At 43.6% G+C, this 243995-nt stretch overlaps 4 protein-coding genes across 9 annotated transcripts; 1 reads left to right on the forward strand and 3 right to left on the reverse strand.

The window, feature by feature from the left end:
• Positions 1-18792: 18792 nt before the first annotated feature.
• CASTOR2 (cytosolic arginine sensor for mTORC1 subunit 2) lies at positions 18793-130898 on the forward strand. Its single transcript, XM_034068861.1, has 9 exons — positions 18793-19173; positions 81140-81210; positions 119939-120132; positions 120688-120820; positions 122139-122262; positions 122823-122933; positions 124250-124332; positions 125862-125956; positions 129918-130898. Exons 1-9 carry the CDS (start codon positions 19061-19063, stop codon positions 129981-129983), a joined length of 990 nt encoding a protein of 329 aa, XP_033924752.1. The 5' UTR covers positions 18793-19060; the 3' UTR covers positions 129984-130898.
• A 12014-nt stretch (positions 130899-142912) lies between these two features.
• Positions 142913-158977, reverse strand: RCC1L (RCC1 like). Of its 4 annotated transcripts, none has more exons than XM_031053720.2 (11): positions 158651-158976; positions 157711-157840; positions 155459-155587; positions 154542-154608; positions 153378-153429; positions 152254-152338; positions 151025-151206; positions 149581-149665; positions 148368-148541; positions 146994-147079; positions 142913-144283 (listed from the first exon to the last, which is right to left on the reverse strand). In XM_031053720.2, the coding sequence occupies exons 1-11, from the start codon at positions 158942-158944 to the stop codon at positions 144206-144208; spliced, it is 1362 nt and encodes a 453-aa protein (XP_030909580.2). In that variant the 5' UTR covers positions 158945-158976; the 3' UTR covers positions 142913-144205. The 4 variants fall into 4 exon arrangements, with proteins under 4 accessions (XP_030909580.2, XP_033924947.1, XP_033924948.1 ...); XM_034069056.1 differs by having other exon boundaries at positions 158599-158733; XM_034069057.1 differs by lacking the exon at positions 158651-158976 and adding an exon at positions 158563-158643.
• A 1065-nt stretch (positions 158978-160042) lies between these two features.
• Positions 160043-167458, reverse strand: NCF1 (neutrophil cytosolic factor 1). Its single transcript, XM_005154429.4, has 11 exons — positions 167308-167458; positions 166774-166854; positions 166380-166455; positions 165387-165552; positions 165227-165282; positions 164852-164974; positions 164297-164404; positions 163401-163518; positions 162508-162615; positions 160933-161075; positions 160043-160338 (listed from the first exon to the last, which is right to left on the reverse strand). The coding sequence occupies exons 1-11, from the start codon at positions 167377-167379 to the stop codon at positions 160187-160189; spliced, it is 1203 nt and encodes a 400-aa protein (XP_005154486.2). The 5' UTR covers positions 167380-167458; the 3' UTR covers positions 160043-160186.
• A 1341-nt stretch (positions 167459-168799) lies between these two features.
• Positions 168800-234777, reverse strand: LOC101872754 (general transcription factor II-I). Of its 3 annotated transcripts, none has more exons than XM_034068739.1 (34): positions 234573-234777; positions 225697-225802; positions 224170-224308; positions 214623-214751; positions 214025-214208; positions 213804-213832; positions 212615-212663; positions 211883-211926; positions 210461-210538; positions 203667-203726; positions 202848-202904; positions 200813-200875; positions 199583-199681; positions 194139-194204; positions 191048-191231; positions 189467-189528; positions 187398-187469; positions 186560-186743; positions 186170-186228; positions 184589-184660; positions 183962-184145; positions 183429-183487; positions 182157-182240; positions 181651-181746; positions 180283-180348; positions 179250-179433; positions 178616-178668; positions 177605-177715; positions 176666-176749; positions 175704-175887; positions 174564-174592; positions 171953-173151; positions 170131-170205; positions 168800-169905 (listed from the first exon to the last, which is right to left on the reverse strand). In XM_034068739.1, exons 2-32 carry the CDS (start codon positions 225793-225795, stop codon positions 172910-172912), a joined length of 3105 nt encoding a protein of 1034 aa, XP_033924630.1. In that variant the 5' UTR covers positions 225796-225802; positions 234573-234777; the 3' UTR covers positions 168800-169905; positions 170131-170205; positions 171953-172909. The 3 variants fall into 3 exon arrangements, with proteins under 3 accessions (XP_033924630.1, XP_033924628.1, XP_033924629.1); XM_034068737.1 differs by having other exon boundaries at positions 203667-203723; positions 234573-234705; XM_034068738.1 differs by lacking the exon at positions 202848-202904 and having other exon boundaries at positions 203667-203723; positions 234573-234705.
• Positions 234778-243995: the final 9218 nt, after the last annotated feature.

Here is a 243995-nt window from a genome sequence, read left to right on the forward strand (position 1 = left end):
TAAAGAAAATAAGTTATCACTATTTTGTCCCCCAAGCCAAGAGTAGCTTGGCAAATTCAAGGTCAGGCATGAATGCAGGCTAGAAGATAAGTTGACTTGATCAGTTGGGAGGAGCATGTTTGCTGCATGCCCAAGTTCATATCATATAGTTGGAGTCATCTGTCTTTTGGAAGCCTCCTGAACAACCATAATGGGGCAAAAGTCACTGAAAACTGCTGGGGTAATAGATGTTTTCTTTAGAGTAAAGGGCAGGGAATTGCTGAGTTGGGCAATTTATAGACAGTACTTAGGAGCAGGAAGATTAGAGGGAAAGGTCAAGGTGAGCTTTTCTTAATCAAAAGTTCAGTGATGTCCTTTCACAGCAAAGAAGCTCTCAATGCTGAATGATGTGAGGCACAGAAAAGGAAAGTCTTGCAAACTAAACTAGCCACATCAGACTAGGTGCAGATCTTCTGTCACATTGGCCGTGTGGGTGCCCTGATGATATTTTCTTAGCTAGCCAGACTTGGAAACCACCAGTTCCAGGGAAGCTGACACATGCAAGATGTATCTGATCAGTTATGAAAATCAAGCCAACACCTCCAAAAATAATACAGCTATTAGCTTAGCTACTGTACTGTGGGAAACAAACAGGGTAGTTTCTGGGCATACTTGTAATCACTGCTATCTTTAACTTCTAATTTATTCTGTTTTAAAATGTGCTATCTTGAACGTCTGCTATGAAGGAATTTGGGATTTCCAAATAGCAGAAACCAATGAGATCAAAGGATGGAAAACTCATTAAAAAAAGTATGTTCACTACTGCATTATCATATGAAGTCTAATTCCTCAGAATTCTTAATACACTCAGATAAAACTGAGAATCCCAGATTTTTGTGTTGTGGAAAATATTCTGGTTACTGTTTTGCCGAAGCCTGTTTTTCAGTCCTAGTATACAGCTGAAGGTTCGTACAATGAAATCTGTAGGAGAGAGAGTGCAAAGAACGTTCTTGCTCCTCCCTAAAATGGATTTTTTTTTTTGTGGCCATTTCACAACTTTTCCTTTAAAAAAGGACATTACAGAAGTGGACATACTTTTATGAGAGGGAGAATTCTTTGTGGTTTAGCTGCTGCAGAATTAGCTGGTTTAGCACAGCCATCCTGTTTTCACTCCTTCATTTAAAACTGAAGTGTCTTTTATTTCACAGGAGTGTATCTGGAGCTGCTCTGAATAGCTAAACAGCACTGAAAGGAGTGCTGCAAAATAGTTATTCTGTAGTAGCTAAGTAGCTCAGTTTTCCCTAGGTGTAGAAAGTCCCTTCAGCATCTGAGCAGCACTTTCTGTAAATCAACATATTTCATTCTTGAAATTCTGCAAAACTGAATTTGAAAATCCAGCTGGGTTATGTATGGAAGAAGTATTTTCCATCTTTAAGCAACTTACATTAGGAAAAGACATGTTAAAAACATTAAAGGAGGGTTAATTATTTATAAGCAAACTTTAAACAAAAAATAAAAGGCCAAAACTGTCCTGAAGTATACAGTCTAGAAATACTTCGTATTAGATACCAGAAAATACTCTTTCAGTTCTGCAACCCCCTTTGTCATCTTTCCAGCATCTAGACATTCTAATGAAAAGTGAACCCAGTAAATCCTGGGGTTTGGTGCATTGTCAGTGATCCTAAGCATCCCACTTTTGAGGGGTTTATGTTAAGCCTTCTGGAAGATAATTGTTGTCTTTTGTTGCCGCCTTCAAAAATAACTTTTCAATCTCTTGAGGCTGCTGTTCGTCAGATCATTTTCAACCACATACTTCATTTCATGTGTTCAGCAGAGCCTTCAAGCACATGTAAGTCCCTTTAGTATCAGGAAGACTTTCAGAAGGGGTTAATGATAAGCAGATGAGTGCAGGTACTGTCACAGTTTTAGACATCACCTGTCTTAGTTGTATGTACTTCTTCCTGGCCAGATGCTTCTCCTAATCCGTTAAAGTGGCAGGAGTGCTACTTCTGTGCTGAGCCCTGAGCCACAGCTTGAAATGAAGCAGTTTGTCACACCAGCTCAACCTGAGATGCAGTGTGGTGGTGTGCAGCTCCCTGGCAAAGCTCTGGGGAGGACAGCAGGCACAGTCACAACTTCCCTGGGGCTGAGGGACACAGCTCACCTTACAAAGCAATTTGTGCTTCTTGGCTCATACCTCTGGTGCCTCCTTTCTGTTGCCAGCAAGAGAGCATGTGGTTCAGTTTGATGTCTGTGCTGTTGGTTTTGCTAGATTTGGGGAGGCTCATCCTATGTGGGGGAAAAACCCCGGTTTATTGAAGAGAGTCTGTAATGAAAGATGACTGCAGTAATTGCAGGCTGATATATTTGCACATCTGAAGGATAATTCATGTTCTGCATTCACACAGCCAAATATCCAAGACAGATTATTCTTTTAAAAATAGACTGATTATTACAAAACAAAGTGAACAGAGATGAAACAGCAAAAGCCCACCTGATTCCAGTGCTTCAGAAATGTCAATGACATACTGTAGGGAACTGTTTGTGAATATAACTATTGCAGCTCTTGTAGATAGTGACAAACATAAGTCTGCACAACATAAGCCTTGGGCAGTGACAACAGGCTGACATTGAAATGGGTGCAAATCTCCTCCCTGTATCTAAGCCCACTTTTGTGTGTTTCTGGATGTGAAACTTGCATGTCAAAGCTTGATAAGTACAATACAGACAAACTATGATATGCACATCCAGAATGGTTGATCCAATTCCTCAAGGCCTACTTGGGGGAGGACATGTGGGTACAAAACAACATGTAGCACACCATGGGGAGGGAACGAGTTTCTTGCAAATGCGTACATACGTGTCCATATGCAGAATGTATCTGTGAAATGCTGACCTCTTCATTCCCCCTCCAAAGTACTGGCAGTACTTGCTTCTTAATTTCCTTTCTTGCTGTTGGCTTTGTGAACTTGCAGCAGTGTGGCCTGGCTGCTACTTTGGAGTTTATGGTCTAAGAGCCAACTATTGGTCCCAGTGAAACTGAGTGTGTTTTGTGCTACAAGGGAGGGGTAACCTCTCTCAGGAAGATTACAGCTTGGCCTTGATAGTGCCCAGTGGATTTAGCCAGCAGCATAAGTGCAGTGCCAGAGCTCTGTATTTCTTTCTAAACGTGGCTTTCATGAGGGTCAGTTGGTGGGACATGTGTTTGTTTTCACATTTGTTAGATTTTTATAATCCTGACAGAGTTTTTTAAAACCAGATGCTGTGTTTACACAGGTCTTGTGTGCATCACTTGCAAAGATTATATTGCTCTTTGCAGCCAGCTAAAGCTGAATGCAGAGAAAGGCAGGCTAGACAGGGCCTGGAGCAACCTCCCCTAGTGGAAGGTGTCCCTGCCCATGGCAGGGGCTTGGAACTGGATGAGCTTTAAGGTCCCTTCCAGCCCAAACCAGTTTGTGATTCTATGATACGACCTGGTTGGCTGTTTGCTGAGCAGAGTATTTCCTGTGAACATTGGCTGTGGTCAACAATGTGTTTCATTGGTAGAACAGTGTGTGGGATAAGGATAGATGCTTTCTGCAGCAAGGAAAAGAAAGGCTATTTGGAATTCAGCTTTCCAGTTAACTGTTTCTTTGTGTCTGGTTGTTGTTGTTACCTCCATGGTGTCTTTTCAGCTCTAGAACTTACTCCCTTTGTCTTGATCTAGATTAATGCCTTTCACCATTTGATGAAAGGAGCCTCAGGCAAATGGGAGGAGAGGCAAGATTGGAAGCAATGGGATGGGTGATTACTAAATGGTCTTGGATTTATTGGGCTCCAGTTCTGTCTTCTCTTTCTGTAGACGGCAGCAGCTTCTGTTCAGCAGCTCTGGCTGGGCCCAGAAAAAACTGCAGTGAGACTCTGCAGGCAAATACTGTCATCTGTCTTGGAAGAGAGGTGTTTATGCATAACTGTTAAAACCAGAAGATGCCAAACCTGTGGTTCTTGGTCTCACCAAACTCCTCTGATATTGCTAACATGTACTAGAACAAAGGCTGAGTGTTTATGCTACATCTCTGATGACTGTGCTGGGTCTCTACTCACAACTTTCCAAAGTGGATCCACTTGATGGAGTGGTATGTTTGGACCCATAATGATGATTTGCATTAGTATTAGAAAAAACCCTACATGGTTATGCAGGAAAACATGCTTTCAGTGTTCAGCAGTATCATGTAATGGTAGTTTGAGCAGAAATCACCACAAAGTTAGGGGGTTTGTGTGGGTTTGGTTTGGGGGGGATTGTGTGGTTTTTATTGTTTTTCCCAATAAAAAATTGGGCTTGGGAGGGGGAATCTGACATGCTCAAATACAGAAGTAGTGTTAGGAACAGGCATTTATTTTACTGCAGTTGAAGAAATAAATTTTTTCCATTGCTGCTTTATAGAATTTATTTTTATCTCCAAGGCCTGACCTGAGAAAAGCTAAACTTCTATATTCAGTGTAAGAAGACATGCAGCATTTTCTTAATAGTGTATTCCTAATGTGCTTTCTAAGCAGATCATGGAAGCAAATGTATTCCTGCTGTTGTCTGTCGCCCCAAGTGTCTCATCTGTCCATTCCATGCACTCATGCATGCTTTCTTTCTTCCCTTTTTAATGAACAGTATGAGAGCAGAATGTACTGTCCAGCCTCTTGTCCATTTGGAGGTATAGAGCTGAAAAGAATCTCCTTTGCAAGGTATGCTAGCTGTGGAGAAGAAAGATCTTATAAAGACAAGGTTTGAAATGTATCCTTGGTGGTACTTTCTGGCTTATGTAGGTGAAACTTTTAAATATGTTCAACTTTGTCATCTGACTGTACAAACTTCTGTTCAACAATGAACAGCAGAAGTGAACCTTTGGAACTTAATGCTCATCTGGTAAAGTTTTGCAATTTCATAATCATATATTTGCTACCAGTCTGGTTTTCTTTCCCTTCTTTACTCATTTATTAATGGCATCTCTATTCTCCAAAGTTTTTTTTTCAATATCATTTGCTGCTGCATAATGAAAAGTGTTAAAAGTCAGCAAGCTTGTATTGAGAGAGACTCCTATCCACCTGCTTGGAGAGGGATCAGATTAGTGCAGGACTGAGTAGTAAGTCCCACATATGGGTGCTGGTTGTGGACTTGAATTTTGCAGCAGTGGGGTGGAAAGCCCCAGGCTGCAGTGCTGACACTTGGACATTGCAGTCAGGTCTGCTTATTCTTTTGAACAAAATTTCACAATTCTATAATTTTCCAAGTCATTGGCACAAGCATGGAAAATAGGCGGTATAATGTATTGTTAAATCAGCTTCAGTGGAAACTTCTCATCATGAAAATGTAATTGAAGCTATTCTTTCCATGGCAGCTAATGTCATAATGGCACCGTACTCCACTGGTGAGTGGAATCTCAAGATTCAGAACATGCTCTCTGTTCGTATCTTTGGGAAACGATCATAACTTCAGATAGAGCCATGCTTTAAAAAATGGATTTAACTCAGCATTATAGCATCACTACAGATGCAGAATAGTTTAATATGCAATGGGTAAAGCCACTTAATGTACTCTTCTTGTCTTCCTTGTTCAAGAGCATGCAAAAGGATATTGGAGTGACAAGTGAAAGTAAGGCAACCTACTTTGTTCTGGCCTGATTTGTCAGGGGCATGGGGATTGCATTGTTCGGTGGTCCTTTTGAGAAGAACACTTCCTCTGTGCTTCCTCTGACGTTACCAAAGTGGGCCCTGAAGGAGAAGTGCCCAGGTGGCTGTGAGCACATGAATCTCTTAACACTTCAGCACACTTGCACAGTAATTCCAGGCTTAGAAGTAGTAGAAGAATGTTCCTTCTTGAGGGGTTATTGGGAGGAATTAATCAAGAAGTTCTTATTGAAATGTCTGTGTTGTTAAAATCTCAATTCATTAAAATCAAACCTTTTTTTTTCAGGAAGGGGTTTGTTCTGAGACTCTGGTGTCACTTTTTGTCTTTTAAAAATCATTTTTACAGGAAAGGTTTTGACATTGTTGAAACATCTGCTTTGAACAGTTTCTTTTATAAGCTGTATTATTGGAGACACATAAATGGAAGCTTAAATTGAAAAAGATAAGACAAAATGAATAGGTGCAATGAGGAAAAAAAAGTTGAATTTTTCATTCTAATTTAAAAGAGGAAAATATTTTTCAAGTATCACATTCACATCGCCTGGATGAGTGTTTCTTGTTCTGTTCTAAAAAATGAAGGGATGGGAAAATATCTGGTTAAAAATAAGTGAACAGAGCAAAAGAACAGTTAATTTCTGCTCTTTGTAGAAAGACTTCAACTCCTGGTATCCTTACCTTAGCATATGATGTTATAGTATGCCTTTCTGAGGACCACAAGAAGAGTATTTGCCCTCACTGTGTTTCTGTTCATGTACAACTTTTAAAAGTGAATTCTCAAATAAAACTCCATGGGAATTCCAATTCAGTAAAGATTGTTGGTTCAGTACTAAGGATGGCTTGTTGCTACTTTGCAGTAAATCTGTATCTCTCATCCCATTTCAGATGCAGCTCTTGCACAAAGTGACAGATTACCATAGCAGGAGCCAGCCCCTAGATTAGATATGATACCATGAGGGCAAACTGGATTAATAAACAAGTCATCTGTAAATCAGCAAAACATGGTACAAGAAAGCATGGAATAACTACAGAAAGACACCAGTCTTCCTTAAATCTCTTGTATGATGTACGGAAGCAATTTTATTACATACATACACATACAAGACTTAGAGAATAAGCCTGAAAATCAGAGCTGGTGTAAACTAGTGCTGTGTCAGGGAGGTCTGGTAGAAGCGTGCTATTTCATAGCAGCTTTCAAAGAAGGACCTGCAGAAAAATGACCATAATATGGGAGTAACAGTCCTGGCTGCCTAAATTTGTTCCCTCTGCTGCTGGAGCAGGTAAAACCAGATGTAATATATGGACTGGTATGTCTGGGAGGCAGTTTTTTTTTAACACTTTAGTAATGTTCTCTCCAGGAGGGGTTCCCTTTAAAGGGGAAAAAAACCAAGGGGTGGGGGAAGAAGCTGAAAACCAAACTTGCAATAATTTCTTGTAACCTACGGCAGAGGCACTTGACAAGAAGTAACTTATTCCTTTATTGTGTGACAAAGAGAAAAAAACCCAATACTGCAGCTTTGCAGCAGAGTTCTTAACATGGTATTGTCATTCTCAAGCTATTTGTGTTCAGAGAGTTGGAGTCTCTGGCAAGCCCTCAGTGCTAGCAAGATACTTTCTGATAAAGAGTCTTTGCCTCTGTGTTGGACAGCAGTGTAATGATAATCTTCTTGCCTAGGAGAGGAAGCCTCTGTGATCAGCTGGTTGATGCATAGCTTCTAATTTGTCATGGATATTTCTGTGTTTTCAAGGAAATACTTAGATTGAAAGCTGGGAACAAACAAACTTAAAAGGCTGTAAATATATGTCAATGATGCTAAATACAGAGATGACAAGTGCCAAAATCTGATTTTGAAGTGTGACTTAATCAAGCTTTGCAGGATTATGTTGTGTATCTTTCTTCTACTGTTAGTCAAGAAGTTACAGCCAAGCCATAACTTCCTGCAAAGTTTGTAAGTATTGAGAATGGATTATCTAAGCAAATGGGGCACACATTTGCAGGAAAAACACCTTGTGAAGCAAAAGGAAAAAAAGATAAAATGAGTGATCAGCATCAATCAGACATTCAATGTCTGCCTTTTAGGAACATAATCTTCTATGCTCTTTAGGTGAATAGATTTGTTATTCCTTTTCTAGATGTCCCTTTTCACATCCAGGATGGTACTAACAGTGGGTGTGGACAGGTTGCTAACTGAATCATGGCCACCTTGTCAGTCAGACGCAGTCATGTGGATGCTGAAAGTCAATATCCTAATAGAAGCTGTGACATGAGGGCAATCTTTGTATAACTGGCAATCTTTGTATTACTTACTGGTTTGGTCACAGCAAATTTCCATTGATCCATGCCTTGGCAAATAGTTTTTCCCTATCACCAAACAGCTCTTGGATTTTCTTAGCCTTTTCTAGCCTTTGAGATTTATAGCTCAAAAACCTGATGGGGCAAGCACAGCCTGAGACCAAAGTCTCTCTGCTAAGCTTTCTTCTGGTACTTGCTTGGGAAGGTTTGATGGCACAGTAGCATGCTTTAACTCTTCTCCCCTCTCTGTGTGTGGCAGAAAGAGCCTTTCTACTTTTCATCTGGGCTAAAAAAAAAACCCCAGTTTTCTGCAGTTGGATTCAAGCAAAATCTTGCTGCAGCCATATCATTTAAACAGAGATCTGGATTTTTTCAGATGGATATCTAGAACTCTTAAACATCATCAGAAGATGCTGTTCCTGTAGTGAGGGGGCTCAGCTTGTACCTTATTCCACTGATTTAGTGAAGTGCTGGCAACAAGTGTGGCAATGTGCGTGCATGGAGTCAGCCTCAGGCTGAAGGGTAGAGAGCAAGTCAGGGCTTGTTTCATTTGAAGTGTTATGCCTCATCTTTCTAAATGAGCACTGTCACACAGAGTTACGAGGTTTTGTGCTTGTTCTAGTTTTCTTTAGCTGAAATAATATTAAGTCCCCAGTGTGAGTGCAATAATATCATTTGTGTTGAAACTAGAGAGTGGGAGCAGAGTGCTGTTTCATGAAAAGTTTAACACTTTGTCTTTTTGTCTGTTCTCTTGAAAACTCAAGTGCCTAACCCTGTCTTCTGAGGAAAGACACTGAGACAGGAACCAGCTTCCCACATGGTAGTAGCCCACTGGGAAAGGCCAGGTGCAAACATCCCTTTTAAAACTGGCCTTCCACACTACAGAGGTTTCCCTTTCTGGTTTGTGTCTCTCTGACCCTACAATCAGTATATGGACACTGCAGAAGAATCCCAGAAGAAATGTTATCTGCCTGCAGTTGCGCTGTGAGCACAAGAACCTCTTCCCAGCTAGTACTTCATGGAACCTGACATTTTTCCACAAAAAGCTTTAGTTTCAACAAATCAGCACTTTCCCACAGAGAAGTCTTTTGCTGAAGAAATTCCCCAAATATTTAGTTGTGGTTGTGGTAGCTCCTCAGTAGGGGGAGTTCTGGTATGCTTAGTTATAGGTTTGTGTCCAAGAATTTGAACAACATTAAGTGCTTCCATGAATGTGGTTGGTATATGAGGAAGACATAAAAGCCTCTGGGACTTCTGTTTTTCTTTAGACTTTGTCATCCCCTGCTCTTCTTTCTTTCTGCATGTTCAAGTTAAACAGATACTGTATATTAGTTTGTTCTGTTACTGTTTCCCTGTGGGAGGAATTATTCCAGTGCAAATACCTGTCATTGGACCTACTGGACCAAAGCAGAGAAAAAGTCTAATTGCCTTACATTCAACTCACATATTTGTTCTTCAAACATGTGGCCCCATTTAGTGTTGTCTCTGGAGTTATCTTAGAAGTTTATCCCATTTCTGTCTCTGCCCAAGAAGCAGATCACAAAAGCACTGCTTACTCCATTTAGAGTAAGAAATTAATTTGAGTTACATGGAAATAGAGGTTAAGACTCTAGTTAATGCCAAGAACTGAGAAGGCTTGGTCTTCACGTAACAAGCAGATTAGGATGCACTACTAACTGGGGTCTCTTCTTGGTGTAACTCCATTCTTTTTATTTTTCATTTTCTGCATTCTGCTCTTCATTAACAGCAATGCACAAAAAAAAATAAGAGGAATTTATTGTAGGGCTCTTTCTCTAGCACTATGTCCCTGCTTCTGAAAACAGGCCACTGCACAAGGCAGCTGCCAGCTCAGAGAATGGCTTTCACTGTCCCTCTACCTGATGCCAGTGCTCAGCTCTCCTCAGCCAGAGCTGCCCTCCTGTTCACTTCCCAGGCCTGATGTACAGTGAGAAGCATCAGTTTTCCATGTGGCATTTATTGCACCTCCATTTCTCCCCACCCATCCCCCTCTGCACTCTCTTCCCTTGCTCGTTGTTAGACATGATTACATGTTGTTTGGCCTCATTCCATTTAGGTTACTTTGCTGTATCATCTTGAATTTTGATCTCCCAAAGATCTCCTTGTTTGAATTAAATGATAGAGCAGGCAGAGTTCATTAAAATAAATATCAATGTAGAGTGAAACACAACCCTGAAGTAATCACAACTGGAATTTGGAAAGTGATTCTGAGTGTAAAGAAGCGTGTTCCATGCTCTCTGATACAGGCAGAAACAGGGGCTTGAAAACAGCCAGCTTTCCATGCTCTATTTAAACCTGTCAGCTCTCCAGACAAAGGCATGAGTGGTTATAGCAGGAGGAGAGAAAGCAGTTGGAAGGGGTATATGTGACCATATTACAGAACCTTCTGTCTGAGTTTCTCCCTTGATCCACAAAGCTGGAACATTTCTTCATGTTGTTGCTGCTGCTGCTGTTGTGTTTTTGTTGAGGCTAGTGTCAGAGGAAAGCCATGATTTAAACCTAGGAGTGGAAATACCTTATATAAAGCAAACTTTCTACACAGTTAAATGCAGTTGACTACCTCCTTCCATTTGCTCCCGTGTGTCTCAGTGTCCTATTTCTTTAGTCTGTTTGTTTTCAGTATTTGTAATGTTCCATTTTATAGTATCTGTGGTTTTTCCTCCTCTGTCTTACAGACTCTTTGTTCCTCAGTTCAGCTTCAGTTCCTCAGGGCACTCAGAATATTACTACTAAAACTTTGCACTAAAAATAAAGGCTCAAATCTGCAGGGTGGTTTAGAAGTGTGAGGTTTTTGTACCTGTTAGACACTAGAGAGGGTGCAGCAGAAGAGGTTGCAAACATGTTGTACTCTTACATTCTGCCATAAGCATTTATTTGTGATGGTCAGAAATGGGATTCAAAAGGAGATGGTCCAGTTCTGCAGCTCATGATGTTCATTGATTAATTTGTTTCAGCAACTCCTCCCTTGCAGCATCTATAAAGCTACAAATATAGTGTATAAACCAAGTAAAAAGTATTCCCTGGTCACCATGGTGGAACACAAAATCTGAAGATGTGAAAACACATTTCTAGTCCTCTGCAGAGGTATCCTGTTGACAGATCTGATGTTTCCATGATTTTTGCTATTGCAAATTGGAGCCTGGAGCAATTAATTATACATGACTCAAGTGTTACAGAAGCAGGTCTTGTATGAGCAACTGTGTGTACATCTCCTGATGGTGCAGTTATTTTTATGTCTCTTTAGAACATCCTTCAGTTTGGTCTGTCTCTAGAATTTAACTCTGTAGAGTGCATAGGAGTAGTTGTGCATGCTGCAAATTCCTGTTTTTAAGGGATAACCATGGGTTAAAAGTCTTGCCCTGGTATGAGAGGTGAGAGGAGAAGTGTGTTTTCAAGTATTCGCTGGAATGTGCTGTCTGGAATCAAAAGGGCTGAGATACCTGAAGGGAGAACCAAGGTTAGAGACTGTGGGAACAACTGGGCTTTACCTTCTAAATTACTCCAGGAGGGCTAATTTGTAATCATGTAAAAGAAGGACCCTTCTGAGGAAGGGCCAGGGTTAAGGTTACAAACAGGAGGGGATGGATGCCAACAATGTGCTGGAGGAAATGGCAGCTGTTAGAGAGACCAGGCTGCTTCCCTGTTGGAGCTCCTGCCAGGAGAGACCTGGACATGCTGGCTCAGGCCTTCCACCTCTTACAGACCAATGACCAACAGGCCCTGCTTTGTCTCAGCAAAGACACCTTGCCTAACTGGGATTCTTGCCAGCTTGCCTCAGCCTCTCTTAAAGAGGGCAGGCCTTAGAGTGCGTTTACAATGTTCAGTTTCCTCTTTGCTGGGAGTTTCCATCACAGGAGCTCTTTCTCGGTCCTGCAGCCAGACAAAAGCTTTGACTAGCACAGCAACTGTGTAGGAATTAGTCCCTTAGGCAGGTTGTGACTTCTAAAGCCAGCAATAAAAGCATTGCCACAGCGAAAAACTCCCTTGAGAGGAAAGAGCTTGGTGTTCACAGGCCCACAAAGTCAACAAAGACTCAGGACTATCCAGGGGTTACACTAACCAAGAGATTGTTCAAATGGAAATGGCAAAACCCTGTGAGCCCAACTCAGCTATGCCAGTTGTAAAGAGAAGTGTAGTGTGGTCAGAAGTGTGCTGCCTTTTCTGCACATGAGATTAAATACAAGGGCAAATAAGGCCTTGCTGTTGAGAGATGGGATGTAATTTATTGAGAATGTGAGAGGTAATGTGCAGGGAATTTTCTGTGTGGCAATCCATCTGGAATTAAATCTCGTGAATACCTCAATCCTGTGGTCCAGTAGAGCATGCAGGATTTTGCCCTGTACAGCTGGATCTTTCCAGTGTGTCAAAAACTTCTCTGGACAATGCTAATAGCTCATACATTGACCTGTTGTGGGATTCCCCATATGGGTGTTGGAGACCTACCTCACCTACCATGTGATCAGGTAGGACTATGTAAGTGATGTGTTATGTTCTTCAGTTGGAGGACACTTGATGAGGTACTGATCTGTGCTTTCTTGTGCTTACCATCCACTGCCTCCTGCACTGAGGGACCAGCCTCCTCCATTGCACTGGTTTCTGTATCACAGTGACAGGGTTTGTTTGATTCAGTGCAAAACTGTGAGGTTAAGGGGGAGCTGTGGATAAATGTCACTGGAGTTTCTAATCGTTAATTTTTGGATCATTACCTTTGCACTGTAACCCTTGGGAGACAAGGTCGCCTGCTCCATGGGCTGGGAAGGTGCTTTTGCAAATAAGTGTGTTTGTTCAGTGTTGCTGATCCCTGCTGATCCGTTATAAATGCTGCATTAGTTATTGTATCCACACGTCATGTACAGTCATGTGATGCTTGAGGCCTGAAATGCATTTAGCAAGTCAGAAGAGATAAGGCAGGCTCCAATCTGGCTTTCTTCCCTTAGGTTTGCAGAATGTGTTTGCAGATGTGTTGATCTTTAGGAGCCTGGCAGGGAAGGAGGGGGTGTTTTCTTCAATTTCCTATTCCAGTATCAGAAGTAAATGAGAAACTGAGGTTGTCTTTAACGCTTCTTGGTACCTGTGAAAACATTCGTCTCGCATCCTAAGCCATGCTGTCTCAGTTTTGCATCAATAATGATTTTCAGCCTTGAAGTGGATATGACTACAGTCATTTCACCTGGCTTTGCACAGAGCTAATGGGCTGAACTGGGTCTGTTTCAATATTGCTTATTGCAGCAGATATGTTTAAGTAGCTCATCTGATCGCTATACCAGTGTGATCAGCATGTTGTCTAGGAAACTTTCAGGTTCTCTCTCATGTGATGCTTTGGTTCAGCATCACATGCACAGCTTTTCCTCTTTTGTTTGATAATCATTTTACCTCCCAGAGTTTGAATCCACTGAAGTTCATAGGTGCAACTTACGAATGCATCTAAGTGTTACTGAGGATAAGGAATCCATAGGAGCCATTGAATCTCCAAGGATGTGTCCAAGCTTTGCCAGCCACTAGGGCAGAGAGCAAGGAATTAGAGTAAAATACCAAGGCCAGATATCTATGCCTGGCTCCTCAGGCCCAAAGTTGAGCAAATTTTGCTTCCCTTGGATGGGGACAGGACCAGCCTGTTACTTGTATAGTGTGCTGAGCTTTGGTGAGTTTCTTGAAGTTGCTTAGTACTCTAGTTAGTAGTTGCTATGTCCACCTGTGTATGACAGGTATGTGCAATTGCATCTCTTCTCTCCAGAGGCTATGTAATATTGGTTACAAGTGTAAAAATTTCCTTTCCACAGCCCAGTACTAAGAGTCCCTTTATTTTCTGTTCTTCCAGGCCAGTAGCTTTATAGTGCCACCAAAGCATAGAACATAGGTGGGGGGAACTGCAATATGAGATTTTTGTCCTTCTTCACCAAGGTATTTAGTTGTACATTCTCCATTTGTAAGTTCTTTTGTGAGTGTTTAATTGGAGCTTGTTGCTGCTACCAGATTAGGGTAAGGTGGCTTTGTACACAGAGTTAAGAGCTCCCCCTGCACATCCTCTTACTGGTTTGGCCTCTTCCCACCCCCCCCGCAGCCCTCCTGCAGGACATCTGAGGAGCTGGTGCAACAACCAAGTCTCATCTGCACCTCAGCTGTGCCCTGGGAGCACGAAATGTCTGACCTGCTCAGCCCACTTTGTTCTTCAACAGTAAATTAAAGGTCTTCATTAGCTTATTTGATAGTTGAATAAAATGCTTTGAAACACTGGCACATTAACTGCAATCAAGTTTTGAAAGGTCTCTGGTTGCTGGAAGGAAATTAGTTTGATAAATCACTCTTTTCAATTAAACAAATGGGTAATTTTTCAGAAGGCAGCCCAGGAGCTATCATTTGGGAAACTGTCTATTTTTTCCTTTTTTTGTTTTGTTGTTTTTTTGGGGGAGGGGTGTTCATATTTTACACAAGAAGAGGCTGATTGTCACTGAAGTGTGAGATAGCAGCTTGCAAACCTGTCCTGTCTGCCTCAGACCTCATAGAGGTCTCATGACCAAGCAGTGGCCTCTGAATTGTACTTCCAAAGTGATGCTAACCAATGGTGTGACCTTGGTTCACTGCCTTCCTTTCTGTGCCTTTGTTTACCTCTTTGTCTAAAGAAGTATTGCCCTCCCTGGATCAGAAAGGCCTGTTTAACTTAAGCAAGGAGTTCCAGGATGATTACAGTTACTTAGTAACTTTCATCTCTGAGTAAACTGGTGAAGGCTGTTAAGAAACATTATGGCTTCCCTTTTGGTCAAAACCAGCATCTGACCTGAAGATGCCTCTGTTCCTCAAAGCTTTAAACACAGCTTGCATTCCAAAAGTACTCTCTGAGTTTAGAAGCTGGAGCAGATTGCGGTGTCCCCTTATGTACTGAGTCTCAAAGGGACCCCAGAAGTGCACATTGACCCTGGTTTCACACCAGAGCTGCAGACGTGCTAAGAACTTCATATGCTCAGTCTACTGCAGAGAAGCAAATGCCAGTATAAACAACTGTGACACTGGATTCATCTTGCCTTGGGCATATTTATCCAGGGTACTGCCATTATGTCATTCACATTAGGACTTGTACTATCTGCTGTTTTAGATCTTAGAAGCTGTTACAAGCCCTAGTCAGGTCAAGACGCTGTTGAACTTCAGATGTTTCTGAAAGAAGAGCAAAATTCTGTCAACAGCAGAGTGCTGTTAGGTTTGCAGCAGTGCAATGTCATGTAAGTCATGTGACATAATTTAATCTGTTTTTTTAAAATGAGGTTTTATTGCCAAAAATTTAAATCCTTCATGTTAAAATCCATCTGTAAAAGGCTACCAGAGCTTCATCTTTGAGAACTAAGTATGGTAATTTGGGGCGTTTTTTTTATGGTATCAGAAGAGGCCACAAATGATTTAAGAACTTCCTTCCACCATCTAAATAAAATAATACTGACACATCCTGCTGTAGTTGGGAGTAACTGCATAAAACATGATGACTCACGTGATTAGAAATTCTCCTTTACTTTTCCGCTCTGTACAGAGCTGATCTTCATGAACTCTTCATCACAGTGCGTAATTGCATTCTTTTTACGTAAGCTCTTTCTACATATGTTAAATGTCTGTTTCCTGTAAGACTGATTGTTGCAAACAGTTGGGTTCCTGCAGTGTGCTTTGTGAGAAATTCTGCATTCAGTCCAAATTCAGTCTCCCAAAGGACTGCTGGTGGCATCTGCCTGGCTCTACCTTGGTTGCTGCCAAGACTGTTTTGTGGAAAAACTAGAGGAGTTCTGAGGAGCTTGCTTCCAGATATACATGCCCCTGGGCAAACAGGAGATGGCTCTTGACCTGCTCACCGGTAAGAAAGGCCTTGTGATTATGAGTGGAAGCTGATATATCTGAAGGCTGCCCTTCAGTCCAAATACAGTCTGTGTTGTTTTACCAAGGAGCACCACCAGCACCCCCCCCCCCAACACCCTTGGCCTCAAGGCTTCAAACCCCAAGTTTTACATGGTGTCTGACCTAGAACACTTGGGAATCTTATCTACTTGTGATGGCTCATAAGCACTCCATTCTCCATGTGGTGAGGAGGTGACACTCGGTGCCTGGTCCTCATACTGAGATTTAGTTTGCCACTATATCACCTTCCTCTTTTCTTGCCTGTTCTCCCTATTCCTTTGTTCTCTCTGCCCAGCATGTGCTGTGGTAACTGCCATTGGAAGCTGTGTGAGCAGGGAATGGGTTTTGAGTGTAATCAAGTCTGGACAGATCATCTTGCACAACAGGTCCCTACTCTGTGGCTGGGCTAAGTGAGTCCTTTTGAGCTGCAAAAATATGGAAAACTTTAAATTGCAATAATCAAAAGACATTATAGCATGTTATGTATAATAACAAGACATTCTAAGCTGCTCCCCGCATGGAATCTCCCAGGTATACCTGGCAACAAGGGAGAGAGAGATCTGAATACTAATGACAGTTGGAGGAGGGGGCCTTAATAGTCTTTTGGCTAATTGCCATGTTGCCTGCTCTTGAAAAGTCTGCCTGTGCTGAGCTAGACATATTTTTCATGTGTAGAAAACTAGGTTGGGTGTTGGGGGGGCTTTATATTTTTCTAATGCTTCCTACAGTCAATTCTGTGAAGGTTCATGCAGCCGTGAGGTCTGTGTTTCCAGTTCAAAGAGGCCTTCAGGCCTTCTTTGAAAGACTTGGAAAACCAGAGCAGCTGAACAGACCCAGGAAAGAAATTGCTATTTTGGAGAGCACCAGATGTAAACTTACAAAATGAAGAAGTATTTCTGTGTTTTGTGGGTTTGGGGGGATTTTTTTTTGTTGTTTTTTTTTCTTGTTTGCTTGATTCTTCTTTTTTTAGTAAATCCAGATGACTAACTCAGGGTTTCTTTTCTCCTTCCCTGCAGGCAGAATGAAGCCTCCGATGATTTGCGTGCTTCAAGAGGTCCCCACTGGTTTTACCTTTGGGTCTGTTCTACCATCTCCCGATTCTTTCAAGTAAGCATTTTCAGTAGTAATTAGACTGGTAATAGCAGAATCCCTGGTGGCCTTCCTGGAGTTTCTGACCTCCCTGTTTTGACGAAGCTGTGCTTGGGGGCACCAGATTCTTTCTCTAAGTGGAAAGGGGAAGAGTGGATGTGAATGTTGTCCTGATTATGATGGAAAATCTTTTAAAAGAGGAAAGTTTTGCAGCATTTCCTAGACATGATTCAGGCTACATTTGTCTGGTTTCCTCTGGAAGTTCACAGCAACCTAGAGGGTGCATATTTTGTCCCTGGCTGCTTCCTTCTGGGCTCTGTGGTTTACATTGTCCTAGAGGAACGCGGATATCTCTGTGATTTGTAGATGCAGGTGCAGGCACATTTTGTAGCTGGGCACAGATACACTGAGAGCTTTGAAGACCAAGACCTTGAACTGGCAATGGAAGCAGATTACAAATCCTCTTCAGCTTCCTAAAGTACAACACCTACAGCTATCTGAACTTGTGTGTGAAGCAGTGAAGGAAAGCAACTCCCTGGGTTTTAAAGGCTTTTACAAATGTTATCTTTGTTGCCTTTCCTCTGACTGATTTTGACTATTGACAAAAATGCCTGTAATTTCAAGTTTTTCCTCTGGGGATATTACAAATTAGAACAGCCTTTCAGAAGTATGGCCACAGACAGACATGCCCACAGAGGAATACAGCCATCCAGTGGGAACTCATGTAGTAAAAAGGGTTCGGAAATCCTAGTTTCACAAGCTGTTCTCCAGAGCTGGATTCAGGTGATTTCTGCTACAAGAAACACTGCAGAAGCTCTTCCTTCTGTACAGTGAGGAGGAATGGCCTGGAGCGGGGCTTGGCTAACTGAGCTCTGATCTGGTGCCCTTGAACACATCCCCTGCTTCAGTGTCCCCTTGTGTAGAGCAGAAGGGTTGCTGTTGATGGTCTTTTGTATAGCCCATTTGAGATCTACTGATGAAGGTGGTGTGTGGTGTGTTCCTAGCAGAATCAAGTGTGATCTGAAGCTAAAGGGAGCTACACACAGAAGCTAAAATTGGGTTTATGGTCTAAGTCCTGTTTTAAGAATACCCCAAGACTGAATTTAGTTCCTGTTTCAGCCTGTGTGCTGTCAGTGGGGTCTGGGCTGAGGAGCTGGTGCTCCCAGACATGGCAGGGTCAGTGTCTGAATGCCAATACTGAGGCACTCGTGCTGTCCCATCAGTCCTGTTTCTGGGGTGGTGGTGTGAGGTCTGTCCATTCCTGCCTCCCTGCAGCCGCCTTGTGCTGAGGAGCGGAGTGAGGACTGGGACTAACAAGCACTCACCCTTCCAGCATTACCAACTGTCATGCACACAAGGCTGTTTCTGTGTTCTTGACAACTGCCGGTTTACCTCGGCAACACTTCCATGCAGAGTGAGTGTTTTTTTCCACTTGATTTTTGCTGCACAGGGGATCAGGGCAGGACTCCTGCCTGCTGCAAGCGAGAACCAGCAGGGTACAACTGGAGCATTTCCATAGCGGTAGTGAAAACTTCTCAAGTTCTCCTTTCTGCTGTTTTTTGGGTGCCGAGATTGTAGATCTTTCCCCTGCTCGAGTCGAACGATGGGTGTGCAGTGAAAACTGATCCAACCCTGCTGGTCGCTTATGAGTGTTATTAACAAATCTCCTTAAGTAACTGGTCCAACTGGGCACTGGCGGCAGGGGCGGTGAGGGGTGGGGTTGCCCGAGTCCCATCCCCAGTGCAGGACAGCCCGGCCCGTCCCGTCCAGCCGCCGGTCCCCTTGGCACGGCCCCGTCCGGCGCGGCGTTGCGGACTGCAAGGCCCGGCATGCGGCGGGGCGGCGCGCAGGCGCGCTGGGCCGGCCTTGAGTGGCAAGTTGTTTGTTCCAGCGAGCACCAGCTGCTCGGCGCTCCGCTGCCTCCTGCCCGGCTCCGCTCCGCGCCCCGCCGGCCTCCCCACCGCTACCCCGCTCCGACTCGGGCACCCCCTGCTCACCCACACCCGCCGCTGCCTGCCCCGCAGCCGGGAAGGGGAGAAGGAAGCAGAGGGAGGAGAAAAGGCAGCGACAATAACAGCCCCCCTCCCCCTCCCCATTCAAAAACACAAAATAAACCCTGGGGATAGATGAACTACAAATGAGAAAGAGGAAAAGATGGAACTGCACATCCTAGAGCACAGGCTCAGAGTGGCCAGCATAGCCAAGGAGAGCATCCAGTTGTTTACCTATGGATTAATCAAACTTGCTTTCCTGTCCTCTAAGACGAGGTAGGTGCTGGGGCTGGGGGCACCTTCCTTGTGAGGGAACAGGATGTTGGGGAGTACCTTCCTTGTGAGCGGGATAGGGGTTGGGGGACACCCTCATTGTCAGAAGGATGGGGTTAGGGGGCACCCCCTTGCAGGGGATAAGATGTTGGTGGGAATCCTTCTTGTGAGGGAGGCAGGGGTTGGGGGGTACCCTCCTTTTGAGGGGGACAGGGGGGTGCCCTCCTCGCAGGGGGACGGGGTGTTGGGGGTGTATCCTCCCTTTTAGCAGGGGGTGGGTGCTGGGCGGGCATCCCCTTGTCCCTGCCAAGGGGATGTGCTGTGGGGGTACCTTCCTTGCAAGGGGGCAGGGCAGCCTCCTTCTTGCAAGGGGGTGGGATGATAGGGTGGGGGGCGACCTCCTTCCTGAAATAAATCAGGGTCCTGGAATGGAGGACACCCCTCCTTGGAAAGGGGCAGAGTCCTGGGGTGACGGGCACCATTCTTGCAAGGGGGTAGGGTGTTGGGGTGGGGGCACCCCCATCGCAAGAAGGTGGGATATCCTTATTCCTGCAAGGGGGCAGCGTGCTGGAGCGGGGGGAACACCATCCCTGACAAGGGCCAGGGTGCTGGGGGGCGAGGACGCCCTCCTTGCAAGCAGTCGGGGTGCTGGGGAACACTCTCCTGTCCAGAAGGCAGGGTTTGGGGTGAGGGGGGACACCTGGCTCTTCCCTACACCCCCATTATCCCAAGAGTGGGAGATGGTGCCGGGGGTGCGCGCTGGCGTTGGGGTCCCCCGGCGGGGCTCCGGTGAGAACAGGTTGGGGGGGACTGGAGGGGGTCCGGGGGGGCGGCGGGCGCGGGGCGCCGCGACAACAAAGGCACCGGCAGCCCCGGGAGGGGGGGAGCCGCGGTGGGTTTTCTCCTCTCGCTCTGTTTTTCTCCCGGTTGTTGTTCCTTCCAGCACTCACCGAGAGAGCGAATCTTCCCCACGCGTGTTTGTTTTAAACGGCGCTTTTTCAGTGCTGCCAGATTGGAGGAGGATGAGGGGCAATGCCTGCCCTGAGCTTGGCTCTCCTTAAAAATCCTGGGATTGAGTAATATGTGATAGCTTTCGGGGAAAACAGTGTGAGAATTTATATTGTTTTTAGGGAGAGGAAAAAAAAACCCCTCTGGCTGAGGGTTACTGAGTGTCTGTAAGCTGCTTAGGCCTTTCGCTGCAAAACAACTTGAATTGCAATTGCATATTCCTGTGTCTTCGCTCAGCTTGTTGACTTTGCTCTGCTGAGAAAGAGGAATGGGAATGTAAATAACCCAACTCAAACTCCTCATGGTTTTCCAGCCTCATAATTAGTATTTCAGCTTTCTCCCCAGACTCCTCTCAGATATGGTCTTGGGTGAAGGTGGGGAAACAATAAATAGATAATAAATTTGCTTTTTATTGCTTAAGTTATTTTATTCCAAGCTGTAATTCAATCCTCTCTCTGCGATAATGCTCACGGATGAATGGACCTATTTGTGGTGTAATTTGATTACGGTCCCTTATCTTCAGTTAAACTTCATGCATTGAAATCTCACTCTGATTTGGGGCTCATCCCACTTGGCTTGCCCTCGGTTCCAGTGTAAAGTGTATCAGCACCTTGTTTACTGCTGGCCTGGAATACCCAACGGGGTATTAAAGGCTCCTCAGTCCTGAATTTCTGTTTTTAATTTGTTGTATCATTATAATAGCAAGAGGTTGCTGGTTTTTTTGGAGGGGTTGTTGCACCCCTTCCCGTGCTTAAAATGTCACTGTTAACGTCAACAGTGAAATCTTGAAATCTGTCACTCCTAGTGCACCAGACTTAATGCCTAAGACTGAGTGTTGGTGGTTTGTTTTCTTTTATTTACTGATGTATTTTAAGCTCAGGGATGGTCCTGTTGCCTTTTTGTTTCCCACTACATTTCACATCTTCAACACTGGAGAGCTGTGAAAGGTGAAGACATTCAGACAAACCCTTTGGGGTGTGATACCTTGCCCTGCATTTGGATGCAGCACCTGACATTGCTCTGGTTTCAGAGGTGTCTGTCCCTTTCCTTGCACGGTGAACATCAGTAGCCTTCCCCTGGCTTTCAGGGAATATCACTGGCTTGTTGGCATGGGAATCTTCCATTTATTTCTCCTTTGTTTTGATGTTTTTGCAGGCAGTAGAGGTGCAGGGGAGGGAATGGGAAGCTTGTTTGTGTCATCCTTGAGACAAGCGGCAATGCTGAGCCGTTGCTTTCTCCTGTGTGCTTTTTACATGCCCTGAGGCAAACAAAGTCCCTGCCCCACAGACCTGCTCTGATGAACACCATGTGTATGAGGAAGGTGGTGGTCCCTGGGAGATGGAATTCCCTAAATTTATGATCCTGCTGTTTCTTTTTCCTCTTCCTTTAAGAAGTGGATGTGCCCAGGAGACAACATCTTACTGTATGGGTGCAAGGCAAATCTCCACTCTCAGCCATGCAGTCTGAAAAGGACCAATGGAGGGGTGAAAGGGGAAGGTGGCCTACACCCCTGCTAACCTCTTCTGATGAAATAGAGGAGATGCCAGTTACTTACACCTCTTACATTTCTCCCAGTGAGAAAGTTACACAGAGTTTTTACCTGTGCTGCAAGGCTGCCAGCAAGAATTAATGATCTGTGGGACAAATGTGATCCAAAGAGGTGGCAATGACATCACCAGCATCCTTGTGTTAGTCATGCAAGAAACTCCAGTTTTTACGTAGGCTCTTCTGCGGAGCGATCTGAAGGGAGCAGTGGAGCCTCCTTCGTGTTCTCATGCACCAGGGAGAAGAGCTGGAACAATTTTTTTTTAAATCTTAAATGTTTCTCTTAATCCTCTTGGGAAGGAAAAGTAACAAATCTGCCTCTTTATTTGGCCTTTTGCCACTTCCAGCCTGCCCTTGTTCCTGATCTGAGTTTTCTAATTTAGCTTCTGTTCCAATAGCAGTGGGTTTTTTTTGAACAAAGAACAGTAATTTTGGAACTCTTCTGATGGCCAGAAGCAAGAAAGCAGTTACTGAGGTGAAGAGGTGAGACCAGTAGTGAATAAAACGGTGGGCTGACCTGAGCTGAAAGAAAACTGCTATTAATCATAACTTTCAGTTAGGCATGAGGTATTTTATGAAAAGTTGCGACAGGCCAGAAATAAATACTATCAGTCACACACTGAGCAATGTGCTCTTGATGCTCTGCTTGTGTAAGTGCAGAGCTATGGGTTTCACCTGAGCTCTGCCAGGCAGCGAGTTGAGGGTCAGATCTGTGTGGTTTTCAGTTGTGTGTTGGAGGTCTGCATGCATCTGATCTTTTTGCTGTTGCTGTTGTTGTCATCCTGGTGTTCTACTGATTGTGTTGTGTCTCTGTTTTGGCTTGGGAGTCCCTTGGTGCCGAAGATCTTCACGTATTCAGAAGGTGCACTGCGTGTTGATGTACATAAATACAACAGCTGTACCTGGTTTTAATATTGTGTCCTCTTTTGTACATGCCTCTGTAAATGTTGGTTCTCTGGGGCAAAGAGCTGTACTCATCTGTGAATGCTCACCTTCAGTTCCATGCTTGCTACAAACAGAACAGCTTCCCTCCCACCAGAGCTAATGTCTCTTCTTCCCTAGTCAGAGTTAAACCATCTCAGGCTATTGGCTGACATGCCATAAGTGACCTGCTTGAGGACTTGATAGACATGTGAATGTGCTGCTGCATTCTTGTCTTGGAGTTTTTAATGGCATCTCCTTTCACTGCATAGGAATGAAATCTGAATGGAGGGAAGGACAGTCTTGGGTAATGCTTGCACTGAGCCACCAGTTCATGCAGTAGGGAAAAGGAAGGTGAGCCTGACCTTGTCTTTTGAGTGTATATAAAAATATATGAAGAATTTAAGTCCTGGAGAATAACATGGGGTCAGGGCTCTTCCAAGCACTGTACCAGTATAATGTAATTAGCCTGATTTCTGGGTAGTGTTTTGATAGACCCTTGAACATCTGGAGTCACTGAGTTCACAAGTAGCCTTTTCTCTCTGTTCTGGTACTTAATATAAAGATTTGGTGGTAAACCATGGAATAAAGTAGTTGAGGGAGAAAAGTATTACTTAAATTCTCATGCTGTCAAGTTATAACCAGGATGAAGTTGAGAGGTCAGTTTGTTCACAGGGCTTGGCAGCTAAAATAGGTGTAGGTCATGTGTCTATCATCACAAATTTTAAAATCTCAGTTTTCTGGTAGTCTTTAGCTTGAGGTGGTCATGATTTCAGCATGCTGGAGAGAAGGAACATGTTCTGTGTTGGGGTGAGCCCTTGGTCACAGAAGTGTTTAAGGCAGGCATTTCAAAAGCATCTGTCAGTCTGGTTTCTTTCCCAAGCTGCTCAGGTGGTCTTCTGGTGGTGCAGTTTGTGTGTGTTGGTGACTTGAAGCAGAACTGCAGGTCGGCAGAGTTGGCACCAAGTGCAGAAGACCGGCTGGGTGAGTGGGATGCTTCCCAGAGGAGCCAGCCAGGGTGGAAGAGCCAGGCTGGGCTCTGCTCCATGGTCAGTGCTGCTTGAATGCAGCCTCTGCCATGGAATCCTTGGAGGCAGGAGGTATGCTTAAAGTGGAGAGGTGCTTAAAAATATCAGTTCTAATAAAAATGTAGCAAGAAGTAACCAGTGATAAACTATACAGAATATACTGGATTTTCTCTGGTCTTTAAACCAAAAATGAAAGCAGGTTTGTTATATTTGCTCAATTTGTGGTGGTGTTTCTTGTCATCCGCCCATTTTGTTAGTAGTAACTGACACCTCTACTTCTGAGCAGTGTGTTGCTATTAATGTGTTTCTCATCCCCTGATCACTTGTTTACTAGGTAACCTGAAATTCGAGATACTGTAATAAAAATCTAGTTTGGATTTCAGAGTGTAGTAGGACAAGTAAGTGCTTAAAATGTGTCCATGCATCATTTGAGGACATTCAAGAGATCAGTAATCCATTTCGTTGGTAAGAACTCAGGCAAAGAAATGCCATTTATGCCCTTTGTAGCAAATAAATTGGAACATTGGGTGGTCATCTGGCAAAGGCAAGCTACTTCTGTTGGTAAAACCTTTTATTTTCCCCTTGGCTTCTGCATCCTGAATGTCCTAGGAAGACCACTGAGTACTGGCTTTTGCAAGTTCTAAGACAGGATTTATTCATCTAAACCAGGTTGATTGTGTTTTCTTTTAGTGTGGCAAAAACTCACAAATATCTTGAGTTTTGATTGGGTTTTATTGTTGGTTATTTTTTCTTGGGGGTGTACCACAAGAGGTATATGTGAGGATACCACAGGTTTAGGGACTTGTTTCTTAGCCTGATTTGGTATATTTTTAGACACACACATATATATATATATGTATGTGTGTGACAGAAGGACTGAGTGCTGATGTCCATACCCCCCAGGTGACTGGAGTGGTGGAAGCCTCATGACTCAAGCTGCTTGCCTGCCGTTCCCCAGAACACTTTGCTTTCTTGTTTGCATCAGCATCTACATGTATGGTGCTGAACTTGCTGGTGGATATTCAAGATGACTAAAAGCTATGAGAATCAGATAAATGGGGAGGAGAGAGACTAGAAGTTGCTTGGGCTAACAAAGGACATAAGCTGTTTAGTTGTGAATGTCACCCATTTGTGTTCAGGGCTGCTGGGTGTTTCAGCTGCTGCTGAGCTGTGACCACTTTCTGCAGTGGTTTAATACATGAAACTTTGGGAAGAGCAGGTTTCCTTCCTGTTGGTCTCTTATTGTTTATCTACAAATGTTGTTATTATTTCCCTTTCTTTTCTGCTTCTCGCACATGGGCTTACCAGAGGGTCCCTGCCTTCTTTTGTCATTCTTTGCCTGGCAGTCCTGTCATGCCATCCTCAACCTACCATGTGGTCCCATCAGGCTAAAGCTGATGCCAAGTCAGAAGCTGACAGGAGTGCTTAGAAACTAAATGAGATTCAAAAGGTGGAACACAAGTACTGGCTCAAACCCACAGTGGAGTGCTGGGGAGCACTGTGTGCTGGAGAAATGTTGGACGCTTGTTCATTTTTTCTTTCAGATTTTTTTCTTCCTCTTGCCTGAGCTTGGCCATTTGCCTTTTAAATAAATAAATACCTGGCTGTAGTTTCTAGTGGGCTGGTTGTTTTTCCATATTTCCCATTCTAAACTGTTTCCATCCATTGGCAGAGCTGTTGCATCGAGGTCAGGCATCATTTGCGGGTACAGTGCAACATCAGTGATGTGAAGGAAACAATCCTGGTGCCCACTGATGTTGAGCTGAGAAATAAAAATGGGAGAAAATATTTCTCTTTTGCCATGTAGCTCATGGAAGATGCCTTCAGCTTAGTACCTGTTTACTACTTTCAGATGAAAGTCAGTATTTAAATTAAAAATGAAGCTTTTATTAGTTCCTAGATGGCTTCTCCTGCAAGCTGGTGCTCTTGTGCTTCAGTAGCAGAGCAGATGTATTGCAGGTCTGTTAAGGCAAAGTGTAACTATTGTGCATTCGTCATCAAGAAGTAACAGGCGAGTTGTTCATTAACACAATAGTTTGAATCCACAGGCTACTCCTTCCACTGACTTATAACTTAAATTAGGCTCCAGTTGAGGCTGGAACTATTTGACAATGCCTTGTTTGTGCTCTATAAAAATGTAAATCTTTCCATTTAATTCTTCTCTCTTTTTTTTGATCTGTTGAGCACACTGCCTCATTTATCTAATATACAGCTCCTTAACCGTCCTGCATGTTTCAATGTTTTAATATTTGGACAAGGGCTACAATTTCTTTTTTCAGAGGAAACAGTGCAGATTTGTTCTTTTGTTTACTGCTAAATCCAGAGTAAACTCCAGCTCTGATCTGCTGATAGCCGAAGGCTGGTAAAAGAAGAATTATACAACAGGAATGTGAGGAAATAACTCCATTCATTGCAGTTCAGAACCCACAGAGCACAGCCTGTAAGTTGCAGTTATAATTTCAAAGTAAAAAGATCCTTGAGCTCCCCTTGGTTTTGTGTAGCTAACTAGAGGATGTATTTGCTAAAGAGAGGAGACAACACACAAAACTGTTTTATCATGGCAGAAAAGAAATAAAGGGTGCTGAGGCACTTTTGTGACTATACAAACCCTTGTTCGTTTCAGAGGTACTGCACAAAGTTTCACTGTGCTGACCATGGAAATGGACATTTGTGGTCTGATATATAAAACCAATTTGTATGGGTTGATAAAGTCTGATTTTTACATCCAGAGAAAAGCTGTGAATGCCTGAACTTCCTCACCAACCAGAACCAACTTTCTTACTTTGCTCCTGTTAAGTGTGCTTTACTAGGATGAAAATAAAAAGCCTATTTGTGAACTTCAGCCTGCTCTAAAAGGCTCACAGCAGTAATGCTGAGGTACCAGAGCTGCTGTTCAGCACAAGGCTGGCACATGGGAAAGAGAAGTGGCAGGTTTGCTTGGTGGCAGCAAACCATTTGTTAATCTTCTGGGGCTTTCTGAGGCACCCTTTTGGGGGATGTCTCAGTAGGCAAAGGGATTTTTTCAGCTCTTTGCAGGCCATGTACGTTTTGTTAACACAATGGGATAGATGTTTTTAAGGTACTTGTGCTACTTACTGGCCAGTAGTTGTAGCGAGATGTAGACTGTTACTGGTGGTAGGCTCTCTCCCATCCAAATTGTTTCACTGTACACAACTTATTAAGGAGGAACCCAACTCTCTTGTAAGTGTGATTGTGTGTTTCATAAAGATGTTACTGTAATGGAAAAGTTAATTTTCTTGAATAGCAAACTTTAATGTTCTTGTTATAGAAGATACTAGAGATGTTATAACGTGTTGCAAGCTACACCACTCAGGTTGAGAGTAAAACACAATCTTTAAGTCTTACATGTTCAAATAGGTGAACTAAAATTGATACTGGGGGTATTTTTAAAGCTGGGTGGGGATAATTTACAAGTTTTGACATGGATAGAACAGTTAAAACGTAGGTGTGACTCTCCTTGTCTTTCTGCTAAGGCTTCTTAGAAACGTTACATGTCAGAGGATCTGGGTAATGATATGCACTGGATTTAGTGATACCTGAATATTTATCCTAGTTCTGTGGTTAAAAGATCAGGATTCAACCTTTTATTATGCTACACATGTATCCTGTTTTACAGGGTGAATTGGTTGAAGCTGACAAGTCGAGAGACCTTGATTGAAATGGCCCGTGTTAATCTTGTTTAACATTTGTAGCTTTTATTTCTTTTCCTAAAGAAAGATTGACTCTTTTGATAACCTCTAAGGCACTAACTTGCAAATAAATGTAGTCGTGGCAAAAAGGAATAAAGGTTGTTTTTAATATCGAGAAGGATATACTCTGTATGCATCTAAGCAACTGTATACATTTACATAGATTTACGTAGTCTTTTTTGAAAATGATGGATGATATTACACAATTAATCTTTCAGTTGGCATCCCTTTCAGTCTGCTTTTGGGTGGAAATTGGAGTCAGGTTCTAACATGGAAAACAAACATTTTCAGTTGCTGGTTTTAAACTAATAAACAATTTTAAATGTGGTGAGTATTTAGGGGAAAAAATAATCTCAGCCTATTTTATGTTTTTAACTAAGCAGTACAGTGTGACCTGTACTAAACAAATGAAGCTGGTGGTGACTTCAGACTGTGCTTGTCAGGGCATCGGAGCAAGTAGATCTCAGCCTCCCACACCTACTGCTTGTTTGCAGACTGGAAGAAACACAAGTTTACTTGCTTTTTCAGTTCCTAATTTGTTTCTCAACCTGGGATGAATCATTCTGAGCTAAACCGAGTCACTTGAAATATTCTCCCTTCTTGGGGAAGATGCTGTTGCTGTCAAAATCTGGCTTGTTGCATCAGTGGACTGATTCCAATTGCTTTGTCACCAATTTCTCCTCAATTGACTTGTTTAATTTGCTTTGGAGTTTATATAGGGAACATACTTATCTAAGTGTTTAAATTAGCTTATTTACACCTGAGATGCCATCACTGTCAACATGATGTCAGATACCTTTAAATCCTACTAGCTAATGTCAAAATGGTGTTTTTAATTGTTTTCATGTTCGATCTGCTTGGTTGCAAAAGGGAAGTGTTAGAATTAACCTGTCTCACATGGCTGTGGGGATAAATTTAGGATGGTTGATGGTATACTGAGATGATGTGTGTTGAGCTGCATGTTATTACCCATTTAGGCATTTCATAAGGCAAGCAGAGTTTTAATGTGCATGGCTTGTTTGCATCTGTGCTGTGGCCTTGTTCTCCCCTGAGCTTACTGCAGGTTTTGGACCAGTTAGTGGATGGATTTCTGCACTGAGTGGTGGGACTGTATGTTTTTCAGTATTTTCCTTTTACCAAGGGACACGAACTGAGATGACTCGTTTTGTGAAGAGGAATTTTTCAGGCAAAACTTGGCAGTGTAGCAAGTCTATAGTAATTTCTTTGCAAATGATACCAGTACATTATTCTGGAAGATGAAATGGGCTTGAGTTACCAGCATTGCAGGCAAGGTAGCGGTGGTTACAAATGCACAAACCAACTGGATTCCTAAAGAACAGAGCATTGCTTTTGACACAGATGGTTATTTTTTCTTTAAATGGTTGCTCACTGTTGAGCATTTCTGGCTTACAGGTGTAACAGTACTCTGGTGACTGCCAGGAATCACTTTGCTAGACCTAGTATAGTTTTGGCTAAGCATGGAGGAGGTTACTAAGAATTCAGCTTGGCCAAAACAGGCTTTATGGTCTTCTGGAGGGGAGCGATCGAGGTAAAGAAGATGAGCATGGATGTATCATTACACTGTGGGAGCTTCATTCAGGGCTTTGACAGTTAATGCCCTCGTGGAGCCTTAACCTTTCAGTGTTGTTTTCAGGCTCGGCCTGGTATCACATTATCGTCACAACTTAGGAAGTAGCAAATCTTGACAGAATAGTTGAGATTGAAGGATCTCTGAAGGTCATCTAACCATTCCCAAGCTCAAGGCAGAGCCAAGTACATCGAGCAGGTTGATCAGGATTTTCTCCGTTAGGATCTTGTACTTTAGTGTGTTAACATGTTGTTGACCTTGTTGACATTGCAATGCTTTGCTCCATTGGGTGTTACTTTCCGCATAGCATTATAATGTGTGATCTAATGTCTCATTTAAACAGGACTTAGTGGGTTTTTTTAACTTATGAGTAAGATTGTACAACCTCTCAGTCTTGGAGAGAACTTGGTATGGAGGAAAAACTGTCTAATGCAGTAATTTAGTGGTCCTTTGTTTCTTCTAGTGAGCATTTCGTGTGAAACTGCTTATTAGCTGTAAACTGTAAAGAACTAGCTGAAGTTAGAGGAGCATCAAGGCTGCTCTAAATTAAACTGGAAGCCAGAAAATTCCATAGCTGGGTAAGAGCAAACTTTGCCTTGGGAAAGGGCATATACTCACTCACTTCTGTACCATTGCAGACAGCTGATTTACAATTTGTAACGGTGGTAAATGAATGTATAAGACTAATGAAGCTACTTCCAGCCAAGAACAGGAGTTTTATTTGTGTCTTTGATGTATGTAAGGGAAAATATTGAGTGTCCTGAAGTCCAAATGATACTTAATGTCCAGTGTTGTGGCAGATGCCCTGCAGTAAAAGTCGTACTTTAGTTATTGTACAGTTTCTGAAATTCTATTGTAACAGTGATCGTGCAATGAAACCATACTATATGAGAGAGCTTTCTCTGTAGTCCTCATACTGGTATCAGGTTCCTCCAAGGCCCTGCATTTCTGAGTGGTTCTCATAATTCCTGTCTGTACAGTCATTTTGTAGACTTCACACCTCATCACATTACCCATTGCAGTGCTGTAATTGGGGCCTGATGAAGCTTCACCCCAGGACAAGTGCTCTATGTTTGTGTGCAAGGAAAGCCTTGTTTGAGGAAGGATGGGAGTCTCCAAGGGAAGGGTTTGAGCTGGATCATGGAGCTATCCCCTTATAGCTCTTGTTCTGTGACAAGCCAGAAATACTTTCAGTTTGCACAGGAGTGTGAAATCAGCCTGGAATGACTGATGTAAAAGGACTTTGTGTGTTCTGTACCCATTTGAATAGCTTTGTTCATTCAGCTGGTGGTTGAATTGTACTCTTAGGCGATGATTTAAATATGAAGTAGTCTCAAAACAATATGATTATCTATTAGCTTTCAATGATGTTGGAAAGCAGTGTGTTTTGAATGGATATCTCACTGTAAAGGTGATAATGACTTAGGGAAAAAAAGTCAGAAACAATAAATAGTATGTGTAAAATGCTGCTTGTAAAGATTTGTGTCCTTTTGAGATGTACATGAGCATAGGCTTAAAATTCATTTTCTTTTGCATTTATAGTATACCACTGGGGCTTTAAACTGATAAATCCTTGGCAATTAAAGCATGCTTGATAGCCTTCCATAGCATATTACTGCTGTTTATCTCCTTTGGAGTTTTCTACTGACCAGAACATAACCATGCACTTTTCTTCTGGATCTGTAGGTGGCTACAGCACTTAGAACAGTTAATGCTCTATCCTTAGGTGCAGTCTGCGTTGGCTGGATAACTGAGGGTGTAGTTGGAGGATCATAGCAGAGCAGTTGATGAAGTGCCTGGCCTTGAGAAAACAGTTCCACCCCCAGTGCTGTGGAAGTTGCTGTTAATTTGCTGAGTGCGATCCAAATTTGGGGAGGGGGGGAAAAACAAAACCAAAGAAAACTCCCCCACCTTTGAAGCCACATCATTTTGGGTATGCATAGGGCACAGGCTCACAGGCAGTTGCAGTAGTGCAGCTACAGGACGGTTAGTATCAAAGTTGGAGTAGATAAGATTGACTTCTTAACCTTTCTTTACTGCCCAAGAGAATAGTCAGATGATGAGATCTTGTTGTAGGGGTAGAAATAGCTTATTTTTAAAGGTATGAGGTATGCAAATAGCAAATGGTGTCACCTTTTGCAAAACTATAGGGCAGGCTTATCCTGTATGTGTTATAATACAGTCATAGAATGTTTTTGTTGTAAGAGACCTTAAAACTCATTCAGTTCCAGCTCCCTGCCATGGACAGGGTCACCCTCCACTAGAGCAGGCTGCTCCAGGCCCCATCCAGCCTGGCCTTGAGCACTGCCAGGGATGGGGCAGCCACAGCTTCTCTGGGCACCCTGTGCCAGTGCCTCACCACCCTCTCATGGAAAAACTTCTGCCTCAGATCTCATTGTAGTTTCCCCTCTGTCAAGTTAAAGCCATTCACTACATTGTGTTACTAGTATCATGTTTTGAATGTTACATTTGCTCATTTTGTGTTTTAACTTAAACAGTAACGGCTTTTCTCTTGAGTTTGAAGAAACTCAGTGACAGGAATAGAACAGTTCCTGGATTCAGCACAGAGTGGTACTTTTTCCTTGGCTTGTTTAAACATATTACTGATGATGTGTTCCTTGCAGGATCAGCACAGAGAAAAAGACAATGAAAGGATTTCATGGTGCTCCTTAAATGAGTCTTACATGAAACATTTAAAATGAATTAGGACTTACCTCTTCAGCACTTGTCAGATGTTCTCTGTCAGGTTTTCTTCCCACATAATGTTCACTTCATATCAAATCTAAGGTGAGGTGTATGATAATATTCTCGGAATTGCCTAAGTCCCATTTAAAAATAACCCAACACCTTAAGCACTTGGCACCCCAGGCTTATTGGAAGCCAGTAGGGCTTACACACAGAAATATCTGTTGCTGTTGGAGGGGAAGACACTGAGGGGTTTCAGAAATGTTATCTCCTGGTCAGACTAGTTGCCGACATGCAGGACAAGAGCATGGTAAAAATGCAGCAAATGAAGGGGAGGCTTTGTGTGACTGTTCATGCAGGTAAGAGGGAAGGTTTCTGAGAGTTAGTTTAGGAGTCAAAATGTGTGTCTCTTTGTTCTTCTCTCCCTCCATAACCATATGTGTTAGGGAATGTCTTTTCTCCAGTAGTGCAGCATCAGGCCCCTGCCGTGCCCCAGTGTGCAGCAGCAATGCCTCCAGTACTCTGAGAGGTGGGGAGGTGCTGCTCACTTGCTTGGTAGAGGAAGAAACTGAGGCACATGAGAGGATGAGTAGCTTATCCGTCTCACAGAGCAGGTCTGCAATAGGAGCTGATAGTGGTTTTCCCATGTCCTTCATCATCTCCATCACTATAACTGCCTCTTTTCAGTCGGACAGATGAAGGCTGTGCTTTCAGTCCATGCTTGTGTTAACCACTGGGAATCCTTATCACCCAGCTGCTGCCTGGTTCATTAGCGGAGGTGTGCTTGGTCATCTCTGCTTTTACCTTGAGAAAGAAATGTGAGTTGAAAGATGTCCATATGAGCTTCCAGTAATAACAGCAGCCTTCCTGAGAGTCATAAAGAAAGCAGCCAGGAATGTACTTGTGTGTATATGGGGCTTTTAAATACATAGAAATACACACATATATGTGTGTATAATATATATGTAGGTATAGATGTGTCGTTCCAAAGTCAGAGCACTCTTGAAATGCAGATTGTCTTAGCTAGAAATGAGAGGTAGCTGCTGCTGTCAAGCAAAGCTCCATGGTTTTAGAGGCTCTAATAGCTGTGCTTCAGGAAAGAGAATGTCTCTCTTCCCAGTACCCTTCAGACGACAGCTGCCACAAGGAAGGCTGAATATGAAGAATACATTTTCCTGCGGCTGTATGCTGAGTGCTGGGAAGACTCTGGAGCTGAGAACAATAGCAGAATACGGAGCTGCCAGCAGGCAGCCTGAGTGGACAAGTATAATCATGCACTGCTCAGCTTTCAAGGAAATTACAGTTAGTGCACTGACTTGCTCATAATAGTGATGCATTGTTTAGCTTAATAACTTATCAGCTCTCCAGGAACTAGCTAGTGATCACTGTCATCATACACTGCCAATCATTCTGTTCTCAAATTGTCACAAGATGAACTAAGGACCCGTCACATCACCTATTAAACTGGCAAGCTGAATGCACTATAATTTGATTTTAAGCTAGAAGGAACGACATTGCCCACTTTTACTGTTCTCTTATTTTGTCGTCATTATCATATGCAGTTGTGCGTGTGATTTTCTTAGATGTCAGGTGGAAAGGACATTGTCAAATTGTGTTGGGATTTTTTTTACTTTTAAGTTTCTGTTAAATTGCTGTTTTTTTTTCTGGTAACATCTTAGAGAACTGAATCTGAAACCTGGTTTTCAAGGAACATTTGTTTTTCATAAAGTATTTGGGGCAGAGGGGTGATTCCTCCTAGTATGTAGGCTCCTGTCAGTCGCTAGTAAATGTATCCTGGCAGTGGCCCTCTGTAGCCACAAAAAGTGATTATTCTTCTAACACAAATGTGGAATTTAGGCACGGGAAGATGAAGTGGTTTACCCATAGGCATGCAGTCAGCTGTGGAAGGACAAGGAGGAGAAGCAAGCTGGGGTGAGTCCTGATCCTGTAGGCTGTATATCCTTTCTGAATATGTGCTGGCTTCCTGTCAGAGGGTTATTTGTGAGCTCTGAGCTGCTGGCACTGAAGGAGCCTTGGAGCATTTCTTCTGAAGGAAAGTGGCCACTGATACACAAATAAATTTAACTAGATAATATATCTATATCTTTAAGAGGTAACATTTTAAACTCTTCTGGCTCCAACTCTTACTTCTGCCACTGGTGAATTTCTCCTTACTAGCTGGAGAACCCAGGGATCTTATTTTGCACTTCCTAGGTGCCTGATTTTGTGGCAGTGGATGGAAAGCTAAAGCTTTCTACCTCAGACCAATCCACACAGCAGGAACCTAGCTTTAAACTAAGTAGCTTGGATAAATCTGTCTGGTGCTGTAACCAGTAAAACACAGAAGTTGGCGTGGACTATCTGACCAAGTGTTTACTCTGGTTTTAGATGGATTATTTTTTTTGTAGTCCATACTGGTCTGTGCAGCTACATATATGAGAGCCCTTTGTTCATGCCCTGACAGCAGCAATGGTCAGATGCCAAATAAAACTCGTTCTCATGGAGTACTGCAAAACAAGTCTATTTGCTAACCTTTAGATGAAAGATCCTGGAATAGTGCAAAGTCCCAAAGCTGTGGAGACACCTTTTCATGGTCAGTAGTGCACAGATACACAAGCCATGGCGAGGGGAGGAGTGGGATGGTAATTTCCAGCCTGTTCCATATTTTGATGAATCTGTGAAGAGGGGAGGGGGAAACAGATGAATGTGCCTAACTCGAACAAGCCTCCTTGCTGTTGTGAGAAGTGTAGGCAGCTGCAGGGTACTATCTGCTCATCTCAGGAATTGTGCAAACAGTGGGGTGGGCTATTTTTGTTAGACCAGAACAAGTACACCAGGATTTAAATAAAACCGTGAGTATTTCCATGTATTTTTCAGCTGTCCGAGGTGTTGCTTTGGTTTTGCCTCTCCTGTGTCTGTCTTGAGAAAGACAATTGTATCTCGCCATCGGTGACAACTGGAATCAAAATAGGAAGGAGCCTTCTGCTGCAAGATTAATTGCCTGGCACATCTCCCTTGTCTCATGAAGTGTCATCTTCTGTTATGTTTTGAGAAGATGCTGCCTGTGATATCTCTGAACGGCATCAGAAAGCATTTGGCAGCTCCTATTCTTGTCAGTTATGGCAGTGTTCTAGCTCAAATTATATAGGACTTTGTGTAGAGTATTGAAAAAATTTAGGTCCAGACTCTGCTAATAAACAAAAAAGATCAGGTTGTGAGATCCTGGTCTGTCCAAAGACTTAGCATTGTGTAAGCTTCAAATACATCACTTATTTCTGGCAGCAAGAAGTGAGAAAAATGCTGAGTAAGTGAGAAAAAATGTGGAGTAAGTATGTCTTGTCCCCAAGATCAAGTTTCAAAATAAGGAAATAGCTGAAGATTACAGGTGTGACTTTCTCTTTTCCATAGGATCGGTTCCCACTTCTCCAGGAGTTTGCAGTCTTCCTTTGAAAACTTTTATTCAGGTAGTTTCCTTCTGGGAATAAGCCCTATTTTATGGGCTTCGGTTGCTGTAGGGTAACAAATTGCATTTGGCCCAAACTCCAGGGCTGTACCAGTTCAGTATATTTTTGACTTCTACTAAGTTGAAAAGCCAGGTAAAAAAGTTGAATGAAATAGAATGAAATCAAAAAGCCTGAAACTTGGGATGAAATAATGCCAATGTGTACTTTGATACAGCATAACCACTGTGTAATGATTTACCTTCCTATTTGTAGTGAGATACAGCTGACTTGGTAGTTATGCTTCACCAGAGTTTTTTCTTGCAAGAAGTGTTTCTTTCTTTACCATGACTACAGATACAATAATGGAAATAGCAATAGTCAAGGCAATGATTTTGCTACAGATCTGCCTGGGATGCCGTGATAACCTGGTTCTGTGCGTGGCAAAGTCAACAAGTTTCTCTACATTGTTATCAGTGAGTTAGAGCCCAGGCTGAAAAATTCATGTGAGAGGGAATGTTCCTTCAAAATCTTGTTCATGCAAGTCAGTCATGAGTATGCTTGAGGTTTATGGGAAAATAACCCACTTTGCTGGATGTAGCATGCATTATGATCCTTGGATTAATTCATGGAATATTAAAGCTAGCTCTTGATTATCTCTGGGTGAATTGTGTAAATGGTAAAGTTCCTGTGCTCAGGAGACAAAACATCCTGTCTGGGTTAGATGAGCAGACTGAAAGCAGCATGGCATTTTGTTGTTGATGTCCCAGCTCGGGAAACTCAGCAGGTGACAGGATTGCTGCTGGTTTTTTCCCCTGACATCCCATTCCACACTCATTGGTATGATTTTTGCTACTTAAAGTTCTATTTTGCCAAGGCTTCCCATCCCTTTGTTCTCCTGCATAACTGATATTTACAGTGCTCCCATCCTGTTGCTAAGAAGCTCCACCAGGGTTTGAAGCCATTGTGTATTGTGAGTGTGAAGATGTTGATATTCTTTGTGATGGTTGCCTAAGCCTTACTCTTTTACGTCTTCCCTTCTGCCTTTGTGGCTGTGAGATTCTGTTCAGTGCTAAGTTTGTTAAAGAAAGAAATTCATGGTGGCTCTGCGCCATTGTTTCAAAGAATGGCTGTTCACCAGGCTCCTGATGGAGAGATTTAAGAAGAAATTGTTTTGCTCCTTGGGCATAACAATGCTGGTTAAGAAAGTAACTGGCACAGGACTACCTTTGCTTGGGAGCCTGGCCAGATTGAAGATTTTTATGGGTCTGCACCCTCAGTAGTCTCCTCCATAGATGTCTTGTTCTGTTTACAGCCATCAGCGCTGCTCTGGAGCAAGCTGTGATGCTTCAGAACATCTCTGGACCTGCTAGGCAGTCCATGCTGTGAGAATGCAGGGAATGAAGGGTTGTAGACTTGAACAGAGGTCTGGGAAAAGCTGCATCTAAATCTGGGGGGGGGGGCAGTTGTGTTGAGCTTTGTTTTTAAAATAGAGGGGAACATTTTCTCTACAGATGTATTGTGTAAGCTTGGGTGGAGAGGTTCATTCCTTGGGTACAGGTCGCAGTAGTGCGGACCTCTTGTTTAGTGGAGAGAGGTGGAGTGATCTTCTTTTGTTTTAAACTTTTATTTAGAGCAGGGAAGTTTCCTGGTGCTCAGCTAATTGCAGTAAAACCATACGAGCACTTCACCAAATCTTTGTCTTTATAATTTTGGATCCTTGTTTTGTCCTTTTCTTGTTGTTTTTTTTTTTCCAGGTACCTTGCATTGTTGTATTGGAGCTGGCAGTGATAACGGGCTCATTTCATTCAGGGCATTACTCCTATTCAAGGAAGAAGTTAACAGGAGCATGGCTCAATATTGAGTGGGTTTTAGTAGACAAGGAGCAAGCTAATCCTGTGTAGCAGGAGGAATCTTTATTCGATCAAAAGCAGTGGCCGTATTGACGTTAACATAATGGGAAGGGATGGACTTTGTCCCTGTCTAGTGACAGATTTGAGTGTTTCTTTTTCCAGCACACTTGAGTTCAGATCTTTAAGTAGATGCTGCCCACTGCTTACACAGCTCTAGAATGAAGCCCTGTGCACCAGCTAAAACTCCACAGCACTTGCAGCTTTGCTTATTGCAGCCTCAGGTGAAGCTGGAGCTTATTTTACAGAAATCCAGTAAATGACACTTCAGCTTTTCTTTGGACAGGTCAGCAGCATCTTGACTTGGAAACCTTGATGCACTGTTGAGCTGTTGTGGAGAAAGCTTCTCTGCAATTCAGTCTAGATTTCCCCTCCCCTCTCTCATTTATTCATCTGAGCATAACATTATTACTTTGACAGGTGTGAGCTGATTCCTGTGAAGATAACTTGCTTCCCTGCTGGGAGACTGCCCTGGTGCTGCAGCTGCCCAGGAAACACATCAGAACTGCTTCACCTTGGCCTGTGTACCTTCGCAGCCTCTAACATTGCTATTAACCTAGTAGTAGACTTCAGTACAGGCTTGCACACTGACAGATTTGAAGCAACAATCTCTGTAAATCCATTTTTAGTATTTTTCCCCATGCATTTGTGTGGCCACATGGAGCCTCCTCCTGAAGTGTTTGCATCTGTGGAGCAGCCTTCCCGTCCTGCAGCTGACAGGCTGGGAGCACATTTTCTTCTTTATGCCGTGCAGAAAATCAGTGTCATACAGTTGTTACGTGACACCAAACCAGTGAATGTCATGTCTGTGTCCAGAACGGGCAAGTGTCACTGTGGGAGACTGGCTTCACTGATATTATCTGTTGGTCTGGTTATCTGATTCATTTCTGGCTTTCTCAGAGCCCCATATTGTCTCTTGGTTGTTTTCTTCCATAACCAACTGGCTTTTCTTAGTCTGGATTTAGCCTTAAATAATGACATCCTTCATGAAAACAGATGCTTCTGCTTAGAAAAGATGCACAGACTCTTATTCTCTGGGTTCATATCAGGGATTGTTCTCCTGGATTGTGCTTGTGTGTGAGCAGGAGTCTGGTGTGTTTGGAGATTGAGGGATTGTGTTGACTCATTTTCTGAGGATAACTTTGGTCCCTTGGCTGACATTTTGTCTTCAGCCTCTTGCTGTCTTTTGAAATTGACTGCAGGTTCTGCACTGACAATCCGTCAGCTGTCGTACAAGGCGAGGAATGAGTGAAGTGACTTGTTTCAACATACCATAACGGTTGTGCTTGCTCCCTCAAGCCTGTAGAGTCTTGTTATGTCAGGGTTTCTGGGAGAGGGTTGTGGTGTTGGGGGATCTCCTTTTGAGTCCTTTATCTTATACATCTCGGGCGTTGGAGGCATTTGTTCCTTCCCAAAACTGGTTGTTTTGAAGAAATGCCACTAGTGCTTGTCTGGCCAGAGCCTTTGCTTCTGAAGTGATGGATGTCTGATACAGCTGAGCAAGCTCCTTGGGGCAGAGACTGTACATGGAAGAGGCTTGAATGCAGGCTAGAAACTGTTGAAATAAAGATGGTGGGCTAGCAGGCAGGGTGGATGCCATCCAGAAGACGTAAACAGCAGTCCTGGGTTTGCTACATGAATTACTAAAACAGTTTTTTCAGCCTATGTTTTGCAGAAGGTTAAGCTATATGATTACAAAGCCTTTCATCTTCTCTCTCTTCTCTCACAAAATAATCTCTCCCCTTTATCTTTTTCATTCTTCTTTCTCTTTAGTCTGCAGAAGGCAAATTCTTGCCGGATTCCTGGCATAAAGATGGAGACTGATAACACTGACGTGTAGACTGAAGTAGGAACTGAAGCTACAGCTGTTTCACAGTTTCCAGCACGGGGCTCTTGCACCGTAGCTGATGGAAGATTCCAGAATGAAGCCTTGCAAGGGCAGTGTGTCCTCTTGCTACATCAAAGTCCAGGTGTGTGCCCAAGTACCCAGTATGGGAGCAGGCACTGGATGCAGAGGCTGAGCATCCACTTGTGGAGCGAGGACAGAGCTGGGCACCAAGATTCCCAGCTTCTATTCTTAGCTCAGTTACCCAGTTCATTGCAAAACCTTTTGTAAACCATTCATGCCTAATCCTGCACATATAGCAACCCCCAATACAGTTCTTTCAGTTTTTCACTGGGGACACAGGATCAGCATCTTAACAGCTGTTTTTCTCTCACTCAGTAGGATTGGGGAATGAAAATCAACACCTTTATGCAGAATGTGTGATAATTTGTTCATGTTTGTGAAGCAGTAACATGGGCATCACTGTGTGATACATGTGACCTGACATCTGTAAAGGGGGATTGCCTAGTTGCTGTTATCAGCTGATGTTTGGAGCATGGGATTTTTGGCTTCTCTCATCAGAATACAGTTTTACATGATTATAGAGGATAATGCTGGAGATGCCTCTGCACTGGGTTTGCCACGTGTCCAGATGGCAGGGTCAGTGTAGCGTGGACCTTGCTCAATTGCTTTGTATGCCAAGATAAGTGCTGCTGCTTCTTTCTCTCCTTATCCTACTGGCTCAGCTAGAAATTGAGGAGTTCTGTGGCTGTCAATAAATTCAGAGAGTTGGAAATTAATACCTGCAGTGAACTCTGCTTTTATTGGCCTTACATTAATTTCCAACCCCTTTGCATAGGTGAATGAGAACACTTGTTTTCGTATGGCACTTTGGTTTTAGAATGATTTGCAGTCTTAAAATGAAACAGAATTAAAAGCATTATGGGCTAAGTAGGAGTTAATTTCTGGAGTATCTTGTAAGATAAAAGGGCACAGCAGAAAGAATACTCTGTGCAAACCCCTTACCTTTACGTTTGCTGTGCTGTGTTCTGTGGCATGTGCAGTTCTGCTATCTGCCGAGTGCAGCATCTTGTCCTGCTGGGTTGTGTGAGGCTTTATTCTCCTGCTGTAGGGGCAGGGGTGGATTAATCTACAGAGCTGTTGGCAGAAATCTGTTAGCAGGCTTTTCAATGGGGGATCAGCGGGGGGAAAAACACAGCTTGATTTTCAGTAGAGGTTTTGGTAAGTGTTAGGCAAAGTATGGTCTCTTTGTGAACTTGGCTCTGAAAACACAGAGCCTGGTAGTGCTTTTCTTGTTTTCTCTTTTAGGACATGTTTGTTGGCTTGGTGGCACTTTGTGCTGTTGCCTGTGAAGGGGCAGGTTTGTCCCAGTGCTTATATATATTTGACTAACAGTGCTTTAAAGAGGGCAGGCCTTGCTGAATAAATTATTTAGTAAGGTAAGAGGCAGAGTAGTAGAATTTACCTCCCATGCCCCTCAGGCTGGGAGAGTGTCTTCCTCCCTTCCTCTCTCCCTAGTGAATGGAAATACTGTCCTGACTTGTACAGCAGGCCATTTCTGTGAGCCTGAGGGGCAGTGGTGCAAAAAGCACTGATAGCCCATAGGCAGAAGCTTGAAGATGACTTCTAGTTTGTTCGGAGCTACATGCATGTACCTTTAAATACACATATATATTTACTGCTGTCTCTCCAGCTTTACAGTTTATCTAACTGTCTCTAGAGGCAATGTACTGGAGCTGCCACCAGTGGTGGTGACTCCTGGTCTTTTGGAGCTTCTGGTAGTGCCCGTGTCCTACCCCAGTGGTGGGGAAGCAATCCATAGCCACAGAGAGTCTGAGGTGGGTCTGTGCCCCCAGATAATAATGATGATGATAATGAGTGTCCTACTGCTCCTGCGGTCACCTTGTGGTTGTGACATGAAGTCTTTGTGTGTGCAGTAGGCTCCTCTCCTGCTCTTCAGAGAGGTTCCCCTCATTTTGTTCTAATGTTTATTTCAACATAACTTTCTCATTCTCCAGGTATCTCATGCTTTCTTCCCTGCACTCTCTTCCTCTGTCAGTTGGTAGATTCATCCTGCCCTGAAGCGGAAGGCTCTGGGAGTGAGCCTGTTTGCTGCTGTTGTGCCCAAGGGCACCAGCAGCCCCTATGGGTAAAGCATGGGATGTCTGGGGTAAGTTGGCTGGTTTGCTTGTCTCAGGAGGACTCCAAAGCAGATGTGAACTTTCAGTTTTCTTCCCCCTTCCTTTGCAGGGAGGGTAGCAACTATGAGTGCTTCTCACCCCAGAAGGGAAGGAGGGTTTGTCCCCAGCAAAATGGGCATCAGAAAAAGGGCCAGAAGAAAAAGCCTTTGCTCTGCTTTTCCAAGCACTGCACTGGATTAGCACTTTCAGATGCACTTGAATGTAGGCCATATTGACCAAGTTGTGCACTTGATGCTTTTGATATTTTGAGTAAAGCCTGCTCAAAAACTAATGGAGGCTCTTGGGCTCCTTCAGAGGCTGATAGTTCTTTCCCATGATTTTCTCTGGGTTTCCAGCTATAAAGCAATTTTTGTTCATGTTCTGTTGATTTCCTTTCGCTGACACTAGTGCATCATATGATTTAGGGCTTTGTTTTCAAGCTTGATATGAAGGCTAATTGCTTCCTTCTTGCATCCTCTCTGTAAGAAAACATGGGACTTAATCTTTCACAAAAGAGATGAATGAGGGGAAAAATTTAAGTGCATGGAAGTGTTTTGTAAGTCCCTAGATTTGAATTTATTTTTTGTAGTTAATGACAACAAAACATTAGAGCTGAGCTCCACACCCCTTAGATCTGTGTGGACACAGAGTTCTCTTTGATTGCTTGTCCTTGGTGGGTGTAATTATGCTGTTAAATTCAGCCCATGGCTGAGTACTTTTAGCTATTAGGGGTACACAGTGGATATCCATTGTGTATAGGAAGTCAGTAGGTATTTGTCCTCTTTCAGGCCTGTGACTTGCTCTGATTAGCTGTAGTATTCTAGGTAATTAAGCTGCATATTTTCTCCTTGCCTCTTTCTTCATATTCTTTCTTATGTTAATTTGATAAGAGAGGCAGTAACTGCATCAGGCAGCTTCGGAGCATTGCAAAGTTGTTTCAGTGGGAACGTGTGTGAGTGCTTTACAGAGGTGCCAGCCTAAGAGCAACCTGTTCTTAGACAGTTTGGGAAGTAGAATATTATTGCTTCCTGATCAGGTGTTCCTTCAGTACAACCAAGGAGACATGAACTCTTGGGATAACTCATGTAATGTAGACTGAGCTAAGCAGTAGTTGTTACACTTCCATCTAAAATTTCTGTTAATGGACTGCCCAGTGGTGACTGAAGGCACAAGCTGGAATGTGCAGTGCTCCATAATGCACTGTAAGTTCCAGACAGTGTGGGGATGTCTCTCTCAAAGTGATGGCATTAATATGAAGGTGTGTTTTTAAACAGCATCTGTGTTAGATGGGTTGTTTGTACCCCAGGGTCAGTGTGCGTAGCATGTTCAGTGTTCATGATTCCCAGTATCCTTGGTTCATCAGACTGCCTTAGGGCATGTCAGGATTCAAGCGCATGAGTCACTCAGTTTAAAATTTGTTAGTGAGGTATGTGATTAAATAAGGAGATAAATTGGGAATGCAAGCTGTAAGAAGGGACTGGGGGGCTGTTCCCTAGTTTGCTCATCTGGCCTAACCCCAGCTTTGGTGGAGTAATTGAGAGATCTGTTTGACTCCAAGATTCACTAATGAGATTCTTCAGAGTTTGGCAGGGGAAAAGTCAAGTGATTCCTTTGAAGATGGGTTTGTGGGTGATAAAAACCAGAAAACTTATTTGAAAAGCAGCAAAATTCTCTAGAGTATCATCAAAAATAACTTTTTGTCCATGGCTGTGTGGACTGTTGTAAGCATTTGGTGTAGAGGAATTATAATTCCTTGAATGTTTTACAGAGCTATTAACTTCCTGTAAGTGCTGATGATATTCCTCAAGACTTTTTCAACAAGTGATATATCAAATGATATAGTAAGAGTAGTAAAATCAATAATGCTCTCTGCCCACATGCTTTGTAGCAAGGGAGGTTTTACAACCTGTTCATGCCTGTGGCTGTTTTCATTGTTGGATTCTAGAGTTCTAAAAATGCCGGATTAGATTGTTTGAAACACTTATCACTCAGATCAAGTATACCTACATTGTCAAAACAATGGAAGTAATTTTAAAATCTTACTGTTTTTAATAGAAATAGAGCTATTCTTACTAAAATACCAGTCTCAGGCTCTTTAGTTACACGTGCATTGCATTTACTTTTCTTTTTCTGCTCAGGTGCCTAAAATATATATCCCTGAGCTTCATATTTTTATAAACTGGAGCTTTAAGAAAAGCTCATGTCATGGGATCAGTGAGAGGAAACCAGATCAGCAGTGCTGAATTTTCTTCCAAATAGAGTCCCAATATGTGCTTGACAATTGGAAGTTGGAAAACTAAAGAAAAGATGTGGAAGTTCCTTTTTTAAAGCTTGATGAGTGTCTGTGTCTTCAGCTGAAGAATAGGCTCAGGTCTTAGTGATCAGGCCTGTTCTGAGCCTGTATAGACCTTCTGAGGTGACTCTCAGCCAAGGTTTTGAGTTCGGGTTGTACTTAGGAGCAAGTCTGTACACACATTCCCAGAGAAGAGCAGCTTCGTTCAGCATTGCCTCTTTGCACCATTCTAACAGCTGATACTGTCTTCATAGATATAACTGTATAGTGGCAGTTGTGTTGGAAACACTTAAATGTGGACTTGTAGTTAGGGATCTGGATGGGAAACTGTTCTGGTTTGATGTTTAGCCACCTTTTGCCATCAGGGAAACATTCAGGTTGTAAAAGCTGGTTTGTTCTTTTAAGCAGAAGAAGGTGGAGTAAGTAGAAAAAAACCCAGCAGAGCACAACGTGGACAAGTGCTGATGGCATCTGTTCAAAAGGCAGAGGTTTGCCAGAGGCCAAATGGAAAGAATGTGATGGAGTGGGCTTGCTGGAGCTGCTTCTCCAGGTTGCTGCAGTAAAGGATTGTTTTTTTGGTGATTGCTGAAGGAATATGAGCATAAAAGATGTGCAGAAAGTGCCTCTGCTCCTCTGGCTTCTGCTGGGTCACTTCTAGCCTGGGTGTGCAGGGTCAGTGCTGCACAGTAGCCAGAGAGCAAACACTGCTCAGAGACCTCTTGTAGCTGGCCAGCTATTTTAGGAGTGGTGTTACCACAGACTCTGAACAGAAATAGCTGTCAAAGGACCAGCAGCATTTCATTATGAGTGGTTAAGCCTCAGAACACCTGCATGAGGTAGGTGTGGGCTGGACATGGCATTTTCAGCATTTACCCAGATACCCAAAAACTCCAGGAAGCTGGGCCCTTAGAACTAGGAAGACTGGCTTTAAAAGGTGAGTTTTATTTAAAGCTAATCAGTGTGTGCTGCTTTCTGTGGTCACTATCCAGGCTTTCAAGTTAGGTTTGTCTGCAAGCAAGACAACCTGTTTATTTTTTATGTTTGGTCTTGCGTGATGATGTTATTTGTCTTTTTTGGGGGAAAAAATACCCGCTTTCTTAACTGTGTTGCAGTGAGTGATGGCCCAGTATTTATGCAGGAAGCTAAAAGAAGGGAGTGGATTGCTCCAAAGTTGCAGTATCTCAGCAGTTTCTGACCTCTCCAAGTTCATAGAGATCATTTATCTGTATATGATCCCATGTCTTTGCCAAAGTTGTTCTTCGCCTCAAGCTGCATCCCATCCCCTTCTGTGCTGCCCCAAAGACCTTGCTGTAAACTCTGGGTGTGAATATGTTTCTAAAGACGGCTGATATGGAGGGTTTGGATTCCAGGGGAGATTTGATTAATTGACATTGAGATAGGACTAATGAACATGTGGCTCTCACGTGAGAGAGGTTTAAACTAAATATTCATGGCTGTATAAATGATAGCGCTCAGAAGATTTATGTGACATCTGAACATGAAGAGCTTTTATTTCTTGTCTCAAGCCAGGTTTTGACAGAGCCTGGAATTTCCTGCATGAGAGACTGAAGGGATGTGGTGGCTTGGTAAGGAATCAACATGTCAAGCAGTAATTAGATTCAATAATGAATGGCATCTATTGGAAACTATTCCTGGAAGAACAGTGCCAGATCTTGGTTGATGAGCAGAAGAAACTAAAACAAGGAAGTAAATGAAGGAGAAAGGAGGTTCCTTTTTCCTCTTTTGTCTTTGAAATCACCATGTTTTCAGATTATGAGCCTGTGCAGTTCAAGAATAACTGCTCCTGTTAAATTGGCTGCTACTTGAATGGATAAATGGCCACACACCTTTGGATTATGAAAGATCAACAGGTCTCTCAGCAAGTAACTCCCATGAAATCCCTGTTTAAGGAGCTCCCAAGTTGAGCCTTGCTGACAAACTTAAAGCACGGTGGACGGGGCTGCCCAGTGCTTGGCTTCAGTAAATGGCATATGCTGCTCTGGCTCCCCTGTTCTTCTGACCTGACCAGCACCAGGATCTTGGCCAGCAAGTGGGAACTTGGGTGATACATGTGTGGGGTTTGTTCAAGGATCCTTCGGAGCTGCGGGGGGAACCTCTTTCCCCTACTGTAACACTGACTTTCTTCTTCCTGACCTTGATCATCCCAGATCGGTCTTGTAGGAGGTTTTGTTCTGCAGTCACAGGAGGCTTATCCTGCCGCAGCATAGGAAGAGTTGTAATTTGCATCTCTTTGTAGCAGAGTGACTGATCTTTTCACCATGTCTTCCTCCTCTGAGCTGCACTGCTGCTGTGTTACAGCCCTACGAAGCTCATGTTTGCTCAGTGTTGGCCAGGGGTGTGTGTGAGGAAATAGTGAGCAGGGGAATAAATAGAACCAAAGATCTGCAGGAGTCAGGGTGGAACTGAGATAAAATAAGCCATGTTATTATCTGACTTAGTACTTGGGGGGGAATGTGGGCCATCATGGTGTGCCAGGAGTGTTTGATCATTCATGAGGCTTTACTTCATGGCCAGGTCTCACTTGAACAGACTCCCTGTGCCAGCTAAAGCCCAGAGTGTATCTCAGCACACCGGCGGCTGATGGATGGTGGCATGGCCAGGGCAGACAGGGTGGCTGGTTCAGGGAGGCATTTTGTTTTGCAGTTGTTTTCCTTGTGACAGGCATTTATTTTCAAGTTACACTCAATCCTTTGGCAGCTTCTGTATCACGTCCCAGACTTGCTGGCTGGCCAGTGCATAGGACTTGAGTCCTGTGTATCTTCTACCTCAGGCTTGCTTGGTTCCTTTCACAGGTGGGAAGCTCAAGACCCTGACCCAGTGTAAGTACAGGTCCCATGTTTTCCTTGAGATGCCTAGCTGAAATACAGTTTGGATGTCAGCATAGCTCCTTGCCACAATTTCACACCCTATAGGAGAGACTTAAAATGCATTTGGATTTTTATTGTTATTTGTGAGCATATAAGCCAAGTATTCTGTCCCACATCCTGCCCTATACAAACTTCTTGTTGGCTTGTCTGAGGCAGCTTTGTGGTGATGCCAGGGACTGAGTCCTTGTTTTCTGACATCAGATACTTGAACCAGTCTGCATAGGTACAGGGAGCAGCTCCCTGTTCTCAACAATAGACTCTTGTGTACATGCCCACTTAGTCAAACAGTATGCAGGGAAGTGGTGACAAAGAACTGGGGTATTCACTGAATTGTTAGTGTTTAATCAGCTTTCTATTTTGATTGGTATCTCATTGGCTTGTAAGATACCTTATGTCCAGACCCTTGCACTTGAGTGTTTTGTAGTATCACCCTCAAATGTGGTAAGGAACTTCAGACCTGCACTGGGAGATGTGGTCGCAGTCCTGAGGTGCTTACAGAGATCACCAAGACCTGTCTTGGTGTGCAGTTTTGAGGGGATAGATGTAATTTGGAAAGGCAGTTTCCAATAAAGTTGCATATCTCCAAAAGTGTATTTGGGATATTTTTATCCCATGGTGTGCTGGTTTTGGCTAGGATAGAGTTAGTTTTCTTCACAGCAGTTAGTATGGGGCTGTTTTGGATTTGTGTTGAGAACAGTGTTGATAATTCAGGGATGTTTTTGTTACCACTGAGCAAGTGCTTACACAGTGTCAAGGCCTTTTCTGTTCCTCACCCCACCAGAAAGGATGCTGGATGGGGGGGAGCACAAGGAGTTGGGAGTACGCAGCTGAGATAGTTGATCCCAGCTGACCATGGGATCTCCCACCCACATGGGATCATATAAAGCTGGGGAAGAAGGAATATCTGGAGTGATGGCGTTTGTCTTCCCAAGTGACTGTTACACATGACAGAGCCCTTCTGTGCTGGGGATGGGTGAGCTGCCTGACCGTGGGAAGTGCTGAAGGAGTTCCTTGATTTGCTTTACCTGTTAAACTGCCTTTATCTCAACCCATGAATTTTCTCACTTTTACCCTTCCTGTTCTCTCCTCATCCTACCCAGTGAGGAGTGAGTGGCTCTGTGGGCCTTAGTTGCTGGCTGGCCTTAAACCATGACACATGGGCAGACTTTGAGGAAAAATTGTTTCTCCTCAAGCTCGTTCTGAGAGTTTTCTTCTTAGCTCATGTAAACAGGCCAGTTCAGACAGAGGAATAAAATCATTGTTGCCCTTCAACTTGCTGAGCTACAATAAAGAGCTTAAAGACCATTTTCATGTGCAGTAATTTTCTTGTTAATAGCTCAAATAAGTTAAGCTCTTGATTCCTGACAGGCACTTTTGACTTCCTGGATTGGTTTGAGAGGCTCTGCTTTGGGCCCAGGCACTGCTGCTAGTGCAGGCAGGTACATGCACCCAGTGAGTCAGGGCAGCAGAGCTGCCTTCTGTTTCCATGGGCTTCCCAGGGGTTGCATCTGCTTCTTCAGCATCACAGGCTTGCAGTTGGAAAAAAATGCAGATAACCAGCTAGGACTGGTTAAATCCAGCAAAACTGCAGGAATTTCACTGGTGAGTGAGCTTAAGCAGAGCCTAACTTCTGTTCTGTTCTTGCCACGAAAGCTGTAGTGAGTTTGTTAGCAAAGTCTTTACCAGGGCATGTTGTATATGTAGATGCAGCAAGCAAATCCCGTGTTTTCCACATTTTCAGAGTCATGGAAGTCTGTTTTCAGCTGTCAGTAAGCTTTCTTACAGCTCAGGTGGTGGCTTGCATGAGGAGCAGGATTAACACAGCAATGCCCTTCCTCATCCTGTGACCCTGTGGTGGGTCAGGTCTCTGCTGCAGTGTGATCTGGCCTGAGGGTCTGGGAATTGGTGTTATCCCTTTGCTCTGGTACCTACGCTGGTGTTTGGGGGTGGGAAGTTTGTCAGTTTTTCTCTCTTTCTTCACACTGTCAAATCAGAAGAGCTTTTTGACATCCACAGACCTTTCACAGAAGGCCAGCTTTTAATCAATAAAACTTCACCATCTCTCTTCTCCAGAATACTTTTTGGCCAAGGAATTCCTGCCTAATGTAGTCTTATTGAAAGGGCTTTGAAAGGCCTGATGGCAACATCGGCCATTACTCATTGAGTCTGTGGTCATGCAGCTCGTCCTCCTCCCACCTGGAGAACCAGGCAGGAAACTCTTGTTACCCAGTAGAGCTGATGATGAATTAGCAGGGGATGAAGTGCACCAAACAATCTGCTGTGACAGATGCATGCTTCAGTGTTAATTTATGTCCTCAGAATAACTGGACATGGATATGCTGGGCACCACAGCCTAGATCCTGCTTTTGTTGCATCCAGCAATGAAAATGGCGTTGGCTTTAGTGATGCAAGTGCATAATTCTTCAGGAAAAATGTATTTTGGCATCAAATAGTAACAGTAAAAATGAAATGAATGAAAGCTATCCAGAGCAATGGACTTTGCCTCCTTAAGCGGGCATACATTAGTGCAGAAACTGTTTTGCTTTTATCTTCCTGGAGCTTTCCTATTATCTAAATGCCAAGGAATGAGTAATTCGGGGTTTTTTCTTTTTCATTCTTATAAATAACTTTTGATGTGTTTTCCTAAGGAAGTCAGAACTAAAGCATCGTGCTGGAAAAGCTCAGATGTGCGTTGCCTTCCCTTTGAAGGCACCATGAAGGAGCCTGAAAGAAAAAAGCAATTAAGTTAAAGTCATGGTGGTGGCTTATTCTGCCGCATTTCATTTTAAATGAAGGCAGCTTGCTGCATATTTCCTTCCTATTTTTTTCCACTCTTTTTTTTGTGTGTTTTTCTTTTCCCCCCTCCAGTTTTTCATAGCCAAAAGTGGGTGTGCCAGACAGATCCATTCCTTATGAACTGCCTGTTGGAGAACCGCAGCAATCACTGACAGCCTGTGGTCAGGCTTCAGTGGGAAACTGCAGCCTGTTTGTTACCCCTTGCTGGAGGGAGAAGGTGACCCTGTGGTGCTGGGGGAGGTTGCAAGTGGGAGCCTAGAGGAGCTCTGTGTCCTATCAGTAGTTCTTCCCTGGTTTGTGTAAGATAGTGGATTTGTTCTGTCATGTTCATGCAAGAAGCCAGGTATCTACTTAGGATATTATTTGTAAAGCTGGAGAAAAGTCAGGCCCTGGAGGATGGAAGAAACTTGTATTTTTCTGGGTTTGTTTTCATTGAAATTCAAAATATTGATGATGCATCTTCCCAGCTTTTAACACTGAAACACCCATCTTTCCATAGTGACCTTTACCTGTGTCTAGATTCATTTTGATAGTTATTTACAGGATAAAGTGTGTGATTAAAAAGCTAATTTAAATCGCTCCTGGTTTTGCTCCATTAGTATGCTTTAAAAATAAAGCACTGTTTGGTATGCACAGAATGATCTCAGACTTTGGTTCTGTTTTCAGTGTTTAACCAAAACATTGAATTACTTTTACCTTTGTGATACTGGTAGGATTATTTTTAATTAAGTGAAGTGTTTTAACATGCTCTAATTTGTTTTTCAGCAAGTGTGTCTAATGCTTGATAGAGAGGGGCTGGTTCTGGGAACAAGACGTGCTCTGTCTTGCCTCATTTACCTGAGAGTTGGGTAAATACTCCTTGAGGACCTGGAAAGGAGAAGTTATTGATAAATTACCTCCTATTATAGCCAGATACAGATCCCAGAATACTTGTGTGTGGACTGTAGGGAAGAGACAACGTGTGCAGGTTAAATGCTGCGATATCAAATTGTGCTGTAAGAGAAGCTTATTCCCCCAGTAATCAGTGCAGAAAGCAGAGGCTGAATCTGAGCAAGTCATTAGCTCAACTCATTCTTACTCCCTGATGTACTCTCAGCCTACTTTTAAGGTTATACTCAAGCCTGAATATATATTTCCCTGAGAAAAACATGCCATAAATAATAAACTATTTCTTCACCAAAACAACATTGCACAAGCAGTTCTGTGCTTTTTGAAACAAGGCAGTGGATGAACTCATGAGGGGTCAAACCTGCTGCAGAGCAAGCTGTACCTGACTCTTTCTGTCAGGCCTGTAAAGTCTGGCATGGCACCGAAGGCTGGTGAGGGTTATGTACTGACTGAGTACTCTAAATGGGGTGATGTTCCGATGTAGGGTGTTGGAGCAGAGCAGCAGCACTTGGCCCTTTCATTATCAGTCATTTTATGAAGGATGCATGTGGCCCCATCATGTTGGGGTTTTTTTTGGGTTTTTTGTTTTTTTAGCAAATGCAGTTTTAGGGGCCTTCAAGGGAGGATCCTTGGCTCTTTTCATGGCCTTGGCTTGAGTCTAGAACATGGGCTAAAACTGGCTGTGGAGCCTTAATCTAAGGAAGTTTGAAAGTGCTGGGGAAAAAAGAGGCTACACAGCAATGGACAGAAGTATGACAAAATCTGGGAAGATGAGACTGAGCATGTTGACCTAATCTGTGCCATTGCAATGGGATTTCCTTTCCTTTGGAGTGAGGATTAAGATTTGCAGGGAACATGAAAGTCTGGGTCAGAGCTGAGCCATAGCAAGACACTTTGGTAGTGGGACTTCACTCTTTCTTCTTTATCCCTAGAAAACAGAATTGGCTTCAAGTTAATCATATGTCTCTATCTCCTGCTTGCTGCAGGTTTTCCTTGTTCCTGTTGGTTTTTAATCTGTCTAGTGATCGAATGGCAGGAAGTTACAGGGCTGAGATGTGCCCACTGCTCTTGCATCCCATGCATCATTACAGGCCAAGGGAGAATTGCTGAAGTGGAGGTGGAGCGTGGTGATGGGGTTCCTAAAAGAGGTGCCCTTAGCTGACCAGTTTACAAGCAGCATTTCAGGGAAGGGAACAAGAATTTGCCATGTTGGTCTGCTCCCATTTTGGGTGCAGGGGAGAAGTTTAACTGTATTTACTTAAGCTGCATTCAGGTACCCTTTAACTCCTCTCCTTCCATGTCAACCAAGTGTTTAAGCAGAGTACACAACAAGGTGCTATCTCAATTTTTTGCTTCACAGATTGCAGAAACTCAAAAGGAGCTAAAGAAAGTTTGTGTTTGTTGTTTGTTTGGGAGAGCAAGGTGAAGGGTAGGTGAGAGATGTTGACCTTGTAAATAATACTAGAGAGATATGGCTAGGATTCATGTTTATAGCTACCCAATGCCAACTTGCTCAATAAAAACTGTGTTAGGTTTCCAAGAATATCAGGAAACCCAAGTGCTGGGATAGGGAAGGGGAGCCAGCTGCTTTTTATAGATCAGGTTGCAAGAAAATTGGGTTACTGTGCAGTTGTATTTATTACCACGGGACAGTGGTGGCAAGTGTAAGCAGACAGATGCATCACAAATGATACTGGACACTCTTTTAGTATATGGACTAACAAAATGAGTGACAGCTACATCATTTTAAGAAACCCTTTGCTATGGTGTTACATTCTCAGTCTTCCCATCCCATGCAGTCTATGGGGGCAAGTGCTTACACCTAGAAGTGCTTAATGCACAAACCTTCAAAACAGTATGTAGCCATTTGATGTGCTATGGGCAGTTCATATGTGTGTGTCCATAGGATAACAGAGTAGTTCTTGGTGTCCGCATCAGGATATATTAGAGTGCAACTTTTGGAAGTGAACCAATAAATACAAATACAGTATTTGAGCCATAATCACTGCACTGTAGCAACACATCTCTGAGGGGGAGTGTAGAATTACACAGTTCATTCACCACACAGGTAGGAAAAATTGCTCTCCTTGTGTGTCTCCTCTGTGGCTCAGCTGGGATTTATTGTCAGAATGAAACTGTACCAAGAAGTAGTGATTTTCTCCCATTGTAACTTTAAATACTGATTTGGAGATGGAAAGGCAGCCCTGAGACCCCTGTGGTTGTCTCTTGCCTGTGTTTCCTTCCAGCACAGCAGGCAGAGTCCCCAACACAGTCTGGAGAGCTGCATGCCTTCTGCTCCCAGCAGCACCCCAGGGATGGTGGCAGCCTCTGTGGCTGCTCTCCAAGACCTGCCTACAGCAGAAATGGAGAAACTCCTGATTTTCCCTGGAATGGGAACTTTGTGTCCTGCTATCTCCCTGTTTTCTTCATTTTTTCTTCCACAATAGTACACGTCCTTAGTGGAAATAAATCTGAGGGGTTGGAGGTGTCCCTGCAGCTTGGAGGGAGCAGCCACATTGACACACAGAACATGTCAGGACTGAATGGAGACATACTTGGTGCTGGCAGGAGCTGGCCTTTGTCTATGGGCTGCAAATGGGAACCTGCAACTGCTTCTGGAGGGTGTGAAGGGAGGGCTTGGGTTAGTCTTTGGGCTGGGGCTTGGCCTCTGCTGTTCAGTTTTGATACTGACACTGCAGCTGCTTCACAGGTTTCAAGAGCAACAGCCGATCTTTGGAAGCAAAAACCTTCCTGAAGCCAAATATTGGCGTTTCTGGCTTTAATTGCTTGGTCTCCTGTTCCTAATCTGCAAAGCAGGATCTGTGTCCTTCTGTCTTCACCCATTCCTGCTGTGTCTGTCTGGAAAAGGACATCACTAGTGATACAGCCATAGCTTTCTATAGGGGATGTATAGGACACATCTCCCATTCTGCCACTCTGTTGTCCTCCTCCAGAGGAGCCTTAGGGCATCAGCAGCAAGCCAAGAAAGCAGCTGACTTCAGGACAGGGCTCTCACAATGCTGCTGTTGCTGCCCGGGTGTTAGATTTGTTTGTGTGTTTTCCCCTTCTTTCTAATTACGCTGATATTTACTACTCACAGCTGTAGGCTGGGAAGGGAAGTGGTGAACAGCGGCTCTGCAGCTGACACCCGCCTTGTGCCTTGGCGGCTTGTCAGCAAAGGGCTGTTGCTGCCTGGAGTAGAGCTGTGCAGGCATTGCCTTCAGTTGACCAGGAGGTTGTTAGGATGATACCTAGCAGGTAACTCCAAACAGTACTCCTGGTTTCTGTGACTGGAGCTACCTGGGGAAAGATAGAGTTTGTGAGAAGAGCTTATTTGAGGAATGGGATCTGCTGTAGTGAAAAGCTCCCCCAAAATGAACACTTGAGTAGTTTTGACATAAATCCTGACTCATGGTCCTGGATTGCCTGTTGTGTGTTAATCTGTGTTGGATTCTTTTCTCACATATGTTTCTGAGGATTTCTGGATGTGCTGGTTTCAAAGCACCTTATTTGTTATGTGCCCAGTCTGGAACAGCATCAGGAAATGGTCCTGGAAACTTGTATTCTCCACAGTCCTTCATCCTCCATCCCATGAAGCCCAGCTCCAGTGTGATACCGGCACTGAGATAGGCCTGGATTGAGTGATGAAGTGGTCTTCTGGGCCTTAAAATACGAATTTCAGAGTCCATTTAATGATTTGCCACTCTTCAGATGCTGCAGTAAAGCCTGTCTTATCTTTTTAAGCAGATCCATGCTCTCATGACTCTGTTTTCAGGGGTCACTATCCTCAGTCAGGAGCTCTTAAATTTGCTTGATAGCTGCTTCCAATTTCCATTTCTAGTAGCAGGAGTGCGGAGGCATGGCAGGAGCATTGTATTCCCTATGGAGCAGATATGGGAGTGAAGGGGTGGGATATCTGAGTTGAGCTCAGACGTGGCATGTAGATTAATGTTAAACTTGGCTCTGATCTGTGCTCTGGAAGTTGGTTTTACCCTGACTTCCATGTGTGAAGATGAAAGTGATGAAGTTAATGACAATTTACACCTGTTTGCTTTAGGGAGATGTGAGGATTTCTTTGTAAAATACATTTGTAGATGATGCATGTCCTGAATTTCTAAGCATTGGGCGGTGGTGTGAAACAGGCTCTTGGAACACCTGGTGAGGGATGCTGGATGCTGCAGCATTCCTGTGGGGGAGTTTGAGGTGTTGGCCTCCAGATCCCTGTTTTTAACCTGGCAGCCCTGGACACATATTATTCCTGCTCTGGTGATTGCAGGCTGCTTGCCAGCATAGAGCTCTATACTGAGATCTTTCGGCCAGCATATGGTGGCTGGATGGTGTTTAATTTCTTCCCTTTCTTCAACCAGGACTGTATTGGCAAAGCTGGAATGCTGCAGTTTTGCCACAGGAGTATAATTACATAAGACATATAAATGTATTTCAGTGACCAGTCAAATCACTTTGGTTTTGCCAGTAGTTTAATCTTACTGTTTATTAAGCCATTGAAGGAATATAATAAAAATTCATTGGGGAGTTTAATTTTATGAAGCCATCTATAACTGCATGCTTTTGTTGTGTGTCTTTGTGCATTTGAGTTGCCTATAAATGTCTCATTTGCTTTCATAGAGCAATTGGCACACGAGTGCAGCTGTGTAAGGAGCCAGCCTCTGATCCCTGACCCATGCTGGTTGGGGTGCAAAAGTATCAACATAAACCTGTGTGGAAGTGGCCTCTAAGTATTTCAGTTGGTTGAAAAGCTTTATATGGGAGCTCCCATATGAAGACAGGCTGAGAAAGTTTGGGCTCTTCAGCCTGGGGAAGAGAAGGCTGCACGGAGACCTCATAGCAGCCTTCCAGTATCTGAAGGGGGCCTACAGGGGTGCTAGGGAGGGACTATTCGTTAGGGACTGTAGTGACAGGACAAGGGGTAATGGGTTAAAACTTAAACAGGGGAAGTTTAGATTGGATATAAGGAAGAAATTCTTTACTGTTAGGGTGGTGAGGCACTGGAATGGGTTGCCCAGGGAGGTTGTGAATGCTCCATCCCTGGCAGTGTTCAAGGCCAGGTTGGACGAAGCCTTGGGTGACCTGGTTTAGTGTGAGGTGTCCCTGCCCATGGCAGGGGGGGTGGAATTTGTTGATCTTAACATTCTTTCCAGCTTTAACTGTTCTATGATTCTGTGATTCTTTATTTTTATTATTTTTGCTGCAGTCCTTTGCTTTACTCTATTTTTGAAGATAAAAAGACATCAAAGGTCTAATAGAGTCAAGAAGGTTCCAGTGGCTGCTCTGAGGATGTTCTTGCAGTGGTGGGAGATGTCTGCTGCCCTGCAGCACTACCCACCAGCCCTGTCAGGCATTATGGTCAGCAAGAAAACCTCTTGCTTTGTCTCACCTTAGGGCTTTTCAGCTCTGTTTTGCCCAGTTCCAAATGGAGAGCTTGCCTGCTGGCTCTGCAGGCGTCAGCTTGACCCAGGCTCTGCCCACAGCCTGATGCATGTGGCTCTGCAGAAAACCTGCATGTTGCACTGCAGGAGTCCTCTGCAAGCCGTGCTGGGCCCCCTGCTGTACCCCCTTTCCTGCACCGTTGTGGGTGTTTGCCTATGTCTGCCACAAGACTACACTGTGTGTCCCCAGACAGCCCTTGCATCTTGCGTGTTCCTCCCACATGGAAGTTGTGAGGTTGGATGATGCTTCCTGGCACTCTGAAATTGGGAGGGAGGAGTCGTGGTACTTGCATGTCTTTAGATGTGGCTGGCCTCCTCTGCTGGGGTTTCTATAACAAGCAAATCCGGGGAGGAGTTAAGGATCACTTCTCTGATCCCAAGACACGGAATAGCAGGAACCTTCTCCACCAGCTCCTGCTCTGCGGAGAATCCTTCCTTGGCATTAGAGCCTGAATGGAAACGTGCATCTATCGTTTTGAGACTGTCCTGGCTTTTAGGTGTTGAGACTGTTCTGCTTCCAAGGAAATCGGTGTGCTGATCATGTGTGCTGCCTTATCCTACTGCTGCCAAGCATGGCATCACCACTATCCCCATGGAAACGCATGGACTGATTTTTTTCTGTGCATGATAATGCCTAGTCTGGATTCTGATGCTTTGGCAGTGCTGTTCTGTAAGCCAGGGACTTTAACTGTGCAAGGTGAGCATGTGGACAACTGCCTGGCTATGGAGATCTGGGCAGTGGCTCTTGCTTTGGGTTCTTTCTTTAATGGGGTTCATGTCCTCAGTTTTCGCTCTGTTCCCATGCAAGTGGGAGGGCAGAAGGACAGATGCTCTGGTTGGGCTGAGTTCTGCTCCGTAGGCAGCGTTGCAGGCTGGGGAGGGATGCTGTATTACCATACCAGATTTTTGCTTAAATTGGAGTTTTAAGCAATTATAAGGATTTTTCTCTGGTCTGACTGAATTGATTCTTGCTGCTCTCCTTGTTTGTCTGGCATCCCTGCAATTCTTCACTCTAAAAACCATTTTGATAGGGGCTGTTAGCATGGGCTGAGCCCAGCAGTGCGTCTGTGCTTCCCTTTAGTATGGGCTCTTTGCTTTTCTTTTAACCAGACTTCAGTGTCTTCTGATTTGCTTTCTAGTGATTGTGCTTCACTGACTCCATCCTTGAAAGGGCTCAGCCTACTCGGCTTGTACTGGAGCTCCTGGGCTTTTTGGCACAGTGTTGCAGTGCCAGTCCTTCTCAAACTTTCTTTGGAGGTAGGTGTGAAAGGGAGCTAACAGAGCAAAGAGACAGGTATAAGATGACAAAAGAATCCTAGAATGCTAATGCAGGAAGCTTTGAATTCTCAAATCTGTTCTGTAAGACATAGGGGAGGAAGGGGGAGATTCCCCTTCAGTCTTTTAAGGGTAAGTGCATCAAGGAGAGTTCAGAAAATAAGGTATTACAGTTCTGATGACCATATAAATATGTTGTATTGTAGGCTTGGGGTAGCTGCTGTAATACAAACATTCCCCAGATTCTTGTCATCTCCAAAGATCCAAATACTGTGTTGACTGTAGCTGCAGATACAGAGTAAGGTTGGTTTCTATGAATGCATTTGGTTTGAGGATACTGCTGTAAGCAAGCAGCAAAACTGACTTCTGAGTCTGTGCAGAGCGGAGAGGAAATCTGGGGGGGGTCATGCCATAGTATAGCTTGAGGTTTTCTGCTACCGATTAAGTGTAGCTTGATTTCCACATCTGAGATGTTGAGAAAGACTGAATAAAATACTCAGAGGTAATTAGGATTGCAGGGGGGAGAACTTGTTAAGCAGCTTTTTTCTCTGTAAAGTAAGAGCATCAGTTACGGGGGGATCTGTTGCATAGTTTAGAGTAGTGCTACAGCTAAAACATGCTTATACTGAGCTTTTGGAGGCCAGGAGTGTGAACACAGTGAAATTAATTGTTCTGTTGTATGTGCAGGGTTATTTGGGAATTGAACCAAGGAGATCCTTGGCCACCCATGTCTGGTTTTGCAGTGGCCATGTGCTGTTCACCTTTGCTTTCTGGAATGTTTAAAATCAGGAGCAAGACTTTCACATGGAAGTGTTCAAATCGCCACATCTGCACTGAAATGCTGAGTATGTTGTTCCCTACAGAGGTGCTGAGCCACTAAAACTCCAGCTGCTGGCAACAGGAATTACCAGTAGCTCAGCACTTGCTGCTGGAGGATGTACAAGCAGATGTAGGTGCCTGCCTCTAGGCAGTGAGATTGGAAATGCTGGCCCAAGTTTGCAGAGGAACATGAATAGCAAGAAACTAAGTAGGGCAGAGAGGGGAAGAAGTTCCTGATAGACATAAATTTTATGGGAAATGGACTCTCCATCGCTGTTTTTAGTAGCAGGTGTGAGCTCCAGTGGTGTTAGACCAGTAATGGTGATGTGATGCTCAGGAGTTAAGAGCGTGGCTGGCTTGTTGCTAATACTGTATTGATCTTACTTGATAGGATTGTTCCAGCCCAGTGTATCACAGTCTTTTGCTTCTGATTTTCCCCCATCTCCACAATAGCCTAATCCTCCTCTCAGTGAAGGTGGTGACAAAATTCTTGCTCTACATGTGTACAGCAAAGTTACTGAAGATGTGTCTTCTTACCCTTGTGTTATCTTGCCAGGACAGTTGGATTGAGTTTGCAATAGAGGAAAAGGAGAGACTCCAACTCTTGTCCCCTGTGTCAGACACTGTTGTCTCTGTTGAATTCACTTGGAGCAGTACTCCTTGGAAAACCTGCTGTTGACCAGGAATGGGGCATTTATGATCTTGCAGGAGGGTGAACTTATCTCACTGTTACAGCAAGTAAAATGCATGTTTAAAAAGGAGCTGCTGTTTTCTGATGCCAGCAGTGTCAAGTACTAGCAAGATGGGGCTGCCAGGACACCCGAGTTTGAGTGCTTCCTGCCCCTAGTAAGTCTGTATAATCTAATAGCAGGAGAGAAATCTGAGAGAGAAAATACGTAGGTGAGTACTTGATAATATAATAGGCTTTGTACTGAAGCAGCAGTCTCCTCAATAATGCTCTGGTATATGCCTTTATTATTTTCCTCCTCCTTTGTAAGAGGTGAACATTGAGCGTTATCGAGAGCACAAGACACTGATGCTTCGCATAGAGACTAAGTCTGGCACTGCAATAGAACATTATTTCTATGCAAAAAAATGCAGTTGGTTGCATTTTAAAGCCATAACTGAATGTACTTGAAAGCCCTAATTTCATTTATAGGCTCTTTCTTTTCTCCCCATCTTGTTTATTTTTTGCCAGTTGCTCTCCTTTATGCATACAAGTGCTTGATTCTCTTTACAGGCTTTTTTTTCAGCACATTGCAGCTGTGTGTTGGTCTGGACACCAAACTTCTCTTACCTATGGCAACATGTTGGCTCATGTAGATCTGTTGCTTCCATTAGTACAGTCTCCCTCTTCAAAGATCTTCAGGTGGTTGAAAAGAAAGGTCTCTTCAGGCATTTCTCCAGATCTCCACTGCTAACTGAATACTCAAAGAATTGTATGGTAACTGATAAAAGCCATGCTGTGGGTATGGCAGTGTTTCTGAGTAGCCAGGCACAGGGAAGGGTTAGTTGTTCTGTGGGGACTTGTTAGAGTTTGCTCTCTTTCCTCCTTGCTCTTCTGTGGAAGGTGAGAGGGTTGTTGCAGGCTTGATTCTTGAATACACACAGAAGCAGTTTCTACTTGAAGATGAGCAGTTCAGGGATACTGTTCCTCTGTAGTGATATCCTCTATAGTGGTCCAGTTTCCACAGTCTGTAGATTGTAGAAATCCGTGAATTGATGCTAATTTCAGCCTACAGCATTCAAGGTGCATCAAATCTTCATATAAGCACATAATTTGGAATCCTATTTTTGCATTGTGGGTTAATGCTTCAGGACCTCTCTCCACCGCTGTGAAGTCTAGCTTAGCTGCTCATTTAAAAAGGGGTTGGTTTTCTTTTGTTAAATGCCATCTGATAACATGAAAATTGAACCTGGTTTTAGATATAGCAGCAACAAGGCAGTCAGAAGATTTGACAGTCAAAAAACCATGCAAATTCAATCACATGGCCCAACACCAAATCGCCACAGTTGGGTAGAAGTGTGATGGTGAGTGTTGCTTGCTCTGATGCTCCTTCACTTTTATGCCAGCAATTTCTGAGCTGTTGGTACACAATGGAGAGTGGACACACAGGGGCAATAAGGTGCCAGCAGTCTCTGTGATTAACTGGATTTCTTCGTGTGTGGTTCACATTTAATAATACATGAGGATTGTGGTTCTTTACCTCCACACTTGCTGAAGTTGTCTGATGCCTAAAATATGACCCTTTTTGTCTAGATTTGTGTTTGGTTTTATAACAAAAGGAGTGAACTTGGGGGCTGTCCTTGATCCAAACTGTGGGGTTTTGACCTGTGTCTCACATTTTATTTCTTTTTCTAGCAGCAAAGGCTGCTGATACTATTTAAGTTGGTAATAATATCTGAAGCATGCCTGGAAATACCTGATAAGTTGCTTCATTCTTTTGATAAGGGAGTGAGGCAGAGAAAACCAGCTTAGTGTAAAGTTTATTAAATGGCAGAGCACGTTTAATCTGCCCACCCCACACATTTGAGCCAGAATTCAGCGTTTGTCATCAACAGCGTCCCCAGAAGCTTTACTAAGACCCGGTTTGTCTTCACCACAGCAGGTTGTTTTCTTTCTTGGATGGACACAATGGGGTGGTTGTTCTTTCCCCTTGGGCAGCTGAATAGTATGTGCACAAACCCACCTACCTCTGTGCTTCAGAATCATGAAAATCATCCAGTTGCACCTGTCTGACTGTATGGTAAGATGCTGTCAGCACTAATATTTGTTAATATGCACTGGCAACTGCTTGTCTTGAAATCAAGTACTCGACTATTCCCAGTAAAATGACAGATGAACTTGAAGTTGCATCTTGAGGGACAGGTATATGAACACCTAGAGCATGTACATAAGCTCTGATATGCCCAATGTTGAATGCTTCTGTCCTTATCTCTTCCTCATACCTTGGCACTTCAATGCACTTTAATGAATTTTAAAGATGATTCCAAAATTCATAAGAGCTGAATGAAAGTCCTGAATAGATAGGTTGTCATAACCCCCTACCCACGTTGTATTGGTAGCAGCAGTAGCATTTGCTATTTTCTGGCCTTTCTCCATGATTTTAGTATTTTACCATATCTACTGATCTATCATGAAGAATAAAATGAATTTTAACTAGCTCCTCTACTGATTGTGAGTGAAAGACCTGCCTATGAGATACAGTGCTTCACTACAGCTGGGGAGCACAGAGGATACCTGAGCTGTTGATATGCTGTGTTCTGCTTTGATTTTCACTGGAAAAAAAAACAAAATAGGTGGAAAGGGATTTTCAGCAGCCAGCCCAAAACGCTGAAGTGAATTCCTGTTGAAGCCATGAGCTGCACCTCAGAGCCCTGAGTCTCAGTGCTGCCACTTCCATTAGATTTCTTCCCCGTTACTTGCAGATAAAAATCCAGCCTTGTCCTGGCAGTTCAGACAACCATATGCACTCTCCCATGCCTTTCTCCTCATGTGGTTGTTTCAGTTTTCACTCTGGCTGTCTTAGATGTGTTCTTTTCATCTGGCCAGAAATTGAAGGTGGTAATTTGCCCACTTCTGTGCTTGAGAGAAAAAAAGCCTTTTCAATCACAGGCATAAAGCTGGGGAGGAATGCAGGAGTGAGTGCTGCATTCTTATTTTGCAGGGACTCTTTCTTAGAGTAGAGGAGTTGACGTTTTCCCAAGGGAACAAGGCTGCCCTTTGCATTCACCTCTTGAGAACAAGAGCTCACACACAGACTGAGGCATCTTAAAATGAAAAAGTATCCTTTTTGGCTTTCTTTTCTCCACTAAAACTACGGGACTTTGTCTAAGAGCTCAGCACCTGTATGTGCAGCAGTGTTCCCACTCTTGAGGTTGTGTTCTACATGCAGGTTTTGGACGTGATGTCAAAATCTGTGATGTGCTGGGATGAAGGTAGGAAACTGTCTCCTTTTGGTCCCCAGAGCCCATCTTTGGAGGGCTGGTGTTTTGTGAAACTATTGTGACACTGTTTGCCTTTGAGGTACATAGCTTGAAAGATAGAAGTGTAAGTGAAACCCCAGCTAAATCTGCTTCATTGCATCAGATAGTAGAAGTAGATGCTGTATGATTTTCTATTGTTATGCTATTGCTATACTATTACCTGTTTTACTACTTAGTAGGTGCTAGCCTGTGTTGACAAAACAAATAAGTTTTGTGGCATCTGTGTGATATGTGGGGTGAAGCATATCCATTACTAGGTGAAAACATTTTCATTTGAGTCTCCTTGTCTCTGGTGAGCACTCCTTTTATTGTGGTGGGTTAGAAAGGCATCTTTGTATGCCACAAGCTTCCCCAGATCCAGTGGAGTAACCAGACGAACTAGCAAGACTGATCTGGCTCATTCCTCCACATCGATTGTACAAGTAATTCCTATAGGTTCAAATTTGCAACACGGCCCATGCATGATTCAGAGAACATGCTTTCTTGGGAATGGTTTTTTCTGGGTTTCCCTAAAGGGCTGACTGGGTACAAAGATGGTTGGACTAGTAAAAACAGAGGAATATTATAATTAATTTCTATATGCTTCCAATAACTGGTATAGTTACGTGTAGTGATGTAGATGGGAGTTTATATAGGAGGATGTGAGCAGTATTTATCTAAGAAGTAACTTCTTAAGGGGGAAATTAATTTCCTACCTCTTGTCTGCTGTGGAGTGGAATTTCTCATGATGAACATGGGTGCTGAGAGGAAACCAGCAATACAAGATTCTGTCATGTCTTTAAATAAAAGACAAAAATAAAACTGTCAGTCATCTGCATAGCTTATACTTAGCATGTCCATGTAAAGATCTGCAGCTTGGGTATATCTGAAACCGATGGAGAGGAGTGAATAAGAAACCATAGCACAAATTAGTGCAGGATGACATTATGTTCCATGTGCTGCATGAAAGCATTTGGCACCACAAGCTCGTTTTGATCTCACTTGTTGTGTCTTCTGCCTCCTACCAGCCTGGAAGAGAGCTGGAGCTGTGCCTTAGCCAGATTAACTCAACATGAATGATCTCTGATTTACTGAGAGTTCAACTAACTTATTTCACTTTTGTGACAGCAAGGATTGCTTAGATGGGGTTTCCCCCAGCCTACTACCAGTGTGCAGTGATTCACTGGGTCTAGAAATAACAGTAGCTCCTTGATAAGTTCATTCTCCTTCTGCCTGGAAAGAGACCCTGTGGTGCAGCAACACCTTGGGTGGGAAGCAGGAATTCCCCACACTTACAGGGTGAGACCAGGCACCGCATGTGCAAAAGGATTTAGTTCATTACATGATGGGGTTACTCATATGGATTTTCAGAGGTAGTGAAGTGCCTGACTCCTTTTCTGTCTCTCTTGAAGGCATGGATGCTTTGGAAGCCTCATAGTCTGCTCTGTTAGCAACCCTGCCTACCTTTGGAAGTCTGGCTCCTGGGTTTAGTTTGTAAGTTGGCTGGTTGGCAAGTAACTGTGGAAAAGTTGTGCTGTCAATGAGGCAGAAGCAGCTCCAAGTTGATTTTTCCCCTGATACCAATGACTAAAACATACCTTCCCCAGTCTGCTTTCTGGGAGGCTCTCCTCAGGCCTTGTTTGATTGGTGGCTCATAGCTAATAGACAATGCTGAAACCTGAAATTAACTCAGCCATGTCAAGGTAAGCAGATGGCAGTTTCCAAGGAGAAGATACAAAACACTGTACAGGTTTTGCAGTGTGCTGAAGATACAGGTAACGGAAGCAGCCAAAAGTGAAGGCTGGATTAGATTGGATTCCTGAGTCATCAGCTATTGATGCAGAAGATCCTGCTACCTACGCTTTTGTGGTGATGCTGCTAAGTAGCATTTCCAGCCCTCTGGGCAATGACATCAAAGGGTAGCAAAGATAAAAACAGACCACTGTTGATTTTGACTTTGTTCTGTTTATACGGGCAGATGTTGAGGTAACTGAAAACTTCAGGACTGCTTTAATGAAAGTTTGCCAGTCCTCAGCCTTCAAAACCTCATACTGAGGCTTGCCTTCTGCTTTAGAATCTCAGAGCAGAGGAGAGCTGCTTCCAGAATGAGCAAGGGGCTCAAGGAAGGAAGGAGGACCTACTGTGGCCTGGCAGGACAGGAGGGTTGGCTGAGCTCTATCCTTTGCTATAGATGTCCTTCAGTCATGGCAGTTGCCCCAGAGCAAGCATGGGGTCAGATTGTATTTCTTACGTGGACAGCTGGGTCCTGGGATGTAGGCTGATTTGGGTCAGGTCTGCTTCCCACCTGGGGGAGTGGCATTAATGTATTTGTGTACCCAGCTCAGGCTCTAAGCAGCTTTCTCCCACTAGTACAGCAGTCCCTGTGCTCTTCCCACTGCCGCAGACACTCACTGGGTTCTCCAGCCCTTCCAGGCAGCTGATATAAAGAAATACCACAACTGTATGTGGGATTTCTGAAACTACCAGGACTCTGCCTCACAAAGCATGCTCAGGCTGCACTGCCCTGATGAAACCCAGCAGCCAGACTAGTAAAGCTGGTTTCCTGTCACTTTCTGTTGCAGCAAGGCTCTCTGAAGTCTAGCATGGTGTGAGCTCTGAGGTTTCCTGTGCTCAGGACATGCCCTTTGTGGATTCTTTGCTGTCTAATAAAGTTTGTGCTTACATTATGGCCTTTCCCTCAGTGCTGCTGCAGACAGGCTTTCCTCTTCTGTCTAGGACCCATTTTAATGAACCTCATATATAAATTCAGTCCCTTTGAAATCTCCAGCTCTGACATTTAACAGAAATCAGGCAATAGGTCAAAAACTTATATGGAAGGGACAAGTGGCGTAGTGTGTTTGCATTAAAAGCTGCCTTTCCTTTTAAAGCTAGGCCCAAAATAGGGAATCTATCAATACTTCTTTCCCAGATCTTCCCTGCCCTGTCTTTGGGAAGAGAGTGGTCATTCATCTCGTCCATGCTGCACTTGTTGCTGAGCAATTGAACAGCAAGAAAAGAAAGCAGAACTTCTCCTCTCAGTAAGATCTTAGTTCTTCCAATAGGTCAATGCTCCTCTTCCATGCTGGGCACCTTCAATGACCCTGGCTTGGCTCCATCTACCTGAAAGGAAGACAGCTCTGTCTCTCAGAGCCAGTTCACTGCCCTCAGTGGCTGCCATCAAACTGGAAGAACATCCAGGTGTGATCCTGGATCATGCTTCATCTGTGAGAGCACACGTGCAGTTTTTCCATGTGCCTCCTGGGCATCTCAACTCTCTGAGGTTAAACAGTGAAATGTAGTTATAGGGAAGACAGCAATTAAAAACTCATTTTCCCAAAACGTTCCTGTTGCCGTGCCAGATCTGCAAAAGACAGCAGTGCATAGACATTCCTAGAAGCTCTGTCATGGACGAGACTCTTGATCCCACACTCACAGTGAATAGCACCTAGATAAGTCCATGGATGAAAATTGCTGTGTATGGTGAAAAATGCTCTTTGGACTTTTTGATGTGATAGCAATTGACTGCTTTGTATGTCAGAGGATCAGTCTGATTCATGGAAGTACTCATTTTAGCACAGAAGCAAAAGGCAAAATGGCAAAAACTTGCTGGCAAATAAATTAATGGTAACTTCTCTCTGTTGGATTTATTCAGTTCTTTGAGATATAAATGTATTCTTGATGGCCAGAGAAATCAGTCATCCTGCATTAGGAAGGCTGATTGATGCCTTCAGCGGGCCTGTGAAGGGCTGTGTAAGTGGATCTGGAAATAACCTACAGGGAAAAATATGATGCGGTCTAGTTCATTAAATACACAAGTACTCAATTACAGGTTTGCTTTTGTTTCTGTTGAAGGACATTTTAGTTGTACAGGTAGATGAAAATAAGTTACCTCTTCTCTCCAAAACACCCCTGTAGTGACATTCACCATCTCCAAACTACTGTGACTTGCACCACATCTGAATTTTAAGCCTTGTATTGTTATGTTTCAAGTTGATATCACTGTTACTGTGACAAGATCAGATGTATTTAATTATGGAACAAGATCCTGCTGAGGTTTACAGATAGTGCTTACCCTAAGGACATTGCTTCTGGAGCGTGTGGCTGCTCACCTCCCTTTGCAGCCTCCGCAGGCTGTGCAGCTTCCCATCCCCACACTGAAGTTGGTAGGGAAGGAAGGGCTACTCAGCAGAGTATAAGCAGTGGGAGAAGATACATCAGAATGGGTAGCATAGACTTGAACTGTGTATTGAGGTAATTCTGGATCAAGAATCACAGCAAACACTCTGAATATGGACTAAGGTGTGGACATAGTGGGGTCTCAGGTCTTGTCTATGGTAATGTAGGTATGTTAGTGCGCTGCAATAACAAAGATGACTCTTGGCTTGGCAACTAGGCACATTGTCATAACTGTGGAGAAGGCTGTTTTGTTCCTAACCTTCCAGTGGGATTTGAATCTTGGCACTGAGGGAAGAAAAGCTTGTGCAATAACCAATGGGTTTCGTACCACCTTCTCAGCTGCTCCTCCTTTTGATTTATAACAGGCTCTAAGATCAGAGGTTCATTTATGATTGTTTTCTGTTCTTTGAGCAGCTTCCACCCCCTCCCTCTTTGTCTGATCAAAAACCTCATGTTGTTTACTTACTGACATAGGTCAATGACAGCAGGAGAAAAATGGTGACTAAGCCAATTGATTTCTGCCAGAATAAAGCCTGCAGGCTGTATCTCAAGTGTGAGCTTGACAGTAAAGTCTTGGCCTCAGCAAAACAGAAGCTGTCCATGTTGAGAGATCTACCTTCCCTGGACTGTCCTCTCTGTTGCCTCGGCAGTGAAGTCCCAGTTCTAGACAGTGTTCTTGCAACTCCTCCAAGTGCTGTCCATGGCAGGAGCATAGGCAGCCTGTGTTCACAGACACCTCATCAAGTGGCTGCTGAAGTCATCTGGTATTGGGGGCCAGATCCTGCTGGAGACCCGTGCACCACATCACACCAGATCTGGTGTAGATCCCTCATCAGGCTTAAGAAATCTTACTCATATTCATCCTCTGTCCAGGACTAAATTTTATTTTTCAGGTAATTTCTTTCTCTTATAGCTTTTAGGCCATTGCTTTGATTCATCTCTGGATGAGCATGTCAGGGTGCTGGTGGTTAGGTCTGACTCTACTGTCCTGTGGGACTCTGTGCTGTTTTCTCATCTCCTCACGGCTTTCTCACTGTGTGGAGCGTGCAGACAGCAATACCTGATAGGCTTGTTCCTGTTTCTTTCTGCTATGAAAGAAGCAAAGTCTTGGCTTGAAAGCACAGTCTTGTATATTGCCGTAAGCTGCGCTCCCTTTGTCCTCAATGGGGTCAAAGATGTTCTTTAACTATTGCAAACTGTTTATTCTACTAGAGGACTTGCTGGAAGAGCTGTAAATGTTCAGACCTGTTGGCTGTGTGAAGCCAGAGAGAATTGCTACTTCTGGGCTTTGTCCTGTGAAGCTGCGATGCAATAAAACCTGTTATTGATGCTTTCTTTACCAAGTGCTTTGAGGTTTACTTGAAATGCAGCAGATAGGCAGGTGGAATTGTGCCCCCTTAGAGTCTTGTTGTCTTGTTCCTCAGTAGTAGTAATTTAGCAGTTCCCTATCAGATCCACTCATAGTCTAGTAATAACTTGTTCTTCTCCAGTTCTTATTCCACATGTGATTGTCTTAGTTTAATATTGCTCTTTGTTTTGTATCTTCTTCTAGGATATTCAGGTGTTTTCTGTGACCTAAATGTATCTTTGAGAGCATTCTGATGGTGCTAACCATGAGTATTTGCTGGCTCTGGAGAAGGAAGAATTGTATTTTCTGAGTCAGGCTATAAGCCTTGGTTGATATTTTTACATCTTGTGTTACACTGTCCAAAGTCCAGGGCTGCATCTCACCTGAAGTATTTGCCATTTATATCCTGGTTGTGGTTCCTCAGTAGAACAGACTTTTCATTGGATTCTTCAGGAAGCATTAAGCAAAGTTTAGATTATTCACCCAGATGAACCAAGTAAGCTTCTGTCTTACAATCTTGCTTGGAAGCATTTTGAAACACTATTGGCAGAAGGGACTCATGCAGGCAATGAGTAAGAATCCTCATTTGTATTTGTGTAACGTGTGTTAAATCCTGGTTTGAGTGGAAACAGGCAATTAACATACCTCAAGCATATCCCTCGGTTCACAGCACTGTGCTTTACTTTGGCTCTATAGATACTTATGTTCCACACAAGTCTGTTACCCTAGAATCTTATGCTGCTGAAGTTAAAAAGTAAGTACAGGACTGAGGTGGCAGGAGAGCTGTTTGTATTAAAGGCTCAGCTTACCAAGGCTTTGACTTGCTTCCTTTCTAAATTGGATGCTGTTGTTGCAGACTTGAGCTCTTGGGTGTCCAAGCTGGTGGTGGTTTTCTACAGCAGACGAACTCTCCCTTTGGAGCTCCAGCCCAGCCAGTATGGATGAGCACCCAGGTGTCCTGGGTGCTGGAAGTGTATCAGGACCTCTCTAGACATGTCTCATCTTCCCTTTTCAATCATCTGATGGCTTAAGCTTTTATTTATTGATGAAAATCAAAAGTAATATACAGCAGTGGATTTTTTTGTGATGTCCACTTAAACACTTACTGGTTGGAAGGAAACATGAAGTAAGGAGTGTTCCCAAGCAGCTGCCTGGGATGAAGGGAATATTGATAATGCTCAACCATACCCTTTGTTCAGCTTTGGTGGGCCTCTGAACAGTCACACACAGAGGTGTCTTTCTGGAGGTGTCTTTTGATGAGGCACCTGATGTTGTTCTGAGGGCATTTGTTCTTCCCCAAGGCCTTACAAGAGGAAGACTGTGTAGTTCTGGTACGTTGGTTTTTAATCCCAGCTTGTGATTTCACAACTTTAATTTTCAGTAAATCTTTGACAGCTGTTACTTTGTTGCTTTAATTTATTAAATCTATTTTAATACTTACCCTCCTCGGCACTTGGTGAGGACAGACACAAATAGATGATTGCAGCCTCCTGGCCTTCATGAGGCCTGGACAGTTTACAGTTTTTGGCTGTTTCCAGAGGACGTTTATGGATTCTGCTGGTTGCTGAAACATCTTCCCATTTCCCTTCCTCCCCTTCTCTGTGGTGAAGGAGGGATGAGCATTGCAGTAAAACACAAACTGAAATGGTGATTAGCATTTTGTTCAGTTAGAATTTCGTGGTATTTTTAGTGGTTCTGCACTTGATTCATTTGCATGTTAAAGCAAAGCAGGTAGGGCAGGGGAAAATCTGTTAGTTCAGGTATTAACAGCTGCCAGAGGCACAGAATTTCCTTTGCCTTCCAAAATGCCTATCAGTTAGAGACAATTGGAAATAGAAAGATGTTGTCTGTGCCCTCAGGCTCTCACTTAGAACTACCTTAACTTCTTGCTACCTCCTGTTTATGGAAAAGTTTTCCCAGCCTGTTAAATGCATTGGATTTGTTCCCATAGGCTTTAAATTCCTCCTTAAAACATTGACAAGCCACTGCCATTTAGGTAATCTTTAATTTGACTGAGATGCCCGCTGACACTGATCTCTAGTAGTTGAATCCTCTAAACCACTACTAAAATGCCATAATAACTTCTCCCATATCAACATGCTGAGCCATCACTTCCTGCGGTTGGACTGTTCTCATCTCTTCAGTTTTCCATGCGTTGAATCACCTTTGGCCCCTTCTCTGTGTTTCTTCCAACTGAATTCCAACCTATGTGGTAGCCTCGGGATGGTTCGATCACAGAGTACTTGGCAGCTGGGTATGTGATTGATTTGTGCTTTGGGGTAATGAGATGTTCTCACCTCCCTGCCTGGTTACTCCTGTTCTTTTGGTTTCTTTGAAAGCCTTGACCCTTTCGGAGAGCAGCCCGTGACAGCTCCAGAATCTCTTTCCTGAGTGGTAATAGCTCATTTAGAGCCTGTCAATCTTCATTTGGAATTTAAATTATTTTCCCCAGTATGCATTAATTTCCATGTGTTGACTTTGTATGTCACCTGCCATCCTATTACTCAGTCACCAGGCATTATAAGATCTTTTAAGTGAAAACTGAGTTTATGAATCCTTGGCTCTAAGCAGCTGTTTTCTCCTCACCCAGAAAACTTATAAAACAGTGTTCCTAATACACATTTCTGTGCCTCTCTAAGAATGCCTGAGCCTTATTGTGCTGGGTGCTGTGCAGACAGCACAAGAGTTCTTGTGCTGCAGCTCCAAAAGAATTAACAGCCAAACGTGAAGGCACTGCGGGTGCAGTGCAGCTGAAGTAGCCAGCACACATACCCAAAGGCCAGGACACAGTGAAAGAATGAGGAGCTCCACTGGCTTCTGGAGACTTTTGGGGCATTGATTTGACTAACTTCAGAGGCCTTTGAGCTTGTTTGACACCTTCCACACTGGTGGCCCTGCAGGATCTGAGATAAACCCTGTGGGCTTAAGCCCTGTGGAGTGGCTGTAACATTCCTTCAGAGTGACCAAGCAACAAGAAGTGTCTATGGGATGCTGGTTTCGACCCAGACAGTGACCCACTCTGTGTTCTCAGAGGACTTCTCTAGGAGTTCTGACTTGTTCTTGGGTGTTGAACTGAATCCTGGAGTTCAGGAGCAGTGTTCAGTAACTACAGACTTTAGTGTGAGCCATGTAATGCTCTGTTGTTGGATACTTTATGCTTTTCTTGGGTCTGATAGGCCTGGGAGGAAGTTTGATGCTTCTACCTTTACCATGGGCTCTTCCTTCACAGCCTGAAGAGACTGATTTAGAAAGAGTGTTTTGGCAGAGCATTGTTAAAGATGATACTGGCTGGTTGTTCCAAGGCTGAAACTTTGTGGGTCGTCAGTATTGAATTAAAAAGGAATAAATCTTGAAATGCATTTTCCTTCTTATGTGTACAGCGAACTATCCAAAAAAAAGAGAGAATTGGCCTTCCTCTTGCTTCATTAGCAAAGGAAGCAAATGAAACTTCTTTTCAGTCCCTTTGAGTGCGATAGAAATGGTAAACACCTTAACTGTGGTTTTATGGAAGGCAGGCTACAAGCATATCCACAACACTGTTTTGCATGTAATGTCAGCTGGAATATGCAGGAGTACTGCTTTTCTTGCTCATGGTTGGGCTGGTTAATACCCATGCTGGGCAGGACCCAGAAGCAAGCCTGAGAGAACCAAAGGAATCAAAGGTAGCTTTTCCCATAAACATGTCCTTAATTCATACAAGAAACTAAATTCACTCTCTGTGCTTAAGGGAAAGCTGATGGAATGGTATGTTTTCTTTAATTCAAGCTGAACAGTGGCCCGTAAATTGTGAATGTGCATTTGGTTTGGGGTTGAGGTGCAGCCTCACAGACAGCGCTCCCTCCGGATGGAGTTAAACATGGGGTTTGGACCCACTTGCGAATGGAAGCTGAGGACTGATACACATTTCTCCTGCTGCTCTGTTCCGATGGAGTGTGGCTTGCTCTCCTCCTCCTCCCCCTCCAATCCCCCTGCCACACATGTTCTCAATTACTGCCTGCATTGAAGCTGCAAACATTTCTTGTGCATCTAGGTTTCTATATTGAGCGCTGGAAATATATTTTAGTAATTTGTGGGAGAACTATTATGTCCCATGCTGGGAAAATTGTGTTTATGGTTCCTGCAGGGAAACAAGTTCATCAATTCCAGTCCACCACAGTTTTTCTGTTTCTTCCTCCTCCTTTTGTATCTCGGAGCAATATTGTAAGAACCTCTTGCCCCCATTGGCTTGAGTCTGGGCTTCTCCCATCTTTGAAATAAAAAGCATATGCTCTGCATTCTGTGTTTTTCAGTGCTGTCCACAAAATAATCATTGGGTTTTGGCTGAACACAATGATAGCTACTAGGAACCCCAGATATTTGGGTTTGGATATGCAGCTGCACTGCACTTAGGAAAACTTCATTATATTTTATTGTTGGTAGCATTTCAAAGTCAGTATTCTGCAGCAGAGGGCATTAAAGGAGTAATACAGGAGAGGCTCAAACTTGCCAGAACTGGTGTATTGTGCCTGATTAGGAAAGGAAAAGCAAACAGGGCTCACTCTTTTTCTCAGCATTTGCATTGCCTTCATCCAATAATCCTGAATCCAGTTGGTCAAATGTATTCATGAGCCTTTGTTGTACATTCAATTGTAGTTTGTTTCCAATTGCAAACCTTAGGTCCCACACCCACATCTGTAACATGTTTCTCAGTTCAGCGTCTGATTTGTGGAAGATAATTTTGTGGTTAAGGAAAACTGTGCCTTGTGCTCCACCTCTCTGTGCTGAAACTTCAGCCTCCACAGATCAGGGGATACTGTTACTGCTGTAAAGAAAGAGTTTTTAAAGCCAGTTACCTTCTGCTTGAATAAATGATGGGCTATTTCACATGGGAAGAATTGCTTTTGTGTCTCTTGTGTGTGTAAGTTGGCTCTCAGTAGATTGGCTTTAAGAGTTTGGGGAGAGCAAATAAAGAAGAGGAAAAGGTGTGTCTGGATCAATTAGTTAAGAGTTAGATAAAAAATGAATCCTCTTCCAATGCACACAAAGTAAGCTTCCTTTTCATTTACTGCTCCTGCTTCCCCTTCAGCGATCTGATTACAGCATTCTCCCACAGCAGAGAGCTCTTCCCATTTTGATGTAAACATCCATTGACCCTCTCTGGAGATTTGAAAAATGACTTTCCTGGCATTAATAATGATAAACCTGTAAAAGATATTGTTAAAGATGCTCGGGGAGGGGGGGCATCAGACCAAAAGGAACATATTAAAGGACTTGAATAAGAAATTATGTGCACTTTTGCCATCATCCTTGGAGACGGAAATTAGCACAGGCAGCACTGCATGATGCATCAGATAGCAGCTTCATCTTCACAAATGATATTAGGACTTGCAGGTTTGGGGATTCCAGTCTTCTTGCTCTTGCTCTGTTGCTTCGTTTCTGATATGTTGGCTCAAAACAAAAAGTTGGAGGAAGAACAGCAATAAAACATGAGCAGAGTGATGCCTGAGATGCTCATTCCGTTCCCATTAGCACAATAAATGAGAATATGATGAAGTCTGGTTTGGTTTTATATTCTCATACTTCTCAACAGGGATGTTTTTAGAAATGTATCAAATGGAAGCTGAGTCATAGGCTGGCCCATAGCACCAGTATGGAGCAAGGTGTTCGATTGGAGTCTCTGGAGTTAGTAACACAACTCTAGTGGTTGTAGTGTGAGTTGTTTTTTGTTGTTTTAAATGGATAAGAGTCTTGTCTCACTTTCCTGTTTGTAAATTCAAAGACATTGCTGTCTAAATAAGCAGACTCAGTTAATTCCTGATCTGATTTATGGGTTTGTCTGAAGGGAGAAGAGCTTTCCTTGCTTCTGTGTAGGCTTAGATTAGAAGCAATGGCCACAACCTCCCCTGCTCACCTCCTCACACATAGGAATGTGCCTGCAGCCTTTAGGATTGGGTCCTGTAGCCCAGGAGGTGTGTTACCACCAGCCTTCACACTGTGAAGTGGCTGCTCCCATCCCACCAGGCTTGGAGGCTGGGGGTGCCTAGAAGACTTTGACTTGTAGACAGGTAGGCAAAATCAGCTCATCATCATTATTCTTCCAGAACTCAAAGTTGCCAAATTTGTGCTCTAAGAAAAATAGGAAATCATTTGGAGTGTGGAGGAGCACCTGTTACTGACTTTATGGCTGTGTTTCCCTACAGACAAGCATGATCATGTTTTCCACACAAAGGACAATGATACACAGTCCACTCCATTCATGTTCACCCATCTGCTGATGAATTTGGGCTCAGAATTGCTGTGTGATGACAGGAAAGGAAACTAGTACCTTGCAGGTAGTATTAAGTCACAGCTCTCAATGTTTGAGAGAATAACAGAAGATGAATGACCTAGTAATTCTCCTCAGTTTCCTGTCTCCAGCAGTTAAAGCATGGAGAGATGTCTGCTTTCAAGGAGAAAAGCAGCTAGTTCCATCAGCAGTCTTTGACACCTGACGTTTTTTGCCCATAATAAATCTAGAAAGTTCAAGTAGCATTGGGGAAAGCACAACCTAACCAAATGCATTTCTTTCCTCTCATTTCTCCCCTCCTCCAGCCTTCTCTCCTGCCTTAGAGTGTTCCCTGCTTAAGCTGATGATAAAAATGAGTTTTCCAACATGGGAAAAGGCCAGCACAGTGCTGTGCAACTCATCTGTGGCTGCAGAAGAGGAAGGTGGGGTCTGCTGTACCTCACTTAGTGTGATGGGACTGTGAAACCAACTTCAACAGCAGCATTTGTAGTGCATGTGACATGTGCAAGCCAGAGAGAGAACCTTGAGTTGCCAGGGAGCAAGTGAGATGTATGTGGCAGTCATAAGTGCTGTGAAACACAGCACAGTTTCAAAGGCCTGAGAAGAGAGGGTAGGAGATGTGAGCAGTTACCAATCTAAATGCTGATTTGTTCTAATATTTTTTTACCTGTAAGGTTAGTGGAGGGTCTTGTTTCTGTCTGCAGCTCTGAATCGTGACTGCTGGATTCTTCCATCCTCCTTGTCACTTGCTGCACCAAGGTAAACATGTCCTAAGCAGAAGGCATCAACCAGCAAAGATGGTTTATGGATCTAAGATTGGAGGGGCACAGTTATGTCAGAATGGAGGAGTGCCCTCCATGAAATGTTTTGTTTTAATTAATACTAAGAGGAAGTGTTTCAGCTTGAAGCTAGAAGTGATTTCCTAGTTTTGATTTACCAAGAACTTGTTCCTCCAGCTTCTCTTGCCCCATTTTGTGAAGTTTGATGGCAGAGAAAACAGAAGAACATGGTAAATGAGAAGCAGAGGTGAGGTAATGCACTTTTGCTTTTTTTTTTCCCCCACTTAAGATGACATCAGGAAAACTGAAATTATGTTGCTATAAGTGATGTTATTATAGCTGTTTTGTCTCTGAGCACCAGATAGGCTTTCAGATGCATTGTATCTACCAGGTGCTTATGAACACCATTATCCAGTAAGAATGCTAAAACCTCAAGAATGATACTCTGTGGTTGTGTGAAGTGAGGTGCAGCACAGATGCAGATCTGCTGCAGGCTCCTGTCCTTGTGCTTTGCACCCTTGAGCACCCTTATCACTGCAGGTGCTTATACGGTGCCTTACAGATTGGAGTCTCAAAGTGCAAGCAGGCATTTGGAAGTAAGTGGGTGACTTCTCTCAGTGTGTGGATGGAAGGGCTCCTGCCAAGCACCTGGCGCTTGCATCATCTGGGCACCAGCCAGAGCAGTAAAGTTCAGATCCAGATTTTTGGTTCAGCCCCATTCACTAGCATAGGTGGTGAGTGGTGACGTTCCAAGTAAAAATTGCACAGCAGAGCTCTCTTGAAATAATTTATGACCCAGCAAGAAAAATGGATGCTAATAATAACTTTTAATTACATCAGGTCAGTAAATTATTTTACAGATTCATGCCTGGGACAAGTTGTGGGAATAGAAGATGCGTTAGCTTCAGTATATCTGCACCTGAAGTCATTGGTTTGTGTGTTCTCATTGAGTTCACAGGAAAGGCTCTCTGTTTAGCTCCTTCAATGAACAGATAACAAATGAGCACAGAAATGCTTTCATGGACTTAAACCACATTTTCACCTCCTGCACTGCATCTTTGCTAAGCCCCACAGACTCTTTACCTGTCGGCATTTGTGCTGGGGTGGGAAACTAGCATTATTCACATTCATCTTAATGAGAGAGATGCACTTGAGTGAACTCAGACCTTTTTATGTCCCTTAGATAGTGTCCTTCAGTAAGCTGAGCTTTCCTCTTCATTCCAGCATGCAACATGCCTTAGTTTCTTCATGTGTATTTTCTTACTACTGCTTCAGTATAGTTTTGGCTTCTGTCTTCACATTTGGCAAGATTTTTTTTCTACACATAACTTGAGATAAAACAGATTTTCTTACAGAATGGTGTAAGTGATGGTGGAAGCCTGTTGAAGGTGGGGAGATAAACCAGCCAAGTTGCATGTTGCTTTCTAATTGTTTTTTTAGGAAGTATTTAAAAAATGCTGTCATGACTAATGAGGGAAGGGTATGTTTTAGTATCCTAGGTAACAGTTTTAGTAAGTAATGTTGCAGACGCTATACTTTGACTACGGAAAGCACCATGACTTGGGCTTTGCTGGTTGCACAAAGTAAACTCCAAGTGTGTGTTTAAAGAACCAAAAAAATGCGTCCTGTGGTTATGTTGTAGGATAACTCTTGAATATTGTAGCTTTGTTTAATCTGCAGCTTGGGAAGTCTGGACCAACCAAGTCTGACTCCAGGAAAATAGGAATCCTATCAGAATTACTAGTCGGTTTTGTTTCAAGCTATGGCTGATCTTTCATTTGCAGCAATAATTGGATTTGTATGGGCTCTTGTAGTCCACACCACATGGAGCTGTTCTGATGAAGACTTGAACTGAAGTTTGATACTGCTCTGATGAGGGCAAATGCAGTAGACACCCAGCTAACATTTTTTGGAATAATCCACATTTATTTTTGCTATGTGTCCTGCCTTTATCAGTGAGCTGTACTTAAGAGCAGTATCTTCTTCAGCACATCCACATCTGTTTATTTTACTTTCAGTATTGCACATCATCCTCCTTCTTGTGTTTTGTCTTGATTTCTGTTCCTTCAGGGTGCTAACAGTTCTCTATTATTCTCCCAGTTGTCTCATAGTGTAAATCAAGGCTTAGATAACTTCCCCAGCTACACAAAAGTAGCAAGGAGAGGAGCTGACTGAAGGTTCCCCTCTTTTAGATTCACACTATGTAATCGGTAGTTTAAACTGTCACAGTTGCGGATTAGACAAGACCATCATGGTTATCGTGCTGGAGGTTTTGGCATAGCACAGACTGTAGGATTTCCCTGAATTTATGTCTGTTCAGGAGTTCTTGCTTTCGTTGGCCACAAATCTGTTAGTTTTGTGCTATGTTGGTTTTGAAAATGATTAACTTTCTATAGTGAACCAAACTCTGCTATCACAGTAGGCGGTCCCCGATTGTATTTGCTAATGTCTCCGTCCCAGATCTGGGCACAGCTAATGACAGTAAGGAATGCTGCTGCTGTCCTTTGACCTTTCCTAGCAGTGCTGTAATGTCTTTAGTTTCCCCTGGTAGGGTCGGTATTGTGGAGTTTGTTTAGACAGCTCATAGGAACAATAATGCTCCTTTCAAGAGGGAGCAACCTTCTAATACCAGACTGCAGAATTAAGGTACTGTCACAAAGGTGAACCCACCACTTTCTGATCTGAGTGGAAAGTCAGCTGACACCTATTGCAAGAGGCTTATTTTGTCTTAGGAGTTCAGCTAAGCTGTGTTTTATCAGTCTTACCGAAAAGATGGTGAAGTATTTTGGCTAACAAAACACACTGTTTAGAAAGCACACACCATTTCACTCTGCAATTTTCAGTGCTGTTTGACAATATAGGCTTGTATATCACATTTGATGGTGTGAAGTACTTAACATGTTACACAAATACATCATAGAATCATTTAGATTGGAAGACCTTCAATATCATCAAGTCTGTTAACCCAGCCGAGTCCACCACTAAACCTTGTCCTCAAGCACCACATCTACACGTCTGTTAAATACCTCTAGGCATGGTGACTCCTCCACTTCCCTGGGCAGCCTGTTCTGGTGCTAGACAGGCCTTTTGGTGAAGACATTTTTCTTACTATCCAATCTAGGCCTCCCCTGGCGCAACTTGAGGCTTTTTCCTCTTGTCCTATCATGTGTTACTCAGGAGCACATTAACAGCACAAGCATTCTTCACTGTGTTCCTAAATACCTTTCACAATATGTCATGCTACAATCCCCTTCTTCTCATTATTTATAAACTGCAGAGAAGTTAAGATCACCAAGAATTAGATGATGAACATGAGACTTTCTGTATTAAGATTATGTATTATATTGATAACGTGCAGAGTGAAGCATACAAATCCCTTCTCATCTAAAATGAGAAGACAGTCTGGAATAAAACCCAACAAATTATGGTTTTCATATTCACTGAGATCAACTTTCTGCTGCTGCTTAATTCCTGTTCAGTTCAACTGCTTATTTGCAAACCTGTGGATTACTTCCAGAGTTTGCATTTGAATGAATTTAGGCATTATGTTGCTGTTGAATGTGACCAGGCCATGGTTTCTGACATGCTGGGAGGCCAGTTGCCCGTCTGCTTCTGGGAAGGAGCTTTTCCACAGAACAGACAAGCTTTGCAGCACTTCATCCTACTGAGGCAACAATTAACTAAGTAGTTGCCTTATAAATGAGAGGACAAGACTTGTAGCTTCCTTAAAGGCCTATTCTGTGCTGAACTTTCCAATGACCCATAGCAGTATTCCCACAAATGTGTGCTTTCTGTTGCACCCACAGTCCACAAAAGTCATGTTCAGTCTCATGTTATCACCTCGTGATTCAGGTAGGCCTTGGGGACCAGACATCTTGAGGAGACACCTCTGGTGCAGACCTGTGAGGCCAGCTAGTCCACTCTCCTGCCTGCTTTCTTCTCCTGTGGAGACCTGAGTGCTGTTTGGAAACTGAGATGATGCTGTTATTGCATCCTACATGTGCTTTCCTGCTCTGTGCAGGCTTGGGTATTACTTCCATACACAGTGTGAGCTTTGCAGTTTCAAAGATCTAATCTAATAATAGATTGGTCTACATTTGCTGCGTTGCCAGAAAAAGACATATGTTGTCAGGCAGTCGAAGTCAGCAACAGTGCTGAAGTGGAAATATGCTGAAACACGAAGAAGACAGAAATCCAGAAGGATCTATCTGAAGCTTGGCTATAGGAAACTAAAAATATCCTGTTACATGTATGCTTTCCAGGCGTACTCAGAGAAATTCTGTTTGCCCGATGTCTTGAAATGATTAAAGGGCAATTCTTTTCCTTTCTTGGCTTCAGTGTAATAGTAAAAAATGCTGTTGGAATTCAGCCTATCAAGAACTGGTGTAAGAGGAAAGAGAAGTGATTGGAATAACATGAATGGAAGAGATATGTGTAGTATATAGTGTGGGAGAGAAATATGACATTGAGTTCCTTCTGTCATTGATGAGTCAAGATGAATCTTGAGTTGCACTCACAGTAGATCTTTACATATCCATGCTGAGGCACAGGTTTTAGGGCAAAGACTTGAGTTTTGGCAGCATGCACTGCTGCCAAGTTGTAGGAGAATTTTCCGTGCTGTATTTTATCAGACAGTGTTTGCAATTCCAGCATTTCAGTTTGAGATTTTCCCTGGGAAAAGGAATGCCTCATTGGTTTGAACAAAGTGGATGTGCCGCAAGAACCATTGATGTCTGTGTTGGTGAAGAGACCAGATGGCTCTACACTACTGGCCTTTTACAGAATGGCATTGAGGTGGAGATTGGGCTTGGAGGTGGTATAAGATGATGTGAGGTTTAGATGTGCATTCTGAGTGAGCAATTGCAGGATTTCATTTGTACATATCCCTTAAATATCATCACTTTTAGATGTGTGCTAAGAAAATGACATCTGTCACAATCAGACTTTTTCTGCTGGGGCCAATGTGTGCACACAGACGTGTGTTACTGTTCTGGAACAAAATTCCTCCATAAATGCCATTGCAGATCAGGACACATTTTCTCCTTTTGTAATATTAATGTTTCCTTCTTCAAGACCACAAGCTTCTCCCTAGTCAGCATGTATGTGGCTCAGACATGAAGCAGTAGCAAAGAATTTTAGCTCGGTTACTTCTCCAGGGTATTCATCCACTAAATAATAAATACTTACACCTCCTGGGACCCACCTGGAGCAGTAAAAAGTCCTTTTTACCCAGCTAAGAAGTGAGAGTAAAGAAAGTGGGCTGCTACTGTTTTCTGCTTCTCTTGGCACCATTCCTGGAGAGAGTTGAGTTAGTAAATGTGCCTGTCACAGTGGCTATTACCAATGACACAAAATAATTAAGTTGTGGTTTGCGTTGTGGTGGGGCTACTTCTGTATTTTATAGTGATATGTCTGCCAGGAGAGAGTCGAGCTTGACTGTCGTGACAGATGCTTCCAGGAAAACGGGATGAGTCTCTAAAGGCAGGTTGTGTAACGTTTTCCATTTACATGGAGTCCTGCTGGTTACATGGCAGATCACTAATAGAGCTGCATGTTGGTTCTTCCAGTGTTTCTGATGGGGTGGGGAGGAGGGCAGCAGCCATCTCGGTTTTCTCCTTGTTGTTTTTGGAGGGGGTAGCTGCAATCCTTGTTCTTTTCAGCCAGTCAGAAGAACATTCAGGCCAGTTTTTAATCTGATTCTCTAATCAGTTAAATGTTCCCATCTTCTGAAATCTTGAGACACCAGTATGAGGTTCCTGGCTTTCAGAAGTCCTGAAGACTTTGGGACACATACTCAGCAGCACTGAGAAGACCTGGTAGTTCCTGGTTGCTGAGTCGTGCCCCACACAGGAATACTGTGATTACATTGTGCAGTTTGGGGGGCTTAGAAACAATTTTTCTAGTATTTAAAATCCTTTCTATAGGTTGCCTCAGGTAAATCTGATAGTATTACAGTGCAACTACAAAATCCTGCTTTTTGGACCTTATAGACACAGACTCTTCCAATTGTGTCCAGTTTAGCTTCCCAGAGGGGAAAAAACTTCTCTTGTGGTTTGGGTGGTAAGCAGGGTCCATGTGCTCTGGCATGCTCCTGGAGGGGCCGGGAGCCCTGCTTGGCTCGGGGCATGTGGCTAGTTCTGTGCTGATATGATGAGCATGTGCTCTGCTGAAGATGCACATGAGCTTGCAGAATGTTGTGTAAACCTTCCTGCCATTGCTGGGGACCAACTTTAGAGAAGCTGGAGAAAGTGGCTGGGTTTTTCAGTAGATGTTGCTGTATGTATATTGGTGTCAGGAAAAAAAACCGTTTCAGCTATATGTGATGTTAAACCTTAAGCCTCCAGCTTTTTTGTTTGTGTGTGTACAGTGGAAGAATCCCATGTCACACTGGCTTTGTATCTCATGTTAGAGGTGACATTGTGCTCAGTGCTGAACGAGATGGAGAAACTGTGCTGCATGTGTCCTGTGGTGTTGAAAGATGAGCACGGAGCAGAATAGAGGCAATAGGAGATCGGTGGGACAGGACATCTTGATCTTGTTTTCATGTGCTCGATGGCCACTACTCCTTGTCTCTGTCTGGAGCTCCCAGAGAAGGGAGGCATCTGTTGAGGGAAGGGGCAAGGGCCAGCAAGGGGAATTGGGGTGCTCTCTGCTGGTGGGAAAAGCCTCTGAAGCAGCAAGAGATGTGGGATCTTGATTAGATGTCAACCTTGGCAAGGCAGCAAACTTCAGTGAGCAAACAGGGAATAAGGGTGCACGTGTGAACCATGGGAAGGCTTTTGGAGGATGCTGGAGTGATCAGTTAGTGAGTAAAGTGTTTTGCTCTGTGTCAGTGCAATGCAGCAGGTTCTGGGCTGTGACAGGAAGCCTTAAGGGATATGGTAATTAAGAAAAGTAACTAAGAACTAAGTCATAAAAATAATAAGTGTTTTACCAGCTCTGTTGTGCATAGGCAGGCAGCAGGGAATGTGGGTCACACAGCATGAGTGGCTGAGCTAGGAATAAAATCCAGGTCTGTCACTGCCTCAGGCCTCTCCATAAACACCAGACCATGACTTCTTCCTCCGGCACAGCTTGGGTGGAAAAGGACCTCTGCTTTAGGTGGAAGACCAGGCTCTTTGCTCTATCCAGCAGCTAATTGTGTTCTCCTGCTGTTTGCCTTTTCCAGGTGCAAGTTCTTCAGCCTCACAGAAACCCCAGAGGACTACACCATCATTGTGGATGAAGAGGGCTTCCTAGGTAAGTGTTGGTGTGTGCCACTTGGGTACCTAGCCTGGGGTGGAGGAGAAAAATATGTCATCTCTCACCGAGTTATAAAGCGGAGTGTTTGTAGAACAGGTCTGTTTGTCAGTGCTAGTGCTACAGCTATGAAAGGTGCTTTGATCACTTAAGCACACAGTCTCTGCTGCTGTGCTCTACAAGGCGTTTCACACATGGAATATGAATATATTTTAATGCTGGGAGAAGAGCACACACAAGCCTTGAAGAACAGTTTAAGCATATTTGAAAAAGGAAACTCATTTGTATATCACTGTATTAAAGTGAGCTGGCCTTTGTCCCCAAGCCTCCCCAAGCACACCACATCTTCCTATTCCAGCTTATTCCTCCAACCTCTCTCTTTAAAAGGAGCACTTGAAGATGAGTTGTTTGTGTCACCCCCACAACCGTCACAGTGCTGTGGGGCTGCAAATCAGCTCCTTCAGCTCATCACTGAAAGCTGGGATTGAGAAAGCTGGGTGTAAGAAAGGGAGATCAGTGCTAAATGTGCTGTCTTTACCTGTGGTGGATGGAGGTCTCTCTCAGCCTGTGTCAAAGGTGGGGTTGGCTATGTGTCAGAGAAGATGGTTGGCGTGTGCTTGGGAGATGCAGACACTTGGGACTGGGCAAGTGCTGATGGAGAGAACAGTTTGGCTTTGGGCATGGAAATAGTTTGTAATAACAGTTACCGTGTGCAGAGGTTTTGTCTGTAGCAGTTCTACTGAGGTGGTGGAATGAGGAAGCTTTGTGTGGCTGTTCTCATGTTTGTTCAGTCTCTGCTTTCTGTGACTGAAATTAAAAGTCTCCACATCTTACTGGTTTGGAGAAAATATATTAAAATGTGAAAAAAGAGGATTTCATTCATGACCAGGAATTAACTGTCGAGTAGCTATTTGTGACACTTTAATAGTCAATGGTTTGTAATATCTAAACTCTAAGGAGAAAATTAGATACTGTAACATTATTACTTAGTACAGAGTCAAAGTTTTATTATCAGTAGCATTATTGAATTATTCCCCTTTCTGTTTCAGGAGTGCTCATAAACATAGAATAGAATAAATTATTACACTGTAGAACACTACAGTGGTGGCTAAACATTATCATAAAGTAATCACTGGGTTGAGCATAGGTGAGTGGGTCTTCACAGCTATTGCTGTTTGAAATCTGGGAGTTGTGTGGTTTAACTGAAAGTGTGTGTCACGTACTTGGCTTTTGCTCCCAAAAGAGGAGGTTAGAGAACGATGCTGCTGCCAGAATGTCCCTTGTTGTGCTTGTTCAGGGAGCAGCATCTGCACAAAGCTTGTATTACTATTGGTAGTATCAGCTTTTTATTATTGGTGGCATCTGGGGGAAATCAAACTTGGTTTCACCATGATAGCAGGATGCAAACCTCCCTTCAAGAGCTTCATTTTAAGTGTGAAGTCACCGAAGTTGGAGAAAAGGTTTGTGGTTTTTTTTTGCACAGACCACAGTGCATCACTGGCGCGTGCTGTCCCTGCAGATTTGCCACACTAGAGGCATGTGCATCTCCCCCATCACATCTGTGTCTGTGACATCCATGGCACTTGATTCTGTGCCTGCTTGGCACAAGGCAGATTCCTCAACTCAATCATTGGTGGCAAGTTTGAATAATCATATGGCATATAATACCCTTTTGAATTCAGATACACTGGGTGCACTCAGGGTGTTACAGCAGAGCTTTGCAGGAGAAGTTATCACCTTCCAGGCAACGGAGAGGAAGGAAAGAGCATGCTGAGGCCATCCTCTACTACAGCATAACATGGCAACCAGGTGCAAAACCCCAGAGTGAGTAGTAGTCATGGAGCTGGCAGCTCCCTCACCTTTTCTTTGCTTCTTCCTAGTAAGTGATGATCTGCTGGCAAAACTCATATGCGCTTCATCCTGCTAACTCTACTAACACAACCCCTATGCCCTTTGGGTTTGTGTCCAGCTCATGCTCTTTCTGAATTGTTGCCACCACATCCAAAGCTTCCTCTCAGGGTTAGCCTCTCCACTGTTGTTCCATCCCTGTTCCTCATTTCCATATGCTGTAAGTTTTCCACAGTCTGGAGGAATTCAATATCTACCACCTAAGGATACCTTGTAACAGGGCTCTGCTGCCTGCTTCCCCTCACACTGTGTCTGTAGATGTCACAGGAGGAATAATCTCACTTGGCTTTTGTACAGCGTGCAGTCAGCCCCTGGGTTTGAACAGGATCAAAGTCTGTAAGAACTGCAGCACCCCACCTTCTTGGAAAACAGGACCAGTCATCTCTGCCTCAGGTGCATCACTGAAGTGCCAGGTGCAGATCAAGAATTACAGGGTAAATCTTCACCTTTGGTGAGCAGTACAGTAGCAAGTCCAGAAGCAAGGGACTTCTTTTCCTCTCCAGGTAACTTCTGGTTTTGCAGTGCTTAACAAACTCTGTGAGTCTTAGGACTTTTCTTTCTCAGCCTCCTGTATAAATTCTTGCTGCAGCAGCAGTGAGAAGATTGTCCTGTTAGCTGGCATCTCTTGTGTTAGCCAGGCCCCTGCTCCTGCCTGTCGCAAACAGCACTGGAGGGAAAAGAACAGGCTAGAGAAAGGCTGGCACTTTCAGCAATCCTTGAGGTTACCACTTCAAGTATACTTTCAGGCAGTAATCATACTTAACTGGTTAGTCAGAAAATAATCCTCAGGCTTGTTTCCCTGAGAGCAGCAAGTGAGTCGGGCTGGTAAAGAAGTCATTATTTCTTCTCCCCAGAAAACGTCTGCAGTGCAAAGCTGCAACCTGCTTAAGTATTCATCATGCTGGAAGGGAACGGCTACAGCCTAATTCTTTGCTTTAATTCCCCAGCAGTGAGGTGGGGATTATATCTGCACAGAACCCTGTTTGTTCCAGTGGCTGTTTCTTGGGCTTTGGCCTGTTAATGAGGAAGAATTTTATTCAGCAAACAACACAGGAGGCAGTGCACAGAAAGCTCTTTTCCTGGCTGATACTGAGATGAATTAGCAGAGGGACTTTGGCCATGGGCCCTCCTGTGAAGACAAGTGTCTCAGCTAGTGGGGTGCTTGGACAGCCATGTTAAACCCTTGCATCTATCACCCACCGAGCAGCCAGTGCATGGCACAAGAGTCAAGCGGCTGCTGCCCCATGAAATACGGGTATATTTGTTTGGTTTGCTTCTCTCCCAAGGTCTGACTGAAAGCAGAAGCTGCCTGTGTGTGGTGCAGATATACCATAGCACCTATGATACTGCATAGTCCCTTTTGCAAAGGGCAGCAAGAACGTGTGCCTGTCTCTGGGAGTCTTCACCAGCAGAGCCTGTGGCCTCACTGGTCGTAGTATTAACCCTTCATTAAAGGCTTTAGCTTTCACATACTGAAAGGAAAGCCCATGCTCTTGGAACCCTTGTTGGTGTGTACCAGGAAGTAGTTGCTGACATTGCATTCGTGTCCTGGCAGTGCCATCTGGATAAAATATAATAAGGCTTGGGGTTAGCAGTGTTCTTCCAGTGGCACTCCCAACAGCTGTCACATCACAGCTTCTGTGCCATATATCCAGAGAGCCTTTTACTGGAGATAAAGGGGCGGTTTGGGTGTTTGGGTTTATTTTGACTGTCCCTTTTCTGTTCCTGGTTTGTCCAGCTGGTTTGTCTGCAGTCCAACTCAGCCTTTTTCTCTTGGAAGTCCACTGCTAGGTTTAGTCATAGCTCTGCTTGGGAAGCTTTCAGTGAAATGTCATCCATCCAGCCTTCCATTTTACAGCACTCTAATTGCACAGAACAGTGTGAACCAGAGAGGAAAGGCAATTTGATTTCAGTACTGAAGTAGCAGTGGGAAACATCTCTTTCTCTGGGGCAGATCCCTGGTGTGAACACAGAGCACAACTCTCATCCTTCCCATGGTGGGGTTCACCTGCAAGATAAAGGTGCCAGTCCTTCATTTTTAACCTTCTTTGGTTGTCCTGTATGTCTAGTAACTTCTCTTAGGCCAGAAACCCATGCATTTACACACTTCCCAGAATGAGGAGGCTCCTATTTTCAGTTCATGCCTCACAATAAATTGCCCAGTACATTAAAAATAATGGAACTGTTTGAAAAAGCTCAGCTAGTTCAAGTGCCAGAGAGGTTTTGTCAGGATTCATAAGATGCTGACTTCATTCTAATAAAAAGAAAGGATAAAAAGAAAATAAGCCCTCTTGCTTGGCAGTGCTTTGTTTTGGTAACCATCATCCTCATCCAACCTGTACCCTATCTGACCTTGGATTCAGGACCATCATATGCTTTAGTACCACATTGAGTCCCTTCTTCAATAACATCAAAATAGTAACTTGCTTTCAGTGTGTTTTCTCTCATCCTGTATATAAAATGGGAGAGAAATCAGCCTTTAAGTAAGTGCAAGCACAGAACCCATCTAGCTGAGAGCAATCTGTAACTTTAAATAAAGATACAGAATGAAGCAAGCTAATAGATGCATCTGGGCTCTGTTGAACTTCTCTTCTAGAACTGTTTCTCCTTTAATTTTTTACTGCCCAGTGACTGGGCTTTTGTATCTCGGACACAGTGGCTTAATTTGCTTGCTGACATTTATAGCAGTGAATTCCTTCCCCTGGACCGCCAGGAGAGCCTGCTGGTTGCTAGGCAGAAGATGTTTTTCTGTATTAAACACGTGCACAGTCGCTCTCTTTTTGGATCTCTGTATTGGCCAGACTATGCTGGCTCTGTGGTTTTCAGGTTTTTGAGGTTATGTGGTATTAATGACCTAAATTCAAATTAAAACCATGGGGTTTGACTACTGGCTGATTAGAAACCTGTAGCATTTGGTTGGGGAGGGTGTTCCTGCAGTGATATAGATCAATAAGTGTGTTGGGGCCCTGTGATGACATGGGACTGCTGCCCTCTCCTGAGGAGGATGGGTTTGGTAGTTAAAGCTTCTAGGGAAAGGGAGGGGAGGATGAGAAATATGTAATATTTCAAGGTCTGGCTTACATCACCTGGGGAAAGGAGCACTTTAACTCCTTTTTAGAACTCATGTGAGTGTGTTTGCGAATGTTGCTAGAACACATTATTCCTTCTGTTTGTAACCTGCCATGCAAATTCTTTTGGTTTGGTTTGGTTGCTCCTATTTAAAGAAATACTGCATAAATAATAGATATTTTTCACTGTTTTCTCCAGCAGATGGGTGTGTATCAATATCTATTTCTGTTTCACAGCCTGTGGTGAGAAAGCCCAGACATCTCTTCCTGAACCACTCGACTAGCCATGATTTCCTCCTTTAAATTTATTACATCTTGGCTGCTTCCTAGCACTTTCCAAAGTCTGAGATAGATTAAGATAGATACCATGGTTCGCTTTTATCAACCTGCTCTCATAATGCAGGACGTAAAAAAGCTTTTCTGGCTGAAATGATGGAATGATCTACTGAAATTTTAGGTTGGAGTATCTAAAAGCCTGATGCCACTCCACAGAGAAGTAGCACCCTGCTTATTTATTTCACTACAGAGCATTTGACGATTCACTTGCTGTCCCACTGGTGCATTTCTAGGCTTTTTCGCTTAAGACAGGACTTAAGGGGAGTTGATAGCTTTTGTTATTTGCCTGTATTTGGAGCTGACCACAACTTGGTGGAGCCATGCCAGGGTAGCTGACTGTGCTGCCCCATGGCAAGGAAGGGACAAGGTGGGATATGCTCTGTAAGACCTTTTGAAGCATTTGTTGTATGTGTTGGCAGGACTGCAGTTTAGGATCTTTCCCTGCTTTTTAAGTCAATTTTATATGGAGTACCCTGTGAGAGATGAGGAAGTGCTGTTACCCCTCTGTTACAGGTTGAGAACAGAATCATGGGGAGAGCCGAGGGATCAGTGACACAGCAGAGAGAGAAACCCCTTTTCCCAAGGCTGAAAGCATTCAACCATCAGTTCCCAAACATTGCTGCTGTGAACCATTAAGTTTCAAGCCATATTTTTCTCAAGTTCGTGACCTGACGAGGAAGTGGATTTCCTCTGCCTTGGCATCTCATAAATGCTGTGACCTTAGTCTAGAAATGGTGAGACTACAATAACTTCCCAGAAAACCAGTCTGTCATCACCTGCAAACAAAACATTTCTTTCATGGTAATCCCTTGCAAAATGCCAGCACATGGCACTTCCCCAGGCTTGGAGGATACTCTTGGTCAAGTGAGAGGGGAAAGCCCAACAAACATATCCAGCCTGTACTAGATAGAGGCTTTCAGGCAGAGGTGCAAGTTACGTGCCCAGAAACTTTGCCAGCTTTAGTTTCTCTTGATGCAGTGATCAGTTTTTTCCAGGTTTCTGCCAGCCTTGGTAAAAAGTCTCCAGAGCTAATGGTGTAGCTTCCATAATTCCAGTGCAATGTGTCTATGGTTTCCCTCCAATCAGCTGAATTCCTTGTATCTAACTCTGGAAGTGCACTGTGATGAATGGGTTACAGTTCTTTTTTGAGGAGAAAGGACAGGGGGCCAGAGCAGTGTGATGAAATTCCCAGGTCAGCTGCAGGCTTTTCTGTTTGACCTTGGACAAGTCTCATTGTGTCTTAGTTTCCACATTTGAAAAATAGGGGTAATCCTATTAAATCACCTCGTAACAGGCCCTTTAAAGAGTAATTAGTAAACATATGGAAATGCTTTGATAACATAACAGTAAGGGCCATGATAATAATGGAGGTAGCTTCTATCTCACAGGATTCACTTTCATACTTGCAGACCTGTTGAATAAATTATGTCTACACTGGAACAGATTGGAGATTATGGTAGAAAAAATACACTTTTATGAAAAAAACTTGCATAAGCTCTTTAGAATCCCATCCCTTAGTATTTAATCTTGCACAGGATTAAGACTCACAACATCAAGGTTACAGTCATACAACAGTTAGAAATTTAGTGGCTCTATCTTCAAGTCTTGTTTGAAATATAATTATTTGCTCTGCACTGTCAATCCAGTGAAATACTGTCTGAGGAAAAAAAGGATTCCATGTGTTATGTTGTTTAAAAGCACACAAGGAATTGGGAATGTGAGTCAACTGCATTGGTTTCTTTTCTTTACCTTCCTTTCCTTCTGTGGTTTCTGGTTTCCAGTGAACTGTGTTGCATGTGTCCCCTTGCCTCAACGTTGCCTTTGACTGCCTGGACTAGGTCCTCCCCATCCCTTGGCTCGCTGATCCTGTGAGCAAAGCCTTTGCCAAGTGTTTTTGAAACACGGGGAAAGTTTAGTCAGGAAGTGGGAAATGTGCTGATCTGCACTTCCTGTTCCCTGATTATCAAAGACAGAAATCCTTGGTTCTTTGGGACTGTGGAGCCCATTCACTTGTGGAGCAGAGAATGGGTGAGGAGAGGTTGGCTATGGGCAATGCTCCCCTGTCCGGGAGCAAAAGCTGTGGTCAGCAGGTTGGGAAGGACACAGCTCTTACGGCACAGAGAGGGCATCAAAGTCAGTGATTCAGAAGAAATCTGTCACCCATATCCATGCTCTGAACACATCTGGAGCCAAACTTTTAATCCTCATTCCTTATTACTGAAGAAGAAAAGCCATTTCTTCTCCTTTCTTCTCGTGAACAAGCATCAGCATTTGGAGCTTGGATCTGGTTTTGATTTTCCAGGTTTGCTCATTATTAATGGTGCATTATCCCGTGAAGAGGAAGGAAGAAAGCAGCCTGATTTCCTGCGAGCAGGCTGGAGCCTAACCTGGATTTGTCTTCCTAACCCGGTTCTCCAGTGAGAGTGGGTATAACGATTATTTTTGGAATCTACCTTAGCATGTGCCACATTTTCAGCCAAACATAACAATGATGCTTTGTTGTTGGAGTGTATTCATACTTCCTGTCTTACCATACCCCTGTGAGGTAAGAATTCATTTTTCTCTCCCACATATGAGGAAACGGATAAAATGGAGACAAGTGACTTGAGTCAAGTCACATACACACTTTGTGGGACAGATCAGGTTTTGTCTTAACTGCAAACCCAAATTGCCATCTACTTGTCTGCGCTTCAAATCGGATTTTATTTACCGCTGTATTTCAAAGACTTGAGCATCTATTCTGACACTAGTGTAAACCCCCAGTTTTGTGGTGATCCTCCCAACAGTCTGCAGTGAGTCAGTTCTCCCTCGGGTCTCACAACCAGGTGGGATGTGTGCTATTGCATTAGAGCAACTTCTGCATTACAACTTAACTTCCTTGTGCAATGCCATTTATTGTGTGGCCTAGCAAAAGCTCACCTCCTTGCTCTTAGACTCTTGCTATTAGTCTGAGTTTTTTGTTTCTCCCAACAGAGATCACAAGGAGGAAGTTAGGAGAGGAGGCCACCATAAACCTATTTTCTAAAGAGACATTTCTGTGCATTTCACATTACTGTGCCAATCTCATTGGAAACACACTCCTTTTTTTTTAAGTTTCAAAGAGTCAGGGTAAAAGTGTAACCAGCTTAGTTTTTACATTGCTGTCAAAGTCTAAAGTTACAAGGACTGCAAGAGAAGAAGTGATTGAAAATGAAATGAAAGCAGGGTTTTTGTATAAGCATTTCCTTTTATCAGTCCTTGACTGCTCTCTTAGTGGACACTTGCCCTGAAGGTCGTTCCTCAGGAGGTGCTGATTATTTAAGTGCAGAGAAGGCAGTGCCTGTGCATATACATGGATTTGCAGGTACCCACTCACTATAGCATTACCAACCACATCAGCCTCTCACGGAGGACCAGTATTGTGTTATCCTATGGCTTGACAGAAGATGATAGCTGCATGCCCTAGTTGGACGTTCAGTCCCTCGGAAAGCAGAGGAGCTACTTGTCAGTCAGGCTTTCAGAGCTGGGCTGTGTGTTTGTACAGCTTCATTTAATTCCAAGTTACCCTTGGGTTATTTAATTTCCTGACAGCTGCAAAAACAGTGCTCTCAGATAACAATGGCCTCTAATTAGGCAATGTGCCTAAAATGGGAGAATGTTTTATTTGACCATGGCACTAATGCTCTGTGTGCAGCTTACAGATGAGAAAGTCGAGAGAGTTGCATTTCCAGCTCCCCTTGGCAGAGATGTGTCTATCTTGTGATACTCAGTGCATAATGCTAAAGGCATGCCCGCTCCCCTGCCCCTGTGGTTAAAACGCTTCTCATCCTTTTGGACTGTGTCATCAGTAAATCTGTCTTTCAGCTGTAACCACCTTCCAGAAATATGTTTTATCAGCACAACAAGACTAACAGGACTTGCACAGCTGAGGCTGCAGAGCGCTTTAGAGACACGCAGGCAACAAGAAAATGTATGAGATTTACCTGTGGTTGTGGGTTGTAGCTTCTGGGGGTTATAATACACTGCAGAGTTGCCCATATGTTGCTTTTATGGCTCGTGTACTTAGTACACAATCAGGCAGCGGGAGAAATAAACATACAAGTCAACTATTCTTCCAAATCATTTATTCAATTTGGAAAGGGTGTTAGCATCAGGTTAGGTTAATTAGATCCTGGCTCATGATTTGTGCTTATGGAAGCTTTATGCATTGGGCTGTACAAATTGATGATTTCTGATCTGCCTCCTGTGACAGCAGGAAATAGATGTTCAGGAGTCCTTTCCCTCCTTTAATTCTTAGACTTCCCTTGAAGTCTTGAATTTAAAAGAAAACAGATTTTTTTTTATTTGCCTTTTTTCACTGCTTTACTCCCTATTTAGCTCCTTCCCAGCGCTCACAGTTCTGATGATTCCCATACCAAATCTTCATCATTGTGGAGCTTTAAGCTCTTTCCTTAAAGTCCTGTTTCTATAACCATGATGCAGAATTGCAGTTCTATCAGATGCCTACTTAAAAGCCTTGCAGCCTTAATGAGGTGTTTGTTGATCTGCAGTCAGAGTTCAGCACTGCCTTTCAGCTGGGAAGTCATTACATGCACATCCTATATCGCTATCCAGAGGGCTCTTTGCAGGTTTCTGGTATGGATTCTGTATATCCACTTGCTTTTAGGTGACTGATCCTGCCCAGGCATGGTAATACAGTGAGAGATTACTGCATCAATTGCAGTGTATAAGATCAATGAAATTTACTGTCTGCATTAATCTGGTTAATTATTAAGCCAGTTCTGTTGAGGTGCTGATCTGTTTGAAAAAGCTGGGGATGTGAGCTCAGATTGGCTTGTGGCTGCAAGAACATGATAGAGAATAATAAATTTATAAAATACAAACACTTCTTTCCCAAAAGACAAATGGAAAGAATCACAATATATATGGGTTCACAACCCCCTCGTTCTACCCTCAAATATATGTGCCAGTTTAAGTCACATAAATTTTTAATCCTAAATCCTGACCCTAGGAACCTAGTTTAGCTGTATGATACAATTTACAGTGGTTAGCTTCCTTTGGAGTAGCAAAAAAGCTTGTTTCTGTCATAATCCCTCTCCAAGCTTTCTGCATACCATCTAGGCAAAAAGTGGTAAACACGTCCCCAGTTTTGCTTTGTGTGAGTCTTGTCCGTTTTCTTTGGGTTTGCTCTATCTGGGATTTCTATCACCATGTCCTACCAAAACATTCTGGTATTTACTTTACAAGATTCAGTTCCAACTTCTCTGTTTCCACATTTACTGAAGTCGGAATGAGCTGTGTCCCTGCTGTTTATTGTTTGGGTTGCTTTTGGAATACCTGAAATTGAAGAGTTTCCTAAGATGTGAGAGGTGACTTCTCAAGGGCCGGAGTGCTTGTGGCTTATGTGTCCTTGTCCAACAACCTCATTTATTTTGCTTTGTATCTTCCACACTGCTGAGCAGATTGTGAGTGCTAAATAAATGGTAATCTCTGGAGTCCTGCTGAATGACTCTGTCTGCAAGGTATTTATTTCACAGTTGTTTTTCTCTTCTGCTTCCCTGGCCTTGGGTAAGATGTTTATTTACTGAAATGCTTTGAGCTGAGCTGGTGGAATTAAGAGTTCCCAATTTATTTATGTATATATAAAGCCTGTGTGCATGTGTGTATACACCTATATTTGTATATGTATATATTTATTCAGGGATGTAGATGGGGATTAAGCATTTTGAGCTGTTCTTTTTCAGAAACTCATCCTTAAACTCCAGCTTAAACCCAAACAGTATATTGGATTTTCAAGCTTTAATAGATCTAGTGAGAGCATCTGCCAGGACTCAGCAGTCCCCAACCAAACCAAGGCTTTCTTTAGTTGGTGGATTAAATAGGCAGCTTGTGTACAGATAGGCAGGTTGTGTCCTCATCTCTGAGCACTGCTGTCATCCAGCTGAAATCTGCAGAGATACCAGGTTTTAGGTTCAATGGATTAGTTTGTTTTTGCTAAAAAATCTCCAACCAAACAAGAAGTTAGAATTGAGCCTTTGGAGATGTGGGATGAGGATTCCTGTGGGCCATGGTGTGGGTGAGCCTCTGGGGGACGTCTGTTTTGGCATTTCACCCAGGGAACAAAAAATGAAAGAGCCTCTTGAACAAGCTCTCTGCTGTTTGCAGCAGCCAGGAGTGCCTGCTCTGATGGATGTTTACCATGTCTTTTCATGTACTAAACAGAGAAGAGATCCTTTTCACCCCAAATCAATTTTTAGAATTTGTATAAACAAGTTCTTGACCTAGATGAATACTTCAGGATGCCACAATGTGCCTGGGTGTAGTGCCCTGTCTGTACTACCTATACAAGGAAATGTATTTATGTGTCCAAGATTCAAGGACAATCCATGCCAGCTTCTCAGATTGCCTCCCAGTTGGATGAAAGGGAACCACAAACTGAAACCAGTTTGCTTTCAGATGTACAACCTGTGCCTCATAAACATGATGTTCAAAGGAACTGTGGAGTCCACCAGCCCCAAAGAAAAGCACTCCTGAGAACAGGAGCAATAATAGCAATGCTTTTGGTGGCTGCAATTTTAAGGCATATGCACCTGCTTCATTTTAAGCATATTCAGCTGGGGCTTAGAGAGCTGCTTACATGCTGAATGTGGCTTAAATATACCAAAGATCAGGACCCCTTCATGTACCACCCAGCAAAAGAAGAAGGGGAAGGCAAGGCAGCTGGGAGGGAGCTCTTCACAGTGGGAAGGAGGGCATCAGCAGAGGGTTTACTCTCATAAAAGCCTTGTTATGTGGATGTATCTGACTTGGGTTATGTGGTGAGAGGAGTTGATGGTCCATTGGCACTGAAACACGCTGGATTTTGGGCAGGGCTCTTCAGTACAGCAGACAAGGCACGTGCTGGAATGCTTGCTGCAGGGCAGCTCCAATGGGCACTGCAGTGTTTCAGGTTGTATTTGTCACTGAATCGCAGTCCTTCCCCAGCTGCCGTAGAAATCACTTGAAGAGCTTCTAAAAGGAAATTTATTAGGGGAAAAAAAGAGCCTATTCTATAGAGATTCCTGTGGTTGAGTTTGGTATGTTCTGATGGATTGTTCTAGGTGGGGACACTTCTGTTGTCAGTTTTGATTAGTTAGGCTGCTGACATAGGGTGCAGCTGGCTGCCTTGTTTGAAAATGAAAAGATGATGCTTAAAAAGCACTCAGTGGAAAATGGGGGAAAGAATCATATACTGCTCTTCATCTGCTGCTTTTCATGCTTTTGAATTTTTCTGATTCTCTTTGCTTTCCTCCAGTGAGCTCGAGGCAGCCGGGCTCTGGTCCATGCCCAGGTCTCCTGGCCTCTGCTACAGCATAAATCATTACAGTAATGTGGTCCATGAAGCAAAAAGCTAGAAGTCTCTTGTGTGTTTGGCAGGTAGCTCTTTCTCCAAGCAGCCGTCACAGCTAGATGGTTCTAGGTGGCAAGAAAGAGATTGAGTAAAGCATAAAAGGTGCTTATTTCCAAGGTGACAGAAGGCAAGAGGCTTAATGTGAGCAATTTCCCATATAAAAACGGTTCCCTTAATGAACAGCATGTTAGTAGACAGAGTTTCTGTTGCTGGATACTGACAATACGTATGATTTTCTGGAGATTATCTGCAATAATCTATTGTTTTTCTCCCAGCTTCTTTCTTCAATTCTTTAACAATTTGGCTAGCAAGAAGGTCATGTGGCTTAAAAACTAAGGTTCATTTGGCTTTTGTCCAGTGAGGTGAATGGCACAAGGCAGCCCCTTGTCAACATAAATTCAGCTTGACCTGATCTTCTGCAGCTTGGTGAAGTAGTGGAGTAAAAGCTGGACTTGCTACTGAACATTGACTGGAGTGACTACAAATGATGCACAGTGCATAACAGGGAGCACTTGATGAAGAGAAAGCCCTTGTACTCAGAAATGCCAGAGAGAAATTGTGTGGAAAATTCTTTCAACTAATGGTCTGAAAAATATTCTGCAAAGGCTGTTTTCTAGCCTTACTTCTAATTACATCTTAAACATTAATAGCCTGAGCAACTGGAGAGTCATACACACTAATGTCACAGCTCACTTGGAGCAATTTGTTTTGTATGATAATGAACTGTGTCAGCAGAAGTTTAAAGCTGGTTATAAGGTGGGGCTGATAGTAGAGCCTGCTGTTAACTTTGCCCAGTGGTTCCCAATAAAATGCCCTAGGCCTTTGGCTGATTCTCTGCTGGGTTTGGTAGCCTGGGGTGAGGTTCTGTGTACCCGGGGGCCTGAGATTTTCATGCTGATGCTGGCAGAGCGTGTTGCATCTCAGGTTGTGCCTAAGAAAAACCAGCTTTGTAACAACTGCTTCAGTGCTGCAGTAGGGAGCAGGGACCCTACTGGTGTGCAGGAGCAAGGGAGGTTTCTGGCCCTGCTGTTGCCACCATAATGCAAAGGAAGAAATGGAATAAAGGTATAAATAGTGAATCTGAGACTGGAAGGGCCTCAGCACCCTCACGTGGAAGAACTTCTGCCTAAGATCTCATCTCAGTCTCTGGCAGGTTAAAGCCATTCCTCCTTGTCCTGTCCCTACAGGACCTTGTCCAAAGCCCCTCTCCAGCTTCCTTGTTGGCCCCTTTCAGCACAGGGAGCTGCTCTAAGGTCTCTCTGGAGCCTTCTCTTCTCCAGGCTGAACCAGCCCAGCTCTCTCAGCCTGGATTGTTTAATCCTCAGTCACTCTGCTGGAGTGGTTGGTGTAAAGCAGGCTCCAGGGTAATGGCTTGTGAGAAGCTGTCTGCAAGAAACCGTTGTTTCCAGCTCCAGGTGCTAAATGAGTACTGAACCCCCACTGAGTATCAGTGGGACTTGGGTGCATACATTAGTGCTTCACTTGATTTGTAGCATCGTTGCAGCTGAACTGCCCCACTGGGGACTCACAGGTATTGTGGGGTGTGATCCCTGACCATTGATGAATGCACTGATGAATATTTATTGGGTAATAGCCCCCAAATTCCAGGCTGTCATAGGATCTAGTGTAAATTGTCCCTATGGAAAAACTCTGCAGATAATGCTCAGCTGTATTGAGAAGATTAATCACCCTTTTTATTAAGGGCACGTACATAGGGAAGTTATAAAAGGTTAATCAATTATAAGTAAGTAGTTGGTCAGTGATTAATTCAAGTCCAGCATGTCAAGAGATTGCTTTTACTTGTTTGAAGGGCCATCCATGCCACATGCGGGAGAGATGGGGCTGCAGCAACCCAGCGTGTAGGGATTTCTTGCTCTCTTTCATCTTCAGGATCAGCTGGGAGTCCTGGGAGTGGGGAACCATCTCCGACTGTGTCTGCTTCAGAAGTAGTCCAAATTTGTTTACCCTAAGGAAGAGGTCATGTGAGTCCAGCAAAGACACAACAGCTTTGTTCTGCAGGACACTTAGCTTCTATGCTTTCTTTCATACCATGCTGTCCCATGGTGTTTCACAACAACAACAGGGCACAGAAGAGCTGAAGAAGCTAGCTGTCCTTTTATTTGTATTTTTAGAAGCAAAGATTGGTAGGTCCAATTCTAATTCCTACAAATTAGAGTTTAGCTGTGTCAGAGTAGCACTTTGGAAACAGAGCTGAGAAGGACAGCCTGAAAGCAAGAATCCTAAGCCAAAGACCATGCTGATCAGTAAGGTTGCTGGTAGGGCCATGTGCCCATCTCTCCACAGATTGACCAGCTCAAGGAGGAGAGGATAAGGCTGTAGGGCATTGTTTTAGTCTGCAACACTTTGTAAACCTCCTTCTCTGGGACGTCCATCATCTCAATCACAGAATCCTAGAATGGTTTGTGTTAGAAGGGACCTTAAAGCTCATCCAGTTCCAACCCCTGCCACAGGCAGGGACCCCTTCCACTGGAGCAGCTGCTCCAAGCCCCTGTGTCCAACCTGGCCTTGAACCCTGCCAGGGATGGGGCAGCCACAGCTTCTCTGGGCACCCTGTGCCAGCGCCTCAGCACCCTCACAGGGATTGCTTGAGCTTCTGCCTAAGAGCTCATCTCAGTCTCCCCCCCTGGCAGGTTAAAGCCATTTCCCCTTGTCCTGTCTCTACAAGCCCTTGTCAAAATTCCATCTCCAGCTTTCCTGTAGGCCCATTTAGGCACCGGAAGGCTTCTCCTGAATGGTCTTCCCAGAGCCTTCTCCAGCCTGAAGAACCCCAGCTCTCTGAGCCTGTCTTCAGTTCTTTCAGACCTTGTGTATATATGAAGATGCATGTTTCATTTCTTTGCTCAAGAGCTTGTGCTGAGCTTTTGCTAAGCCCTGTCATGGGACTTTCTTTTATTTCTGATTCCCTGCAATGCACAGAGAAGTTCCACTTTGCACTTCTCAGATTATGTCTGCAGAAATAAACTATTCTTGCCTATACTTATCTTCTTTAGTCTTCTAATGTTTCTCATTCTGTGAAAGCAGCCAGAATGCATTTTTGCTTACGTCCACTGTCACTCCCTATTAGGTTGAAATGTAAACTCATGGGGATAAGAAACATATTTCTGAAACTGGTGCAGAGCCCATCGGAGCACCACTGTCTCTGATCTGTGTCTTGCAAGTAAAGGGATCAGTAAAAACTTATATTAAAACCTTACATAGTATGAGCATTTAAAGCAAACCTGCATGTTAAATCAGCTCATTGCCAGCTGGTGAGGCATGCTGGAGATACTGATGGTGAATTAGCACCTCACCTTCCTATGCAGGGTCTTGCTCTCTCCCTGCTGTGGTGTCCTGCAGTGTTCTACCCAGCAGGTAGGAGTCAAGCCTCAGCCCTGCTGCCTGCTCAGGCGTCTGCCCTCATGGTCACCCTTTGGGTGCACACCTTGTTCTGTTTGAGGGTCCCCAGAACTGCAGAAGTGATGGTGAGTTTAATCCCCACCATCGCTTCCAGGGAGGTAGGTGGTGGCTCTGTCCAGAACACGAAAGTGAGCTTGGTGGCTGCTTCACTGGGCTACAACTGGGGTCAGGTACCATGGTGGGACTAGCACTGGGTGCTGCTCTGCAGGTCTTTTGCACCCTTTAGATGGTTATTGCTTGACAGAGTTCACCATTTTCTTCCAATGCAGACCAAGCTGAAAACCTTTTAGCTGGCATTATTTTCCAAACCCATGTTTTTCTTCCTCTTTTTAAACACTTGCCTTTCTATTGATGAGGATTTGCAGTACTGCAAATACATCTTACTGCATCTCAAGAGAGAGTAAACACTCTGTTGGGGAAGTTCTTCTTTTATAAGTAATCTTTTTTCCCCTTCTAATTTGAATGGAAAGCAACACTTCACTAATATTTTAAAGCTGTCAGCTTAATTCTGTGTTTGTTACCAGTGTAACCTCTTGTGTCTGTAGTGTTCTGGGTGATTTGCAAACCGAGGGAAGTTAATAGGTATTTTGCTCAGTACAGGTCAGCAGGGGCCACCAGCTTAATGAAACATCAGCTCTCCTGACCCAGCCCAGGCAGGTTTGGGCATACCTGGAGTTGCAAGGGATGTTAATGCAGTCTGAGAGATGCTTCTAGTAGTTTGTGTCATGGGCTGTGGCAATACATTTAATCAATAGGCTATTAAAGAGGCAGCAGGCTATCTATCACTGGGTGGTGTCAAATAATGCATTAAATAGAATTGGGAATGATATAGGGCTGACTGGCCCTGCCATAGATGGGCTGTGTTATGCTCGAAGATCCTTCAAACCTGTATTTTTATTGTCTCTGTAGTGTATTACAGATGTACACAGCTCTCATCACAAAACAGGGACAGAGTTGCATTGCATACATAAAAGTAGGAAGGGGTGGTCTGTGCCCTGCAGATATAGTTGTAAAATCTTGGCAGGAATTAGGAGCAGGGCATGTTATCCCAGTCTTACAGATGGAGAACTGAGATGCAGAGAGATGCGCTGCAGGAGCTGGTCCCAGCCCCCAGAGCTGGTATTCAGTGCCCCAAATGGCCTCCTCTCTGCTGGAGCTAGTTTAAAAATACATGTCAGTGAAACAGAGCTTGCAGGCCTCTTTGGCTGAGTGCCCATAGCTAATCACTAGAGATTTCAGAGTGAAGTCTTTCAGAGTGTCTATCTGATTAATGGTTCATTTTTTGCAGATCTGAGGCTTTTTATTTTATTCTTAAATTTATTACATATGAGTTACATGAGTTTAAATATGTTTTAATTCCATCTCAGATACAGTGGAACAAGCTTTACACTGAAGTTAGCTTTCTTTTTTACTCAGCAACAGCCTCTTTGCAGCAGCTCGTGCTTGGACATACAGCTGGTTAGTTAGGATTCTTCACTGTCCTGTTGCATGCACTTCCCCACAGGTGTCTTGAAAGTAAGAAACCACAGAGCTCTGATACACCATCTGCCTGAACCTCAGGGCATTACGCCTCAAGGTGATGAAAGGTGACAGTGCTGCTTTCCTTGGAGAGAAGTTTGATAGTCAGGCTGTTGCAGAGGCCACATGCAGAGAGACTGGGTGGGAATGGGAATGGGAGGGCATGTTTGGGTCCACTGAGATGTGGGGTGAGGGAAGCAGTGAGCTACTTGCCTATGTCACCTCCTGGACACTGGTCTGCTAGGGTGATTGGTTGGGCTCTGATGTGAGCAGCTGGGCAGAGGAAGCTCCTGATGAAGGGCTGTGCTGTTCTGCCCTCCCAGAGTTCAACTGCTTTTCTTTGGCCAAACTTTGAGTATGTCGGAGTGAAACCTGATTTTCACAGATTCACACAGCCTGTGCACTGCTTCATTTTAAATCAAACATCCTTTGCTTCCCCCCTGGCAGGAAGACCCCCAGGCGTGCTCCCATTGTGGCTGTGCTGTTTGTGGACAGGCTGGTTGCTGTGACTCCAACAGAAGTGCTGCAAGAGCAACTGCAATCGTCTGTTTGATAAACAGTGCCCCACCGTATGTTCAGCTGTTGATTCCTGAGGATGGCTCTTTATTCCCCCCCCCTTTGCATACATGCATGAACAAGCTACCCACTGATACTTACAGCCATGTAGAAAGGTTGATTATAAGGGACTTAGCGGTTGTGCCGTGTTTGCTGCAGAGCTTTGATCTTGAGAAGGGCTCTCAACAGCAGAAACAACACTGTGTTCAAACCCGTAGCAAATGCCTTTACCCTGAGCACCTAGGGCTGGAGGCTCAGCAGGGCAGAGCAGCTTTGAAATGAATTAGGAGCATTTCTCCTGAGAACCATGAACATTTGTCTCGGTTAAGCATGATTTTGCTATTTCCCAGTGCTGCTAGTGATCGGTTATTGTAAAATCCCTTAATGGCTTGTACAGAGGAAAAAACCATGACAAATGCAAGGAAACTTCCTGCTTTTGCTTGTTTTGACGCTTGTTTCTCTAATATTTTCAAGCCTGAAAGACAAACGGCTGTATTTTTTGTGGTTACAAGGACCACTTGCAGAGCAAGTCTCATGCATTCGGATCTTCAAAGCTCAAACAACTTCTCAAGCCAGCTTTTCCAGCAAATTGCTGTTTTCTTAATTATTTAAGATCATAATAGCGAGGTGTCAGAAGCCCACAAACAAAGCAAGGCCATATTCCTCATGTTATGATATACCTTAGTACATTTCATAAGTCTTGTTATGCTGTTTCTTCTCTCCCCAGCTGCACTATTTTAGCACAAATCTAGCACTGTCATGCTGGTTTTTAATTCATTTTTATCCCTGTTTGTCCTGTTTTCTTGTGTTTTTTGCTCGTGTTCACATGACCAGCCCTGCCAGGCTGTTCTCTGCACAGGGCTGCAATCACTGCCTTTATAGCCACTAACAGCAGTGGGGTCTGCTGTTTGCCACAAGAGTTTTCAAAGCCAAAAAGCCTCTCTCTGGATTGACTTAGTGCTCTCCAAGCAGCTGCACTTGTATTTTTCCCTCCTCCACTCTCTCAGGGTTGTTTTTGTTCCCGTGTGTGACACTCAGTGATGTGCTCAGCACGATGCCTTCCCATCAAGGTAGCCCAGGGTTGGGTTTATTTATAAACCCAGCGCGAGTCAGGAGAGCATCAGTGACATGACCGGCTTTGGGGAGGTGGCAGAGGGAAGCAGCAGACAGGAGCAGCTTGCTAGCAGAGAAGTGCTTATTTGTCAGATGATGTCTTTTGCTCTTCCAGGAATCAGCTCATTTGTTTCAGAGGACCAGCCCGAAAAAGGCAGAATTGCTGAGTGCTGTGTTTGTCAGAGAGGCTCTATGCTGGGGTAACAAAAGCCAAGTGAGCCCTTGCCTAAGCCCATAGGGCAGTGGGATGCAGGAGCTCCTAGTGTGCCACTGATGTCTATTTCTGTAGTGCCTGCTCCAGCTCCCTTTAGGTTCAGAGATACCAAATAAAGGAAAGGAAATATTTCTAGCTTTTGGAAGCTCTTCTTTTTTTCATGTAGCACCTCGTTTGGAAGCAAGAATCTTTGTGGTTCTGCCAGTAGTGCTGTTAGGATAAAAGATACAAAATATGCCAGGGGAAGATTTGAAAGGAGCACCAACAGCAATGATCTTGCTGGCAGATAAAATCTCCTGGAGTTCTTCCCTATCAACTCTTACTTAGTGTTCCCCCCTTTATTTTTGTCTTCTGAGCTACCATCACTACGACATAAACCCCCTTCAGTATTGAGAAACGTAGTGCCTGTACAGAATCACAGCCTGTCCCTTTAAACTACAGATAAGCCTTAGTGGAATTTCTATTCTGGGAATAGTTAATTCTGTTTGAGGTTGGGCAAGAGAGGAGCACTCACAGGCTTAGTGACAATATTTTTATTCCTTTGGTTTTTATCCTAAGGATTTACCTCCCTCATTTGATGGAAAGTGCAATTATTGATCAACCCCCCCCCCAAGCAGAAGATACTGAAAAAAGAGAAAGAAAGAAACACAAACCAAAAAAGCCCAAAGAGCGTATTTGTAGCTGTAGTGCTCTTATGCAATAGCCATTATGTAATGCCTGTTGGTGCCAACTAAAAATATACTGGAAGAGAACTTCAGTTCATTGAAGCATTTAACCAGCATCGTCCCAGGGTTTCTGGTTTGGGATTCAAACCCTGCTGCAGATGTTGAGAAGCGCTTACACAGCCCCTAGACTGCACAGCAGCCTGTTCTGTTTCTCCAATCTTGTTTTTCTCTTCTACTTGTAATTTTACATACAGAATCATAGAACCACAGACTGGTTTGGATTGGAAGCGACCTTAAAGCTCATCCAGTTACAATCCCCAGCAGGGACACCTTCCACTTTGCACACCCCCCCTGACTGTGCCATTGGTCTCCATGGCCCCTTTCCTAATGATTCGCTCAGCTGAGCCTTGAATGTGCATGTTAGACACTGGGTTTTCAGGAGGAGCAGAGTATAAAGTGTAGCAGGGAATAGATTTTGCAGTTGCTTATGCAGCAACCATTGAAAACTCCACAGCTTCATAGGCAGTGTTTTATAGGGCACTCTTCTGTAGCTGGACTGCAGCTAGAAGTAGATTGCCTTTTCCATCCTTAAGCTCCCTCCTTGAACTGCCAGCATGACCTGACATCCACACCCAAATTTCAGGAATGGAGTAAACCCCCAAGGGCCCTTACCCAGCCCTGAAGAGCTGTGATGTGGACTGTGTTTTGTCCTTATTTTCTGTAGCAAAACATGGACGTGGCTTTGGAGGGCAGGGGGGGGCAGCCCAGGCTGAGCAGTGATGTGAGATGGAAGTGCCTTGGTGGAGCTCTAGGAAACGGGAGTAGACACAGGCTATGGTCCCTGAACAGGGTGGGAGGACAAGGGGACATGACAGGCCACTGGAGGTGGCCCAAAGAGGAGCTGCAGGGAGGTGGCAGGCAGCAGCATTGAACTGCATGACTGATGGGGACCCTGCAAGGTTTGCCTTATTGACAAGAGAAGCTCAAATAGTCCTGGTTGAAAAAGACACTAGCAAAAACCTCTTCACATCCACATGTCCAGAATTTCAGTCTGCATAGAGACTTACAAGACTGTAAATAACACTGTGTATCACAAAATTATATGAGTATTTGAACTAAAGCCTCATAGTAGTACCAGGAGAGGGCAACTGAATCTCTTAACACCAGTGGTGAAACTGAGCAGAAGTTGGAGCAACTTCAGTTGGATCACAGAGGTATGGAAAGCAGGCTTTGAACTCCATCTTTTGCTGCAGTTGGAATCTAACATTGCCATGTTGGTCACTCATCACTGAAAACAGTCATTGTGCTGCTCTGTGCCCAAGCCCTAAGACCAGAATGTCAATATCATGGGATAAATCCGTATTCAGGTATGGCATCTCTGTGGCCAAGGAAACTAATATTTTAGGTGACCAGAGATCATGTCTTAACTGTACAGGCCCTCCAGGATCACTGGTTCAGGCCTCAGTGGGATCAGCAAGGATTTTGTTCTTCAAAAGAGCCAAGATTGTGTCTGTCTTCAAGACTTACAGAGCATTTGTTTTGCATTAACTTACCCAAGAAGTGTCTTGACTTCATCCAAACAAGCATCACATAGATCGTGTGCCGCACTTTGCTCTTGAAGGTTCCACAGACGTCATTAGTACCCATAGTAATTATTGTTGTTGCGGCCACTTTATTACAGCAATATAATGAAGTATGACTGCAGATAACTCCTGGTTAAACTGAATTTCCTCTGCAGGAACAGAAATGTTGACAAACTAATGAAGGGCACCAACGGTGCTTTGCTCTCAGGTTGGCTCTGTGTCAGCCACAATGGCAAGTGAGGATGCTACAAGCAGTTTTAAGGAGGGGGAAGTCTTGATAAGTAAATAGAACTAGGATTTTCTCAAACAAGTGGTTTTGTCTGTTTGTATTCAACTGAAGCTGCCTACTTTCTGCAACATAAATATGCTTCATGTCCCAACTCCTGGTTGAATCAAAGAAGTCTTTTCTCTGGAAGATGCCTGTGTAGGAAGGGCAGTGGGTTGAGGCCGTGGGTCAGAACATGGAAATCATATCACAGTGTGATCATATAACTTAACCTGGTTACATGTTGATGCTTGCCTCTGGTAGTTGCTGAGTTTAGTGATGTGAATGCTTACTCAAACCCACAACAAATTAGGCAAGTGGTAATTGTTTAGCACTATGTGATAAAGATTTAGAACTTTGCAGCCTCAGACCAGCCTAATTTGCTTTTTGTGGGGTACGATATTGTCCAAAGTGCTGTTGCTCTATTTGTCTGAAGAGGAAGAGAGTGCCTATGCAAAGGGGATTTGCTGATCTGTGTGTCAGCAGAAGCCACTCCATGTCCTTGTGCATCTGCGTGCTCACTGCCAGGTGGCAGATAGTGGGAGAGAAGAAATGCAAAAGCAAGTGGCTCGAATGCTGCCCTGTTGGTCTAGCCCAGCACCGTTAGAGCAACATTGATGTTGTCAGTGTATTAACTGGAGATTTGGCCATGAATTTTTTAGTTTCAGCAAAGAGCTGGAGGTCTGAAGCACTGAACAGGTAATGAGGGCTGTTGTCCTGTATGTGCTCCCCCATGGGGAATGCCCTGGGGAAGAGGATGGCATGGGCAGGTGCCTGGTCCATCAGGGCTCCTGCTGAAGCTGGGAACCATTGCACTGGTAAGTCCTCTGTCTGCATCCTCTGTGCCTTTAATGGGGCAAATTTGGGGATTGGCTGTGCTGCACCACGGTTTTGCACACTCACGGGCTAGATGTGTTGAGAAAAGCATTCATTACGTTCTGAATAGGCACAAATAAACCAGGCAGTACTGTATCAGCGATATTGTTGTGTGGGATTGTTATTTAAAACAGCGTTTCATCTGGAAGCATTGCCCAGCTCTTTGACTGGAAATCAGCTGGGTTTGTTATTGTGCCTATGTTTAATTTGTGCTTTCCTTTTAATCTCTTTAGTCTGCATCTTGCATTAAAAATCCACTTGATTTTATGACCAGAAGATGTCCTGGCTGCTCCTTGTGTAACAACTGCTTCACCACCAGATATGCCATAGCCATTAAACCGACCCCTGTGGTGACCTGCATCTCTTTAAGCATTTAAATGAGTTCCACAAATTAGGCTTTTAGGATTAGTCATCGTAGATTTGCAGCATCATTGGTGTGTTGCCAAGGACCCCAGTTTTGTCACCATGACTACTACTGCAGGGTTACCGAGAAGCACAAACTGCAGGAAAGTTTATTAAACAGCAAATTCACGTGCCAGAGCAGGAGTGGGTGACAGTGGCAACGCACCCGCTGTGGCCAGAGAGGTGCCTGGTTGCTGATCCCCAGTGCAGCCTGGAGGGGGTCCTTCAGAAGAGAGATGCTATTGCCCACCCAGGGAAAAACACCATCATTATGTATGTCTTGTGTCGTCCCTTGTGCCTGTTCAATAGTGTGTTTGAAGAAGGAGGGGAGGCAGTGGGAGTGTGTGCTTAGGCCACAAAATGCTCTAATCCTGTGGGGATTGTCCCTTCCCAGGAAAGGCTGTTCCCACCGTGGGATGTGAAGCTGCAGAAGCTTCATCCTGTGATGAAGCATTTGTAATGATTCAATCTCCTGGTACTGTCTTGTGAGCTCAGTGGGAATGAACTCTCAAGTTTGGGGGATGCCTTTTTAAACCTGAGCACTGAAAAATGGGATGCTCTGGTTTGTCTCGAGCAGGAGATTTACAACCCAACTTCCACCTGCTGTTGCTTCTTTAAATACGTGCCTGTCTTGTGCAAGGGGAAGCTCCTGGCCCCTGTATCCACCTTCTTCTGTAGAGCTTCTTCAGACATGTGGGAGTTAGGGCTTTAGAAGTAGGACTGCTGGAGACTCCTAAGTGCCATCCGTTCACCATTTGTGCTCTTCTAGAATTTGAAACCCCAGCCTCATAGTTCCTTCCACCCCTGATGTCTTCTCCCAGGACACCCACATGATTTTGCTTGGGAACTCATGGAGAGAACATGTACATTTGGTACTCACCCTGGCTTGCAAAAACCCCCTGGTGGGGTTTTCTCCCCACCACTGATGGATGTGGCTCTTTCTCATGTAGTCATCTCTTGATCCTCAGCCTCACTTAACGGTTTCACAGGGGCTCAGGACCAGTGTTGTCCTCCTGTCTGAACCTCTGTTTTCTCTGGCACTTGTCTTGGACTATCTTACCAAATCCTTCAAGAAAACAGTGCCAGAAGTACTCAAGGGATGTTCACCAACACCTAGTGGAAGTAGAGTCTAAGTTATGTCTTTTATAACCATTGGAGGGAAAAGGAAATGGTTCTTAGGTCCTCCTCAGCTCTGCAGGTCCTTTCTTCTGCCCTAGACAATGCTGATAAATTGGCTGCAACAGCATGCCTGGTGCTGGGCAGGAATAGAGCCTGTTCTGAGAGGGAGTTTCTCCCCCTGCATCCATGTGCCTTCTCCATCTCACCCCATCCCTTCCCTCTCCCCAGGACCTTCTTGCAGGTTTCGTAGTTGAGTGTAAGGTTGGCTGCCCTGCCTGAACGTGGGATGCTCCTTGTGCTGTGTCACCAGCTCTGGGCTGCCAGTTTGCCATCCTGGTGTGGAGGCCTGAGTGGGATCTTTGTTTTTGAAAGAGATTCTTTGAATTCAAAACACAGCCAATTCCTGGCAGAGGCAGCTGGTGGCTTATGCTCTGCAGGGGCTTTGTGCCTGGGACTTGCTTGTCTGTGGTCCTTCTCTGACCTTCTAGCAGTAGTGCCAAAGCCTCTGTCGTGGGTTACTGATCAAAAATACATAAATAGAATGAACCGGCGCTCTGAGGTCAAAAAGGGGACAAATACTCCTGATGGCAGCTCACATGTGTGGCCTGAAGACAAATTGCCTGTCCTACAAGCCTGCTACTCACCGAAGGTTGGGCTGGATGGGAGGAGAGCATTGCTGGGTGTGCAGAAGTTGGAGTGTGTGTGTGTTATATATAGGAGCAAGTATATAGAGGCATACAAGCACATTATCCATTTACATGCTAGCAGGCCACCACAGCCCAACTGCTTCCTCAGCTTGGAGGTTTCCCACTTAAACCATTCTGGTTTCCCTTGTATGTTTTGTTTTTACCTCTAATTTCCCACAAATGAGCGGTCAGGGAGCTCTCCTACCACTCTCCTGAAGGTTTCCTTCCCCTGAACTAAACTGCTTTTGCAGGGGATTTTCACTTGCGCAGTAAAGTGCTTGTTAGAGGTCTGTGTGGGTGACTAAATGCTATTTGCTTTCCAGTGTCAGTCCTGTTCCATATTTGTATTTGTCTTGAACGTTCTGGAGAAATAGAGGAAAAATACTTGTTCACTTCAGACCCATCTCAGCATAAGTGAATTTTGAGCCTGTTTCTTCCAAGCCCAGCTGCACTCATCTCATGGTTAAGGGAATGGAAATAAAGAAGTAAAATCCTGAGCTATTGTAATCCTGTTTGGGTGAACTGGCTGCCTCCAACGTATACAGCCTGGTGTGGAAAGCATCTCATTTTTAATTACTGCTAATGCTGCTGTTTCAGTGGCACTTAGTGCTGGATTACCCGAAGCCTGGCTGCTGCAGGAACACCCATGTTCTCCATAGGAAAGGGAGATTGGCACACATGCAGTGAATGAGTCTCTCTGCTTGGCTGGTTTCAAACAAAGTTGGTGGAAAAGCTCTTTAAGGATCTCAGATTCCTGCAATTAATTATGGAAATGGAGGAGTGGAGACTGGGAGAAGTATTGTGTCCCTGCTCACCCTTTCCTGCTCAAGCAAGAGGTCCTGTGTTACCCATGAAGGGGACCAGATTTCTTCATGTGCATTGCTCCCATTCCATTGTGCTTCAGACAGCAGATGCCAAGGAAAGGGGAGCCAGCATAGGAGAGCAGCTATCCCTGGCTCATCCCATCGGTATGAGCCTCTCCTGGAGCCTCTCTTCCCCTTCTCCTCACCCCATTGATCTGTTTTTGTCACTGGCAATTACTATAATAAAACCAGTTGAATCAAATGCTGAAGCAAAGATGAAAACACCGTAGCATCTCTCACAACATACGGCATTGGACCTGGTCCCTCAAGCAGGAACTGCTGGGAGATTTTGGGTGCTCCCTTGTAGTGTGATGGTGTAATCTATCAGTATGTACTCTTGAACTGTCTTGTCCTTTGTTCCTCAGGGTAGTAATTACCCAGACCGCTTTACCTTCCAAATGCTTTGCAGCCATTACTCACTCAGCCGCATTCCTGAAACAACAAGGTTCATATCCCCATGATACAAATAAAGAAAGCAAGTGACATGAAGAAGGTACCAACAAAACCTCCTGGCAGGTGTGTGGTCGGGGTGGGTCTAGTCTGGAGCTTTGATTTGCCATCAGACTTCCCGAGGTACCGAGTCCCAGAGCAGCGCTTGCTCTAAGCTGGGCTCAGTGTGTGCCGGGGTGGGGAGAGGCCCCTAAGTTAGGAGTTGGTTTAGGAGTCAGGACTTGGATCAGCTTTCTTCCAACTGTGAAGCTTGTTTTTCCAGAGGACGCTGCAGGGAGACGAGTTCCCAGCAAAGCCGGCATGGCAGGAGGATGGGAGGCAGTTTGTAGCCTTCCAGCATTATTTTCACAAAGCACAAAGCTAAAGCGTTACCAACAACCTGGAATGCAGAGAGGACTCGGGTTTTGCCAAACACCAACCAACCATGCAGAGGAAAAACCTTGCTGTCTCCCATTTGCTTCATTTGCAGCTAATCCTTATATCCTGGCTGGCTTTATTCATGGTTTCAGCCTGTCCTCCTGCATCTCCCCATATCCTGGCGAAGGAAGCACTGTGATCAGATGTTAATGCTCAGGAAGATCTAGCTGTGAGCAGCAGCGCTTGCATCCTGCTGTTTCATTTTCCTTGTCATGAGCTGCAGTGATCAGTGCTTGGGGCAGGCTGACTTCACACCCCATGCTGGGCGCTCTGCAGCCTCTCCTGCCCAGGATGGATGGTGCTACCCATTGCAGCCTCCCTGCAGCCCTCCCAGCACTAAATATGTGTGCTGTATCTCTAATACTCCTTATCAGGGCCTGGCTTTGTTTACTTGTATAATTCCCTCAGTGCCTTATCAGATTAGCATGATTTCAAAGTGTTAAGAGCATTGGTGCCTGAAAGAGTTTTGCACTCGGCTTGCCATGGCCTCCCTGTGTTCAGATTAGATGCAAATACATTCATGATAATAGAAACTTGTTTGGACAGGGGTGGCTTTCTTTTCATCCAAGATTAATAATAGAAGCATGGAGACCAGGAGCGAGGCTTTCTCATGTACTTGCTTTAATCCTTTGTTGTGTCTTTGATATCTGGCTTTTTTGTGTTCAGGTATGGTGGGGAAAGCTCCTACGTCCCATTTAAAAGGCCACGAAGGCTTCCCTGAGTCACAGGGAGAGGGAGTGATTTCTGTTGATCCCAGTGGGTTGAGAACAAGGTCTCTCTGAGCAAACATCTCATTCTCCTGGATGAGTTTGGAGATCTGATTTGTTTGAAGAAGGGCCTGGAGGATCCTTGCGCAGGTCCTGAGCCCCCTCACAGCCCTAAGCAGAGCCCTGACCAAGCTGGTACCTCCTACAAGTGTTTGCCTTTTGGCCAGATTCCCCTTGTGCCCATCCACATACCAAGCACAGTAAGGATCTGCTTACAGAGTAGTTTCGCCTTGCTTGTCGTGCTGGGTACAGCAGAAAATAGGCTTGTGGTACAACTGAGCTATATATCTTTAGTCCCAGCCAGAAAATATGTGCTCTGCTTTCCATGTTCATACCAAATGCCCATTCCCAGGGTGCAGTGTCAGCTCCCCTCCAGCCCCCTCCCCGTCCCCCTTTTGCCTGGTTGCAAAAGCATCCAACAGCCACGTTCACATTGTAGCTTGGGCTCAGCTGGAGCCAAGTGTTGACTTTTGTATCCAGAAACATCTGTTGTTATTCCTGCTTGCTCTCACCCTTCCCTCACCACCCTCCCGTAACATTCCCACTCCTTGGCTTGCTGAATAAATCCAAGGTGCTAATTGCCCCGTGCCGCAGCTGATCCATTGATCTGGAACACAAACAGTCTCGAGGTAATTTTCTGTCTGAGCCAGTCTGGGGCTTACGCAAGTGCTGGTGTTTGTTTCCTTGGGTTTAATTTCCTGCAAAGAAAAGCTTTTGTGTTGCTCTCACAAGATGCCTGTGCCTGTGTCTCCATCAGGCCACGTGGGGCTCGAGGAAAATCGACACTAACAATACCCATTCTTGTGTAATTGAAGTCTGTGGGTGGGAATCGAGAGTCCTGTTCAGTCACGTCCCTCCATCAGCACTGTTAGGCTGTTCTTGAGGTATCAGGTGGCTTCTCTTGCCCATGTTTCATCCTATGTTTGGGACAGACTGGGAGCAACTCAGACTCTTTGTCCTGTTAGCAAAATCATCCCTCTATTAAGTAAATCCTTGGAGGCAGAGGTTGTGTCTGAAGCTTCACACATCCTGTTCTGCATCAGCTAACCACAAAGAACCAGTACTGGGTCGGTGCTGGCCACTGGAGAGAGCAGGATGCATCCTGCACAGCAAAGAGTTAATTTTCCTATGGCCGTTGCTCCCAGCAGCCATCAGCATTGTGTCTTTGCAGGGTTTGATTCGAGGAGGGGGTGGGGGTATGATGTAATGTGAGCAACTCCTGGGGCTCTTGTAGGAGGCTGTGCAAAAATAAACTCATCTGCATTCATCTCTCCCCAGCTTGGATGTGCAGGTTCAGTTTACCTGGAAGAGTTGCTGTCATACCTTATAAATAAAACCAGGGTTGTTTTGCTAACCAGGGAGGAGGACAGGGCTGGTGGGGCTGCCCTGGACAGGGTTGCTTGGGCAGGGGGACAAAGGGAGCCAAAAGGTCAGTGCTGGAAGCTGCACCACACCAGGATAGCAGTGGTGTGAATCCAAGTGCAGAATGAGCTTTGTATCCCATTGCTGGGAGCAGGCTTGTCTCCAGCTGGGGAGTGTGTGTGTATAAGGAGAAATGGGTACCAGTTGTCTACCACTGAATGGTAAGCATTGGAAAGTGAAATATTAACCTAACACCTATCTCTCCCCAGAAAAGTAGCCCCTTCTGTACAGGCTTGTACAGCTGCACTCCTGGATTTGTGACTATCCAAATTGCCCCTGAGCAGCAAACAAGTACTTGCACAAGTTCACAGTTTGTTATGGAAGAGGGGAGCAATGATATTGAAAAGATGAAATTGCTGCAGGTAGGAAGAACTTTGTAATTGAAAATATGTGCTGAGGAGCTCCAGCTGTAACACCTCATCCACAGGCCTGGAGCACTGCAGGGAGGGACCCACATGTCCAAGTTGGAAGGGCATCTGTCAACATCTACATCTCTTAGGTCCAAGCCAGCAGGGCAGAGTGCAGCAGGAGAGCTTCATCCCCTGCTCTGTTCTTCACCTCCTCAGAAGTCAGCTGTGCTTTAATTCTGACTCTGCTTTCTTGATCTATACACTGAGCATGTGGCAGAAATGCAGCCCATGCTGACAGAGGCCTGGGGTGTAGAGAACAGTCTATCCCTGCAAGAGCAAGGTGTTAAAATCACCCTTGCAGCCCCCGGTGCTTCAGTGACCAGGACTAGCTGGGGAGCCAGCAAATGCCCTGAGGTGCTGATAGCAAAGCACATCCAGAAGCTTTCTTTTCCCTGTCTGCAGTGCCTTGATTAGCTTTGAATTAGATCATTCACAAGCTCTCAGCCTTTGCTTTTAACAGGTACAGGAGATGTCTCCAAATATGATGGTCCCTTGATTGTGGTGGGGGACATGGACTCACAGCACCCTTCTTGCCTCTGCTTCTTGAAGTCAGAAAACTTGGCAGGCAGTTTTAACCTGGATTTGCTGGCTTTTTGCATTCATGACAGGCTCCAGCAACAAGATTCATTTTATTTTAGCTCTTCCCCAGGAATGAGCTTTTCAGGTTCCTGTGTTTCAGGCAGCAGAGAGATCCTGAGCAGTTTACACTGGGTGAAAGTCACTGGTCTGTCTCTTCAGTCCCAGTGGTGTGCCAGGCATATCGGATTGCTGGAACTAGCCCAAATTCCTGTCTGCACCCTTAATTGGGAAACGGGGATGGGGATGAGCATGGGACTCCAGAGGTGTAAATAGATCAGTCAGCCACATGGCGTCATCTCTGCTCTGTATAAATGCAGTTGAGGACGTGCTGAGCAGAAAGAATAAGTTTAATTAGCACGTACTCCTTCCCAGGCTCTGGAATCAGTGTGAATACATTGCCACATCTGCTGCTCTTAACGGGCTAGCGAGTCAGCTTTCCAAGAAGGTGCCACCCCTCAGCATCTCACTGCTCTCCACATAGACTGTGTCCATGTCAGCTGGATGGATCCCTTAGGCATCTGTTGAGAAAGGGATGCACGTGTTCTGGGTAGGCAAAGAGAAGCAGCAACACTGTCTTCCTCCACCATCCCAGGGCATCATCCCAGAGCCAGGGATGTCATTGTGTAACTGTACTATGAATGGTAAAAATACACTGACTTCCTCATCTTTGAGTATGACATCTCCAGTGCTGTCAGAAAGAGCTTCCTACTTCATGCAGTTATGTGACAGACCTGTAACAGTGGAGGGGCTGTGCAGTAGCATTCTCTCCCTGCAAACTTCTTACAAAGGCCTTGCTGGAGGGCTGCTTGAGTGCAGAAATGGTTATGTTGTAGAGGAGAGTGGATGGGGCTGCTTAGAAAAAATAGGTTCTTTACCTAAAATGTTCCCAGCTGATCTGAAAATTCACAGTCCTCACATGTCTCTGTGACTGGTGTATGGAGCCAGTGAAGCTTCAGTGCAGCTGAACTGACACAGGCTCTCTGCTAGCTCCCAGGGTGGGTGGAAATAGTCGGTATTAAATCACTTGATGTCTCTGGTTAGGAGTTGTTTCTCTCTCTTTCTGAATAGGGCTTGAAGAAACACCGTGGGTGACCTCAGTGCTCTCTGAAGCAGGTTTTTTACTCTCCCAGTTTCTATCAACTAAAAGTGGGATTAATGTGTTTGTAATTTCCCTCTGGTAAAGGGCTCGGAGGACTCCCTTGCTTGTGAGTAATAACAGTAGCTTCTGTGAGATGGACATGGGACCTCGGGTCACTGTGTGTAATTCCCTGTGAATGTAATTTGTCCTATTTGCATGAGTAGTTTGAAATTCAAACTGGTTATTACACTGGGTAGGGTTTGAATTGAATTATCAGGAAAACATGAGGAAATTGCACTGGGTATGTTCGCCCATTCTGATGTAAACCCATACATCACTTTAAGATGTAGTTAATCCAGAACTGAAAGAAAACCTGTAGCAGCAGACAAGGACCAGTATAAGATAAAATCCAGGTGAGAAATGAGGGGAGATGGCTGCACTGCTTGAGCTTACTGTAGGAGCCCTTCTGGGAGATGATTTTGGGTGAGCTGGTCCATACTGGATGCTGTATGAGTGTTGGCTGCTCAGAGCTTAGGGAGGGAGACTTGGACAGGCTCTGGGTGCTTGTTTTTCCTGAGAGTGCTTTCTTGTTTGCTTCTTGTCGTCTTTGCCTCTCATTCCCTCTGTCTCTTTGCTTGTCTGTCTTACAGTCATGACAGTGGAAGGTGAGAGACCTTTGCCTTTCAAACCTACCTGAATATCCCTGCAATAGCACTAGCACCAACAGCTTCCTCCTTCAGGGATAAAGGAAGAATGCGCAGAGGCCAGAGCAAAACTTCCCATTCTCATCCTGTTTTCAGACACTGAAATCTTTGCCACACTCCCTTTTTTGCTGGAAATTTTCCATGCTGCTTGCACTGATTTTTGCATTAACTGTGAAATTCTTCAGTCGTGAGGTGTACGTAAACCTCAGCTAAATAGAGCAGCTGTTTCTTGAGAGCAAGGTTTAGAAGAAATAGGGGGGTTTGTATCCACTTTATAGGTAGGAAACTGAGGCACAGGAACATTGAGGTTAAATATATAAAATGTCAAGCTGTCATTTCCTCAGTGCATGGTATTGGAGTTTATGAACCTAATGATGTTCTTTTGACAGTTTTGTGAGTGGGATAATGCCTAAATGGGAAAATGAGATGACAGGTTTCACAGCTTCCCTGTTGAGGGAGTTTGGAATAAAAACCCCTCAGTTTTGCATTCTCTGTTAGGAGAAAATGTCAAAAATAGAGAAGCACCCATTTAGGTGAGGTTCCCTGGCCTGGGATCCAGCCCTGCAGAAGTACCAGGGCATCCCATCAGGAAGAAATTTGGGATGTACAAAGAAGAGCAATAAAAGAGGCAAAAATTGAAGTTCAATGGTCTGCTGTGATCCTGGAGAAACCTGCTATCCCGTTTGCTGGTAACACTTGGTGTCTAATGAGCATTTGGAGCTATCAGTGCTTTAGAAGTTCCTGATGTGCTGCTGTGTGAGATGTCTCACTGCTCATGTCCCAGCGCATGCTGGGGGGCAGCAGGTGTGATGCTGGAGGTGTTGTGCACCTTGTATCATGCTGTCAGGGCTGTCTTCTGTGCCTGCTTCTGCACCCATTATTAGAACTGGTTGTCCAGAGAGGTGATGGATTGCCCCATCCCTGGAAACATTCAAAGTCAGTTTGGATGGGGCTTTGAGTAACCTGATCTACTTGAAGATACCTCTGCTTATGACAAAGGGGTTGGACAAGATGGCCTTGAAAGATCCTTTCCAACTCTCACCTCTGGTGTTGCCCTCTGCAGAGGGTGGCAGCCGACCAAACTATTAGCATCAATGGAAAAAATTGCAAAAGCTGCTTTGTTGTGAGCACACCAACCTCCTCCCAAGACGTGCTGGAGCTCATTGGCATGTGAGATGATTTCAGCTGAATCAGAGCTGTGGGATTTTCTTCCTTCTCTTGTGCACAAAAGCATTAACTTTTTGGCCCTAATCACCACGTTTCCTAATGCACAGCCAAGTGGGGTGCTTTCATCTTGCCGGGCTATTGTGCTTAGATAAGTCCCTCAGTGTGGGATTGCTCCGTGGCACTTGAATCCAACCGACACCAAGCACTTTCTGCCTGGCAGCTGCCTCACACCACACTAAAAACTGCTCATGGGAGTTGTTTAGGGTTTGTGTGGCAGCAAAAGTCTTTGCTTGCAGTGATTAAGTGTGGAGCTGGCAGTGTCTGTGTTTTGGGGCAGAAAGAAAGGGTATTTACATTGCTCTGAAAGGTTATGATTTGCATTGTGACATCCCCAAGATGTTTTTTGCTGCCCTGGTGCTGTCCCTGTGGTGGAAGCTCAGCACTGGATCACTTTGCCTTGCCCTTGAGGCAGAGCAAAGCAAGAAACAGGTCATCTCCTGCAGGAATAACCCTTGTGCTTCCAAAGTAGTGAGCCTGGGACACACAGAGCTGGCACTGGACCAGCCCCAGAGCTCTTTCTGGCACATCTGATAAATGACCCTGCTTTATCCCCTTTTACACAGCTCTCTGGAAGTGAGAGAAACAGTACTCAGTTTCTTAACATTAAAGGAATGTTCAGTTAGCTCAGTTACTCAAAAGGAGTAAGGTTCAGGTTGTTATCTTCCTCCCACTCTCCCCTCCAGATTTTGAGTTTGTGTGGCCAAAATGTCACAAGGATATTAAATTCCTAAAGCATTTTCTGAGCAGAGACATCCAGTTACACACATGCGTTCTATCAGATGTCAGAGAAACCACAGCAGTGGGTGCTGGAGACCTGCCCTGGTCAGCCCAGCTCCCCATCAGCCCGTGAATGCTTATCCCATCACACTCTGTTCTGGGAAGCCCTCAGTGGCATCTCCAGGTCTTCCTCGGTGGCTGTGTGATAAAGCCAACAGAGAAGTCAGGAAGATGCCCAAGCTTTGGATCGGGCTTTATGATCTGTGATAATCCCTTACTTTATTACAAGAGGGGATTTGAAAACTGCAGAGCAATGAAAAGCTTCCACTGGGCAGTGGGAAGAGAACCCTTCAATAAACATAAAAATCCTATTAAAAATATTTATATATATATATAAACTGTGCTGCCACATAAAGGCATTGGCGACAGCTCTCCCAATTTATCATGGATTTTGCAGTTGGCAGCGCTTTTAGTTTTAATGCTTGACCATTGGAGTCCTGCTACTGCCAGAGCCTTTTCCTCTATCTTTTTAATACAGGCAGGACTCTTGCTGACGTTTTTGCAGAGGGAGGCTATAAAAGGTGAAATAAGTCCAGTGCAAGGGAACTATAGCCAGAAGGGTGGTCAAACAATCCACAGGATGTTTTAAACATTTATTTTTTAACATTTGGAGTTAGTCATGGCTGCGGACATAAGTCTCCAATGATGAACTGAATGAGCAATGGGTTCATTCAGAGTACCAGAACAACTCAAGGAGTAGTACATCACCCAGAGTACTCTGCTAGAGCACAGAAATATGTGAACTGAGTGAGGATGAGTGCTAAGGAGATGATCCAGCATGCCGCACCAAAAACCAGACCAGCTGACTGCCTTCATTTCTCTCCAAGCTCTTTAAGAAATTCATCATACATCTGCAGTTTCACTTGAAAACTAATAGGAGTCATCAGTTACGATCACCATTAAGTTGGAATGAGGGCCACAGAGAACAGCTCACAGGGTATCCTTTTTGAAGGAAGTGAATAAGTGCCTGGTTGGCAGTGCTTTGCACAACCGTGATCAGTGTGGGTAGGTGAGATGCATTTCTGCTACAGAACTGTGCATTTTCCCCTTCACTGTAACCCTTTTATGAGACAATTGAACCCATTAGGTAAAGAAAGGGGATAAAAAGTTCTGCTGTGCTGTACATTCTCAGAGCGTGTGCTTATTTCCCAGGGCTCTTCCAGAGGGGGAGGACTCTCTCCCAGTGCTTTGTTCCTGCTGCACAGGGTGTGGGAGACTGAGGGGTCCCCATGGTGGAAAACAGAGACAGAAAAACGTTGTGCAGACCCACACGGTTGGGATGACTCTTCGGTCAGGGCTGTCAACCAGGAGATTGTCCATCCCTGCTTTCTGTAACCATAAAAGCGTGCAGAGACCCATGAGCTGGAAGCTCATCATCTGGCCAGCATCCTCCCAAAGGTATTTTAAGAGTGCCACGTGGAGCACCAGCTCACGGTACTTACAGCATTTTGTAACACTCCGGCAGCAGCAATTCAATCCTTGTTTGGGTTTTGGCCAGTGTTTGTTGTCCTCCCTGGAAATGGTATTGATTATTAGAGCTCAGGAGCCAATTATGGCCAATATGATACTCAGCACCTCACATCCCAGGATGACGTGTGCCATGGATTCTGCTTTGCTTCAGCTCTACCTGCCATGTGTTCCAGTAAGGCTTTTAAATCACCCATGGTGTGAATAAGCAGTTTAACTCATGCCCTAAACCTTATCTGACATGTGTTTTGGGGGTTTGGTTTGAGCAGAAACTGGCATTGATTTATTATTTCCCTTGGGGGGTCCTGTGTCCCACATGGCATCTGTGTGTCTGTTTGGTGGCACTGCAGATTGCATACAGCAGGGAGAATTTTGCGTGAGAGAAAATGGAGAGTGGTACCACGGGCTGTTGGAGCCCACCAGCAACTGGTACCTGGTGTTGCACTGCCAGGCAAGTTGAGTTCTGTGCTTGGGCTATCAAGGTGATCACCTCTTGTGTAGGTTGCTGGGGCTCCATAGCAGCTCTGGGGTGTCAGGAGCTCTGCTCTCGTGCAAGGAAGTAGTGGCAGTGGTGGGTTTGGTGGGTTGGTCCTGAAACATGGGTGATTCCTCATTTTGCTCTTTATTTACTACCTTATTCTGCCTCCCTGAGTCTGCGTTAATGTTATAGTTGGTGTTTTCAGCTCTCCTTGGGTTTACTGCATTTAACAGCTTCCTGGGAAAAACACCTTCCTACATGGCTTATTTGATGCTATTTAGATGAATTTATTGAGCTTATGGCTTGGGTTTGTTTCATTAAAATTTGGGTTGGACTTTTCCAACTGGCTGCCTGATAGAAACTGTCCAAAATCAGTATTTCAGTCACTTTCTATCTGTTTTTTGCAGACTGTTTTTTGCATTCTATAAGTTAATCGAATGATGAGAAGCAGGTTACTTAAGCAAATGCAGTGGCCCCTGTCCCACTTCATATGGCCTGTTAAACACATAAAACCGAACATGATCAACACTTTCCAGTAGTTACAAATGCAGTGGGAATATCAGCCTTCCTACCCCCTGAGGAAGAGGTTGATGAGGTCTTCTCAGGACAGCTCCTCCAGTCCCACTGCTACCAAAGTGAAATGTGGTAACGCCTCTGTCCACTGTGAAATACTGCATCTTCTGCAACGTCCCTGACCCAGAATAGTATTGAAACTGGTATTTAATGACCTGCAGCCAGAGCCACATCTCCTGTACAAAGCAGGAGCATCATCTGCTGTTTATAGAGAGGGAAATGAGTTGTGATATCTTGCTGCTGGTAGCGAGTCATTATGGACCTCCTTGAGCAAGTGCAGAGGAGGTCATGGAGATGCTGCAAGGGCTGAAGCAGCTCTGCTCTGGAGCCAGGCTGAGAGAGCTGGACTGGGGCAGCCTGGAGAAGACTCCTTAAGGGAAGACCTTAGAGGAGCTCCAGTGCCTAAAGCGGCCAACAAGAAACCAGAGCTGCACATACATCCTGTGCACTGACTTGGGTGGCTGTGCTGCCAGAGGCTTTTGGGGATGAGCTTGCAGAGAGGAAAGGTGTCACTTGACCTTTCCATGATGTCATTGCCTGGCTGCTTTAACGGCTCTGGGATGTGGGAAATGGAAGTGTAAATACCAATGACGTGCTGCTCCTGCCCACTGTGCGCTGCCGGGGAGCGAGTACATGTCCAGAGAAGGAACACATCTGGGCTTTTTTTTCCTTATTTATTTCACAGGCAAGGAGCAGAGGTGGGAATAAATGAAAAAAAGATGTCAGCTGCTTATTAGATCAGCAGCAGTTGTTTTGAGCCCTGGCTCCTCCATGCCAATTGATGTAGTAAGCTTTGTTTTGGGGATGCTTTTCTGATGCCAAGGGCGGTCTGATCAGAAAATGGTATTTTGCTGCAATAATATTCTGCAAGCAACTTGCACTGGTCTCTCTGAGGTAACGTGGTGTTGATTCATGCACAAACTTACCCCCTCTCCCTGGTGTCTAGTTTTCATTCCATGTAAGCTGTGATTATTCAGTAAAAAAGAAACATTGGTCTATGAAGCTAAACATCAAAATGCAGAACCCTCAGTGTCCCCACTGTTTGCAGTGTGTTTGCTCAGGGTTATTTTCATGGCACACACAATTGAGGTTATTGAGGAGAGCAAAATGAATAGTATTTGTTATTCAGTTCATTTTAGGTTTTCAGCGCTGTCATTGTCTCACAGCAGTGGTGCCTGGGGATTCAGAGGGGGTGAGGTTAGGAATTTATTACATGGTGTCTGAAGCTGTACAGAAACAGCTCCCAGAGGTCTTGCTGAAGGGGAAGGAAAGGAGAAAAAACTGTATGGATGAGCCAGGAGTGGGTGGACAGAGTAGGACACGTGGGGATGGAGACATGAAGTGACTTGCCTACAGCACCAGGGCATTGACTGAGAGAGCAGCAGTGCTGGGATTTGTGCTTGGGGCTGCTGGGCTGCATCTAACCTCTAAGCAGAGTGTGTAGGTTTCTCCTGGGACCTCCACTGTGTGGATCTGCATCTGAGGTCCGGTTCCTTATGCTGGGTAGTTTTAACTGGGATTATGCATTTGTAGATCTGGATCTGACTTGTTTGTTTCTGTAATTTGCCAAAACAAAATCCAAAGTCCAGAAAAACTTACAGAAGCTTATGCCTTCGTTCCAGAGTCTGCATGTGGTTTTATGGACTGTTAATACATTAAGGTTTCTTTAAAACAGTTAATAATTTGTATTAAATGGTTAAGCTGCACATTTTAAGCTACTTAATAGACTAGAAGCAAATGTAATGGAACTGGGGTTATTCTTAAAAAGATTTCCATTATCTCTGTACATGGTCATCTTGATCTCTGGTGTATATGTTAGACCATCCATACCTTACAGAGCTGTGAGGCTCTTGGCTTCTGCTCTAGAGATGGAGGCAGCACCCCACAGATGCATAGGGTCCGTGCTTTGCATCTGCAAAGTCTTGGGCTAGTGCCCAGTCTGCTCTGTCAGCCTCCATTTCAAGTCCAGGAGAATAAAATCTGGGTTTAGAGCAGGAGAAAGGGAACGAAAGAGACCAGAAAAACTCAAGGAAAGTATCTGGAGAAATCATGTGATAAAAGAGATTGGAGTTAAGTTAAAGACTTCATTCAGGCTGTTGCCACATGGGGAAATCAGCAGTGCTGGTCACCAGCATCTGAGCTAGTTGCTGAGGTGCATGCAGTGTGTTGTCCTTGCAAATCTGTATGACTGCTGCAGTGGAGGTTGATGCAGCTGGTGTATCTAAAACACAGCACAGTACCATCCTGTGAAGCAGTGTGGGGAAGCCCAGGAGGCTGGCTAGAATAGCAGTGTGGGAACCCCAGTGGGCTCGTCTCATTCATTGCACTGGGGTCTGTGCTAACAGCATACGAACCAGAATGTGGACCTGGCTCTCTCTGCCTCTAAACCAAACCTCTGTCCTCCCCTGCTGTCTCTTTGCAGAGCTTCCTTCCTCGGAACACTTGAGCGTGGCTGATGCGACATGGCTTGCCCTCAACGTGGTGTCTGGTGGAGGTGGCTTCTCTGGCTCCCAGCCCATCGGAGTGACCAAAATTGCCAAGTCAGTAATAGCACCACTAGCTGACCAAAACATCTCAGTGTTCATGCTCTCCACCTATCAGACGGACTTCATCCTGGTAAGAGGACGTGAGAGGACCAGGCAGAGTTACCTGCCACCAGATGAAAGTTCCATTGAGTAGTTTTAATGACATTTCTGGGAACAAGTTGTTTGAGGAGCAGCAGAAGTACCAAAGTTGGTTTTCCCCAGAGCTCTGTGCCACGTAGTTAGGCTCTCTGGCATCTCAGAGCTATTCACATGGGATGATGACATTGTAGTGTTCAAGGCCAGGTTGGACAGAGCCTTGAGCGACATGGTCTAGTGTGAGGTGTCTCTGCCCATGGCAGGGGGTTGGAACTGTATGAGCCTTAAGGTCCCTTCAAACACAAACTATTCTGTGGTTCTATGATTATATTATTCTATGATTAAAAGCACTGTGGTGCTTAATACTATTGATGTATCTCCAGTTATGTTTCTCTAGAGACGCGTCCAGGTGGTGTTTATCCTTACACCCCTGCTGGCTTAAGCAGGAATGTGTCCACTTTTCTGCGCCCTCAGAGCACATAACCTCCACTGCAGTGTATTCTCACTTCTGGTGCACACAACCCTGAGATAATCCTGTTGTCAACTTCAGGTACGTGAGCGAGACCTGCCCTTCGTGATGCACACACTGGCTGCTGAGTTCACCATCCTCAGAGTAGTGAATGGGGAGACAGTGGCTGCTGATGACCTTGGGATAACAAATGGATTTGTCAAACCAAAACTAGGTAAGGATGGTTAGGGTATGGGCTCAGCTTGCCAGGGAGTTGGTCTCCATGACACATGGGGGTGAAAGTCTGCCTCTTACCTCCCTTCAACATTCTGATGAGTGATTTTCCTGTTGTAAGATAATAAACTATCTTAGCACATACCTGAGTCTGTCCCAGTTCAACCAAGGATTTGAGTAGGTGCATAACTTTCTGAGCAGTGCTGATGAGCTTTGCTTGAATTTGAGCCTTGTAGTGCTGGGAATTAGAGCCTTGTAGTGCTGGTTTCACATCTCTGGAGAAGACATGCCTTTAACCTTTCTACAGGTTAAAGTACAATGCATTTTAATTGCAAAACTAACATTATGTGTAGCCCGTATTTCCATGTTTCATTATTTCAGTTGAAAATGGGTTATATAAAAGCTTGTTTTAAGTATTGCAATGGTGTACAGAGAATAGTATTCAACTTTCACACTTCAGTACTAGTCAGGATCAAGGCTACAATGAGCCCAGGTCTTTACAGAATGTAAGGATGTTTCCAGTCTAGAGAAACAAGCATCAGGCAAAGGACACAGTCAGGAAAAGGAGCTACTTAAATCCATATGTTTACCTAGACACCTGCCTGTAGTTTTATGCCCATAACCAAACAAAGCAGAGCTCAGTTATTATGAAGTGCCCCTCAGCCTCCTCACTCTATAGCTATAAATCATCTTGTTTAAGAAAATGAGCCTGGTGCAAAACATCTGAAGGAAGGGCACAGCAAAACACGTTGATAATGCACAGGTATGCAATGTGCTGCGTTGTTCTGCTCAGTAGCTGCATGCCTAAATACCGGCTGCTTTTCAGCCCATGGCTGCAGTGTGTTTACCAAGCTGCTGCATGGCATCTGGTTTTGAATTTTTGTAGCTGTTATGGCAAAATAGGCCCCCCAAAAGGAGGGAGACAAGAGTGTACTGCCAGAAATGCCTTCCATAGCTCTGTCTTTTAAATGGTAGAAGTCTAAGTTTATTTCTACCTTTCAGTTTGTGTTGGCAACTCCTACAGCTTACCCTTGTCTGATGTGGGTGCATCTGATGGCCTTAGAGCCCCTGTGAGCAGGGAGCTGACCTGTGCCCTGTGCAGGATGATATTACCTTATACTTCAGGGAGAACACCACAGAAACAGGTTATCCCCAGGCTCCTCAGTCCCCGTCTGAGAGCCAGGAGGACTTCAGCAAATAAGAACTTCCTTACAAATGCTGTCAGCTTTCTCTGCGGACACTGCTGGTGCATGGATAATGTCTGGTGGAATGTGAACCTGCTGCAGATGTGGCTTCATAGCTGTGTGTGTCTTTTTCAGTTCAGAGGCCTGTCATTCATCCCCTTTCCAGTCCGAGTAATATGTTCTGCGTCACCAGCCTGGATCCAGATACCCTTCCTACTGTTGCTACACTACTAATGGATGTCATGTTTTACTCCAATGGGTAGGTCCCAGCAGGGAGACAGGCTCCTGAGGGAGGTGTTTGGAGGCACAAATGCACGTTGTTCCACCAGGATGCCCAGGGATCTGCTGTGGCCTTATGCTGTGGCAGTTCTCAGCTCCTAGGGAGGGAGGTTTCACAGGCTCAAGAAGGTTGTCCTGAGAGATGGAAGCCAAATAAGACACTGAAGGTGCCCAAAGACATCTACTGGCTTTGGAAAGCTGAGTCTTCTCAGAATTAAGCTAAGAGCAGCAACGTGATCAATGTGCTGTGTATCCACATATGACCAGGGGATGCACAGCTGCTGGGGCTGCTGCCCATTGGGGCCTGTGGCTCCTGGTCCACAGTCTCCTGTGAGAGGACCTTGGGGCAGGGATGGGAGAGTTTTGTCAATTGTGGGGACTGGCAGTGTGTTCCTCAGCAAAATCCATGTGACAGGACAGAGTGTCACTTCCCCAAGTCAGTGTATGAACATTCCTGGTGTCCCTGGCTATATATCTGCTTTAAAAAGCTTCTTTTGCTCTTCTAGCCACAGTTAATGCTGTCGTTTTCTGTTTCTTCAGAGTAAAAGAATCAGTGGTGGGCAATGAAGACTCGGGACACATTCGCTTTTTCTCCTTTTCTCTCATCGAGGGTTACATCTCCTTGGTCATGGATGTCCAGACACAGCAGAGGTGAGCTTTGGTCTTAGGGCCTTATGGGTCCCAGAAAAGCACCTGTGAGGTTTTCAAAGGAGCAGGAAGCAGCTTAAGCTCTTCCATGTTATTTCTTTAGAGCCTCAGTGTATGGCTGTGATGTGCCTGAGTGAAGTCTGCTATGTTCCAGCTCCTGAATTTTGGGCTTATCTATCCGAGGCCTCAGTGAAATGACAAGCCACTATAATGTAAAGTTATATCAGTTTTGAAAGTGGAACACTGGAGCAAAGTGATTCTGATATTTTATTCCATTGTTCATTACTTGTGCTTTTAAGAGCAAACCCAAGAAAATGTGGTATTTGTGGTTGAATATTTACTGCTAAAGGCCAAAAGCAGGGTGGAGATGTCAGCGATGCTGTCCTCCCACTTTGCTTTTACACATGGCTGGGCTCAGAGTCTCCTTGTGATGATAATGTACTGAGTCACCCCTGTGCAGCCCAGGACTCATTTGTCTGGCAGGGAAAAAATCAGCTTGGGAGCAAAGATCAGCCTGTGTCTGTGTGTGTACTTCTGCAGCTTCACATCACAAAAGTCCCTGAGGTCTGGAGGCTAGGCGAGATGCTGCACTGAGATGCAGTGCATAAATTCACCCTTGACACACAGTGCAATGGTTGGGTTTGATTCTTGCCTGCCCTAGGGACTTGTTTTGCAAACTCTTAATTGCCCCCTTGAAAATTTCTTTGACCTTAATAGGAGTAAAGCTCCATCTGCCTTCAATAGGGACTAGACAGTGGCAGCCTGCAGCCTGGTGCTTGGAGGACTGTCACAGACTGCCTGCTTAACCCTGGGCAAGTCTCTTAGCTACTGCTCTTCCTAACCCTGCTAAGAAATGGGATCTTAGCAGTGATCAAACAGGGATGGATGACATGCAAAAAGGCACTGGTGATGCTGAGACACAAAAACAGTGGTCACCATGCACATTCCTAAGAGAGTAGGTGTGAAAACATACTCTGTCCCTAGGTGTTTCTAAATGCAGCTCAAGTCAAGCCTTCAGATTAATAGTCTCAACCTTTGTAAAGCTGGGGCATGGCCTGTTTCTTAGAGACCTTTTCCTGTGCCTCTCTGGGTGCCCCTGCACACCTCCAGCGTCCAATGCTGATGGACCACAAGACATCTAGAGGGGCAGGCAGGTGCATCTGTCCCTCTTACCTTGAGTTTTCTGTTTCACTGAGCTGCTGCTGCTGTTGTTGGCTTCCAGCAGTGCAGGAATACAGGAACAGCAGCATCCCCTCAGGCAGAATTTGATACACTGCTGTGTTTTAATTGCCATGTTTGGTATTTCTTTTCTTTTACAGATTTCCTAATAATTTGTTGTTTACAAGTGCATCTGGTGAGCTCTGGAAGATGGTGCGGATTGGTGGGCAGCCTCTTGGCTTTGGTAGGTAGACATTTGGGGAATCAGTTGGTGCACAGGTAGTCATTCGCCTCAGGGCCTTCAGGGATGATGGAAAAATCCATCTGAGGCTGAGGCTTTTTAAGAGCATCTTAACGTGACTTTGCAAGCTGAGATTTTCAAACAGGAGGAGTCTGACTCCTACCTAATAAGTCAGACTTCTAAATATACTTTGGAAAGTGCTACATGCTTGACAGCTCCAGCTAAATTACATTCATCTGCTGGACTTGGGAAGTAGCTGCAGTTGCGTCTCTGTTTAAAGAGAAAAAGTGGACAAAAAGGTGATATGGGAATGCGTTGCAAGATTACAGAAAGCAGTGGGCAGAAGGCACTGTCATGCTCCACTGCACTCCTTGGGCAACTCTGGCTTTAGTAGATGTAGTACAGAGTTATAGCAGTCCAAGTGGGAGTCCCATTCATAGACCTGTTTCACATCCAGGGCTGCAAACATTTTCTCTGCTCAAAAGAATATTGGACCTAAGTAGCACAGAGCAAATGCTTTAAGCCTGCAGAAGTGTCCTGGTTATATTTATGTCCTTTGTCGTTTTAAGGAGTCCAATGTGACTATTGCTACAATGCCCCATGTTCAGGAAACACTAGGTCTCCTTTCCTATGGTCTCTGAAGCAGTTACAAAATACAGGCTTCAAGAACATGTCTGAAAAATGCTTGGCCAAGTTTTATATTTAATTGCAGCTTCTGCACCAGCCAGCCGAAAGGTGCGAGGAGGAAAGTTTCATGCACCTTCTCTTCATGCATCTTAGATGCAAAATATGAAGAAATGGCACATTGTATGTCACCTACAGGACATCAGGACACCCACCAGTCCCCTTAGTATGCAGTGTTTAAATATGTTAGCTTACAATCAAGCTGAAATGTTCCATTTGGATCAGTGAAACTCAGATGTCATGTGGAAACAATGTACCATTGATCTGTGATGAGCGGGACAGATTTAATTGGCATGAAGTCCTGTCACAGGGGCTGTGGTGGTCTACAGTCTAGGAGCCATGTGTCCAGGCCAACCAGCAGGTCAGCATCTCTTCTCTCAAGAGATGCAAGGCAAAGCATTTCATAGCAATTAAAGAGAAAAGCGGAGGTTAAGGCATATGAGACTGGTTTTGGTGCCTCCTTCCTAAACATTATTGGTGTCCCTGCCCATGGCAGGGGGGTTGGAACTAGATGACCTTAAGGTCCTTTCCAACCCTATGATTCTGTGATTATCAATTGCCTTTCTTTGGACCTTTGAAAATCATTCCAGTCCTAATGTTTGTGCCTCTGGGGGACTTACATTTCTCTGTAAGAAAAAGAAGGCAATAAAATTAAATGTGCATTGTATCATGGTGGCCCAAAGAGCCTGATTCTGTGAGAAACAGCACATAAAATCAGAGATCCCTTCTGGTTGGTGTTTGTGAAGACAAACTCCTCCCTGTATAGGCATGGAGCTGGTGAGACCCAGGAGTTCTGTGAGATACTTAGGTGCTGTTCACACAAGGATTGATTTTTATCTCCTCCACAGATGAATGTGGAATTGTTGCTCAGATTTCTGAGCCTTTGGCCGCAGCTGACATCCCAGCCTACTACATCAGTACTTTTAAGTTTGATCACGCGTTGGTGAGTACCAAGACAGCTTCTTTGGAATAGGGGAGATCTTTCCCCTGGGAGAAAATTCATGATGAGAATATCATTTCCCATCTGAAGAGCTTATTGGAGTGCCTTTGCCATCACATAGCTCAGTGAATATCTCTCCCCAGCCTCCTGGCTGCCACTGCCCTGGGTTCTGAACCAAGGCCAGCTCTACCCCAAGGCAAAGCCATGCTAGGGAGTGTCATAGTGTCATTCTTGCAAAAGCATGGTCTCAGTCCTTAAAGACCCACAGCAGTGGAGACCTCTTGACCTCCCTGAGCACTCTCTGCCACTGTACCACTATCTTTTATTAGCAACAGACACAAGCCCTTTTCCTGCATATGTAGTTGGAGGCTTCAGGTTTTCAGGTGGGTGCTTCTGTGTGTGTGGACTTTTTGGAGAGTCTCCCAATAGCAAACCCCTATCTTCATCTGATGAGCTCAGCTGATCTTGCCTCATCCTCCTGGTGGGTCTTTGATAAATAGCAGTAATCATCAGCACCTCAAGGGGAGGCGATTTTGAAGCAGAGAAGGATGTGGCTATGTTTGTTCTTTTGGGTGTCCACAAACAGTTGCAGCACAGTTGTCAGCGTGAGGGTCTTGCCATTCATACAGGGCTCTCTTCTCCTTTATCCTGATGGAGATTTTACCATCTAAGCCTATCTCTGCTCTTCCTTTGGCTGTATAGGACACCCTCAAAAATGAGGCATTTCCCTGGAAAGGGAAGATTGCTAGGTCTGTAGCCACAAACAGGATGGCATTTGACTTGGAGCCCGTTCCCTTAGTCCTGAGGGAGGGAGTCGGTAATCCATGTGCTAACAAAGCCAGCAACACAGAGCTGCTTTGTGCTTTTGGGGTTTTTGTCCCTAAATTTGCACTTCGTTGCATTTTCCTTTTATGGCTGTACATTCACTGCTCAGGCCTTCCTTTTGACCTGTAGAAGCCCCAGTGAGTTCAAGGTGGGATTTTTTCAGCTAATCACTTTGGTTTTTCACAGTTGGTGTGAACCATTTGCAGACTATAGGTCATGTGTGTAAAGAGTAAAAATAAATATTATTCCAGATAGCAAAGGTCAAAGTGTTACATATGTTTGTCTTCTTTTCTTGAATATTAACTGTGCCGATAAGATAAGCTAATAAAACACCATTTTAAAATCAATACTGTTAGCTTTGCCTCGCATTCCTACCTGTTGTTGTGGCCCCAGGTGCAAGCTTCCTGCCCAGAGCACAAGGTGCAGAGAGCTTCCAGTTGTCAAGCAGTATCCGGAGAGCTAAGCCCTGTTGGTTCAAACAGATACTTCACTTACAACTTGTGCCCTGCAATTGTGATGACTCTGCAGGCAGCTCCGCCTTTGAAAAGTGGCTCATCCTGCTACATTGAGCCCAGCAGATGCCTGTCTCCCAGCAGCTGGCAGGGTGTTATTTGGGTGATGCACTGAGGTCTGCAGCTCTTCCTTACTCAAATCAGTATTTTAGCATTTTCCTTGCTACTTGCTATTTTCTTTTTGTATGGCTTTGAAAGCCTTTTCATCTGGACAGTGCCGTTCAAGCTGTCAAATCTTTCCTCCATGTGAAAGGTGCATTTCAAGCCCTCCTTTGCTTGACTTTGCTCCAGGTGTGGTTCCTATGCTGTGTGCATGCTGGCTGTAGATTGGGTTTGTTGGCCAAGAGCCTGACCTAGATTTTGTCTTGTTTTCCCTAGCTTTGCCACCAAAACACCTTGTCTTCTAGTGACATTTGTCAAGGTCTAAGTGTATCTTGAATCCTTTCTCTACATCCTCCCTTTCTTTAAGGTTGTTCAGTATTTATTATCAAAGATTTAGAGTACTTTATACAAGCTTTTCTTCCCTTTGACCTCATCTTTTTTTTCCTGTGCATCTTAAGGTGGTTTTTGTTGCTTAATTTTTATTTGACCTGGATGTTAATACTCGGGTCTTCCTGCAGTGCTGTAGCTGTAGGATTATGACTTGGAAATTACAGCCTATACTTGAGAAGAAATCCCTTTGGGAGACAGTGGTGGGATGGGAATCTCCAGGTCTCTGGTGTGTCCTCTCTATGCCGTCAGGTGGGGGTTGGAGAGAGCTGTGGTTTCCAGCTCCCTCTAGAGAGAGCAAGTGAGAAGAGTCCCTTTTCCAGGTGCTCTGTTCACTCTGCCTCATGCTCAAAGGTATCTTGCTCTTCTTCACCAGCATTTTGTGTCTAATGAGGCTGAAGTAATGTCTGGGACATGGTTCAGAGCTTTACTTTTCACTTTGTGGTAGATGCTTTGATCTACTTTCTAGCTGACAAAGGGACGTCTTGCACCAGCTGCACTGGGATAGGGACCTTTTCTAAGGGGCAGAGAGGGTAGGAATTCTCCACTGGTGACCAATTAGGATGTGTCCTACAAATCAGAACTGTTCACACATCTGTCCTGAAGAAAATCCAGTCCAGATGTTGGTGGTATGATCAGTACCATTTCCTCAGCATTAAGGGAGTCAAGCATTTTGCAGTGAATGAAGGATCAGGCCATTGTGTTGAAGTGAGGAGATGGATCCATTCAGGTCGAAGCCAGCTGGCCAGAACTGGCCAGTTCTGCTTACTCCTACTCCTGCACTGCACTGAAGGAGCACAAGGGAGACCCATGATCATCCACTGGGGCTAGCAAAGAAAATGTGGTTTACAAAGTTGATTCTTGTGTCGTATTATCTTCTGGAGAGTCCAAGAGTCATATGGCTACTTCCACTGCAGTGTTCAATGTACTGGGAAAATAATGGAGGGGAGGCAGTGGAGAGTCCTGGCTCAGTGTCTCTTCCCTGCTGTGATGGAGGTTTGCTGGGGTTTTCTTCCTAACGCAGAAGAATTTGCTGTATGGTGGTTTTAAGGTTATTTCCTTCCTTTCCTGGCTGACTTGTGTTCACACATCATCAGTTACCTGCTCCTGTTCCATCTTTCCATTGGAAAAAAGAGTATTTTTCTTGTTAGTTTCTCGTGGGTTTTCCCCCCATTTCTGTTAAAAGCCTTGCAGAAAATCACAGTCCAGTTGCATTTCCACTGTCTGAGCTCTGGAGGGTGTCCAGTGAATCCAGGTATTGTGCTCTTGGCCCAGGACTCAGATACCTCACAGAAGCTCCTTCTTCAACTTAACGTGAATTATTTGGCTTCTTGCAGCAGCTCACAGGCTCTTTATTTTTCCCTCAACCCCCTTTCCACTTTCCAAGAGCTGTTCACTGCCTGTCCCCTGATGGCCATCTTTGAGTTGATACAATGTCAGATGCCTCTTTTCTGTCTGATATAACTTTGATTGTGATTCTTTTATACCAGTGACACTGGCTCTGACATCTTTTGTATCTTGTGTTGAAAGAGGTTTTTCTTGCAGTAAGTGTGAAAAGACATCCACTAGTAATTTTGTATATGGACTTCTATGGTTAAGTCTATCATAAGACTGGCTAAGAGAACTCAGCTGCTACACCACACCAAATAGAACCCCCCACCACAAGCAGGTGGGCAGTTCTTTTGATGGACATATTCTACTGTCACCACACTTATGGGTCCCAAACCTGTAGGATGCCTTAGAGAGCATCATGGAGCCCTTGGGCATCAGCATGGACACCTTGCATGAGGGAGCTCCTGTCATACAAATGCTTTATGAAGAAAAGGAAGGGAAAGGAGGAGAGAGGAGGAGAAGGAAACGAAAACCCCCAAACAGTTACCTCCCCAGCAGCACCCACCATGCAGACAGCAAACCAGCCAGATCTCACTTAGAGTGTTTGCTCCTAGGGGTACCATGGGTTAATGCTTTTGAACCAGAGGGTGTCTCTTGCAGGTGGAGTCCTTTCTCAGTGGAGTTCAGGTGTACAAGAGCAACGTACCTGTCTCCTTGGGACTCTCCTGCCTTGTCTCTTGCCCCTTTCTGTGTCATCCCTGCCTGGCTTTTGCTTGAGTGTGACTTTTCTTTCTGGTTTCTTGCAGGTACCTGAAGAAAATATAAACGGTGTGGTCAATGCACTCCAAGTCAGTCAAGCTGAAAAGCATTAGAGATCTTCTGAGCTGGTTCCAGATGCTTTTTATTATTATTATAATTATTATTATTATTATAATTATTATTATTATTCTTTTTTTCTCACAGTATTTCTTGAAAAATCTGATTCCAGAGAGTGACATGAAAAGAGACTGTGGAAGGTTGAGCAGAACAGCTCCAATAAGCCTTGGGTTTAATTATTAATATTGTTATTTTATTAAATCTACGAATGAGGGGCAGGAGGAAGGGGAGGTGAGATGCTTTCCTGATGGTCCTCTCCAAGGTGAGGTGTAACCTGCCTGTGTTCTTGGGGTGGAAGGAGCTGCCTGGGGACACAGTCTCCCCCCACGGGTGCTCTGCTCGGCTGGGATGGACAAGCCCTTGCTTAGAGAGAGCCCCGAGAACCTTAAATCCAACGACATGTGGAATTAAACAGAAAAGATGTTGCATAGTACTGGCTTGTCTCCTCGCATCAGACTTCCTGAGGACTGTTCCTCATTGCCTGCCTTGAGATAGGGATGGGAATCGGGTTCTGTTTCCCCTGACAAAACTGTTTGGTGTTGGAAAAGGGGAAGGTATCAGGTTGTTTGGATTTTCCCCTTTTCCCTGTCTCCCTGCAGTCAAAGCCTGGCTGCTCTGGGAAAGCCTGGGCATGGGGAGCATTGCTTTGACCCACCTTCAGGTGGGGACACCGAGACTTCCATCTGTATTGAAACGTGGCCATTTTAGCTCAGATTTCCCCCATCACCTTCCCCTTTCCCCCAGTGTCCTCCTGCCATGTCCTCTGCCCCAGGACAGCTGCTGTCCCCTCATCCTCACATCAGAGCCATCCTCTTGTCCCCCAGGGCCAGCAAGACAAGGGAGGCATCTTTCCTCCTGTCTCCTCAGGCTTTTTCCCATCCACGTTGTACATGGGCACATGAAGGATTGCCTGGGTCCCTGGGTATCCCCTGCACATCCTGGTCCACCTCAGCCAAGAGATGCATCAGGTTGTCCTCACCAGGGCCAGGAGGGTGCCCAAGCCCTGCTGGGACTCTCCATCACCACCTCTTCATCAGCTCCTTCATCACCAAGATGGGGTCTTGACTCCCAGGGGTTCTCTTGAGAACAGAACGATGCTGAAAGTGCATAAAACCCAAAGCGTTTCCCTCTGGTCCTGTCAGGGGAAGGTGATGTGGGCTTTACAGTGAGGCAGCAGGAGGGTGTTTGCTCCTGCCTTGCACCAAAGCTGTGGGCCAGCAGGAGCCAGGCCTTGAGGCCCATGGTGGCACCACCTCTGAATGGCAGCCACAGCCACCACCATGGAGGACAGCAGGGACTGTTGCTGGGAGAGCAGGCATCACCCAAGTTGTAGGTACCTACCACTGCATTGTGCTGTGACCATACAGTGAGGGATGGTGGAAAGGAGGAACCATCTGCAGAGGTCTCTGCTTTCACAGTTAGGAGCCCACGTGTATCTTGCGTTTCTAGAGTTCTTCCCATTTCATTTTTGACATGAAGAAATGGAAGGTTTTGCAGTTCTACTGAGAGCTTCCCAGCTGTGCTTAGACAGCCTCCAGCATGGTTTTCCTGAGGCAGTGTCTTGCAGAGTTGAGCCAGGGTTTTGCACTGATCTGGAGGCAGTAAGCAAGCACCTGAGACCATGCCACAGGCATGGTTTATACTGGTGTGTAGGTCATGCAGACAGGTTTATACTGGTGTGTAGGGCATGCAGATTCACACACTGGCTCACAGCTTGGTGTTTAGCTGTGAATTTGTGGTGCTGGAGGGCTGAGCTTAACATTAGTGGTTTCTGGTGCTGCTGAACCCAGACGCTGAGTTTCAGATCTGATTTTTCATTGGTAGGATGTTGTGTAGCAGGTAGGCAGGGAATTGAGGATCCACAGGAAACAGCATGGGTGACTTTCCTTTGTAGGCCCCAAGATAAAGCATCCCTGCTGAGGAACACTTACTTAAGCACATGTTTCATACTCTGCTGAATTGTATGTTTTGCTGTTCCTTTACATGGGTTTTTGGTCTTGCCCCATGAATTCACTCCAGATTTCTGGAGTAAATGTTTATTCCAAGTGTGGCACCATGCATCTCTGGATGTTTGCTTAGAAAGATGCTTTGCTTCCCACCACATGCCATAAGGATGCAAGGGTTCCTCCTCAGGGTGGCAGGTTGGGGTGGCAGGTTTGAGAGGAGATACCAGCACATGGGCTGGTGTACAGCCAAACTTTCTGGTTGGCTGAGTTAAGCCTGAGCTTTCCTTGTGTGCATGGACGGTGTCACCAGGACAGGACGTTCTTCATGCTCCACGTTTTACAACCATTGGGGAATGATGATGTAGCCACTTCCCACATCATAGGGAGGGCACTGTGTGTTGCTCTGCGTGTGCTAGTGCTGCTTTGTAAAGACCATGACATGTACAATAAGGAATTACTTGAAGCAAGCAAAAAGTTTACTGAGCCTTAACAGAAAGTGAGAAAAAAATGGTTTTTAATGACTTTTTCTATTCTTTGAACCTTGCACTCAGGCTCTGCCAGAGGCAGAAGTTTTAGTTTAAATTTTTCACTTTTTATCCCAGGGGAGTCAGGTTTATGGTTGTGAGATCTGCAGAAGTCTTTGTGGTGGATCTGAACTGCGTCACGCAGGTTGATGCCCCAGCCTGGAAATGTCACAAGGTGTAAAATGGAATTGAGGAACTCTCCATCCCTGCTGTCATGTTCACCTTCACCTTTTGATTTCCTCTCTTGTTTTGTCCTGAGAACGCAGAAGCTTATTTCAGACAACTTGGGGTAGTTTGATGCTTTCCCTTCAGTTTTCCCCACATCACTTTGCTGGTAGGAGATGATGCCGATTTTAGCCAGAATTGGATGAACCTGGAAACAGAGCCTTGGGGACGGGCAGTCAAGTGTGCAGTCAGGATGGGTGCAAATGTCCGCAGTGGTGTTGCTTGTGAGCCCTTGGCTGGATAAGGCAGAAAGGGGTCTGTAGGAGCTTTGTTGAAAACAATAGTAATAATAATACACCACCACATGCTGCATGAGCCACAGCAGTGGCTTTTCAAGCTGCTCAACAGCTCACGCTCCCCTAGCACCTCCTGGCCTTGGGGTGGGGAAAAATGGAAGGATCTTTCCTTTTTTCTTTAAATGCCTTATGATAATAACGTCTCTGAGCATCCCTGGCATTGTGCTGTTTCACACTGTGTGCATGAAAGGAGGAGCATGTCTCAGTGGGACACCCTTTGGTTGGGTACTGAAGGCCCCAGTTACCCATCAGCCACCCCCCTGCCTCGAGCATCCCGCTTGGCTCTGTGGGAGCATCCCTGGCCATGGCTGCTGCTCATCAGGGATCACCCGAACCTTCCCAGTTCCTCTTGTTGCACAAAAACTCACCAACCAGTGTTGCCAGCCCTGCAAGGAGGGGTGGGCAGGGAAGGAGAACGTGAGCCCTCCTGTGCCCTCCTTGCTTCTCTGAGGCCTTTGTTTCCTTAGGAACTTTTTCTCCCCCTGTGTGTGTCACTATGTAGGGTTTTGTCTTTTTCCCCTCACCCCAATTAGACTTTGGCTGCCAATTCCTTTCTACTGTGCAAGTGTGGGCATATGTTCATATAATTGTATAGTGTTTACATAGAAATACGTAGTGTGTCTTGTACACATGTATAAATACCTGTGTTCTGTGTCCGTATGGCTGTATACTGTACAGAGCATATATACTTGAGCAATATAGGTTAATATATGCTGGGTGAGTACATGTGTGTATACTCCAGGCACACTCTCGGTGTGTGTATATATGTAGTAAGTGCTGTATAGACACATGTATTCACCATATATTTTTAATTCAAGTATATAGGCAATATGAATACTTAGTTACACTCTCGGGATTTCTCTACATGTTTTTAACAAAGAGCAGCAGAGAAGCTGACCTGAAGCAAAACTGTGGTTCTGCTTGATTCACAGCACTGGGTTCTCTGCCTGCTTCAGGAGCAGCCTGTTCCTCTTCAGTGTGGTTGCCTCAAGCACACAGATTATAGAAAAGAAGTTGTTTCTCTTGAGATAAGTAGTTTAGTTGCTGCCCTGAATTGCTTCAGTCTGTAAGTGGTGATGGTTCATAGCAAAGTGCCTGCCCAGACCCTGGCTGGGGGGTTGCAGTGGGGCTTCCACTTCCCACCAGCACTGAACCAGTGCCCGGGCCGGGTTCAGCACCTCCTGAGCCTCCTGCATGTGAAGGACTTCGGGGTGACCTGGGCTTGTCCCCGGGATTCCTCCAGAGCTGGTTCATGTTGACCTTTGCCAGCATCTCCATGCAAGGCTGTGGGGTTTCCTGGCAGATGTGCTGACTGGTGGTTCAGTGGCCAGAGGGCTAATGCAGAGCTCTGGTGTGGGTTGGGAAACTCACCTTGGTTGGCCTGTGAGAAGCATTAATGGGTTATTTTTAACTAGATGGAAATGTTGGAGCATCTTTTAAAGTAGGAGAGGCTGTTGGAACCTGGCTGTGGGAAGGGTATGGTCTTTGCATCGCATCATCAGTTTCCTGCTGATCAGGAACACTGTTATGGTCCAGGTGGGGAAAAGTTTTTACCCAAACCATCCCTTAATTTGATACTTCAGTTACCCTTCACCAGATGCAATGAGGATGCTCCCTTGCAGCTGACCTTGTGGCACTTCCAGGTCGCTGATTTCCAGTCCGCCCCATCAGTGCATCCTGACAGAGGATTGTGCAGTTTGCTGTTTCTGTTCAGGCACTGAAGTCAGTTGGCTTTGCAGTGACAGAGTTTCTAAATGCTGTGCTTCAAGTGGCATGTATTAATCCCTCTTGCATATGGAGGTGTTAATGGAAGCATTTGGATTTGCTGGAGCACAGAGATGGTGGCACCTGCAGTGGGTGACATTAGTATTAAGACTTATTTAATGGCAATGCCATTTATAAAGAGCATTCATAATATAAATATCACGCTGCTGCCTCCGAATGTATTTTTAACTCCAAGCTCAGTGTTACCATTCCCAAGGGCACAGGTAGGGAATGCAGTCGGTCAGAGATGAATCAGCCTCTAACAAAACGCTTGGTGATGTCGGACCCTGCCTGAGGGGTTGCAAATGGCATGAGCAGTGATTTAGTCTTTTCAGATATGCCATGCAGAGCTGCAGTGGGGACCCTCAGGACCAATGCTTGAAGGGAAGTGTCACTGAAAGGTCCCGGTTGCTTTAGCCAAGAAGAGCATCCAGCAGAACTTTATCAGGTTTCCTTTTTTCTGAAGCACAAGTTTCTGTCCTGCAGATGCTGGGAGGGAAGCAAGGAGTGCAGAGGAGGTCACTCAGGCTCCAGCACAGCTCCATGAACACCCTGATGCTCGTGATGCTCTCAGCAGCAGGCAGACACCTGAGGGAGCAAGGCACAAAGCAGCTCTGCTCAGAGGCTGCATTTGCAGGGCCTGGATTGAGCATCCCTGGGCATGAGCTCCCAACACGTTCTCCCACTGGCTGCACTGCACAGGGACCTGTTGCCTCTAGCGAGGGTTCAGGGATGAGGGTTCAGCAGTGTGACTGGCAGCCTGTGAAGGTAGGGAAGCTGTATGACACATTAGAGCCTACATTGCACCTGTTTGATTAGTTTGGCTCTGAAAGAAACTGTGTTTTAATTACCTTTGCTGTGCAGTGCTTGTATTTCCTCCCATTACAGAGGTGTGAGCTGGTGGACAGGCCATGGCCTCGGTCTGTGCTGACCCACAGCATCCACACTGTTGGCCCTGGTATCTGTATTTCCATGGGCATCCCTGTGTCTGTCTGTGCAGTTTCTCACACGTCTCCGTGATGCAGCAGTGAGGGCTCTTGCAGAGGCCCTGTTAGTGCACAGGCATGGAAAGGGCAGGGGAGAGGCAGGGATTGCTGCAGTGCCCAGCAATGCCAAGGAGTTACTCTGTGTGGTTTTTAAGTTGCAGATATGAATGTATGTGGGTTTGCTCGTCGTTGTGAACACAAAAGTGTTTCCATTCTTTTCCCTCTCTGAATCAAACAGACCTCCCTGCCCTGCCCAGTGACCCCCTGGGGATGCCTTTGTCCCCATAGCACCATCTCAGCAAAGGTGGCAGCAGCCTTCCCAAGCCCCCAGTATTCCGAAAGCCTTTGGATGCTTGCCTTTGGGGAGAAGACTCCAGGTATCCCTGGGTGTTGGGAGGTAAAGGTGGTGTCTGGCACTGAGGCCAGAGGGATTCGTCACATGAAAGGGTTTCTGCTCCATGTACCTACACTTGCTGTTGGAGAGCATTGGAGCTTTCAAACTCTCTCCTTCCGAGGGCAGTGACTTGAGCAGAGGGTGCTGTGTCCTGTGTTGCTGCAGTCAGTGCTCAGTGAGAGCAAATGTTCTGTCTTGGCACTGCATAATTGTCATTTTCTGTTAATGACAAGTGCCTGAGCACTGGCTGCTGGCTCCTGAGCAGTCACAGCAGCATTCACTGATGGGCAAGAAATGGTTTTCTGACGAGGATCCCTGTCCTCTCTGTTACTATGACTGTGACATCTCCAGTAAGCAGCTTAAGGCATCTCACTTACCTGTTCCAGTCCTGCCTGCAAGCGTTGGATGGGATTAAACTTTTATTACCTGCTGGAGAGTAAAACCCAGTCATCCTTTGTCAAATAGTGTTTGCATTTCATAGTGTGTGCTGGGGTGTGTTTACATTGGCTGAGATGTGCAGATCTGCCTCCAGGTTCAGATACCTTCTCCCCATGAGCACATCTGTTTGTACCCTGTGTGTGCTGTGTGTGACAGGGGCCAGCATTATCCCTGGGGCATCCCAGCAGCACTGAGCTGGTACAGGAACACTCTGTGCACATTCCCAGTGAGGGATCAGCACCTTCCCAGGACACTGTGAGGGAAACATGACTGTGAATCTTGAGTTAACGCTGCTGTCTTCAGTCTCCTGTTCCCCATCCGTCTCCTCCTGCGTTATTTAATCTTAATGAAGCACAGCTCAGATGCAATACCAGCTCTGGTGAGCATGGGGGAAGGAAGGACTGGGCTTTGCAGCACAGGATGTGCACTGGAGGCTGAGCAGCAAATCCTGGCTGTAGCAGCCATAGCCCCTGCAGAAGCTCTGCTGAGATGGAGCAATGCACAGACCCTGTTCTAAGCAGGGGAAGTAAATGAAGTATGTATCCAAACAAAGTATATTCTAATTTTAGAGTATTAATTTTAGGGTTCCGTACCTCTTTGGAACACATGTAGCCAAGATATCCCTTTCTTGGTCTCTCTAGACAGCACCAGCCATTTCTCCTTCAGGTTGGGAAGATAATTTGTATACCTAGGACTGAATGTGACCTTGTAATTGCAGATTACATGCAATAGCTTCTCCCTGCTCTGTAATTCCCTTGTAGAGATTGCCCATGCTGCTGCCTGCCCTGGGTTTGGTGAGAACCCAACCATGAGGGAGCAGCACAAACCCCACTCAGTTCATCCCAATGAAAGCCCAGAACTTGCACAGCTCCTGCCCTGGCTGCCTGGCTGGGTGCAAGTGGTGCTGTGGTTGCAAACCAGCCACTGAATTCCCTGGGATTCCTTGGGGTTCTTGTGTTCACCATTTTCCAGCTTCCTGCAGGATTCTGTAGGTGACACGTGAGGGGTTTGGAGCTGATGGACAGAGCTGCCCAGCAGGGATCTGGGAGCACTCAGACTGGGAAGTATCAGGAGCACTTTGCTCCCCTCCACCCTAGCTCTGTCCTCTGCTTGTGCCATAGGAGAGCTGATGTGCTGCCGAGTGTCCCTCTGTAGGCAGACCCTGTGGTTTTACTGGTGTCCTCCCAACCCTCGAAGATGATGCCAAAACCCAGGGCTCCTTTCGTCCTTCATTTGGGGTCTGGTTGGTTTTTACTCCCCGTGTGGCTGTTGCAGAGGCTGTGTCTCTCGCACATCTGGAAAGGTACCATCAGGGGCTGGCTGTGTTTTGGGGTCCCCCTGCCCTGCCCAGCTTCCTGCTGCTATCTCAGCATCGTGGGGGTTTGAAACCAGCTTCCTGCAATTGCAGTAATAAGCGTTTGCTTTTTCCCAAAGGATTCATACCAGCTCTTTATGTAACTTGAATCCCATGGTTTTCCAGGTACCCGATGCCCTTGTGGGAATGCCACCAGAAGCACCCTGCTTGCCGGGTGGCTGTGAGCATTAGTGCTGCTTCAGCCACCGGAAGGGGAGTTCAGCCCCATGTGCAGAATCATTCCCATCAGCTGAAAGGGAACTTCCCTTTCACTGAAGGAAACCAGTGGCCTCCTGGTTGGGTTTGTGGTCAGTGGGAAGAACAAAAGAGCATTTGCCATGTGGGAAGCTGAAGGAAGGGGCGGGGGGGGGGGTTGGAGGGCAGGGAGAGCCTCCCCCCCCCCCCAGCCTCTTGTTGGGGTGGTCTCCAGGCCAGCCCCGTGATCTTTATTCCCTTTAAGGACACTGCAGTTACCTGATGGGAGCCCAGTGACCTCCTCCTGTTGTTGATGTGGGGCTAGGTTTGAGCCTCCCCTTGTCCCTCACGGGGTGTCCAGCAGGGGCTGCCGCAGGATCGTGCTGGGCTGGGGGGGTCAGGGTAAGGAAGGACTCTGCAGTAGGAGCACCCGGTTTGCCTTTGGCCATCAGGAGCAGAGTGTCTGCCGCAGCTTGGGGACCTCAGCCTTGGGTTAGATCTATCATAGACCTAAACAATGAATCCTGCCCTCATCTCCAGGCCCTGTTCCCCGGGGTCCCCTCTCCCCCTGGAGCTGTGTCAGAGCTTCCTTCCTCGGGGTGTTTATTTGCTGTATCTGTGAACAGAGGAGCACATCAGTGTCCTGCGGCAGGCGCTGGGGCTTCTGCAGCTCCCCAGAGGCACTGGAAGAGCCTTCCCAGTGTTCCTGGTGGTGCCGGAGCCAGGGCTGCCCTTGACCCCTCACCTGAAACCCTCACTGCAACTGCTGCTAGAAACACTCGTGCTGATCCCACAGCCATTGATAGTAGGGGCGTGAGACCCACATTTGAGGGCTGTCAGGGATGAGGGGCCTGGTAACACGGGGTGGCACTTCCCTGCCTCTTGCCACTCTCAGTGTCCATCAGTGTGGTCCTGTCCCCACTGCCTGTGGCTGGGTTGCAACTCCCATCATCCCTCCCCTGCACCTGAGCTGCAGGCTTGGATCTGGGGCTTACAAAACACGAAGTTGGCACCGTGGCACCCGTGTTTTGTGCCTCCTCATCCTCCTCTGTGCTGCCTCTGCAGCCGTAGGGATGGCGGTGGGATGGCCACAGCTCCTGGGACAGGCAGGGGAGGAGGAGGCTGCTGGGCAGTCACTCACAGCAGGATCCAGCTCTGGATGCTCTGGTTCAGCCTCTGGAAGAGCCTGTCCCTCCCTCTCCATTAACTCCCCAGGAAGCTGCTCTCCCCTTGTTCCTGCTGGAATTAGGGGGGATGAGCTCTGTGTGGTGAACACTGACCCATGCCAGTGGGATCTCCCTGGGAACATGCTCAGGATCCACAGCCCCAGCTTGCAGATGTGTCCCGTTATGGCCCCATGGCACAGCACTGGCTCACCCTGGCTCTGTCTTGCTTTTTGGGCACCACAAGGCACCCAGGAGGTTAATGTGGAGGGAGCTTAGGGACAGACTGGATCCCCTGGGCTAAAACACAGTGAGCTGTCACCCTGTGGGGTCACGGTGTGGGTTTACACTGGAACTCCACCACATTGGGCACATACAGAGGTGGGTGGGTGCTGCCAGCCCTTCCATGGCCATGGTGCATCGCTGCTTTATCAGTGTCCCAGCTGCTGGAACGAGACTGAGCATTTCTCTTTCTGCCTTTTGGACTTAGGAAGGAGCCCAGTGACGGCCGCAGCATCCCCAGCACTGCCAGGAGGGCAGAGAGGTCCTGGTGCAGGGTTTGCCCCTCTGCTCCCCTTGGAAGTGCTGCACCCCCTGCGCTGGGATGTGGCTGAGGGAAGGCTGCGCTCAGTGGGATGTAGGGGACACCACCGGTGGCCTTGGTGCTGGCCTCTGGGAGAGGGGAATGTTCCACCATGGAACAGAGGGAGCGGTGGAAGCAGCTGAGGATCGTGCTCTGGGCACTGAGAAGTGGATGCTTTGCTTTCCCAGCAAGTGCACACGCTGCTTTTCTTTGCTGGTCTTACGCTGAAAAGCTGAGGTTTATGTACTGTATGAAAAAAATACCAGAAAAAGAGAGAAAAAATCCTAATGTTCCAAAATAAAGGACAGTATATTTTGTACTTTGTAAAGTGTTAATTAAAATGAAAAAGAATAAAAAGTGAAACAAACGCTGTCTGCTTTTGTACTGATCAAACTGATGAAAATAAAGCAGAGCTTGGCATTGTCTATAAGATGTAGCTCTTATTCTTTCAACCTACAACCACCCTGGGCCTCACTCCCAGCAGTGCCCTTTGCCTATATACGCCCGTTAAGGAAGCTCAGCCATGGCTCTCTGGTGTCCTGGACCTGTCTCTGGCTGTTTCACCCACCATCACCTTCATCCTGCAGGTGTTCTCTGGGAGCCACAAAACCTGCCCCATCCTGTTCCCTTAAAATGAGAACTCAGTGGGATATGCCACATCCCAGGATACTGGCCTGGCCTCAGTAAGCTGCACAGTGCCATGGCCATAAGCTTCTCAGTAAGGAGGAGCTGAAGAACCTGCTGAATCGTGCCAGAAAAAGCAGAGGAATGAGAGGGATCATCACCCCTATCACTTACAACATACGCAGTTGTAACAATTTATATGGGTTTTTAAAGGGAAGCAGCTCATTTACATGAACTGTAGTCACATCTTCAGTGTACTGTAACCTATTTCTGACTCTTCTGGTCAAGTGTAAGAGTATTGAGGCAGGAATTCGGTGTTGGACTCCTAATCTGGAATGCAGCTCCAGATTTAGTGCAGAGCATTGCCTCCAGGGTTTAATCCATTAAACAAATCAACGCTTGAACTGCCAACAAGATCACACTGCCTGCAGCTACCTGAGAAACAAGTGATGTCCTAGGGTAAAAACACAGGATTTAGGCTGTTAAACCCCAAAGACACTGCATACACTGAGACAGTCTTAGCCCAAACACATACCCTTGTGCAGGCGGTGCTGGGGTTGCAGGGGGGTGCTACAGCCCCTTCCAGAAATGCTACAAGACCCAGATTCTGCTGAGTCATGACAAAGCACCATGATTTCAGGAGCAGTTCGAATGCTTCAGGCTCCTTATTGGTTCTCTGAGTCATTTGTTTTTCAAAGGATGCTGTTGACAATGCAGCAGGTGCCTAAACTAAGCTCTGCTTATGGGCTTGCTCATGGTTTATCCTCTTGCTGTGCAGGGGCTGCGGGAGCTCTGTCAGGACCAGTTCTCCTGCAGGGAATTGCCAGCAGCCCCATGCGGGATGCAGACATGGAATTTGGGCACCAACCTCCCACCCTTCCCTCCTGCAGCCCTGGAGATGGCTCCTCCAGCAATGTGGCTCTAGGCAAGTGTCTTGTCCTCAAGCACTTCTGGGTTATTTTAAGCCGAAGCCAGCAGCACGGTGCTGTTTGAAGGGTGAATTACTCTTGCTAATCAATGCGAAATCAAGTACCTTAGTTTAGTTCTAATTTGAGCTGTGTCCCTGGCCTGTTGTTGCCCCCCCTTCCCCCTTGCTGCAGGTATATTTAGGGATGCAGGTGTATTTTGGGCTAGCTCATCTGCTGTACGTTGAAGGACAAAATGATGCCAAGTTGCCTTCCAGTGCATAGCTGCAATGACCTGGGGTCACTGCACCACGGCAGGGCTCCTGCAGCCTCCTGGGGGTGGATGGCTTCAGTAGGGGCTGGGAGGGAACAGCAGTGTCCTTATTTATCTGTTTTCTTAGCCTTTTTTGATTAAAACCTTTGTCATTGTTATTTCCTAACTGGAGAGCAGCACATGGAGAGGGGTTGCTGCAGGAATGCCCTTAGGGCCTAGCACAGAGTCTTTCTGTGGTTGAAGGCACATCTGGTGAGTGATCTCCCTGTCCCTATCTTGACCCACAACCCTTCAATCATATTGTCTTTGACTGACATCAAGGAAGGGTCAGTGCTGGTTGCCAAACCATCAGCTCCCTGCCACTAACCCTGCTCCTTCCCTTCAAACAGTGTGCTCAAGCAGGCCCACATCCACAGTAATGAAAGTGCAAACACTCCCACTGCATTAAGCCATACAACACTTCTATTCAGGGCTAAAGACCTCGCTGGCATCTAATTACCAGCCTGCATTTGCAATTTATTGCACAGCAAGAGTGCAACACAACCAGGCAGGACATGACATGAATCCTCATCCCAGCAGGAAGCAGCTCAAAGCCTGCAGTGCTCCCCACACCACCCATCCAGCCTGGGCAGCCCTTCCCAAACACCAACATCCACGGCAGGAATTGCTGGCAACACCTTTCTTCCCCTAACTCTTCATATTTGTTTTCAATGCTTTAATAAGCTTCCTCACATTAAAAGGGCACAGTTGCTCCCAAGAGGCCAACAAGACATGTTTGAGCAGCTCAAGTTGCCTGAGTCACATGGAGAAATAAGATATAAATTAAAGATAATGGAGTTCACAGCAGTGAAGCTGTGCCCTGATTTAACAGGAGCTTTCTGCTTGTGCTGCCCCAACCCACCACACACCACCAGTTACACAGCAACACTAATAACAACCCATATACATGCCCCTGTGTACTTGATTTCACCTTTCCCGTATTTTATGCAAAGCTCTTTTTGTTTCATCAAGAGTTTACCCCTTGACTTTTAGCAATTACACAAGATTTGACACAGAACTTCAGCTCAGTGTGAGCGGGTGGTGTCCCCGGGTCCATGGAGACCTGCCTACACAGGGATCAGTCCTGCAGGTACAGGTGTCTCAGCTGAGAGAAGATTCCTGTCACATCACTGTAACTGCTCACGTTTAAATGCAGAGCAAGGAGCAGCTCACGTGTGAAGTCAAGCTCAAGAGTATCCCCATTAACACTGACAATGACTTTAGAATCACTTTATTAAAAATGTATCAGCTTCAATTTTGCCAAACTCATTTGCACAGAACACACATCCCCTGAGAGAAATGACAAATCTTCACCTGATGCTTGGGGTACTGCACCAGAGAGTTCCCCACACTTCAGTGTGAGATTCGGTAAGGGCCTGCTACAGGCACACACAGCTCCTGCATCCCATCTCCATCAGCTCACCATGGGCTAGCTGCACTCACCCCAACTTCTCTGCTAAGAAGGTACCAAGAAACAAGGCTCTGCTTCTTGCCCAGTGAGAGTCCATACACTGTTCGGTGCTCCCAAAAAGCCTGTGTGATATAAAAGGCTCTCTGCAACTGAGAGCCACCAAACCCCTGAAGGCAGTGTAGAAATCAAAGGTAGTGGTCTGTGATCAGCACATGAAGACTAAAGCACTTGTTGAGCAGTCAGCACTGCTCACATCTATTGCCTGAATACCAACCCTGCAAGCAGCTAAGAGGGAGCTTTGTTTCCAACCTACGTCCATAAATAGGATAGATTGGCTACTGTCATTATCAAACTGTCCTTCCACAGCAACAGCAGCATAGACAGCCTATGACTACCTCTCCAGGCTGTCTTATTTAACAGTATTTTCTTCCTGCAAACAAGATCTCACTCCTCCAGTTTAACCAACATGTTCTGGTGTTCAGAGCTCGCATGGAAAGCCTGGAACAGCCCAGGATAAGAGCACACCTCTGCCTCCAGCCACCGTGCATTCATCTTCCACACACACAGCAGCCTGGGCAGAAGGCAGCTGGTGGTGGACACAAGGACAGCTGTGCTGGACTCCAACAGCCAGCATCACTTTTCTTTCACATATAGTTATTAACCCCCCCCCTTTCCTTGAGAAATACTTTGGATAAGCCCAACACTGACACCCCAGAGCTTGTGACAGGGAAAGCATCTATAAATGAAAGTCCTGTGCTACAGATTTCACCTCATGCCAGTCTTCCCTGATCCAGATGCCCTCCATCCTTAGGCACAGATGGATTCACCAGCTGTGGCTGGCCTCAGTATCTCTGTAAGTTCATCACAAACCATCCAGAGCACTCCTTGCATTTTCACTCCTCAGGGAACATACTTCCTTCCTGCAGCCAGGCTGGAGCATTTCAATGATGCAGAGATGACAACACACCCAGGAGCTATTACGGCCATCTCTGCTCAGTCACTCCTCACTTGGCTTCACAGAATGAGTCTTCCTTTCCAGGAGCTTGCCACCGAGTGCCCCCATCTTCTTAGCACAGTGGTGAGGCCCAGCAGTATGACTAGGTGAAAGACTTAACCATGCTTACCATATGGTCAACTCCACATGCAACATCCACCACCTCACCGGGTACAGTCACCTGCATCAGACACACAAGAGTGCATTATTCAGCTGGGACTTTGCACCTGGTATTTCCTCTTTCTCCTTCTCCACCTGCTTAACATGCAGCTGGTTTCACAGGGACGTGTACCAATGAAAACGCCACCTTGAAAACATAGAGAAAGATTCAGCACCAGACATGCTTGTGTACTGACCTGTGAAATACTCTCTCTCCCTCCACGCTCCACAGAAGGACATTAACCTTTGGAAGGACAGAACATGAGGACTCACTAGCAGATAGTGAGGAGACCATAACCTCAGCCCATCTGTTCCGCAGCAGAAACAGCGTGAGTGAACAGAGCGTAATCCAGACAGCAGGAAGAGGATCTGCCCAAGGATTTGCCTCTTCTCTCATCAGCAAGGACTGGAACAAGGCAAAAGCTCAACTCCAGCCTAAGGCAGTTTTTGCTATGATGCTAAGCAGATCCAGCTCACTCACTAGAATAGTTACAGCTCTTTCATGTAAGGCTGACTTCAAGCAGAGGCTACAAAAAGAAGTTAGAGCTAAGGGAGAAGAGAGATGACTGGTTCTAGAGCAGGAGGTCACAGACAAATGTCCTGGTAACTGCCCCTGCTTTGATACATTGCTGTACTAGTGTCAAACAGGAGCTGGCTGTTAGAGGGAGCATAACCCTCAATATCCACACTTAGGGAAAGCTGAACATGCCACACTTGGTGAATTCACAAAGTCCATTCAGCCACAGCAGTGCGGTTTTAGACAAATGCTCCAGAGTTGTCTTTTTAATTCATTTTTAATAGGAGAAAGCATGCTAAAGATACACATCCACTGCGAGTTCAGACACAGGGAAAGGACTCCAGGGTGGTCCCACTGATTGCCTCCCTCCTCTCCTACTCAGCCTTTATGGAGACTGGGAACATCTGTTAGGCTGAGTGCTGAACTCTAGAGCCAAAGACTCCTCTACACCCCCAGAGTCTGGCTCCCAGAGCCATCAGAGAAGGGAGTGGAACTGGATGCATTGCAAAACAGCTATGAAAACAGTTCAGTGGCTAAGGGTCCTACTAGAGCTTACATAACCCATCCACTGACCCACCACCATAGCTGCCTGACATGGAAGAGGAGCAAGGGAAGGTCATAGGTCCATTCCTAAGTGGACCTAAGAAGGAAAGGGAAAGGGAGGAAGGAAGAGAGAGAGAGAGAGAGAAAGAGAGAGAGAGAGAAAGAGAGAGAGAAAGAGAGAGAGAAAGAGAGAGAGAAAGAGAGAGAGAAAGAGAGAGAGAAAGAGAGAGAGAAAGAGAGAGAGAGAGAAAGAGAGAGAGAAAGAGAGAGAGAAAGAGAGAGAGAAAGAGGGAGAGAAAGAGGGAGAGAAAGAGGGAGAGAAAGAGAGAGAGAAAGAGAGAGAGAAAGAGAGAGAGAAAGAGAGAGAGAAAGAGAGAGAGAAAGAGAGAGAGAAAGAGAGAGAGAAAGAGAGAGAGAAAGAGAGAGAGAAAGAGAGAGAGAAAGAGAGAGAGAAAGAGAGAGAGAAAGAGAGAGAGAAAGAGAGAGAGAAAGAGAGAGAGAAAGAGAGAGAGAAAGAGAGAGAGAAAGAGAGAGAGAGAGAGAGAGAGAGAGAGAGAAAGAGAGAAAGAGGGATACAAAGAGGGAGAGAAAGAGGGAGAGAAAAAGGGTGATATAGAGGGAGAGAAAGAGGGAGAGAAAGAGGGAGAGAAAGAGGGAGAGAAAGAGGGAGAGAAAGAGGGAGAGAAAGAGGGAGAGAAAGAGGGAGAGAAAGAGGGAGAGAAAGAGGGAGAGAAAGAGGGAGAGAAAGAGGGAGAGAAAGAGAGAGAGAAAGAGAGAGAGAAAGAGAGAGAGAAAGAGAGAGAGAAAGAGAGAGAGAAAGAGAGAGAGAAAGAGAGAGAGAAAGAGAGAGAGAAAGAGAGAGAGAAAGAGAGAGAGAAAGAGAGAGAGAAAGAGAGAGAGAAAGAGAGAGAGAAAGAGAGAGAGAAAGAGAGAGAGAAAGAGAGAGAGAAAGAGAGAGAGAGAGAAAGAGAGAGAGAAAGAGAGAGAGAAAGAGAGAGAGAAAGAGAGAGAGAAAGAGAGAGAGAAAGAGAGAGAGAAAGAGAGAGAGAAAGAGAGAGAGAAAGAGAGAGAGAAAGAGAGAGAGAAAGAGAGAGAGAAAGAGAGAGAGAAAGAGAGAGAGAAAGAGAGAGAGAAAGAGAGAGAGAAAGAGAGAGAGAAAGAGAGAGAGAAAGAGAGAGAGAAAGAGAGAGAGAGAGAGAGAGAAAAGAAAGAAAGAAAAGTGGATCTTCCTGCCACTGTAGTTTGACCACAATGACCAAAATGTTTACCTAAGTTAGATGGGTAATGCAAGCCTTTTTGGTCACAGATAACCAATACTGGTGGTTTTCTTTGCAGCCTGTACCAAAGTGTGTGTTAGTAAGGGAGGGAAGAGGCAGTAACGGGTAGTAGGTAGAAGACTGTGGATGAGTGGGAGGCAAGAACTGTTCTGATGCGACAGAGTACCAGATGTTGTTTTGGGATCTGAAATAGCAGACTAAAGAATTCCTGAATCCCTCAATTCCTAAGCATGCTACACAAGGACCTCTGGAAAACAAAGCAGTTCCACAGTCACCTCAGGTTTCCACTTCTTCCAAAGTTACTCAACAAAACTACACAGCAAATGTTTCTTCCCCTCAAGAGAACAAAGACTAACTAAAGAATATACTCTTGATCTTAATACTTCCATTCTTACCCTCCATGGGAAATAGTGGTCTTCCATTCTTCCAGTTCCCAGGCACCCTCTTAGATTCTTGCCCCATACAAACAGTTCTCCTCTGTCTATACAGGATAAAAAAGAAGAATAAAACAGGGCAGAGTAATTAAAAAGGAAGAATTCTCTTTGAGATTCTGACAAGCATGGCTACAGTGCTTCTGGGAGTATAAAGGGTTCTACATGCAGTATGAAAGCCATCAAGTTTAGTTCCAAGTACAATAAATGTCCTTGTGCTTGGGGAAAGTGATGCCTAATGAGCAGCACAAGCAGCAAGTTCTGGGCACAAGTCTTTGCTTCCCCCTCTACAGCTCTTGCTTTGGAATTTCAGTTGAAGAAAAAGTGCAGCAGAAGAGATTCCAGGGAATCAGTCATGGTGAAGTCAATCATTTGTGCTGGAAATTAGACAACAGCTGACCCACATCAGCTCTCAACACAGCAAATCAGGTAAGCAAGCCAGTGAAATCTGCCCCAGGCCACCACCTAGGGACTGGTTATTCTGCCCAATAGAAGTGACCTTCTAATGAAAACTGGGGAAAAAAAGGAACTTGTGTTCAACAGTGGGAGAGTTTTAAGCTCCTCAGCAATACATGCAGATCTCAGAAGTGTTCAGATCAGCCCCAGCAGAGACAAACAAAACCCAATTGATAACATGAGCACAGTTTAATCAGAAGGCAGTTTTTAAAGGCTGCTGAATACCAGGGGGAGACCAGTTACAAGCATCCTGCAACCAGACTTACAGTGCCATGCATACCACAGCCCCAAGAAGGATGAAGCACGCTGGCACCTGGCATGTTTCATTAGTAAACTATTACTTTGGCCACCAAGCAATGGGTTTTCTGCACTGCTGCCCTCTGCTGCCCATTCTTAGATGGCTCTCAAATTCAAAACTTCCTTTAAAGGCTGGTATCAAGCACGGGGTGTATGTGTCAGACTATCATACCCTCTGCAGGTTAAATGTCTAGGTCTTCTCAGAGTGTTAACTCAATGGTTCAGAGGAGCCAAGAAACCCTGAGTATGGTTTGGACTCAGTTTTAGTTGGTTCATTTATCACATGAATTCCTGCTGCTTCTGAAGTGCAGCTGACTTAATCTCTACAAGGAAATGAAAAAAACCTTCCCAGGTTTCGCTTTAGGAAGCATTTTGTTTGCTTTAGAAGAATAACACTTTCTTAACTGAAGCATAAGCTAGTGCAGTACCTATGTCAGAAACCATGCTGACACCTGCCAGCGTGCTGCCTGCCCCTCCTGTTGCAGTCCAGCACACTTTAAGTCTAAAGAAAGATGCCTGGTTTTCTCTTAACTGCAAACAACACAGAAATGGGACTTCTCCATGACAGCAGGACTAGAAACTTACTTGTAAGTGCTGCAAAATGGCTGAGTCCACAGCGAACGTGAGCAACACGGATGTCCGGATTGAAGTCTGAGCAGCCAAAAAGGCTGGGTGGGATCATCTCTGGCACTGCTGTCTCTATTAGGTTTGGTCCTTTCCCAAGAATTCCATATCCCCAGACAAAAACATTTCCTTCTTCTGTATTACAATAAGAACACATTCTGTAAGAGAGTCTGTGCTTGTGAAATTCATGCCATGACCAAGAGTTAATCAAATCCAAAAGGATATTTTCCTTTCTCCCAGAGCAGGCTAGCACCTTTTGACTATTTCAAACTTCCAAACAATGCGTTCCCATCCAAATGCCTTCAGTTTTTCCTAGGCTGTGCAAGCAGATCAAGCTTCACAGGCAAAACTTTCATTGGGAAATAATGCCAACACAGTGTGGGCTGGATAAAAATACTTCAGCTTACTGACTGACGGGATAGATGTTGAGTGTTTTATTATCACCACTGTTCCCATTGAGGCATGGCCAAACCAGCACTAGGCCAGTCGCTCTGCCTGGCATTCTGCCTTACACTGAGTGCCTGGGGAAGGCAGCAGTTGGACAGCATAAGACAGAGTATGTTGCTATGTCTGTTCCCTTCAAGCTAGAAGCTCAAATATCTTTGTCATCACAATCACATCATATATATGAACATCTTCCTTGAGATGATCCTTTATGAAAGTAGTATAATCCTCTCCCTCGTTCCTTTACTTTCAAGCTGTGCTCCCTTGGCCACCAGCAATCCAAAGCAGCACGCATTAAGAAGCCTGCTGCAGAGCTTCACTGTTCTCAGAGCTCTCTGCTTGCCAGCTGAGCTTATCAAGATTTATTTACATGTCAGATTTACAGAATTTGAATGGCTCTTTTTCTCTCAAGTGCTGCTGTCCTTCCTGCCTATACCCATCTTTATTACAGACACACATGGCCCGTGTGATCAGCAAACGAGACCAGACCCACAAGGAGCAACCATGCTCTTGTTCTAGTTTGTTCAAGAGCTCACACAGCACATACTGGAAGCAACACTCTGTGGCTACTGAAAGTAACTCCCTGTGTACATTCTTAAATCACAGATTTCTCAGTTTCCCACCTTTCCTCATAAAAGACAGTAAAAAAAAACCCCAGCATGCTCCATGATGCTACAATCCACTTGCAACATGGGGTTGCACTAAAGAGGATGAACGTAAAAGCACTCACCTGTCAGCACGACATTGCCAGTCCCTCCACATGCAGCCTCCTTTATCTTCCCAATCTTGAATGGCAAATGCCTGGGAACATTCACCTGTGTGAGGTAGCAGAAGACTTGTTACAGATAATGCAAATTGCCAACTGGATACACATTTTAAACTTGTTCTCTGGTTCTGATTAGGGGTTACAGTCACTAAATTGCCGATACAGACAACCTCTATTGCCTGAATTAAGGAATGAATGCAAGTCCCACGATTAAATAAACCTACATGAAATACATTAAGGCTTAGAGTGAGGACAAAGTGGAAGAAGTTACCCACTGGAAAGCTTATATGCATGGCAACAAAGATGGGAATGCTTAACATCTGCTTATATTCCTGGCTCTCCAAGGCAGACCCAATGGGAAAGTCAGTACATTGGCAAGTTTTCACAAAATTGGCCCATGGCATTTTCAGATTATGAAAAATCACTTGAAGAAGTTTGGTACAATTTGGCACAACAGAAACATACACAGCTTGACACATGTGAACAGTGACCTTGGATTTCCCAGACAACATCCAGCTCTGGGATTCCACACCATGGCCTTTATCTACATTGTCCCTAAAATTCCCACTTTGACAAACATGCCATTCATCCATTTCAGACCCTCTTGGCCTCCACTGAGCACCCAGCCAGGAAACTACTACACGACTTAACCTGGTCACTGTCTTCATGCCTTACAGCTCTCATTAAGCAGCCTTACAAGAACAGGCATAGGAAACAGAGGTACTTATTTTACCAATTCAACTGTCCATTCTTAGTCTTCTAAGGATAGTTTGAATTTCAGTTAATTCCTTGACTCCATTTCCTACTCTCACTGTAGGAGGAAAACGTCTGCCCAATTACCTTGGTACTACAATGTTTAGTGTCAAGTCAGCACTGTATCTTTGCCCCAGGAGTTTGCTCTAAAAACTAAGTTGTGAGACACTGGGTTTTGCTGAGGACTCAGCTATAAACCTACTAAGTTTGTTCATGAAAAATCACCAATATATAAGTTGATTGGAAGGGACTTCCAAAGACCATATGGACCAGCACTAGGCTCAAAGCAGGACCACTCCAAAGTCTGGATTAGCCAGCCGAAAGCTTAAATCCTGTCCTGAAACCAAAACAGGCACTCGAACTGGATCTAAACTTGGTGCAGAATCCATAGGATGGGGATAGAACACGGGGTGCACTCTTCCTTTGTAAGACAAACTGGGGTGAGGTGAGACAAACTTTTGTACCTCAATAGCTGGGAAAGGTACTGCCCTAAAGCTGTACAAACATTTCAGGCAGACTGGTTTTGTGAACATAGGTAAAACCAGCCTGCTAGTGGTGTGAGTTTATATTGATTTATACTGCTGCCTAAGGAAGCCAGAGCATGGAGAGGTGTGTGAACTGAATCATGTAAAACCATGCCCTCAGGCCAACTGACCTGTGTGGTTTCTGTGACAGATGCCAACTGCAGGTATTCTGAGTTTCCCCAACCAAAGACATCTCCTTCATCTGAAACAGCCAGGCAACAGTCCCCATAGGAAGAGACCTGGATAATATTTACTCCAGCAATGTCACCACGTAGCTTAGTAGGAACATCGGTGATATTGTAGTGGCCAAGACCTGAAAGGAAAAAAAAACTAATCAAAAAAAGTAGAGATTATGAAGCATTTTTTCCCAGACATACTCTTAACACCTACATAGGATCATTTTGTCATGTTAGAACTCAATCACTCTTCCTCCAAAAGAAATCTTCCTGTCCATCTCTTTTAACTACCAGTTTGAAAGGACAAGCAGCCACAAACACCAGTTCTACTAGCCTCTCTAGAGTACAAAACACCTTTATACACTCACACCTGGAAAACAGTCTCCTCCCTCATCTGCATGGACCGAAGTGTCTGAGGGAGCAGTAACCAAGCCAGGCAGACATCACAACAGAGGAGAAGACTCACAAACTGGCTCTATCCTGCCTTCTGCACGGAAAGCCATGGCTAACAGCACACTGCAATCAGTTTAGACAACAGCAAGTGAAGCAGCAAAAGAGGCTGGGAAGGAAACACATTACACGGCAAAGGGATTCCTGGTAAAGAGGACGGAAAGGGCTGCTAGAGGACACAAACAAGAATGGCCTACAATATGTCTACACAAAACAACCATGGGAAGCACTCAGATTCGGGAGCAGCAGAAGGAATGGTAGGAAGGACTGTGAGGAAGTTCTTTGACAGCAGAAGCCACCAGAAAAAGGGCAAGGCTAAAGATCCCATGCTAAGACAGCAGCAGCTGCCAAAACCTTCTGTCAGTTCAAAAGAAGCAAGAAACAAAACAGACCCTGAAATAAGAATTGGGAAGGCAAAGCCTGCCCAGAACCAGGGAGCCATATCACTTCCCATACCACTTCCACAGCCCCTCAGAAGCTTTAAACAGCAGGCACATTCTCCTCAGACTGCAAGCTTGGATTGCTGGAGTGGCATCCTAAAGCTCTTCTAAAAATTAACTGGTTTGTCTCAGTTCGGTTACACAAGAGTATTCAGACCATCTGCACACAGCTGGAAACATCACAGCCTTTTTCTGTCCATACATGCATGATAAATATACATCAGAAGCTCTGAATTAGGGACAACTTGTTATGTTCATCAATTCACTGAAATGCAAGCTGAACTGAGGTCCTACCTGTTTGTCCATCAGCTCCCCATCCACATGCATAGACTGTACCTTTCTTGGTTCTAAACAGGCTGTGGTCCTGCCCACATACAACCTGCACACAAACAGAAAGTCAGAGCTGGTCAGTGAAGTTCATGTGCTGAGAATCGATTTAATGAAGCATTACTGGCAAACCAGCTGAGCAATGAACCTCTACAGTTCCCATCATCTCAGATTTTCCACCTTTCTCTCCCCATCAAACAGCTCTACAGGCAGGGAAAGCATGATACAGAATTTTCCTTTTGGAAAATATTGCTGCAGTTGATTTGTTCTGGGATCCAAAGCAAGGCCTAGTTAACAGAAAGTTTAATTCAACAGGGATTAACATGTAACATGTAACAGGGATTTAGTAACATGTAACACAATAAAACAAAAAGTAAGAAATGTCCCTTCCCAGAGTGCTACCACATGGCTCCAATGCCAGCTACAAACTGCTATTGATTCCTTGCCATGTAAGTGCTCTAGGAACAGATCTGTTCTCAAACTGACATTTATGTTGAACTAGCAACCATGGCTGCCACAGGCGTAACATGAACTAAAACCAAGACCTTCAAAAGCAGACCTTAAAAATCAGCCAAAGATTAAAGATACTTAATCCACAAGTTAAGAGAGTGGAGGCATCAGAACAACCTCCCTGCCCCACAGGTGTTACCTAGGAGTTGAGCAAATGCAGCCCAGGGTATCAGGGCACACTGCTGGCTCACAGTCAACCTGGTGTCCACTGAGATCCCCAGGACCTTTTCTGCTGAGCCAGTCAGTCCCCAGCATGTAGTGGTGTCTGGGGCTTTTCCTCCCCAGGTACAGGAGTCTGCTGTTCCCCTTGCTGAACTTCACCATCAGCCCATTTCTCCAGCCTCCGGACAGCAGCACCACCCTCTCTGTTTTATGTCATTTACAAACTTGATGTAGGTACACTCTGCTCCATCATCCAGATCATCAGTGAAAATGTTAAACAGAATTGGACCCAGCATTGACCCCTGGGATACAGCTCTAGTCATGGGCATTCAGCTACTCCCCATGCCAATGATCAGCACCCTCTGAGCATGGCTATTCAGCCAGTTTTTAACCCACCTTCAGAATTCAGATGATCTTACCTGGACAACTCTGCTGTCAAAGTCCTTCAGCTGATGAATTACATGGCTTTCACTGGACACCATCAAACAGCCACCAAGAAAAGAAAAGGCAACACAGAGGATTTCAGAGGACTGCAACCAAAAAACATGAAGGTAGACCTGCTTTTACTGAAAGCCCCTTTGCTATTACACAAAGAGATTCTTTCACATGTTCTCTTATATATTCAAAGAGCACAGTGCCACTATAAAACTACTGCACAAAGAAGGAAAGTGATTTTGTCTTCTCCTATTTCAGAAGTTTAGAACTGTCACTTTTTAAAGTCTCATGGAAATTAGGGGTGAGAGCAATCCTCAAATTCCCTAGTCTAGAATGAGCACAGACACTTGATAATACTGCAGCATCTATATTAAATACTATATCTCACTAGAGATTAACCAGATATCCCAGAGCACAGTGTAGTGTTAACATTCATGTCATTCTTTCACAAAAACAGGAATTCTGCTGTTTTGAACAATCTAATGACTAATTTCCAGTATCAAGGTGAAAAAAAAGCTAGCAAAATCACAGTTGTTTTCTTTAACACCACAGGAAAACTCTTGTGGACCACAGAGAGCAATAAGCAAGATCTCTTCTAGGCCCTGCCAGGGAATCAGCGACTTTCAATATATTCACACTATTTACTTCCATCAATACTATCTGCGAGAGCATTTTGAGAATATGCTTCAGTGTGGCCCACAAAAACCCTGTAAAGGCAAAGCACTGCAGATGTAAGTGTAGTTACAGCAAAGAGATGAAACAAAAGGATGTCTCTCTCATCATTAACTGGCATTTCTAACACCTTCAGATTTTGCACGAGAGGCTAAAGGGAGAAACACTGACTACTAACACCAATTACCAAGAGCAATTTACGAAGGCTGAGTTTTCTCACTATGCTCTGTGAAATCTGTCACATCCTGACATCTTTCTGCCTTTTGTGAATGTAGTCAGAAGGGTGCTAGAGCCCAGCCTGGATTTAAAGCCAGGCTGTTTACTTGATGCCTGCAGCATAAAAGCCTATTCTTGGACTACCTAAAACAGGATCCTTACACTACCAGACTTTTCCCACCTCCAGGCTTTTCTGTAGGGTTGTTTTCATGCAGTTATGTTCTTAAGATTAAGGAAGCTCAGGATCTTTGGAGTCTCACCTGTACATTTCATCTTCAACAACCTTCCGGCCACACTGTCCATAAGAATTATTCCCCATGGTGAAAACTGAAAAACAATGATAAAAATGCACTGGTTTTATTAGTGCCCCCCTGAAAGCCTCTTTTCAGGTGCACAAAATATTTCCATGTGGTCCTCAGTATGAGAGATAGAATATAGTGCTGTAAAAACTGGCATTAGCTTTCTTCAAACCAAGTCCACTTAAATTCAAGTGACTGAATCCATTTTTGTCAACAATATCCCAACAATATTACTGCAGGTACCTGAAGCCCATTGGCTGTTTTTAGTAACATCCTGCCGTTGCCAAGGAGACTCAGATAGATCAGCACTCCCACAGGAGCTTTAAATCAACCCACGAACCAGCTCGCCCACTGATAAGCAGTACTGGATCACTAGGCACAGCACTGAAGACACCTCACCAGAGAATTTCCCAAGATGTGGAAAGCCAATTCTCAAAACAGGACCTTCTGTGTAAAGGCCTGTTAATGAATTGCTTTTGTAAGTGTAGCACTCTGGGGCTTCAAGGTGAAAATAACACAAGAGTATTGGTATAGTCATCCAAAACTGCATTCAAAACCATGTTTGCCTTGTTCAGCCAGACAGGCTACACTTCAACAAGGCCTAAGGCTAGATAAACAATCCATATTTTGCAACACTTGTAGTGAAAAAGCTTCCAACACATTTATAGCTTGAGCCAAGCAGAGCTCAATGTAGTTATCAGCTCAGGGCTCTCCCTCCCAGCAGCAATCCCACAAAGGCCAATAGCAACCTGCATTCCATTTACAGTGCAAACAGCCCATCTGGGGCCTAGTTCTGAGAGACAGAGAAATTCTTTCTCAGAGCTTTTAATAAAAGCACAGTGCTGGTGACAATGGACACCTGACAAGCAATGCTATACCTCCTTCACTATCCGTCAGGATCAGGGAATGGGCTCTCCCACAGGACACCTGCAAGACTCGAGTCTGCTGCGGCTTCTCCAGTGGTAATGGAACTGGAGAGGGTTCCAAGACATATTCATAGCCCTTAGCTAAGGAAGAGAGAGAAATTTTGAAAGTCAGTAGCTTCCACAAAGAAAATTCATCATTTATTTGCCCATCCTGTTGTGCATACACACACTCACTTCTATTCTGCTCCAAAAGCAGATATATTTTAGAAAGCCAAGATACTAACCTAAGTAAAAGGCTGACTGGGACTCTTCATGGGGGGAGAGAAATTAAAAGCCATAGGGATGGTTGAAGCCAGTAATCACTGGTTGAAGCCAAAAATCTACACCTAGAGGCTAGATGTCATCAAGGTTTCAGGTGGCCAGAACTCAGAAACAGGCTTTCAGCCATATGTTTACCCACTCTGGTAAATAAGGCTGGATTATGGCTTAACACCATGCACGAACTAAGCACCCTGTGCAACAAGGAATACTGCAATCAAGGCACAACAGCAGCAATCACTAAAAGACAGCACAAAAGGTGAACAAAAAATATCTTAGGGCTTCATATTTAAACACCTGTGGATTAAATGCCCTTTCAGCAGAAAGAATGCAGGAAACATTAGCTAGCCTGGCTCCCGAGGAGATAAAAGATCCAGCTTTTACAATAGAAAATGACAGGCTGTACTAGAAAGAAGATTTAGTAACATGAAGAGTATGTAATCAGCTATGGTCAACTGGGAAACAAAGGGAAAAAGGAAGAACAGCAAAACATTAACCAGTACGAGAGAAAAGATTAAGGGGAGACAAAAAGCTTTGATATCAAAGCTACTGTAATAACTGAAACAAAATCCAGGAGGACCCACAGCAGTATTCTGCTTGCATGCAGCAGAGCTTTAACTAGTTCTCACTGCCTTCACTTAGAAAATACCCAGAAAATCTAGATATCCTTTTACAGCAAGAGATTACTTGATGTGACAGGCATCATAACTGGCTGTTTGTAAATGGTGGGAGCCTGCCATGCAGTATAGCAGGAACCGAAACGTGATGTTTGTGTCTGTCTAGAGACATGGAAGTTACAAGGCAAAAAACCTTTTCCTCTCTCACTGTTCCTTCCAGCAGAGCAACACAAGCTGCTGGGATCTGTGGTAATCATCACTGAAATCAGAGGGATTCTGGAGAAAAGAGGCAATGAAGTGACTAAGAGGAGGGCACGAGTAAAATATGAGTAGTTTAGCTTAGAAACAGACGAAGTTAGAGCATGAAATAAAACAACTCAGAAGGCTGCAGACTCCACTGGAAACAAAGAATCCACAGGGACACCATGCTGGGACTAACAGATACCAAAGTAAGCTTGTAAAACAGAGTTCATTACTCGGTTTTCCAACAGGAAGCTCATCTCTGGGAAGTTAAGTAGCAACCCCACTGATCTGCACTGCACTGTCAGCAGATCCTACCACACACTGAACACTCTCTTCTTCAGAAGTGCTCGAAACGCAAAATTATTTAACCTATTTCTGGATTCTCTGGCAAAAACAATCAGCAGATCAGATGAAAAACAAGTCAAGATATAAGAAAACAAGTAAGATACTCCTGAGACTTCAGCACATGCAGAACTAAGAGCTGAATCAAGTCAGAGACAGCCATTCTATTGGAGAAGTTTGTGGTTTTCATATCTGTCTTAGGTGGAAGGTGGCAATGTTCTGCACTGGAATTGTCATCTTAAATGCATCTGAGAGTCTGGTATGAGACAGAATGACTGAATGTTTCTCTTTCAAAATGCAATTTGGTATTAAACTAAAAAACTTCTACAGGCTCACAAAAAATTCCACTGGCTGTATAGAAAGATCTCTGTGGGAAACCAAATTAGTTTGTAGGTGCAAAAGCATCTTACCAAAACTGTTTTATTAACTACTCCACTACAGTGTCTACTACCAAATTAGAGATATTCAAAGCAACACCTTAACCACACACACACACCCTTCTGCAGAATAAACTGTGATGTTTTAGTTATATCCAGGTAAGAATGTAAGCACAGTGCATACTGTGACCAATTACAAGGCATACAAACCACAGCTAAGTTCCCAAAAATACCCTCTTAAAAACAAGCAAGCAAACAAAAGCACAGCCCTGCACTCTGCATCAAAGTCCCCTGTGTGTGAAGTGTCTCACATCACACGTACCCTGCAGTGCTGCCCTCCAAGGCTATAAAACACTTTAATCCTTACTTCGGTCTCTTCTGCTCCTCTGGAATCCAAGCTGGGAATCCTTGTTCAGCCCCATTCCCCACACCTTGGTGATGTCCGTGGTACGAGAGGACAGCAGAGTGAATCCATAACCGCAGGCAGCAGAGGATATCTTTGAGGACAAACACAAACACCATTCAGTTACAAACTGGAGCTCAGAAGGACAAGTGTCACCCTATACTATTGGGTCATCAGCATTCAACCTTCCTTAAGCTGTATCCAAACACAGCTCAGACTCACAGTATGCACAGTCTTTACAAAACTGACTGGAAACACTCTTCAGTGATCTGTAAAACAGTGTAAACTCAAGTCCAACATTACTGCCTTAGTATTTTCGTGTGCATACACACACAGAATCATCAGGGTTGGAAGGGGCCTCTGGAGATCATCTGGTCCCACCCCCCTGCTAAGGCAGGGCCAACTAGAGCAGGTTACATAGTTTTGTATTATTAGGACCCATTCAAACACAACAGGAAGCCCTACTTGCTGACGAACAGCAGCAGATAAAACAAACCAAAGGAAATTATGAAAGCAATACTCCCATTTTATTCCTGTTACCAAAGAAAAGCCCAGTATAAAAGCTCTGACCCTCCTCAACAGGACAACAGCAACTGCAACGTGCAGGCAAAATAACAACGTGATTTGCAACACAAGGTTCTAACTCCATGGAGATGAGAGTACATAAAAGCCATTGCAAATGAAACCCCCTTTCTCTGATAAACGTTGTTCACATTCTTGCTCTTTCATACCTCCGACAAAAGAATACTGATTTCTTTTCCAAGCTGTACACTACTGCAGCCATACCAACAACCACCCTGACCAATGCCTCTGTACCCATAACACAGCTGAAGCACGGCCAGGTCTGTGTACCAGGTTTCCGAACGCCTTTCCCTGCTGACAGCCGCAGCCGGCCCTCGCACACCTTCTCCTCCGTCTCCAGCCGGTAAGGAGTGCCCTGGATCCGCCGCGGCTTCTTCCAGCCCGCGTCCGGCTTCACGAAGCTGGGGATGCCCAGGGCGCCCGAGTAGCAGAAGCCCCACACGAACACGCGGTCCTTCCTCTTGGCCGCCTTCCCCACGTACTGGAACACCGGGGCGGCCTCCTCGGCCTCCCGCAGCTGCCGGGTGCTCTGCGGGGCCGCCGGCTTGGACAGGCCCCTGCGGGGGGCGGCCAACGGCCGCGCTGGCCACAGCCTGCCCCACTGCCTGCCCCACATCGTGCGCCTCAGGACACCAGCACCGCCGCCATCTTATCGGCCTCTCACCTGCACCTCCGCTCTGCGCCGGCGCACTCTCACTGCCCCCCTTGCGCATGCGGCCTGCTGCGGCGCCGCGACGCTCTCTTAAAGGGGCTACACCACCCGGGAGTATAAGGCAGGGACCCACACCTGGATCTGGATCTAATGCCAGACGCAGACCTAAACCTAGACCTAGACGTACATCCAGACCCAGTTCCAAACCTACACCTGGTGCCAAAATAATAGGGTTAAAAGTGACGAGCAATCACACAGGATGAGCCATGAAGAGCATCATGGACAGCCTCAGGATTAGCCATGAAGAGCATCATGGACAGCCGCAGGATAGCACAGGCTTCTACTTTGCTGATCAGATAGATACATGTGCATGAATTAGAACAGAATTTCAGATAGGAGTGAATCGTTGACTAACCCTGAGTAATTCTATTCTAATACCAAAATACACACCCCTTTGTGACTAATGAGACTAATTAGAGGATCTCCCTAATTGTTTTAAACATGAAGCTAAATGTATAAACATGATAATATGTAATCATGTGTGGTAAAGGAAACTGTTACGTGCCAGTCAGTTACACCTTGTTAGTATAAATGTCAGACAAGTTGAAACAAGGATGTGATGTTCTGGCTGTGGCAGAGGCTGAGCACCTCAATCTGTAGAACTGAAGTAAAACCAAGAACCCTGACTCTTCGTCTTGATTTCCTTATTGCACCATCAGGTGGAGAATCCTCATTTTAGGGCAACATACCCAGATCCAAATCCAAACCCAGACCCAAACCTATCTCATACCGAGAACTAGACCCAATCCTAGCCCTAGACCGTAACCTGGACCTAGGTGCAGTTCCAGACCCAGACTCAGACATCATTTTAAACCAAGACCAAAACCCAAACCTCCACCGAGGTCCAGACACAGGCTCCATCACAAACCCAGATGCAGACCCAAACCCAAACCTGCCTGGCATGGCAGTGGCAGGGCTGGCTTGGTGGCACACAAACACAGCCCTCGTACCATGTTCCCTGTTGAGCAGCAGCCCTGTTCCAGAGGCAATGTAATGGATATGTATAAAGTATCTCTCCTTTATTGGTGAAAAATGCAAAATCATCCAAAATACAAATGGGGGGTAAAAGGGGGTCTACGGGCAAGGCTGTGGGGGCCTCAGGTCCCCAGGAGCTGGTGGAGCAGGACTGGGTCCCTCCTCATGGTGTCATTGGGACATCTTGGGCTCATCGTGACGGTGGATGGAGATCTTTCTGCGGGTGCTCTCAGTGCAGCGGTTCAGGATGAGGTCTTTGCTGGGACGGGGAGGAACAGCAGGTTGAGCCCTGGGCTTGTTCTCCTCTGGCTCGTTTTTCTCAACTGTGGGTAAAGCAGATGTACAGATGGGTCAGACTCAACATGTTCACGTCAACGTGCAAAAGCTTCCTATGTAATGGCCACCAAAACTCCTGCCTCTCCTCCTGTCTCACATGCATATGATGGAGGTCAGGGTGGTGGGATGAGCACACCAGTGCCCAGCTGGGAGCTTTGCCCAGTTGGAAGCCCAACCCTAGGTCTGCACAAGGAGCTGCTCTCCCTTGGGAAGGCTGTGGGGATTACAAATCTAAAGCAACAACAGCAGCCTCCTTCTTCATGCATCACTTCTCTCTAGGTGCTTTCCTGGCAGCTAATGTACATGATAATGGTACTGGTAGCAGCAGCACAGGTGAGGTTAGGTGGACAGAGGAAAGGTCCTAAATGTGGGCTGACCTCCTACAAGGACCATATTCTGCTCCTTCTCTGTTAGACCTATAACCAGAGGTAAGAAACCTCACTGAAAAGAAACACCTCCCTGCACATGCTTTCCCCATAGGAAAAGGGTGGACAGACAAGTTGTGGCCTTTGTTTGCTGTCCAGCTCCAGCAACCAGCATTGGAAGGTACAGGCCATGGCAAAGGCCCTGTTGAGACTCACTGATGACATTGGCTTTGTTCTGGAAATTCTCCTTCATGTTCCTCCTGCTCTGTATGTACTTTCTGCTGTTCCTCCTGTAGGTTTCCTGGCTGATCTGCTTCCGTCTCTGCTTGTGGATGCTCTTTACATTCCGGATGGTGGATCTGTAGGGAGTTAGAAACAACCCTTTCAGTTTCCATGTCAGCAGACTTGCACCATGCACTTCCTTGCTGAGCATCTCACCCCACACACTTCCTCCTCTGCCTCACCCAAACCACAACATCTGCTGTTTCATTTTGACCAGTGGAAGCCAGTACTTGGGGTCAGCTGTAGGTGAGACGTGATGTACAGCATGTTAGGAGGCAGCTGGAGTGGTGCTTTGGAAGCAGATACTGAAGGGTGAAGCCTGAGCAGAAGTCTGGAAAGTAATTATGGGAATCATAAGGTAGATTGGGCACAAGGCTGGAAGGATGAGACGGACATGAGGTTTATCCAAGAAAGCCTTGGAAGTGATCTATAACTGATGAATAGATCTATACTGTTGCTTCTATACTGGCTGCAACACTGAGATCCTTGCTGTGGGGTTTGGCTTGGCTCCCAGACACCCAAGGATCAGTTCCTGGGCCATAAGAACAGTACGTGGGATATGTGTCAATGTGCACCTGGATGTGCAGTGTTGAACCCACAGCAGAGGAACTGGTGAGAGAAGTGAAAGGTTGAGCAGCAGTCCCCAGGCAGGCAGAGGGAGGTCACCACTTTGTCTTCACTACCAGGGCATGAGCGAGGTGGCTTCTGATACCCATTCCATGGCATTGTCCTCCTGCCCTGCTTAAGGCAATGTGCACCCTCCCTGCTCTGAGCACACACCCCACTTCATAGCAAAGCCCTTGGGAGCAGGTCACTGTCCTTGACACAGGCCACCACTCTACCTTAAGGGCTTCAGTAAGCATCACTGCACCCAAATAGGTGGATTTGGGCCATTTCACACTGTTTCACACGCAATCCGTGCTCCAGCAGAGCTGGATTTTGAAGGATTTTATAGCATGTTTTCTCATAGGGAAGAAAAGATGGCAGCAAGGTCTGCCCTTCCCAGCAGTTCTCTTTGCATCAGAATGAATGAGTTATTACTGTTCTTTGTCTTTTTTTCCAATCAAAACAAAATCCCTTCCATTAGCTCAAATCCTCCCATCAGATTAGGCCCTTTGGCAGCTCTGATTAGCCAAATCTCCCCTCACTTCTCACAGATTCAGTGGATGCACTTAGGAAATAAGAAAAAGGCCAATTTGAAAATGAAACTTGATTAGCCCAGAAAAGAAACAAGGAGAAATACACCTGGCTGGAGGACCTGTTGAAGCAAGGAGCACATAGCCCTGCATCAGGAATGCTGGTGTGCCTCTCTGCCTGTGGAAGTTGGAGAGCACAGAGCTATTTTTGCTATGGGCGGTTGCCCCCAGTCAGTCTTTGCCCTGCTCACATCTGTGCCAGGCAGTTCCTTATTGCCAGGGAACCAAGGGACACCACAGATTCTCGTCTGGTTTAACTTCACCCCACTCAAAAAGAGCTTTAGTCCTCCCTGTCCCCCCAAGCTGCTCCTACCTCCGTGGAGGAGCACTCTGGTTCCTCAGCTCACTCTTCACAGAGGTGTTCACCTCCCCAGCTTTCTGCAGGTACATGGAGGGGTAATAACCCGTGGTTTCATCCTTCCTGCAGAGCAACACAAAGCAACATCACTTGCAGTCATGGCTCTGCAATTACCACCTCCTCATGTCCCCAGCTGCTGCTGGGTGGGTTATTCCTCCTGCTGCTTGCAGTGAGGGCTTTGACTGTCCCTGCACCTTGTGGCTCTCCCTGAAGTGTGGCTTGAGTCCCAGAAACAAGCAGGGAGCAGGAAGAGCACAGCTTTCAGGGTCTCACCAGCTCATACTATCTCCCCTGGGGGATTCTCTTGAAGCATCACTCAGGGCCTCCTGCCGGACACCCTGCTGCTGCATGCTCCCTGGTCCCATTACACCATCCACCATCCAGCCCAGCACATCTGCAAACACCAGGAGATCCTGCTGGTGCAATGTGCCCAGGCACAGGCTGGTAGAGGAGGGTTTGCAGCCACACCATGTCCTGCTGTGAATGCACAGCCTGTGGCTCTCCAGAGCACAAAAGCAGCTGGGATTCCCCTTGGGAAAGCCCAAGCATGCAGGGTAGGCTGGGATCAAAGCAGAGGTTTTGTAAAGGAAGATGTGCTGGAATACTTAGAGCAAAATAACAAGGGCTTTTTCTACCTGCCTCCTTCTTGGACATCTCAGAAGCCCACAGCAGAGGAAGTACCAGCTGCAACACTTAACATCTGGCAAAGGCACAGGCTATTAGAAGCAGCCTTGCAAGAGGAAGTGCTGGGCAGCAGCACCCACAGCCCCAATGTGGAGCACGGCTGGCTCATCCCTTCCCTCTGCCCGAATCCCTGATGCGCCTCATTTGTTCTTGGCACCTCTCACCTGATGACCCACCAGCCATCAAGGAGCTTGTGGATGACTTCAATGGTATCACCCTCCTTGAGGGTCAGCTCATCCTCCTCCATGGCTGTGTAGCTTTTCTGGACAATGTATGGCTCACCTGTACACAAAATGGGGTCAGCAGGTTGTGTGCTACCTCCCTACAGGTGGGGCTCAGCTTCTTCAGTGCTTAGGAGAGGAAGCACCAGGGCATCTACCATGCATTTTAGGCAAGACCCAGGTCTCCAGGTATGGGTTCAGACTTCCTCCAGCCTTGACAGAGCCTGCAGCTCATCCCAGCCCTCCCAGCCCCTGTCCAGGAGAAAGCTGGTGAATGCAAGCAGTGGAAGCACATCTATCTCTGCTGAAGAGCATGGTTCTAATTCAGGTGATTAGATGAGGAAAAAGGAAGTGCTGTGCTAATAGAGTCTGCTGCAGTGTTTTGAAAACCACAAAGACAAAGCTGGGAGAGCAACCAGCATGAGCCAGCACGATCTTCCCTCTGCTCTGTGCTGTCATGGAGGGCTCATTAGGACAGTGCAGGAGCCAAGCACTGGAAAAGCCTGCACCAAGTCCTAGGTTCAGATGCTGCACAGTGCTCCTTTGCTAACCCAGCAACACAGCATTCACCCAGCTAGCCCAGGATGGCCACTGGGTGAATCTCTGCATCTGTGATCAGCCAAAACAAGCATGTAACGTTGAGCTTCAAGTCATGGGAAACTCCTGAGGTTGACACTGAGGCACCAAAGCCATCAGATTTATCCCTCCTAGCAGCTCCTACAGCAACATCTCCCTGCTCCATGTGGACTGCCCATCTGGGGCTATGGAATGACCCACTCGAGCTGGGAGCTGTGGCAGGTTCTGCTCTGCTGCACACCCTGGTTACCAACACATTTCACCTGCATAGTTGGGCTCCTGCTCTTCAGACTCATCAGGCCCATCCATCGGCTCCAGATAGGATGCTGGCACCCAGCCCCGTTTATTCCTCAACTGGCAAAACCACCAGCCTGCAAGGGCAAGAGCAGAGGGTGCTGTGGGGACAGCAGCACCAGAGTACAGGCATCCCCATGGCCTGGACAGAAGGGACAGCGCCAGGGCTGGGCTCTGTTTACATGGAGCTTGGCCAGTTCATCCTGCTTCCTCCTGGGCAGGAAACCAGGCTGAGGCATGTGAGGTTGCCAGGATTGCCCCTCACCCTCCCTGGCCAAAACTGTCATGTGGCTCCCTCTGAATGTGAAACATGTCCCGGGGGGGTGGGAAGTGCTGAGAGGCTGGTTGCATTTACCCTGTGCCTCTTCTCTCCACCAGGAGACCCTGGTACAACCTCCTACCCTTGAACCCATGCACTGGCATAACTGAGTTTGGGGACAAGATGCATGGGCATTCCCCATCCCTGCTGAAACAGTGGCCAGGATGGGGCTGGCCCTCAGGGGGGACGGACACAGGACACATACCGCTCTCGCTCTTCTCCACGACATCCACCATGTCCCCAGCTTCTAGAGCCATCTCAGTTTTAGAGCTTTTCTGGTAGTCAGCAATAGCTCGGTACGTCTGCAGGACAATGGGGCCTGTGATGTCTGTGTGGGACAAGTGAGAGGTGTTCCCCACTTTGAGCATGCCAAAAGCAGCCCTAGGGCAGCCCAAAGTGCTCTCTCAGCCTCTTCTGGTCCTAAACTAACTGAAGGACAGGGACTCATTCGCATGAGGCTGTAGTTTCAGCTCTGGCACAGAGACCATGCTCTTGGCCAGAGCCATGGATGTCTGCCTGTCTCCCTGCCAGGCTTTGCTGCTGCTCAGGCAGCCTCTTGCCTCTTACCAAGGCCTCTTACCAGTGGAGTTTTTCTTGGCATCCTTCGGCAGGAGGAAGACCTCAGGCTTCCTGATCCTGGATGGGTCAGAGGACAGGCAGCTCAGTGCCAACCACCCCTCATTGCTGGCACTAGGCTGGGAACACAGGATTGCCCCCAGAGGGCAGGCAGCTGGACTCACTGGCTGTCTGTGACAGGGTTCATGTCATCATGACGGACCTTGAAGAAGTCGACCACGTGCAGGCAGCGGGAGATCTTGTGAGGCAGGTTGACCAGCGTGTAGCAGTACTCGGCCAGTGTGCCCTGCCTGTTCTGGGTTGAGCGCTGCCCATCAAACCACTTTGGGGCTGGGGGAGAGGGGAAAAGACTCCGAAGCATCAGACAGAGTGCCCTGTTTTGATTACCTTCCCAAGCAGGGTGCTCTGAGTCATTCATTTTGCCCTGAAAAGAAGTGGATTTGGCCTCAAGGGTACTGCATGGTGCCCATAAGGTGAAGCTCTGTAGGAGCATGGCTCCATCTCCTCCTTTGCTGCTCCAGCCTTGGCAGGCACAAGGGAGACATGCCCAGTGCCCAAAAACTTGGGGAGAAGCAGCTATATTCTCACGCTCCTCCCTGCTTCTGTTTAAAGAAGGATATTAAATAAAGGGGGAATTTTGCTGACCTGTACCTTGCTTGGGGACAAACCATCAGCTCTTTGCATCAGTTCATTTCCTGTTGTCAAAGACATATTGCATTGCTTCCTCTTACAACGTATGTGTTGCCATAAGGGCACTAAAACCAAACCCAGTGACAGTGTCACTGAACGAGTGCTCAGCTCAGGCTGCCCAAAGCCAAACCCTGTTCATCATCCAGTGGTTCCCACAGCTAGTGCTGTGTATGTGTCTCCAGGGTACTCAGCCACTGGGGAGGAAGGACAGGATCTGCAGGGCTGGTAAGCCTTGGGGTTAGGGTTGGGGGTTAGGGTTAGGGGTTAGGGTTGGGGGTTAGGGTTAGGGCCACTGTTGCTGCTGCTCAGACCTTTCTGGGGGTTTGATTTCTTTCAAGCACACAGGCAGGACACAAATGGCACCAAGCACCTGCACTGCAGGAAGCCTGCAGAGCTCAGCCCACTGGGGAATTTCCCAGCCAACTGCAGTTTCTGTTTCACCCCCAGCCTTGGTGCCTGTCCCTCACCTGGCAAGTGTGGGATGATCCGTTTCTCCACATTGATGTCCCCGGATTCAATAGGAAACATCTCCTTCAGTGCTTTCTGTGGAGTAGAGCCAGGCACAGCTGTGAGGGTGGCACCAGGAGACCCCTCTGGAGCAACCCCTTCCTTGTGCTCACCCCCCTGCTACCAGAACGTGCTGGCTGGAACCTGGGGCATTGGGAGAAATCTTCCTGGGGAGCACATAGATAATGGCTCCTCCTTACTAGGATCAAAGGACACTGAAGCACTAGCACCTATGTGCTTCCTCCAAGCCAGGTTTAGTCTGGGGCAATTTCAGCTTGAATTCACTCTCTTTTCCCACAACTCAAGCCCTGCAGCACTGGACCAAGGGCTGGTGCCCACCTTGGGACAACTTACGTGGAACTCGTAGATCTCAGTAAACCGGCGATAGACAAGCTTTTCAGAGAGGTCATTCCACTTCACCAGGAACATGTAGACCTGAGGGGCAAAGCATAGAAGCAGCAGCTCTGCAGGCTGAAGCCCTATGGGTGCTTTCATTTCAAATACACTGTTTTTCTTCCACCACCCCACTGTGAGTAGCTCTGCCCAGGTAGCCAGTGAGCTGGGCACTAGGGAAATTCAGCAGGGACAGAGAAGGGATAGAAACATGCAGACAAGTGGGAATCAAAGAGGGTAAAGCCCTTTCCAAGCCTGCAAAGTAACCAATGGATTGAGAAGGAGGTGCCCCAAAGCTTGTGTGTTAGAGACATTTTAGCCTCTGGCTCCATCCAGCTCATGCCATCAGCCATGATCCCTCCCGATCCCCCCCCCCCCCCCCCCCAAAAAAAAAGGCTGCTCTTGGTCCTATTTATCTAAAGAGGTTTACTGCCCAGACACTTTACACATCCAGCCCTCACTACTCAGCTTGTCATTAGCTCGTTCCATACTCACATAATGCTGGCTGGGGAAGAACCTCTTCTCATAGCCCAGCAGCTCGATGTGCCGGATGAAGGCATCCCCCATGACTGCTCCGAGCCGTCCCTGCTCCAGCCGCCCTGCTTCTGCCTCCTCTCCTCCCGTCTGCCTTCGCCCTGCTCCGCTGTTAAAGGACCCGGAAAGCAGAAGTCCGGTTCAATGGCAGCTGTAACTGTTAACCCTCCCCGGCGGACACCGCCTCCCTCCGCCCCGGCACCCCCGAGGAGCCAGAGGTCACCCGAGAGCTGCCCCCCCCCCCTGCCTGTGGGGTCCCCACCACCCCCGGAGGGCTTTGCTGCCAGGTCTTTTACTGTGAGCCCTGTGACTGTGGGTGCTGGTGCAGTTTGAATTCCTGACTCACAGATACTGAAACGTTCCTTAACGAGATCACACTTTGTTGTTATATTTGAGCTGTTACAGCATCTCCTTCCTTCTAACTGGTGATGCACATGGCTGTGACTAAACCTGTTCTGTTTGGGTTTCTTCCTGAAGGAGGAGGACCCTAGAGACCAAGTGGCCTTTTGCGCCACCAATGGCAAAACGTCCTCGATATTGGCAGCTGTTGAAGTTTTGTTGTTCTAACCTATTTTCTACAGTTGTTCTAATACACTTGTTATACTGTTGTTGTTTTGTTCTTATACTGGAGTTGTTCTGTTGTTTTATTGTGTCTTTTTGTTGTTAATACTGCTCTTTTGTTGTTATAACTATAGTAAACTACTGTTTTTTACCCTGATCTTACTATCATTTTAGCATGTTTTTACTGTCAATATAAAATTCCCACCCCACCACCTTCCCCCCATCCCCTGGTTTTATGACCCTCACTTAAAATAAACAGACTATGTTCACATGTGCCTTCCCTGTGTTTGATTCCTGGGCCAGGGCAGCGACGTGTGTCACGACGAGGGAAGTTTTTAGAATGATGGAAATGTTGTTTAATGAAATAACACTTTATTTTCATATTTGTTAGAGCATCTCCTTCCTTCTAAAATGTTCATGGATGTGACCAAACCTGTTCTGTTTGGTTTTTTGTTCTTCTCCAAGGAGGAGGACCACCGTGATGCCAAGTTGCCATTTCAGCCACCAGCAGCAAAATGTCGTCGCTTCTGATGTTTATTTAAGAGTTTATTGCTCTGGTTTTGATGATTTACAGTTGTTCTGTTGTTGTTTATTGCTGTTACACTGCTGCTTTACTATTCTTGTTATAAAACTGTTTTAACCACCGTAGTTGTACTGCTGTTTTTCATGTCCCCCATTTAAAAAAAACATACTTTGCACCCAACTCATTTTAAGGCTTCAAGGTGTTTTGTTTTTGCAGACAGAATGACCTCACCTACCCAGCTGTGTATTTCTGTTTGAAAGGCATGAGCGGAACCTCCTTCGTTGGCATGAACAGCTGCTGCAGCATGTTCTGCTTGCCTGCAGAGTAACTGCTAGAGTTTGTTGTGAAATTGTAAACGTATTCTGCATGGACAGTCATGAAAACCATCAGAAAGGTCTTTATTTCTTAGTCAGGGCATAGGATTTACCATTTGTGCATAATGCAGTCATCCCAAACTCATGCCAATGAAAAAACCCAAAGCAAACCAGAACAAGAAACCTTTACAATAATCTGCATCTTCTGCTATAGAGATTATCATACAGTCAGAACTTGACATCTCTTATGGTTTGTGAAACTTAAACGCGTACATGAGTCTCTTACACGATATTGGAGTCACCAGGACTACAAGAGTCTTAACTTTTGACAGAGTGGGACTTCCAGAAGCTTGGAGCACACATTTCTATAACTAGTTCTAGAGATTAGAAGGGCATCCCCAGAGCCTTCATGAGAAAGGCTCTCACACAGGTCCACGTGGGCTTTGCCTACATTAGGGCTGTGAGACCAGACCCATCATATATAAACCATGTGATATCCTGAGAAAACATGCATTTACTACTTTGAGTTAATGAAACAGTCTCTAACAGGAGGGTTTAATTAAAATAGGTTCCTAATCCACACACTGAAATAGTGACCATTTCACCGTCCATCTCAATGCGTACTGAAGGTCAAGTGAACCAGTTGATCTTTTATTTATGAAAAAGATATGAATTGCAATAGGTATCATAGGAAAAAATCAGTTCAAATATACAGATAGTATTGTCCAATCAGCCATTAAAGCAGTCAGAACCAAAAAGTAATGTTTGTGGGGCTTTTTTTCCAAAGTAAGACTAACAAACTAAACTACTTGTAGGAATATTTCTGTGTTACAAAAGCTGAGATGCATTAGGTGAGGTAAAATTCAGCTTTACTGGGAAACACAGACAACCTTTGTTAAGTCCCTGTTGATTTTAATCCCTGTCCTCTCTCCAGCATTGCTGCATCAAATCTATTCCTTATAATATATTCCAAATTAAAACCAGCCATTCCAAATCTACAGTCATTCTTTCCTTTAAATCAATTCACAGAACTGGTGAAAAAGTAGACATTTCCATCTAAAAATATAAAAAGGGTTTGTATAGAAGGTACTTCTCTTATACAGTTATATTACACAGCTCCAGACAGTCCCAGCCGGCTCTTCTCAGAACTGGATCTTCTGACTAGGTAAGACAAAGTACAAAAATCAGTTAGTTTAATGCAGCTCTGGATCTCATTACAGATATAAGTAGCTTGCATTGTCTTTGGAGTTCTTTAGGCCTGGATTCATAAGGATTGGTACCTTTTGGCATTCAGTCCTGAATCTCAGCCCTCTTCTGATACTCCAAATGACAAAAAATACTCTATCTTAACAGGTATTGACTTCAAGATAGACTAAATTGTCTTACCCAGCACTGATGAGGTCTACCACGTTGGGTCTGGCTCCTGCTTTATTTGAAGATTTTCTTCTGTTTCTGTAGTATCTGTTGAAAAAAGCAGCAATGAATAAAGAAAAAAGAAAACTTTCAGTGTTAGAAGTGTATGAAACTGGAAAGGTACTTAATAAAAGGACTGTGGGGAAAAAAGTCAGATACATCACTGGTTTGGTCCGCATCCTGCTCTTCAGTCCTTCTCCCTCCTGTCTGTCAACCCCCACCACCATTCCTTTCTTCTTTCCTTCCAACACCTCATTGTATATGTGATGCTGGGTGAAGCTTTTCAAACACTCACAGGTGAGCCTGTAGCCCATGACTTCAAATACAGCAGGCACGAGCACCATTTCATGTTATTTAAGATGCTGTCTTCCAGAGCTAGCTCACAACATCGGCTCTTGCTTGAACTCAAGTCATGCCTTTTGGGTTATTACATTAACATTCCCAGCACTAACTCCTGTTTTCACAGCACTATTTCCCAGACTTTTAATCTGTAGGACTCCTTCTCAACTAGACACATTTTGCATTATTGTATTTCAATCTGTCCAAAGCAATTTTTGATGCTAGCTACTTTTTCTTCCTCACTGCATGCTATCACATACTGTATTATGGTATGTTTAAAAAAAACAAAGAGAGAAGGAAACTTTATCTTGTTGGCTAAAACATTCATGGTCTTTTGATATTTTTTTCCCATTTCCACAAGGCTTCATTACAAAATCTTTCCTTTTTCTTGTTCACAGGATGCTTGGAGGTAAATCAAAGAAATCTCGTGCTGGTACAGCAGTGTCTGTATGACCTGGGGCCTGATTTTGTTCTTTTTATAAACAGAGAGTACGATGTTGGAAGGAAACTGGTTTTCAACTGAAGTTGTTTGGAAGGTTTGGGGCTAGGGTAATTCATCACTACAAAGCCAAGCCATTTCACCACATGATCATTTTATACCTTCCAGCCTAGTTCTGAAGTGATTTTGAGTTCTTTAGCAACTGGATGCTTTTTCTCAAGATCATTCCTCTAGTTACTGGGTCTGAATCCACTTTTGGATGAGAAACTGAAAACCTGCTTATCTGTTTCTCCAAAAAGCATCACTTTGATCACCCATAGCTAGATTTCCTCCACATGAAGGTATTCAGGGTATTCCCTTCATCTAATAATTTCAATGATCCCACACAGTTTTAGCATTATAAAGACTTCTGATATTCTAACTGTGGGGTTAAAATCTGCAGCTCAGTTCTTTTGACTCCAGCTTTTTGCCTCGATTGCTGCAATAAGATTGATCCATACCCTGAGAAAGATGTACTCTTAACAGTTGGAGTGAACTTGGAGCTGAGTGTGTAACAGTAATTCTGGTTGTGCTTGTTGGATTTTTTCAGAGCTTAAGCTCCAGAAGAAAAACAACAGTCCCCCTCCCCAACACGGTTATATTCAGGCCAACACGACATTCAAAGTTCCTGATGATGGCAATCATTCACTTGCACAAATTGTGGAAACTACTGTGCTGAATAACTAGATGCAATGCTCAGGATATGAGCAATCCGTCAAAGCTTATATATAGTCGTGACGCACCAAAAGAGAACAACAATTCTTAAAACTCCTCTACAAAATTACATGAATAATAACTTCTGCTGCAGTAGTTTTCACAGGATGTAGCAGGATCTTAAATCAGATGAAAAAATGTCCTAGGAACCAATAAAAGTCCTTTTTCTGTTTTAATTGACCTGTCTCCATTAAAGAGAAATACACACCTTTGTTCAAGATTACTTGACATATTTGTCAGAAATAACTGAAGACAAACACTTACCTTTTACAGATGCTTCCATTTGGCTTGGGTCAGTTGGCTCTTAAATGAAAAACAAAAAATACAGTCAAATTACTACAAATATAATTTAAATAACATGAATCAAATATCTTGGAAATTAGGTTTTCTCTGAAGAAGGTGCCTCCTTTTTTCTGTTATGATCTGACTTAAACATCTTTGCCTGAGATGAGTGTGTTTTAATTTCATAATGATTTTTCCATTATCTGTGTTGATGGGTTATAGATGGGCAGGTGATGGGAAAGCCATTTAACCTCTTTATCACTGTGGGTGTTTTAAGGAAAGATAGACTACAGCAAGTCCACACTGACCATTAGCAGCTGTTTTCATCCCTTCCATCTCCTCCAAATGTAAAGAAGGGAGCTAGCAATTACCACTGTAATTCTTTTCACCATACCAGTGTCCCTTACTCTTAAAATGTTTATTGAATGCTTGCTTTCAGCTTCCCAGTTTCTCTGAGTAACACTTTATTCAGTCAATTGCAAAAGCCTTTCCTGCACTACACCAATTTGCAATAGACATTTTTGAAAGGTCTGAACATTTAGAAACTATACTGGGTCAACAGGAAGTTGCTCAATCACATTTACTCTAGCTATTCATAGCACAAAGCTGAGTTCTCCATCCACATGAGGATAGATGATGTGTGTGCAGTCGAGACACAGTCTAACAGGGGTAACAGCTGCACAGTAGGCAGAAGTTCCATCAAGACCCAGTTTGAGGTTCTTGTGTGTTACACAAGCAAACCTCATTGGCTGAGCATCTATCTGGCACAGACACATAAATACACTTTGAGTTAAGCAGCCCTCAATAAATGGATACTGAATTTGCTTTATAAATTGCCCATACTAATCCCTTTCAGCTCACTCATCATCTGCAAAATCAAATTAAGGAACATGCCAATGATACAGCCTGAAGGAACCAACGGCTCTTTCTATTAAGTTATTAATATTTAATAGCTATAAAAGTCACCGTTGCACACCATCTGTCAAAATGAAATGGCTCATCACAAGCAGCACATAGCCAGCACATGACTACTAATATCATCTGCCAGTAAGATCCAGAATTCCATACCCCACCCCTCCTGCAAGGACATGCATCACACTCTGCATCACCTGGTAGTACTGGTGCTGGTGCTGCTGCTGCTGTTGTTGGTGGTGCTTCTGCTTCAGCTTTTTCCAGGAGCTCTAAGATTAGACATAATCACTGTTTAACTTCACAATGAAAATGGGTCACATGCAGCACAAAGACGCTCTTACTTCTTGAATATGCAAATCCTGAAACTTATCACATGAACAGGTTGCTAACACTTGTGATTGAGCTGCAGGTCAATAGTTTTTGTTACACAAAAGCCATTCCCTATCTTGCCTGCAAGCACCAAAAATTTCTTTGAAGTTCCCACATGTTCTTCTTCAGAAGATAAAAGCATCATACCTATATGCAGTAGGCTCAGAGCCTTTCAATCATTCACCTTGGCATCTATCAATATCAGTTCATTTTGATCATTATTCATGAACATGCATAATGCACAAACCCATGTGTTCAACGACCAATCTGCTTCTCCAGTGATGGTAGGTTATCAGTTATCTATGTTGCTCTTACTCAGAGTATTAGCTACTTAAGTCCCAAAACAAGCTGACAGTTATGCTGAACAGTTTAATAGAGTCTTTCCTTTCCAATTCAGTTTTCTGGAAATGCTATTACACAATAATCTGCCTGGAAGGTTCCCTTACAAAGGGATCTCTATCCCACCTAAGAAGGTGTGCCTAGGACTGGTGAGCAGGCCAGTGTGAGTTACTATCTCCAGTATCCTCCGGAGAACACGTCATACTTGCAGTTCAGAAATCTCAGCATGTTAACTGGAATATACTGGTGGCTGAATGCAAATAACTGAATGCTGGGTCACTAAGGCTCAGGCTGGGTAAGGCCAAATTAATGACAGTAGGTTATTTAGCCTCTGAATTTCAAAGCTGATGTTGGCTCAGAAAGAACATGACACAAGAGACACTAATAACAGTGTTTTGCAGTTTGGCTTTTTTTTCTTAAAAAAGATTTAAAAAGCCTGGTGACAATTATTTTAGGCAAGTGAAAATACCAAAACCTTTTTATATTTGAAGCCCCCAAACAATTTCATTAACAGGGACAAATTTGCCATGACATTTCAGGTAATTACACTCTGCCCCTCTAAACTGCTGCAGTTTCAGCACAATGCAGAGTTTTTTCACTGGAACACGGTTGTGCAGCTATTGGAAAGTTCTTGCCTATTAACTACTACTGTGATGGATCCGAACCTAAAATGTAAGCAAGTCCCCTGTAAGCCTATTGCTCAGTCAGGGTCCTAAATCTCTTTGGGACTCTGCAGCTGAAAAATACAAAATCAGTGTCTTGCATTTTCATATGCATAAGGAACATTATGCTGTTCTGTAAATTTAGCACACTGCTTTCAAGTTAATTGCACATGCAGGTTTAGTCAGGAAAGCTTAATGAGACAGACACAAACAAGAGCTATACACAGAACTTAACCACCAAGTCAAGATGCAGAAAACAAATGTGGGTAAGTTAAAAAAATACATTTGCCATCAGCATCTCAAATACTTACGATTGTTCATCACAAGTCCTGGAAATGGCCTGTAAAAAAGGAAAAAATAATGAAAAAAATATTACTGATTCTAAAATACACTGCATGGGGTCTCCCTGCCAAAGCACCCTCGTCTTCTGTAACAGAGATCATGCTAAAAATGAACAGGAAGTCAAATAAATCAGAGGGAACTATCTCAGCAGCTCTTGGGCACTGTGATTTGTTCACCAGCATGTACTCAATCAAACAAAAGGTAACAAGCAAGAGTCCTTTCAGATGGAATGCTTCGTGATCAAGGGTTGAGAATTCAGACCCCTCAGTAAAATACACTGAAGAAATGTCTCTTTACACAGAAACTGAAACTTTCAGACTCCTGTGAAGCAGTCTGTGATTTGAGAAGTTACATAAGCTGATGTTTCATTTCAATTCATAGAATCATAGAATAGTTCGGATTGGAAAGGACCTCAAGATCATCCAGTTCCAACCCCCCTGCCATGGGCAGGGACACCGCACACTAAACCATATCACCCAAGGCTTCTTAGCATGATTCCAAAGTTTCATCTATTCTGCTTCATACATGCAAATATACTTCATGTATATACGTGTGTATATGTGTCTACGGAAATACACACAGACAAAATTAATTTATCATGTAATTGGATAATACTGTATTTTTAAATATTGTAGATAAACCCATTCGGTAGGGAAAAAACATTTATCAAAGGGCTTATTTTAACTCAGGATTCTTATCTGAAATATTTAAAAAATAATAATGGTAATACTACTACAAGCATACTCTTTACTGTTAAGAGCCAACAAGCTCTGGACTTGTCTCAAAACTCGATCTGATAAATGGGAGAGCAAGGCCCACAGCACTTTAGGATTCCTATAATATATATCATATGAATAGATTTCAACTCAAAAGACAGTTTGCTATAATAGGCAGTATTAATAACGTGCCCTTTGTCATACTAAATTGGAAGTGTCCTTCAAAGAGTTACCAGCTTCATTGATGCAATGAATACCTGGGCTTCATTTGACCTGATACAACTTCTATTCTTTCAAATCTCAATTTATTCAAGCTAGACTGAATAGATTTACTTAATTGAATTGGGTGGTTCTTGCAACATGTGAGCAATCTCATTGATGGCAACTACATACCGAACGACAGTAAATTTGATAGACTCTGCAGCTTCCAAAATCTTCCTCATGGAGCCGACTTCCAGGTAACTGGGAGCTCTAAATACCACACCAGGAGGCAGCCCATCCACCGTCACACAGCCAGGGTTGGTGGTGATTTTTCTGTATGGGACTTTCACAGGAAAATTCAGACCAATGGCTTCACCTACATGAGAAAGTCATGTTTATTTTCAAGTCCACATATTAATAATTACATTGAAGGAAAAATCCTCAGACAATTAAGAACCTGAATGCAAACCCAAGCCTTCTCTCAGATCAGAAACTGAAAAGTCACATGACAGTGAAACACCTGAATTACACTCATGAACATTACCATGAGAGTGTTAGCTACAACCCAACCCTGACAGCTCACCTTAGAGAGAACCCAGATTATTCTTTTACTATAAATAGGTATAGAACAGGATATGCAAAGCAACAGCTACATAACGAAAAACAAAGCATTTCCTGACACAAAAAGCAATTTAACGCAGTACTAATGAAAGAATTTCAGATAAAGTAGTCCAGGTCATTATTCCTCTACAATGCAAATATGAAAACCATACACAGCAAAAAGATTGTGTTGCATATTTAAAATTACTCCAGTCCCAATTATTAAGAGGTCAGGATGATGAAGCACTAAGATGACTCACGGATTGCCAGCAAAATAGTATTTCATCCATGTTTACACAGAAACAAGCAGGAAAAGGAGGGGAGGAACAGAACGAAATCCATACTCTTAGGATTGCTTCTTTAAACCACCAAATAACCTACGTCACTTATAAAAGGTTCTTTTTGAAGTCAAAGCAAAATATTCATATACAGTGCTCAAATTTGTTAATTTTAATGATCACTATTTCATCCACTGTGATGATTCAGTAACTTCAACATGAGAAACATTCACTGCATTTACACCTACATAAAAATAGGGGGTTAGAAGCAATTACCAAACTTCCGGCTAAAAAGATCACCAACTTGCTCTCTCAATTGTTTCATCTTTTCCACTTTTGACAGTCGCTCATTGTCATCATCTGGAAGAAATTGTTAGAATAGCATCAGAATTAAGCAGATTTTATTTTTCCCCTGAAGCTTGTGTACCATTGCATGTCTACTCAAAGCAGATTTACCCAAATGCTTCAAAATAGGCACTGACTTCTCTAGCTTTAGCAATAACACAGAATTGTAGAAATACACAATATTTCAGCCACAAAAAATAGGTGGCTGATAAGAAATCACAGAATCCAGACTGGTTTGGGTTGGAAGGGACCTTAAAATTCACCCAGTTTCAAACCCCACTGCCACAGACAGGGACACCTTCCATTACATCAGGTTGCTCCAAGCCTCATCCAACCTGGCCTTAAACACTGCCATGGATGAATGTAGATTTGCTGTCTAGAGATGATTTTGTAAACTTAACCTATACCTACAAATTACATTTTATTTTCTTAGAATACATATAATGGTGGGGAAAGGTAAAGCAAAGTGATTATTCAGTAGATGGTCACAACATGCAACGTTTCTCACCATCTCTAATGAATGTGATATATGCCTGAGAAAGCAGCAATCAATGTTAAAGCAGTTGAGTCTGATTGGTTACTCAATTCAGTCTGAGTAGATCTCTTGAAGTTGCCAAGAAAACTCCAAGTCCATACTTAATTTATTCCATTAAAAAAAAAAAAGGGAAAAATGTGGATACTTCTTAACTAGGGGCTGGACCAAGAATATTCTAGAGTTGTCTCAGTAAAAACAGAATGCTAAACTGTGCTCACTGTTGACTGTATTTATATTTCAGTGAATCAGCTTGACTGTAGGAAAACTCCAGGCTAAACAAGTGTTATGAAGAATATAAGCACAAAGTATGATGTGAGATCAGTCAGTATACACACCTGGTATAGTTACTTGAATGATTTTAAGATCTTCGACACCTGCAGCTCTGTTCACCGCTGTGTTTGTTGGGGTGCTTGCTTTATTGGGTGTATTAGATGAATTATTTTTACCTAAAAGTAAGGGAGTTAATGTCAAAAAAACATTTGTAGAGCCCCAAATCTTGAATGTCAGAAGTAAAAAAATATTGCAAAATGACAGATGTTTCCAAAGTTTTCCAAGTGGACCCAGTTCCATTTTCAAAATGGGAGCAGCTTCCTGTAAGACATACTTAAGGTACAAACACTACTCTGTCTTTCCAACCCACAAAGAGGAAGAGTTCGATTAAAGATAATGCTCATCTTTAGCTATCTGGTTTTCTAAAAAGACTGTTAAAGAAAAGTATGTGGAGCATGTATTTTGGTATACTTATTAACAGAAAAATCACAGCAGTAGATGTTACTGAATTAACTGCAAGTGAACCATGTGTTCACTGCATGCATTCACAAGAGAAATCCCTTACAGTTATGTTTGTGAGCCCCACTGTCCAATGGCACAAACTAGCTTAGCTCAAGTAACTCAGCATAATTTTGACAACCCACCAGAACAGATAACATGACTGAAAACTTTTAACCCATGACCTGCCTAACACAATTTCCTACTGGTTATCTGCATGCCTATCTGTGAAACACTTGTCATTTAGATTACCTACAGAGTAGAAGCAAATAATTCTCTCTAGACCTGAATTACTTCTGTGGATCACACATTACTTGTCACATTTTCAAAAAAGGGGGTAAAGAATATATTAGAAGCATGATTATTGTGAGTAACTTCAAAAAATGTAATACTCCCTTGCTAAAGTTGCATTTAAACTGGTGCTTTGCCCATCTTAAAAACAAACCAAACAAAATAAACCAACCCACAATGCAGAATGAATCTTTCAGGAATTAGTTAACACCATGCAGCTCTCCTGATTCGTAGCTAATCCTTGAAAAAGACAGTTATCTAGAACATTAAACAGTTGCAGAACTCACTTTGGGAGTTTCTAGCGGAAATTTCCTTAACAGCTGCCTCAATCATCTCAGGGCTGCAAACAGATTGAACATTTCATGAAGAAGAATACAATAACATTTATCAGCATTAAAGAAAATGCAACTTTCTAGTATCTATTTATAAAAGGCAGGAACTAAGGGATATCCTCTCAGACAAACAGACAAGAATACAATGGCTGAGAGGCTCCACAACTTCTCTTGCCACCGTTTCTACACTGGCACATCTAAACCCATTCCAGACAATAAAAGTAAAATCTTACAACCCCCAATATATGAATCTCCACCTCTCAGCTCATAAAATCTGCCAGCAAGTTTTATGAGTAACTGTTCCACACAGCAGGAACTGAATCAGTGATGTGATAACTAAAATGGAATAGCAAGGAATCTAGCCTTGCTCTTCCTTCCCAAAACAGGTTGTGAGTGATTTTTGGAACAAAGAACTTACTGTATCTTGCTCCACCTCTACAAGAGCTTTCTGACCATTTCCTCATTTACTGAGGATATCCCATTGTGTACTTTATGGAGTAATTTAGCAACTCAGCAACCCAATTCCATTTTTTTGGTCTACATTTCAGTTCTCATAGAACAGATTACCGAAGACATAGGGAAATCTTACTTTTTAATAATGAATTTTATCTTAGATTTGTTTCTCAGGATCTTCTCTAGTCTCGGAATTCCAAAAGTAGAAGGTCGGCGGAATGGCACCCCCTCAGGTAATCCTTCCACACGGAAAACATCCGGGAAGGATTCAAACAATGCAAATGGCACCTTCACTGGTTCAGTCAGCCCCAAAGCTTCAGCTGAAATACAACAGAGCAATAAATGACCAGTGAGATAACTGATGTGTATAAAAAAGGAAAACCTCAGGTATAAACAGTTTGTAATAGTTGGCACATTCATGACAGATTATGTGAAACCATCACATGTTGCCTTTTTTGGTGACAGCTATGAGTAGGCAGGAATAAAATTAACAGTCTTAAACATAACTCATTCTGTTGCAGTAAATCTGATCAGAATTTCCAGTTGAAAATGAATTATTTGCACCCACTTCATGTCACTGACTTGGTCTGTATCCAAGCCTATGCCATCTGTACTCCACTTTAAGGGCAACACATTCTATCCCCATCTCCTCTAGTGAATAGCACAAAGGCCGTTTGAGATTAGTGCTCTTGTGCTAAAAACTCCAACTCAGAAGAGTAATGAGAAATCAATGCTTTCAAAAGCGATTAGCTTTCAAGCAGCATGCACTAGAAGCAGCACTGGGATACACTGGAGCATGTCTGTCCAGATACCATCCATAATGTTTCAAGTCATGCTGAGGCTGAAGTCATACAAAGTCCCAACTCATAAGCACAATGAAGAAAGCTTAAAGAGATGTTCCAGGATGTGGATTCACAATGTCTCTGGATCATTAAAGAAGTAGTAATCCAACTACTACAATTTTTCCATTTCCAAACCCAAATAAAGTAAGTAGTGGAAATGTGATGCAGAATTACAAACAAACTACATGAGAATGAACTTAGGTAAGAAATTGCCTACAGCATGCAAGGACTGCAGGACCTTTGGAATAAACATGTGAACATCTGTCTCATACATCTAACTGCCTGTTCATAAGAAAGATATCAGTAAAAAGGAATCAATAAACTTACCACATTTTTCACTAAAAAGATCTTCAACTTTCTGCTTTAAGTCAGTAATTTTGGCATTCCACGCCTCTGCCAGGAAGAAATTGGAAGAATTAAATCAACACACACACAATGCATCAGTCCTTGGTAGGCATTTTAACAAATGTTTAATAAATTTTTATGCTCGATAACCTATTTACTATGACAGTAAAATGTGCTAAGTGGCTTTCTTTCTGCAAACAGCACTGAAACATTCTGTTGCAGTCTAAACCTATATCCGTATCAATCCTCATTTTCCTGAAGCTTTGAAAGATATTGCTACTAGATAAAGCAAAGATGATAAAAAATTGAAATTAATCCAAAGGTGATCCAAATTTACAGTATCAGGCAGCATAAAATTTATTCATCTGAACCAGCACCCAAAATAGTGGCAGACAGTTCTTCACATGATCAGTGATAGAGGCCAGAAACATGCCTCTCTCTTGAGAGCCACAGACTCTAGCAGTTTCATCCTCAGTGGGTAAGATTAAGTGTCCATCTAGCTAGACATTTTGTTTCTGACAGGAATCAGCAGCATTTCCTAAACCAGTTTACTTGTGGCTGCAAACAGTGGTCTGTCGGTGGTCTACAAAATGAGAAACTCAGCTGAAAGTTCAAATAGTTGCAGACTTCTTGTTTTTCAAAAGCCTATTTCTAACAATAACAAGCAAGTCTAAGAAAACTGTACATAACTCTGAATACGAATACTGCCCATGCCAAAAGGAGGAGTTGCATCAAATCAGTGTCTCACATTAATTTTGAACTCCTACTCAGTAGGAATAAAGAATTCCTTTGATTCGTGTTCTATGATCATAGGGCTAAAAAAAGCATGCACACAAATACAATAAATTAAATACAACAAACTTCTATATGAATATAAACACAACTATATGACTTCTAGTCCTGTCTGGCTTTTCCTATACTGATTTTCCAGAACTGAAGAGGCCTATAATGGTGATTGTGCAAAATCAGCTTATTAAGTTCATGCACAACATCAGATGTCAGCTGGGTTTCTGTGCTCTGGTGGTGCTGTGCACCAGAAAAGTCCTTCAAGGATCTGCAGCACTGAAATAACAGAGCAGAAGCAGAAAGGGACTGATTCTGAACCTACATTAATAAGAGCTAATGGACTAGCACTGCATTTGTACAGCATTCTCCATAGAGCATCCCGGATTTCTCTGATGCAGATTATTCTACATGACAAAGACCCGAATTTACATGAAAACAAGAATTTCAGTCATTCACTAACTGTACAACAAAACACGAATTCAAAATCTCTCTTATAGGCAATCACCAGAAATTTCAATACCAACATTAATAGAATGCATGTGTGCTAATTCCCACAATATTTACCAAAAGAAAACTCTTTTCTTCGTGGATTGGAAGTCACATTGCACCCATTGGTTTCACAATTGGTTTGAGCATCTGTTGTTTGTTGTTTATTAGGATCTGTAAAAAGGCATTACAGATATTCATGCAGAGAGCACAAACAAGCCATCATATGAAAAGAACAACACATCAAACTTGATTACCAGAGAAAACTTTTGAATCCAGAGTAGAATAAACAACCCCTCAAAAAGTTCTTATAGGGTTGTGCTTAAGCATTTGACACTACTGATCACGTCTGTCGTTTCTCTGCTTAGGACTATGTCAGTCCCACATCTCCGCTTGCAATGAAAGGCCCAAGCAAGCTGTCAAACTCCAACATTTTACATAACTATCATCTACACAATTATTCAAAAAAGAAAAATAGAACTGTGTTTGCCACAGGAGGTTCACATGAGGTGCTCATTATGGGCTTTGAAAACTGAGAACAACAGAAAACATCAGAAGAATATTTAATGATACTTCTTCCATACCTTCATCAACAATAACTTCAATCTCTGGAACAGTTGAGTTACCTGCAGGACTTTGCGATCTTTTTGAACTCTTTGGACTCATTGCTGGAAATCAACATAATATAAGGTGTAATGTACAAACCCTCTATAATGTGAACCCTGCATCAGTAATGAAAAAGCGGGTGGATTCTGCAAGCTCCAGCAGACTGAAGAGTCACTAGTGCCTTGATACAAGGAGGCACAAAAGCACAAAACGTAATCAGTTCTAAGTAATGGTAAGTTTGATGGCTTTGTAATGGAAAATAACCGCGGTGCCTGAAGGTAACTACACAGTTTCAGGTCCTCAGAACCTTAGTACAAAAGGTGTGAGAAAAGCAGAATGGAAAAACAGGACCTGAGGGTGGGGAGTATCTGGAACTAGCTGATAGCCAGGATGGGAGCACTTAAACTAACTGAGAAGTAGAAGGACAGGATGATTGCTATGTTAATTAAATGTTAATTAAGCTGGGAAAAGTAAACGACCCTTAAAGACCACCATCACATTTTCGTATGAATACGGGAAACTTTCTGGAAAATGATGTAACATTCCCAGTGACCATATAAGGATGGCCAGTGGAGGAATACGGGGACACACGTTAGGAGGAGCTATCCCCCGTGTCTCCCGGCGCCGCAGTGAAGAATGCCTTGTCACCTTGAAACTGTTGGCGACTTTGTTCCTGGAGTTTTCTCCAAATCAGCCTGTATTAAGTACAGTCTGAATTGTAAACCCTGAACAACACAGAGGCACTCACAGCCTTAAAAATGAAGCTTACTACACCCAAAAAAGAGGCAGGTATCACACCTCAACTTTCACTAACTCAAAACAGTTGTTTCTAAGTGCAAAGGACAGCTTTGGAACCTTTTATTAACAAAACGGTTAACTTCTGAATCTTTAATGACAACTTAAAAGAATTTCTTTTTTATTCTTTTCTTACAAAACTTCATTGTTATTTCCTTCAATTCACAGCTCTAAATTACTTATGGTTTAGGCCATTAACAGCAAAATGAAAGTTGTTGAAATTGGGTAAATTCTATCTTCTGTACTGGAATAATCTTAACTAAAAGAAGTAGATTAAATTTGTTTTGCATAACTTTCTCTAATAACAGCAGGTTTAGAGGCTATTATGTTAGGTCATCTTAAATAATGCCTTTTGTTTGCAACACCCCTATTTTTCAAAGACCTCTCAGTCTGCTAAGGAAGAGGAAAATAAGTATTTGTGAATTGATGGCAGCAAATAATACTTAATTGTTTACCTTTAGCGTTTATTTTACTAGCCAGTCCTGGAGGCAAATAGGAGGTGACAAGCTCAGGCCTAAAAGTTGAACAGGACATGATCCAGTCAATTACACACGCACAAAAATAAATCATACAGCCAAATGCTACAAATTTCTTGGAATTCAGCTGAGCTCCAATTTATGTAACATCAGCTCTCTAAAATGGAATTCTGCCAGAAGCATGGGTGACTTCTCCATCTACTATAACCGCAAAAGGTTTGACGACTTCTAAGCTCAATTTTATACCCTGGAATTTTCTTCTAGATTTATTTTAAGAAAAAAAGAAAAAAAGCTTCCAGGAACAGGACCATTTACTCACCAGATCCTTCCAGCAAGAATTCTGCATTTTATACATCTATATACATTTATTAAGGACGGTATAGCCTTTCATGAGATAAATTACGTGCAATATGTTCTGTTTCATAGAAACAGAATTTAGGTAACATTTAAAGCCTAAAGCAAATAAAATAACTTCAAACTCAGGAGTAAAAATAACTGAATTACAAACGTACTTTTTAACAACAAATTTGATTCTGCCACTCCCACAGACAATTCTTTGAAGGCGCGGAATTCCAAACCACGTGGGACTCCGGAAGGGGATTCCTTCTGGCAAGCCTTCCACGTACAAGTCCTCAGGGTTTGATTCAAATACAGGATAGGGAACTTTCACTGGCTCTGAAAGCCCCAGAGCTTGGCCTGAAAATAGAGATTTAATGAGAGTTTACACATTGAAATGAGCGATATTTTAACTCAAGTGATTTTAGGAAGCTTGGCTTACAGAAGCTCTGCTACTCGGATAACAAAAAACAAACCCAAGAGAAATATTTAATCAGATTTTCTGTTATTTTCTGTAGAATATCTGCAAATGGGGACTTGGTTCATCTTGTTACAGGTAACACCTAAGCCTGCAGTGTGTAATATTTTCTTCTGAGAACTTTCTTAGGCCTAGGATGTTGTTATAAAGTTGTTTATGTCAGTTACAGGGAAGAGTCAGTAAAAAAATAGGCAAGAGGAGTCAAGATTTCTTTATCTGTCCTGGTACATTTCTAATGTTTAAGTAAGTACAGTAATATTTGAAACTGTTTTTACAGAAGAGTTTTAAAATGCAGCAGAATTACAAACCAGTTCATTTAACTTACCAAACTTCGTATTAAATATCTCTTCTACTTCATTTCTTAGCTTTGCGATCCTGACGTTCCAATCTTCTTTCACTGAAAACCAGATATATGTCAGAAAATTACCAAGTTCTGGATAAAGACAGACATTCAAACACATTTCTTCTAACACAATAACTTATAAAACTATCAACACAATCACAGTCGACATCGCCACACAATGAAGAATGATTATTAATGACAGCTTAAATGAGACACGTAATTCCTTCTACATAATGGAAAAATCTGTTGAAATGTAGTTACGTATTTCAGTCATTGGCCCAAGCAGGAGAACTTGATCTTCAGAACCTTCAAATACAGGAAGAAATTATTCTAGTTGCTTTTACAAACTGGAATTAATTCATCATTGTGCACAATAACACTCTTTCGAATAGAAGATGAGGATTTAAGGAGTGCTTTGCTAAACATTTTGATTAGCATTAAAAAAAGAAGAATCATCTTCACTCCTGTTCTCTATTGTAAAAAAAAGCCAAGTACAGGAGCACTAGCCAGAGAAGAAAGCCAAGAACACTAACAGCCGTAAAAAGCACTTCTTTTCTGACAGACAGCTTCAGAGCTCATTACTTTTTTCATCATAACTCACAAATAACAATTATCTGCTCCTGAGGTAAAACCAGAGTTGTGGAAAGCACGCATGAAGGAAGCTATACAGGATTTTTGTTTCCAAATCATATTTAGGACTAACAAATTACCTGACCTAGTTTATTTCTAGCTTCTAGGATTTTTCAAGGCAAGATGCATTAATGTTTTTTGCAATCTGGCCTACTCATGTGACAGATTTCCCAGTTGCTTAACACCTGCACATGTGTTTATACTGTTCACGTGTTATGATCTTACCAACAAAGGAATCAGACTGACTAATGTACCTTAAGAAATTACAAGGTTGTTCACAACTTTCTATTGAGGGCACAGAATTATGACTTTGCAACAGAATAATATTTTGATTTAAAGAAGGTCTAATATTCTTTAGCAACATGAAGTTTGCATCTGCAATAAGATCCTCAGCTGCTGCCTGGGAAAAATGGTTTTCACTGGGCTCTATCTCAAGAGAACGTTTGCTGTGTTTGCCTGGACCCTGGTAAGCTCTGTGGGCATTGGTAATACCAGGCTCACTGAGAAGTTAGTGAAAACTACAATAAAATAACTAGTACAAAAAGAAACATCATTCTGAACATGCAAACAGTCTGAGTTATAAGAATCATGATCCTTGCACATCAGTTCTTTCAGAAAGAGGATTCTATTAGCTTTTTTTTTTACTGCTACCATTGACACATGCTGTTACTAATTCATTGTCAAACCTGGTGACAATCAGGATTTTGGCAAACAAACCCCACAAAACCCCCCCAAACCAACCCCAATGCTGCCTTCTCCTTCTGCTCTACATTTGTGGCGAAAAACCATCCATGCTCATAATAATCAATTTCTTCTTTTCAGACCTCATGTAGAGTATGTCAGCACACTCATCATACTTCTTGAAAACTGTTACACTGATCCAAATGCGTTTCCCCACCAAACCCTTCCATTCCCACCTGGAGACAGTCTTACCTGCGGTGTTCGACGTGGGTGGAGTAATTTCAATTGAAGTGCCAGTTAGAAGCTCTGGCCTGCAACCAGAAAACAAATAATCTGCCCATTCTTGACATTAATTAAATACCATTACCTACCCTTAAAAGAATGGAAAAGTTTGGTTTTTTCTATTACACATTTCACACTTGTGAACACTCTATCAAGATATTTTGGAAGACTTGCCCAGATTGCATATAGTCACTTTATAATGCAGAATATTTAATCTGCCTATTTGTTAACTAGAAACTGATTGCTTCATGACTTAATGAAGTCAACTGCTTGATGACATGAAGGAAGCTTTGCTGGGCCTCTGTTAAAATAAACAACACAACCCCAACCTCAAACATGTTCATGCATTAAAACACGTACCTCTTGATCACAAATTTGATTCTGTCGCCCACTTTAATGATTTTTTCTAGGCAAGGGATTCCATACCAGGAAGGCCTTTTAAAGGGGATGTTATCTGGCAGCCCTTGGACATAGAGGTCATTAGGATGGATCTCAAATTTCTTGTATGGAACAGTTTTAGGCTCAGTTCTCCCCAAGGCCTCGCCTGTTGAGAACAAAATACATCAATAACCAGACAGTTTGACCATAAACCTTTACTAAAAGCTAGCTAAGCTACTGATTCTTCAGGTTATTGTAATCATTATCTCAGAACCTGGGACAATGCAGGATATCTAAACCCAAGAAAGTCCAAATCTCAGCACAAACCCATAAAAATCTACCCTACCATGTTGCTATTGGGCAGGCCCAATGCTAACTGAATAGTGCTGGGTTCCTCACTGGGGCATAAAGCAATGGTTTTATCTGAAGGTCTTAATTTATTATGGAGCATGAGAAACATTTTAATCTAGCTCTTCTGAAGTTGACTTTGAAAATTTACCCAGAAGCGTTCTAATACTAATGGATATAAATAAGTAAATGGTTGTTTTATTCCCCATCAAAGGAAAAAACAAACCAAACAGGATGGAATTGAGAGCAATGAGAAGAGCTGTACATACAAGACATACTTTTTTAAACTATGAATTTACCTGGTTTTGCATGAGCAGTAAAGAAACACATTGTTCTTCACTCAAGTGCCAGGACTGTAAATATTTGAAAACACTGATCAAAGGTCTCTTTCATGTAGATGGTCAAAGGAAATAAGGAAAGTAACCTTCAAGAAATACAAAGCCAGAAAAGAAAACAGTAATACTGAACTCACCAAACTTTTTACAGAAGAGGTGATCTACCGTCTGTCTCAGCCTGGTTAGCCTGCCTGGGCTCTCCTCTTTCGCTGTATTTGAGAGTCACACATAACAAACCCAACATTCAGTATCATTTTGGTTGCATTTTCAGTCGTTCAGCTTATAGCATGCACAACCATCCTGCGTTTCCCAATAACACAGAAAATACTATGTGGAAGATGTATGGATTCAACTTGAAACTAGGAAAACCTAGCTTATGCTTCTCCAGCCACTCCTGAACCAAATCATTACTGCTTGACTGGCTTTTCTTGGAGCCAGTAGCAGCCTTCTCAGGGCATCAGAGCTAAGGCCATTTTATAAAATCTTCCTGACAAGCCTACTTCCCACAGGAATGCAAATACAGATCATCTTCCTTCTGTCAACCAAAATATAGCTTCTGCACTCATCCCATCCCTCTCCTCAGGACACAAGCTAGCAAGGGCTATGGACAGAGCAGGACACTGGACATGGAGCCACAGGGAGCTGAGAGCAGGGGCTGGTGCTCCATAGCTCTCTCCTGAGATGGTAACAGACACAAGGAGCAGCATAGATACTGGGAAAGAGGGAATCCAAACAGGGAGAAAACTGAGGGAAAGGAGGCTCAGACAGCTCCTGTCTTCTCATCCCTACAATAGGACCAACAACTTTCACAGATGTTCTCTCAGAAATAATGCAGGGGGCACACATGAATATACTATCATTACAAGCTAGCGATGACAAGCAACATAGAGTGACTCTTCATAACACTGTGCCATTAAAATGAGTTACCACAAGTTCTCTTAGCTACAGGGGTTTTATGGGGTATGTAGTGTACCTGCTTTGCCTTCATAATCAGTATAACCATATTAAATACAACAAAAACAACAGACAAAAAGGCCAATTTTAAAACCTCCATAAGAGTACAGTTAGGTTTATGACTCAGTCATCAGCCTACCTTCTATTTTTGTAGTCAAATTTGATGCTCGAAGGAACAGCAGGTTATTAAGACTCAAGACACTAGGTTAACTTAGACTGCAGGAAAAGTTTAATTCCTACACACGTTAAAGTGACACCCTCATGACATAATTTATACCTGTAATGTTCACTTCAAGTACAGTCTTTGATACACTTTTTACAACAGAAGACTATGAGTATATAACAGAATACGGTGGTGCTGCAGTAGTGCAGGTACTACCATTTATATGTTTGCATCCTTATCTGAACCAAGAATTTCTCTGGTACTAGTACAAATTCACAGTTCAACCAGGCTGAGGTTGCCACTTAGCATTTTGGGGTGGGGAGCAATTTGTCTGCTACCACTGGTTCAGGCACAGAAGCTTTCAACACTTACTTTAATTGGACAATTAAAAAACCACCCTGAAGCCCAAGAGACAGTAGAATACAACAGAAAAAAAACCCCAAAACCCAAGTTCAGAAAAGTAATTTATGGACTATTGCCCATGCAAAGACACCATTGTTTCAAAACTTGTGTTTTTTCTTTCTATACTGAACTATTTTCTCCCAGCTTGAAGGGAAACGAGTTCATGACTGCCACTGTAGAGCATGCACCTGCTGCAAAACTGGTTAGAATGCATTTTCTTTGCACTGCTGTGTGAAAATGGAAAAATAAAAAGTCCCATGATCCAAGCAAGTCAGATTCTACAGTAATAAATGTGACTGTAGCCACTATGTTCATCACGGCATTTCAGTTAAATCCAATTTTGGTAAGTACCTTATAAAGAAATTACTCCATCATACAGTTTTCTAGCCAGTAAACTCTATCACCTTTGCTTTTTTGCCATATCTCAAACAAAGTAACACTTAGCTCATTGGTTTTTCTTCTGGCCAGCTGAATCAAATCATTTGATAAGAGTGTTAGTAACACTGGCTTGTACAGTCAGGGAAATATTGCTTTCACCTGCTAGCTAAAGGAGATGCAAAACAAGAGGAACTATTTGCAATGTGTTATTAGTAAAAATAAATGGTAGAAATTACTATGATGGTGACCACTATAGACACCACTATGAAGATGAGTAACAGGAAATCGTACTGTACTTGTGCAACTCACATGTATCTCCTGCAACAGAACTGTCCAATGGCACATCTTCTGTTAAATTCAAAAGCTCATGCCTAAAAGATGAAAGACAAATGCTTCAGCAGTGACACACACTTTGATAAACCAGTGGTTACAGCCTCAGGTTACCACTGAAGAATCAGAAAATTAAAAACAGGAGACATTAAGATCCCCAACATTAAATTCCAGTTAACACCAAAGTGCTCTAGAGCTGGCTGAAACCCTACTAACAAAAACATTTTTCATGCCCATTACCATATACACCTGAGTCGTAACATTTCATGTTAATATGCAGATGACATTAAAGCTATCTCTTAAGCCTGAGACACACTTCATTCAAAACAAAGATCCAAATAAAAAATTTAACCTTAAAAAATGAAAACCTCAAAGCAGATATTCCTGTTTCCCAAATATATTGAGTTTTACCTATATGAAAACCACAAAAATCTAAAAATTCTGACATTTCTCACTGAGCTGAACTGTTTTTTGACAAGTGAGGCAAAGGTAGATCCACTCTCATGTCTTCTGGTTTTCTGTAGGCATTAGGATGACATATAGATGAATATACACATCTAAGTTTGAGAAGCTAGCATCTGTGCTAAAGGCAGCATGCAGAGACATGAACCTGACCACTGCAATCAGCACATTGCTATTCACTTGAAAAACACTTGGCTACAGCACTGAACAACAGTAAAATGTCAGCTGTTAGTCACAGAAGCTCTATTTAAGCTGTAAATGAAGCTTCTGTGGTGTGAAACATCACATCTGTCTGAAGTGAAGCACAAAACTGTCAAAGGTAAATATCCACCCACGACCAAAGCTGCAGATCAGTCTGCCACAGTCAGTCCCGCAGTACTGGGTCTCAAAGTGCTCTGCAGCTCAGAGCTGCAGCACTCAGCATCTACAGGTGTTGGCAACTCTCCCTGCATATCCTGAATTCAGACTCCGTCCAAGCTCCCTTCCACTCCCACCTGCCTTTGCAGAAAGTAATGTTGGGGTTCTTTTAGAAAAGACACCAAGGGAGAAAAGAGGAAAAGAGGAAGAAAGGTGCCCAGAGCATCCCATGGCCTCACTTTTAAGGTAGACAATACCCTGTCAGGCTTGCTATGGCAGGCAGTGGAGCCCTCAAGCAGTTTCTACACACATCTAAGGTCTCCTCCCTTCATGTACACTATCTGATCTACCTCCAGACACATAAGAATATGGATCCAAGTAAATCACAGGAACCAGTAGCTATTTTGTCCTCAAGCCAGCCCTGGGAGATGCTATATGCAGATACAGCCATAGACACCTTGATACAGCATTCCAGCAAGAAAAAAATAAAGCACAAGCTGAAATTTAGGCCAGGATACTCAGATAGCATAAAATATCCCCAAGTCAATGGCTTCCAGCAAATATCAGAGATTAACATAGTACAAAGATATCTGTCCATTAAAAGAAGTATGTATTATTGAAGAGACCTGTCTAGATCTCATCCACCACTCAAGTTTGGAAGTTCTGGAAAATAAAAAGAAGCAGAATGGATTCAGCAGAAAACAATGAGTAATACAGGGACACAAATACAAAATTCCTTACTTTTTAATTACAAACCGGATCCGCTCCTTTACTAGAAGTATCCTCTCAAGACGGGGAATGCCATAGGTGGCTGGCCGCCTGAAAGGAATTCCTTCTGGTAGCCCTTCCACGTATAAATCTTCCACATGTGACTGGAAGAGTGTGTATGGGATAGACACTGGACCTTTTGCTTTTATAGCTTGTGCTTCAAGAAAAAAGGAGAATAAAATCATTAGACTGGCTTGTGGCTCTGCTCAAATGATCTGTTTGATATCACTCTGAAAACCATTAAAACCAGCAACAGGCAATCACCCCCTCAACACATTCAAACATGCAAGCATTCACTGAAGGGCACTGGTTTTGTTTTATAGCAAAATTACTCTTAATTCACAGTAAACAAGCTGCAGACCCGCTTACATATGCAGATTGGCTTTTCCCTTTACCCCATAAACATTTAATAACAGAGACTGCACCTGCTACAGCAAACTTTAACAGTCTTTTGGTTTTGTTTAACAGCACATTTTGACAGATGAAGTTATCTGGACTTAATTATAAACCAAGCATGTTTCAGTTCATTAGCTCTGATTATTACTATTCATTACTACTACTGGGTTACAAGAGTCATTAATGCCTTGGAGGAGGGGCACACATGCCTTCTTTTGAGTCAGTTCCTAAAGCTTTGGTATATTTTACAAAGCCAAGGAATCACTAATGAAATAAACAATACACTTCTAAAGCATGGTCCTACTAATGAAATCTTTGAAGTAAATGGAAACAAGTAAGATTCGCCCACAGCTGGTTATAAGGACTGTATTCATATCAACGCATCTATAAAGCTGGCAAACAGAGGCATCATGGCTTGCAAATAGCAAGAGGACTGCTTCCTTTCTGCTCACAAGGGTATGTTAATTCTGCCGTCCACACAACAAGAACTCTCTATTACCATCTGACTGGTCTGCAAACAGTTTGGTACATTCTGTTGTTTTGCTCCAGCAATTAGATGCGAGAAACTATTTGAAGAAAGGACAGCAAAGCTAAGGCCAATTTTAGAGTACAGTGATGCTGTGCCATTTCTGAAAGCAAAACTACCCACAGGGCACCTTTTCAAGCAATTTAAGGAAACATGAAAGCAGCCAGTGGTTCTGACAGCAGTATATACAAAATGCTTATATTAACTCACAAATTCTTTAAAGTAGTAAGATGTTTTGGGTTTTAAAGGCATTTGAGCAGCATACTCTTTGAACCACTTCGAAGCAGAACAGTTCCTAGGCATGTTTATCACAAGATAGGGAAGCTTTGAAAATACTGCATGCACCTAAGTCTTATATTCTGATAATACTCTAGGAGGTTTGTGAAGACTCTAAGAACTGTTTCAACTAGACTTAATTTCAGCTGCCAAATATAAGATGGCCAAAACTGGAGAGGGAATCCATTCATAGAGATGGACATGAACCTAAAGATGACTCTTTGCAAATAGACTGAAAAAAACCTGTTCAAACTAGTGTCAAAGAACCTGCAGAACAATAACTGAAATAGCTGTTGTGTATCAGACCAGTTCTTCATTAAATTAGATTTTTATTGCAGTCATATTCCTCTTCCAAGAAATGGGGGAAAAAAGCTACTTCCAGCCCTGGAGGCTGCTGTGTCAAGTGGTGAGAAGCATAACAAGTTCAGCAGACAAGCCTCAGATGGAAATGATAGTTTGTGAACTACAGCCACAGGAAAAAAGATCAAGGACATCCAGATCACTACACAGCATCCAGTAAAAACAGCTTCAGAGTAACAAAAATCCTGTCTGTTTAAGTAAGTGACTACATTTTTACAAGTGAAAAATCTTTATTTCTCTTAAATCAACAAATGTTTTAACAAATACTCTTCAGACAGCCTACAAACATGATCAGCATTGCAATGAGGGCTCTTAGATTTTGCAACCTTACATGTTTTACAACAGAAATCCTCTTGAATATAGTTTTGTTTTTGTAAATTAAGACTATGAGTCACACTAAAAAGTAATCCCATTTAGTCTACATCTAAACACAAAACTAAATCTATTCTCATACAGGTCAGTTACAACAAATGATGGTGACTGACACTGCTACAACACTGGAGCTACAGAAGCAACCAAATCTGAGCAGCATTCTAGGAATGTTGGATATCCATAACTCATTTCAATAAATGAGAAATTGCATGCCCATACAGACAGAAAGAATCTGATATGGAACTAGTTTGTGAATTAATGAAATGTTGTCATCCACAGGGAAAAGGGGGATAATTTAAGACCATATGGCCTGCTATGGAGAGTTAAGAATAGCTCTGTATTCAACAGACTCCACAGGAGATTTTTAGGCTGGTTATGTGCAAACACCAAAACCCAAATTAAACCAATTTACCCAGATGATGCTCCTTTCTAGAGCAATTAAAATACTGTGAATCAGATTCTAAACTGTTTTCACTTGGTGTGAGTTGCTTTCAGTGGGCTGTTTACATATCAGATGCTAGTTACACCCAAAACATGTAGTAACTCCAAATCACAAGTTCCATTATGAAAGCAATTCAATTTTTCACAGAAGAGGAGCACCACTATTTGTTTTGAAAGTTTTGATGGTACAGTTTTAGGCTGCGATATGTGGACACAAAATACAGCTGGTGCAGCATCTAGAGACAAATTCCAAAGTCTATGATGTGTGCTTGTTTTTCTTTCCAAGAGCCATTAATATATGATTGTTACTTCAACTGCAGATCAATCATAACCAGAGAGAAAAAGTCAATCAGTAGTAATCTCTCCCCAGAGCCACTTTAAAAGACCATTTCACTTAAGAGCTTGGTGTAAATACAGAAAGAAAAGGCAGCTCTCTTCAAATATGGGTGCTGAAGACATGAGCATGCTGGAGCTCCAGGAAACCCAGCACAACTGAAAGATAGTTTCTCACTTAGGTGCCAATTTTGAAATTGCTCTGCTCATTGAAAAAGCTTCTTTCCCCAGATTTAAGTATTCTGATAATATTTAACCCTTTGGTGCTGTCAGTACTTGTGTGCTCCTGAACCAACAAGACACGTGATTTAGGTGGCAAAGGAGTAGAGGCAATGGCTTGGGAGGGAGTGTAACACATACCGTATTTTTTCTCAAACAACTCTTCAACTTGCTTTCTCAACTCTGTAATTCGTGCATTCCATTTCTCTGCAAGGAAAAGAGGAGGACATGTCAGACTACAAACCAAATTGAGAATCTCCTTTAAAATCGATGTTACCGCCAACTGAAATATGCATTGTGTTTTTACTACTCGTTTGCACACAGATACCTGTGAGGGTGCTGAGGCTCTGGCTCAGTTTGTCCAGAGAAGCTGTGACTGCCCCATCTCTGGCAGTGTTCAAAGCCAGGTTGGACAGGGCTTGGAGCAACATGCTCTAGTGGAAAGTTGGAATTGGGTGAGCTTCCAAGCCAAACCATTCTGTGATTCTATGAGTATACTATAGGCTGTACCTTAAATTATATCGATTCATTCAGAAAGAAAAAAGCATAGAATCTCTAATTCATAAACCTGTGATGTTAAATCAAGCCTAAAAACCCCCCACAAACCAGGCTAAAATAACTTCCAAGAATGGTTTCTCTCTGAGAGCTCAGACAGCAGCTCTCCTTACCACTGGGGCAAAGTCAGCTTGCAGCTGGTGCTGATAATTATCTAAATCTGGGTGCTGAAAAGCCCAATTACTGAAGCTTGATAAAGCTTAGAGACAGCACATGGAGTTGTTTTAGCACAAATATGTATAACTATCTGGGTCAGGAGGCATCGTGCAATCCTCTACCTTAATCCAGTATTTCTCTAAGTCCTGATGTTGCAAAACATCCCCATAAATCCTATTTCTGAAAGCAGATACAGGCTGCAAAACAGAAGCTATCCAAATCCAATCGTGTGTTCCATGGAAAGCTGGATTAAACAGCAGAATTTTAACATCTAATTTTCTGCCTGGAACAGAGTGCACATGTTTTCAGAGCCTTTTGTACTATCTCAATGCTTTTAGGAAAGTGCACAACTCTTTTGTAGACAGTACCAGATGCTGGCTGGCCTTTGAAGAATGAGTTAATAAGCAAGTGTACTTACACCTTATTTCTTACACCAAACACCTGAACCTAATAACTACAGAGGTTAAAAAAAATGACACAATTCAAGCTGTTACACTTCCAGTTGTCAAAAAATTCTTATATCAGACAACACAGAGAATTGAATTTCAAGTCTGTGTCGAAAGGGGTTTAAATATTCATTCTCAGGCCAACACAGACAACTTTGGTTTTCATGTTTAAGCTTATGTTTTTCTAATATAATTTCATGGATATCATGAAACAGGACAGCATGCTTCAGATGTGGGCAAGAATAAGACCTTGGTTAGAGGGGAAAGGGTGTTTTGGCATACTGCCTTGCATTCACACATAAACTCTTCATTCTAATCACTTGGCGTATCACCTACATCAATTAACCTGTTTATATTCTGAAATAGCATCCTTGTGGGTAAATCTACATAATTGCTTCTGCCACCCTTTTTGCTGCTATTCTGTAGCCCACAGCTTCTTAGATGATAAAAACAATTTGAGCTCAATATTCTCTATTCCTGTGTCATTTCAACCTTGTGATATTTCCCCTTTGACTGCAGATGTATAGCCAGATGAAGTTCTGATTGCAGTACAGCCTCTGACAGTGTTTTCTGTTGACCAATGGATTTGAACATGGATTAGCATCAGCTTTACCAGTAAGAGTCCGGAAGATACAAGTCAGAATTTAGTGGCCTAAAGGTGAAACCCTGCTTTCCTCAACAGAGCTGGTGAACACACACGGACAGTACCAGGTAAAGGGTTTTGAAGGGCACTTATGAAATGCTAGATTGTAACCCAAAGTAAACTGAGTTGAGACACCTTCAGTTCATCAGGACAAAGTCAGCAAACCATCTGCTCTCCCTTTCGATGAGGCACTGGAACAGGCTGCCTAGGGCAGTGGTGGAGTCCCCATTCCTGGAAGTGCTCACAAACCATGTAGATGAGTCCTTCAGTGCCATGAGTTAGTGGTGGCCTTGGCAGTGCTGGGGGAACAGTTGGACTCGATGATCTTAAAGGTCTTTTCCAACGTGGTTGATTCTGTGATTCCATGAAATGTTAGTGTGTTTTTTATCAGAGGGAGCACTGCCAAAAGCATGTCATACCATATTACAAAGCAACCATGTAAAAGTATATAAGTAATATTGTTCTGAATAGCTGTTGCTGCAGTTTTAGGAGAAGCTGCTCCCACACAGCCTGGTCTCCCTCTGCTTGTTAACATGCTCACAAGTGTTCCTACATGAGCCATTAAGTTGTCAAGACTTCATTTTTCTCAATTACCAAACCCCACAATCACTGGCCAAATATTCCATGTGGCTCTTTTCAAGCTACTACTTCCATGCTGCTCTCCCTCTAATGGTAACCCTACAGGGATTAAAAATCAAATACATCACAACACAGGCATGTTTATCTGGAATGGTGAATACACAGAAAAATGCTATTAAAAAACCCCATAAACTGAATCACATTTTGATCAGCACACTAGTTTGGGGTTTTTTTAGCTACTTTTGCATTTCATGAGTAAATTGTCAAGGTAGACTACAGAGATATTTCAATATTCAGAGGGGTTATCAGGTAATTGGCATAATTTTGATCAAATTGTCAGCATTATTAACTCCTTGGATTCAGACCAATTACTGTAAAGACACTCTTTTGTCACACATTTTGTGCTCACATAGCAAAGTTGAAGACCTACCCAAAGCTAAGCTGATACTGTTTTGGTAATCACTCTCTGCAAAGCAGTTCAGTTTTCCCCACAGGCACCAAGGTAACTGGTGGCTTCCTTCCATTCCTATGTATACACCTTCTGATACATGGGAACACCATCCCAATTAAATAACAATCCTGAAAACTTCCCCAGGCTGTCCTGGGGCAAGGGGCAATTTACCCCATTGTGTATTCCCTGGGGGTATGCTCCTGATAACATTCACTACAGTAGGGAATTTCCCTATGGAAAAGGAGTTGGGGGTGCTGGTCAATGAGAAAGTGAACACAACTTCAATGTGTGCTGGGCTGCATCAAAAGCAGTGTGACCAGCAGGTCGAAAGAGGTGATCCTGCCCTTCTATTTTGCTCTCACGAGATCCGACTTGGAGTATTGTGTGCAGTTCTGGTGTCATCAATGTATCTGAAGGGGGCCTACAAGGATGCTGAAGAGGAACTCTTCATCAGGGACTGGAGTGATAGGGGTGTAGGGGTAAGAGGTTCAAACTTAAACAGGGGAAGGTTAGGTTAGATACAAGGAAGAAGTTCTTTACTGTGGGGGTGGTGAGGCACTGGAATGGGTTGCCCAAAGAAGTGGTGAATGCTCCATCCCTGGCAGTGTTCAAGGCCAGGCTGGACAGACCCTTGGGCAACATGCTCTAGGGTGATGTGCCCTGCCCATGGCAGGGGGGTTGGAACAAGATAATCTTAAGGCCTTTTCCAACCCAAACCATTCTATGATTCTAAGATTCTACAACTGCAAGACACAACAAAGCTTCTGAGCTTTCAATAGAAAGCAAAAACCACTGCCAGAAGAGATTTTTACTGACAAAGTCAGTTCCTTCCAGCAAAGATATTTTTAACCTTAAATAGTTGGTTCAGAAATATTTTGGAAATCCCTTCCAAAGATGATGAATTTCTATCAAGTATTTCACCAATTTTCATTCTTCCCCTGAGTTGCAATAATTTCGTTTTCCACTTTGTTCTCCTGTTTCCATGAAACAAAAAGCACAGCACATCTTTCAGAGTTTCTCAGGCCACGTGGGGTACCTGATCTCTGACTCAATCAAGACATACAGGAAGTGTCTCCAACTCAAAGCTATTGAACACCTGGATCTCATCAATGTTATGTAAATACTTCAAGTCCTTATCAGATGAGACAGATTTATATCACAAGCATCTTCACTGTCCTTTTTACTCTTCTGGGTGCATGTGTCTTTGTCATTTTACAGCTATTCATGATAGAATTAAACACCTTCTTTCTCCTGTACAATTATCCAATACTAGACCTTATTAGACATAAGTGTGGGGTCTTAAGAAATGTCCAAACAGCAACACTGCAACTGTCAACAGATGCTCTTTTTTACTCTACAATAAATGAAGTTTGTTTCTCCATAGCTTCTCAAATCCATTTTGCTTTAACCAGAACTTGCAACACCACAATGAAATACCACTTTCTTGTAGGTGAACTCCAACAGTGATGAAGGGCAATAACCTCAATACAATTTAGGAAGCCCAGGATGCCTGTAAATCCTGGGAGCTACAAACAACTGTGATCTGACAGCACAGCAGGTGGCTAAGAGCAAAGTTTTCCTGGAAAAAAGCCCAGAGAGATTATCTACCACATGAATTCAGAAGGAACAGGGAGCAGGTAAGTTGTGAGATGTTCTTTAACTGGAGCCTTAACACTGCAAGCTCAACTCAAATTTTTATCATCTTAAATAATTACCTTTGCTCTTCATATCTCTTTGCTCTCCACTGTTTATTCCCTTCAAGCTTGCCTGCCAAGCTTAGATGCTGTTTTCTAATAAGGGAAAAGAGTTCTTGAAAAAGCTTCTGCAGTATTAACTGCTCAATCTTCTCTGCTAATGTTGCCATTATGTTTTCCTGACCCAACCAAAAATGGCTAATGCTACATCTGGAATTGCCTATTACTAGTAATGATCTTTAGAGAATAGAGCTCTGAACAACGTTTTATTCATTTTCAGTTGAATTAATGTGAAATAACATGTTTCACACAAAACAGATGTCAGAAAAGGTTCCATGGGGACTTTTCCAATTGAAGTCAAACCCAGCATTCCTAATAAACATCTCAAACACTGTGCCAAAGGACATATCCTTGATTGTGCAGAACCTTGCAGAAGTACATAGATTCACGGGCTATCTGCCCAGAAACCAAAGCAAATCAAGAAACAAAGGAGAGGTACACACTGCAACAAATCCCATGGGAACTGTCTTTAACCAGAATAACTACAGTGTGTGGATGCATTTCTGCAATGAGAACTTTACAGAAGCTATCATGAAAGAACACTATCAGAAAGACTCCAACTTTGTGTGTCCACAGGCATTGAGGCAGGCTACTCATCACACCAGTCATTTGGTTACCTTCCCAAATCTGGCTCCCTCAACACATCTTGTTCACAGGATGTATTAAAGAGCAGCTAGACAGGTTCCTGACCTCTAGTATGCCTTGATTCAGTGCACTAGTGAATTCAGTCTTATCTTTTTGTCCAAAAAAAAATAAATCAGCAAACAAAAATAATGGCTTATTTTATTAAATTACTTGCAGTGCCTATTTAGATGGTTACTTTGAATAATGAGAAACAGAGATAGCCTAGGATGATGATGGTACTGCTGCAATACATCTGCAAAGAGCCTTAGAGTCTTAAATGAGTATTGGCACTGATGTGTCTCACTCTGCAGTATGAAATTGTTTAATACCTTCTTATAAAATAAAAGAAACAAAATAATCTTTAATTCTTATCTTACCAAAATTGAACTCTTTCACTTTTCTTCTCCCAGCTTCATTAGGTGACTCAGCGCTCTTTGGTCTCTTGTTAGGGGGCAAGTAGTCATCATCATCATCATCTTAAAGAAACATAAAAATATCTTCGCTTTAATGTCCAGAGAACTCACACGCAAGGTTGGAACTACTTTGAATTTCAGTGTTCTAATGCAAGTATTGAACTGTACTTCTACCAGGGCATCAACTCTGCAATGAATTACTCATCTGATTAATTTTAGAAAGCTATTGGCCTGAGTAGGAACAACTTGATTAAGAGAGCCAGAGCAAAGCATGGAATAGCAAAAAGCAAAGCTGCTTCTGTCTTTCCCAGGGAAGACAATAGGATGTTCTGAAACACCACTGGACATCACATGATCATAAAATGACTACACAACAGCAAAAGACATCAAGAAATAAAGTATGTAGACACAGACTACATTTTTTCACCCAGTTGGAAGTATCCTTATAAAAAGCTGAAACCAATGCCAAAGTGTCAACTTTGTCCTAAAATGTATTGCCCAATTGCTAATTTGTTGGTCTTAATCTTACCCATTCCAGAAGCAAGCATTGCAAAAGCCTATCTCAGAAGTGTTTTAAAGCAGTTACAGGACATGTAATTCACAAGCACAAGAAATACAGCTGACGTTTAACCAACATCCTAGTGTGAGAACAACATGGATGCTGGTTAGTGGCTTTAGTGCCATTTAGATGAGAAAGTATGGAGAAAGTTTATCTTGTATTTATCAATATTAGACAAATAAATTGAAGCTTCACTTACACCACTTGTAACACCATTTCTAGTTTGGTACAACTCTTCCCAGAAGCTAGTGTTAACTAGAAATTTTGCATAACTACAGCATGCTTATAAAGCAGCATGTTCTTCAGAATGGATGTTGTAACATCTTTTTAAAATCTAAATTAATGGATGTTAAATAATGAGTATTCTTCATTACCAGTGCTTGAAATGTACATGCAAGATGCAGATCTCTGTCACGCATTTCAGTACCAGCCCTGTAAATCCAGTATGCTTCAGTATATTGTGGTTTTATAAAACTTCTGGACTGGATAAGTTTACCAAGCATGGCACAATGCAAACTGCAGTCAACACTGACACATTATCCTGTTTATATGTGCCAAGTAATGCAGGCATTTTAGAACATTTTTTGGACATAAAAATGCTCAATGGACTGAAATCAATGAACTGGAGAACTAACCTTCAATGGTGACCTCGACCTCAGGGCTCTGACTTGTTTCTGAAGGGACTTGCGGGGAGGAATCTAAAGGGGGGGAAAACAGGATCACCGAATGATGGACACAGAAAAGATTTTTAACCCAACCCTCCGTGATTCTGTATTTAAACTAGCACTTGTCAAAGAAACCCCTGGCATTCACAACGTGCAACAAAAACAGGAGCAAAGATATTCTACTACAAGCTTTTAAGCAATTCTAGACAATGGTAAGGACGTGGAGATTATACTTGCTAAACTGCATGTGCAGCACGGCAGAGTTGGTGTTAATGACAGTAGGAAATTCCTTATTCTTGGCTTAATACAATTATAGATATTTTTCTCTTCGTTATCAAGGCTTCCTGAAAATATAAGCAAAGGCTGCATGCCCTTACAGAAGGTATATTTCTTTACCATTTATACTAATGAGTAGTTGTTGCACTATAATGATTCCCATAACAGGCTGCGAGACCAACAGTGAAAAACAAGAGGGAAATTCATAATCACAATGTGTTCACTGGGGCAGTCTGCACTAACAAACAGGATTAGCCCTATCAATGCTGTGTGGGAGAAAGAGCAATTTGCACTTAACAGTAGTGAAGTTTGGAAAAAAATAAGCTAATTGTATTGGAAACTATTTCACAACTAAGTAGCAGTGTATGAAGGTATCTGTTTAAATTATCCTAGCAGAGTGATGCTGTGCTTGTGCATTTTGATGAATTTATTCTTTCACATCCCTGTAAGCTGGAAGTATGAGATCACTTTGGGAGCCAGGAGTGAGTGCAGGGTGGATAACTAGCAAAGCAGAAGCACAACAAAAGGAAAGAATTAGGAGGCAATGGTCTTTTCGTAGATACGAATGGAAAGTATGGTCATAAAAATGACTATCACATCAACTGATTACTTGGTACAATTTTTGAGAGCATCAGAAAAGTATGAAAAAAACCCTTGAAATACAACTTCTGGAAATTCGGGAACAGCCACAAAGACTGGCAAATGACTATTTCATTTCTATGAAATCATTCATCTAGTCTACTGTAACAAATCCCTTAAAAACAGTCATAATTAAGAGAAATGTGTCAATATATCAAAGCAGATGGCAACAAAGCTCTGGAAGAAAACTCCCAGATGAGACATTTCTTCTCAAGTCATACTAACCCAAATGGTGTAAACACTAAAGTGAGGTGTTTGGTTTTTAAACTTTTTCATAAATACTAGCCTTCATAAACAGCAGGTTTAGTCTATTCAGAAAACCAGGGCAACTTTCAGCACATCTCTTACAGGAACTTGCAAAGAAAAAGGATTTGAGAAAGGGGTGCGTAACAAAACTATATTCTGGCACTAAACTGTAGCTGTAAAGTTCTATGTAGTCAAAATCAAAGCAAAGTCAGAGTCTCGGTTATTTGGTAAGACGCTTCCCTTTCCTCAAGCTCTCTTCACAGGGAGGCATAAAGCTCATGGCACTGTACTTAGAAAAACAAAGTACCTAGCTTATTTTTTCCTCAAATAAGTAGAGTTCAGCAAGAGCAAAGAACTTTATTCTTCTTTACCAAGAGAAATGCTTTTAAATCTCATGTAATGGTACCCTTAACTATGGTGATATTTACCTTCAAAGCAAAACTAATGGGATTTGCAAGAATGAGTATTGCTGCTAGCATAACTTGGCCTTAAATACTCATGACTCAGGTTTGAAAGTCAGGTGCTTAGAATGAAACTAACTGCAGAATGATGTTCTTTCAACATGTCAAAACACTAAATGCTGGGTGACAAGCACCTCACAATTTATGATTTAAAAGAATGAGAAATCCCATCACAACTTGTTTATAATAAGCTGCATAGTGGCATGATTTGGGAGATGAAAAGCAAAACAAAACAAAAAAACCCAAAGCCAACCTTGTGGAAATGGGGAAAGAGAACACTTGGAGATGTACAACTTTAAGGTGCCATCTTTTCAAATATTTCTGTAAAAAAACATCCAATGATGTTAATTTATTCCCATGAATAAATATTTTGTATCTCTAACCTTCTACTGGTATTTCCACATCTGTTCCTTCTCTGCAATTGGAACCCTGGTGGCTTCCTTTAGACAAATAGAAAGTACAAAACATGCCATAATGAAAATAAAAAAGGAACTTTTAACATTGACTACTCAAAATAAGGGTTTTCATAAGCAAAAAATCCAGAACTATAATGTCCACATAGGTAAAATACAGAAGGCACAATTTCTAAATCTTAAGACTTCTTAAGAGCAGGAGCACTCTGACTTCATAAAGACATTCACAGGCTGAAATACAAATCAGTATTTTCTAGTGTTTGCAAATGGGCAAACAGGTATTTTTAATGCAAACTGTAAGAAGCTAAAATAAATGTACAATTTGGGGGCAAATTTATTTAAGCTACTGTTCAGATCCAGTAAGGAACTCTTTCCCTAAACACAGACTTTCCATGTACTTCTGAATGTGCCTGTTCATGTCACACACAGCTGAATGAAATGATCAAGTTGTAGTCATAATATGTAAGCAGAGGTTTATTAAACCTTATAATCACTTATGAAACAGGCTGAACTTCTTGACAAATATATTCCACACAAACTACTAGCATTTTAGAGTGATCAACCTGATGTTTCTTTTCCAATTTAAAAAGGAAAGACATGAGATTCCCTTTCTGCACGTGTCCCTGCTGGGGCACCCAAAAATTAAGACAACAAAATTTTCCTTTCTGTTGAAGTTTAAGCTCCAACACCCTAACTCTTACTTTAAATAAAGGAAGGAGATCCCTGAAAAGTGAAACACACATTCAATTTCCAACACAGATATGAGAAAAATACAATTAAAAGATCTACCTGTACAACTTTTTGCAAGAACATTTGTTTCATTCATCTCTGATGTTTCCGAAGGGCCTGCTTGGGAACAAAGAGAGCATCTCACATCAAACACACTTTTCCAGTCCATGAAGGAATTTGCCAAGTAACACCAAATATATCACATACTTGTTTCATACTTTCTGTAATGTTAAACTTTGGAAAGACTGTGTGAAATGTTAGAAGTCTATAAATCCTACTTACCCAGTTTAACAAAATAAGCATCTTGAGGAGGTAATTGCAGAGGTGTGCATTGCTTGACTACTGAACAGTCAAGAGACTCATGCAGCACAGCAGGTTTTAAAATATTCTGGTGTTAATAAACTTATTTAGAACATGAAATGTTGATGGTTCTGCCCTTTTCCAATGATTTTTAATCAGCTAAATCTTTACCTGTTTGTTAAAATTTGAACTCCTAGGGAGCTCTTTTTGACTCTAAAATGTCTACCTACATTAAATAGACAAATTCAGAGAGATTAAAATCATTTCAGACACTTCACAGTTGTTTGCTTTTCATCAAAGCAGCTCTTTTGAAGGCTATATACCAACTGCTTTCAAGAGGCTGTTGCAGGAAGCAGCACAGAAACAACACTTAAAAGATTAAATTAACACCCTAAAATCCTACTGCTTAATGCCGCAGTGCTCCTGAAGTTACACTGAAAGTGAATTGCTTACAGCACAAATGGCTTCACACTGAGCAGGGGATCATTCTACACCACAAAAATAGCACAGGTATATAAACCTAACCTGTGTGTGGCACATGGGAATGTCATGTTACAACTAGGTGGAACTGAAGGATTTGGACAAGTTGTATGCTGTAAATCAAACCACTTCCGTGCTCATTTGCAAAAGTAATCTGCAGAAGATCACATAGCTCCCCAGAAATTACAGCTCTTCATAGGTAGATCTGTAAGTGTATCAGCAATGAATATGAATAGCTTCACAATAGGAAAGCTATTGTTAACTAATAAGGCAAGTGAAATATTTTAAAATCTATTTCATATGCATGGTAACCCAGAAAATACTGTCACAATCACCCTTCATAAGCATTTCAACCAACTGAAAACATAGACAGTATTACAAGTTATTCAAGAATAATTAATATTTAGGGGATAAAGAAAATTACTATTAGATGGTTACAACACACTGGTTTGAGATAGTCCTGCCTAATTTGATTACTCAGATTTTCAAAGGGATTTTGAATTAACAGGATTTCAAGTGAGCAACCTATACAAAGATCTTTGTTTTCCATTAATTTCTTTCAGTAAATGCTGCTTTAATCTGCCCCTTTCTCCTTGCTGGGGGTGCTTGGATTTTTGTCCTATCTGCCCGTTCAATTCAGAGAAGCTCCCTGATTTGGTTCAAAACATTGCTCCAGGAAGAGTGGTACTGGCACAAATCATAGTCCAAAGACAGGGAAAATCAGGAGGAAGAAAAGGAGCAGGTCAGAAGGCAGAGGCAATGGTACTGCTCTAGACCACATGAGAAGAGATTCTTATCCAAATAGAGTGACCTGCAATAGTTATGGGCATGTGGGAATAGAACAGCGCGTACCTGTGTGTGCTGGAAAAATATCCCTGTGGAGCCAGTTTGCTTTTATCTAAATAAGCAAATTCAATGCATGGAGCCAGCTGGGTATGTAATTTCCTAGGAACTCTTGTGAACATGCAATTACTATCATTCATAACACACTGACACACAGAAGCATGCATCCCATTAGAAGCACATTTTTATATTTGTTCCTTAATTCAGAAATGCTGTCAGGGTTGGTTTACCTACATATTCTGAGGTATTGTCTCTATTGCATTATCATCATGCCTCACGCATGCTGCGACACGAATAAAGGAAAAATAGGAGTCTTTGACACATCCAAACTAGATTTCTCTAGTTAAGGATTACTAGGTTAAGTAATTTCTCCAGTTAAGTTACTAGGCTTGCAGCCCTTGGGATTAAGCACAGAGAATTCAACCCCTACATCTTTAACGACAATAAAACTACGGTACATATAGTAAATCCATCTGATTTTTCCAAAGTGATCCACATGAATTATTTGATGAAACTTGAAGCTTTTTTATTCATATTATGAAGATTTGACAGAGGAAAAACCAGTATGAAAAAATTGTTTCAGAAATTAAATAGTGTAAATATATTCTGCTACCTTCATTTAGTAAAGACTAGAAAATTCAATTTAAAAGAACTCTGATACTCCTACCACTGGGAGATACTGACAAAAGCAGATACATTTCCACTTCACTGCATTCATGCATGTAACAGGCAGATACACATACATCACATAATTAAGAAAAGCAAAAAATCCATTACAGGGGTAACCAGATCAAAAGAAGTTCCAGCTAGGAATAAAAGTATGAGGAAGTCACAAAAAAAAAGAAAAGAAAAAAAAAACCCAAATCCAAAAAACTTAAGAAAAAGAACTTAATTCCACTGCAGTAGGCAGGATGGACACAAAGGTAGGAGATTTAATTACTAAAACCACAGGACACACTAGAAGTAAAATCTTGCAGTATGGTTACATCTTAGAGTTTGAACTTAAGATCCCTAGACAGAGGTAAGCAATATCCCCTTCTATCAGTGAAAGCACTCAGTACACTCCTATTAATAGACAACTTCACCACACAACACAGGCACTGAGAAATTCTGTAACACACTAAAATATGGTCATCCATGAGCATACAGATAACTGACAGACCACTGCACCTAAATCATGCAGCTGGGCTGGGATTCTGCACTGCAGTGAAACCTTTGTAGAAGATAGTTATTGCCAGAAATTGTAAACTTCGGAAATGCCTGTTATAAACATGTAATTTTTCACATTCTAACAATCCCCTTAAAGAATAGATGCCAGTCCCTTGACAGTGTCAGCTATTCCTTCTGCTTACCCACCACAAACTATTTACTTACACTGAGTTCAAATCTCACATCCTCAGTTTCTAATGGATTATGTCCACAGAGTCATACCTGTGGCCACTCGGCAGAAGGAATCTGGGTTTATCATCTCATGGATTAGCAATGCCTACTCCTTAGGTCTTCGGTTTTGGCTACACAGATGGTAACGTTATGAACAATATGTAATTATCAGAATAATATCAGAACACCTTTAGGAAGCACAACACTGTGCTTTCTTGTCATCTTGATATATTCTCTGGAATTTCTTGGTTTAAGATAGTATCTACATGCCAAGTTTTACACTATAGTGGTGAGAGTACTGCCAGCTTTACAGTTTTAAACCCATGAAAATGGATATTACTTCTAGTATTCTGGGATGTCTCCAAAGGAGAAGTATTTTGTTGTTAAGAGACATACTAAAAGACATTCATGACTTTCAGTGTTCCAGAGAGAGAATAAAAACACAGTTTACATTCCCATTTTGGTCTTCTTTTCCCCAGCAGAAGATATTTTCAATCTCATTTGGTTTTGGATGAATGTCCTAGATTTTAACTGCCTAACATTTCCAGAAATTCCAAACCCAATTGAACTGTTCAACCACATGGTGTCTTAAAGAGATGTTAGGCATTTTTTACTCACTTCTAAGTTTGTAAGCTAAATCAGTCAGTTGATTATACTGTGGTTTATAAGCTGAACCAGGCACAATTCACAGGACACAGTGTTTACAGCCTTTTTCCTTCTGCTTCCTCTTCTTCTTGGATTTAACTTCAAGGCATCAGTGGTAACTGAAGACTTGCATCCACAAAACTCACAAGATAACCTGCCTCTTTCAGGACATGTTTGGTCCTTAGCATATTACTCCATTCTACTTGGGCTGTCTCCAAAAAGCCTTCCTTTACTCTGTGCTGATGAAGAGGACTGAAGGTGGCACATATCCCCAAGACATTTTCTTAATGTATTCCTGCTACTCTGTAAATTGGGAGCTGGTGGGGAAAAGAAATAAATATAGCTCTTAATTCTATTCTGTTAATTGATTCAGAGCTGTTCTCATTCTGGCACTGGTATTTTGACCTCATTCTTTTTCCATTAAAACTCTTCAGGATAGCCTGGGTCTTACGGGCAGCCTTTTAATAAGAAGCCAAAATTCATGTCTGTAACTTTACAATACATTTATGCATCAGCTGAACAGCCCCCTGACTGCAAGGAAGCTGGTAGAGAAGCTAGGAGGATTTATAGGCATGAGGATGTACTTGCATTAACCAGTACAGAACACATGCCCTGTATTGGCTTTAGGATCAGGCCTTGCACACACCCAGCTGGTCTGAAGCTCTGGCAGAACACATGAACGCTATCCCTCTGCAATAGCCATGGAAACAGATCTATTCCTACAGCATAGTAATATGCTTAATCTAAAAGTACATACCACAGTTCAAGGTCTAAACCACATTTCAAAACCTAAAACAGCATTTTAACTGATGTTTCTTTTCATAAAAGCTGTAACTGGTACTTACAGATAAGGTATATGCAGGAGTATTAACTGTGATAGCTGGAATGCTCCAATATGCATTATTTAGTCCTGCAGATCTCTACTCAGTCCTTTTCCTCAACAGCCCTTTTCCTGTAGTTAACAGTCAAAATCTGGGCCTTTCTTCCAGAACAGGCTGTCTTTGGTGTCAGACAAAACATTTAACACTGCAGTGACCTTCACAATTACCCAAGATACTGGAAAAAAACACCCACTGCCACTACAAGTATTAGTGCCCACTGGTGGAAAGCTGCCCTAATACTCTGTCAAAACAACCACATGAAGTTTTTGATGGCTAAAGTCCCTATTCCTAAGTCTTACTGTGCACTACTAAAACATTCCTACATTTAGTAATTCAGTATTAACTCATGGTGACACCTGAATGGTGCAACCTACCACAAGATAATAAGAGCTTAAAAGAACATCCACCTACAGGTATAATTTTCCCCCTTTGATTAACAGGAGAATTCTGTGTGCCACCCAGGCAGAGTACTTTGGTCAGCATTTCAGACTTGTGAGAGGAAGCAAAAGCTCAGAGAGGAACAATAACTGAAATTTCATCAGTAGATCATTTTCTCCTGGAAGCCCCAAGCAGATTGCTGCTCTCTAACAGTTGTTTCTTCTCATAAATCGATAAGCTTTTGCTGGAGAGTATTCTTAGTAAGAACTATGACCCTAGCCATTTTCCTTATTTTTCAGTACATCTTTACAAAGGCAATGCTTGGGCAGACTGTGTCGTTCCCAAGGATAGCTATACTTTTCTAAGGTTAACTTCTCTGCACAGCACCATCGTGCACACACAAACCCCTATATGCTCTTAAATTTATAGCTGTACAACCTTTAGCTTGAATCTGAGTGGCAGCAACTTGAAGAAATGAAGGGGAAGCTGCTTTACTCCAGGGAAGGCAGCTTGACTTGACATCTCTTTTAAGCTCATAGCATCCCGTCACTTCTACCAACATACTCAGTTTTGTCTCATTTAAGTCATGCAAGTTACGAGGAGAAAAGGAGTTATTAAGAGAGCACCATTTTATCTCAAAGATATACATACTGCTCTTCACCAATCAGAAGATGTAGAGTTCTGCAAAGCCAAGAAAAAAATCTGTCCCCCCCCTCCCAAATTTCAGGGGAGACTCTTTTCAAATAGCATTGGATTCCACTGTGGGCTGTTGGCCAAATTCACTGTTTTTATGCATGAAATGGAAAGCCACAAGGGGCCAAAAAGCAAAAAGATGACAAGACCTGAGTTTGGAAGGAGCAATGTTTGGGCTGTCTCCAAAAACATCTATTTTTGTTACCTCATATCATGCCTGTAAGCACCCTCATCCTCTGAGCCTCCACAAGAAGATAATCTTAATGCCATTCACCTTCTGTTTCTGAACTTGAGTGGTGGCATTTTGTTGTGCTGTATGAAGATCTCCCTAAACAGTGCTCGTGCACTACTTGAGATGTGCCAGTACAAGAATACTGATTATACAGTCCTGTAGTTAGTTATCAAAGCACATTAGAAAATAGTTTCAAGGATCTTTGTGCCTTAACATGTGCAAAAACGTTATCTCAATAATACAGAATATCACAAAATGAAAAGATGTGCAGTTTTGCACTTCACTGCTGAAAATGCAGCCATCCTTCAGAGGTGCATGGCAGCTTGCCTGTGTTCTTTTGCATTGCTTAATTAACCTAATGACAACTGCAAATAGGCTGAAATAATAAACTTAAGGTTCTAGTTATTTTATATTGCCATTTATAATCATGACTTCTTAATTATTGTTCATATCAACCTACAGAAATAAACATTTCTTTTCCCACTCCTACTTGAGGCTACCATGCAGTATTAACTGGATATGTAGAGATGAAGAAAAGTAACTAAGGGACACCTTAAAGCATACACAGAGCTCCCAGTCATGAGCCTCATGAATGTTATGATTTGCCTAGATAAAGCTTTCAATAATTTTAACACATATTGGTCATTCCATTCAAGAAGACTGATAAATACACTATGAAAGCTACTGAAACTTTAAAAATAAATACAAGATTCAATCAGTGCTTTACACAGCATTGTTATTATGGTTTATTTCCTATTTAAAGAGGTCACTGAAAAACCACAAGCAGTTGAAAAGACTCCTGAAACTTCTCCTTCAGAGCAAGCACACACGTATGGATATGCTCTTATACTTCAGCTCTTTTGGTATTCTTCAGAATAACTTAAATGATAGCCAGCATGGAAATGTATCCTGACAAAATATGTTTAATCACCAAAAATAAATAAAAAGAGAGGCACAGACAGCAATACTTAAACGACCAACATTTTAATGAAATAAACACATATGAAAGCTTGTTTCATTACCTGGAATATTATATTGATAGTAATCAGAATCATCTGGTTCCTCCTTCACTGTTACTTTTGACATTTCCGGAGAAATTTCTGTAGAAGCAACAAAGGAATCAAATATGGAAACTAATAATAATCAGATTCTTTAAAACTGAACAAAACACCCACCAAGATCCTAGCTGGTCTCTATTCAAAGACAGAAAAGAAAAATAAAGATCAAGTGCTGAGACACCAAACAACTGCTGAGCTAAACCAATGGTGACAAAGTGACCTGCTGGTTTATTATGTTTCAATTTGGTCACTGTCAAAGGGATTCAGGATTAAATGCTTCCCTACAAAGTAGGCATCCTTGCAAATGCTATCTCTGATCAGACATATTTTATCACTTGTGCTAACAGTACTTGTAGACCTAGCTCCTGCTCACCCCTCTGCACAGCCAAGTTGGGATATACCCTGCAAACTGTGCTGCTGATGGAGCAACACCAGAAGTGCTCAACTGCTCTTGGCTTCCTTCAAGTGAAACATCCCCTCCATGAGCCTTCACACCATTCCCTGAAACACTTTTAAAACATTCCAACAAAAGGAGAATTACTTAAAATGCCTGGAAGCAGCACTGGAAAGAGTCTGGGACTGCCTTGACAGAAGGCTCAAGTTAACTCTTTGTGTATGTTGAGCATGTTAACCATGAAGGATTCCCAAACCACAAGTTTAAAAGTTGTGAAGCACAAAGAAGCAAGGAAATGAGCTAAATATAAAAACTTCATTCTTATACAAAACACTGAGCAGTGTGGCCTGACCCAACAAAAGGAAGTCACCAGCTTATCTCAAAGCACACCTGTGTCTCATTGACTTTAATGGGATTATTCACACCCTTGCCTCAAAGCAGAAACTTAAGTATTGCTCCACTGTGGATGACAGTGCCTGCAGGATCATGTCTTACCTGCAGGAAACTTAGGAATGCTAGGGCTTCTCTTAAGAATAACTAACATGGTTTGCCATCTCTTATTTATTTGTTCATTTGCCTTTTAGCTAGAAAAAGGAAATTCTGTCATTTTCAACATTTTAGTAATATTAACAACTAAACCAAGTTTTTATCTCCCCATTAGGGACAAAGTAATCTTGAATTAGAACAAAATAAAAATTGTGATTTCCTTCTTCTCCACTTAAAACTAAACTATTTACACAGATAAATTGGTTTAGTCTACAAAATTTTACAGATCTCCCCCTTCTAGAAATGGAAACATTTGGCCAAGGCTCAATACTTGATAAAACTCCAACTGATAAGTGGACAATTTTAAGGAAAGAAAAGCTTTTCCTTCTCACAAACAATGGCTCTTTGCTGGTTTTTTCTCAAAGCTTCCTATATTTGCTTAACTTCAGCCTTCTGAACAGAAACTGACCATTTTTTGGAATATAAGGGCAAATTGCTGAACATACCTGAGTCCTCGTTTGGTTCTGTCTTCACTTTAACAGGAGTAAAACTAAAAAATACACAAACCAAGCACACTGACATTACTAAAAACCTTCTGGGAAGTTCCTCAAGCTTTACAGGCTGTCAAGTAAAATCAATCTCCCGGTATTCTTTTTCCAACTGGGAACACAAAAGTAAGAAATCCTGCATTTTGGCTTATCTGATTTACCTCAAGGCAATTGCCATGAATGTCCTATCCCTGCATTTCTGGGACATATATTCAAAGGACATTCACCATTTAATGAGAAGCAAACTCAGCAGCAGAACAAACTGATCCCTGTTTTCACATTAACCAATTTTTGATTTATTTCAGACATAATCTCCTCATTTGCTAACAAAAAAATTATTTTACTGTTTTTCTTTTATTGAGGAAGAGGAAGGAAGCAACATTACATCTGTTCCCCATTGCTGCCATAGCATAAAACATGACAAACTTATCCCTCACTGACAGACTGTGAATTAAGAACACTCACTGGGCTAATTAAACCAAAGGGAAACTTTGCCATCTGTTTAATTTGTAACAGTTTCCCCACAAATAATGGTCAAAGGAAAGAGAAAATACAGATTCATGCTTTTTTATAACCCCAGGCAAGCAGAAGTTATCCAAAGGTCAGCTGGACAGAAAAAGCATATTAAGAGAAAGAAACTGTATCAAAATATATAGCTGATACAAAAAACCTCCATGATTTTACATTCACCTTCCACCTGGAGGTATAACTGATTGTGAAGGATCTGTCACAGCAGCTCCTGAAAGTTAAAAGACAATCATTGAATTCCCCGCACTCCATTTACCTTAAATACAAATTGAAAATGCAACACTGATTTCATGAAGTGAAAACCTGATTACACTTCACAAGCGTATGTGCTTCTTTTCTGTATTCACAGATATGAGGGAAGGATCTTGTTAAACTGCTTTATTAATCTATAAAGCAACACCACTATAAAGTTACTTCAAATGTACATTTCATCATGCTTTTCCCTGCTCCTTTTCATGATGGCAGGTGAAAATTTGGGGGAAAAAGGTAAAAAAATCTTTCACCTAAACTGTGGTAAAACACGTAGCTCAACAGAGATTCGGCATAGTCCTAAATTACAACTAGACACAGACAGCTCATGCTATTAGAATGTCATTTAACCCACTGAAAATCTGTCCTGCATTTTTAATAGAAATATAACCAGATTCCCTGTGATTACCTACTCCCTATTCTTCTTACTGGGCACAGACAACACATATCTAATTTTACTAATCCAGCATCAGCTTCTGGTTGTGTCTCCTGAGACAGTGAAACTCTTCTTTTTTGATTAAATTCCTATTGAGATTCCTTCATCCTCTTCATAAAACAAATTCTCACATGTACAAATTTTGCAAGTAAACAACCTGATCCCATGAAAGGAACAGGGATTTCTTGTAAGCTAGAAATGAATCTTTATGTAATTTTAAAACACTCTAGCACAGTTTTTCTCATCTAGAGGCTCTCATAGGAACTACACCACCTAGCCACTTCAGAATATCAGATCAATGTTTAAAATGAGATATAAATGCCAAAATCAGCTCTGTATAGGAACATAGAACATTGCAAAGTCTTGGCATCTTCTAAAAATGCAATACAGTCCTTCCTCAGTTCACTTCTTTGCCTAGGATACTATCCAATTAAATTCAAATTCAGTAAAAGAATGAAGGATGCAATAGAATAAGATTTATCTCTAATTAATTGCTCCTGGCAAAACAGATAAAGGAAAATGTTATAGTTCCATGAGGAAGGCATCTCACATTCCAGAATTTCTGCATAGCTTGCCACTTTTATCCACACAACTAAATCTTGTATCTATATTGCTATCTAACCTAAAATTGTGATTTCTGTTTAGTCTGAGTAAGTAGTAACTTACCTAGGTGTTTCTTTGGCTCTAGGAAAGGCCTGTGTGGAAATACAGAAAGAAAACACATAGTTTTAGCAAAGACATCATAACTTACTTGGCAGTGTAACATTAATGAGAGAGTGCTCCTGTTTAAGAGAAACAAGCTGCAACATATTTCATTAAAAACTAACATTAGTTGGACTAAGTACAAAATCAGAACGGACAGATTAGCACAAGATAGAGCAAATGACCTTTTAATGATAAATGAGATCCTTGACTTGTGTTCCAAAATCCATTTGAGGGTTGAAACATCATAATTTGCTGGATGTTTAAATGGAAGTCCTCTAGGCAGGCCCTGCACTACCACAGCAGACTGGTCCCTCTGAATCTTCTCATATGGCACAGGTACCACCGTTGACTTTCCTAAAGCTTTACCTAGAGAATAAAAAGAGATTGTTCTGAGGTCAAGAGTGTTCAAAGTGGGAAAAGGATAAGACCTTCAAAAAACTTTTTACTTTGAGAGGTCTGGAGCAAAAGAAAGGTGTAGATGCAAATCTCTACAGGAAACCAAGTACTGGCCACATTAACATGCACTGGAACCCACTATGATAGAGGCTTTCCTGAAAGGAAACTAAATGAGCTGTGAAATACCTTCACATCACACCCTGCAAACCACACCAAAAAAACTACACAATGTATTGGTATGTTTTAGAATTGGGTACTAAAAGTTACAATTACCACCTTAACAGCATTGTAGTTGGAAGACTAAGGTCATGCAGTACTTTCCTCCCAGCTGGCATAAAAGTTAGAAATCCAGGACATCTGTTTAGAAGACTCTGAAGCACTCACCATAGCAAAGGCAGAAAAAGTCCTCCACAGACTTCGTGAGAGCTTCGAATTCCACAATATCCACTGGCAGTCTATTTATAGGTGGTTTTGTGTTCTGCAGTTCTGCAGCCCTCTCCTCTTCTGTAACACCTGGCAGTTAGTTATAAAAATAAGATGAGAATAAAGTAAGTTAATAAACCTCCCATTACCCAGTCCTTCCAGTTTAGAGTATAGACACTAGGGCAAGATCCCTGCCAAAAAGTCATAGGAATTCACTTGTCTTAGAAGCGAATGCACTTAGAATCATAGAATAGTTAGGGCTGGAAAGGACCTTAAGATCATCCAGTTCCACCCCCCCTGCCATGGGCAGGGACACCTCACACTAAACCATGCCACCCAAGGCTTCATCCAACCTGGTCTTGAACACTGCCAGGGATGGAGCATTCATAACCTCCCTGGGCAACCCATTCCAGTACCTCACCACCCTAGCAGTAAAGAACTTCTTCCTTATATCCAATCTAAACTACCTCTCTGAGGTGTAAGAATGATGAATTACAAGACGCATCCAAGCAGGGATTTTTTTGGGGGCATGAAGAGGTAGCAAACTATTAATTTCAGTATAAATAAAATGCAACACTTCCAAGAGAAGTAGGACTGACACAGTCACCAGGGAAAAAATTAAAATGTCTGCATAGAGGGTACCATAACTCTCCAGTGCTATCCATGATGCCTTATTGCAGCATGTTATGTTACATCCTGGTTTCTTTATGCTGTATGCACTTAGCTGAGAAGCAATCTGACTTGTTACAACTCCTGCCTTTCAAAAGCCATTTCAAATACATCTCATTAGTGAATAGGAGAAGTTGTAAACAAGACACCAGCACACAGAACAGAGATTTCAGCCCTAGATCTTGTTATAGTCTCTGAGCAAAAGTCATTGCCAAAAGAGTGATGGAATAACAACACTTTCAGTATTTAAAAAGCAAATGGAAGTGATCGTTTCAGGTGGCAGCCTTCCTTTCTTACCACTCAGTTCTTGCCAAGATTTACTGTGAATCACCCAGCAAAAATGGGGGAAAACAACAGACATTCTACATATGAAAGAAAAAGCATAGGAGATCTGTGTTCCTATGTGCATGAGGACGATTGGTGCAGAATCTGTGTCATGATTTCACCATGAGCAGTCACAGCAGTACATCTGAAACACTGATTTGCACTGCCAGTATTGTCATTTTACACTAACACAAGAAAACAAACATCTGTTTAAACAACTGACTATAAATGAGTTGTGAAATGAGCTGAAACACAACTGTTTTTACCAAAGACATTTATAATCTTAAAAACTGGGATTTTTTGCTTAAAAAAAGAATCTCTCTCTCCCTCTACAAATCACATGTCTGCTTCCTGCACAGGAATCCCACCTCCACACAATATTCAGCTCTTCAGGCCTGACACTTTTGCTTCCTCTGCAATCTGACAGGGCCTGCCATAACAAAAACAATACTGCAAAACTGGAATGTTATTATATACCTATAACACAGGTCCTTAATTAATGACAGCTTATAAAGTTTGCCTGCAGACTTGGGGATAAGAGACATCAGTTTCCATTCATAGCCACATGCAATGTTGCTTGTTGGGTGGGTTTTTTGTCCACCTATGAGACTGATTCATTGAAAACGCCTTTACTGACTGTAGCTTCTCAAAAGTGTACCCACACTTTCTAAATATAAGCAAACCAAAAATGATGACACTGCTCACTTCCCATTAAAATGAGAACTAGACAAAAAGACATTGAAATTTTCCTTCTTAACTCTTGTCATTGGGTTTCATTACATGTTTTGAATCCATTTTCTTAAGCTCACATCATGCATCCGCCTCCCTAATCTCTCCCACTTTTGACAGAATTTCTGACAAACAAGATTAAGTCTCAAACACAGTAAGATTTAGGAGAGCTCTGCAAAACTGGTCAGACCCAGCAGCCATTCATCTCCTGTGGCAGCATCAATGGCCACATCTCCACTTGCTGGAGATTACAAACCTTACAGGTTCTGCCCAAGCCCTTGCCACAACTACTAGAGCACCCAGCAGGATTCAGGCTATATTTGGGAGGGAATGCCTGGGACATGTGCAGTAAGACCTGTTGGGAGAGAGGGATGTGGGCTGTATTTACAAGGTAAATAGCTCAGAAAGGGGAAGGAATGGTTATATCATAAAAGAATAGCTTTCTATACAGCTGAGGCATACTGCAGGATTAGTCCTGTTACTCTGCAAAAGCTATTCCAGATTCAGCATGGTTAAAAATGACCCAGCTCCTAAAAACAATCCTCATTTTGTACTCAAGGGTCCATATATGATTCAGTGCCTCTTACCTTCTTGTATCATCCAGGTGTTTTGGTTATTCAGAACACCCTTCCCTCTTACCTGTCCTGATCAGCAGCAGACTGGGTTTGACAGCCCAGCCTACCACTTGGCTGGAAAAGGAATCTCCCAGCTACCACCATCCTTATAAAATGGATATACTATAAAATGAATAGGCTGCTTTAAAGTAAAAGTGTCCTCTTATAAAAATTCTTATGACTGAACAAAAAAGGAAATACCTGAAATGATCAAATTTGAACTTGGCCATTTTTTCCTCCTGGATGGCAGCAATTAGATAGCTACACCCTGACCTCCCAATGGGTAGACAGTATAGCTTCCTGCTTTAGATAGATGCTGTTATCCTTATAAAATGTTAAAAGAGTGTTACAGATCAGCAGTGTTATACAACATGTATTCTAAAGCACGGCCTAAGTACTATTTTGGCAGACTAAAATAGTCCATAAAGCACATCTGTATTCACAGGACCCAACCAGAGGTGAGAGGAATGCTGATGCATGGAGGAGGCAAACGACTGACAAAATCAGCACTGTCTGTGTGTCACCAAAGAGTAAGACACAAAAATCAAGCTTTAGCAGAAACACAGTTTACTTGAGTGAAACTTCCTCCAAAATGTCAGTTGCAGAGGAGATGCTACACAAATAACAACAGAGAAAAGCTGGTAGGATTCAGTACCTTAAGGTGATGGAGCTCAACACTGCTTTAGCTGAAGAGCTGTCAGTGCCACAGTACATAAGGCATGTTAAAACAACAGGTTGTTAACCAGGTGGTTTGGCTTTTAATCCCCCAGGTGGAGAAAACCACAAAGGGATTATGAGAGGGATTATAAAGCTCCCTCAGAGCGCAGACTGTCTGAGAGGCAACTTAAGGGCAACCATTATTCTGTGACACCACTCATGTACCTGCATTTTACCATTTCTGCTTACGGAAAATTACTCTGTGAAAATAACTATGAGCAACGAAAGGGGGAAAGTACACGTGTGTGCTGCTAAAAGCTGTTTGCTTTGTTTTGCAATGCATCCACCCAGTTCATCTGTGAGCTTTTTAAGGCCATCCAGTTTTGCAGTTCAGGAAATTGGACAACCCCAAATTAAAGAGAAATCATTTTAGGATTATCAAAGGATCACTTAAACCACAAGAAAAGCAAATCACCTGAGGTGGAATTTAGAAACCAGGGAATTTCAAACAGATCAGCTATCTACTGTAATTTTCTGTTTGTTTTCAGCTTGGATGGGACGAGATGGGTGGTCTCCACTGAAATGTGACTGAGCTTCCTAAGAAAGTTTTTTAAACTCACTCTTAACAGGATGGGAGCAAAGGAAGCGCCCTGGAGAGGCACAAAGTGACCTTCTAAAACCCTTTAGAAATAACCTGTGTCTACCTGTGTAGCAGAGGTTTTGAAAATGAAACTTTCTTTTCATTTTGAGAACTTGGGAAAAGGAAGAAGAACAACAGTAGAAAAGCAAAGGATGAGTATAGCAGGACACAAGGTAGAGTAAAAGACATTTCCAAGTCTTTAATGAAGATCTAGGCTGTTAATGTGGGGTTCAGTTAATAACCATGTATTTGAGAATACATATAAATACATAATATTCATATATATACATACAAATAAATAATGAACACATGTGAGAAATGCAACATGGGACAGCTCAAACCCTACATTATTTTCATTTCAAAAGGTCAGGCAGAAGAGGACTGGTAAAATGGACAAATGGAGACAGCAATGGCAAAGAAGCAGCTCTCACAGCAAGACAGGGATAATTGCTCTGGGTTTTAGGTTTATTACTTGTAACTGCAACAGCTGGGCAAGTGCTAGGAATGTTATCTTTGAACCAACTCCTATGCATGTGATTTATTTGGAATTAACAGCTTTAAGGTTAGATGCTTTAATTCATAAATACATCCTGCAAATACAAAATAGAAAGCGACTGAAACCAAAATGTTAAATCAAAAAAGCTTTTGGCAATGCCAAGAATGAACACACCTCAGGTACTTTATCAAGCAGTTACAACCACAACAGAAAAACTCCACCAAAAGCTAGAGGTGGGGCAGAAACAGATACAAAATATGAACTAGTGCTTCCGATAAACAGAGTACGGTGTAAATACTTTAAGAGACTGTGAAAGCAGAAGCCCAGAGTGCTGGGGGCAGTCACAATGTATGTAGCAATGTGTCCTAGCTTTCTAGGAAGAACATCTGAAGCTTCATGCTTATAAACAAAGATATCCCATAAACTTTAGCAATCAGTACACTCCAGGCATCTTTGTAGCATCCTTGGAGATGGGGACCCCCAGAACCAACTCACAATGCAAGGTTTTACAGTGGCACAGGGGTCTGGGCCCAACTGCAGAAGACCACTGTGCGCAGAGGGCTGCAGAACAGGAAAGAAGATACACAAGAAGTTGCCATGCCCACAGCTCTCCCAAGCAAAAATGTTATAAAATTGTTGCTTAATTAAACCCAGGCAGAGCCAGCCAGGTAATCATTAACACCTCACTGAACAGGCATGATGCAACCTGGCTCACAGAACCCACTCATGTGATCCCTTCCACTAGGAGAGGCAAGGTCTTAACTCCCAAGTGACAAACACAGGAGTTAAGACCTTGTTAAACATCATGTTTGCCAGCATAATTAGTCTGAAAAAGGTGATGGGCTACAGTCGGTGTAGCCAGCAGCAGCCATCTCTTCTGGCCTTGCAATATGGCAAAGTACAAGATATTCCAAGTCATCTGCTAAAAAAGGGAGGTGAAAACTCAGGAACATAACTGAGCGCCACAGCTGAGCTAGTTCCCATAAAGTGACTGGGAAGAACCTTTACCAGCAGATACCGAAACAGAATTTAGCTGAGGTTGTTTCAAAGAGGCAGCTCCCAAACAGCTGGAAGGAAATCTGGTATGAAAAAAGAGATCAAGAGTTACAGAGATGTAAACCAGCTCTGGCTTGGTAACAGAAAACCATCCTGACAGTCACAGCTTTAAAAAGCTGCTATTCCAAAAATCCTTTTTTCCTGCTACACACCTCATAAATTGTACCTCTTTCAAAGTGCATTGGAAGACCAAACCTAAAGCAAGAATTAGATACAGCCCTCCATTTGTATTTAAAATAGTAACGTTAGTGACGGCAGACATGAATCTATACGAGTGCTTACTATTTAGGTCTACAATTCAATGACTTCTTTCTCTTCCAAAGTATTCTGTAGCTTCAGGAGCAGCAAAAGCCACCAAAGTATCAGCTGGCCATGGATTAGTTTAGGGCCAAAGTAAATGACAGTGGGAAAGCAGTTTCCAATTGATCATCATCAAAAAGCGGTATTTTTAAACTAGCTGTATCTGTGTCAAGGAATTCGACACAAATCCCTTGTTTGCCTTTGGGCAACACCAAAAAGATGTCAGTTAGTTATAGAATAGTATTTTCACTATAAAAGTATAGCAGATAATCAGAGACAAATATGATGAAGGCTGTCACTTAGATATTACAATGAGGACACAATCAGTAGCAGTTAGACCCCCAACACCCTCTGTTATTAAGAGTAATACTGGAAAGGCATTAGGCTGTTTCCATACAGGTCAGGAGATTCAGTCTACTCAGTTTCAAGTCTGACACATTCTGCTTTAGAGCTGAAAAGCTAAACACCCCATTTAGATAATGCTTCTGAATTCCTACAGGCATGACAAGTAAAATATACAGAACACAGAGGTAATCACAATAGGAAGAAAGAAGCAGACCAAGTGTATTACTACCTTATTTCCATCATTACTGGAACATCCAAATAAAGTACCATAAAAACACTACATCCAGACCAGCAGTACAGCACAGGCACTAACTAGCATGCTGCAGTGTCAGCGGCTACCTCAGCAGATTGCATCAAAGACATTTTTAAGCACAATTCTAAAATTAAACCAGAGCTACTGAGTTAATAAAAATAGTCACACTACTGTAGCTTGACTCCCACCCCTCACCTCCTAAATACACGATCTGTGAATGATGCTCTCAGGCCTGAAATACCACAGTCTGTTCAGCACTGCTTATTGTGAAAGTACACAGACGATACACAAACATGTAATCAGCTTCATCCATTAGAAAAAGATGAAAGCAGCAACATGCAAACAGAGCTTCAGCATGTTGAAATTTATGTTTATACCAACATGCTATACTCTTAACTTAGCTTTGGTTAAAAAGAAAAAATGCTTCAGTCATGTGTTTCTACACCATGTTTTTTTGATACTGTCACCTACAAAGAAAACACAGCTCAAGACAAACCCACTGATTGATGAGCTATTTAGATGCCTGCAGGTGGAGGCGATGTGAGAAAGATGCAAGACCTTCAGAAGCCTTGCTCTAGATTTTTAGGTACCTAAGTTGCCTTAAGGATCTGGCCCTGTTGTTGGCATTACTTTTATTGCCAGTACTAGAACTAATTGCACCTGTAGCAATGCAATGGAGAATATTAACATTCTTTACGCTTCAATCACAAAAGTATAGACTCTGATTTCACAAGATTCTTCCCGTTTGATAAAACATATTAGGCAATTTGGAGTGCTGTTCTGATATTCACCTGACAGTCAAATACAGCCTAAAGATGATGAAGCCTCATTTGGTTGGGGTTTATGTCTGTGCTATAAACCACCTCCAATTCCATTCAAATTAGGATAAATTCCACCGAGCTGACACCAAGCCTTAACTGAAACTCAAGGGAAACTGCCAAGATGATGCAGATGAATATATGAAGCAAACAGCATTTTTGAGACACCTGCCAGCAACAGGTCTCCTGTTCAGGACAGCTGATAACTTCACAGAAATCCAGAGAGCAAGGAGGCACTTCCTCTTGCTGAGGCCATCCAAGAGGAACTGAGGACCACACAATAGACTTCAGCAGGGAACAGCAACTAAAACAAAGAGGCACTGGTAGAGCAAGACGTGTATGATCTTGATTCCTTACAGGGCACAAGCATCCATGCTTGTCCATATTTTGAACATAAGCAGGCACTGGAAGAATACACTTTTATGTACAATATAAACTTACACAGGCTTAGAGTAACTGGCACTGCAGGTTACTTAAGCTACACATTATACATACAACAGAGTGCTACCTTTATTGAAACATACCATTTCATTGTAAGACACAGCTCACAGCCCTCTTCATTAAGCACAGGTCAGAAGAATACATATCTGCCCCTATTTTAAATAATTAATGCCTATTGACTGGTTCTCCAACACTCACTACACAACCCATATTAGTATTTTTTTAAAAAGCCCAAAACATTGCTATAATTTGTTTTAATGCATTTTCTTAGGGTAACAAGGTACATGAGATATGTGCAGGACTCTTCCTTCCTTGCACTAAACATTAGAAAACCCATGAGGGTAAAAATCCTCATGAATGAAAGCCACAGGAAACAAAACCCCAGTGCTGTTGCCAACGAGCTGCTGTTATTTTTAGCTGCCCTATACTGCTAGAAAGCATAGATGCTACTTCCTTCATAAACCTTATGTGTACATTTCACCAATTTAGCCCACTACATTATACTTTACTAAAAGTAACAGCAGACTTGAAGCTTGAGCCCTCCAAATGCTAGAAAGCTCTTAATATTTACTCCAATTACACGCAAGAGCTGTGGGAAAAGTGGAAGTAAGTACTGGAGACACATGCTGGCTTCCATGTGTCATAACAGTCAAACATAACCAGAGGAATGCTTAGTAGCTACACTTCTGTTTTCAGACTTACAGAGAAATTAAGAGACCCACACAAGTGGAGAGCTAATTCTCCATACTGTCAGCACTACGTGTTCCAGAGGCCAATATCCCAGCTGGATTTTTAAAGGTTTCATTCTAACAGCACTTCCTGCTTCCCTGGATTAAACACCAAATCCCAGTTATTTCTGACTCCTTACCAATGGATGCACCCAGTATACAGTCTCCTGTATATCAGGGCCCATAATACCACTGTACTGGCAATAAAACAAAGTATGTAGGATCTCAGGGAAGTCCTTTAAGGAATAATAACAAGCAAAAAGAGGAGATGAGTTGGAAAACTGAACTTCCCCCATAATTCAGCTAACAGTCTTCATGAATCCCAGTATGGGAGCACTGCCTCAGGTTGTAATTCTGCATTTTGATATCAATTATCTGTTACAATGCAACATTGGGGTGTCTTTCCTTAGAGTAAATATACATGAAGTCATTGTCCAAGTGCGTAGGACAGCAGCTAAAATCCAGAGCCTCACCAGAAACAAATGGTCTCCAGACAAAACCACCAGGAGAATTTTAGCTAGAAACAAAAGCGTTCTAAGAAGCAAATGTTTCTATTACATATTAAACATAGTTGCTTTCCAAGCAGTTTTTAATTAGTCAAACCAGAATATTTTACAGCTGTTGCTCAAACTCCCCCCTCTCTCCTCAGACTGATTCTTCTCTCATACTCTGTTCTTGAACCTGCATCTTCTTCCTTTCCCTATGCAGGTAAATTTTATTATTGAGCAGTGTCCATCAACATCACTTTCCTAAGTGAGCACATCAATTCTCCACCAAAGTCACTGAATCTTTGAAACCTATCTCCTAAAAATACTGTCCTGTACTCAATAGATAATGGTTTATGAAACCGTAAGTTCCACTATAAAACAGAAATTAAACAAAACTCACACCCTAGATGTGTGTAATGCAGATGTAATTTTAAGTCATTATGATATACATACATATTTCTGTCTAGTAAATAACAGTGATATAGAAAAGCTACATAAAAATGTCTTGACAAAAAATGTGCATCTGCTTTAATAAGGCATGAAGGGATTTGAAGAACCAGGCCCATCTGAGATGACAGAAGTAGTCCACTACCTGTTGAATATGACATCCAACCTTTGCCAGTGCAAGACTTAGAGGAGGAGTTACAAAGAAAAATTAACATGTACTAGGAAATGCAGGATGTGGTGTAAGTCTAATATTTCTCTGTACTAGTTTTTCACATTATGTAAGGAAAAAAAAATAACCATTTTCAGCCACAGTTGAAATAGCACTCCAAACAAGACCACTGTTACTGATCATTTTTATGTTCTTAAACAGCTGGTTTTGCTATAGTCAACATAATTATAGCATGTAGTCATGATATATAGACCTTTGCTCCCAAAAGTTGTTAGTATTATGCAAAACACATTACACAGCTTGTGAAATATAAAAACACAACATTGGAACTTACAGTATTTAACAAAATCCTTCTGAAAATCCTTCCTAGAATTGACAAAGGCTCTTCCTTTCTCAGTTCCAACTACAAACACATCTGTTTCATATACAGCAATACAGGCAACTTCTGCTTTGGACTTGGCAAGTTCTTTACACTATAAAAAGAAAAACAAAAGCTTTTATTACTATAGTTAAGAGTATAGTTAATAGAAATGTATGTGGTATCATGTAAAACAGTTACTACTTCTGCTGCCAGCATCCACCCTTCAGAAGGTATTGTGAGTAACATAACATCAGCGATTAGCAAAGGATAATTTATACATCTGAAGTGCTTTTCATCAGGAATCTTAAAAGCATTGTAGATGCATTAGGGAAATTAAGGCCTTGTGTAGACTCAGAAATTGCACCGGTTTTAATTAAAGTGATTTATGACATCAATCCATGTGAAATTATCACTTCTCTGTTAGATAATCATATTGAGTGTCTTACTGCAACTTTCAACAGAGCGAGTTTGTTCAGTCACAGCAGGCTTATCACACATCATGTTTGTTCAGAAAGGTGTGGTTGTGAGCAGGAAAGCTGCCTGCAGTCTGCCTCGTCCTGCCTGCTGTGCTCAGGCTCAGGTGAATTCCTCTTGAGCAGAAGGATTGCACCTTCCCTGTGAACACCTACATGCATTCTGCTGAGAGAAATTTCTGGCAAAGAAGTGAAGTAGGAAGCCTGTGGCACAGAGAGAGACCAAAGATCCTAAGAAAATTAGTGAGATCATCAAGAAGGGATCACAAGAATTCAATTTCTCCTAGGAGCTCAGATCAGAGATTATTGCAACCTATAAAAACACCACCAACTGCAGCACAAGAGGAAAAAGTGACACAAAACCCTCAGGAACTGAATATAGCCACTGGAAAAAAAGGCTTGCAATCAATTACCTTATAACCATCCCGTTCAAGTTCCATTGCTAAAAAGGAAATTTTTGTTCTTATCATTTAAGAAAATTATTAAAAAAAAAAAAACGAATATTTGACAGTGCCTCAACTTTATGGAAATAGACAAGCACTTCTACTCACAGCCCTGGGCCAAACTTAAACCCCACAACACAATGATTAAATAACTTCTACAAAACAGGTGATAGGCCAACTAAATACAAAAGTCTTTTCTGAACAAGTTTTGTTGAATTGGTACAGCAGCTGAGGACAAGGCTTTAGCCTCAAGACCGTTTATTCACCCTGTATTACAGGAGGCAAAGACTAGAACAGATTCTTGCCTTTCAACCACACTCTACCTGAGCAATCAACAATTATTTCCTGTTTATATGACATAATAATTTTTAAAACAACCACATCACAACAAGAAACATGACTGCTAAGACTGTTAGCATGATTTTCCACAAGCAAAGAGAAGAGTTAACAGCAGGTTGGACAGCACACAGTAAGGTCAAGATATGAAATTACACCTTTCCTGCTCCCCAGAGGAGGCAATGTGGTGGTGTAATCCTGCACATGCCAAGAGAGTAATGATGCAGCTGCTTAATTTCTCTACTAACCATTGACTCCAGTGCTGACATGAGGAATGTAATCACCATTTTGCTTTCAGAGAAATTCTTATCACGAACGGATGTTGCTGGTGCAGTAGTTTGGGCCATTTTCTTCCTATAAAATGAAATAAAATAACCTTGTTCAGATATCCACAGCAGTGCAAGAAAACAAACACCTCTTAAGCAAGTAAAGATCAAAAACTATTCAAAACCCCAGAACACACCCCACCAAGCAAACACACAGGTAAATTAACAGGAAGTCCTTGCTCTTCTATGCTTTAATGCTTCCTGCTGTTTCATCCAAAGATGGAGCTAAACATTCAGGAGTTAAAATGCTGTGCCATTACTAGACCACAAACTCTTTGTGCTTAGAAAGGTGTATATTAAATTATAAGCTAAATTTATGTTGATTTTTCTTCCCAAGCATGTTTCCAACTCCAGCAGCCTAAACAAAGCAAAACCCACTGGCATTAACATACAAAAAAGAAATGGCAAATCATAGTTATGAGACATGTATTAGAATAATCCTCTCTGTAATTATTATAGCCTAGCTCAAAACAAGCCGCCACCAACCTGCCCCAAGATCACAGCCTCAGAAACTGCAGGAGCAGTAACAGAACATGACATCTTTATTTGCATATTCTTTAGTTGCAGCAGTAAGTCCGAAGCAAAGTAGTCCCAATTAAGGTGCTAACATTACAAACTGAATTTCAGCAGTGACAAAAAAAGGGATTTTAACCTATTTTCTGTGTGTCATTCAGGAGACTTTCAACATAATTAAGTAATAATTATTTAAGTCATAATCAGGGGTTGTTTATGCTTCTAATTGCAGAATCACCTGTACAAGAATGCATATGGCAGCTGGTAAGAGCACATTTTTCTATTGGAGTGTTGCAACTTGTTATGTTCATACATATCTGAAGCAATAACCTGACATGCCTGGAGGAAAACCAGTAGATTTAAGTGTTACTCCATGCACAAGTCTTGAGAAAAATCACTTTAAAAGTCAAGATAGCTCAGACAAATGAGACATTTCACAACAGCCTGATGAGACAGCTTGCTGCTCCTGTAGAACTTGAACACACAACACAGCTCGAGTTTTCTAAGGTGACATGCAGCATATTAGATGTGCAGATAAGTCAGGGAAGCACAAATAACCATTGCATGTGATAATACATACTTACACTGGAATAAATGGCACTGTGTTGTTCCTTTGACAGGACTTAAAGCACTTCAGACTACAAATTGGAGGGAAAAGAAATAAAAGCTACCAAGACTGCAAGCTCACAACAGACATCCAGCAGCCTTTCAGCTCTCAAGGCACAGACCAGCAAGGTCTAAATAGCTTTAAAATAGTGCTATGGGTAAAGTGGCAGTCAGCAGCTGTTTGCGGATGCTGGTAAGGAGAGGTTTGACCACCAGTGCCTGCTACCTATAGGGGTAGGCAAACAGGTCCTTAACCAGATCTGGGAAAGGAGCTGAACTTCAAAAGTTAATATAAATCAGTACCAACTGCTGAATGACATTGATTGCTTCAGTGACCTAAGAAAGGGTCAGCTGGGAATGGGAAGGCAGAAACTGATGGGATGAGTCTCCAAAGGAAGAGGGGTATCCTACTGCTTACAGAATATCAGAGGGAAATGAAAATTATGTATGACATGACGTAAATCAGTCTTCACTGGGCCATAACTTTTGATACCTAATAGAGTTCTCAAGCTCATCTTTGGAACTCCTTTAGGGCTGGGATGCTGACAGTGATTTTAAACACAATGGCTTTTAGATTTTTTAACATGATATCTTAACAACCTGGTATTACAGATGACAGAACATAGCTACACATTTTCCCTTCCTCCCATGTCTCCATTCACTGTCTGATGCAGTTGTTCTGCATCAAGGTCAACATCTCCCAAGACAGCAATGGCACAAACATACACACCACTTGATTCTAGGTGAAAAACCATGTGGTGTAAAAACAAGAGTTAACTTACTTTCTATTTTACAGAGGTATCTTATCCACAGAACAGACCAAGGAAATTTTAGCAATCACCTGAGGGTTGAAGATGAATATTAGAGAAATGCCAGAATTTCTCCTATCCCTGGAAGTTGGTTTCTGATCCACAGGCTTGTCCAGGGAACAGGGTAGAAAACTGCTCCACTGGACCAGGTCCTAGCTTGATTCACTGCACAGCCCCACAGACAGCCACTCTGGCTCAGCAGAGAAGATAACATATCCCAAGTTCCTTTACTGCTGCACATGAAGCCACAGCTTTAGTATTTTGGAATAACATTTGGATCAGGAGTTGGGTAATGTTATCACTGGACTACTTTTCTAATACCATTTGGAAGAGTCATTCCAAAGCATAAAATGTCTTGTATTTTTAGGATACCATTCTTTAACAGTTTGCACAGTTCCAGATCAGTGTTTAACGCAGAGTCAAGAGACATTCTGTTGCACCATGGCCCCCACAACAATATTTTTCCTACCTACATGACAGCAAGTTAGACATAAAAAATTTCCCACACACATTTTGCCAGTTTCTCCATTTAAAACAACAGTTTTCTTCACTACATCTGTACCACTGGAACAGTGTTTATTGTTAGGAGTAAACGTAGATCTAAAAAGAGTACATCTTACGAACCTGGCTGCATTTCCAAGCTGTTAGAGAGCTGTGTGACAACCCCACTGCCCAATGTGGTCACACAACACCCCGTATCTTGATCCCATTTTGTTGTCACACAAATCCCCACTGCAAAGGCTTGGGAAAAGCGTAACACCCATTACTGACATGCTACACAAAAAGGCCAGTTTAAAAACCATCCTTTCAACAACTGCAGGTGGCTGCCAGAGTACCACTTATGGTATATCTATTAATCTTAATCACATATTGCTAAAAAAGAACTTCCAGATGAGTTAATATTAGTTATAATTACATATAAATCCTCCAGCTTAACTGTGCCAAGATGAGCTTTTACCCACGTAAAGCCTGTAACAATGAACGAAGCTTTGCAAAACACTTTGGTAAAGTACCAAGGATGTAGCATTTAGACATTGCTGGCTGTGTTTTAACTCCAGACAGCAACTAAGCACCACTCAGAAGCAGTAATAAGGAAAACATGGCTGAATTACAACATTGTTTCAAGCACAAATCCAAAACACAGCTCCATACCAGCTGCTACAAAGAAAATTATCCCAGACATATCCAGCAGGCTGTCTGATGAGAAGGTCACCAGGATATATTGCTAGAAAACCCTCTGGGTTTTCCTTTTACAATGAGACAGCCAAGGACAAAGTAACAAGTGGCTTTTCAGGAAGCCAAATCAAACCATCATGTATCTCACTCCCCATGTTTCTTTCTGGCTTCTGTCGTGGTTTAAAACTAAGCCGCACAGAGCTTGTGCACTCACTCCCCCCCTTACTCCCCCAACTGCCGGAGAGCTGGGAAGGAGAATCCAAAGAATGTAGCCCCCACGGGTTGAGATAAGAACGGTTTAATAACTAAGGTATACCATAAATCACTACTGCTACTACTACTATTAATAATAATGATAAAGGAAATAACAAGTGAAAAGAATACGATAGCTCACCAGCCGCCGACCCATAACTCACCCCACTCTGCCCAACCAAGCACTGACCGATACCTCTCCAACCCCCCCCGAGCCCCAGCCCTTCCGGGTAACTCTTGGTTACATCCTGGGCATGACGTGCTATGGTATGGAATACCTCTTTGGCCAGCCTGGGTCAGGTATTCTGCCTCTGCTTCCTCCCAGCCTCCCCTCCTCCCTAGCAGAGCATGAGGCTCAGAAAGTCCTTGGACAAACCAAACATTTGAGCAGTAACTAAAAACATACTTGCTATCAGTACCATTCCCAGACCGAAAGTCAAAACACTGTGTTGCACCAGCTACCAAGGAGAATGAATGCTACTGCTCAAACCAGGACACTTCTTTAAGATGCAAAAAATAGAAATACTCAAGGCAAGAGAGAACAAGACCACAAAACACAGCTTCTTTCCATCTTCCCTGTACTCATCCAGGGGCACACATGCCAAACTATAAATGCACCTGAAATGGACACTCTCTCTAGAAGTTGCTTGTCAGACACATAAAAAGGAAAAAAAGGAAAAAAAAAGCTTTCTGAAGAAAACCTTTTACTTAAGCATATAGAGGACTCATGGAAAATTAGGGTGGGGATGAAGGAACAGGCATTTCTTAGAGAAAAGCCTTACTAAGCAATACCAACAACCCTTCATCACATGCAGTGCAAGTGGGTATTCCCCAAATGATAAATCTATCCATTGCCTGCTATTCTCCAGGAAAGTATCTGCAGATGCCAAAGCAAGTTTCTCTACACTACCCCCTTACCTCACATTACAACACTAAATCAAATCCTGTCACAGAGAGAAGGTAACTCTCAATAACCCCAAAATATGAGTCGATCCTATACATCACTGGAGATCTGCTGCTCCTTAGGGGGAAGAAGCCCAGCTCCTGCTAGATTCCCAGGGGTCACTTCTGATATTTCAGGTAAAAAGTTATTCTAGCAGAGTACAACAGCACACATTTCATTACAAAGCTGGAATAAAAAGGAACGTAACAAAATATACCCCTACAAAAAACCAAATCTAACAAAGCTACACTGCTTCTTGGCTGCTGCAGCTTTCACCCATGGGCTTCCTTGCCTTCTGGGCACAATTTCAGCATACTCAACTCTGCCCAAATATTGGCCTTCTGACAAAGGAGAGAATTTGGTTCTTTCCAAACTGTACAGATTAATATGCACAAGCTGTTAAGTGCAATGAATCTTTTTAAACAGATCTTGGCTGAAAATCTGTGTTATTTTTCCTAAAATTTGGTTCATTGAGCTCTTGTTTCAGAGGGAGCTAAGGTTGACAGTTCTGACCTAACCTAGCAAAGAAACTGTTGGGATGCAAACCTGCCATCACTGGGTCTTCTGATTTTCTGTAACACATCCACCCTAGCCACAGTACACACAGGTTTAGGAGATAGTCACCTTCACTCGTCAATGCATGTTCATAGTTGATTTACACAATCCTGTTAAAATGTCCTATTTTCCTTCTTATGTCATGTCACTGATAATCCTAAAATCATATAAATAATCCATAAGGAACAATTTTCAGCTCCTCCAAACCACTAAATTGCTCACACATAGCTAGGAGTGCTCACTGCACCACTCTGAGACTCCCCCACCAAGACCAGTAATAACTAATTCCCATTTTTCTAGGTAATTTTGTGATACTCATGATTCATGACTTCCAGTCAGCCTAGATGTAGCTCTGCTACTCTTCACAGATGTTAAAAAAGAAAAACACTATTTGAGCAACTATTATTTTAGAAGCACCTGATTTCTCTCATTCATAATTCTGTATGTTTGCAAAGAGATATTTAAATTTGATTTTCATTAAATATTCCAATATAAACCATCATAAAATGATGAAATTTTATATAAATGAAAATGCAGTATTTAACTTGTATAGAAGTGAACTTATTACCCAGTTTGGAGTAGTTAAGAAGCCATTAGTGTAAAATCATTGCTGCATTAAAGCCAGACAGACCTGGGGAACAAATCACTGAGTTTTGGAGTGTTTAAGTATGCAGTGCCCTACTGCAGCACCAAGGCATTCATAAATTACAGTGAAACCATGTAAACAAAATATTAATCACAACAGTCCTGACCATCCAATAATTTGTCTTTACCAGTGTAATTACATTTACTTAATCAACAAGATGATCAAGTTGAGTAACAATTACCTTAGTTTCTGCCCATCAAGACCTGCACATAATATCTAAGAAGTGAGTTAGTCTAAACTCCATTTGTATTTATTTAAATATAACAAATTGGTGCTGGCACATTTTCCAGAGTGAGAAATTGTCATCCTTGCTAGTGCGAGCTGGTCCTTTGGATCTCTATGTCATACTGAAACGGTCACAGGGATCAAAAGGGTCAAACTGATTTACACACCGGTGTGCTCCTGCCCAGCATCGCATGCATCAGGCCACCATGGGAAGCCTGTGAAACTCATTACCTCATCATTGTACAGCAGTAATCAGGCCCCTCTATTAGGTCAAATAATTCATTCTGCATCTTCTCCCTTGTTTCTATTACTGTATTTAACCAAATGAACCAGAACAGTGATTTTCATGGAATCTATTACACATGTTCTTCTAAGAATTAAAGCATTTATGTCAACCCTATTAGAACTCTCTCTCCACCAAGGATCTCAGACGAGAAATAAAAGTCAATTCCATAAGCAAGAGTTTGGGAATGTGTCAGTAACTTTCTGTCAGAAAATTGCTGTGATGGTTTAAGCTCAGCTGGCAACTAAGTACCACAAAGCTGCTCACTTGCTTTCCCCCATTCCCCAGTGGGATGGGGAGGAGAATCACAAAAAAAGGTAAAAACCTAAGGGCTGAGAAAAGAACAGTTCAATAACTGAATATATAACAATATAACAACAATAATTATAAAAAATAAAGAGAGAGTGAAATGAAGGAATAAACTTTGCCCTGCCCAGTACAACTGCTCACCACCTGTTGACCGATGCCCAGCCTGTCCCCAGGAAGTGGTCAGCCCTCCTGGACCACTTCACCCAGTTTATATACTGGGCACGATGTCCTGTGGTATGGAATATCCCTTTGGCTAGTTCAGGTCAGGCATCCTGGCCATGCTCCCTCATGTTTTCTTGTTTCTCCTCACTGGCAGAGCATGAGAGACTGGAAAGCCATCGATTAGAATAAGCACTGCTTATCAGCATTGTTCTCAGACTAAAGACAAAACAGAGCACTATGCCAGCTACTAGGAAGAAAATTAACACTATCCCAGCCAAAACCAGGAAAATAACAGACTCAGTCTTACAGAGTGTGGTGGTTTAAGCCCAGTCAGCAACTCAGCCAAGCAGCCCTCCCTCACTCCCCCACCTTTCCTCCCCTCCCCCACTCCCAGAGGGATGGGGAGAAGAATTGAAAGAATGTAACTCCCACAGGCTGAGATAACAGTCCAGTAACTAAGATATAACACAAATCACTGCTGCTGCCACCAGTGATAATAAGGGAAATAACAAGAAAAGAGAATACAACCACTTACCACTCGCTGATCGGTACCCTGCCCAACTGAGCAGTGATCTAGCCCTTCTGGGTAACTGCCCCCAGTTCTACATTCTGGGCATGCCATGCTAGAGTATGGGATATCTCTTTGGCTAGCTTGGGCCAGGTGTTCTGTATCTGCTTCCTCCCAGCTTCCCCTCCTCCCTGGCAGAACATGAGACTCACAAAGTCCTTGGTCAGAGTAAACATTACTTAGCAACAACTAAAACAATCGGTGTTATCAGTACTGTTCCCAGGCTGAAAGTCAAAACCACAGCACTGCACCAGCTACCAAGGAAAAAAATGACTGCTAGTGCTGAACACAGGACACAGAGGAACATGAGTTTCAATCAAACTTCTATGAAAAGGTTCTCATGTGCTGATGGATAAGACAAAGAACTGACTGTAGCCTCTTACCAGTCCATGGGGGGGAACGATAAACTTTTATACCATCTAATTTACCTAATGGATTTATAACCCTTTACTTTTGTTTATCCTTTAATACGTTTCATGGGGGGTTATTTTAATTGCACAGTTCCAGTTAGGCAAGCAGAAAAAAAAACCTAGACATGTTTATAAACTGAGTCTAAGAGTTGCTCCTTACTGCAAGCTCTTAACCCAAAGGTTCACACGCACTGACAACTCCTCAGCTACACAATTAGCTTACAAGGGGGTGGTTGCACTCATTAAACAGTCACCACGCGGATATTTCAAGTAACTTACATACTAAGCCTGCAATTAAAGAACTGGAAACACAACTGATGATACCCAAAACACAATAATTAAAAACTCTGTCATTAATCTAAGAGAGGTGGATCATGTTACACATCCAGACAGGTGTATGACTTTACACTGACCTCCCTTAAATATCAGGTTGACAGGCTTCTATAACAACTCTCTGCTGCTGGGTAGGCAGGTCCTTTGGAACACACACACTGCTGCACATAAACCCACCCTGACTGAACTCCAGCCTCAAGGAGCCACTGTGCAGGAGCACCCTCTGGGTCTTTCTGCAAGCTCTCCTGCCTTTTAGACTGGATATTAAGAAAAATGTCTTCAGTGAAAGGGTGGTCAGGCATCAGAACTGCTGCTCCGGGAGTCACCATCCCTGGAAGGGTTCACGAACTGTGTAGATGAGGCTCTCAGCAACATGGCTTAGAGGTGGCCTTGGCAGTGCTGGGGTAAAGCTTGGACTTGCTGGCCTTAAAAGTCTTTTCCAACCGCGTTGATTCCAATTCCCTCCAGGTAACCTGCTCCCCCTGAGAGCAGCTTCTGTGCAGATCAGCCACCCATGTGGTGAGACTGGTGCCTGGTATATAGAAGGATGGAAACAAGCCCTAAAGGTCTTTAGGTTTTAACAGAAAAGGATCAATAAAACCCTCCTGCCGGCTGCACGTGACTGCAGGAACTCCTCACCTGAGCTGCCCAGCACCCCCACGCCATGCGGCGGGCAGCAGCTCACATGAGGGGCTCAGCCCTGGTCCCTGCTCCTGGCCCCAGCCGCGCATACCCCCCTGTGTCTGCCGAGGTGCAAGGCACCGCTTCCCGGTGTGGAAAGGTGCGGGATCCCGGCGCAGGCCCCGCCGCTTCGGAAGGTGTGAGGAAGGACCCACAGACCCCTTTACATACCGCGTCCTTTCCCACCCACACAGCCAGAGCCCTAAGGGGAATGCGGCCCCGCCGCGCTGAGGAACGGAGATGCCTTCCCTCAGAGACCCGCGGTATAACGGTCCCGTTGCCCTCCCGTCTCGTACCGGCGGGGCCCTATCCCGCACTCCCACTCACCCACGGCCAGGCGCCCGGTCCTGCTGGCTGCAGCCGGGGCGGCGGCTCCCCCGCGGCCTCTCAGGGGCGGCGATGGGCCCGCCCGCCACACGGCCCCGTGCTTGCCCCTCACGGCCTCGGGCTGAGCCCAGCGCCTCCCGGTACCGGAGGGAAAGGGTTTTGTCCGAGGAGCCCCGTGCGCGCAGGCGCGTCCGGCGCGGGGCACGTCGGGAGCCGCAGTCCGGTGGCGGTGGTGGGACGGGGACTGAGTTCCCGGCATGCACCGCGCGGCGCTGGGAGCGTGGTCGGGGCTCGGGGGGCTCAGTGTGCTGGAGGCGCTGGGGTGGAATGGGCGGTACTGGTTTGTGTTGGAAGGGACCTTAAAGCTCCTCCAGCTCCAACCCCTGCCATGTGCAGGGACACATTCCACTGGAGCAGCTGCTCCAAGCCCCTGTGTCCAACCTGGCCTTGAGCACTGCCAGGGATGGGGCAGCCACAGCTGCTCTGGGCACCCTGTGCCAGCGCCTCAGCATCCTCAAATATTTAATAATTACATGAATATAAGTTATTTCTTTAACAAAGGTGCTCAGTATAGCGGATACCATCTACAAAACTTTGTTTTCCTTGGTATAACCAGGCAAATATTTCAGCTGAATTCACTGTTCCTTTGAATTTAAGTGCAATGTGAACAGATTCCCTGCAAAGGGAAATGTTGCATTTCAAACCTTGTTCCAAAGAAAAAAAAAACTCCAGCTAGTTTTTAAATCACACCAGCATTTTCATAAATCCAACATTTTGTTTATAGTGGTTATAGCACTGTTAGGATGTAGATAAAACTTTATGGCATTTTTGAAACATTAACTGTGTTTAGAGCTTGTCAAGAGTAACCACCAAACACTATGATTTCAAGTCATTCTGATTTTTGAAGGAAGCTGAAGAGTGCTCAGTTGAAAGCATTCAGCTTCCTCCCAGTTGCAATAAATAGGGATAAGCTGGGGAGTAAAGCTTAGAATCTGCCTGCTGGGAAAGGGCTCTGCAAGAAATGCTTTAGCAGTTCCCACATCATCCTTCTGCAAAACACCCTTGACCAGTGTCCCCATGGCAAATGTCCGGAGTGATTCAAGATGTTGTGGCTCCTGGTGGTTCTTTGGCAATACTAAGCTGGACATAACTGTTCTCATTGTTTATATGGTGGGAAAGGAGACTGAAGCATTCTGCAGTGGCCTAGCAAAAACAACAGCAAAGAGCAACCAATGAACAAAATCCCAACAAAAGAAAACAAACCAAAACACTCCAAAACCCTCAAAAGACCAAAAAAGCCACCAGCTGCTTTCATCACCACCTTTACCTAATCCACATGATACCCTGGGGCACTTGGGTGGCTCCGTTTTGCAGGGAAAAGCCTGACCTCTGGTGATGGACTTTAGCACACGGGACACCAGATCATTCTAGGCAGCCACAACTTCTCTAAATCAATACATCAGCTCCCTTTGATATTTAGACATGAGTTTAGTGGAAGGCGTTACTCCATGATAACTGCATGATGGGAAGGCTGGAGCACCTCTGCTATGGAGGCAGGTTGAGAGAGCTGGGCTTCTTAAGCCTGGAGAAGGCTCTGGGAAGACCTTAGGGTAGCTCCCAGTGCTGACGAGAAAGCTGGAGAAGGGCTTTTGACAAGGGCAGGTAGGGACAGGACAAGGGGGAATGGTTTGAACCTGCCAGAGGGGAGACTGAGATTAGACATTAGAAAGAAGCTGTTCCCTGTGAGGGTGCTGAGGCGCTGGCACAGGGTGCCCAGAGAAGCTGTGGCTGCCCCATCCCTGGCAGTGTTCAAGGCCAGGTTGGACACGGGGGCTTGGAGCAGCTGCTCCAGTGGAAGGGGTCCCTGCCCACTGCAAGGATTGGAACTGGATGAGCTTTAAGGTCCCTTACAACCTAAACCATTTCACATTCTTCTACCTTTACTGCACACACAGCTCATACTGGCAGATTTACATGTCATAGTATACCCTGTCCATAAGTTCCTCAATTAAATCCTCCTGGAAGACAGGAGGAATTTTACCTGCATAATAAATGGAAACTCTTTGCCAGGACACTGTTTGGAGGCTGCGTCCAGACCGTTGTCCTGCAGGAACAGACTGCTCATGGTGGCAGAGAAGATGCCTTTTGGTTACACAGCATCACATCAAGGTTTATTTTGAGAGTCATACATGGCAGCTGCTTCCTGCTGCTAAGACCATTGTTGCTACCACATGGGTCCTCCAAAGAGTGGAAATCAGGCATTTCTCTGGGACAAGATTCTTCCCACTCTTCTGTATCCCTCTCTACCACCTGACCCATCCACATGAGCTATGGAGCTGCATGAAGTTTATGAGTTAAATGCAGTCAGAGAGTTAACTGAAGTCACACTTTATGTGGAATAATGTTTACCCAGTGTGGTTGCAAGATGACTAGCAGAAGAATTAGTTCCTTAAGGCTTCTAAATCCATTGGAGACATTTGCTGGCTGTTGTAAATCAAAACTCAGACTGGAAATAACTTGTATGTTTTTAGTAGCTAGAGCAATTAACAACTGTAACACATTACCATGGACCACAAAAATGTCTCCATCAGTTCAGAGCCTGTAAATTCAGGAACTTCCTTCTAAAAAAGACATCCAGTGTAATATGCAACCTCTGTGGATTTTCACCAGCAGATTCCTGAACTGACTGTTGTATATAACATCTGACCAGTTAATCTTTATATTCTTCCTAGATTTAAAATTCAAGAACCAGTATTCTGGCAGAAAATATTTTGATCTAAATTCCTTGGTTTAAAGTATTTTATATCACTTTCCTTTTCCCTCCACTAGTTAACCAGCTGAGCTTCAGCTATACATTGAACGAGATTTTCACATGACTACAAGACAAGCAAAGCATTTCTTTTTAAACAAGGGAGCCAGAGTTATTTTTGTCATCATCAAGCAAAAGAGAAATTCTGTTTTGAGTTCACAATTGTCTTATGAAAAGAAATTGAGACCAATACCTATTTTTTTATTATTATTTACTATTTATTATTAGTTTGGGGAATTACCCTCCTTCATTCCCAGAAACATGCACTATTCTCTTCAGCACTCACAAACATTAGCCTGTCTTTAGCAGAAGGCTTTGCTTCACTATGTGGATGAAGTTACAGGTTAACCTCAAGCTATGTGTTCATACACATTCAAAGGGATTCAATCAAATTGCCCTTGAAGTTTCTATGGATGAATCTAAATATGCTTGACAACTGCCACCCAACATTTTGTGCAAGGTCAGACTGCAGTCTGGAAGCTACAAGTAAACTGTGAGACCCTCAGAGCTCAGGGTTCAGAGTTCCCCACTGTGCACCATTCCTTTTATATGTAGATATAATCTCTTTCCTTCTCCCAGATTATTTCTTTTAAATGCAGTTCCCAAAACAATGTAGCTGCACTACAGCCCAGGAACAGCAACATACTCTTTGTGTTAGAGCACAGTATTGGTGACAGACTAACACAATACTACAGTTACCCACATTTTTCCAGCACATGGCTCCAGATAAGCTTATTTCACACTCCTTTACCAATTCTCCTTTGCTCCAGTTGTCTAGATTCCTCTGCAGTTTTATTTCACTACATTTTTTTCTCTGTTAAATAGTAAATAAGGACATCCTGTGTTTTTCATTTGAGCATGGTGCACATGATATGGGTGGTGAACACATGGGCAGTACAAACATCTGGCTGGTAAAAGCACAGGCACTGTTTTCCTCTGTCATTTACTCCTCTGCCCTCAGTTCAGGATGTTCTGGGACGTTTAGCAAGGAATGTTTACTAGAATGTCTTGGCTCTCCCTTCTATATCCCCCCAGAGTGATGGTCTTAAATTAAGAGCCTTCTATTACCATTGGTTTTAATGACAATATAAAGAGCAGGCAGGAATTCTGCACTCACTTGTGTCCTGCAACTCTTTAAAAGAGGAGGGAAGCATTCAAAAATAATTCACTATTTTGTGACAGAAGGTTACAGGAACAGTAAATAAGCATTTTTCCAAGGATGAGGAATAAAAACAACTCTAAAGAATTTGACATACTATTCAAACCTGCATGCGCTAGCAGTAGGTCATTGAAACACCTAAACACATTTACTTATAGCACAGAGAACCTGCCACGTTGAAAATCACAGCAAATCCATGCTGTGAGATGCTTCAATGAGTGCAGTAGTTAATGTGGATATTAACGTTATCCATGGTTGCTGGGTAATTATTCACATCTCAAAACTCACTGCTCTTGCAGGCTCCTACAGATGCTGCCACATCTGCTTCTGCTTCTGAAACTGCTCTCCCAGCCATTCCAGCCAGGGATCAAGTGTTTAGAAAATGAAAGCCGAGATGGTTGTGCACAAGATGGCAAAGTGTAAGACAAGCCAGCACCCATCACATGCTCCTGCGCCTGCTCCAGCCCTGTAGAGAGCCTTGAGCAGCAGGACAGGCAGAGGAGCAAACACAGAGACCTTCAGAAGCCAGCAGTGCTTGTGCCTCATATTCAGCCAATCTCCCAAATAAACCTAAATTAGTTCATTTCTTGCCATTAGGAGGAAGTTTGCCAGTGATGCTTTATCATCCAAGAGACTGTTTGGGGTTTGGGTTCTTCTTCCCCCTTCATGCTCCCCACTAAGAAATCTTTGCCAGTGTAATCATGGAGCCTAGATCAAACTATTGACAAACAGAGCAGCAATTTGGGCACCTATGTATTTGATACGAATGCCCACAACACCAAAGACTGAAAAGGGATTCTTGTACTTGTTCGCAATAAAAGAAGACAGACTTGATCTATGTTTCTAGAAGAAAGGAGCTTGGGAGCAATTTTGCTTTACATTACAGAACAATTTCATTGGCAGCTGAACTATACAAGTAAGAAGATTTCAAGAAAACCAATAAACATTGTAGGGAATTGACTGTGTTCCAGTTATGGTTCCAGTCTGATCTTCCTACACACTGCCCATCCCTTCCCCTAACATAATCCTGCCTGTTCCTGCATGGCTGGGAACCATGGTATCGAGGAGCAGCAGCAGGCTAGCTGTGATGGGGATCATCTCCTAGGGTTAGTAGTAGAGCTGCTCTAAACCTGTCACCCCAACTTGCCTCCTCAGCATACAGCACAACTTCTCCCAAAGGGCCAAAAACCACCTGAAGGTGGTGGTGATGAGTTTAAAGCTGAGCAGCAAGGAGACAGCCGGTGTTCCTAGCAGGGAGCCTGGGGTGTGGAAGTGCTCTTCCCTGATCATCACAGTGGCAAGAACTCAAAGCCAGATGTATTTTCCTCACTTAGAGCTGTGTGGGTTTTGTGCAAACTGACCATTCATCATTCATCACCGAGGAAAAGTGTGTTTGTCTGCATCCATCATCATCCTTCCCAGAGAGGTGATGCTCCTGGGGAGGTGCCTGGCAGCACTGCAAAGGCAGCATGCAAACACGCTGCACAGGAGCATTTGCACACATCCATGCCATCCTCTGCAGAGGCTTCCTGAGGCAAACACTGGGTCATTTTACTTGGTTTTGGCTGAACACAGTCGGTTGTCACAATCACTTACATGCCTGCAGATTTATTAGTAAATAACTAATAAATAACCAGCCTATTGCCTCCTTATCTCCAATTATTCCACATGCAGGCCTATAAACGTTTGTGTGTGAAGAAACGGGTCTTTTCTTGTCCAGGTTGCAACAGAAGGTAGATTTAATGATGCAGACATCAGCAACATAACCAGCACCTTAAAATGAGCCATTAATATCAGTAAAGCAACTGCAAGGAAGCTCATTCCCATAGTCAAATGCACATATTTCCTGAGGATTTTATAATCCTTCATAAGACCTTGAGCCTGCAGCCTGTTCTCCATAGACTGACACCAGCACTCCTAGGGTCTGTCTTAAAACTGGAGGATTCCAAGTTAGCAAGCCAAACATGCCTCCCACCCAGAGCACGTACTTCCCCTGCATTACATGGGCATGGCCATGCTTGCTCAGGCTTTGGGGCTGGGTCATGGCACAGATGGGCACTGCTGTGGCTGTGCACAAGGAGCCTAAGAAGGGGCCAGGACAAGCACAGGCAAAAAGTACTTTCCCCAAGTACTTACCCAGACCTCCCTATTCTGGGGAGGTTCCCATGCCTGATGTGGTTTGCCAGCTTGATAGCCCTCAACAGATCTTGCCTCCAAGTTTTCTCCAGCCTCTCTTTAAGCCCATCTGAACTTTCATGGCATCCCTTGCCACAAAGCTGCACAGATGCCTCCCTGATTCTTGATGAGCTACTCCCAACACCATTCCCCTCCTCCCCTTTTCCTTAAAAAGCTCCTGCCCAGGCCCTTCTCATAGAGGTTTTAATGTGCAGGTTAATGAGGAGCCTTGTTACCCTTCTGTGACCACACAGCTACTAGCAGGGGAGATGTCCATCAGTCTTGTTTGCCCATCTGCCATTAGCAGAACAGGGTAGAGCTGCCTCCCTCTGGGCTGCTGATGGCAGCTGATGTGCTGCAGCACTGCATCTCCCCCTACCATGGGGACTATGAAGCCATTTTAGTAAGACAAATGTTGTTGCTGGGGATCTGACCTGTCCCTTCTATGAGTACCCATTTCACAATCTTATCAGGGAAAAAATGAATAAATAACTTTAATGATGGCTCACAGAGATTCATTCCACTTAAACATCACCCCTCAAAAAAACTCCTTGTGAAAAGACGTTAATCTTTGCATGAGAGTGTGCCAGTTCAGTTCAACTACATCAGTCTGCCTTTATGCCCCATGGACCTGTTAATCTGAGACAGATAATTCATTTAACAATAGACTTCGATACTCTGCTGGCAGTGTCTTCATGAATTACAGCACTGCAATTCCACCCCCCAACTGACCCCGGAGCCTCCAGCCTCACTGCTGCCCAACAGCACAGGCACATCAGTGGATTTCTTTCTCTGGATAAGGCAAGCCTAATCAACAGGATTTGATTAATTAATAGTTTAAACTGGTAATCCTAATCAATGGGGTTACTAGTTTAAACTGAATGGTGTTTGAGCCATTAACCAGAGAAAATAATCCAAGAGATGCAAAGCAAAAGTTTTATGTATATGCAAGCCATACTGCTTCACATACTGCTGGAAGGGCCAGTTACTGCCTGGAGGGTGTAATGACTGCTGGAAACAGTCTGAAAATCAACTGTATCTCAAATGAAGTCTTTGGCATCAGCTGAACTCTTAAAAGCAAACAAGGAAGGAAGCAAGACCTCACATTCGGATACACCAAGCTGGAGAGGGACTTTTGACAAGGACATGTAGGGACAAGGGGGAATGGCTTTAACCTGCCAGGGGAGATTGAGATGAGCTCTTAGGCACAAGCTGTTCCCTGTGAGGGTGCTGAGGCGCTGGCACAGGGTGCCCAGAGAAGCTGTGGCTGCCCCATCCCTGGCAGTGCTCAAGGCCAGGTTGGACACAGGGGCTTGGAGCAGCTGCTCCAGTGGAAGGTGTCCCTGCCTGTGGCAGGGGTTGGAACTGAATGAGCTTTAAGGTCCCTTCCAACACCAACCAGTCTGGGATTCTATGGTTAGTTTCCTAGCCTTGCCATAGCACCAGGGAAAGGAGGTTTCTACACTCACCTAGCCTGCTGTGCCGGCCTGTTGAGCTGCAGCCCACAACCCGTGACTGCTCCGAGAGGGTTTGCAAAGTGTTTCCTTGCAAATGCTTCTGAATAAAAGCCCAGATGCTGTTTATGCTGTTTATGCTGCTCTCCAGCATCTCGGTGCACTATATTTTTTAAAAATGATTGGAATCAAAGCTCTCATTCTTTAATTAAACTTCATTTAGCTGCCAGCTGCCTGGGATCAAAATGGCTTCATGTTTTGCAACTCTTAATGAGGATTGTTATTGGATTTGTAAATACATAAACAACAACCCCCCCGCTCTCCCCCAAGTCTTTGAAAAGTAATAAATGAGAAACGTGGCTCAAGCGTTAAGATCTGCAGCTTCACTTGTGTAATTGTAATGGAACAGATCCTATTCAGCAAATAATCACATTATAGACAAAAACTGGGTGTAAAAATACCCTGCAACTGCAGGATCAAGATGAGGGAAGTGGCGAGAATTACAGCTGAGGGAAAACAGTAATAAAGCAATATCTGTCATTTTTCCAGAGTGGGAAGGGTCACAAGCAAACACAGGCACTGAGAGCTGGTTTCCCACCCCAGCCATGGGAAATGAGAAGTGGATGTTGTGGCCCTGAAACTCCTTGAAATTACAGCAGGAATTGCCACTATTCTTTCCCAAAGTTATATCTGTTATGAGAACCGAGCAGCCACAAAACCCAACCTGGGGATATACTGGAGGTGCCAGGCAGCCACAAACTATCCCTTAGCTAGCAGGACCTGGAGGATGCAGAGCTCCCATGAATGGACCAGGAAACTCTGGAAGAAGACCTGAGCCTGGAGCTTTGGCTCAGACCATGCTGTAGTGGCACAGCCAGCCTTCCCCTGCCCCATCTTTCTAACCAGGGATGCTGGCTGAGAAACAGGGGAGAGGCAAAGTGGGGAAACATCCCTCCCTTCATTTGCAGCCTGTATGACAGCATTCAGCTCTCTGAACTAAATCATTAGTCTGCAGCACAGCTCTCATGCTCTGATTTATCTCCATCACCTGCCTTCACCCTGCCTCTCAGCAGCAGTAATTAGGCCTTGTGCAGGGTACAGTGCTCCAGACCTACACCCTTCACGGGATGCCAGGGCCAGCAGCAGACCCAGGGCAGCCTCCACTCATTACTGAGCTACGCTGCTGCTGTCAGTGCTACAGTGTCAGACCTTCAGCTCTTTAACAGCAAAAAAAGAAGTCAAGTCAAAATATAATGAGTGTGCCCTCTTAGGAGATGCCTGCTTGGTGGGGTTTGATCTGTGAATAAGCCCCTTTCAGATGCTTGGGAAGAGAAAACTGTATTTTTACCTCTGGATCGTGTTTGTAATGGCAGATGCCACAGGTTTGAGCATCAGGCAGAAACATGAAAGGCATCAGATTTTGATGCCAACCACTCAGATGTCAAACAGTATTTCTAATTGGGGTCACAGATACAGATCTTTGCCCTTCTTTCAGCTGCTGCCTTTGTGCCCGCTCCTACATTTGTTTAGGCTTTTATTATCTCATGTGATCGTCTACATCTAACTCCACAGAACGTGCAAGTTCAGAGCCAGGAAATAAAGCTGCAGCTGCCTTGAAACACTCCTACTCACCATAAAAACCCTCCCATTGCCTGAGAAGACAACGATCTGAGCAGACCAAAAACCCATAAAACAAATAAAGCAGCGCACTGCACTCAGAAAAGCTGCTGCGAGTGACTTTGATCCTATGTCTGCTACCATCTACCCTGCAGCAGACCATGGCCACTGCTTTCAGGATGCATTTGCTCTCAAAAAGGTTATGACAG

This window comes from Melopsittacus undulatus, chromosome 13 (assembly GCF_012275295.1).
Source record: "Melopsittacus undulatus isolate bMelUnd1 chromosome 13, bMelUnd1.mat.Z, whole genome shotgun sequence".
NCBI classification, from domain to species: Eukaryota; Metazoa; Chordata; class Aves; order Psittaciformes; family Psittaculidae; genus Melopsittacus; species Melopsittacus undulatus.

Bases quoted from the DNA above. Each gene is read 5' to 3' on its own strand.
- CASTOR2 (XM_034068861.1), top strand. From the start codon at position 19,061: ATGGAACTGCACATCCTAGAGCACAGGCTCAGAGTGGCCAGCATAGCC. The intron at 81,211-119,938 runs GTAAGTGTTGGT...GTCTCTTTGCAG, and splicing joins GGATGAAGAGGGCTTCCTAG to AGCTTCCTTCCTCGGAACAC. The intron at 124,333-125,861 runs GTAGGTAGACAT...TCTCCTCCACAG, and splicing joins TGGGCAGCCTCTTGGCTTTG to ATGAATGTGGAATTGTTGCT.
- LOC101872754 (XM_034068739.1), bottom strand. From the start codon at position 225,795: ATGGCCCAAACTACTGCACCAGCAACATCCGTTCGTGATAAGAATTTC. The intron at 202,905-203,666 runs GTAGATCTTTTA...ATTTGTCTAAAG, and splicing joins TCTTGCAAAAAGTTGTACAG to GAAGCCACCAGGGTTCCAAT. The intron at 186,229-186,559 runs GTACGTGTTTTA...TTCTGGTTGCAG, and splicing joins ATCAAATTTGTGATCAAGAG to GCCAGAGCTTCTAACTGGCA.
- RCC1L (XM_034069055.1), bottom strand. From the start codon at position 158,944: ATGTGGGGCAGGCAGTGGGGCAGGCTGTGGCCAGCGCGGCCGTTGGCC. The intron at 157,841-158,650 runs GTGTGCGAGGGC...TTGTCCTCAAAG, and splicing joins GGCTGGAGACGGAGGAGAAG to ATATCCTCTGCTGCCTGCGG. The intron at 154,609-155,458 runs GTATAGCATTGC...ATTGTTTTTCAG, and splicing joins CCTGACGGATAGTGAAGGAG to TTTTCACCATGGGGAATAAT.
- NCF1 (XM_005154429.4), bottom strand. From the start codon at position 167,379: ATGGGGGATGCCTTCATCCGGCACATCGAGCTGCTGGGCTATGAGAAG. The intron at 166,855-167,307 runs GTGAGTATGGAA...TTTGCCCCTCAG, and splicing joins TCTTCCCCAGCCAGCATTAT to GTCTACATGTTCCTGGTGAA. The intron at 163,519-164,296 runs GTGAAATGTGTT...TTTTGTGTACAG, and splicing joins GCAGGAGCCCAACTATGCAG to GTGAGCCATACATTGTCCAG.